General features: G+C 32.5%; 19 protein-coding genes, 1 long non-coding RNA gene, 1 other non-coding gene and 1 pseudogene across 29 annotated transcripts; 14 read left to right on the top strand and 8 right to left on the bottom strand.

The window, feature by feature from the left end:
* Positions 1-10,837, top strand: part of LOC132758821 (CD63 antigen-like) — a 14,117-nt pseudogene extending 3,280 nt beyond the window's left edge.
* A 5,764-nt stretch (positions 10,838-16,601) lies between these two features.
* Positions 16,602-22,884, top strand: LOC132758820 (large ribosomal subunit protein bL17m-like). Its single transcript, XM_060750526.1, has 4 exons — positions 16,602-16,880; positions 19,952-20,023; positions 21,293-21,431; positions 22,567-22,884. The coding sequence occupies exons 1-4, from the start codon at positions 16,701-16,703 to the stop codon at positions 22,842-22,844; spliced, it is 669 nt and encodes a 222-aa protein (XP_060606509.1). The 5' UTR covers positions 16,602-16,700; the 3' UTR covers positions 22,845-22,884.
* Positions 22,885-30,032: 7,148 nt separating this feature from the next.
* Positions 30,033-59,447, bottom strand: LOC132758819 (retinoic acid receptor RXR-alpha-B-like). The gene is made up of 7 exons (XM_060750525.1): positions 59,339-59,447; positions 48,207-48,723; positions 38,116-38,298; positions 36,946-37,044; positions 36,136-36,220; positions 35,474-35,661; positions 30,033-30,796 (listed from the first exon to the last, which is right to left on the bottom strand). Exons 2-7 carry the CDS (start codon positions 48,673-48,675, stop codon positions 30,561-30,563), a joined length of 1,260 nt encoding a protein of 419 aa, XP_060606508.1. The 5' UTR covers positions 48,676-48,723; positions 59,339-59,447; the 3' UTR covers positions 30,033-30,560.
* Positions 59,448-62,597: 3,150 nt separating this feature from the next.
* Positions 62,598-66,346, bottom strand: LOC132758818 (transient receptor potential cation channel subfamily V member 6-like). 2 transcript variants are annotated; one of them, XM_060750524.1, is made up of 2 exons: positions 66,000-66,346; positions 62,598-65,545 (listed from the first exon to the last, which is right to left on the bottom strand). In XM_060750524.1, the coding sequence occupies exon 2, from the start codon at positions 65,160-65,162 to the stop codon at positions 62,715-62,717; it is 2,448 nt and encodes an 815-aa protein (XP_060606507.1). In that variant the 5' UTR covers positions 65,163-65,545; positions 66,000-66,346; the 3' UTR covers positions 62,598-62,714. The 2 variants fall into 2 exon arrangements, with proteins under 2 accessions (XP_060606507.1, XP_060606506.1); XM_060750523.1 differs by lacking the exon at positions 66,000-66,346 and adding an exon at positions 65,745-65,935.
* A 320-nt stretch (positions 66,347-66,666) lies between these two features.
* LOC132758817 (glycerophosphocholine cholinephosphodiesterase ENPP6-like) lies at positions 66,667-72,965 on the top strand. The gene is made up of 7 exons (XM_060750521.1): positions 66,667-67,063; positions 68,079-68,230; positions 69,329-69,494; positions 69,763-70,055; positions 71,754-71,894; positions 72,306-72,417; positions 72,677-72,965. The coding sequence occupies exons 1-7, from the start codon at positions 66,823-66,825 to the stop codon at positions 72,838-72,840; spliced, it is 1,269 nt and encodes a 422-aa protein (XP_060606504.1). The 5' UTR covers positions 66,667-66,822; the 3' UTR covers positions 72,841-72,965.
* Positions 72,966-78,456: 5,491 nt separating this feature from the next.
* LOC132758816 (glycerophosphocholine cholinephosphodiesterase ENPP6-like) lies at positions 78,457-83,542 on the top strand. Its single transcript, XM_060750520.1, has 6 exons — positions 78,457-78,629; positions 79,295-79,460; positions 80,109-80,401; positions 80,759-80,899; positions 81,629-81,740; positions 82,991-83,542. The coding sequence occupies exons 1-6, from the start codon at positions 78,501-78,503 to the stop codon at positions 83,137-83,139; spliced, it is 990 nt and encodes a 329-aa protein (XP_060606503.1). The 5' UTR covers positions 78,457-78,500; the 3' UTR covers positions 83,140-83,542.
* A 1,732-nt stretch (positions 83,543-85,274) lies between these two features.
* On the top strand, positions 85,275-93,409 carry LOC132758813 (myeloid differentiation primary response protein MyD88-like). Of its 3 annotated transcripts, none has more exons than XM_060750519.1 (7): positions 85,275-85,872; positions 88,951-89,031; positions 89,552-89,605; positions 90,075-90,267; positions 90,794-90,885; positions 91,030-91,374; positions 91,719-93,409. In XM_060750519.1, exons 1-7 carry the CDS (start codon positions 85,500-85,502, stop codon positions 91,730-91,732), a joined length of 1,152 nt encoding a protein of 383 aa, XP_060606502.1. In that variant the 5' UTR covers positions 85,275-85,499; the 3' UTR covers positions 91,733-93,409. The 3 variants fall into 3 exon arrangements, with proteins under 3 accessions (XP_060606502.1, XP_060606501.1, XP_060606500.1); XM_060750518.1 differs by having other exon boundaries at positions 91,030-91,388; XM_060750517.1 differs by having other exon boundaries at positions 91,030-93,409.
* Positions 93,410-97,453: 4,044 nt separating this feature from the next.
* On the bottom strand, positions 97,454-97,526 carry Trnar-ucg (transfer RNA arginine (anticodon UCG)). The gene has a single exon. It is a non-coding gene; the product is annotated as a tRNA-Arg (tRNA).
* A 257-nt stretch (positions 97,527-97,783) lies between these two features.
* LOC132758812 (leucine-rich repeat-containing protein 58-like) lies at positions 97,784-100,552 on the top strand. The gene is made up of 3 exons (XM_060750516.1): positions 97,784-98,444; positions 98,897-99,300; positions 100,148-100,552. The coding sequence occupies exons 1-3, from the start codon at positions 97,969-97,971 to the stop codon at positions 100,327-100,329; spliced, it is 1,062 nt and encodes a 353-aa protein (XP_060606499.1). The 5' UTR covers positions 97,784-97,968; the 3' UTR covers positions 100,330-100,552.
* Positions 100,553-108,363: 7,811 nt separating this feature from the next.
* Positions 108,364-132,685, bottom strand: LOC132758811 (glycogen synthase kinase-3 beta-like). 2 transcript variants are annotated; one of them, XM_060750514.1, is made up of 9 exons: positions 132,285-132,685; positions 129,327-129,517; positions 128,071-128,154; positions 127,445-127,555; positions 121,484-121,614; positions 120,720-120,826; positions 119,633-119,826; positions 115,760-115,946; positions 108,364-115,253 (listed from the first exon to the last, which is right to left on the bottom strand). In XM_060750514.1, the coding sequence occupies exons 1-9, from the start codon at positions 132,367-132,369 to the stop codon at positions 115,081-115,083; spliced, it is 1,263 nt and encodes a 420-aa protein (XP_060606497.1). In that variant the 5' UTR covers positions 132,370-132,685; the 3' UTR covers positions 108,364-115,080. The 2 variants fall into 2 exon arrangements, with proteins under 2 accessions (XP_060606497.1, XP_060606498.1); XM_060750515.1 differs by lacking the exon at positions 127,445-127,555 and adding an exon at positions 126,838-126,948.
* Positions 132,686-132,856: 171 nt separating this feature from the next.
* LOC132758833 (uncharacterized) lies at positions 132,857-139,276 on the top strand. Its single transcript, XM_060750535.1, has 7 exons — positions 132,857-132,991; positions 134,547-134,693; positions 135,475-135,535; positions 136,442-136,514; positions 136,994-137,082; positions 137,990-138,140; positions 139,194-139,276. The coding sequence occupies exons 2-7, from the start codon at positions 134,557-134,559 to the stop codon at positions 139,274-139,276; spliced, it is 594 nt and encodes a 197-aa protein (XP_060606518.1). The 5' UTR covers positions 132,857-132,991; positions 134,547-134,556.
* A 740-nt stretch (positions 139,277-140,016) lies between these two features.
* LOC132758810 (uncharacterized) lies at positions 140,017-142,110 on the top strand. The gene is made up of 2 exons (XM_060750513.1): positions 140,017-140,134; positions 140,793-142,110. Exons 1-2 carry the CDS (start codon positions 140,068-140,070, stop codon positions 141,488-141,490), a joined length of 765 nt encoding a protein of 254 aa, XP_060606496.1. The 5' UTR covers positions 140,017-140,067; the 3' UTR covers positions 141,491-142,110.
* Positions 142,111-145,917: 3,807 nt separating this feature from the next.
* Positions 145,918-170,460, bottom strand: LOC132758831 (Golgi pH regulator A-like). Its single transcript, XM_060750534.1, has 12 exons — positions 170,279-170,460; positions 163,040-163,099; positions 161,847-161,950; positions 160,825-160,931; positions 156,900-157,010; positions 155,548-155,668; positions 154,517-154,597; positions 153,687-153,810; positions 150,571-150,660; positions 148,435-148,500; positions 147,855-147,913; positions 145,918-146,993 (listed from the first exon to the last, which is right to left on the bottom strand). Exons 1-12 carry the CDS (start codon positions 170,318-170,320, stop codon positions 146,849-146,851), a joined length of 1,110 nt encoding a protein of 369 aa, XP_060606517.1. The 5' UTR covers positions 170,321-170,460; the 3' UTR covers positions 145,918-146,848.
* A 252-nt stretch (positions 170,461-170,712) lies between these two features.
* On the top strand, positions 170,713-196,024 carry LOC132758808 (ubiquitin carboxyl-terminal hydrolase 25-like). 4 transcript variants are annotated; one of them, XM_060750509.1, is made up of 25 exons: positions 170,713-171,026; positions 171,565-171,735; positions 176,277-176,462; positions 176,814-176,895; positions 177,423-177,582; positions 177,932-178,097; positions 178,391-178,480; positions 179,876-180,037; positions 180,611-180,696; positions 181,169-181,263; positions 182,577-182,725; positions 183,855-183,982; positions 184,656-184,751; positions 185,161-185,313; positions 185,655-186,010; positions 186,237-186,307; positions 186,921-187,149; positions 187,525-187,704; positions 188,155-188,339; positions 189,363-189,547; positions 189,997-190,078; positions 191,175-191,254; positions 191,774-191,900; positions 194,319-194,505; positions 194,904-196,024. In XM_060750509.1, exons 2-25 carry the CDS (start codon positions 171,694-171,696, stop codon positions 195,086-195,088), a joined length of 3,462 nt encoding a protein of 1,153 aa, XP_060606492.1. In that variant the 5' UTR covers positions 170,713-171,026; positions 171,565-171,693; the 3' UTR covers positions 195,089-196,024. The 4 variants fall into 4 exon arrangements, with proteins under 4 accessions (XP_060606492.1, XP_060606490.1, XP_060606494.1 ...); XM_060750507.1 differs by having other exon boundaries at positions 187,519-187,704; positions 194,904-196,023; XM_060750511.1 differs by having other exon boundaries at positions 171,565-171,749; positions 187,519-187,704; positions 194,904-196,022.
* A 5,249-nt stretch (positions 196,025-201,273) lies between these two features.
* On the bottom strand, positions 201,274-204,097 carry LOC132758809 (uncharacterized). The gene has a single exon (XM_060750512.1). It carries the CDS (start codon positions 203,868-203,870, stop codon positions 201,561-201,563), a length of 2,310 nt encoding a protein of 769 aa, XP_060606495.1. The 5' UTR covers positions 203,871-204,097; the 3' UTR covers positions 201,274-201,560.
* A 2,537-nt stretch (positions 204,098-206,634) lies between these two features.
* On the top strand, positions 206,635-209,698 carry LOC132758830 (GATA zinc finger domain-containing protein 14-like). Its single transcript, XM_060750533.1, has 3 exons — positions 206,635-206,659; positions 207,299-207,646; positions 207,688-209,698. Exons 1-3 carry the CDS (start codon positions 206,635-206,637, stop codon positions 208,986-208,988), a joined length of 1,674 nt encoding a protein of 557 aa, XP_060606516.1. The 3' UTR covers positions 208,989-209,698.
* A 5,049-nt stretch (positions 209,699-214,747) lies between these two features.
* On the top strand, positions 214,748-218,340 carry LOC132758807 (mucin-2-like). The gene is made up of 6 exons (XM_060750506.1): positions 214,748-214,940; positions 215,272-215,740; positions 216,128-216,304; positions 216,712-216,834; positions 217,430-217,462; positions 218,173-218,340. The coding sequence occupies exons 1-6, from the start codon at positions 214,886-214,888 to the stop codon at positions 218,216-218,218; spliced, it is 903 nt and encodes a 300-aa protein (XP_060606489.1). The 5' UTR covers positions 214,748-214,885; the 3' UTR covers positions 218,219-218,340.
* A 1,750-nt stretch (positions 218,341-220,090) lies between these two features.
* On the top strand, positions 220,091-225,038 carry LOC132758805 (uncharacterized protein DKFZp434B061-like). 2 transcript variants are annotated; one of them, XM_060750505.1, is made up of 7 exons: positions 220,091-220,248; positions 220,462-221,413; positions 222,269-222,336; positions 222,391-222,478; positions 223,154-223,276; positions 224,530-224,565; positions 224,908-225,038. In XM_060750505.1, exons 1-7 carry the CDS (start codon positions 220,200-220,202, stop codon positions 224,945-224,947), a joined length of 1,356 nt encoding a protein of 451 aa, XP_060606488.1. In that variant the 5' UTR covers positions 220,091-220,199; the 3' UTR covers positions 224,948-225,038. The 2 variants fall into 2 exon arrangements, with proteins under 2 accessions (XP_060606488.1, XP_060606487.1); XM_060750504.1 differs by having other exon boundaries at positions 222,269-222,478.
* Positions 225,039-230,485: 5,447 nt separating this feature from the next.
* Positions 230,486-232,654, top strand: LOC132758804 (uncharacterized). Its single transcript, XR_009629629.1, has 4 exons — positions 230,486-230,524; positions 230,725-230,847; positions 231,372-231,410; positions 231,905-232,654. It is a non-coding gene; the product is annotated as an uncharacterized LOC132758804 (long non-coding RNA).
* Positions 232,655-232,705: 51 nt separating this feature from the next.
* On the bottom strand, positions 232,706-244,601 carry LOC132758803 (uncharacterized). The gene is made up of 6 exons (XM_060750503.1): positions 242,822-244,601; positions 241,881-242,140; positions 241,050-241,180; positions 235,126-235,214; positions 233,418-233,666; positions 232,706-232,844 (listed from the first exon to the last, which is right to left on the bottom strand). The coding sequence occupies exons 1-6, from the start codon at positions 244,437-244,439 to the stop codon at positions 232,825-232,827; spliced, it is 2,367 nt and encodes a 788-aa protein (XP_060606486.1). The 5' UTR covers positions 244,440-244,601; the 3' UTR covers positions 232,706-232,824.
* A 2,964-nt stretch (positions 244,602-247,565) lies between these two features.
* Positions 247,566-251,620, top strand: LOC132758829 (ATP synthase subunit g, mitochondrial-like). The gene is made up of 3 exons (XM_060750532.1): positions 247,566-247,614; positions 250,568-250,680; positions 251,212-251,620. Exons 1-3 carry the CDS (start codon positions 247,566-247,568, stop codon positions 251,383-251,385), a joined length of 336 nt encoding a protein of 111 aa, XP_060606515.1. The 3' UTR covers positions 251,386-251,620.
* A 3,492-nt stretch (positions 251,621-255,112) lies between these two features.
* Positions 255,113-263,511, bottom strand: LOC132758828 (RNA-binding protein 42-like). The gene is made up of 6 exons (XM_060750531.1): positions 263,353-263,511; positions 260,607-260,760; positions 259,401-259,719; positions 258,567-258,797; positions 257,101-257,295; positions 255,113-256,228 (listed from the first exon to the last, which is right to left on the bottom strand). The coding sequence occupies exons 1-6, from the start codon at positions 263,403-263,405 to the stop codon at positions 256,116-256,118; spliced, it is 1,065 nt and encodes a 354-aa protein (XP_060606514.1). The 5' UTR covers positions 263,406-263,511; the 3' UTR covers positions 255,113-256,115.
* Positions 263,512-288,358: the final 24,847 nt, after the last annotated feature.

The following is a 288,358-nucleotide window of genomic DNA, read 5'->3' as shown; positions in this document are numbered from 1 at the left end:
GGACTTGGTCTAGGCGGAAAATGTGGCATATTTTTCTTGGTGACAGTGAATATTTTGTTCCTGGTAAGTATTCTGTTTTGTATATTCCGTTCAACTCCGTTGTCATGGTTATGTGTTCGTAATGGTAATCTCTTTACGTCTCATCAGTGGACATAAAAATCTTATATCAATATCTACAGGTGGTGAGATAGTTGCTGCCATATATATAAACAGTATTATGAGTATGTAAATATGTAACTGAATACGTGACAACAATATTGTGTTAACAACTGTCGTGAGCTCAATATCTGAAATGGGTTTTTCATCTGATCAAAACCATTCATCGTTTTAGGAAAATTTTCAAAATATGAACTGAGTGGTTAGCAAACAGTGCAGACTCAGACCATGACCTGACGTGCCGTCAGGATCAGGTGTGCGGGCTGATCTTGGTCTGCACTGGTCACGTTGTCAATAATAGAACTAAGGGAATTTACTAATCACTGCCATATAATGACATTCAGATTAAAATATCATGCAAATGCTATAAATAATGCCATAGATAGTGCTATAGAGAAATAGTGATATAAAATTTATAATCATAATTGTTGAATTTTTTTTTACAATCACGAACATCTTTAAATTAAATCTTTGAATTACAGACCTTTTTCTAGCTATTTTTAGAAATTACATCTTGCCCAGTTTGAATTTTTGTGTCGCAAAATTGCTTAACTTGGAAAGATATTTGGTAACTTTTGAAACCCCTTTAATTATTTTAAATTGTGCAAAATAGTTTATACAAACCAATGCAAATATCATGCAAAGCACATTAAAATTTGATGAGATGTTTGGAAACATCTGTATGATACCATACTGGAATGAACTCCAGCAAATTTGTCAGTTTTGATTTCAATTCGATTGGTATTTATTTTTAAGTATTGGGAAAAATAAGCATATTTTCCATTGGGAATGGGTCTGGTAATCTGACCCGTGGTGACGCTTGGAAAAGGTATAAATTAGGCTCATAAGCCCATGAGGACGATATACAGTACATAAATACATATATACACAATGTGTATGATGTTTAAAGTATACAGGTCACTATTCTCTTTCTGGTCAGATAAGTTAGAACTGCATGTTTGTTACATGTAATGTATATTCAAAATAGTTTGAAGTCTATAACAGCTGCTTGTCGAATATTTTGAAAAAAAGCATGCACTGGTATTGTTGTTGTTGTTATTAATATTATTATTATTATTATTATTATTATTATTATTATTATTATTATTATTATTATTATTATTATTATTATTATTATTATTATTGTTGTTGTTGTTGTTGTGTTGGTGGTGGTTGTTGTTGCTGTTGCTGCTGCTGCTGTTGTTCTTGTTGTTGTCAGGAAATGATCAAAATTATGTTGATTAATCTGAAAAGGACTGCAATACACCTGTATTTACAAGTTTTAGTTTGTGTGTGAAAGTGCAATATGCTGTCTTTCATTTAATAAAGACAGATCTATTGAAACAATGAATATTGTATTCATACAACGGTCTGTCAGATACACATTGTTTATAATTGAATACATTTACATTAACGTACATTTATATAAATGTAAAACGTGTTAGCTGCATGGCGTAGTATATCTATCTATATATACTGTATAAGCATATTATAAAATAATCATGTACATCATTTATACAATAAGATACAATAAGAAAAGATCGAAGTCCGCGGGGTTTACTTACAGTATATGACATACATGTATTATACGTATACCTATGAATACATAAAAGCTATTATACATGTATATATATCTAGAAAGAAAAAGAGGAAACCTTGTTAATTTACAACACAAAACAATAGAATACATTTTGACACATTTCAGATTCTAGGATTTCTTCATATTAAAGGAACTCCACTGGAGCAAAAAGCCTAAAAAATGAAAATTTTACATAAATCAAGTGAACCACTTGAAATAAAAATAAGCAGCAAATAAAAATAAAGAAATATACTTAGAATTATATTAATTATTTAAAGATCTATTTTTTGTGCTATTCTTAGTCCAATTTGAGTGAAAAGCGTTGCAACAACACTTTTCGTTTTCTGTAATTTTGCACATTAAAATGACGATTCTGGAAAAAAAACGAGATCAGTGAATGATCACACAAGTTATTGTTCTAGACCTACATCAAATATTACTGAACTCTCGGAGAAATATTTCCAGTCATGTCATGTCAAAAAAAGCGGATCGAGTCCCTTTAACATTTAAATGCATATGGTGTATTTGTATGTATAAAGAATGATATGGTCATATATCCAATACATGTATATCAGTAGCAGTAGTCTTAATATAAACCGCGCCTATCCGGCCATGCTAACTGTCATATATAATATATTCACAACATTATATATAACTAGAACAAATCAAACAACAACTAATTTACTCACTCTATATATAATTTAATATTGTCATTTTTGAGAGAATTCTCTAATGACTGGCATCTCAACAAATATCGATCACTATACTGTAAAACCATAACGACAATACTCTAATGAGTAAATATAATAACCATCTGTTTAAACATTCAAACAATAATGGAAACCTGTTTCATTTAGAATATAATGGCATGAATAACTGAGAATAACCAATCGCGATGTAGCGATTAAAATGCAATGAATAAATCAGAATAACCGTTGTTGTAACAGATGTCGAGAGTTTGTACACAAACATTGTAAGATAATTCACTGCCAGGAAAACCTTAAGGATTTTTCTTATGCCAGCGGCAACCTATTCTGATATGATAAGTGTAAAAAGATAATTTTAAGTTATTCAATTAAAAAATATTAACGTTTGTTTATATCAGTTATATATTAAGTTACTTTGTTACAATGTGGGTGTTGCTATGAAAATAAAGACAAACATAAGGGCAACGAAACCAATAATTGCTAAGTTACAAATAATCTCCAACTTTAAAATGTTTTATAGACCTTTTTACAATACGATATTTCCATAGAAACGGAAGTAGTATTTCGCGCATGCGCATTCTGCTTACGGCAAAAAAAGGCAATAGTGATAGAATACTTATTATCACAGTTTGCAATCAGTGAGATTTTTTTTTAAATGTAAATAAACAGAATAAAGTACATCACTACAATAATTATCTCTATTGTTCTCAGACTAATGCACTTGTATAATGAGACAAACACAAGTCATTTTTGAAAGGACAAATGTTCTGATTCATTGTGAAATATGAAATCATGGTAAAAATTTCTGTGTAAGATTAGTCATGTCGTATGAGATATTATTTTTTTAAAGCTATCGCGACAGGAATTCGCAAATTTAATTAAAAGGATAAGGTGGGGTATGTTTGTTGTCAGGTGACAAATGACGAAATATATAGTTAATAGACACTCAAACTGTATCCTATTTTTAGCTACAAATCACAACCTTAAAACTTCCCGGTCCATTGAAGAGATAATATAATAACTGTAACAAGATCAATAAATTACAGGAAAAAGGCAAGGAACTTTACCTGGTTAATAATTGATAAAAGTATTGTTGTTCTCCTCAGTACAAGCAATATCACGCGATTAATATCATATTCATTGTATTTACTTTAGCTTACTAGAATGAGGATACTTCGTCGGTAATTTCCGCTAAAATCTAAATATTTTTCTAAAGGCCAACGCCTACAAAGTAATAAAATGATCTTGCTAGGGAGTTAATCAAGTGATATGACATAAAATTGTCATCAATTTTTTATAACCGAACATTTCAACATAAATTGAGTTAAAATATTGGTACAAAATGTAATATTTTTCTATACAAAGGACAAGCTTTTATTTCGGGCTTAGATTTATCGCAAGACCAATAAAATACATGACTGTTATTCATATTACTTATCTTAAACATACTGGTATATACATTTACATCAATAACTTATTTGATATCTTAGTTTAGGGAAATTTCTAGACTTAAATCGTATACATTTACATGCACACTGCAGAGCTACCATGCCTATTGATAAGCTCATTTACATATCTATTGAAACAATATTTGTATGGCAATGTTATGAGCTAGTAAACAATACATGTACTTACTAAAATTGTCGAGTATGAGCAAAATGCCGATCATGTTCAAATAATAATTCTTCAATAAATTATAATTTTGTCATTTTGCGTCATGAACGTAAATAACACGTGAGTTCAATAAATAAAACTTTCATATACGGAGAGTAGATTTCCATTGATATATGTGATCTGATATCGAATGTCATTGTAATAAATAATGGTGTATAATACTATACGACAGTTTTATTACTGTCCTTAAGATTTTATTAAACGAATTTTTTTCTTAGACTTATAGTGTTTTAAACGACCATAAAAGTATAAACAGACAAGAGAAATTATATAGAGCTCCTCATTTAACAGAATGATAATAGTTTTACTATTTTATCTTTATCGGAAAGAGAATAATTATAAAATAATTGCCACTCTAAACGTATTATAATGTACATCAATTTTAGCTGTTATATATAAATTAAAACTGTAATTTTCACAGACTATAAGTTATTTTAGCTAAAGTATTAACGTGTGTCCACATTTATTTAAGGCTGTAATGGCTAAGGCTTTAATGCATGCAAACCTTTAACTAAAGCTTTAAAGTGTGGTAACATTTACCATGCTAATCTTTAGCTAAGGCATTAAGGCGCGCTACCCTTTAATCAATGCTTTCAGGCACGCTAACCTTAAGCCATGGATTAAAGTCGTGCACTCATTTAGCTTATGCTTTAAAACATACTCACCTTTATGCACTCTAACCTTTACCTGAGACTTTAATAAAGCCATTCTTACATTTAGCTAAGGCTTTAATGCATGCTTTCCTTTAGCTAAGGCTTTAAGACTTGCCAGCCTTTTGCTAAGACTTTAATGTCTGCTAACATTTAGCTTAGCCTTTAAGCGTGCTGCTTTTTAACTAATGTTTTCAGACATGTTGGACTTAAGCTAACGCTTTAAGTCGTGCTAACATCTATGTTAACAGAACAGAACAGTTCTGTATCTCAAATATCACAATGAATGTGATTAAAACATTTTGATATTTTTATGTTACATATTTTATTGTGTTTCAGTTACTTGGACTCGGACTTTTGATTGTTGGTATTATTATGAAAACTGACAGTGATGTCTTAGATAAATCACAAGTAACAAAAACTTTGAACGAAGTCTCTTTCAACGACAACTTGAAACTTGGCAATGTTGCAAGCAGTTTGTCGATACTGATCATCTGTATTGGTGCGTTCATCCTCGTTATAGCTGCTCTCGGTGCCTGCGGCGCTTGCTGCAAAAATAGATGTCTACTTGTGGTGGTGAGTGAAAATGGACTTTGTTGTTATTTAACAAAGAAATAGTAAATTTACCACAGCTCAGTTTAATTCTTAAAAACTACCGGCTGGTTTTATTAAAAATTATGTACAATAAACCGCCTTTTAGCGTTTTCTTCTTGTTTGTTTGGGTCGTCAGACCAAACAAATAATGGTAGCGAAATTTCAGACCCTGGTATGCTTATTTGCAAAATCTGAAAGGAGTCCGTCACAAACTCCTAGAAGCGGTTACTTCCCTTTATAAGTACACTAACGCCGAAAAATTAAGGGGAGATCACTGCGTAAAGATTGTCAAATGATTAATTAATTTTCAAACCTCGGGGAAGAAAAAATAGTTCCAGATTGGTCGAAGATTTCTAATATTGTGAAATTATAATAAGCCTCATGATTATTTACATCAGTGTTAATTAAACAACAGGTTTACCGTGAGGAGTTAATCAACTGTAGTACCAACTAACTTGCTTTACACGCATGTTGCTAATCGAGTTAACTGCCAGAATAATATGAGCTGTCAAATGAGACAAAGGTAAAGAAAGGCTATTAAAAACTATAAAAAATTGTGTAAATATTCAAACACATTGTACAAAATCCATACAAAAAGAACTCTTCATTTTTTTTTTTTCAGTATGCAATTATTGTGATGCTGATTTTCGTCGTTCAAATAACGGCTGTCGCACTGTGGTTCACTATGAAAAACAAGGTAAATATGTAGTTTATTTTCATTTAGTTACATGCTTTTGTGAAATCAGTTCGTAGGTAATGAAGAACGAATGAAAAATTTGTGTAAAATCCATTTTAAGATACATTTCTAAATCTTCAGCCAAAGTACAAAATCCACCAAAAACATTCATCTCGACAATCATGTAGATCTGTCTAGAATGTATATCATTGAATCAGACAGAGATATACACTATTTGTATAAACAAAAAAACCTTTTTACAATATGATATTTCTAATTACTAATTTATTGTCATATTTTCATACACAAGGAAAAAGTTATTCAAATCTGTAATCGGAAATGATTTTATCTTTACAGGATAAAATTGACTTTATAATTGGTTTAAATATACTTGCATATTTTATACCTATTTTCATGGAATATGAAAGTTTAAAACGCATGTACAGTAACTACTGTAGACATATATGCTAAATACAGTGAGTATTATATATGTAATGGTATTATTGGGTATGTAATATGTACTCGTAATGGTATTATTGATCAGGTTGAGGACGAAGTTAAAGGAAAACTGGATGAAGCAATGAAGAAATATAAAGGTACCGCATCCACAGATGAAGTATCAATAGGCTGGGATCTCCTCTTCATAGGGGTAATATATATAACACCAATCATTTAAAGTGGATTGGTCTACAATGGACACATTTCCCATAAGTTTTTAACATGTAGAAACAAACAATATCTAAATGTATCATTTGGACATCCCTATACAATATTGCTTGAAAAAATAAGTTTGATGAGGTTGTCAGTGATTTAGTTATAACATTTATATGACAAATAATAACATTTTGTTTTAGAATAATTTATTGTCTGCTACTATAACATCTAATCCTATATTATAAGTTCACCTTGTCACATTATTGATATATTCATTAAAATTATTTTGAAAATAAATACAGTTTGATTGTTGTGGAGTTGATGCTGTAAACTCAAACAACCAAAACGAGTTCAGCAATACAGAGTGGTGGACACAGCAGATCTGATAGAATACCGTACAGCTGCTGTAAATCTGCAACTGAGGACAACTATAAAACCGGCACAGAGACGGCATGTACACAGTCTTTTACCGGTGTCCAAGAGAAGGTTCGTATGTATAAAAGTGTCATTATAGGTGTTCAGTTAGTCTTGCTCCCATATGTCTATTCCGGTGCGAGGTAAAACAAACAAGACACAACTACTTCAGTTAGTCGCGTATGCATTTGGGTCCATGTATTCAAACTTTTTCAGGTGTTATACTTTTCAATCATGCAGAGTGCAATCATGAAAACCTTTGCCAACAGCTAGTATGATATTTCATATTGATTAAAAAAACTGGTAAAGACCACAAAACTTTAGCAGACGACAATTTTCCCAGCAGCACCCGATCATATAGACGCTCATTTGGTATTTTACAAACGTGACCTGGACGTCCGTGGCCGAGTGATTCAGGTCGTTGATTTCAAAACCTTTTACTGTCACTGCTGTGGGTTGAAATCCCGCCAGGAATTCTTCCATGTGAGGAAGCTATCCAGCTAGCTTACGAAACGTCGATGGTTCTACTCAGGAGCCTGTTGGTGCCTGAAATAATGCACGAATGGAAACCTGAAGTCTTCCTCTACCAGTAAAGCTGGAATGTCGCCAATATGACCTATTCTGTCCCCTACCACCCCCACACAACCTCCGACAAACTGAATCAGTTTTACTCCAACTTGTAACATATAATTTGAATATAAAATTGAAGATCGTTGCACCTCTTTGCATATGAAATATATACAAAGTCAAGAACTATATAAAACAATCTGTTTGATCTTGAAGTAGTTCTTCAAAATGCATCATTATTTATGAAAATACACTAACACACGTTTCTTTCTGCAATGTTTAGGGATGTTATGAAGCATTCAAAGATTACTTAAAGAAGTATGAAACGGCGGCGATAGCTATTGGAATCATTTTGCTGATTGTTGAGGTAATATTATGATTTGTAGTTCTCAATATGTACAGGTATTACAAAATTAATATCTTTTTGCAAGGAAACACGGTCGTTACGCCAGTGGGGCTCTAAAGCTGTCTTACTGTGTGTAGGCATTACTTGACTTATAAATTCACGTACTAAGTACGTAGTGACTTAATGGTTATGGTTAAGGTGTCTGCCTCTCGGGTATCGTGGGTTCGAACCCTTCTGGACCATGTTACCACATTCGACACCAGTACTGCTGAGTTTAAGAAAATGGACTTAAGGGAGTGGTTTAAACAAGCTTCAAGCTTTCATTACAATCAGTCTAAAATACATATGTATATTAGTAAATAATAATAATAATCTTTGTAAAGAATTGATTTTCTTGCATATCAGACTGGCGTTTCCGTTAGTTTAAGCCATGCCGGAAATTTCATCTGGCATGGGGGGTTCCAGATGAGTCGCGTGCTGTACAATGGCACGATAAAGATGACGTCATTTTACCGTTATGAATGATTTTGTAATTCATACGCTGTTGAATGAAAGTAGTTACGGTTGTAATGATATAAATTTTCATTGAAAATAAAGATAAAGAATTTAAAATATAATGGAATATGGTAGAATATGCAAGAAAAAATATCTGACATATGTTTGCGGTTCGGATCGGAATATCCGTCCCTCGGTCACCCGCCCATGGGCGGTAACTCGGCAAGCCTCGTTACCGCCCAATGGGCGGGTCACCTCGGGACGGATATTCCATCCGAACCGCAAAATATGACAGATATTATTATACTTGAAAAGAAAAAAAACAATGTTTTGGTCTTTAGTCTGTTGTAGAAGTTTATTTGTGTATAGTTGGATTAGTCAATAATTGTTATTTTTCCATATGATTTTATTTATGTCAAGTAATAAAATGTTATGTATCTGTACATAATGTTTTATTTCTGTGTGTATTTCAGCTGATTGCGATCGTTTTTGCCTTCTTGTTGTGTAGAGCTATTGGCAAATCTGACGAAATAGTGTAGATAGTGGTAAGAAGCAAGAGTGGCGTGAAGCAGACGTGAAAAATAGCAGACGACAAAGACATGCTTTCAACGCATAATGTTGAGACTTTATCATTGCTAACATTGCTTGAAGACAATTTTCGTGTGTAATATATTTTATATAGAGTGACTGTATATATTACAATTTGATTGTTACTTTTTTATTGTATATCTATGTAACGTTGATCTGATGGTTTCGTTTTTTTATAAGCTGTTTCTTTCTAACTTACAAATACGGGTAATAAACAAAGAAAATATTTTTATTTAAAAGCTAAAAAGCTAAAAAAGTTAAAAGTTAAAAAGTGTTTTCGTATGCAGGAAACAAGACTGTTTAATGTAACATTATAATATTACAACTGAAATATTTTAACACATATTCTAGCACCAGATATACAATGTATGTAATTCGATATTTTCCATGGTTTAACTGTATTTATATTTGCTTATTTGTTGTAATGTATATGCTACGCAATTTATTATAATACATTTGTAAACACCGTTTTTTTATTTAACATGAATCTTGAATCTTGAATTTTATTGCATTTTTCTGAAAGTGTTATTTGTACACTTATTTTTAACAATTAGTTTTAATTTTATTATATCAGTGATTTGGTTACCTGTGATATGGCAAAGTTGTACAAGTTCTAAAACCACAAATACAATAACCAAATATAACAGTCTGATAGTTACAAATGAAATATTGAGAAATATTTGTGGAATAAAAAGCGTATTTTTCTTTTTCCGTATTTTCACTGTAAAAACTTATATTTCACTGAAATCAAACGTATTTTTCGTATTTTCACTGGTGTCTTCACTACTTTCTTCTAAATTCAGCCAATACACAAAATTTAAGGGGAAGTCTATAAAATTGTAATGTCAAAAAAGAGAAAATGTATATAATAAACACACAATTCAAGTTCTTTCTATAAATACAATTATCATATTTCACTGGTGGATACCATCACTCATGAAATATTTATTTTTATACAACTCGATGAAAATAAATCCTGTATTTATAGAAAAGACTTGAATATCCTTTATTTATTGCTCATAACAAAATATTGGAATGAATGAAGTGATTGACTAGACAGACATTTTATTACTTCCAGTTTCAATTCGTTTCAAATATGTCAATAGATCAAAAGACAAAAATCAAACTGTGCCTTTAGAGTTTTTACTGTATTGTGGTTTGTTTATAATTGTTTTAAAATCAGAATATATGATTGTGTACATATACATGTAATGCTTGTTTATATCATTTTGTTTTCAATATCTTATAGTATGTATAATATGATCTTGTCCACGCTTCACATAATTCCCACAGCAGTATGTGCATTATTACACAACATATACATGGTATAAAAATCAATGTTCTACGTCGATGAACCAAATGACGTCATTACTTCTGCATAATAGCATGTTAGAATGGAAATAGATATTATTTTTTCTTGCATTGTAGTATAATAATGCTCGGTTTATCGTACAAACGCTTTTTAATTAATCACCGATGCCTTCCGGTCTTTATGGTGACATTGCTGCTATTTGAACTCAAACCATGCATTATTCTTCTACACTCAAAATTGATATCTTATTTAAATGTGAACTTCATTTATTTATCGGCTGTTATTTATCGGCTGTACTTCTTTTTTAAAAATCATTTTCTAAAAATGCGTTTCGCCGGGCTTAGTTTTTCTTAAAAATAGTTTACTTTAATAGTTGTGTGTCTTTTATTAATAACGTGAATGAAAAAATAAATAAGTTCTTTGTATGTTTTTATATTTGTTTTTCATTTTACATGTTTTGCATCTGTTTGAATGAGCTGCCTTACGTAAAAATTCTGCTTTAACGACAAAACAGTGGAATTTTAGTATTTGCTATATAACACTATACAAATAATAGGCTTGCACCTGTTACCCAGTATTACTATTTGCAGGAAACCAATATCTTACTTTCAGCAAGATAAAAAAATCGTCATCGGATTGTTACTTTCCGAAGAGAAGAATATTTCACTTAAACTGCATTAGGTTATAGAATATCACGCGCTAGTATTTATTTCATCCATTTAAAACGCAAATTTGATATATTAATATCAAATGAAAATTCTTAACATAAAGTGATTAGACTTAGAGAGTTTTTGAGGTTGTTTTAATATACATTTTACTTACTGGAATTCTCTTCAATAAGTATAATGTATATTAAAAAAAAAACTCAACTCTCTAATTTGTTAAAATAAATGTCTTATGTTTCCAATCTTAACATTAGATATAAAATATTCAAAGGTAAGAAAATGATGGGTCATTTTATTTTAACAAATGTAAAAACTTATTTACATATAAGTCGGATAAATATTTATCTAATTATTTGACCTTCGGTAATTCAGTTTTATTAACAAAGCAATATTTCATTACATTGATGGAACTAAAATACAACATACACAACAATAATACCGTGCTGTACAGAAATAAAACATCTCTGATTGAATTTAAGGCCGAATTTTACAGCCTCCTAACATTACAATGATGTTAAGACAAAAGAACGCCTGCAATAATGAACGCCTGCAACAATGCACAGTGGTGGAAAATAAGATTTCAAGTGAAGTGATACATTTTCTATACATTGTATCACTCCTAAAGAGCATACACTGCGTCTTTTAAGTTAAAAGAATTATTGTCCAAACAAGATGAAAAAGGACAGACAGTCGGGTGAACAACATCAAAGCTAGAACCCTTAAATATTTTGTGTTCAGCGAAATCTTTTGAATGCGTTTACTCCTTATTCACAACGGAAATGTACCATCTCTTAACCTCTAAACCCTATTGCAACAGCTTTTCTCAGTTTTCAGTCACAAAAGCTTAGTTGTGCTAAATGAATTTGCAAACAATAAATTATCCAATTACAGCAGGGTGTCAACATTTCTCGCTTACACATGTCTGTTTGTCTACTGATATTAAAAAATATAACCAAGAAGGTGATATACTCATTGCGGGAGATTTAAATTCTAGAATAGGTCAGAGATCAGATATTGTAGAAAACATTAATCTTGAACGGTATATTGATATTCCGTTGGATGATATAACAACAAATGTTTTGCCTCAACGGTTATCAGCAGATTATCAATCAAACTCTTTCGGAAACAAACTTTTGTCACTATGTAAAGAAAATGGCGTCTTTATAGTTAATGGACGATTAGAACCCGGCTTATGTACATGCTATAATTTAAACAGAAACAGATTCGGTGCTAGCGTTGTTGATTATGTTGTTGCAAATTATAATGTTTTTTCCTGTATTAGTACTTTTAATGTTCTCGATTTGAATGAATTTTCCGAACACTGTCCAAAAGAGTTTAAATTACTTTGTAATATGGCCGATGAACATCAAGAATGTTGCACTTACGATAAAATAAGCTGGGACGAAAGTAAAAATTTTGAACTGTCTGAGAAATTATATAGTAATCAACTTTGTTTTGATAATATAACTGATGATTTGATATTAGAAAGGGAGGATTTGGATACTTGTATAAATAACTTATCTTCACTTATATATGATATATCGTTTAGTGTGCATGGAAAAATTGTAAATCCTGTGAATAATAATAATAACTATAAAGACAAAAAAAGAAACAAAAGGTCTTGTTGGTTTGACAATAATTGTAGAGAAGGTAAGAAACAATTTTATTTGAAGAAAAGAGAATAATAAAAGAAAATCCATCAAATGAAAACAGAATAAATTTTTTAAATGCTAGAAGTGATTATTGTAAAACAAAATGTAATGCCAAACGAAAATATAGCTATAAAGAGAAGACAACTCTATCTGTCTTAAGTAAAACAAACCCAAGAAAGTTTTGGAAATACGTTAACAAATATAAAAATAAATCTAATTCCAGTAGCAATGATATAAGCATGCAGGAATTCGTTGATTATTTTAAACAATCATCAAATACAGCTCATTATAGTTCATTTAACTCAAATGACTTTACAGATAATACAGATGTTCCAATAAACATTGAAGAGTTAGATTGTCCCTTTACTTTAGATGAAATATTAAGAACAATTACATCCTTGAAAAGGAACAAAAGTAGTGACTTGTATAATAATGTCGCCGATTTTTTCATTGACTCAAAAGACTTTATTTCACCATATTTGGTCAAAATATTCAATTACATATATGACAAAGGCATATATCCGGAATCATGGTGCAAAGGTGCAATTGTACCGATATTTAAAAAGGGGGACCGTAACAATCCAGCTAACTATCGTGGCATTACCTTAGTTAATATAATTGCAAAAATATTTTCTTTATGTCTTAGGAATAGAATAAATAAATGGTGTGAGAATGAAAATGTATTTAATCCCCTACAGTTTGGTTTTAGAGATAAACGAAGTACCACAGATTGTATTTTCATTTTACACACTATTATACAAAATGTTTTCTTACAGAAACACAAACTATATTGTGCTTTTATTGATTATGAAAAAGCATTCGATACTGTCAACCATGAAGCTCTATGGATTAAATTAATTGAATCAGGAATAAGTTGTAAAATGTTAAAAATGATACAAGTTATATATGCAAATGTTAAGTCATGTGTTAAAAATGCCAACGGCTTGTCATTCTCAGACTTTTTTGATGTAACGATTGGTGTTAAACAAGGAGAGCCCTTATCCCCACTTCTGTTTATATTGTTTTTAAATGACATTAAAGACTGTATTGATATTGATAACCTTACAAATAACGATTTAGAGCTGTTGTCCGTTTTTATGTTATTATTTGCTGATGACATTGTACTTTTTACTACAAATCCAGTTAGTCTTCAGTCGCAATTAAATGCTGTCCACCAATACTCAATTAAATGGGGTTTAAAGATAAATGTGAACAAAACCAAAATATGCATTTTTGAAAAACAAAGAACACATTGCAATTTTAGGTGGAATATAAATGGTGAATGTATTGAAATTGTTGACAGTTTTTGTTATCTAGGTATAAAATTTAACTATACTGGTAACATGACAAACATTGTTAAGACACTAAATGATCAAGCATTGAAAGCATACGGTCACTTATTATCAATTTTTAGCCGTGTTAATGTAGATGTAAAAACGAAACTAGAATTATTTGATGCACTTGTCACTCCAATTATTATGTACGGCTCTGAAGTTTGGGGAATTTACAAAATTGCAGAAGTTGATAAACTACATTACAAATTTTGCAAATATGTGTTAGGGGTCCGTCCTTCTACATCAAATGCAGCCGTTTTGGGAGAATTAGGCAGATTTCCATTAGCATTACAATGTAAACAAAGATCATTAAAATATTTCATTAATATACTGAATAAGCCGAATTCTTTGATGTACAGTGTTATGATAGATCAATTTACTTTGTATGAAAGAAATGATATAAATACTACACGTTCATATGTATGGTGTAAATCTATAAAAACTATGTTAGATAATCTTGGATATGGATTTTTGTATAATAATTTGAACGTAAACTTGTTCTCAATAGATAGCTTAACTCAAAGACTTAAAGATCAATATGTCCAGGAATGGAATGACTTAATATGTAACCAACCTAAATTGAATTATTATAAATTATTCAAAACAGAGTTCAAATTTGAAAAATACATTGTTGATATTGTTAAAGAAACACACAGAAAACAGTTGACTAAATTTAGATTAAGTGCTCATTGTCTAGAAATAGAAGTTGGTAGATTTAATAATATACCTAGGTCGGAACGTAAATGTAAGATGTGTAATCAAAATGTTTGTGAATCAGAATATCATTTTTTACTTTGTTGTCCAAAGTACAACGAACTACGCATAAAATACAATATTAGATCAACTTGGCCTAGTATAAATAAATTTGTCTCAGTTATGTCTAGCCAAAACACCAATGCATTGAGAAGATTGTCAAAATTTTTGTATGACAGTTTTAGACTAAGAGAAGAAAGTTTAAATATTTTAGCTGCTTCATAGTAAAATCTTTGTATTTCAAAAGAATATAGATATAATACCACTATTATCATAATCAAGAATTTTTGTTCAGTTCGCACATAACTCATTAACTTGTGATTTTGTATTGTATGAATTGCAAAATTGTAAAGATATTGTCTTGATCTTTATTTGTATGTATGTTTGTATATATATGGCCAAAGGTTTTTGTACTGATTTGCCAATAAACTTTGAAACTTTGTTAAAATTCTTAAAACATGTGTGATTTTTTCTTCTTCAGATGTTGGTTGAACGCAGCTTTATTTCTTATATTTTCTTGACACAACTACATGTACATGTATCTTGAATTTATTAATTATGTTTGCCCAGAACAATTTTAATGAAAAACGGGGTTGGCATATGGATAAGTAAAACATAAACGGAGAATACATGTAATTACGCTATTTACTATTTTCTTCACCGCAAACCTGCTTATTCTTCAGAGACTGGCATTATCATCAAGCCCTGGTCCCACATGTTCACGAATAAAAGATTGGGATCAGAATCAAATGAACCGGTTTTCATTTTGTTGTTACATGAAACTTATATTGATCATATTCGGCTGAAATAACATTGTTCAAATACACAAAGTAAAGAATTGTTGACTAGCAAAGAAACCGTTTTATTTCGGGCTAAACTTTAGATATACATAATTATACAAAGTACCTTTGCAATGATAACTGGATCGAAATCAGTTTTAAGACCAAGATATATATATATATATATATATATATATATATATATATATATATATATATATATATATATATATATATATATATATATATATATATATATATATATATATATATATATATATATATATATATATATATATATATATATATATATATATATATACATATTGTTCTCAATTATTTATAGAAAAATATCAAATAACAAAACTTAAAAGCAATGGAAAAAATAATTAACTACTTGGTTTGGTTTAAACTTATTTATTTTAGCTTGATTGTGAAACAAGTTCTTAAATCACTTTTGAGTCTGCTTCCTGGAACCAACCAGTACTGGTGTCATATTGTGACCCGATTAAGGCTCGAACCCATGATCCCTGGATTGAGAGGCAGACACCGTAACCTTTTCCCTCATATAAGCGTGTTTCGACGGCTTTTTGCCCCCCCCCCCCTTTGTTTTGAGGCCTCAAACAGTGAAAAAATGCCCTATTTAGGCCCCAAACACTGGTTTTCGTGTAGCTTAATAAAGGACTTTTATTAAAGTCATATCAACGATGTTTTCATACTTCGCTGATAGATAAAAAATGTATCGATCGAGGTATGCGTATCAGTTTGTACACAAGAAAATCGAAAGAGCAGCTAGATCTGTACATTATCAATAGGGTGCATCCAGTCCCCTTATGCGTCTTCCCAGGTTTTCCTATAAATGTAGTATTACTGTAAGTATAAAGTTTCTTCTTATAATGTAAGTATAGGGTAAATGAATAGAATAGTCTGACCCTTTTAGAAGCGTCTATGGACAAATCTTATAGTCTGCGTCACCAAGACGTTTAGGCGACAAAATTAAAACGTCTGGATGATACAGACGAAATAATATTCAAGCGTTTAATGACTTGCCTTGCATAAAAAAATCCAGAGTTGAAAATAAAGTTTTAATTAGAAAAGACAGAAAATGATTCGTTTCCCAATAAGAAATAAGCCGCGAAAAATAAAAGGTGCCATTATTGGCATGGGCAGTGGACCGCCTGAAAGAATACTGTACTTGAAAAGAGTTGTCACGAAGTTATTTAGAGATGAACGAATCGAAGGTCGTGGTGATCGTGTTGATGAAGCTCGAGGATATGCAGAACAGGTAGAAAATTTGCCCAATCATAGCCACAGGCGTTCAGCACGTTGATTTGTCATAACACCTACCTAGTCTGATAGGTAGTCAGACTATTCTCTCACTTACCAGTTCCTCCCCTGACGTTTCCTCCCTGACGGTTCTCTCCTACTAGTTTGGGGGAGAACCGTCTACATGTACATATTTGCAAATAAGCTGACAGTTCCTCCCCATTTTTAATATGAAAAAGACAAAGCCTCAAAGCGAGCTCGATGTACTTTTAACGTGAAATAGCAGTGTCTATTCTAGGACGCGCGATTCACGCTAGTATTTAATAGATCGCGCACAATTCAAAATCATGTGCGTGAAAATCGCGCATCTATAAAAAAAGTTAATAAAACTGTAAAACTTCCATCCCGCATTATATTTGGTTGTTTTGTTTACATTTACACCGAAAACCGAAGGGAGGTAACTGTAAGCTAATTATAATAATTTAGTACCGTATGGTACTGGTTACGTGAGTTGACGGAAATTAACGGAATGTTCCGTATCGACCGGAACTAGTGTGCTAGGTCTGACAGTTGGGCGCCATTTAAGTGTAGTAAATAATCAAGAAAAATGAGGCAATTCCTAGCTTGGCTACGATCTAGACGTGAAAGATAGTTCGATTATTTGTATTGCCAATCCCTTTATAATCAATCGCGGCAGTTCTGTAATAATTTGTTTTCGTTTAAAAATTCAGGGGGGACAACTTCTGCTGCCTTAAATAAATATTATCGTTTTAATTATTTCATCGGTTGAACGCCTCTGTGTAAACTTAATGCAGACAATTTAACATTGGCAGTTTATATTGGCACCCTTTGATTTTGAAAATCGCCCCCTTTTTTGAAATAGAGGGGGGAAAATCACCCCTATTTTTCAATTCCTAGAATAGACACTGAAATAGTATGAAATAATCGCTCGTTTTTATTTCAAATGCAGTGACGAATGCGTGTGACGTCACACGTACTGTGTTAAATATGGCTCCGCCCCTGTCGTTAAATGAATAACGAGTTTTGAAAACGTTGATAAAACTTTGTTTGTTTATTATATTTTACTCTATAATTTTTCAAGCGAAATAAAGATTATTAAAAGTGAAATAAATGTAAAACTTAAAATGTTTGCGACATTAAAATAGCGTATTTGATTTGATTGTTTTGCACATGCTGTTTGGCCCTACATTGTGACGTCACGTAAACAATATTTTAAACGTCTGTACAGCGTTAACGACTGAAAAAAAGATATTGGTGTTCGGATTCATTTTCTTAGTTAGACCATTTTCTTTCATTCTAGATAGTTTTCACAACAAAATTCGCCAAAAAAATGGTTTTATTTATCAGATTTTTCAAACAAAATGGCGTCTTCAATTTTCATTTTAAAACTGTCATTCGAAATTTTATACACAGCTCCTGTTATTCTGGTTCCCAGTCCAATTATGGTTCCCATAGACGTGTGCGGTTGACCAGTCTACACATCCGTTTTCAGTCAGAATTCCTCAGTTTTTATCGTTATCTTTAAATTCGAAAAGTTGCGATGTGTCCAATTCGGTACTTCGGACGAAAGTTTTCAAAACCATCACTTAGCAGGTACTCGCGTTACCATAAAGCTCGCTTTGCAAGCAGGCCCTTCGGGCCAGCTCGTCCAGCTCGCTATTAATACATTATTATTGAAGTATTTAGATGTTTAATAAACGAATAGTTTATTATCAAATTATTATTAATTAATAAAAAGTAGAGAATAAAAAGTATTTAGATGTTTAATACATGGGTATGTTTCTGATTAATTGATATAAATCTATATAAAAAATACTTTTAGCATAATAGTTAATTATTCTGATTTTTTTTATTAGATCTAATGAATACTTTTTAATGTGTTTAGTCATTGAAAATAATTATTGAATAATTTACTTGATTTAGATAATGATTTGATATTAATTATTTGGTGTTTTTTGTATTTTTTTTTAATAAATAAGAAAAAATTGTAAGAAAAAATGATTTATTATGAATTTTAATTGCTAAATTTCATACTTTTGCAAAATGAAATACACATATGTGTTAAGTTTGATGTCAGAGAAAATTGATGTGTTTATTCCCTGCGTAGGAATATTTAATCATTTTCTTAAAAAGAAATAATCGTTTTATGTTCGACCTTCTCCGGTCTTCAACAGTCACCAGTTTCCAAAGACCTTCTTCTATATTGATTGATTATTGTCAACTATATTCTTGATACAAGCGTTTATTTATCTTCCCCCCCCCCCCAAATAATGTTGAAAATAGTTAAATGAAATATCTTTATATCATTAAAATGTTCACCGCAGGAAACCATTTTACTTGTTAATTTATTACTTAAGAACCAAGGTGTAATCTAATGATTAAAATAGCTGTGAAAAGGTGTTGATGAATAAGTATTTTTTATTAGTTATTTGGTATTATATATTGTTTCATGTTAATGACTACATGTTCTTTAATCAATTTTGTATAAAAGTAAATGTGAAACATGATTGCATACCAGTTATTGCTTATTAATTTTCTATAACATACTTGTTACCACCTTATTCGTTATTTAACAAATGAAGAATATCACTAGACCTTTACAGGTATATTTCAATCACTGTCAAATAATCTGACAATGAAGGTGTTAATAGGATTAAAATACCTGAAAAAAGTGTTAAATTTACAAAAACTTTTCAGAATCAAGTAAACATAAAACATAAAATGCACTTAATATCAAATACATTCTTTGAATAATCCTCATTAAGAAATATTATTAGATTAAGTGAAAACTATTTGATTTATACTTGTACAAAGCAACACTTAATGACAAATCCAACATGTTAAATACATGTAACTAAAGAATGACCTTGATCTGTAAATTACCTCGACAGTCCTTGTCAAATACAAAAATATTTTGTCAGATATTTTGTACAAGAAAATGGTGTTTTCTTAGAGAACTCTTTACTACTATATTCTTCAAATTCAAGTTAAAATATAAATTTACTTGTATTACAAATTACTATTACTAGTATTACAAGTTTTGATTAACATCATTTTATTATTTTTCAGTTAATCAACCTGGCTATACAGAATGGTGATCGACATGAACCTACAATGCGTATGGCAGATTCTTGGCTCCTGGTAAAAATTTCATACTTCTAGATTTTGTTAACAGAACTTAAGTAAAACACTATCATAAATTACTGAGCTACAGTTGTATATATGGGCAAGTTATGATTAAATTTTATGGAGTGTCACATATTGTTCTCATTATTTATAGAAAAATATCAAATAACAAAACTAAAGCAATGGAAAAAATAATTAAGTACTTGGTTTGGTTTAAACATATTTATTTTAGCTTGATTGCGAAACAAGTTCTTGAATCACTTTTGAGTCTGCTTCCTGGAACCAACCACTACTGGTGTCATATGAAGAAACATGGTTGTGACCCGATTAAGGCTCGAACCCATGATCCCTGGATTGAGAGGCAGACACCGTAACCTTTTCCCTCATATAAGCGTGTTTCGACGGCTTTTTGCCCCCCCCCCCTTTGTTTTGAGGCCTCAAACAGTGAAAAAATGCCCTATTTAGGCCCCAAACACTGGTTTTCGTTTGAGAAATGTTGTTGGGGGGTTTGAAGAGGGGTGGAGTCCCCCTCATCGCCAAGAAAATTTTGGACATGTGACAGGCTAAAAATGGCCTCAGGTCGATGTTAGGGTAACTAGTAACCGACGCTGAAAAGCCTTTTACTCTATCTCAATTCATTGAGAAATTGCAGCACTTTGAAATCAGTTTTGATGGAAAAAAACAATGCAAAATAGTGATTTTTGGCAATTTTTAGACGTCCCCCCGTTGCCATGGTAATAGGAAATTTACGATTGAGCATGCTGTTAAAGAGGCTATATGGTGTAGTCAACATTTGTGCCAAGTTTTATCAGTATTGAAGCATTTTTCATAGTTTTATAGCAGTTTGAACTTGTTACAGGAGGCTTTGCAATGAAAACGGCCATTTTTCGCAATATGCACATGGGGTAAAAGGTTAACCACTAGGCCACCACTCCAAATACTTCATTCATTGTGCTAATTATCTCTCCTACATGGTAATCTAAGCAAGGTTAGCCTCAAGCAAAAATGTTAGGCTGGTTAAACCTATGACTCTTGTTCATGTTATGATATGTATATTTATTTGAACTAATTGTCAGAGCTGATTATTATGGGATTTTTTATTCTTTAAATAAAATATATCATGACCAATGATGAAGTTTGTAGACGGCAACAGCAACAACAACATGACTGTGGCGAAAGCTCAAAAAAAATTTTCCCGAAAAAGTCAAGCTAAAACCAATATTATGAGGATTAAGAATTTTTTATAGCATGAATAATTTATGTTTTGTTGCGTTCATATTTCAGGAGAAAGATCTTGTACATAAGTTGTTTAAAGTATTTGTTCCCCGTTACCAGCAGTACTCAACATCATTTACATCAGTGTACAGACTGCCAGCAACTTATCCTGGTAGTGGAGGATTTAATGCTGTCTTAGAATTGAAAGGTGAGCATAATCATTTAAAACTAACTGCGTTATAAATCAATTATGGGGTAGTGCATGTACAGTGGATTTACTTTCAAGCAGGCAGAATAGTTGAGCACTCCAGCCCTGTGACTGTGTTGGTTATTATTTCCCTACCGGTTTTACAGGCGTGCCCTACTTCTGTCCATCCTTCCATAAAAACTGTATCCTGAACTTGGAAATTTTCCAACTAATTAACTTATAATAAAGTAAAGTTGAAACATAAGTTCTACTTATTGAACATGACAAAATATGATCTTTTGATAAACTTAAAATTTTCATATTAGGCAAGGAAACTTAACATGTTTCAACGTACAGACAAATCCAGAAGATTTTCCTCAGAATCAATTGTTCATTTGAGCTGCATCATGACAAAACCAACATAATGGGTTGCGACCAGCATGGATCCAGACCAGCCTGCGCATCCGCGCAGTCTGATCAGGATCCATGCTGTTAGCTATCAGTTTCTCTACTTGTTATAGGGTCTGTAAGCAAACAGCATGGATCCTCATCAGACTGTGCGGATGCGTAGGCTGGTCTGGATCCATGCTGGTCGCAAACCCATTATGTTTGCGGTTCATTTATGTCTTCCACAATGATGTAATTAAAAGGTATTAGCCTTAGGTATGTTACCTTCATACTTTTTGTAGGGCTCCAACCTGTAGGGAAATTTTGTATTGCTTGCAATACTTTTGTAATTGCATGTTAACCTCATAGTAATGTAAAATTGAAAATAGTCATTGTAACCAGCAATTGTTCAAGGGAACATCAACCTTTTGAAGTAGATTTTAGATTTATTTTAGTATGGAATATATATACATGGACATTTTAAACAACATGTATGGTACAAACATTTTAAAACATACATGAGAATAAATAAGCCATGACATGTACACCAGCACCAAGGATAGCACAAAAAAGAGAGACTCTTATTTCCATTGTGGTCCCCTGTGTTGGTGGCATGACATAGAGAGCCTTTATCCAGTGCAAATAAGTACCTTCATTTAAATATTATTACAGTTAGATTTCAATTATTTTAGTATATACATGTACTATGGAGCTAAATATAGTTATATGTATATTTGTACTTGTACTAATCTTAAAGTTTATGTTCCAGGTAACCCTTACCCACCAATCATCCCTCGTCAGAGAGAAACACGACATCTGTTGAGTAATGTACTAATATCAGCCGCCAATAAAGATTATCATAATGAACAAAAGCAAGCAAACACCAGGGCTGATACTTTAACAAACTCTGTACAAGGAGATTCCATTAATCGTGTGGAGGAAAAAGAAGAGAACAGTAATTTGGAAGAAAATTTGTCTGCAGTCAAATCTAGTGAAAGTGTTGACAAATCAAAAGACAGTGCAAGTGTTAAAGGTCCAACTACTTAATTAAAAAATATTTTGATATCTAATAAATCTTTAAAAAATATTTGCTAAATTTATTCTTTATGTTCTTAGAGTACCCATAATTTACTCCTTTTTACTTTCTACTGAAGTGTATAGCTGTAGTAAATGGTTGTTTTCAAATGCCACGAAAAGAAAGTTACAAATAAAATAAACAGGTCTTAACCTTAAATCGTTTGTAGCATAGAAGAATTTACAAAACAAAAATATTAAGGTTAACTGGAACAGGCTTTTTAAATAATCACCTTTTCTGTCCTTCCAAAGAAATCTGGATCCTGCAGTAAGCCTAAAAGTACAGTAGCTACTAAACCATATAACTGGTGCTAGTGATGACATGCAGATAACTGCAGTGAGTTACAAATTTGACTGGTTTATTGATGTATTGCAAAACAGGACAATTTTATTGCAATGAACTTGCTGTACATTGACTGAAGGTTTACAGGTGATTTGGATTTGTTTCTCCTGTTATAATTTAATAAAAATATTTTAGGTTAAAAGTGACTGATTTGGAAAAGTCTGTGAAAATGATTGGTTTTCGTTCAAAATATCGCTTCAGACCAGTTTTCTCAAAATGCTTTAAACTGGTTCAGATTTTAGAACCATTCTTCCATGTCTCTACAGTTATATAATAACTTTAGAATGATGCCACATACTAGGATATCAAGTAGCTTTATCACATACAAGTTTTCATATGTGTTCCGAGGCGATAAGTTATTTTCTATCTGCCACGGAGCAGAACAACCATCGTTGCCACTGAGTGTATTATTTCAGGTACCTGAGCAGAACCTCTAACTGGAATAACCTTGTCATTTTACAGAATGAAATGAACTTATTTGATATCATTTGCTGTTTTTACATACTGTTAACATCATTATAAGACTGGGAAAATTAATCATCATTTAAATAAGTGTTCAGTAACAGGACAACAAACTATAGTCAATATACATGTGTACATGTTAATACAGAAATTTAACAAAGTTGATGGGCTACTTTAAGTAATATGGAAATAGGATTGCTTAGATTACTTGCCCATGTGATATAATTAAGGGCAGACTAAACTAATGTTAGTGAAGGAAAATTAGGGCAAGAAAACAATTCAATATTAAGGTTAAAGTAATAAAAACAGTCGTGTATTCTGTAAGCAATTTTATTTCAAAATCTTGCTTGTACGAGTATGATAAACATTGAAAAGAATTAACATGTTTTACTATATCTAACAAAGTATACTATGTCCTGTTTTTATGTACCAGGAAAAATAACACCATGAAAAAAATTCTACAAGTTATATTTCTACATCTTTAATCACTACATGTACATTCTGTGTGAGCTGGAGTTAAAAGCAATTTCATTTTATACTTAAAAACAAAAAATATTTAACATAATCCAAAAGAATTCCTTTCAGCCTTACAATGAAGGATTTATTTACTGCATGGGGAACTAATTGACCTTCTCACTGCATTTATAATATACAGGTACCATGTATTTTCATTATAATGCTGCATATATTTGTAACATTGAATTTCATTGGACAATTATGATGTATTTATTGTCTATAGACATGGCTGCAATAATTTTATTAATAATTTAAATTTAATCAAAGAGAGCAATATTTTGCAGCATTATAAGCTAGATATAAAAACTTTTGACAGGTTAAATGGCTGTGCATAAATGGTTGTTTATTATATAACCATTTGCCAGGCAAGTTAGGTAATATAACAAAGTTTAGTACCATTTATGCTCGACCAAGCAACCTGTTAAAAAAATTGAATGTTTCCTGGAATAAACTTAAATATGTTCACCAAGTTAAACAACATTGATATGTATACAGCATAAGAAATATATACAATCTGAATTATTTCTGTACCCATCATTACCCCATAAAACAAGCAAATATACAGAATTCACTTATTTTCAAAACACACTTCAAGCAGTGTAAGAAAAATATTTAGCTTTAACCAGCTGAATCATAAAGAGCTCAACAGAATTACCAGGCCAGCCTGCACATCTATGCATTCTGACCAAAGCTGGGTAATTTCATTAAACAATTTCAGCAAGTTATGGGTTTATACAGCATCAACATTATCAGTATATACATGTTATCTGAAATTTGACAAATTGGGGGTTTACCCCGTTTAATCACAAAGTACAAGGAAACTTTTAACTATTATAGCTTCATAATCCATTAAAGTTTACAATAGAGTGATCACCATGTTGCACTAATGTAAAAATTTGTTTGTACCAAAGGATGAAATTGGGGAAAAAACTTCCATCTGCCGAGTTCCAGAATATCTCTACTGAGAAAACATAATAATGAAAATATAATTCATCAACACTCAGTCTTATATAAACATCATTAATAAAATAGTAAGCCATGTTTTTTAAGTATTTTCATTTTTAGATACGATTCAAACCTAGTGAATGTACAGTAATGTAGTAATGAAACAGCACCATAAGTCTCATTGTCAACTTATACTAGTTTATTACCCTTCCAGATTTTTTCCGCCTTTTTGATTGGATATTGATCACCCGAAAGAAATTGATATAACCGAGCCAGACGGGTAATATACACACTAAATTTCCCCGTTTGGTACCCAACGTTGTAAACAACATGCGCGGAGATGATGCGCGTACGGTTCGATTTTACGCGGTGTAAATTCCGATTTAAAAGCACTTTTTTACTGTCAAATGATAAATATTTACCAAAGTAGAGTTATGATACATATAACCATCAGTATCGAAAACAAATATGACCTTGTGAAAGCTTGATATTAATTACAAAAAAGTGTGTTCAATAGACTACTCCTTTTCTCTTGTTTACTTTTGTAAGGTACGGGAAAAATACGTCATGTATTTATGTGACGTCATGTTGTGACGAAGAGGTATCCTAAAGGGAATCTTATTTCGACGTTTCATTTGAAACAGCAATGATTATTTAAAAAATCGTCTAAACTCGGCAGGGGAAGGGTAATAAAATTATTATTTTGGTTTTGGAGTGATATATGTGGATATATTACCTGCCAAGATAAAATATCACCCTCGCCTAACGGCTCGGGTGATATAAAATCTTAACAGGTAATATATCCACATATATCACTCCAAAACCAAAATAACATATAATATGTGGATAGTTTTGTATTGCAAAAATTTAATTATATCAGTGGAGAGTTTTGTGTTGCAAAAATTTAATTTACAATGTATGTTTAAATATGAACTTTTTCTATGAGTGAAAATATTTGTCATTGTTTATTTTTAAGTAATGCTATAATTTAAGCAAGCTGTATATTATAACATTCGTGTCCAAAAAGAATAAATGAGAAAATAATATCAATTAAGTAGAACATTGGTCATTAACCACATTTCAAATCCACTCAAAAGTGACCCATTTGTAAATTAAAATGGGAAATAAATCTTTTGAGCAAAAATTTTCTGCAAAGAAATTTTTTAAAAATTCTCAAAGTCTTGGAATAACCGGCACTCATACAATATATAATGTGAAAGTGACTAGTCTGTCAGGTTTGTCTCATGACTTTATGATGAGTCGAAAACATGAGGTTCTACATGATTAATCAATAAAAACAATCATAAAAATGAATTTATACAAATGACTTAATTAAGACATAGTTATCACCTTGACGGGTAAAAACTTCACATTGTATAAAATGTTTCTGTATACAAATATATGGAAATTAAAAAATGCCATAAAATCTGTTTATATACATGTATAATAAAGTATGCTAGTATATATAAGCTTTATTAATATGTTCACAGTTTACTTTCAGTTATTTAATAATTTATTTGGATGCCATATTAACTATTTTTACTCATAGTAAAGTTAGATTACTGGAATGTTAAACTGTAACAACTATCTGGTCTATACTTTCATATCTCAAAGCAGCACATCTCAATTATCATGCTCATTATCATAAAAAAAACTTTAAAAAAAATTATATATCACAAGAACAATCATTGATCAGATGATGATAGCCAATTAGCAAGTTGTATTGAGGTGTGATTGGAGTTTGTTCCCAGTATATGTTGAAGCAAGTTTTGTAGCATGTTGTAGCTGTTGTGTAGCAGGAGACACAAAAATCATTAACAGGCCAAAATGATTATTTTATTCAAGGGCCATAATCATTCAACCGGCAAAGACCTTTAAGTACTCGAGGTACCAATCAACACTGTAAAGTTTCACTCGAATTGCATTAATTTGTAGTATTACAGCAGTCTGGACAAAACTTTTAAAAATAAATGGCCATAACTCTGACAGAAATCATTGGACTAGATTGATGCCAATGATATGCACAACTAAATTTGGTACTGATCATTCCTGTTAAGTTTGAATGAAATTGCACCAGTAGTTTTTGAGGAGTAGTCTGGACAAGTTTTGTGACAGACAGACGATGAAGAAGTTATCCCTACATGTGGCTGCCACAGCAAAAGGTACAGGTAAGCTATTTCTTGCATATCAGACAGCATTTTTTACTATTTACCCCAGTGCTAGAAAACCCCTTCTAACACCCTCGTTTAACACAAGTCAGGTGTTTTAAATGACGTCCTTCCCATGCATCTGAATGAAAAGTGTGCTAAGAATGACTTCATTTTGCCATTTAATATACAAAAATAACAATCTGTTATTTAAAAACCCATATTGTAGTTTTAGGGATGTTGCTTAAATAAATTGTGGATAATGATGAATGATAGACATCATGTAACCACAAAACACTAAAAACATCCAATGACCTAACAAACAACAACATGTTAACATTTATAAACACAATATAATATTATCAGAACTAGACAAATTGAAGACAGAAACAAATTAACATCATTAACCATGATTTACATGAATATCTGCACTAACATGTTTCCATGGTAACATTGATAATTTACTGAGCAAAATAATTCACAAAATTAATCAATAATTCAACTATACAGTAGTCTACATAAATATATGATGACTATATATATACAAATTCTCAAATATGAAATACAATATTTACGTTAAAGGCCCATTATGCCACAGAAATGATTTTATTTTTATTTCTCAAAAGCTTTTTACTTTTTGGATACTTTCAATTTATATTTTTATAGTTTCCAAAAAGTTATTCATTAGCCAATTACCTAAACAATCATTTTATAGTGATTTAGTATTTTGTATGGAAGTCAAAAATTTGTCTTTGTTTACATTTTGCAACTTCAATGACAAATGATTTCACATAAGTGCTACTTTCTTCAGGTAACACTCGTCTTATATGCTCTAAAACTTAATTAATGTTAGCCCTTTACAAAGAAGTAAAAATGTGTGTTTCTGGGGCATAATGTGCCTTTTAATATCTTGAATAGTTCACTCTTTTTAGTGAAAATTAAATGTAACTCACTAATAAAAAGTGAGAAATTTGAAAAAAGAACTTCACAGTACCTGTACAAGTGAAATATCAATGATATCTTCATTTAACTATATTTTAACAAGCATTATGTATAACACCTAAGTACAGTTAAGGTGATTTTAGTGCTGAATTTTCCTGTAATGTTCAAGTACATGTTCAAGTGGCATTATCATACTCACCCACTGTATAAAGTGAGTGAACAGATGAAAATCAAAATAAGTTGGCATTTTGCCAAAATTTCTTTCCAATTTGCCAGTTTGAATTAAAGTCATATATTAGAAGACAGTTATATTACAAGTGGTTCTAGATTCTGAACCACTATCAATCAGATTTCAACTTATAAGCCATTGCCTTATACTCCATATAAATTATATGAGAACGGCAATGGAGAATGAGCAATAAATGTTTGTTGTGAAAATAATTATAAAACAAAAATAAAAACATCTGCTGTACCCGATACATGTACTACCTCTTATAAATATTTTCAACAATGACAATTATGATTTGAAAATTTTAAATAAATCTTGTATTGATGAAATGAAATAATGGCTGACAACAAAATCACGAGCAGACAACATCTGTATGCTATATAAATCTCTTTTGAGTCATCATGAAATCACAAAGAAGATTATAAATGAGTATAGGTACTATACTGAATTTATTTAACTAGTTGAATAAACTTATTACATGTGAGCCTGTAGCAAGCTTATTATTTCATTCAACAAGTTAAATAAATTTAGTAATGAAGTTGCACAAATACCATACTCTATTTTAACAAAAACTAAAAGTAAGTTCAGTTTACAGTGACAATGAATCTTTAATCATTAACAAACTTATATTGTAATGCTAACACATAATTTGACTTTATGCAGAAATATGCTATGTTATATAAACCACATGACATCACAGCTGTGTACAACATCATTTGAGCAGCGTCACGACAAAACCAACATAATGGGTTTGCGACCAGCATGGATCCAGACCAGCCTGCGCATCTGCTCATACGATTCATGCTAATATCAATAATTTCACACTCATCAGATACTCCAGTTACTTGCCAACTTGCTAACCTCTGATAATTAGTGTTGTGACTAGACAACAACAATATCTAGGAGACAATGTCAGCACCTAATCTGTCATATACGAGTCAATTACAATGTACATTTAATTCAAAACTAGTGAGCCTACAGTCTCTCACTGAATAATATTCAATATAGAATATCAGTATAGATTAAAACTATTCTTCAAAATTTAATATTCAATGTGGAATATCAGTATAGATTAAAACTATTCTTCAAAATTTAATATTCAATGTGGAATATCAGTATAGATTAAAACTATTCTTCAAAATTTAATATTCAATGTGGAATATCAGTATAGATTAAAACTATTCTTCAAAATTTAATATTCAATGTGGAATATCAGTATAGATTAAAACTATTCTTCAAAATTTAATATTCAATGTGGAATATCAGTATAGATTAAAACTATTCTTCAAAATTTAATATTCAATGTGGAATATCAGTATAGATTAAAACTATTCTTCAAAATTTAATATTCAATGTGGAATATCAGTATAGATTAAAACTATTCTTCAAAATTTAATATTCAATGTGGAATATCAGTATAGATTAAAACTATTCTTCAAAATTTAATATTCAATGTGGAATATCAGTATAGATTAAAACTATTCTTCAAAATTTAATATTCAATGTGGAATATCAGTATAGAATAAAACTATTCTTCAAAATTTAATATTCAATGTGGAATATCAGTATTGAATAAAACTATTCTTCAAAATTTAATATTCAATGTGGAATATCAGTATAGATTAAAACTATTCTTCAAAATTTAATATTCAATATAGAATATCAGTATTGAATAAAACTATTCTCAAAATGATCATGTCTTGGCACAACCCTGAATTCTTTATGTAATCAAGTATGTCATATATAGAAAACATTTAATGAGTGTAGATTCAATACTGTCTTTATTGAACAAGTTGAATAAAATTATATTATACCAACCTCTGGCCAGCAAAAAAATTTTTATTCAATAAATTCAGTAATGAAGCTACACAACTATAATATTTATTATCACATATAAAAAACTGTTTACACTAAAAAAAAAGATCACTTTGTAGCAATCTGCCATTAAATGCGTCCTTACGCTATGTTTTTAACGCAAACGATGTTACGTCAAAAAATATGCACAGTCGTGCAATACCGTTTTTACAAAGTCACAAAAGCGACACAGGTGTGTGATAAGAACACGTATTACATGACTGTATCACACTATAAAATCATCAAACCAGTCAACACATCATTTCCTGCACGAGATCATTCAACGGTAAAACACCTTCCAGTGTTAACGAGAGAAACCTCTCAGCAGCTTTTGCACTCAATGTTCGAAGAGTTGGCAGACGCAGCAGAAGTTTCCCGAATCTCCCCTTATCACTGCTGTATTTAACGCAGACGTAGCGTCTCAGTGTGTCGAGAAACTTTGTCTGGATACCAATCACTTTACTCTTATCACTTAGACCAATAGCATCTGTAAATAAATTCATGTAGAAACATCACAGAAACATCACTCTACTGTAAGTTGTAAATCAATATGATTATTAGCAGATATTTGTATTGCATCATGCAGCTGAAGAAAATATGCTATAACTATTGATTTATTTTTTGGGTTTTTTTTTGTTGTTGTTTTTTTTTTGGGGGGGGGGGGGAGGGGGGGGGGGGGGGCAGTACTGTCGCACTAACACAGTGAAGGTCATATGGTGACTTGTGACTTTCCAGCTTTACTGGTGGAGGAAGACCTTTGCGTTATTTCAGGCACAAACGGGCACCTGAGTATAACCACTGACGTTCCATAAGCTAGCTGATAGCTTCCTCACATGAAAGAAAAAGTCCCAGTCAGGATTAAAACCCATCACAGTGAGGAATAGATTTATTTAACATATAAAATCAGTGTTCGAAATGAGCAGTAGTCCGATAGCCCCTGACTACTAAATTTCTCCTCGGGCTACCAACTTTTTACAGTAACAAGCCCGACCAGACTACTGTATTTTCAGAGGCAATATAAACAACTGTTTTGAACAAATGAATCTTGCTAGTGAAATGTCTTTTGGGCTAGTGAATATTCCAATCTGGTAGTCCAACCGGCCTAGTGGATTCAAATCCGAATTTCTTACACTGTAAAATCTATCACAAATTTACCTATATCAAATAATTATTAGAAAAGTGTTAGCTGAACTTGGGTAATAAACAACAGACATTCAAGAATTGGGGCTCAAAATGCCTTAAAATTGAATAACATAAACTATAAACATTGAAATATATCTTTTTTTAAAAACAGCATAATTATGTTTTTATTGATATAAAGGTTAGTTCATGAGTAGGGAATGACAAATACTGTAAACAATTTATTTAGGTTTTAAGGTCTATGGAGCTAAACATCCCAAAATGTTCGTGTAATCAATCTGCCAAACAGTAAATTTTGACACAGTCCTGTGATAGCTTAAGTAAATTCTGTATCAAAATAATTAAATTGTTCAGCAACTATTTAAATCAGACTGCAGGCATGTATAGAATATACATATAAAAGAATGCATTTTTTTGGTTGTTTTTTTGGGGTGGGGGATTACGTGCATTAAGCTATATGTTATAAAGTAAATGCAAAATTATCTATCATTATCAATTTCCATAATTTTACAGTTAATTCCTTAAAGACTTGTAACATAGAACATCTCTGTTATTAAACAGACATGAATTTATAAGGGAGATTTCCTATGTTTATAAATTCTGCTAAAAGAGCTGTAAGATATTGGTGTAAAATACTTAAAATGGGTGAACACAGATTAGTTAAAAAATGCTATTTTATGCAGTTGTTTTTGGATAGTACGGGGCAAAATAACTGGTGTACTGGTATTCGTAATTTATTATGTAAAAATGGTTTTGGCTACATTTGGTATAATCAAACAGTCAATAATGAAGACTATTTCATAACTTCCTTTGTACAAAAATTAAAGGACAAATATCTATAAGAATGGCACGCAATTATAAATGATAGTTCTTAATTGTATGCGTATAGACATTTTAAATGCAATATCAAACATGAATATTACTTAACATTAGTGACAGTTAGAAAATTCAGAAATGCTCTCGCCAAACTTCGGTTGTCCTCCCATGATTTGATATTGAAAAAGGTAGATACCTAAAATATTTTAAGAGAACACACGAAGTAATTGGAAATGAATATCATTTTGTTTTAGTTTGTAAAAAATTGTCTTTGATTAGAGAACAAGAGGGCCATGATGGCCCTGAGGTCGCTCACCTGTATATAGGCCCCCAACCCCCCCCCCCCCCCAACGTTGCAGAGCCAATTTAACCCAAGAGCTTTTATTTGCACAAACTTGGTAGACACCCATAAGAAGATGTTTCATGCTAAACATTTAAGCTCTAGCTCATTGGGCTTTTTAAAAGAAGATTTTTTTAAAGTTTTTACTATACACATATAGTTAAAAACAATGACACCCCTGGGGCAGGGCCAGTTTTGACCCCAGGGCTTTTATTTGAACAAACTTTGTAGACACTTACTAGAAGATGTTTCATGCTTAATATCTAAACTCTAGCTATTTGGGTTTTTTCAAAGAAGATTTAAAGTTTTTGCTAAACACATATAAAGAAAATCAATGACCCCCGGGGCGGGCCAATTTTGACCCCTGGGCTTGTATTTGAACAAACTTGGTAGACACCTATTAGAACATGTTTGATGCTCAATATCTTAGCCATAGCTCTTTGAGTTCTTTAAAAGAAGATTTTTTAAGTTTTTACTATATGCATATAGGGAAAATCAATGACCCCCGGGGCGGGGCCAATTTTCACCCCAGGGCTTTTATTTGAACAAACTTGGTAGACACACACTAGAAGATGTTTCATGCCAAATATCTAAGCTCTAGCTCTTTGAGTTCTTTAAAAGAAGATTTTTAAGTTTTTACTATATGCATATAGGGAAAATCAATGACCCCGGGGCCGGGCCAATTTTCACCCTAGGGCTTTTATTTGAACAAACTTGGTAGACACCCATTAGAACATGTTTCATGCTAAATATCTTAGCTCTAGCTCTTTGGGTTCTTTAAAAGAAGATTTTTTTAAGTTTTTACTATATGCATATAGGGAAAATCAATGACCCCCCGGGGCGGGGCCAATTTTGACCCCAGGGCTTTTATTTTGAACAAACTTGGTAGACACTCACTAGAAGATGTTTCATGCCAAATATCTAAGCTCTAGCTCTTTGAGTTCTTTAAAAGAAGATTTTTTAAGTTTTTACTATATGCATATAGGGAAAATCAATGACCCCCGGGGCGGGGCCAATTTTCACCCCAGGGCTTTTATTTGAACAAACTTGGTAGACACCCATTAGAACATGTTTCATGCTAAATATCTTAGCTCTAGCTCTTTGGGTTCTTTAAAAGAAAATTTTTTTAAGTTTTTACTATATGCATATAGGGAAAATCAATGACCCCCCGGGGCGGGGCCAATTTTGACCCCAGGGCTTTTATTTGAACAAACTTGGTAGACACTCACTAGAAGATGTTTCATGCTAAATATCTAAGCTCTAGCTCTTATGGTTTTTTAAAAGAAGATATTTAAAGTTTTTTCTTTCGGTTGCCATGGCAACCAGAGTTTTGCATGGAATTAAATTCTTTGAACAATTTTTAAAGGTGACCACCAAAGGAACATTCCTGTAAAGTTTGGATGAAATTGGCTTAGTGGTTTATGAGGAGATGTCATTTAAAGTAAAAGTTTACGGACGGACGGACGGACGACGGACGGACGACGGACGGACGACGGACGGACGGACGCCGGACGAAAAGCAATCACAAAAGCTCACCCTGTCACTTTGTGACAGGTGAGCTAAAAATACATTGACAAAAAATTCTTTAATAATCCTAATAATCATAAATTTAATGTTCTAATGTGCTCTCGCTCTGATAATGTTATAACAAATTTAGCTATGTATGCATATTATGCATTCAAAGAGAGAAATGATATATTAAGTAATACAGATACTGACAGTTAGAAATCATTAGGATATACTTACTATATTGTTGAGATCACATTCTTGGAATCATTTTCTATGTTATAACACAGATACTTAAATTTGAAATTATTATTATAAAATATTTGAGAATATGCTTATAATATCATGAATGTTACTTTTAGGTATTGTTTAGTTTGTTGTTTTCAATTTTGAATACGTTTGTACAGTGATGAGATATATGGATTTACTTTTCATTTCGGGCAATGTTGTACAAAGCTTAAGACTGATCAAAACACTATTGCCTTTTATGTTAAGGCTATAGTATGTTTTCCTTATTTTGCAATGAATAGCCATAAGTGAAGATCATATGTTTTGTTTTTCGTTAAGATCGACACGCATTTTGGTAAATTATTCAACAATAGTTCTGTGTGTTTCAATATAAACATTATTAGGAATTACATTGATCTGTACTGACACCAGTCAAGAAATTATATGTAAATGTATATATTGTTGTAATGGGCCGGTGGCCAATATCAATAAATAAATTGTCATTGTCATTGTCATTATAAGTAAACATAATGAAATGTTCCAGAATAAAATATATTCTGCTATTTAAAATGGGATTTTTACTGTTTAGTAATGATTCTGTGCATGTGCAAAACACAACTGTATTTCTTTCTTACAGGTTTTGTGAAAGTATTCTCTTACAAAATGCAAACAGTATTTTTATAAATTACAGGCTGAGGATATATAGTTTTATACACTTAAAGCAGCAAGCCTCTAGATTCAAGCTAATTTTCATAAAAATTTTGAAATGTATCTAAAAGTATAATATTGTGAAGTGACCAAAAGGAAGCAATTTACACATTATCAATGGCCACGTAAATTACCGAAGAGGTCAAAATATACAAAAATAGCCCTAACTGAGTTAGTAACGCAGTAGAAATATAGTTATTAATACAGAAAAACCAGTCATTAATCACACGTAACATGTAAATTATTAATTGAATATTGAATCTTTTTACTTTACTTAAAATCTTAGAACATTTTTCTCAAGTTTGATTTTATTAAATATCTTCGCTCATCTAAATATCTTTGCTCATCTGGAGGCATGTGGCTTGAAATGTTTACATAGGCAAATTACTACTGCTGCAAGAATTTTGACACATAGAAAATAGTTACCAGGGTAAGTCAGCACAATGGCATTCATCAATGCAAATTCCACCTTGTCCAGATCTAGCTCCTTTAGTCTGGTAGCAAACTCTAGGGTAGCATGTACGAGCTCCTGTCCCCAACCCATTGTGGCACACACTGACCTTGGCACAATAATGTTATCTGCAAACCTAAGTGCATCGTCATATTCCATTGATCTACAAACAATAACAATACTTATATTTACAATAACTCCAGACTTTTATCTTCACAGACAGGTTCATTACAAACAGATCTGGACAAATAGTCTTCAACATAACTATCTTGAAAAGGGAAACATATGGCTCATGCACAACTATTGTTCTTTGGACTTTCAGGGCCTTTGTAGAAAGTCACACCAGTAGCTTTATTGGTGGAGAAAGAGCTATGGTGCCACTTCATGCATGATTTCAGGCAATAGCTTGGACCTGAGTAAAAGCACAGATATTTAATTAGCTAGCTAGATGACTTTTTTACCTGAAACTTTCATTCAAGTGCAATATCAACCTGCAATGGTGAGAACCAAGTAACTTTGTAAACAATCAGTAACCAAAGATAAACCCCCGATTGAACTCTGTAATGTTAGCTATTATTAGATAGACTGTAAACCAAAAAAAAAAAATAAAATAAGTGAGAATATATGAATTACATACCTGTATGACAGTCTAATTACATTAAGTTCCATGAAAGCTGACTTCAATAATGCCATCTGATCTTCCATTGTGAACAAACGGAAATCTGTTTAAATATAAATACTTGACACTCAAATCATTGTATATATAGCTGGTACTATTTCCTTATGATATTTTTTAATCATCTTTAAGTTTTCAAACTGGCAATTTAAACCATAATTACATCAAATGTAGTTCTAAATATTACCACTCACTATTTTTGTATTGTTAATTTCACATGGGCAAATGGAAGTTAATCTTCCTTTTAATTCAAGTGTATCATGTGACTAAAATCTTCTTACTTAAAAATATGCAAAACTAGAACTATCACTAAATATGATTAATACCTGCGCAAGACTTAACTTCGGAAATGACGAAGTTACAAGTAACAGAATACCTTGTAAAAGAATTGAAATAGAGCTATGGTTGTGGGCAATAAAAGATAGTTGTGGTTCTTGTATGTTGCATTTCCTTTCAACGTGGTTGACCATTGATGAAGTTTTTTTGAATTACTCTGTAATAAATCCAGAGAGTTATGCTTCTTGAGCACTGCACTTCCTCTTACTGCGCTTGACCATTGTATGAAGTTGTATTTAATTCAAGACAAAGCAGGAGCATAATGTTCCTCTAAATCTAATTTAACATCTTCTCTATATGTATAAATGTAACATAAAAAGTAACATTATATCATATGAAAGGGAATCTAATCACACTGTTCATCACTTTAAATAATTGCATACAACTATTCTGGTCATTAATCAAATTGTTTAGTATTACAGAAATTGTTCTTACTAGGAACTTTTTTAGCCCACTCAATGATATATTTCAGTTCAGAATATCCAAACTGCATCAACTCTTCTATAGAAATCTCGCTCGCTGACCTCCCTTGAACTGGAAAAACAACAACATGCAAAAAGTATAGCTATTCAATCTAATGTTGTTTTTTTGTGAGGCAATAATGTCAGTAATGTCAGTAAATCTCCTTATGTCTCATGTAGTATGAAGTATGATCAGATAAATAGTGTGCAATAGACATTTTGAGTTCAGATAAAAAAGTAATACAACAGAACTTTGATAAGATAAAATGGCTTTTTTTTTTTAATTAACACAATATTGTATTTGTTGCTTTATCTATCTTTACATTAGAAATCAATGTTGTTGTTTTTGTTTCTTTTGTTCCATTCTAAATTTTATTTTGGTATTTTTCAGGGAAATAATACACAGCAAATATGATTTCTCAAACCTATGTATTTTGGAATTTTTTGGTTTGGTTTTGGTAAAAAATATCTCTTTTTTTTTACTGGAAAGAGTTTTTATCGCACACAAAGAACTTTAGACTGAAACAGCTCCCTGAATACAATTTTCAATGTAAATTTGTAATCAGGAAATGCTTAAATATATAATTAGTAAAAAGTTTTTTTGCATGTCAATATTATGGAAAATTGAAGTTGAAACTTGTCTTGTTGTTTGAAATTATTCAAATCTTGAAATTAGTTATGTTTTATTATTTCGTGTATGTAGTATCTTTCATATGTAATGGTAGAAAAGATTATATGACATATTTTAGACATTTTTCCCTATATAAACCCTATTGTCTGTAACATGAAAGTTACATTAGTAAGTTACACATTATAACAAATGATGGATCTTAATAAGGGCCATCACTTAACAAATTTTTGGTGGATTTTGATTTCACTTGATGATCTTCTTTTTCATATTTATATAAACATTCTTGCTAAGTTTCAAGAAAATTGAACAAAGAGATCTCATCAGATGGGCAATGTCATTTCAACCCTCCCATGACTGCCAACCCTTTTATGTATTTATCAGTGGGGGTAATAAAATAAAAACAACCCAGTTCTATATATTCTAATTGTCTTAAAATGTTAGGTTTGACTTTCATATTCACTCAGTTATTCAATGAAATACCTTACTTTAATTAAATATTCAACAATATCTTACATTCATTATCAGGGATTTTGTCAGGTTGGGATGCCAGTAATACATTAATAAGCTCATTGTGGTCATCCTCCAATTTCTGTTTATTTTCAACAAGCTTAGAAAAGTTATCATCTTCCATGGAACTGTCAAAGCGGGGCTTCTTTGTACGATGTTTGCCACCAGGTGATCTATCTTCTCTCACCGCTGTAATTACAAAGCAAAGTTCACATAAAATATGTCTGACAAAAAATTAATTATGCCAGTATATAAAATACAAAATATACAAAATATAGCAATTTAAACAATTTTTCTTTACATTTATGGGAATAATAAGCAATAAGTCAGTCATGACTAAATTTAACTGAGCAAGTTGTGAGAGGAACTAGGTAAATTGTATTGAGAGAGGAACTGGGTAAATTGTAATGAGAGAGGAACTGGGTAAATTGTAATGAGAGAGGAACTGGGTAAATTGTAATGAGAGAAATTGAGCAAGGCATGAGATCATAGTAACTTAGCATATCATAATGAAACTGAGAAAAGTTGAAATAAGAGAAACTGTGAAAAGTTGTAATAGACAAACTGTGAAAAGTTGTATAAATAGAGAAACTGTGAAAAGTTGTAATAAGTGAAACTGAGAAAAGTTGTAATAAGTGAAACTGAGAAAAGTTGTTATAAGTAAAAGTAAGAAAAGTTGTAATAAGTAAAAGTGAGAAATTGAGGCTAATCATGATGGCAGCTGATGATGGAAACAAAAATTACTAAGCTAGACAAGAGAAGAACTGAGTAAAAAGGAACTGAGCAATACTCAATATTCTTGTACAGTGCTACGATACAAATTGATCAATAGTCGACAATTTTTTAGAGATATTATTAACTTTTACAAAATATTCCCAAGCTAATTAACACTTTGTTCTTTTTAGTAAACAAAGAAATACATGTACTAAACAAGTGTACCGCCTCGAAAAAAAGGTTTCATCTGCATTTCTTTTTGTTCAATTCATATCTTTCAATATAAGCAAAATAAAAATTATTAGTGCTAATTATTTAGACAGAGCTTAGTAAATAAATGCATAGGAGGCTACTGCTAACAAATTACAAACGCGCAAAGCAGCATTTAAACCTAATACTAAATCAAAGCACAGAAGGCGCTGAATTTGTTTGGGTCTCAGAATGTCAGAAAGGTGAAGGTTGTGAGATTATAAAACAATTTGTTTTTGTATAGTGCCACCAATGCTTTCCAGCGTTTTATTGTAGTAGATTGACTATAAGACTAAATTCAAAACTGATATTCAATCCAATGTTTATTTGACTTAAACAATTTGAAAAAAAAAATTGCCTTAACTGGGATTTGAACTCCAGACCTCTCGCTTCATAAGCGAGCGCGCAAACCCCACGGCCACGGTGAATTTACATGTTGGCTCTCCGAAGAAAAGCATATTATTCTAAATTAGGGTTTGTAACGACGCTAACAACACTTGTGTAAATAATCATGGCGATTACTATAAGCATGTATATGCTATAAAGAATAAAACAATATTAGAAATCTTCCACCATTCGGGAATTATTTTGCTTGAAAATTAATGCGCGTGTCATGTGACCATATTTACGCAGTGATCTCCCATGAATTTTTCGGCCTTAGTGTTACATATAAAGGGAAGTAACCGCTTCAAAAAAACCGGACTACTTTCGGCATTTGCAATTAACAGCACTAGAGTCTGAAATTTCGCTACCATTATTTGTTTGGTCTAACGACCCAAACAAATAAAAACAACTAATTAGAAAGGGTGATATTTCTTCTTTAGCTGTTTAACTGCTCATTTTCATAAATGGACATGTCCAGTTGCATATTTGGAATGTATATTTAGAATCAATCTTAAAGATATAAATATGAAAAATTTAAAAGTTAGTTAGACAAGGAATGTTGCAGGCTAGCCTGGCTCTATACTGTGAGTTCCTTTCTGTTCCAGAGTAACAAAACCAAAAATTACTTAACCTTAAGATTCCAGGATTAGGTACTAACTAATGTAACAAGAGGGCCATGATGGCCCTAGATCGCTCACCTGACCCATCAAACTCATCCAAACAATTACCTAGACAAGCATTCTGACCAAGTCTCATGATAGGTGAGTCAAAAATGTAACCACTACAGTGTTAACAAGGATTATCCATATTTGAGCAGTGTAACCTAGTTTTTTACCCAGGTGACCCATATTCAAACTTGACCTAGAAATCATCAAAACAAACTTTCAATTTCCAGGATACTTGGATCAAAACAGTAGCAACTAGAGTGTTAACAAGATTTTTCTATTTTTAGCTCCGGTGACCTAGTTTCACATGCCGTTTCAAACTCATCCCAGCAATAACCTAGACAAGCATCCTGACCAAGTTTGATGATAATTGAGTTGAAAATGTGACCACTAGAATGTTAACAAGGTTTTTCCATATTTGGGCAGTGTGACCTAGTTTTTCATCCAAGATGACCCATGTTCGACCTTGACTAAGAAATCTTCAAAACAAACTTTCAGACCAATTTACAGGATATTTGGATCACAACAGTAGCCACTAGAGTGTTAACAAGATTTTTCTATTTTTAGCTCCTGTGACCTAGTTTTTCATCCGAGATGACCCATGTTCGATTTACTCCTAGCAATGACCTAGACAAGTTTCCTGACCAAGTTTGATGACATTTGAGTCAAAATTGTGACCACTAGAGTGTTAACAAGGTTTTTCTATTTTTAGCTCCTGTGACCTAGTTTTTCATCCGAGATGACCCATGTTCGAACTCATCCGAGCAAGTACCTAGACAAGCATCCTGATCAAGTTTGATGACACTTGTGTCAAAAATGTGACCGCTAGAGTGTTAACAAGAATTTCCTATTTTTAGCTCCTGTGACCTAGTTTTTCATCTGAGATGACCAATGTTCGAACTCATCCAAGCTATTACCTAGACAAGCATCCTGACTAAGTTTGATGATGATTGAGGCAAAAATTTGACCGCTAGAGTGTTAACAAGGTTTTTCTATTTTTAGCTCCGGTGACCTACTTTTTCATCCGAAATGACCCATGTTCCAACTCATCCGAGCTATCACCTAGACAAGCATCCTGACCAAGTTCGATGATGATTGATACCTACTTTTTCATCCAGGATGACCCATGTTCCAGCTCATCCGAGCTATCACCTAGACAAGCATCCTGACCAAGTTTGATGATGATTGAGGCAAAAATGTGACCGCTAGAGTGTTAATAAGGTTTTTCTATTTTTAGCTCCAGTAACCTAGTTTTTCATCCAGGATGACCCATGTTCGAACTCATTCAAGCTATCACCTAGACAAGCATCTTGACCAAGTTTGATGATGATTGATGCAAAAATGTGACCGCTAGAGTGTTAACAAGGTTTTTCTATTTTTAGCTCCGGTGACCTACTTTTTTTCATCCGAGATGACCCATTTTCGAACTCATCTAAGCTTAAGCATCCTGACCAAGTTTGATGATGATTGACGCAAAAATGCGACCGCTAGAGTGTTAACAACTAAATGTGAACAGACGATGGACAATCATCGATCCTAAAAGCTCACCCTGAGCATGCTCAGGTGAGCTAAAAACCAGTTATTATAAAACAACACCATTTTTTATGACAATACATTAGACAACATTGTTTGTACACTTATCATTCATAAAAAGTCATTTCACAGCAGTATCTGTCTCTATTACCTTCAGCAGAAATCTCTCAACAAATCCATTATAAACATTTTCTCTCGAGTATTTTGTCTTAAAATAGTATAATATTCTATTATAGATGATTACCACTATTTTTGCATCTGAAATAGGTCATAAATGTAAAATAATGCTAAAGTAATGGTTCCCATTTATCACAAACTACACCAGCCACAAACATATGTACAATAGTCAATCTCATCATTTCCGAACATATATGAAGAAACATCTTGCTATTTTTACTAGTAGTGACACCAATATGTTACAGCATTTACTGTCAAAAGAAAGGCCAATAACTGAATAATGTTTTTATAAAACTAGAGCTGTAGGTAGGACAGTGTGCTTGACTATTCTCAGTGTTTGATAGTAAAACAAAAGCCTAGATAAAGTGGAATTTTCCAAAAAAAGACATAATTCTGTCAAAACCCATGTTAGAGCTGTGGGCATAAAAGTGACATTTTATTATGCTCACAAAATTTATAAGTGTGTGAAGTTTCAATCAAGCCCCTTCAGTAGTTAAGAAGATACCAAAACATACATGTAAAAAACCTTAACATGCAAAGTGTGACACACACCAAGTCAGTTGAGCTAAAAAAAAAATTCAACATCCACTGGTCTTTGTTGATCATAATGACTTGGAACTTAAAATTCCTCATACCCCAGTCTTGAACCCATCTAAACTTTTTCCTAGAGCTATCCACTACTTGGAATAGCCACTCAGGTCATATCCAATCAAGTCTAAGCCTACAAAACTTCTCAGAAAGGCAGGCATTGATAAATATTTAATATACTACCTTGATATTTTTATGTATATCAAACATTTTGCACACTATTTTTTTACCTTTTATCCCATGCACATCAGTATGTTGTATTATATATAAGTTCAATACTGTGTCTTCCTCAGATTCATCATCTTAATTGTTTTGGAGCATTATGTAAAAGTACAAAGTAACAATCCCATAATGATAAATTGTCACCTCATGATAGCCAATTGCATGTTGCAGCTACAGTGTAGCAGGAGACACGAAAATCAATAATAGGGCAAAACATGTTTTTTATTCAAGGGCCATAACTCAGCCCAAAATTATTTAACCAACCTGTGTACAGTAAACTTTAACAGTAAACTAATACAGTAAACAAAATTGAAATCACATCTTATATTTATTTGCTTGAACAGAAATAATCTACAAAAAAATGTTCATTTATAATCAAGTCTATTTCATTGTAGGTAATATAATGTGTTATTTACTTACATAAAATGATCTATAATTAAAGCTTAATTTGTGTTGTGATATAGTCAGTCTTCCATTAAGATATAATTATAGCAATATAAGACGGGCAAAATACAGAATGATACAAACACACACCTTTTATTGTATCATAAGTGAAAACTTATCACAAACATTGTATGCTTCAATACATAAAGTGAACATTAATTACATTAAAATTTCAGCCCTGCAGCACACAGATAAAATATTTGTTTCAGAGTGTACCCTTGTTGTTCAATACGAAAATATTGATACTGTAAAAGATAGTACTTAAACTACTTTATTCATTCAATTAAAGTCAATTTTGTCCATGTTGTGATTATCAACAGTAACCATGAAGGTCTCATCAAAATTGAAATTACCACACAACAGTGAGATCTAGATATTCTATAATAAGCAATGATAAATAATCATACATAATTAAATTTTTTTAATGTTGTTTTTTTTAATTCTTAAAATAAAAACAGTCAATAAAATTTCTTACATGCAGTTTTTGGTGTATATTATCCTTAATAAAGAGTTATTGAAGGTTTAACATATGAACCGCGGAGATCTGCAGTGCCTGTTAACATAGCAGTACAAAAATCAATACCAGTCTCAGTAATAAAATGTTTCTTTATTTGATATAATAATATGTACTTTTAATGCACTGTTGACATTATCTTGCCCTGATTAACAGTAATGACTGACAGGCTATTTTAAATATATATATAGTCCCCACCCAGTTGACACAGTCCAAAAGTAAAAATCATGCTTAATATCCTTTTTCTAGCATTGCAAGTTGAAAATATCCATGATTATTTCAACATCAAATCACAAACATTATGTTAAACAAGCAGTGGTAGGCAAATGAAGGTAAAAACTCACAATTGTTCTAGGCTTCCTTCCGGGCCTTAATGTGATACAATTAACTCAGGTGCATAATTATGCATAATTGTGATAATAATTGACCACAAGAAGTTTCAACACTACTATGACCACTACATTACAGTAAGTTTAAAAGCAAATATTTTATCAAATGAATATCTATAGGTTTTTTAATGGGAAAATTAATATGCATTTTTTTACTAACATAAGTCATTCACTATACATGTAGTAGAAACAAAACTAATCATAAGGTGTCAATTAATCTAAGACAATCTTGTCATACATAATTATCACCATATTTTAGCATGGAATGCAACACATTATACTAATGAAACATTTATACTGTGAAATTCTGCAGTATTGATAGTTTGCTTTTCAGGTTTTTAAGTCAATTTAAACACATTTTTTGGGTCAAATCACGGGGGCAAATAACCTTCAGTAACAGCTGTCCTGGGTATTAACATGTACCCCACCTCCACGCAACAACTATCAGCTATTTCAGTACAAATCATGAAATTGACAGTTAACAACTAACATTTTCAACAGAAATCATGAATGTATTTTCAAGTTTATACTGTGCAGCAACAGAAGAAAAGCAAAAACTTTTTCAAACTGTTACCTAGCACACTCAGCTTGGGCCTGGTATAAAGCAATGTGAGTTACAGATGAATTTAAGTAGAAAAAAGTTGTCCTTTAATTAATTCTCAGTCAGATTGTACAGGAAAATAAAAGAAAAGAAAACAAGAGAAGAAAGATCAACAAGGCAAGACAATGTTCACAGAATACTGCCCTAACACAATCCAGTCATACTAGCAAGGTACTTAGAAGCTTCTGAACCAAAAAAAAACAACAAGAAAGAGCACAAGAGGAGGGACATGCCAATAACTGTTACAAAACTGTTACAAACTGTTCAAACCATATGTCTGACATTGTTGTGGAAATATTGATTTTCATTACTTGTACAGATACTCTAGCACACATATAGTTAAGGAACTCATAATTCTCCTGGCATAGGCATAATAACAATGTATACATCGTATTTCAAAGTATACTAGTACTATATTAATGCTAAAAAATTTAGCAATCATACATAATAAGTCTTGTCTCACATGTAATAAAGTCTAGCTATGCTAGTGACAATGTCTAAACATTATCTGTACATTAGTATTCACTATGTTAAAAATTCAAACTTGAACTTTTTATGAACTTAAATGTAATCTTGATTTGAAAATATGCAAAACAACTAACTGAACATGTACCTGTTTGTTTGATTATAAGTCAAACTGACACAGTATAGGTAATATGGTGACTTTCCATCTTTATAAAGTTTATCAATTAGATGAAGATCAATTTTAATGCTGATATGAGCAAGTAAATTACATGTACACATGAAGCAATAATCAATAATATCAAAATGATGAAATCAAATAAAATACACGAGCACATATTTTATGGTCACCAGGTGGTAATTAAAGTAAACATGAACATGTGTCAGAATTAAATTAAGATATCTTCACAGTCGGGAACAGCTGAACAACAAGTTTGCATGTACTATAAACTTACAATAACTTAATGTTTGCACTGTCTATAGACATGCATTATCAGCATAAACTACAATTTTGTACTTACTCAGACTTGTACAAACTAAAATTTTGCCCTTCCAGAAAACTTGCAAAAACTACAATTTTGCACTAACAAGGACTTGCATAAACTACAATTTTGCCCTTTCTATATATTTGCATAAACTACAATATTGCCCTTACTATAGACTTGAATAAACTACAATTTTGCACTTCCTATAGACTTGCATAAATTACATGTACAATTTTGCCCTGCATAAACTACAATTTTGCACTTCCTATAGACTTGCATATACTACAACTTTACCCTCCCTTTAGACTTGCATAAACTACAAATTTGCCCTTCATAAACTACAATTTTGCCCTTACTATAGACTTGCATTAACTTAGATTTTGTACTTTCTATATACTTGCATAAACTACAATTTTGCCCTTACTATAGGCTTGCATAAACTACAATTTTGCCCTTACTATAGACTTGCATAAACTACAATTTTGCCCTTACTATAGGCTTGCATAAACTACAATTTTGCCCTTACTATAGACTTGAATAAACTACAATTTTGCCCTTCCTATAGACTTGCATAAACTACATGTACAATTTTGCCCTCCCTTTAGACTTGCATAAACTACAATTTTGCCCTCCCTTTAGACTTGCATAAACTACAATTTTGCCCTTACTATAGACTTGCATAAACTACAATTTTGCCCTCCCTTTAGACTTGCATAAACTACAATTTTGCCCTTACTATAGACTTGCATAAACTACAATTTTGCCCTTACTATAGACTTGCATAAACTACAATTTTGCCCTCCCTTTAGACTTGCATAAACTACAATTTTGCCCTTACTATAGACTTGCATAAACTACAATTTTGCCTTTTCTATTGACTTGCATAAACTAAAATTTTGCACTTTTCCATGACAATGGCAATTATGTTCACCATATCCTGAACTGCACCATGCACATGAACAAGCAACTCACAAAACAAAACAAAAAAATGAGTTTTTAGAACACATATGACTTTTTTTAAACAAACATGACCTTCCTTTATAAAAATAATATAAATGATCAAGCAGCTCGGTGTTTGCAGCATTATTAAGATAACTTACAAAATCACCCTCTAAAAATGGCAAAGAGAAACCCGGTGACTTACAAGTAGTTTGTAAATCCATGCTCAATTACACAGCACACTTAAATGATGTGATCTGAATGTTACAACTGTGTCCAAAATGTTTACTATTTTTCTATATATCCACAACTCAGATAAACTGTGAAAATCTACAAGATATTCTTGTAAATATAGTAAAACGTAATAATTTTTTTTTTTTTTTTTTTTTTTTACAAATGACAAATGTCAAATACCAATATCACGATTATCCTATAAGTTCTAAGTTTTTTTTCACTTAGGCTCTAATGAAAAATGCTATTAACTTTTCTATAATTATCACCTGAATAACACGGCCTTCGACAGATTGTTGTCAAATAATTGAAAAAAGAAACTCAATAACTGGAGTTTTGCTTTAATTTGTCACTATGACAGTGGAGAAAATTTAACAAAGCCTTAATTAGTCAGATATTATAAATCAATACAACTGTTACCTATTTTACCTTGAAAAAAAAAGACACAGAAATAACTGTATAAAAGTATTATATTTTGTACTTGCAGATTATAAGAATCTTACACTGGCTGCAAGTACAGACCAGAATATCCAGCTTGAGAGTAACTGTTTACACATGAACAAGGCTCTGCTGAGTTTCAACTAAACAGTTTACCCGAGCGCTAGATATTCCAGTCTGTGACAACAGCCAGTGTTTCATTCTTTTTCTATCAATTATTTTCAGAACAGAAATTACGAAAATGGATATTCTCATTACGTATTTTTTTCTTATAGTAGCGTATGAACTTACAACTTCATTCATAACAGAAAAATGACGTCCACCTAAAAATGTAATTCATTCATAAAAGGCGCGCGACAATGGGACAATGGCATCATTTAAAGCACGTGACTTGTCTTAAATGGGGGGGAGGGGGGGTGTAAGACAGGTATTTCTAGCACCCATGTAAACTGTAGATAATCCTGTCTGATATGCAAGAAGATTTTATCATTATATTATAGATTCAAAAAGCAGATGACACAACCAGATTGTGTAAATCTAGTTTGATAAATATAGTAAAAGTATGAAAAAGGTTTACAATGACTATGATTATGGTATTCAAAAGATACACAAACTATGCACTAAAATAACAGTGTTAATGACTGTTATACATGTAGCTGTATACACTGTAACTTTATAATATTCTTAACAGATATTTTTGAGCCATTTTGCAGAAGATAAAAAAAAACAAAAAACATCTATTAACCAATAATTTGCTGGAATATTAGCTTATTCATCATTGCCACCAGTTTAGAGCTGAACCAGCTTGACATATAAAGGCAGTCTAGTCTGACTAGGCTCTATTCTATTGGTTGTTTTTTTTTTATATTGAAATCCCGTAATTTTCAAATGGAACCGTTCCAATTTAAAATCAGGTCAAATCCATACAATTTCACAAATGTTAATTTCATGGTAGAAATTTTTTTTACCATTTTTCTCAATTCATAATCCTTAAACTTATCTTAAGTTAAGATGCAGAATTGCAGTGTGACTGTACTAGAGAGAAATAGGTACATTACAAACCTTCTCTTTTCATGCCATACTGCAGACACTTCTGAAAACGACAGAACTGGCAATTATTCCTGGTCATCTTATTGATCAAGCACACCCCATTTACTTTACAGACATAAAACAAGTTTTTCTGCACTGTTCTTTTAAAGAATCCTTTACAGCCCTCACATGATAACACTGAGTAGTGATATCCCGATCCCCGGTCTCCACAGATCATGCATGCCTGGAAATGACCTTGACCTTCATCTACCGCATCCCCACCAATACCGACAGTCGTTGAATCACCAGCAACAACTTCACTTGCGTTAGACTCTATGACAAACTTGACTCCTTTATATGATCCCTGTACAACATGTGGCATCGGTGGAGAACTTATGTCCGTCTGCACGACGGCTTCAGGATATCCGTCCGGTTCGGAATCATCGGAGTTTGTGTAATGTAAACTAGTATCACCGTCTGATTTCAAATCTACATTCTCCATACTGGATAAAGGATTGCTTCTATGTAACTAAGTAAGGAAAGTTTTCATCTGAAAGATAAATAAACATAATGATAGTAAATTTGCTAAAAACCTTGTCACGCTTATAAAGACCAGATGAAGTACATTGTATCTGGGTATTCATAATTACCAGTTTACAGCAACATGTTAAAGGCCACCTGACTTAATTTTTGTAATTTCCTTTGCATTACTGATAATATATACAATGTACAGTTCTTCTTTAAAGTCACATCATGCCTCAAAAACAATAAAAATTTCCTTCTTTAGAAAGAGCAAACAAGAGTTTTTTTAACAATTAAAATATGAATTTAGAGCATATTAGATGCTCATCCCCAGAAGAAAGAAGTGATGGATGTGAAATTATTTGTCATGAAAGTAGTAAAATGTAAACTAAGTTAAAGTAGTACTTTGACTTCCATACAAAATACTTAATGATTAAGTTAATCACTATAACTGTACTAATTGCCAAGAAGCAAAAGATGGTTAAGGTAGCTGGCAAATGAGTAACTTTTTGGAAACTATAACAGCACACCTAAAGTAAAAAGCTTTTGAGAATTATAAATAAAAGCATTTCTTGGGTATAATGGGCCTTTAAACAACAACCAGCTTCTTTTCAATCATACTGAAAACTCCAGATTGTCGACTTGACCTTCTAAACTGGCTATTATTAACAATAATACTTAATAATGTCAGTCATAAAACAAAGAATGCCATAGGGAGTCTGAATTGAAACAGGTTATTTGTGTAACACATGTTTACATAATTATATCAAGCTTTCTGCAAACTGGTGCATTATAAAACGATATGTCACAAAAAGACAAGTAAAATTGTAGGGCAACTTTAAATTTAAAAGCTGGCAAATTTGCATTGAATAACAACTTGTATTTTGAACTTTTTTAGAATGTCTACATAATATAATTATATAACTATAATTGTTGAGATTGTTCTGAAAATTTATACTTTTTGAAATAAATTATTATGAATAAGGTATAAAATATTTTTTCTCCCATCATATGGCATTTGGTGCCAAACAGACGCTTCTGTCAGCCCATCTGCTTGATTCTTTAACCAGTTTAAATAATTTTAATTGTTTGATTTTTCTTTCAATTCCATTCTTTTCTGTATTATTAATGGCCTCCGGCCCATACACAAACAGATTCCATGAATAAATAATATGTCAAGTACAAAAAATACATTACAATCATCATATTGCTTTGTAGGGATGTGCGGTATTACCGGTATACCGGTATACCGCGGTTTCGTTCAGACGCGGTACGTACCGGTACGACCCCTAGGAATACCGGTTTTTTAATATATATAATTTTACATAATATTTTTGTAAGATTCGGACGTTATTTACCCTGTAATCTGTGTTTCAACTTTCAACCTAAATTAAAGTGGAATTCCAAGTCAATTTTTAGAGCAGCAGTAAATGCACAGTATAATACTCTAACGAATAATTAGTCGCGGAAAGGTCAGATCGTTTCCCGGTTGTTTTTCATATTTATTATGTAGTGTAAATACATTTCATCCGCCGACATTTTTATAATTTCTATATATCATTCTTCATTTAAATGCATTAAAAGGGGACACCCATGTTAGTGCTCAGTCTAAGGCTAGTAAACATGTTGACGTATTGACGAGTGGCGACAATAACAAAACGTAAAGCATTTAGACATAGCCCAACTTGTAAACAGCTCATACCGTCATGGACGAATTCACCACGGTCAAAAATCCAAAGGGGAAATCGGATATTTGGAGGCATTTTGGGCTCCAAAAGTCTAAAATGTATTGTGTTTTATCAAAATGTTTAAACATTCTTATGGCAGTTGGTCTTAGTTTGCATAAGTTAAACATTAAAAAGTGTCTTCATAATACCGTGGTACATACCGCGGTACACAGGTGAAATACCGCGATATACCGCGGTACAAAAAAATTGGTGGTACCCATCCCTATTGCTTTGTGACTTTTGACAAGGAAAAGTAAAATAATATTAAACATATAATCACATTATTAAAAGCATTGTTCAATTGCATATAAAGTGACATTTTCACAGATGAATACATGTTTCTTTTTGTCAAGGCATGATAAATATATCGTCAGGTCATGTGTTTTGACGCTCATCTATTTTAACGCCATTTTTGTTTTGACCTAAGAATTGGTGAAAACGACCTCGTATGCCGTCATAATTTGCTGACTGCACTGCAACCATGTATTTACAACGTATAACTAAAACATTTGGAAAGACAGAGACATTTCACTAAAAATACTTCACCTTTATCAAATTTACTTTATGTTTTCATCTTTTTACTAATGCAAAATCAATCAATGTTTATGCAAGCCTTAATATTGCAAATACAGCCTTTGAAAAATCTTGACCTGCCCTTTTCTGTTTCAGTCCTCCATTTTAAAATGTCTAATGAGTGTCATGTGACCAAAACTTTGCAAAGTGCCCTTAATATTCACTGTTGCAAAAGGTGTACAGCTTATATTGTTTGAAAACTTTAATGGGTTTTTAATTGATACTGAGTAAAATTCACAATGGGTTGATTATTGTATATAAAGTTTAAAAATGAAAGAAAAAAAATCATTTCTTAAATCAACATATACATATCTTTACAACACCTTTCATTTTAGATATATTTTTCAGCTCTGTAAACCAAAAGCAGATGCTATTCATCAAGATTATTGGTAAATACATTCAAGCTTAAAGAGACAGGTGCACCTATTAAGACGACTGCCAGGGTGTATGGCATTCCCAAATAATGGACAGTTTTATATGAAATAAAACATAATTTTAAGTTTTCACAATGTTGTTACATTAAATGTTTGCTCATTTAAAAACTTCTTTTGCTGTACATATTGCATTACAGTGAAATATCCTTTAAAAATAACCACCCAATGAAAAGGCGTCATTTCATATGACTGTAAACAACAATGGATGCCTCCAGGGTCAGTTACTTAAGTACAAAACTTCAGTGATTTTGAACTTTTTACAAACATAAAAAAGGTTTGCAGTGATAAACAACATGCCATAGTAACTTTATATTGTATTTATTTAATGATCAAATTAAATATAAAAAAATGCACTAGTTAAACAGCTTAAGGGCGTCAAAACTAATGACTCTAGGATACAATGTCAAGTTTTGGACAGTATTTTTATCAGAACATGACATTAACTGGTAAAAAGACTGTGAAGTTGGAACATCATAATACTTGGCAGAAAAATACATTATGCAAATATCTGTGTAGCAATCACAAAGTCATTACAAAATGAAACTTATCTTCTACATTACCATCACAATACAAACATGTTTGATATTCTCTAGGGATACTAATATATCTACAATGCTTAAATTTCAATCATTATATGCCTAGAGTTTGAAACAAAGCTAAATATTTTCTAAATTTCAAAATATCAATGTTCAGTATATACTGATACATTGTTAAAATCAGTTTCATATTTTACATAATGACAAAATTCTTTGTTTCCAAAACTTCACAACATTTAGCACAACTGTTTAATATATTGATCTCTAAGTCACTGAACATAAGTTTTCTTCATCAGCATCTTACTGTTATTACAAAAGTGTAACAGCTGTTTAAATTTTAATCCTCAAATATTATACCTTACGGTAATAAAGGTGATCACAGGTTAGAATGTTGGATTTTGTGAAGTTGTGAAGTTCATGAAAAGATGTGATTTTTCAATATCTGCTTTACTTCAATGCATAAAAATATGGTTTACAAATCATAATCTTGCAACTACAGAATTAAGTAAAGGTTGAGCCTGAAACCTGGGCACTACATGTACCTATAGTGTGCAATTTGCCAGAACGCTTGCAGTTCAGTTGCAGTGGAATCTACTATCTTACTTGAGGGTAGTTGTCTTGACAGTGTTATTTTGTGTACTACATATTTATGTGATAATGTGTCAGATAAAGGTTTACCTAGTTGTTTCGTTGTTGTTTTTTTGTATTTGTTTCTCTGCAAAAATAACAAGTGGCATTGATATGCTATATCAGTATACATAGAATTTTATATATGTTTTATGAATAAGAATTGCATAAAAAAATGTTTGAAAATTTTTAATAATTTTGTTTGGATGTTTTTAAGGCTTTACTCCTTTTAACTCAACATGATTTCCTTTGTTAAAGTCACAGAAGTTGGTAAATCCTTAAAAGGATTTCCCATAAACTTATCCTATGGCTTGGTTACTTCTGCATTGTTTTCACATTACTGGATATACATAATGACAGGCGCCATTGTTATTTAATTGGGTTTAGTAATGTGCCTAATATTATAAGTGGAACAAGTATTTTGAGCTGTAAAATAAAGTAGTCTTATCTGTTTCACTCCCCCCTCCCCTCCCCATATGTGCACATCATAGAGAATGCCCAGGGCATCGACAGGAGGTTTGAAGAACTTGGAACGACAAAAAAACAACTACTGAATCTTGTATCCTATGGATATGCAGATATCGTGACCAAAGCCAATGGGAGACAAGTGTCGTTACAAAGACAGGAAAAAAGAAAGGGTGCTAGTGTAAATGAGCCCCTAGCAGAGTGTGACGGCCTGAAAGACAGGCCCTTATTTGGCACCTGCAGTTTTTTTTTTTTTCAAAAATACAAATATTTTGTTTACAAGGTTCTGTTCAATAAGTTCTAACATATTATTATTTGTGGAAAGAGACTTGTGCAAATATTGCTAGCATGAAATTAAAATAAGTAAATCTAGTGGACAGTTTCTTAATAGGTTTTTGTTTAATACTTCTTTTTCAATTCCCAAAGTCAAAATGTTTCTTTGCACATTATATCTTTTCTATATTATAAAAATTCCATTGTAATATCATAGGGTTTTCGTTGCTACCTTCACAAAGACAGCATTATGGATTTTTCCGTAGCATTACTCACAGTTGTTGAAATGATATCTCTGCTTGATGGATATGGAATTAGTACGTAGTCACAGGGGATGGGTTAAAGAAGATGTCGATCAATGGTCAGCAAATAAAAGAATATCTTATTAAATAAAAATATAGCACTTAAAAATCATTTTTCTTTCTGTTTGTAATCCTTTCATCTTAGTTTACCGTTTATTAAATTTCACTGAGGACAAAATGGAAGTAACTCTTGTCTTTCAGATAAAACAATCAAATTTCCGATGCTAAGCAGGTAAAAATATAGGCAAATTTAGGTTATATAATACATGTATGCATTTAAAAATGAAATGTTTGTTGTTCTTTTGTTTTTGTATTCAGTAACAAATTTTACAAACCGTTTTTTTCTCTACAAAATGTCCAAATAGAATGCCTACAGTATGCTGAGCATTGGTCTAGTGTTAAATCTAGCTTTGTCTCAAAGGGGGCAAAATGAACCCACATGCCATGAGATATTGGGCCATCTTAAAAATTTCGGGGAAAGACTAAGACATAGAAATTGAAAAAAAATTGCAAAACAGTAAGAAAAAGAATCCTTAAAGAATGTCCAAAACTGCAAAATTGAAAATGTTGTAGGCTTGGTTTGATTGAGCCTGTTCATGGACAGTACTGGATAGTTCAAACAACTGTCCATGCCCTCTAGCATCGGCTTAAGGAAAATTTAACAGTTTAAAATGGTAATGTTGTCAAGGTGAATTTTGAATTTAGATACATCAACACATGCATTTACATGGCGATTATCATGGAACCGTCAATGAGAAAGGTTAGTGCCATTCCCTGGAAAGCGGCATATATGCTCTCCAAGTAAAAGAATGCAAGTCCACTATACAAGAAAACAATGTTTTTTTTTTTACTCTGGCGGCCAGTACTCATTTAGTGTAAGAGAGATAAGAAAAGTTTTACATTTGTTTGATATTAATATGCTACAACATATCATGTAAAAAATTGTGAGGCAAAAACCCTGATTGGGCATAGACACCTTCTTATGGGAGTTGTTACCCTTGTCTATATATTAATATATAGTGTAATGGGAATGGACTTAGAAAAGAATTCATTTCTGACTTAGGATAAATGTTTTCTACCATCAAACACATATTTTGTGAACATTCAATGAGCTGTATCCCTTTGATCCACTCTATACGTTTTCAACTCTTCTACTCTTTGAAGACCCCGTAGATGCTAGACAAGGACTAAATGCATACAAATAATTGACTACATTGGTCTATTAAGTGAATTCACTAAACTCAGCATGCCTTTTAACACTTTAAAAATGTTTTATTTAACTGAGTGATGTTGATTTTACTAGATCACTTATGGCACCACATACCAAATAACATGTTAATCCATATTCAGTGTTCGCGTTTTCTAAGTAAACATATCAATTTACTCACTAAAATTGCCAGGGAGGAAAGAAAAAAGGTCTGTTAAGTCCCTGGGACTAAACACTTTTTCCCCCCGATTGGTTAATTCTCTTGCTCTGATTGAAAACAGATTTTCTATTCGCTTTAAATAAATTGTATTTTAAGAACTTGACTTTCACCCCATTTTGATTTGTTCCCTTCTCATAAGCAATGCAGATTTATATTCCAAATGTAGACTAGGAGCAAGTGTTCGGCCTCATTTTGGGCCAACCTATCAATGGTATCCGCGAACATTAACAGTCACTGTCATCAATATGATTTGACATAAGAGACTGTTCCGTTGTTAAGTAGGAATATGTTACCTTTGAAAAGGTAAAATACACATGGAACTATGTACAAAAAAAATAAAAGTATTTAAATAAACCCTTATCCATTGCTTATATAAATGCTAGATATGAAGTAAATATAAGTAATCAGCAGTCTCTTTTCCACATTCTTTCGAGACTGGAGACCGTTTAAGACTGTAGACTGTCGATTTGTAGGCTCTTCAACATGACGAATTGAACATGACTGTTAATGTTTTTTTAGTTAATTGACCTTCAGCCCTAACCTCTTAAATATTATTCAAGAGCACACAGCAGTCAAATTATAGATAAAGTACACATTTGATTGTATTATGATAGTTCTGGCTTCCATAACTTTATATGTCGCTTTTATTTTGACGTTGTGACAGTAAAGTTATGGGTCAACCCTATTTGCAAAGGCTACCAGAATTTGGCAGTTTGTGCGCTGTACATAAAAACCTTTTAAAACAAGCAATTATTATAGTATTGCAAGCAATCCATAAGTCCCCTACCGGTTAGAACCCCAGCAACATTCTGATGGCCCATTGGCCATTCAATTTTACCAGTGAATGAATGACATGAATGAACTTAAATCTATTGAGTTCTAAATTTTTCTATATCACAGTAATGTGTTAAGTTTCCCTGCCTTAGTAAGGAAATTATGTTTATGCAACCTTGTCATATTATTACAATGTGGGATTTTAAAGTAAATCCTATAAGGAATGAAGAAGGTGGAGTGAAAAATACCAATTTCCCGAAAAAAATCTAAGTTCAAGGGGGCCATAATTCTGGTAATAGTCTTGCTAGAGTTTTTAACCTTCTCAAAAATGTTGAGTGATAATAAGAAACATATATATGAAGTTTGAAGTAGAAACATTAGAAAATAAAGAAGTTATTTAAAAAAGACAACATTTTTTTTTCATAAAAATTCTAAGTTCAAGGGAGGTAATACTGATAATTTTTGTGCTAGAGTTGTAAACCTTGTCACATAAGATGTGGTTGATGACCAGAAACTTATATTTAAAGTTTGAAGTAAACACCTTAAGAAATAAAGAACTTATAGTGAAAAAGCTGAAAAATTTAAATCAGAAATCTTGAAATTCAGGCTATTTGTTGCCATAGCAACCAGAATTTTCAACATAGGAAGAAAAGAAAAAGATGTGCATAATCTCCAGACAGCCATCTACCCATATTATAAGTTTCATAAAAATATTTTCAGTACTTTTTAAGTTATCACTGGATCCAGTTTATGTGTTAAATTTGCCATATTTTCAGACTATTTGTTGCCATAGCGACCAGAATTTTCAACATAGGAAGAAAAAAAAAAGACGTGAATAATCTCCATACTGCCATCTATCCATATATCACGTTTCATAAAAATATTTTCAGTACTTTTTGCGTTATCGCGGGATCCAGTTTTGTGGACGACTGACAGACAGATGGACAGACGGACGGACAGACAGATGGACGGTGGGTAAACCTAAAGTTCCCTCCGGTTAAACCGGTAGGGGACTTATTACCATTATTAATCAAATTTGGGTCAAATAAAAATACCTTTTGATACACAAATCAATTTTGAATCAATTCATGTTTTGTTTTTAAATGAAACTTCAATGACATTGCGTACCCAACTATTTGTTAGGGAAATATGTAGAGAATGTTTACCAATATGGAGTCTGCTTTCAAATGAGATCTCGCGGGACTTCAAGTTTTGGGAATTCTAGCATCTATCTTTAGTAACGGACCATACACTATTTAAGTAAGTGTATGATTTTATATAAAGACAAACAAATAATTCATGAATCATCACTTAAAACAATATTAATCCAACATGTTTTTGGTACAATGTCTGTTATTGAATAAATACACTGTTATTTATAATTGCAAAGCCATGTTTTCAATTAAAAATAGCATTTGGGTCACGGGTCACCAAATGTCATGCAAAGGTATCCGAACCTAAATTCTCGCTGGTCACATGATAATTAGGGCAGCAATGGCGGCGAATTTTATGAAATGTGAAACCGCTGATAAACTTTGAGGCATTATTTCATCAATCTAACGTTCTGTGTTCAAATATATAGACTGAAGGGTCCAAAATATATCTAACTACCTGTATTAAAATAGCTTTTGTCCAGATCATGCAAATTTATTGAATTACAGCATGACATAAATATGTCACGGTTCTGGTTGACTTTCGATACGGGTTGGCTTCAGCGAACAGGACTAGCAGAACTATAATACCTGTTCGCTGAAGTATCTTTAGCTAGTATTATGAAGTTATGCAAACATTGACATTTTTGTAATTGAGGACTCGTCTCATCTGAATTTAGTCTCAATTAGAGCTGTCATTGATTCAGTGCAAAGTATATCAACGATATATCGATATCAAGTGACTAAAATCAATGATACACCGATATATCGATAATATCCTATACTCACTTGTCTGTCATTCACTTTCATACCGGTTTCAATGATTTCAGTCAAAAACATGTTCTGTACAGTGTCTTGTCCACTGCACGATTTTTTCCAGACAATATTTTTTGTCACCATTGCTATGAAATAATTCCACTATATAACAAAAGCATAACATTAGATATAAATTACTGCTTCTGTATATATTTTTGGTGAATTTTATAATTTCTAGACATTTAATTTATCAGTCAAAAGTATCGATTTTTTAAAATGTGTATCGATTATTGATCGACAAAAAATATCAACGATACATCGATATTGTCGATATCGATGACAGCTCTAGTCTCAATATTTCGACTGCAAGACCGACCGATTTTATAATCTGATTTTTCATAGATGTCTGTTGTCTATATAATAAAAGGAAGTGGCCCGTACGGCTAGCCAAAAGTTCTAGCCGTATGTGAGTCACGTACTACTAGCCAGGAAGCACTGTATTGTCTAGCCGTACGGCACTTTTCAAAATTATACGGAAGTCGAAAATGCATATTTTATTTTGTGTCTTTAATCAAGTCTCCGCATTTGTCCTTGATTTTCATGCTAATGATTTGTTGTCTTATTTGTATGAAAATTTGTATTTTAGATGAATTATTAATTTTTTTTGTTAATTAAGAACATATGAATCGAATAAATAATGATCGGAGTGGAATAAATAAATAAATAAAAAGAATATTGAAAAAAAAAAAACGGTGAAAAGGCAAAAAATATAATAATTTTCAAATACAATAGATAAATATCGAACATAAAAGCACAATCAATTAATTAGCCTTAATAGGGACTGACAATAGAATTTTAGAATGTGTTCCACGGAACATGCAAACTTTCCTTAATGATGGACAAACTTCTTAACCGTCTGTAATTGACGCAATAATCACAGCCCAACAACGATTATTTTCGGTGTTTCTTTTTTTTGTTTTTCAATTTAAAAATTAAACTTAATGAAACAAAAGAGGATTATTATCAAAATTGTGTAAACTATTTCAATTGATGTTATTTAACTGCGATTAATCTCTAAAAAGTAAACATACAAAGACAATTGCTGTTTCTTGGTTGAAATCCTCGCTTAAAGTCATAAAATAACATATGCATTTTCAACTTCCATATAATATTGAAAAGTGCCGTACGGCTAGCCAATACAGTGTGTCCTTGCTAGTCGTACGTGACTCACGTACGCTAGAACTTCCATAATAAAAAGCCCTACTGTAAAGCGTACAATTTGTTGGGCTAATTTGAATTGGATTAGCACTGAGTCCTAAGTACTGGGTAAAGTTAGGGAAAATCGCTAACACTGATATTACACATATTACAATGTCACAGTTTACTAAAGCATTATGTAAGCCTAAGTGACGTTTGTCACATTTTATCCGGCCTATGTTCCCAGTCGGTTAATACACATTTTTGACCGTGTGACATACTGACATATGTAAAAAGCGATCTAAGATTTTTTATATTGACTCATAGATTGAGACAGATTAACATCTTGTTAGATCGGTATTCATTTTCGCATTAAAATAAAATTGCAAACCGTCACTTACACAAGGTATGAACTTGTTGATTTGTTTTCCATTTTAACAAATTTATCACAAAATCGGTCAAACTGTTTCTGTGTACTTTTAACAATGGTATGGAACGACTATCGAATTTGGATGGACTATGGTTGGACACTACTAAATAATTTCCTTCTCTTTAAAGTAATGGTTGTTTCAACGATGTTTTATTTGCAGCAAATCTTAAACAATGCTGTGCATAATTTTAAGTTTCCAACCATGTAAAATGATATTTACTGATATAACAGATAATATAGTATGTGTTTTTGTATATTTCCCAGAATAAATCGATACGACAGATACCACACACTCCTAGCTAGTAGACAAAAAGAAAAGTTATCTAACTCAAACCAAAAAGGAATTATGAAACTTCTTACTAAATCATTGAATGTAGCGACTAAACACTATACATTATACACTCTGCTAACAGGTTGCAGAAAAATAAAACAAAATGGTATAAAGCTTTAGATGCAGAACTCTAGCTGCGCTGTCGGGTACGTGAAACTGTGCAGATTTTCCGTGATACGGTGCTTTCGTCCAATATGGAGGAAGGTAAACAACAAGAAGGTAGTGTCATTTTATTTCTATGTATTTAGACAAATCCTTTTATATTGTAAAAGAAAAAATTTTCATTTTTAAGAAAAAAAATTCATATAGAACAAAATTCACAAAAATTTAATATGATTTTTAAAGTTTTTATTTTATGTAAAGACATGAAATTTGAACCGAGAGAAGTTGTATTTTTTTAGTCAATCTTCGTACAACAGACACTTATATTGAAGTGAATACTCTTATTTATTACAGTAAATGTATAAAATCATCTGTGCAATTTAAACATTTATTCTGTCAATTTATTTTGTCGAAATTTGTCTACTTTCTGTTTCGTCTCGACAACGGTGCAGACACCTAGCAACAGTTACGGAAAGGCCTCGCCGTTGCTAAGAGAAGTTGGGTATTGGATGAAGAGAAAACATGCGGTGATTTTATTTTCTATGAGATTTACGTTTATAAGTGAATAACAAGTAAATCTGCACATTATACTTGAAAAGGTAGGCGGAAGGAGGAATCAACAAATTACGAAACTACATATTGAAAGGTTAAAATGAATAAATTGTTTTAAAACGCGGACAGATGTTTTGTTTTGTTTTTTGTTTCAGAAGAAAATTAATGCTAGCATTAAGCAATGCTTATTTTGTGCTTGATGCTGATCCTGCTTCTTAATTCTGCTGGGGATTTCGTGAACATCTCATGTATAGTTATGAACGGGTTTTATTTCTTCCTCTGAAATACTTCTTCCATACCCATTCGACTTTTATGCACATATATATGAATATTGTGCTGGTAAGCTGTTGTATTTTGTTTGTCCTTTCCCAGTTCCACCTTTTTTCTTCCCAGTTTTTCCCCCGTTTTTTATTTGTTGTCCTGCTGAGCGCCTATCCAACGGTTCTGTTTGACAAAATATTGTCTGGACTACGTTCCTGGCTTCATAACCTCAGACCCCCCTCAAAATTCCATTTTTATTTAGTTCCGCCAATAGTTTTCTCGTTTAGGGCATACGCATTTTTTTACTTAGGGACTATAAGCCGCTTTTCATGGTATGGTACTACAGTGTCACATTGAAGGTTCCATTATAACCGCCGTATGAACACATCTACGGATGTTTCTAAATTCAAAATTTCACCACTTTCTCATCTGCTTCAGTCGGTGCTAGGGAGCGTTCACGGTAGTTTGCATTTGACATTACCGTCCATGAACAGGCTGAATCAAACCGAGTCTGCAATATTTTCAATTTTGCAGTTTTTACTTTCTTTTGGAATTCGTATTTTCTCTATTTTGTTCGCTCTAAACCTCTCTTTTTCATATTTGATTTCATATTTTAATAACAATAAATTTGTACCTTCTTATTAGCCATGACAACAATAATGATTATTATTGGAAGCATTCACCAATATACCCTGATCTAAAGAATAAATAAACATTTTAAAATTTTGTCATTGAAGGAAGACAAATAGTTATATTATGTAAGGATGTAACGCTTTTAATTTTACTTGGTCTAGGATCTTTGATGATTAAACAGTTTTGCATAAATCCTTTTTACAGATAATGGTGTTTTCGTATCCATATGTAATAACAAATGGGCATTTATAAGACTTATATATACTTGCATCGACTAAATACAAATGAAAATAAAAGTACATGCATAGCTGCAATTTTTGGGGAACTTTAATGTTTCATATATATAAAATCAAAATTCGACAAAGCCTATTAATCGTTAGATATTTTTTTACGAAATTATGATGATTTGTAATAAGGTAAGATTTATTGAAAAATATAAAACTGAATCTCAAAACGGCAAAATTGAAAATGTTGCAGGCTCGGTATGAACACATCTGCGGATGTTTCTAAATTCAAAATTTTACTATTTCATGTTTAAATGTTGAATTCTGCTTAAGCCGGTGCTAGGGGGCGTGGACGGTAACTTGCACTTGCCAGTACCGTCCATGAACAGGCTCAATCAAACCGAGCCTGCAACATTTTCAATTTTGTCGTGTTGGGCTTTCTTTAGGGATTCTGTATTTATCTATTTTGATAGAGCCAAGTTTCGATGAACACTTTGAATAGCTTTGAATGTTCTGTGATTACCTTCATAATTATGAATGTGAATGCATATGCAGAAATGACTTACATGTATCTTTATTGAACTATACATGTACAGTGTATATATACTAATCCTATTTACTGCTATAGCCGGTGCGGCTGGGAGTGGTTGAGGGACAGGGTACAGGCAGCTCCATAAAACCGAATCTACAACATTTTATCATTGCCATTTTAAGCAGCTTTTACCAGCATTAACAATAATTTACAGAATTATAATGGGACCTATATAATGACACCGTCATTTTATATCATGTGTTCTTGAGAGAATATGTCAGCAATTAATGCAAAACAAGGGATTAATTAATGAATATTGCATGTCTTGTGCGGACGGTGGTAAATACACATTATTCAAGAGAAGCTACAGACCATCAAAAGGGGGATGAACAAGAAAGAAAAACACAAACATGAGCAATAATTTTGCGTTGAACATTTTAACAGCTCTTCAATATATTAGTCCTTACTATTTACAATCCGACATTACAGCTGCAGTTACTAGATTGTACTGGTACTGGAAAACATACAGAATCGTAAAAACTATAACAATACTAACGGTATATACATTGTACGTCTAATACTGTTGTTTCTGGCACTAGAAATTGTTTGGTAAAATTGAGCATTCAAATACAGTACACAAAAGAGATAGCAGAAACGCACTAGATACATTTGTAAAAGCTTCTTGATTAACTGTTGCTAATTTATTTAGCAATTAGATATCTTCCACCGATGGAAGGTGGTGATTATTTCGTGGACGGCCGTTTCTTGCTTCAATCACATCTACATTACTGGAAGCGTTGTGAGAGATTTCTGTATTATCGTCAGAACGCTCCTTTTTCTTCTTTTTCTTCCTGTGTCTTCGTCTAGAATGAACATCCTCATCTTCGTAGCCAGGTGTATCTTCTAAATTACTTCTACGGATTTCAACAGGTTGGTCGTTATTTGAAGACTCGTTTGAAATCTTTTCGCCACCAAACACATCGATCTTAGGAGGTTGAATGTTCTTGATAGTGTGAAATATAGTCTCTAGCATGGTCTCTGTGTTTGGTCGGTGACGCGATCTGCTCTTGGTCACCTCATGTAGTGATCTTACCTCCATAAAAGAACGAGTTCGCTGAACTACGTGCTTTGTGTCCCAATCATACCAGTCGCACACACGAGGCTGACCTACCATGTGTAAACAACATACTGGGAAAATACTCTCGAAGAAAAGAATAATTGATAGCTGTTGAACTCTGTATTGAATGTCACGGTTCTGAGACACAAAACTACACGTGTTTGACATCATTGCAATCAGCGAGTTTATCATCAATACGTATGTCAGAAGCACAAATGCAACATATATACAGACGGCAAACCAAGGAGATTGCGCATCAAACAAAACATCCAATGATGTAAATCCGAACATCATCTTGAACATAGCAATCATTAGTTTGCTGTATTCATGAACGTTTTCGTTTTCTCCAATATCAATAGTAAGTTTTGGAGAACCTCTGAATACAATGTATATTCCAGATGTAAAAGCAATAAGTTCCATACCAATAACGATTGAAAATCGAAACATATCACCAACTAATACTTTTTGTATCATAACTGTGAAGAAGCTAAATTGTCTAAAACCCCTAAGGAAGAAAACCAGGAACCACCATCCTAGAATCATTGAGCAGACGAGAAAATAGTCCCCATACTTTTCATCAACAACCCGCCATATAAAGTCTGCCACTATTGTGAAAGCAAACAAAACCAGAACGAGTCGGAGTGGGCCGTTATGATAACAGTTTGTTACATGTGATATCGTCCACGGCATGCGGCCCTTGATCATTCTAATCACTTCCTGTACAATATAAAAGAACGCAGACACAAGGCCAAGAATTGCGTAAAATGTGACGTAGGCATCGTCACCGATAGTGTAGACGGTCCTGTTAGTACTGGTCGTGTTGTCAGCAACTGACGAGCGCCGAACAGCGTAAACTGTGTATCCAATCATGAACAGCATGTGCAAAATACCCCAAATTGCGAGAAACCACTTGTAGAATTCCCATTTCCTGTTAATGACATACCGTAATGGTGACAACTCGATAAATTTAAATACTGTGGTAGAATTACTATCAAATATCATCTCAAGGGTGGGAACTTTATACGGGGTTGGTTGTACATAGTCATCTGCTTTCTGTTGCGTGTCGCTCCATTTCATGTCATCTACCCATGGAATGATATCTACCAGCTTAAACTCAGAAGTTGCATCAATATCTGTGACGTCATAGAGTTCAACATCAAAAAGTCCATCTTCAGAATTCACGTAGCAGTAAACACCTTTCATTTCCATTATAAATTTGAATATGGATTGTTGTCCAAGTTGGGCAGCCAGTTTCAGAGGGTTAAGCCCCTCCTTATTTGGCGTTAGCCAAATATAACTACTCTGAATTGCAGATGTTTTAGACATTTCCTTAATGCTTTCTATTTTATTCAGATTTTCTTCTGGTTTGTCTGCTTTTATACCAGAAATACGTTCTACCATTGTCATAATATCATTAATCTTTTCAGGATACAAATTCGCATAGCGAATCAAACTATGACACACATTATCTCCTTTTGAATTCTGAGAATCTATCTTAGCACCATATTCAATCAGTTTATCAAATAGTTTAATATTTAAAGTAAGGGCTGCAACTATGAGGGGAATTTCACCTAGCATAACCGTGTTTTCAAACCTAGTACCGATGGCACTTGCTGATAAGATATTTTCAAGCACACCTAGTTCTTTTCCTTTGCGCAACAAACCATCAGTAACTGCTATGTCTTCACCCGTTACGGCGATATGGAGTGCGGTCTGTCCTCTGTAAAGTTCGGAGTCACATCTGGCTTCAGTGATCAGTTCGGGACAGGCAGTCAGCAAAGCGGATATAGTGTCGCTATTAGCTCGCATCTTAACTGCCCTGTGTAGTATAGTTTCACACTCAGGGGACATATTCTGAAGTTCTTTCTCCTTCTTTTTGGATTTTATTTCAGATATAATGCCACTCACTTTTTCCGACTTCCCCTCGTGAATTACGTGCACAAGAGATTTTACAACTTCCGGCACATTATTTTCAGTGAAGTTATATGACTGTCCAAGACCCACTGTAGGTATCGGAACTGGTCTGTCTTGGTTGGTAGCCATACTGTTGCTTTGTACTAACTTCTACAATAATATCAAATATTATCTTTATTCAAACGTAACAATTCAACATTTGTGCGTCTTCCTATCCTAGATATACAATACTAATTAGAAATAATTAATTTGTTCACGACTTTATTCCTTTGCAGGAATAACCTTGATCAGTCATATAGGAATTAAAAGTATCACATACATCCTGTCGACTGCAACTGTCCCAGTTTTAAATTATAGTCCATATTTTCTATTGAAGTTGTTTAGCGGTCATTGGCACAAGATCGACGCAACTATATTTATGTTAAAACTCGCAATTTTAAAGTTCAGTTGTTTCAAAACAAGCAATTCCTTTCATATTCCAGTTTACAGCTTCACATGAGGTGTCTCGAATACTGAAAAGTAAAAGCGATATACATGTGATTTTATGTTTCATTGAGAATGACAATAAAATTGATTTACAATAAAAAAAGCAATCCGTTAGTTCTATACGATTGATTGGCTCTTTATTTAATATGACAGAAACACTACAAATTGTACCGGTATTATCTTAAGAATATTTACGATTACTTCGCTAAATAACGGTTTTCTCACCAATGCAAGCTGCACAGCACAATTAAAAGCCTTTACATTACATTTTCCCTCTTTCTACGGATTACAGATGTGAAATACATGTATAAATAAATTTCCCCTCTAAAAGCTGTAATATCAACTGACCGAACATTTAAATATTGATTTATCGTCGTAGCAAACAAATGCCTTGAATATATACAATGATATACATATATCAATCAAGTCATTTAAATGGAATAAATAATCAATCTTGTAAAATTAATGAGAAACTCTTACCTTGCATCGATTAGTGCCTATTCACTGTATTGCCGAAGATATTTCGCTTTTATCAATAATCGATACCGAACCCTTTCAATATGCGTACATACTTTATTATGTAAATTAAATAGTGATCCTTTTCAAAATTGTTTACAATGTCATAAAACACATAGTCAAGCGATGTGATAAACATATTAATATTATTTGTAGGTCAACCTGATCTATATACAATATAACCATGTTTAAACTGTGAGAATCCTCTAAAGTAATATAATCTCTGCCAAACAATAGTGGGCATTAAAAATTACAAATGTAGATCCTGGATTGTTTTTAATCTTATTAAATCCGTAGATTATTATTGGGGCACAAATAAGGTCATAGGTTCAAATAAAAAAAAAAATATAGTATAAATCAAATTTCAATACAGTATGCGATGCTTGCAATTTTGAACCTCAATTCTTTTTGTTTATTGACGAGGCTATATGAAACTGTCATAAACTTTAGAATAGGATTAAAATTAAATCGTGAAGTAAGATATAGATAAAGGGCAATCTGCTCTTTGCCATTTTTTATCTTCACTTCACATTTTAAGGGTACTTAGTGACCGAACATCTTAGTAACTTACTGCATCTATAGAAAGATATTAACAGCACATAATATCTACTCGTAACATAGCTTTAATCGCATGTACTAGCCTTCATCATATTTGCACAATTTTTTTCTTTGTTTCAAGTGTTTAAAATGTTATAGAATTATAAAGATAGATTTTACCAAGCTAAGCTCTCTGTAATTGCATGAATTTTGAGAGTTAATTATATCTTAATCCCATGTTATACTAATCATGGTACGCTTCCTACGTTTAAAATTGATTACATTTTTGATTAGCATTATATTATTAAATGAAATTGAATCAAGCAAGCTGGTCTTTTTGCTCGTGGATGGATTTCGATGGGATTATTTTAAATTACCAGGACTGAACCTGAACGGATTCACGAGACTGTTCGAGCATGGAACTAGAGCTGAATGGACTGTGCCAGCATTCCCTACAAACAGTTTCCCTAATTATAAAACGTTAGAGACTGGTATGTTGTATATTAATTCATTTACAAGATCTTCTTCTTTGTCAATAACATTCATTTTACATTCATATCTTAAAGGGATTTGACCGCGGTCTTTTTACAGGAAATAAATTTTTGAGATTAATGTTCCATTTTATGTGAGTATAGACCAAAAACTTCAAATTACTCGCTCACTCCGTTTTTTTCCAGAATAATCATCCTAAATGTGGAAAATGACCCAAAATTGAAAAGCTTTCGAATTATAGTTTTAATTTCAAAAAACAATATGACTATATGTACGCTGGACACAGAACATTTTCTAAAACGTTATATGTATATTAGTTTAATGGGGTTATTAAGAAATTGTATCAGTATGTACATATGTTATAGTGTTCACAATTCGGATAGGTTTATCATTTAGTAAATAACAATTTTGAAATTGTTATTGTTGCAAAATGATTAAGATAAAAAACCCAAAAGAACAAAAAAAAACGAAAATGTAAATGCTCGATATAATCACATACAAACTTCAAAGGTTTCAAATATTAAATGCGTTATTGAATCTCAGGTCCTGCAAGATATTTGCTTAAAATCACGAAACACAATTAAATACTATAGTAGCTTATTGTTATATCAGATACATGTACATATGTTTGAAAATATAGAGATGGACACATTATTAGCTCACCCTATGGTCTGTGTTTTCTATACAGCATATGCTGTGCATATGTTTTCTTTACTACTGACTAATTTAGTCGCATGGATTTGACCTAAAATATGTTTTTATATAATGTCCATATACTGTTTAAAAAAAAATAGAAAAAAGATGTCTGTTATATTGTTATAGACTATAACAATACAACAAAAAATTTTCTTTTTTCTGTTTTTAATAAATGGATATTATATGATTAAACATATTTTAGGTCAAATTAATCCAACTATCACCTTTGCTACTGACTGACAGAGATCCGTTGAACATGTAAACACCCATAAATTTGTATTTGAATGTTATTATCCATATGTTATCATTATTTTTCAGGTCTGCACGTAGAGAATCATGGTTTTGTTGGCAACTACATGTATGATGAACAGTCTGGACTCGAGTTCGAGCTTCTAATGAATAATGCGGACAGTCTACAGCCTCGCTGGTGGAACACAGCGGAACCTTTCTTTATTACCGCTGAAAAACAGGTAACTGTAATACATGTTTGTACATATATTAGAAAACTGTCGAAATGGAATGAGAAAATGATAGGATACTAATATCACACTGTTATAAGATAAAAGTGGTTTATATGTTTTCGTGCTCATGTACTATAAAAACAACGCTTATTCATAAATTGTTGTCTATGAATTAGTTGAAAAAGGTTTATAGTCAAGTGTGTGAGACTAAACGTATAATAATGTACAAATCACCAACTGACTGATACTCAAGTTTACAGTCGACCATAATAAAGTTGTCGCCAAAATTGGCAAAATTGAAAATGTTGCTTATATTATCTTGTTCACGAACGGCGGTGCTTATGCAAGCTAATGTCCACGCTCCCCAGCACCGGTGCATAAATTTAACCCAATTTTTAGATATCACCTTTTTTATCATTGGTCTGGCAGCGCTCTTTTTTTTCAAAATATTACCTAGTACTGATGATGAATGGATTCTTCCCATCTCTACTTTAACCCATTTTAAGCATGAAAACTATTATTTCTTAGTTTGCTTAAAGATGGCATCTGTGTGGAATGGTGCGCACTTGGTCTTTGCCGGGTATGCACTTCTTGGGAATGAAGTACCATCATGTGTGTTTTATTCTGAACATATTTAATGACATAAATGTTATGTTTTTTTGGAATATATTCTTCATAACCTCTGATCCCCTTACAGCATTCCATATTGTTTAGTTCCACCCATTGTTTTCTCGTTTGGAAGCATTTTTTCTCTTGGGGACTATACTTGTGTATTTGGGTTTGTTTACCCTCGCAACCGGAAAGAGACCATATGGGCGAGATGACTGTACGCCGCTTTTAATGGACATGGTACTAACGTGTCACATTGAAGGTTCCATGATCACCGCCGTTTATAAATTCAAAATTTCACCATTACATGATTTATTATTGAATACTGTTTAAGCCGGTGGTGGAGGGCGTGGACGGTAGATTGCATTTTCAAGTACCGTCCATGAACACACATGAAACCGAGCATGCAACATCTTTAGTTTTGCCGTTCTGGACGTACATTAAGAATTCCTTTTCTCCATTTTTTATGTACGATACAGAGACGTTTTATAATTACAGAATATTCGGACAGGCCTGTACTATGTGAGAGGTTGTCAGATAGCTGTTGATGGTATAACTCCCACATTTTGTCTACCATACCATGGCTACCCGAGCAAGGAAGATATAGACTGGGCAATACAGGATTCACTAGACAAGATGAAAAACGAACAGCTTGATATTGCTTGTATATTTTCTATGTCCGCATAATCCGATTTTTTGACAAATCGAATTTGTTTAACATCGAATCAAATATTATTGTAAGGTAGAAATAACAATAAATGTTCTTTGTAACCATCATTTTCACAGGAAGGAATAAGAAGAAATAATTAAGACTTATAACTCAGCATATATAAAAGATTACTCTCAGAACTTTTATAAAGATTTTTATTTAAACGTTTTTTTAATATACGCCAGTCTTGTTTTCAAAAGGATAAGTACTACATTTACTTCAGACATTTACCATCAAGAGGTTGATCACATGGGGCACGAGTATGGTCCGAATTCTGAGCAGGTAAAGCATACCGTGAATGAGGTAGATGGTCATATTAACGATATGTTGGATATTATTGAAATAAACAAACAGAAGGATGTAGATGTGATAGTTTTGTCAGACCATGGAATGGCGTCCATTGATCAACTGCACTTGATTAACATAACAGAAGTTCTAGATATGGATAATGTTAAACAAATAACAGAAGGTGGAACCCAAGCTTATATCTGGCCTGTACACGGGAAAGAAAAACATGTAAAGTATATATGTTTGTTTTTTGTTTTAGAATATGGGGTATTTTTCAGTAAAGTTTGAGAACATAGCTGAAAAATCTCACACATTATATGTTTAGATTTAGAAATAAATAATAAATTATGTATATTCAAGATCGCGCATGTAACTATTACCAGAGAAATGTATCTCCCACATATGTCCACATCTAAGTCATGCTTTTCAAATACATATAAGAGATAAATATACACATGTATAGATTTTTAAAGGTAATTAAAGGAATTTGTTATTAGGAATTGTATGTGTTGTAAGGTCTATTATATTTTGTGCAACCTGAGCGATGTTACACATCGTATTGAACTTTTTTAAAGGCCACCTGTAAAGACAGTGGTTAGTACTTGATGTCAATTCTTCTGCTGCAAAAAGTTTATTTTTGAACCAACCAGAAATACTTTCATAATAAATTTGATACAATGTATTTATAAAAATAGTTTTTTAAATGTTGACTTACGCGTATACATAAGTAACATCATAATTGGTGTCACCCAAACTGATACTTGGATAGAACACAATGAACGATGTTTTAAATGTGTTTCCATTCAAAGGAAAAAAGGAAAAAAAGAAAAGAGAAAAAAAAACACACGCTTTCTTTGTATATTTTCAGGTTTATGATCAGCTGAAATCCTTTCATCGAAATTTGCATGTGTATCTCAGGGAAGATTTACACAATCGATGGTTTTTCAAGAACCACAGTTTAATACCCCCAATATTTCTTACAGCAGACAAAGGCTGGTTTATCGCACATGTAATTAATTTCGTTACCAGAACAATTTTAAATGTAAAGTTCTTTAACTGAATTTTAAAAATGAGTATCGAAAATACACACAATGATATCTATATATATATGTATATATATGACCGGATGTGTATGCTGCAGGGTGTGAAGAAAATTTTATTTTATTTGAAATATAAGAGTTTTAAACATGCACTCGGAACTTTTGCAACAGGATATATGTTCGTAATAAGACGTCGTCATACATTCATCCCAATAAAACATGAATAATAAAAAGATTCTACTAAAATTATCTTTATTTTGTAAAAACATTATGTTAAAATTTAGATAATTAATACTTCTCATTCTCCGTTCCCATTTGTTACAATGTAAAATACATGTTGTATTGAATTCAGTACTTGAAATGAACAATATGATCTCCTTTTTTGTTTATTTAGCTAGTCATAATTGTATTCTTATATTGTGATATTAGTGATTTTTGACTGTTATTTTTCTGTTTATTTGTTGTTATAACCAGTTGCATATTATATGCCTTGGTTTAATAAAAACTGAAAACTGAGACTGGAATTGTATGTGTTGTTAGGTCTATTATATTTTGTGCAACCTGAGCGATGTTACACACCGTATTGAACCTTTTTAAAGACCAGCTGTAAAGACCGTGATTAGTACTTGATGTCAATTCTTCTGCTGCAAAAAGTTTATTTTTGAACCAACCAGAAATACTTTCATAATAAATTTGATACAATGTATTTATAAAAATAGTTTTTTAAATGTTGACTTACGAGTATACATAAGTAACATCATAATTGGTGTCACCCAAACTGATACTTGGATAGAACACAATGAACGATGTTTTAAATGTGTTTCCATTCAAAAGAAAAAAAGGGGAAAAAAAGAAAAAAAAACACGCTATCTTTGTATATTTTCAGGTTTATGATCAGCTGAAATCCTTTCATCAAAATTTGCATGTGTATCTCAGGGAAGATTTACACAATCGATGGTTTTTCAAGAACCACAGTTTAATACCCCCAATATTTCTTACAGCAGACAAAGGCTGGTTTATCGCACATGTAATTAATTTCGTTACCAGAACAATTTTAAATGTAAAGTTCTTTAACTGAATTTTAAAAATGAGTATCGAAAATACACACAATGATATCTATATATATATGTATATATATACCGGATGTGTATGCTGCAGGGTGTGAAGAAAATTTTATTTTATTTGAAATATAAGAGTTTTAAACATGCACTCGGAACTTTTGCAACAGGATATATGTAATCGTATACGAGAATAACAATATCAAATATTTATATATAAATGCATACCATTTTATACAAAATATATACAAAAACAGTGTAAATAAATAACAAGTACTCATGACTCATCCTTTAAATGATATGTTTATTGTTTGACTCAACTGATTCTGTACAGAATTATTCAGAAAATGTATTGTAAATATCATTTATTCTCATTACAGCCGAAATCATCAGACAGATATTTTGAGTTAAGTAGAAGCCCATGGCATGGTAACCATGGTTTTGACAACACCGATCACGATATGAGATCAATATTTGTTGCCTACGGTCCAGGTTTGATGATTATGTATTGTCATTTCTATGTTATGTTTTTGCAAATGAATCTCCCGTGAATGAAAAATGATCTAAGTTAAAGTATATACTAGTATTTATAACATAACAACACTTGGTGTTTGCAATCGAATTACATATACTTACCAGAGTTTACTGAGTATATACATTTAGATGTTCCATTTCTTACAGCAGTTTATTAATTAATCATTATAATAAATATTCATCACTGCATATCATTAAATTTATTTTATATTTACAGACTTCAAAAAGAATCATACTGTCAAAGCCTTTCCTAACATTAATGTATATCAAGTGCTGTGTTATGTTACTGGTATAAAAGCGAACCCGAACAATGGCACGTGGTCTGAGGTCAAAGACATGATTGCTTCAAGTGAACCAATTGAAAAACATTTAGAACTCTGAAAGCACATAAACTTTGTAATTTTGAAACATGTGCTTTAAGAGGGTTGACACTGAGTTATTTAATTTAAAGCATATTTCTACATTATATACGATTTATTTCAATTTGATTAAACTATTAATTTCAAGCATTTACCATTAGTCCCCCGATTGCTAAGTTATTTAATTTCGACTAATTATTAATTGTACAGATTACTCAGTTCTACTGGTTATTGAGTATAGGTTAAAGTTTATTAGATTAAATTGGTCAGGCGCGACACAGCCGGGCGACCAATTTAATCTAATAAATTTAAACCGGCTTAGTGTTTTAAATTATTCTTATAAACAGTCGACTTACTAGACTGATTAACAGTTTGCCGATTTACCGAAGTAAATGTGTTTCGATTCATTTGAAATACTGCAATTCTATTGGACAAAAAATAATTTCAAACACTAATTTTTGTTTAAAACATATATTTCTGTCACAAACAATACTCCTGACCTTATGAGTAAGACTTTAAGAACCAAGGTTCAATGAATCCGTGCTCTTCTTTGGACATGTAAAAGAATCATGGCCGCCTCTAGAAAGGCGCAACTGTTGTACTAACCCGAAAATAAATCTTCAAGGGCATCGTGCACTTGGGATGTGGCGAACATTATTTTTTCATTTGTTTGGTTTTACAGCGCACCAACAGAATATACTAGTAGGTGATATGACGCTGAAGCAGGAAAGATGATTTTGTCTTTGTTGTTACAAAGTTAAAGCAACACAAGGGTCAAAACCATCATACCTGCTGGAGCCAAAAGATGCATAGACCCCAGTAATTCGGACCCATTTAGTCGCTTTTACCGTCAGGCAGAGATAAACGGTGGCTGAAAATGGACATCAGCTTGCATCAGATAATGAATTCTTTTAGAACATCACGTGGTTTAAACGTCTAATGTTCATTGGTTGTATTTTTGAGGTGTGAAATAAATTCAGGTATAAATTTAACACACAGAGCGCTCGTCCATTTTTGCCAGCCCGCATAGCTCAATCGGTTAGAGCGCGAGACTTGTAATCTCGACATTGTGGGTTCGATTCCCGGGCTGGCCAACTAAAATTATTAATCAGTCTTTCGGATGAGACTTTAAATCGAGGTCCCGTGTATGGGTGCTTAAACACTTGGCACGATAAAGAACCAGGAGAAGCTTCTGGAATTGGGGCATCTTTCTGTATCTGTAATTGCACTATCCTCCAAAAAATAAAATGACTAATACTCTTCTGGAGGACTCGCCCATATGGGCAACCGGTGGCGAGTATAAATAAACGCAAATACACACAACTCGTCCATTTGGTTTCTTTCCGTTGGCGAGGGTAAACAAACCCAAACACACAACGTTTAAAAAAGCTTCTCAAAATCCCTCCAGAGGCGTGCACGCCGCGGAGAAGGCACACGGCAGGTCAAGGTCAAGTCACCTTAAGTACCAGAGATGATTGCTTGACCTGTCGTGACTAACTCTGGAGGGTTGGCGCTAACATAGGCCGTTTTTGTTATCGTTGGTCAGGAAGCTGATGCCTTGGCAGTATTGTCGACTCCTTCACCACCACTGAACGAAAAACGGGCTACCATGCAGAAGATTCAGCATGAAAAAGACGTCCCCGATGTGACTACCATAGTGGACCGGCAAGGATGCTATATTCTCGGACATATGGTTAATTCCGGCGCCGAAACTCAAAACTCAAAAACTGAAAAACAACAACGTTTAGATAACAAGAAATGATTAAAATAAAGCATTCAGTTGTGAGCTTCCTAGCTGCCGATCAAAACCACGGTCGCTAAAAGCTGCTTTAAAACATGTCATAATAAAATTTCACCAGGATTAGAATTAAATAGTAATGTTATATTGATTTATATTTTAAATCTCGATCGATAATGACATATCTATACAGTACAGATAGCATCTCATTCACTATGAATGAACCTTTTTTTCTTTTTTCTTTCATGTAAGGTTACGTAAAGCGTGTCATCTTTCCGCATGCACACGTTCTCAATGAATTCTATCGTTTTATCGTTCACCGGTCTGTTAATTAGTTTACCCATGGTTAATATACTACTCAACTTTTGCTAAGCACAAAACGTTTCTGAAAAATATATAAAAGATCCAGTTATTTATTTTGCTTTGTTTTATTCAGCAATGTTTTCAGACACTATACGCGTACGCTTTCCTTTTTTTGTTTACATCGGAGGACTCCGTGATGGACAATTCTTATAATTTTCGTCTTCTGCCTTGCTTTGGCCTTTGAAGGTGATACTCCTGTTGCTTTGTCTTCCATAAAGACATCGGGTCCTTTTGTTATAATTATGGTCATTTGTTTACTTTTTATATGTATCTACATTAGCAATTTTGTATTTACTTTTTTCACGTTTTGTAACCATAATAAATGTTAGAATTTCGCTCGGCTGGAATTCATTTTATTAACACTGTCGCGTTTAAAATGAACATGATGATTGGGCTAAGAGTGATTTTTTGGTGCACCATTAACCGTTTTAAAATCTCCAGCAGTGCGTATGCTGCTGACCGTTGCTGCGGAGCCCCTCTGTGTTCCTCAGATGTATGCCTTGTTTATTGTTTTATACAATTGTGGTGACACTTCTTGTTTTTCTCGTCTTTTGGAAAACAATTTGCATTTCCAAAAAACTTGGCTATAGGGGATCTTCCTCTACTTTAAAAATAACTTATAAAAAATTAGTAACACAATGTAAAATTTGCACTGTAATAAATTAATTAAACATGAAATTGACATTTAAAAAATCATCAATTCATTACCGAAAATATTCACTCTAAAACATTTGGTGCCTACTAAAAGTTGAGTAGTATACATTGGGTTTTGTTTTCATTTTGTTTGCGGTGCCTTACAGTTCTTCTTAATAAAGTGAAGTATATATGTACATGTATATAATAGCAAAGGAACTATTGTAAGTCACGTTATACCGTTATCTCTGCTTTCAACTTACTAACCATACATTAGTCCGATAAATAGGTTACCGTACAAATGTATATATATGTAAAGAAACAGGTAAAATAAGAACACAAAGCCAACAGTAAAGTTCGTGTAAGTGGAACTATGGATTGCACAAATTACTTTTCTATATTATTTGCATTCTTAGTGCCGTGTTGTGAATCTAGCAAACTTTTATTTTTTCTTGTTGACGGTTTCCGCTGGGATTATTTTCAACTTCCGGGTTTGCAGCTAGAAGGATTTTCTCGCTTTTTTGAGCAAGGAACTAGAGCAGAATGGATGGTTCCTGACTTTCCTACAAATAGTATTCCAAACTATAAAACACTCGAAACAGGCAAGTAGTTCTTACAATCCTTATTTGTTGCCTCTGCCAAAATTATGGAGGGGTATTCAATGTACAAGTAGCTTTGGTGCTATCTGGAAGCTATCGCGTTTTAGGAAATAGTTGAGCCGCGTCACGACAAAACCAACATAGTGCGTTTGCGACCAGCATGGATCCAAACCAGCCTGCGCATCCGCGCAGACTGATCAGGATCCATGCTGTTCGCTTACAAACCCTATAACAAGTAGCCAACAGCATGGATCCTGATCAGACTGCGCGGCTCAGTTGTTTTTTTTAATGCTGTACATGTTAATCACCGTTAGGAAACCCGACTCTTGAGTTGGTATTTCTAATCATTATTATACCAGCTATTTTTAGAGTTATGACCCCTGAACTTAAACTACGGAAAAATGTCAACCCGGATCTACAAATTTAAAACGGTTGAAATCTTTTGAAGGAAGCGATAACTTCGTGTTATTTAATATTTTTGAGTTATTGTCCCTTAAAGCTACATGCCTCCAGATAAGTCAAACTATTTCATTAAAAACTTTAGAAAAATGTACTAAGATGTAAGGAAATGTAAAAAAGTTTCAAGATTCAAGAAATATTTTACATATAATGTGCAATTAATGACTGATTTTTCAGTATATACAACTATAAATATTTCTACTGTACGTGTTACTAATGCAGTAAAGGCTATTTTTGCATATTTTGACCACTTTTTAGCTCGACTTTTCTATGAAAAGGGGAGCTATCCTACTCGCCCCGGCGTCGGCGTCGGCGTCGGCGTTGGCGTCACACCTTGGTTAAGTTTTTCGTACCACCCCACTTTATTTCAGAAGTATTACAAGTATGGCTTTGAAACTTACCATACTTGTTCACCATCATAACCTCCATCTACAGACAAGAGTACATAACTCTGTCAAGGTTTTTGACAGAATAATGGCCCTTTTTTGACTTAGAAAGTGTATTGAGCTTGGTTAAGTTTTTTGTACCACCTCACTTTATTTCAAAACCATTGGAGGTATTGCTTTGAAACTGACCATACTTGTTTACCATCACGACCTTCATCAACAGACAAGAGGACATAACTCTGTCAGGTTTTTGACAGAATTATGCCCCTTTTTGACTTAGAAAATACATTGAATATGGGTAAAATCCACTTATTGCCTTAACCCTTTGAGATATTGCTTTGAACTTTTAATGCTATTTCACATCATTACCCCCATCTGTACGCAAGAGAAGGTAACTCTGTCAAGGATTTGTTTTAAAAATTAAGGCCTTTTATCGACTTAGAATCTTGGTTAAGTTTTTAGTACCAGTCCACTTTTTGACTGAACTGTTTGAGATATTAATTTGAAAGTTGGAATACTTGTTTACAATCATGATTCCCAAACATGTCCAGGAGAAGGTAATTCTGTCAAAGATTTTATTTGAATTATGGCCCTTAACTGTCAATGTTTTGTTTTATAGGCAAGCAGTGTTCAAGGGTATCACACAATTCAGTAAAATAATTCTTCACTAAATATCTTAATGCTCATGGCCATTGTTCACTTTAAAAATACAGAGATTCTTGTATTGCCTTTTACTGCAAAAACTTTTTTTATTGGCAAGCAATAAAAAAGTCGAGCGCGCTGTCTTACGGACAGCTCTTGTTAGTAAAGTACGTGGTTTGTATGTGCCATTGATTATATGTAAACTGGTTCCTTTTGGTTACCTTTTAGCGTGCTGCTTTAACAGTTATATACCTCGTAGCTTTACAATTCTCTGAAATCGGGGATTTTCCTTATAGCCTGTATTATGTAAAGACAATGCAATACAAAAATTTTGAAGCAATGAATTAATCGTTTTAGTCATAATTATCCAATTTTTACATCGCGTGTATACATGTCTTTCACAAGAGCTTAATATATTTCTAAAATAAATTCAAATTAGCTGTCAAAATATAAATCTGTACAAAAATACTACATAGAAATACAAAATACAAAATAACCGTTTGTTCTTTTTATTGAGTCGTGGGACTTAAAATTAATCTACATATAAGATATACATTAGTCATTTCCATACAACGTTTCACACCAATCAGATACCACAGATCTGAGTTTGAGCTAAGAGAATATTTTAATTATAACTTTGGACCCTGCAGTCCTTTTTACAAAACGTCATAAGATTAGGAAAGGGCTGCTGACTCGTAAATAATGCTGATATTCCTTCTGTATTTCAATATGCACAGATATATAATGTCATAAATAATTACTGTTTTACCTCTTGATATAATTATTTTGGCTGATATAAATTATATATATGTGTGTATAATAAACATTATAAACTACAGGTTTGCACGTGGAGAATCATGGAATGGTAGGTAACTATATGTATGACGAAACGTCAGGTAATCACTTTAAACTCTCACTTGATAATGAAGCAAGTTTTGATCCAGCATGGTGGAGCAAATCAGAATCATTCTTCACAACAGCTGAAAAACAGGTGATTATTTTACTACATAATTATAACTCAAAGAATCACGTGCAACAAGTACCGCGTTATAATCTGCAAAATGCATGATGTATGGTTCTGCCAAACTTATATTAAGCAGGGGTCATTGAAACTATTGATATAACATTTGTTATACTGTTGTGCAAAAATATTATTTCAAACTTCAAGTTTCTTCGCAACATGTCCAGTTTTGCGACTCCGTAAAAACGGTATTGCACGGTCGTGCATAATTATGTATTTTGACGTGACATCATTTGCGTTATACAAACATAAAGATTTTGACGTGACGTCATTTGCGTAATACAAACATAGCGAAACCTTGGATGCGCTAAATGTAAGCGTGACTTTATTGGCACGTCAATGCAACAGTTGTTCTTTCTATTATAAACAGTTTTGACTTGGATATGTGATCAAAAGAATATTGAATTTGTATAGCTTTAATTTCTTGGACTCGCCGTATAAAATAATATTATGCTCGCCAGAGGCTCGGATTATATAATTCTGTTCAAATCGTTTAACCTACTTTCATTCAATATCCTCTATTTCTGCATGACCTTTCAAACAAAATTCTATTTGAAAGACCCTGATAATGAGTGTCAGACATAAACCATTTAAAACAACATGATTATTATTGAGTATTTGATTTTGTTATGTAGGGTATACGAACGGGTCTTTATTTCGTGAGAGGATGTAATATAAAAATAAACGGGACTGTTCCAACATTCTGTCTGCCGTATACACATATTCCAACTAGAGAAGAAACAGACTGGGCAATCGCTGATGCTCTTGATAAGATGAGGAACAATAACTTGGATATAGCGTGTATGTATCATACATATTTCTATTATCATTATATTTGTAGAGCGTTTAATATTAAAGCATTTTACGTAGAAAATAAAATCACTATTTCACTGCGGAACATGGATTCATTTTTACTTTAACATATTTATAATGTCTTATTTTTAGTTTCCGTTTTCTTCCAAGGTTTGCATTTTCAATCACCCCTGAGCCACTCTCCTTCCTCCTTCTTTCATCTGTCACACTGTCTTTGTTGTTTTAATCAGTTTTAAATTAAGCAGATTTTTTCAGTGTACCAGTATTATTATAATGGTTTGTAGTCACTGACTGATAAGTTTGAGCCTGTTTGTGGCTCTTTGTGTATTGTGTTGATGTACTTATCTTTATGGTTGTGCTATAGGAGATTTGTTCTTTGAATCTTCCTCTCTTGTACACATGTATACTACTGCATGGTGAAAGAAAATGATGTTTTCCTTCATATATAATATTTTCTGTCAAGCATTGTCCCACTGCACTGTGTACTTGTTAACTATGCAAATATCACTGTATGATATAGTCAGTGTCATGCTGCAGGTTGTCTTTGTAGAAAACCTCTTCTTCTTTGTGTCTCTTGTGTTTTTTTGGTTTACTATCATTATGTTGATAATCTAAATATACCAGAACTTTATGTAGATATTTATCATGAAACTGTGGATTCAATGGGACATTTACATGGTCCAAGTTCAAAGGAAGTTCATGATGCGGTAGAAGAAGTGGACGGTCATGTTGGTAAACTATTGGATATAATAGAAACTAATAAGCAGGTAGATGTAGATGCAATAGTTGTGTCTGATCACGGGATGTCATCTATAGATAGACTTCACAAGATTAATATAACAGAAGCTCTAGATATGGCGTCAATTAAAGAAATTACCGAAGGTGGAACACAAGTCTATATATGGCCACAAGAGGGCAAAGGAAAATATGTAAGATATTTGTTACTGATATATTGTTACTGATGTACACTGTACTGATATATATCATGTATCTATAACAGTAATTTGTGCTTATCTGTCATTAGAAATTTCATTTATCTAAAATGCGTATTGCTCATTATAAGTTTGAAAAAGTCTGAAATCTTTATTACATGTATTATCATTTTAAAAAGCGTATATTTCCTTGTTATTGCAATTTATCTAATTTCCATACTTATATTTACATATGACCAGTTGTCTTTAATAACAAGTCCTGTCATATTATCAAACATGCAATTTGTAATACATGTGCAGGCAAATACATCTTGTTTATCATATTCAGAGATTTGTTTGTATTAATGTTTACAGGTGTATGACAAGTTAAAACTATATCATCGTCACATGCACGTGTACTACAGGGAGGAAATAATAAACAGGTGGTTTTTCAAGAAGCACAGTCTCATTCCACCTATATATCTAACTGTAGATAAAGGATGGTTTATTGTTCATGTTAGTTTCTCTACTGCATGGTATATTTCTAGTTATAATATATATTATATTAGGTTATATTGCCCAGTATATGATGGGTTGCAAGCTTACATAACATGCACCGTAATATGTGTGTTATATCGCAAGTAATCGTTTATATCACCCTTTTGAAAATTACTGCTAGGTTTATATACAGCAGCCATGTATGTATGTATGTATGTATGTATGCATGCATGCATGTATGTATGTATGTATGTATGTATGTATGTGTGTGCGTGCGTGCGTGCGTGCGTGCGTGCGTGCGTATGTATGTATGTATGTGGAAAAAAGGGGGAAACAAACACAGAAAAAACATAATATAAGTAGACTTGCAATGTAATATTGATTTTGTATCAAATACATTTTTATTTATCATTTTTATACAAATACTTGCTAGTTTATTTATAATACATTTTGAGTTTATATGAAATGCTTTTTGAAAAATGAAATGCCAAGAAAATATGATATTTCAATAGGCCCCTTCCTTTACTTTCTTCATAAAATGGCCGTACAAGAAGAATAATTTTGGTGATAATTGTTTTCTCAACTTCAGACATTTAACAACATATATACATCACATCGTTCCAAGTCTCAGAATATTCCTGTTTATACTTCCCGTATATTCCCTAACATATAATTTACCAGCAGACCTTACAGATTTAATGTTATGTGTTATTATTTATTTGAATTACATATTTCTATTTCATAAAGCCGAGATCTCCAACAGGTTATTTTGACAGTATAAACAATATAATGTTAGGTAACCATGGTTTCGATAATGACGATCATGATATGAGATCAATATTTCTTGCTTATGGACCAGGTACGTTCCTCATATCATTTTTTTCTATATTTTACAGAATGTTATCATAAGTATATACAACATTCATACAATTATGGTGGCACAGAAAGGGCACTGGTCAGAGAAATTCGATCTATCACCTGCTCGAGTGTTTTAATCTTTATTCCCATTATATATACCCTAAATTTCCTCATTTTCAACTGGAGAAATAAGAAAATCGGTTTCCTTATTCATTGTATTCAATTTACATGTAGTTTGTATCATATGCACTTTGTTGCGGGATAACAACCATTTGAGAGATTTGAGGACTCAAATTTGATTGAATATAACGATTTTTAATGTAGATGTCTCGTTTCTAAAACCCTTATTTTTCTGATGTGTTTTTTAGTAACATCGAAAAAATGACGTTTTTAGAGTTAAAAAATCGTTACATTCAATCAAATTTGAGTTCTATAAACCTCTCAAAATGGTTTTTATCCCGTGATTTGTAATGCTCGACCAGCCTGCGTTATATGGGACTACTTGCGTGTATAAAAAGGGAAACCGAAAAGGAACAAGTATATTTATATTCAGACTTGCAAAGCATGTCATAACATCGATGTAAATTAATGAAACTAACATTATAAAAGCATATTATTTATAATTTAGTGTTTCCATAAATTCTGAATAATGTTTTAGTTTCAAAATTGATAACGAGACCGTTGTTGTAAAGTGGGTATACATATATTCGCGCCCTTATTGACGTCAAGTGTATTCAAACGCGTGTCATTACAACATGATAAGTCTATGAAAGGGGAAAATTCATTCTATTTCGTTCAAATTCTTGTTGCGGGCTCGTGAGCAATCAACTCGAGTGATATAAAACCATCATTTAATATTCGCTGTTTATCACATTATTGTACAGACAATTAATTTAGGTGAGTGTATTTACTTCCACGTGTGTACGTTGTGCACGTGTCAAACATTATTGGGACACGCGTTAACTGCAAGGGTTAGGGCTGGGATAACCGGATTCGCACGTGAAAGGTAATCCGTGCGCACGTGGTAAATAAAAATGTCCCCTCTGCGCCACATAACGTTAAGTGTTGAAATAAATGTCCTTGCGTAAGCATAGAAGATATAACTGCGGTTAACCAGGAACAGTTTCTTATTTATCTTTGCCTAACGCTTTAAGTGCTGCGTAAATAGTTAGGGTATTTTTTATTGTTAGCGGTAGACCAAACACTTCATTTCAAGATAAATAATTAAATATACATATTTTTTATTTTCAGACTTTAGAAAGAAATATACAGCAAGACCTTTCAACAATGTCAATGTATATCAAATCATATGTCACGTGACAGGTATAAAAGCGAACCCAAACAATGGCACGTGGTCAGATGTGAAGGACATATTTGTGAATCGACATTCAGAACTTTAATATTTACTAAAGCATATCAGCCGCGTCACGACAAAACCAACATAATGGGTTTGCGACCAGCATAGATCCAGACCAGCCTGCGCATCCGCGCAGTCTGATCAGGATCCATGCTGTTCGCTTACAAACACTATTAAAAGTAGAGAAACTGATAGCGAACAGCATGGATCCTGATCAGACTGCGCGGATGCAAATACGCAATACGTTGGTTTTGTCGTGGCGCGGCTCATATAATATGGAACATAGTTTTCCACTTATCCTCAAAGTTGAACTTCGAAGAACTGTGGCAGGAAACGTGCTGTCGGATAGAAAACATGGAACCGTTTCAGCTGCCACGTGGTTACAAAATCATCTCAATGCCTTCCCATACTAATTAACACCTTTTGTATAAAATTGGAACATACCATGAATTATTTGAACCCATTGCTTGTTGTTTTGTTATCATTTTTTTTCGACTTGTACCAAGAAAAACATGTAAAGTTAGAAATTGAGCACTTTTACTGGGAGGAATGTGTTGACAGAGCGGGTGGAAACTACATCATCTCTTTCATTATGATGCCCCAATCAGTCTTCCGTACATCCCAGTGTAACAGCAGTAAGCGTGAAAACATTTTGAAATATCGCAAAAAATAAGATGCAAAAAATAAGATGTAACCGTCATTAAAGAAAAAAAAAATGGCTACAGAAGGTTAAAACATGTTGTAAATAATCCTTTAATATTAAATTTAAACATACTGGTTGATGTGAAAATATTGCAGTTCAAGCCTATTGACTATAACAATATACATAATGTACAGAGAAGCAAAAGATGACTTTAATTTTTTTTGTTTTTTTTTGAAACCGTATCAGGACACCGAGAAATAAAAAAGCCTTTTTGGGTCTTATAGATTTAAGACTGAATTACTTCCTTATTTCGTTACATTTTGTTCATTTGAATCAATCGTTTATTGTGTTAAAGTTATACCTATTAGTTGACAGTGTTATAATGCTTCCGTTAGTTTCGTATCATGAATAATAAAGGGTGTCCCCACTCAAAGCACATTCAACCCTTAGAAATGACTACAGATTTTCTTAAGAGAAGACAATCGTGCGTCTTAAAATATTTCAAATATCGATTTAGACCATGGCAAACGCTTATCATCTGAAAAATGGAAGAAATCTACAGTGTGAAATAATTTGTCATAAAAGTACTTTAGTTTGTTATACAAAACCATACTAAATCACTATAATTTTAATAATGGTTTAAGGGCAAAAAAGCAAGCCATTGTTCACATATGGATCCCATTTTTGATAAAATATTGTAATAAAATAATAATTACTTTTATATTTTGCTGATCACATGCAAAGTGAAGTTCAAAACGTGAACAAATTTCTATGCGTTAAGTTGAAATCGTGAATACGTGAAGTTAAAATCGTGAATTCATGAAGTTAAATGTCCCCGCCGATCTTTCGTAGGTGTATGCCGAAATGTTCCCTAGTTCTTTGTATAAAAAGTTACAACAACTTATCTTAAATAACAGACGACTGTGAAGAATCTAAATTTTTCTTATCATTAATAAATCAATTAGTTAATCAATCAATGAATCGGAAAGTAAATATTTAGTAAAAGATAACATAAATTGCGTCAAGATTAGAAAATAGAAACGTGAAAAAATAACTGGTCAACATACAATGGCGACCATAGCAGATTTAGTCAACTTCGGGATATTGTATGTAACGTTATTTTCATTGCATAATCAAAAGGTAACATTTACAGACTGTTTCAAGCCTAAAATGATTGATATATTTCTCATTTCAATTTCTTATTGAAAAGAAAACAACAATAAAAAAACAAAAAAGAAACAAAAACAAAAAAAGATAAATAAAAATAATATAAAGTAGCATGTCGCGCAGATTAAATAAATCATTCCACCAACATGGTAGCCTAAACAATCTATCTGTACATTGTAAAGCGGGCTGTGCGCAACATTAAAAGCAGGGCACATGGTGCAATCTTAAAACTCCCCATAAAGATATGGTATCCTTGGTAAACAGTTATATTTAACATATAGGTGTATTTTATCTTCCTTTTTGTTGAGCTGTATCGACCGGTTAACAACTTGGTATACAAGCCCAGATACCCGGTTTCGCTACAACTCGTTAAACTTTTAAGATTTATAAATGTTATGCGCGACATATCGATTAAAATAAACTATAAGACCTAATTCGGAATAAAACTTCTAAACTTCCTGGACAGCAAACTAGTTTGTTATTTGAAGGCGGAAGTTATGTAGCATTGAGTTAATCTTTAATCATTTGAAATAGTTATAGTGGTCAGAAACAGTTGTATTTTATGAACATTTGATCAAGCTATATAGAAAAACATGGCTACAAGAATGGATGATGATGATACAATTCAACCAGATCTTGTCCTGCCAGAAATATATACTTTTACGCCTTTAAGGGCTCTAAGAGTAGCTTCACGACGGAAGTTGTCGGGGTTTCTGGATTTGGAAGGAGCTCTTGTTGTAGTTAACCATGAGGGTGGAGACTCCGACGTTGTTAATGACTATAGTGGTTTGGCAGAACTTGCTGGATTTGATTACAACAGTATCATGAACATGAAAAGACAGAAAAGTCCAACTTTTGAATTACTTGAGAAGTGGACAGGCCAGAATGGAACCGTGGGAAATCTATGGACGTATCTATTTTTGATGGAAAGATTTGATGTTCTTGTTGACTGCCGGCGACCAATAAGTAAGTATAGTTTCATATTACATATACTGTATGAAATGAAAATGTTCACTATGTTGAACGTTTAGTTTAACGTTACGGTAACCATACTTAACGTAAAAGTTAACGTAACGGAACCCATGTCCAAATTCTGGTAGATCACTGTGTGCTTTGCTCGTATGTTTAATTGACTTGCATCCATATACACAAAGTATAAAGGGAAAAAAACATACTTGTCAGGTCATAAATGAATCTTGAAACGATGGGTGACTGTCACCAGGCTGTAAAGCTATAATATCTATAACCTTCAAAGTGGATTGAAACATTTCCACAAGTATATCAAATATTGATAACACAATATAAAGATGTGGCTTTTCTATATTCTTATAAAATATTACTGAAAATAGCCACGTCACGACAAAACCAACATAATGGGTTTGCGACCAGCATGGATCCAGACCAGCCTTCGCACCCGCGCAGTCTGATCAGGATCCATGCTGTTCGCTATCAGTTTCTCTACTTGTTATAGGGTTGGTAAGCGAACAGCACGGATCCTGATCAGACTGCGTGGATGCGCAGGCTGGTCTGGATCCATGCTGGTCGCAAACCCACTATGTTGGTTTTGACTTGACACGGCTCATATGTTAACAGAATTCTAAAGAGATTAAGTATGAGCATAATGTATGAAAAATAATGATACTATTTTGTTCTAGCACACTTTGTTATATGTTACAAACAACACTCGTGCATCGTGGTTTGTTTTAATGTCCTATACTAAATACTATCAACGTATTTATTGATGACATAACAGATCTTCTATCATAAACCAGTTCCCTTTGACTTGCTGGAACCGTAAATATTTAACCTTTGTCATCATTAAGAGGCACACCAGCCCGCAAGCCCATGTAGTCTGACCAAGCTTACCTAATCCATTCTTTCTTCTCCAGTATCACAGTTGATTTTTCACTACCCATATTGTTTTGGGTGGTTTGGGATATTAGAGGGGGTGGGGAGGGGGTGCAGTGACCAATCACCGTGCCGGACTTATGTACTTGATATCTTTAAAAATTGATGATAATGAACAATTAAATAATTGATACATGTACCATTAAAAAATTCCGCTGGTTAAGTGATTACTAGGACAATTAGCATGTTGGTGTAATTTCCTGTTTGAAGAGACTATTATTTTACGTTTATAATGTTTATTGTTTAGTTACATGTATATACAACAATAATATTATTCATTGAAAACTAGATTTAAGATTTACATATTGTAACCTGAAAGTTAAAATTAGTAATATCTAAAGTTACATTTATACTGCATTTATTTCATTATGTATGCATTTGTGTAAAATATGTTTTTATTTCCTTTTTTATTTTCACGTAATAGAGCAAAACAAAGATAAATAGTTTTTCAATGACATGTTTGAAATGTGTTTACCATACGCGTTCTCTTTATAATTATGACATAAAATAGATTATATGCTTGATGAACCCTAACCCGTGACAGTTTTGTCGGATCGGTATAATCCATTTTACAAATTTTCTACAATCAAGCTATTGGCGTTCCTGTTACTTTAATAAGAAGATTTGCCTCTAGTATGGCCCTGATGCTCCGTAAGTCCCAAGATATAAAGATACAAAATTTATAAACATTATATTATAAACATAGTGTTTGGACTTATTGTGTTCTTATTAGAACAAGTTTTGCAATACAAAAAAGCAAAAACCAGGAATAGCGCTGCCTTAATGGATGTTTTTTAATGTCACCCCCCCCCCCTTTTTTTTTTAAAGATATCGGTTTAAACATGTTATTCTGAACTGATATCTTTCTCTCTCCGAAGTTATTACTAAATATCTGCAGAACAAAAACAAAATTTGGAAAGATTTCAATTGAAATTACACACTGGAAAAAAACGGGTATTCCCCTGACGAATTCAACTTAAATTTGCCGTATTTTACTCGGTTTTAAAAAGGGTTTAATAATATTGATTATTATAATTACCTTATATCAATGTACAGCGATAATAGTAATTGCAAACTTGAAAAGTATAAATTCAGTTCAGGCATTACATGTGGAACAATGTTGATTGTTACTAAAGAAATTTAAATATTTACTGTACGTGGAAGGTAATTTGAAAGTATAGAAAATTAAGTTTCGCATAGCTACATAATGTCGATGTTGTTATGAATGGAGTAGCTACTTAAAAAACAATACTTATTCTTAAATTCTTTTAACAACTAGGTTAAGATTTTAAAAGTGTTTAAATTAAATGTAAGTACAGTATATAACCATGACTAGCGTGTATACATGTTTTATCATGCAAACATGTATATATAAATAGAAGAAGGTTTTAAAATCATTGATTCCATCACTTTTAGTGTTGAAAATTGAGTACCGCTCAAGCCGGTGATAGGGGGCCGGTGATAGGGGGCATTAGGGATTTTGCACTTATTAAATTCTTTGTCCCTCGTGTACATACTTAGTCAAACAGAGTCTGCAATTTTCATGTAATTTTGTTGTGATTAATGCTTCCGAGGGATCACGTTTTCTCCATATTTTAGACCCATCAAAATAACATCATGTCAAAGCTACTAAATATTCATACAAGCAATATAATGTTCAAAGAAGCAACATAATGTACAAACAGGCAATATCATTGAATGTAAGAACAAGCAACTCAATGTAAAAACTCGCTACAAAATGTATATAAAAAAAGAACAAGCAACATGTCCGCATGATGTATCAATAGGTAACATTATGTTATAAAGAAGAACAGAGCAGAACAGATTTTATTATACAATATGACTTGATTATAACAGTTCCTTATCATGACACATATATGAATCATATACCTGTATATATACAGCGTGAGTGAAATTACAAACATACATATAATATTTGGCATAATATCAGTCATATACATTATTCATGTAGCATATAATGTATTAAATGGTAGCGAAAATTACATAAAGGGAGTAAAATACACAAACAAACAAGCGATGTCAGATATTAACATGGGACATGGTTTGGAACAAAAAATCTGAAAGATTTGATTAATTTCAAACAGAAAAAAAACAATTAAGTGATTTATATTTTAGTAAAAGACTGTGAGAAATATGAAGAAAATCTGCAGCTAGCAGAAGATGCCGAAAGATACAGAATAGAACAAGATCCTACAGGTATGAATAAATTATATATCACAATAAAAAATGTCATTTATTGTATACAGATCAAATTGCCGATCGATGGACCATATCAATAAAGGAATGTAAATTTTCTCCTTAATTTTCTTTTGATAATTTAAGTACTTACCTATTGTCTTGTTACACGGAGCAAAGGTTCGGCCATAATATAGATGGAATAATTGCTGATCCTTCCTAATTGTTTGTACATGAACATTTGAGCCGCGTCACGACAAAACCAACATACTGCGTTTGCGACCATCATGGATCCAGGCAGCCTGCGCATTTGCGCAGTCTGATCAGGATCTATGCTGTTCGCTTACCAACTCTATTACCAGTAGAGAAACTGATAGCGAACTGCATGGATCCTGATCAGACTGCGCGGATGCGCAGTCTGGTCTGGACCATGCTGGTCGCAAACCCATTATGTTGGTTTTGTCATGACGCGGCTAATTTGTATCTTTCTTATTTTATGGCTTTGGTGTAAGTGATGACTAAAGTTTGTTTCACGTTACAGTTACAACATCCGAGATGAGGGTTGACGAGACGAAATTTGCAACAAGAGGAGATGGTAAGTCTATTAATATTTTCTTTATCGTTTTGGCGGTTTTGTTGTTGTTGTTGTTGATGATGATCATGATGATGATCATGATGATGATGTTGTTGATGATGATGTTGTTGTTGATGATGATGATGATGACGATAATGATGATGATGATGCTGATTTTGTTGTTGTTGTTGTTGTTGTTGATGATGATGATGATGATGGTGATGTTTTGTTGTCGTCAAAATGATGACGACAACCACGCCCATGACAATGATGATGATGACGATGAAGATGATGATGATGATGATGATGATGATGATGATGAATAAAGTGTATAACTAATAACTTTTTGATACATATCTTACTGTTGGCGAAATACCTTTTGTACACATATATGCATGTATATCTTAGAAGTTTTCCACTTTATGTGTATTATATCTTTGATTTTTTTTATCCAATTTACTCCATTTAACAACAAATATTACTTTTATAGTTATGACCGGGAAGAAAACATTTTATGACGCCTTCATCTGTTGGTCATCTGAGGACGAGAAAGACCGCCAATTTCTGTATGAAATGATAAATGAGCTGGAAGTTAAACGAGGGCTAAAATTGTTTGTACCTGGAAGAGACGACCTGCCTGGTTCAGCTGAACACACAATCACAGCTTATCTCATAGAAGCCAGGTAAGTTCATCTTCTTTTAAATGTTCAATGAACGTACAAGTGGGGTTTTCTTCTTCAAGAGGTACAAATTTGTATATATCATGTTTAGTTTTTTAACAAATACCAGTTAAGTAAATACTTAAATAGTAAATACGAGTAATATATACAAAATAAATGCGAATCGTCGCCAAATGAGAAACAGATTTACTATCTGATTAAAGCACTAATTAGGTTCATACATGTAATGCTTTAGTAATGACACTTCAGTTACTTTTACTCAACTTCGTTTTTTTTCCGGGGGAGGGGGGAGGGGTTGGGCTTCACCTTAGGAGAGGTTATTGGATTTATTTCGTCTTTCATTTATTTCATATTTCGTAATCACTCTGATTTATTGCGATTATAGATTTTAGAAAAAACTTTGTTTAAACATAATTGTCCTGAACATACTTTTCATTGCTTTATTTTTTTCAATACTACGAAAATGTTTTTTTATAATGATCTTCATACGCATACTTTAGATATATTTTTTTATATTCTGTGTTTTCAGATGCCGTAGAGTGGTGATACTGATGTCCAGAACGTTTTTGCAGAGTTCTGCGTGTGACTTTCAGGTGAAATTCGCTCATGCTCTAGCACCAGGTAAGATTGCTATTCTACCAAAATCTATGAACAAATTTGCCTTACAATGCGAAGATAATCATAGAATTCAATTGACCCATTCTTCTTTTAATGAGCTTGGAGTACATATAAGTCTTAAAGATAATGTTTTTATTTTTATTTCAGGTGCAAGAAGCAAAAAACTTATACCAGTTATCCGTGAAAAAAATACACCAATACCCAGAATCCTTCGCTTTCTGGCATTATGTGACTTCGGCAAGTCCGACATGGTTGAATGGGTTTGGGACAGACTTTCTACAGCCATAATTGCGCCAATAGGACCAAACACATATTTTGAACCGGAAGATGAGCACAATCCATTTGAACAGAGTGATGAAAGTTTAAAAGCTATAAGATTTCCAACACCCAGGCGTCTAGATGAGCATGATGAGAGATCGGTTAATTCCGGAGCCGAACGCATACCGACAAATGTAAGCAATAGGTCCCAATTGAGAGCGCCAACAGAACACGGTATGTCTTCAGAGGTACGGGGCCAACCAACATCCAATTATCAATCTCTTTCTTCATCTCCCACAACTTTTACTGATCACACCAAGAAGGGGGCAACTAATAAATCAAAGACCGCTACATCACAAAAGCCAAGCAAAAAAGATAAGAAACGCGAGTCAGGCAGCATGTTCAATAAATTTAAAGAAAAATTTGTGTGATCTCATTTGTACATTAAAATCAGTATTGAAAAAAACCTTTTAAAGAAGTAATTTTGTTTATTTATTTTTCCATTTCTCATCGATGCTATGTAGTCAAGCTCAATCAATCTGATTTATGATTTAAACACTTTTTGTGAATCATTGCAGAGCATTTTGTATGAGCGTTCTAGATGACGATACAAATGACGTCAGATACACACCAAGAACAAAACAAACAACATTATTTTATGTGTTCGTTGTTCTAGCCAGACTCATTAACTACAAAAAATGAAAATGTTTACATTATATATGTTGTTCCTGTTACAAATTTAAACCTAAAAATAGCTAGAGCTTTAGAGCAGGGGATTAATACTAGGAGGGTTTTTACCTCGTTTTAAACGTATAAGTAGTTATTAAAGCTAGTTCTATATTTGTATTTTGTAAATTATATTTTATCATATGTTCAAGTTGATTTTCTGTATGCATTGCCATTTAAAGAGAGAATTGTTTAAAGACACATCATGCCTCGGAAAAGAATATTTTTTTTCATTCTGCAAATAGGATAAATATGTGTTGTAATAATGTATTTAAATCATGTGAGATGTTTATCATCTGATGAAACAATTAAGTATGTTGACTTGCATACAAAATATTTTTAATCACTATAGCTGTACTCATTGCGTAAACGCAAAAGAAGCGAACTATGTCTCAGCTATACGGCTAATAAATAACCGTTTTGAAACTTTAACAGGACACTATCAAAAAATAAAAATGATTGCATTTCTGAGGCTTTATGGACCTGTAAGAGAGTGGTAGTGATGTAGCTATGACAATACTACCATGTCAATGTGCTACTTAGTTAATTATGCTTAGATTATTTCTTAACAGTTTTGGTGAATAAGGAAGAGTTTAATTACACGGTGGTGACTGTATGAGTCATGTCATGATTTTACACGTGAGCACGTGACACAGTATCGGTAAGGACGCTGGCAGAACATCGTTGAATTTAAGACCGTTCACAGCTTGTCATTATGAAGGAAAATGAATTAACTAAACACTATTTTAAGAAATAAAAATTACGTGTATTAGAACAGTTTTTTTTTGTCTCACTTAATCAGGATGAGGTCTTACTCTCTTCAATTTGGGAAATTGCTAATATCGGAAGAGAAAGCTAGAGTATGTTCTGATTTTTTGGGAAAACAAGCATGAATTTAAAATAATTTCCATTTAAAAGGGGCGTTTTATAGGCCACTGTTATATAAGGTAAAAACAACTGTTTAAAGTGTAAAGCTATTAAGCATAACTTGAATAAGACAACAACTATCAGATCGTGATCAAGTGTTTTTAAGTGATTCACCTAGTATTGTACAGTTCCTTATTGTGTCAGTATGATAACATAGTAAGTTATTTTATAAGTGAGCCGCGTCACGACAAAACCAACATAATGGGTTTGCGACCAGCAAGATCCAGATCAGCCTGCGCAGTCTGATCAGGATCCATGCTGTTCGCTTACAAACCCTATAACAAGTAGAGAAACTGATAGTGAACAGCATGGATCCTGATCAGACTGCGCGGAGGCGCAGGCTGGTCTGGATCCATGTTGGTCGCAAACCCATTATGTTGGTTTTGTCATAACATGGCTCAAGTGTCTTTGATGAGGATTGAATCAAAAAAATTAATATCAACCAGAAAACTGTAAGTGTCAAGTGATTCAGTCCATGTTGGCGACTTTTTCACAAGACCAACAATTGCTAAAATCACTCATGTTAACATTGCCTTTCAGAATCAAATTTATAAACATGTAGAGTGTATATTGCCTTTTTTGTTGTTTTATTTTAAATAAAGTTTACGAAAAACAGGATTTCTTTTGGGTGTTTTATATTGGTAACCGGTATAGATGTTGAGGTCTGAAGTACATTGCTAAGGTGTTGACTGATAGATGATGAGGTCTGAAGCAACATTGCTGAGGTGTTGACTGATAGATGTTGAGGTCTGAAGTACATTGCTAAGGTGTTGACTGATTAATGTTGAGGTCTGAAGTACATTGCTGCATGAGGTGTTGACTAATAAATGTTGAGGTCTGAAGCAACAGTGCTAAGGTGTTGACTGATTAATGTTGAGGTCTGAAGCAACATTGCTGCATGAGGTGTTGACTAATAAATGTTGAGGTCTGAAGCAACATTGCTGATGTGTTAACTGATAGATGATGAGGTCTGAAGCAACATTGCTGAGGTGTTGACTGATAGATGATGAGGTCTGAAGCAACATTGCTGAGGTGTTGACTGATAGATGATGAGGTCTGAAGCAACATTGCTGATATGTTGACTGATAGATGATGAGGTCTGAAGCAACATTGCTGAGGTGTTGACTAATAAATGTTGAGGTCTGAAGCAACAATGCTGAGGTGTTGACTAATAAATGTTGAGGTCTGAAGCAATATTGCTGATGTGTTAACTGATAGATGATGAGGTCTGAAGCAACATTGCTTCATGAGGTGTTAACTGGTAGATGATGAGGTCTGAAGCAACATTGCTGCATGAGGTGTTAACTGATAGATGATGAGGTCTGAAGCAACATTGCTGAGGTGTTGACTGATAGATGATGAGGTCTGAAGCAACATTGCTGATGTGTTGACTGATAGATGATGAGGTCTGAAGCAACAGTGCTGAGGTGTTGACTGATAGATGATGAGGTCTGAAGCAACATTGCTGAGGTGTTGACTGATAGATGATGAGGTCTGAAGCAACATTGCTGAGGTGTTGACTGATAGATGATGAGGTCTGAAGCAACATTGCTTCATGAGGTGTTAACTGATAGATGATGAGGTCTGAAGCAATATTGCTGAGGTGTTGACTGATAGATGATGAGGTCTGAAGCAACATTGCTGATGTGTTGACTGATAGATAATGAGGTCTGAAGCAACATTGCTGAGGTGTTGACTGATAGATGATGAGGTCTGAAACAACATTGCTGAGGTGTTGACTGATAGATGATGAGGTCTGCAGCAACATTGCTGAGTTGTTGACTAATAGATGATGAGGTCTGAAGCAACATTGCTGAGGTGTTGACTGATAGATGATGAGGTCTGAAGCAAAATTGCTGAGGTGTTGACTGATAAATGTTTGAGGTTTGAAGCAACATTGATGAGGTGTTGACTGATAGATGTTGAGGTTTGAAGCAACATTAATGAGGTGTTGACTGATAGATGATGAGGTTTGAAGCAAAATTGCTGAGGTGTTGACTGATAAATGTTGAGGTCTGAAGCAACATTGCTGCATGAGGTGTTGACTGATAAATGTTGAGGTCTGAAGCAACATTGCTGAGGTGTTGACTGATAGATGATGAGGTCTGAAGCAACATTGCTGAGGTGTTGACTGATAGATGATGAGTTCTGAAGCAATATTGCTGAGGTGTTGACTGATAGATGATGAGGTCTGAAGCAACATTGCTGAGGTGTTGACTGATAGATGATGAAGGCTGAAGCAATATTGCTGAGGTGTTGACTGATAGATGATGAGGTCTGAAGCAACATTGCTGAGGTGTTGACTGATAGATGATGAGGTCTGAAGCAACAGTGCTGATGTGTTGACTGATAGATGATGAGGTCTGAAGCAACATTTCTGAGGTGTTGACTGATAAATGTTGAGGTCTGAAGCAATATTGCTGCATGAGGTGTTGACTGATAGATGTTGAGGTCTGAAGCAACAGTGCTGAGGTGTTGACTGATAGATGATGATGTCTGAAGCAACATTGCTGCATGAGGTGTTGACTGATAGATGTTAAGGGCTGAAGCAACAGTGCTGAGGTGTTGACTGATAGATGATGAGGTCTGAAGCAACATTGCTGAGGTGTTTACTGACAGATGATGAGGTCTGAAGCAACAGTGCTGAGATGTTGACTGATAGATGATGGGGTCTGAAGCAACAGTGCTGAGGTGTTGACTGACAGATGATGAGGTCTGAAGCAACAGTACTGATTTATTGACTGATGGATGATGAGGTCTGAAGCAACATTGCTGCATGAGGTGTTGACTGATAGATGTTGAGGTCTGAAGCAACAGTGCTGTGGTGTTGACTGATAGATGATGAGGTCTGAAGCAACATTGCTGAGGTTTTGACTGATAGATGATGAGGTCTGAAGTAACATTGCTGCATGAGGTGTTAACTGATAAATTTTAAGGTCTGAGGCAACATTGCTGATGTGTTGACTGATAGATGATGAGGTCTGAAGCAACAGTGCTGAGGTGTTGACTGATAGATGATGAGGTCTGAAGCAACAGTGCTGAGGTGTTGACTGATAGATGATGAGGTCTGAAGCAACAGTGCTGAGGTGTTGACTGATAGATGATGAGGTCTGAAGCAACATTGCTGAGGTGTTGAGGTCTGAGGCAATTATTCGAATGTGTTGACCGGTAGGTGTTGAGTTTGAAGCAACTTTGATAAGGTGCTGCCAGATGTATATGTTGATGTCTGAATTAACATTGTTGAGGTGTTGACTGGTAGATGTTAAGGTTTGATTCAACATGGCAAATGTTGAAGCATGAAACAACTTTGCTAAGGTGTTGAACGATATATGTTGAAGCTTGAAGCAACTTTGCTAAGGTGTTGGACGATTTTAATGTTGAAGCATGAAGCAACTTTGCTAAGGTGTTGAACGACATATGTTGAAGCATGAAGCAACTTTGCTAAGGTGTTGAGCGATATATGTTGAAGAATGAAGCAACTTGGCTAAGGTGTTGAACGATATATGTTGAAGCATGAAGCAACTTTGCTAAGGTGTTGAACGATATATGTTGAGATCTGAAGCAATATTGCTAATGTGTTGACTGATAAATGTTTAGGTCTGAAGCAATATGGAACGGTATAGATGTTGAGGTCCGAAACAACATTGTCTAGGTGTTGATCGGTGAGGTCTGAAGCAACATTGCTAAGGTGTAAACCGGTATAGATTTTGAGGTTTGAAGCAACATTGCTAAGCTGTTGAATGGTAAGTTTTGAGGTCCGAAAGGAACATCGCAAAGGTATTGACTGAGAAATGCTTATGTCTGTCAAAGCAATATTGGTAAGGTGTTAACAGGTAGATATTGAGTTTTGACAGCCAGTTCAAAGGTGTGGAGCTGTTGGTGTTAAGGCTGTAGCACTATTGCTTAGGTGTTGACCGGTAGACGTTGAGTTACGGGCAATATGGTTTAGGGTGTTGACCGATAGAAGTTGAGTTTGAAGTACTTTATTTCTTAGGTATTGATAAGCAGGTGGTAGTTGTCAAGTTTGAAGCACAATTCCTTATGGTGTTTACCAATATGTGTTAAATTAAATATCTCTGATTCTAAGCACCATTGCTTCCGATGGATGTTGAGCTTAGCTATTGCTACACAGCAAACACAAGACGCCACACTGACGTCAGATTAAGTCAGGTTCTTACGTCGGATGACGGTTGGAAAAATGGTTGGACTTTCAGGTAGACGCCAGAATCTTACAATTATCAAACCATTTTCCGACCTCAATCTGATGTATTGAGATCTTAAGAAAAGTAAAAAGATTCAATATCTAATTAATTATTCGCATGTTATGTGCGATAAATGACTGCTTATGCAGTATCAAGATTTCACTATAATTCTACTGCGTTTTTAACGCAGTAAGATGTGTTTATGTATATTTTTACCTTTTTTGGTAATTAACGTGGATTATTAAGTCCCGTAAATTACTTTCTTTGTTCACTTCAAAATATTTTACATTTTTAAAATTGTCATGAAAATTAGCATGAATCCGGAGCTATGCTGCTTGGTCTTTAAGTTTCTGAGTAAAATTTTTAGTCACCATGTCCGCATAACTCCAGATAATCATTTCTGGATCCGTTGCTTATTAATGGAATACATATTCTTGGAAAAAAGGATTAAAAATATACGACCACGACGAGACTCGAACTCGCAATCTTCTGATTCGAAGTCAGACGCCTTATCCATTAGGCCACGCGGCCGTCGATATTAATCGAAGAACAGCTATAGTATTTATACCAATTTTTCGCTTATCCCAATTGGATAATAATAATTTGTAAATGTTTAATTGATATTGACTTTAGTAATTTCTGTTTCCAAAAGTAACAGAAACATTTACATAAATAACGTTTTCCAAAAGCATTTCACGTCTCATACGTAAACACATCTTTCCGGAATTTTCCGTCAAACTCCGACGAAGTACCGAGTGATCATATGACCTAATTTTCAACCGAAGTGTCCCAGTTTTATTTGGTATGCTTCGGATATGTTCGTTATATAAATCAAGAAATCATGGGGCTTACTGGTGATCATGATTGCCCTGAATATTGTACTGATTTATACCATTGCATAAGGCAAATGAGTATTTGATACTGTACAATAAGTGAAAGGATCGGTGAGAGCTTCTAGTTCTAGAGCTCTAGAATGGCTCAAAATTATGTGGACTGGCCATCATCCTCAGATAGTGAATTTAATGATGACAATTCGGAGGATTTGTCACACAGTGAACTCGAAGTGTTGCCAAAATATCTTTCAGAGGATCCGACGTCTTGGAAATCTATTCAATTAAGTCACAATTGTTTCGTGGCGTTTCCTGGCGAATTGGGAACATTTCTTAATCTAATAAACCTTGATATTAGCAACAATGGTTTGACATCAATTGGGATGGAAATTCTGCATCTACAAAGCCTGACTACATTTACTGCAAGAAATAACCTACTGGATGAAAACTCTTTGCCTAAAGATTTTGGACTTGTCACTTCTTTAGAGACATTGAATTTCAGTGGCAACAGATTCACGGACTTCCCCATGCAATTGACAGAGTTGAAGAATTTAAAAACATTACACATAGGTGCAAATAACCTGAAGTCTATACCTGGTGCTATAAAAGGCTTGTCAAAGTAAGTATCATTATTGTTTTCATTCATTATATGCACATTATATATTATATGTGCCTATTTGCGTATTCTTTTTTTTTTGTCTCACAGGGCATGACCTTTTGATAACTAGGAGCCTCACCTTTATGATTTTGTAAGTTTGTTCTTGGAACATGCTGCATACTAAGTTGTCTATTACTACATGTAGTTATAAATTTGCATAAATTATGACAATATACCAAGCTCACATGTACTCCCAATTTACTCTTTATTGTATTACCTAATTACAATGTATTTGACCCTTTAACAGACTGTTTTTCCAACTGTCAAACCTTTTTAAAAGACATTTCCTATTCAAAAGATATCTCCATGTCTCTTTGACAAGTCTTAGATTAGTTAGAGTATCGTGAGTATGTATAATGTAAAATCATGATACAGATAGTCTAACCAATTTTTCTCCTGTGGAACAATTTCAGGTTGGAAGTGCTGTATTTGGGAGGAAATTCATTACAAGAAGTTCCAGCAGAGCTCGGCACTTTACATCGAATGACCTCTCTTGTTCTCTGTGATAACCAGCTGCACAGTCTACCACCAACATTCTCACATCTCAGGAAACTACGCTCACTCAGTCTACACAACAATCGGTTATCTACATTACCTCAAGAAATAGTTGCCCTCAACTTGAAGGAACTTAGTCTTAGAAACAATCCACTTGTTAATAGATTTGTACAAGATCTAAGCTTTGATCCCCCATCTTTAATGGAACTAGCTGGTCGAGTCATCAAAATTGACCGGGTCAAGTATTCAACTGCTGATTTGCCAGTTCACCTTGTGAAGTACCTGTCTTCTGCTGAAAGATGTGTCAATCCAAAATGCAAAGGTATAATAATTGAGCTGTGTCACGACAAAACCAACATAGTGGGTTTGCGATCAGCATGGATCCAGACCAGCCTGCGCATTCGCGCAGTCTGATCAGGATCCATGCTGTTCGCTATCTGTTTCTCTACTTGTAATAGAGTTAGTTAGCGAACAGCATGGATCCTGATCAGACTGCACTGATGCGCAGGCTGGTCTGGATCCTTGCTGGTCACAAACCCACTATGTTGGTTTTGTCTTGTCATGGCTCATATCAATTTATATGATATACATCGAACATGTGTATAAACTATGTAGAAAGTATTTAAGGTCTATTTTCATTTTGTAGTTATTCCAAGTATAAACTTTAATAAAGGCTAGCAGTCCTCTGTTACAATAAGCTATATATAAACCATACTCAAGACCATATGGAAATTAAGGACACCACACTATTAATATAAGATCAATTTTAATCTTATATCAAGCTTCTTCAAATTTTGTTCTGCTCTTATCACAATAGATATTATAACATCTCTCAGTATATAACGGTTATGATACATATTATTTGAATATGTTCAAACATAATGACCAAAATGGAATATGGTCATAAAATGCATATAAATTATAATGCCTTCGTAATAATGTATACTTATGTGACCATCCTGTGACCACTTTGATCTAGTCCCTTTGATGGTCTTTATAGAGCGTTTTTTTACTGTATTATAAAGAAAATATACAGAAATAAAGGCTAATTTCTTTTGGAAGGTTTTTGAAGTTAAATAACTTAGCATCATTACATTTTAATCAGTGAAAGGTAATTTACATTCTGAATAACAGTGTATAAAATTTAAAGATTGTGATTTGTTTTACAGGTGTGTACTTCAGCTCTAAAGTAGAGAATGTGAAGTTTGTAGATTTTTGTGGCAAGTATCGTCTTCCCCTGTTACAGTATTTATGCTCACCACAATGTTCGTACACGTCTGTGTGTAGTGACAGTGAAACTGATGATGAGGATTCTGCAAGAAGCAAGATGAAAAAAGTTTTACTGGGTTGATTTTCAAAATATTCTTAAATTTTTGTGTTGGGAAAGCTGAGATACTGAGGGCTTGGTGCCAAAAAAATTGTAACTTTTACAACTTCAAAAATAAACTAAGCCTTCTGTATTTTCCACATTCAATGTTTTACTAGTTGTAAAATTTTATGATGGAATTTGTTGCTATTGAAACCAAAATGTTTGCAGTGGATGTTATTTTGCTGTGATCCTGCAACCTTTTAAATTTTATTTTATTTTTAATTTCCCATTTGACATATATTATCATTCATCTGATACTACAATGTATGGTGTATAGTTAATTAGTTATAGAGCCAAGCTTAGCAACCCTTACTTGCTGCAACGGAAAGTGATGAGCCTCTACCACCAACTTCAGTTTTCATCTTATTGATAAAGGATAGACTCTAGTTCCTAAAATAGAAATGAGCTTATTCCATCTAAGAAATTCAGCAGGTTAAAAAGTACACCCTTAACCGGCTTATTCTTTGAATATCAGAAAAGGAAAATTTAAGTTGATCAGCTAATAGTAAAGAGCCTGGTGAAACTGCGTCCGTGGCCGAGTGGTTAAGGTCATTGACTTCAAAATCCTTGACAGGGCCCTCACAGCTGTGGGTTTGAATCCTGTCAGGGACTATGGATTCTTTCATGTGAGGAAGCCATCCAGCTAGCTTACACAACGGCACATGAGGTATTTCTTCACCAGTAACGCTCGAAAGTTGTCATATGACCTTTACTGTATTTGTGCAACATAAAAAAACCCAACCAAAGAAAAAGAAACTGCACAGATGTGCCGCATAGCCATACTCTATATGGCCATACTATGGGTGGCAAAGGCTTATCAATTCCAAATCTAGCAGGTCGAGGGTATAGAGCAGCTTTGGTTTAATGTACTGGTACATCACTGATTTTACACTGTCTCTAATATTTTAACATACAGAATTACAGATTTTGAACATGTTCAATGTTTTTGACAACCTATGTAATAAGACAGATTAAATATTTTTGTGCGTTTTTTGAAGAATTTACTTTACAAATTGGAATAATCAAATTTTTAAAGATTTCAAACTGTGATGAATTGGTAAACATTGACTTATTTAGAATGATATCATCTGATCTGAAGCCGTTACAGTTTTTTTTTATAATTATTTATAATAGAATATTTTAATTTGTCATGTGAGAGGGAGTTTTACACAGAGACACCTTTCATGTAGGTTATAGGTAATATACAGAGTTTTAAGAAATTAATTTTCGAGTGAACTAAGTGAAGCCAGAAAATTAGTTTCTTAAAACTCTGTATATAACCTATAACCGACTTACAGTTAGCTCCGCCCATTCAAATTGAGTGGCATTATGTTAATTGGCGGAGTCCATTAAATCAGCTCATTTAACGTATAAATTTTAAATTTAATACATAAAAAGTTGAGTTACAGCACTGTATGGTAAATACTTTGGCAAAATTTAAACAAAATAGAGCCATTTCATTGGCAGACAAACTGTAAATACTTATTAACGGTATGTAATCATTAATTATAAAATTAAACATTTTTCATTTCCGTTATATAACAGATATGCGTTAATTAAAATAAACAACTTTTACTGTTTTGTGTAATACCATTACTACATACCGGTATTTAATAAGTTGTTATAAGTGGTGTTTCTATTTAAAAAAAAACAGCGATACATTGTTCTTAATCATTGTAATCATCTATTGTAGTAAGAATTTACAAAAGGTATCAATTTATACAGTAGGGCAAATTTTATTTTTTCTATTACTACATATAAAGGAAAAGATATTATACTAAGTTGGTGCTAATCAAATTTTTGTATTATATTGCTTTTTTAATTATAATTTAGACTAATATAGAGGCCTAGTTATTTTATTCTGATGGCATTACTTTAAAGTAAAGGAAAACAACAACAACAACATCTAAGGCATTCCATATCATAGAGGGCATTTATATACATGTATACATGAACATATGATATATCACTGTACTGTGTTATTATCATTTTTTTTTTGTAAATGACCTATAAAGAGTAAATAATGTTGGCTTATTTGCTGAGAAATGTTTACATGGATCTCTCATAGATCATCATCAATCATTCATAAAGGATATGGACATTGGTAAATTATAAGTGATATGGGAACTGGTTACTCATAAGTGATTTTTACTCATATGTGATATGGACATTGGTTACTCATAAGTGCTATGTGCAGCAATAAGTTTCTAAAATTTACATATTATAGAAATTGTTTACTCGTTTATGGTATGATAATGAATTTGTTATAGAATTTGATGATTCATTAGTAAAGCCGTGTTACCCATAGATTATTAATTTGTGATATGTTGATATAGACAGGTTTTCTCATAGATTTTGGTAATGTGGCCATGAGTTACCCACTCATGGATACAGACATAATTTACCAATAGTTTATAATGTATGAACATAATTATTTTACTCATAGGTGAAATGGACATAGCTTTCTCATACAATGTAGGTGTTATGGTATTGTTTACATAAGTTTTCCCTTAGGTTTTCTCATAGAAATGACGGTTTTATCATGGAACAAGGATAATAATTAAATGTTATTTTACTCGTTTCCTGATGTGATTCATACACGGGTACTTTCTATTAACATACTTATATAATCACATTTTGTTTGTAATATTGCTGGTAAATGGGGGCTGTGTGCAATAACAAGTTTCAATATTTTGGTGGAAGTTACAGACATGAAAATATTTCTTTTTATAATAAAAGATTTTATGATGATAATTGTACGTACATAATATGTATACATTTATTACAATGAATAGTAAGAAAATTAATTTTTTTCTTACAGAAATCAAGAATTAATATGAGAGTATTTAGGGGTAGTTTTTGAAATTTTATTGTTTAGGTTTAGAGGGGTTCTAGGATTTACTGGCATGATCGGTCTTGCATTTATTTTGAAATTTATCTACTGATAATTCATATAAGGTTATACAGTAATTAATGATCTCTTTACTTATTATTTATGATGCCATTCTTTGCTCTTGTCAGGTCCCCAGCTTGATAGAAATTCGATGTACTGTCAAATATACCTCTGACACTTGCATGCTGATAAACATTTCTGCTAAAAATGTTGCATGTATAATTTTTGAATTCTGCTCAATTCTTTTGAAATCAACAAAAAAACACACAAAAAACACAAAGTAAATCAAAGGGTAACTGCTAAACCTTCCTGGTACCTGACAATACTATAGAGCATATGGTGTTTGATGTGGTACTAAGCTATTGCAAATTTTGCCATTTAGACTATTGTGATCACTACTTACAAGCTGTTGATTGTGTTGTGTTGAACTTAATATTCCTCTTTTCCCGTATTATATTAGAATTTCCTTTTTAAACCCTAGTAAAGAAATTTAGTATTATTTCTAGTTATTCTAACACAGTAATTAGAAATCATGTAAATCACAGTATTAGACGGTGATTAATTTTGTTATAAATGTATTTGGTATTTCAAGACACAATATCAAACATGATTTACATATATTGAACATTACATTGTAAGATTCTTTTTTTTGTATACATGTATATATAATAAGGTTTTACGTCATATGTATAATAAAAAGATATATAAACAATTACAGTTTTATGTTGTATTTCTAAAGGTCAGTGTACTGGACATGTTCATTATACTTGTACTTGTTGAATTATTGTGAAACATTTGATACAAAAAGTCCAAAAAAAAACCCTGATATTTTATCTAAGAATCGTCCGTTCAGCACAATTGTTAGAGCATTGGACTGTGAATCAGATGTGCTGGTCGTTTTGGTCTGATCATGAAATCATTTCCATGGTCATTCATGCTTAACTCAGCTCTGGCATGCACTTGTACTGAAAGTGAAGGCAACTGCTACTGGTAAATTTCTTGACAGCTGGCGCCAGAGAATAACGTGGTGGCTGAACTGTGCTCTGCTGAAAATCAAAATGGCTAACTGCAGTGATCTGGAGGGTAAACTACAAGTACCATTAATTATCAATAATAAAACCATAAACTCCATTTATCTATAACAGACCTCGTACACATAATTATTAAAACTGTGCATGGAGTCTATGATAGGTAATTGACCTGGTGTTTTGCATAATTGTCAATAATCATATACAGTATGTATAATAAAAGTTAATACATTTTATTGCTAAAGTAGGTCATTGTTATAAAAAAAATGTTATTTCAAGTGGAAATTTTAACATTGGCAAAACATGCCAGTTTTTTTTTCAAAATGTTAGGTTATTTGTGACATGTATACCCAAAATAACTTGTTTATAGTTCCTGCCCCTTCATACCTCCAATAACTGATCACCACTATGGTTAAATCAAACAGGAATAAATCAATGAATAGTTTGACTAAAAACAACAACAAAAGTTTAATACCGTTTGTTTGTATCTGACAGTCATGTGACCAGGAAAAAAAACTGTCATCTTTCACACTTAAAACACTAACTTTACAATATGTATACAATAAGTAGTATCTGATGAATTAAAATATAACTGGTGTGCCACTGGAATAATGAGGAAGTGTGCTATTTATAGTTCTGATGAGTATTTAAGTGCTGAAAGGCCCATTATGCACTAGAAATCCTTATATTTTTATTTCTCAAAATCTTTCATCCCGTTATAATTTTTAAATAGTTACTTAATTGCCAATTACCTAATACTATCTTTTGCTTCTGTCACCTTTTAGTAATTTACTAAATATTAAGTTAAAACAATTTTGTATGAAAGTCAAATACAACTTGTTTCAATTTTGCTAAAACTATTATTTCAACATTATAAAACTCATTTTTTCTTTCTAAAGAGAGAAAAAAAATACTTGTTTCTGAGGCATGCTGTGCCTTTAATAAGTTCAATGATATCAGTTATTACACTCCTTGGTTACTAGGCAGATAATGTCATTAGTTACACATCCAATAGATATCTATGTAAATTGACCTGTGGTGTGAAAAAACATAATAGTGATTAAGATAACAAATAAGTTGGTTTAGTTTCTGAATATACATGTATAACATAAATAATATTGTTAAATTGGTAAACAATTACTCATTAAGGGTAATATACATGTACTTCTGCGTAAATGATTACAAGAATATGTTCATCACTTTGATAATACACCAGGTATCTCATCTTACTGCCTTTAATTAACACATAACCTTGTCTAGATAGCCAGATACTTGTTTTACTATGGATCACCTTGATTCTTTCAACAGAATCTCATCTTACCTACTCTCAGCACCTTGACAACATATCCTATAACTTGTCTTACTTGCCCTCAACCTAACTTTACCTTGACAATGTTTGGTGAATCTTCTTTTTCATTCTTTGTTAAACCATCACTTTGTCAACATACCCAGTACCTTTAATTTATACAATAACCTTGAACTTGTCTCTTTGACAACACACCAAGTAACTTCTTTTACCTGTTAACACAAAAAATCCTCTCTATTGAAATTATTTTACTCTATAATTTTATACTATTATTATATGTAGTACAAGTATATGTCACGGTTCAGAACTGTTCACTATTTAGAGGAAAAGATGTGTAAGCAGCCGGATAGCTCTGTCAGTAGAGCCATGGTACGGTATTCCGAGGGTCCCTGGTTCAAGTCGCGGTCAGGCTGCACATTTTTCTCACCCTGTGACATATATATGACAGTTCAGTCACAAGCCACATAATGATAGCCTGCAATTATAACTTTGTGACCTTTATTCTGGAGTATAACCAATTATTTTGTTTGTTGAGTTTTAACTTGTGTCACAGTGACTTTTTTTAAAGGTTTTAAAGTGTTTTTTTTTTGAAGAACCTGTATACCTTTTACTCATCATTTATGACACACATGTGCTTGTAGCTTCCTCACACCTTTAACTGCTGAATTTATAGGTAATGGATATCAGACATGCTTCCAATATAAAATTTTGAAAGAATATCAAGTGGTGGTGTGGCACATCAGACAAGTAATCTAAGGATTGCTGGCAGTGTAGGTTCAAACATTGTCAGGAGGGAGCAAGTCGTGAGCAAAAATTTTTATGCTCATTGCTTAATACTGGTTGGTTTCAAGAACAAAATCTAGAGTATTTCAATAAGCTTAAGCTTACAAATTAGTAATTTATTTCAGTTCAATTTGTTGGAAGCTTTAAAAGCTCCAAGCTAATTGGGAAACACTCTAGAATTTGTTCTTGGAACCAACTTATAAGTATAGATTAAACTACAGGATATTATTATCAAAATTTAATGATCAAGCATCATTTTAGTTTCTTAACAAATCATACATGCCCCATGGTATGTTCACGGGATTTCTACTTATCTGTACTATTAAAATCTGACGTAATTTTTAAATCAGGGGTGACAGACACATGACAATTAGAAAATATCCTAGCCTAGGTCATCACAGAGAAATTGAGCCTTCCCGGAGGATCAAACCAGCTTCCCATGACTTACTAGCCCATGTACTCCCTAATGAACTGAGCCGGCAAACAAGATAGAATTTCAACCAACATAATCGTAAGACAAGTGAACTGATATAAATTAGCGTGCTTTTACGCTATGTTTATATATAAATCAAATCGATGTAACGTCAGTGTTATCGTTTTTAATTCAATACCTTAATTACCCATCTGTGCTGTGGTTAATGTGATAAAGCCTTGTGTATCAACTACAGCAAAACTGTTATCAGAAATTAACGAGAAAACATAAAAAATCTGCAAGAACTTTTTATTATCTATGACTTGTGTGAGAATGGGAACATACAGGACAAATATAACAATGTCATAAAAATTTACCATGTAATACATTGTAATATGTTTACATATAGATGTATGAGACACAGAAAAAAAAACATTATCACATTTGTTTACAAGCTATCAGAGAGAACATAGTGTGTACAGTCGTCTATCATATTAACATAGTGTATACATGTTCATCATATATATAGAAATTATACTTCCATTACATTTTGTATTCTATAAAATTGACAAATAATTATACAGTTAATCATAGCACATGCAGTTTAGTTTCAAAATTTTGTCACTAGTAATCTCTGCAAATCTACTTCAAGTTGTTTTATTTATAATATATATGTTACACAAATGCAATATAAAGGTTAACTAAACATCTGTTTGAAATATTCATTTATTCTAGGATAGCCTTCACCTGCCCTCCAACAAATTATCAAATTATTTGTTGTCAATAAAAATATACAGAGCTAAAAAAACAATATATTCTCCAAATTTCGACATGTTCGAATGTTTTACCTGGCTGTCAGATATGGTCATAGTCATGCACATTCCAATTTCATTTCAATGTTGAAATTTGAAGTCAAGGTTAAGTAGACTAGACTATTACAAATGTGACCTAGAGAGGAAAAACTTCCTTTGAAGTAAGCAGAGTATTTAACATGTAAGAATAATTTGTGATTATTAAAAAATAAAATCAAAATGACCGTTATCAATTCAATACTTACAAAAAACTTGTTTTCAAATGACCTAGTATTCAGGAAAAATAATGTGCTTAAACAATGGTATTATTCAAATAAATCTGACCATTAAAATTGTGTGTTTTTTATTACATGCTTTTCGGTTGTTTATAGAAATATATCAGTGATATAAAACTGGTAATTTCACTGATTGAAACAGTGAAATTACCACTTTGGTAATTTCACTATATGAATTTAAGCCCCTTATGTTGTTTCAGTGAAATACCAGCGTGCACAGTACTGGGTACCAACTTAATGACGTGACGTCATAAATGACGCCACGTTGTATTATTATTTGGCGCGCTTTTCATTCAGTATTAGGTTTAATGTCTTTTTAAAACGTTTCTTTGTATGTAATAAAAAGAAAATTTGTTTAGTTTAGTGTAAGATTGAAATATATTTCACCTTGTGAACACCAAAAGTTCATATTTCACTCGTGGCTGCGCCACTCGTGAAATATACCTTTTGGTGCTCACTCGGTGAAATATATTCCGATCTTACACTGAACTAAACAAATATCCTCTATATAATAATTATCCTATAAATGATATTTAAAGAGTTATTTTATCACATGTTAGACTGGTTAATGTATATCTAGGATATACTATTTTACCAGAATCTACAGACTGTCTATATTTTATATAAAAAAAAACATAATTAAATTTTATTGCCATTGAACTTTCACACTTTTTTTTTATTAAATTCAAAAACTTTTAAGAATACAGGGGAAAAACAAATGTGTGAATTTATTTTTTAAAAAATGTTCCTTTGGTAACGGACAGACGAACATCCTGTGAAATTATTGTGTCAGGAATATTATTACTGAAAATAGAAAGAAATGAAGAGAGAAACTTGTAGAACAAAGATGTGGAAAATTAAATGATGAGATGTGAAAAGGAAACTAAAAAGAAAACCTGGCAGTTATTCTTGCTTAGCATGAAGTAAAAACAGAATATATCATTCAACAAGTTTTATATAAAACATGCATTAAAATACATGACCAACATTCATCATCCAACAAAACAACAATTTCTCATACAGTTAACCTTATCTCATTCATAAAACAATTGTTGGGTTTCTGCAAGGTATATATCCATACCTGTAATTGTAAACAATGGGTAAATAAGCATCCATTGTCACATTTACATTTCTCAAGATTTTATATCTCTATGAAAATCACAGTAAAGATATTAAAGGTCAGTCCCTAACAACAATTGTTAAAGAATGATACATGTACATATATAACACCGCCAATAATTCACATTTACACACTTGAGTTCTGACTGTGCACATTTCCTATTTATATCAAATTTATGATTTTGACTCGCATGTACTTGAGATATAGCACTTGTGAAAACACTTTAACATCTTGTCTGAATAAATTTTGGTTGTCAACCCAAGGTCAAGTATCTACCTTGTAAGATACAAAACTACATTATAACTCCCTGTTACCATTGATTATATTATATTAAGTAAGTATACATTTACATCCCTTTGTCTCTTAAAATTTTTACTTTATCCAAGAAGCTTAATAAATAAAATACGACACTTGAACAAATAAATTGGCAAATTACTAAGTTATAAAGCACAGATAAACTTCAACTCAGTGTAAATGTGAATATTTTTCTATATTAAGTCCAGCAGTCACATTTTGAACAATATTCAAAGCCTTGTATCAAACTATTATCTATTTGTATGGTAGTATTACTCATATATAAAATAGAATGCAGAAACTTCGGGGAAAAAAGCTTTATTCACTTGGGACTATTTTTTAAATTAGTCATATCTGACAAGAACAAGAGCTGTCCGTAAGACAGCGCGCTCGACTTTTTTAGTGCTTGCCTATAATACAAAACATTGACAGTTAAGGGCCATAATTCAAATAAAATCTTTGACAGAATTACCTTCTCCTGGACATGTTTGGGAATCATGATTGTAAACAAGTATTCCAACTTTCAAATTAATATCTCAAACAGTTCAGTCAAAAAGTGGACTGGTACTAAAAACTTTACCAAGATTCTAAGTCGATAAAAGGCCTTAATTTTTAAAACAAATCCTTGACAGAGTTACCTTCTCTTGCGTACAGATGGGGGTAATGATGTGAAATAGCATTAAAAGTTTCAAAGCAATATCTCAAAGGGTTAAGGCAATAAGTGGATTTTACCCATATTCAATGTATTTTCTAAGTCAAAAAGGGGCATAATTCTGTCAAAAACCTTGACAGAGTTATGTCCTCTTGTCTGTTGATGAAGGTCGTGATGGTAAACAAGTATGGTCAGTTTCAAAGCAATACCTCCAATGGTTTTGAAATAAAGTGAGGTGGTACAAAAAAACTTAACCAAGCTCAATACACTTTCTAAGTCAAAAAAGGGCCATAATTCTGTCAAAAACCTTGACAGAGTTATGTACTCTTGTCTGTAGATGGAGGTTATGATGGTGAACAAGTATGGTAAGTTTCAAAGCCATACTTGTAATACTTCTGAAATAAAGTGGGGTGGTACGAAAAACTTAACCAAGGTGTGACGCCAACGCTAACGCCGACGCCGACGCCGGGGCGAGTAGGATAGCTCCCCTTTTCATAGAAAAGTCGAGCTAAAAATTACAAATGTTTCTATAGGACACAGATGTTAATCCATCCTAATTCCACAGACAGACAGCAGGTCAGAAAGATAAGGGAAAATTGTGCCCCACTTACTCCCAGTGGGGTTCTAAAAACCTCTTTCATATTATTACCAGTAAATACTTGACACCAAAAATGGAAATTTACAAAGCTTTGAACATTATTCAAAAAGAAGCATTTATCATAGTATGACAACTGTACACTAGCATGTAATGAGTACACATCCCATCATATACAATATAATGGTTACGAGATTTTATTGAGCCTGAAACAGTTCATAAATACAATAATCTAGCATACAAACTGTAACACAATTTCTCTATGTCCCAGATTCACAGTCTGCAGATTATACTCAACAAATAATACAGTTAAAACTAAAATAGTGCAACTCTTAATTATAAACGGGAAAAACAATTTGACTATTTAACAACAGAAATGTTGCTCTTGCCTTATTTCAAATACATGTAAAAATACTAATAAAACTAAAGATGCAACTTTTACAGTCAGCAAAATATCAAATCATATATACTGAAATACATATATCATTACAGCAAATATTCTTTACACCATTTCTTCACTGTCATATTAATTGCTTGTACTCTCAGATAGTTGTAACTGAACTGTGAAATACTGCAATTTCAGAAAGAAGAAATTTTGTGAACATGAAGAATGTCAGTTCATGTAAAAACTATAAAATTATTGGAATTTTTGTACTGACGTATCTAAAAATAAACACATTTTTCCTTTTTATAGAGACTTCTGTTTACACAAATTACTTTAATTATATTAACAAATCAGAATGGGAGAGAATTATATACACTTTGTTTTCTGTGTGGTAATTCTACATTTTAATCCAAAACTCAAATTGTACTCAATTTTGATATGATGAAACATATTAAATAATGAAGTGAGAGAGCAGAAAGGTGATGATTGCGATATTATAACAAGACATGGTTCATTTCACATTTCTTTCTGTATAATGAAACTTGCTCCAACATGACTACTCCCACCTGGTTTTACAAAACCACATGATCATGTATCAGACATTGGATAATACAAACCTGATATGTTCATCTATATTATATATCTAGTCAACATCTCACTGGCTTGTCTGAAAAGTTCTACAACTCTCGAGAAACCTAACAGACTTACCAGAATATGTTCGGTGCTTAACAAATAAAAGAAAAACAAGCTTGTTAGAAAAGTTCTAAAACTCTCGAGAAACCTACCAGATTTACAAGAATATGTTTGATGCTTGATAAAGAAAAGAAAAAAAGAAACAAAAAAACCTTTACATTCTGCTGGTTGGAGTTTTTTGGCTATGGGTATTTTTTTCATTTTTGCTATCAAAGAAAAAAAAAATCATTAAAGTGTTATTTCACTGTGATAAATATGTACATAAAATATACTGCTTGTTGTTTAAAAAGAAATACCAGCCACTTCAAGTCAGTCAGCTGAATAAATACTAAACTATGATACCAAACTACAGACATGAACTTTCTATGTTTTAAAAACAGACTAAAAATATCAAATTCACAAAATAGCATGAGTGAACACTTGCAATTTTATGTATATAAAATGTTTTTGAAATCTGGAATATTGAAAGTAGTTAGTGTAAACAGTGAAGACAAACCAAATCAAGTAAAAAATAACAAAACAACAGTAAGATGAAAGTTAAGCCAGGGTATACACAAAGATAGTCTCTATGAAAACATTTTCATTTTTATCCAATTGATGTGCTTTTCGAGAAGGCAGGACAAATGTTAAAACTAATAACAATACAAAATGACACTCAGGACATTTCTTGTTTTGCTACAACTGTACATATAGAGAACTAATTTTAAAATCCAGAAAAATCATAATTCAATTAAATATTATATAATAATACCATCATAAGGTACCCTTCACAGATACAAATACACTTGTTACTACAAGAATATATCTCTATTCTTATAAATTTAAATTGTTTATGAGGTGAACAAGTAGACATTTTATCTAAGAAAATGTTTTGTTTCAAAAATGCCACCAATTATCCATTTCAAATACGTATTATTTCAAACATGCCTGTAACTCATAGATTTACACTATATACACATTATATAAGTCATAATTCACAGTTAAACCATAAGCCGAGGCTTATGAAGCATATTGCTGGCAGAACATTCATAACACATGTCTTATTTCAGGAACTATAAAACAAGTCATAACCACAGACCAATGTGAGTGATGTGACACTAAGCTGGTTCACTATGTATCTGCCACCCTCTTATACTAACTGTATGTACTGTGCAATGGTTTAAACCCATTACAACAAGTGTACCAGTCACATAATTTAAATCTGTTTATGCCAGTCACATGACTTTGAACCAAGTTAGCCAGTCACAGGACTTTAAACACAGTGAGCAAGTCACATGACTTAAAACCCAGTGAGCCAATCACATGACTGTCAGTCACATGACTTAAAACCCAGTAAGCCAGTCATATGACTTTAAACCAAGTCACATGATTTTTAAGTCAGTAAGCCAGTCACATAACTTACAACTCAAACAATACAGTTGGTATGCTACAGTAAATCTTGATTCATCACATTTTTAAGTTTTAAATCCCATACAACAAGCTCCAAGAACAATTGAGCCGCGTCACGACAAAACCAACATAATGGGTCCGCATCCGCGCAGTCTGATCAGGATCCATGCTGTTCGCAAACCCACTATGTTGGTTTTGTCGTGACACGGCTCAATTATATTACTTCAAATATTAGCAATGTGACCATAATAAAATGGTAACTTTTCGGTAGAACCTTTAAAACTAACAAAGTTTAACTAAACACCTAATTAAAATTTTGAAATTTTAAAAATGAGAAAACGTACATGTAAAATACCCCAAAACAAGGCAGTTTATGCCGACGATACACCAAAATACTACAAAAATCTGCTATCACTGTATAAAAACTGAACAATACTATCTAAATACTTCTTCAGTAAAAATCATACATGAATATTCGATGTACAACTTGACAATAATTTTCATGTCTCTGGATTCGACACAGATATTAATTAACCTTTTGTTCTTGGTGCAGACCATATGAGCCGTGTCATGACAAAACCAACATAATGCGTTTGCCACCAGCATGGATCCAGACCAGCCTGCGCATCCGTGCAGTCTGATCAGGATCCATGCTGTTCGCTTACAGACCCTATAACAAGTAAAGAAACTGCTAGCGAACAGCATGGATCCTGATCAGACTGCGCGGATGTGCAGGCTGGTCTGGATCCATGCTGGTCGCTAACGCATTATGTTGGTTTTGTCATGACACAGACCATATATCATCAGGAGATCTAGTCGAATACATGAAAAATTCCTTTAAATCTTTTTTTAAAAATAACTGATAACTGCTATTATATGTCTAACACATTCATTTAAATATAGAAATAAACAATATTAGACATCTGCAAAGTTGATGAAAACTATCAAAATACTTCATTCATCAGTCATTTTTAGAGATGCTGTTGTTTTTTCTTTCTTTCTTCATAAAAACAACAAATGTCATAATCTTTACTTTCTATAAATAAAACTAGACTAGTAAAAACACAAATTATGCATATATATAAGATTTAAATAAAACAAAATATTCAAATTCCTTTTACAAGTATTTCTTAACCTAATACATGTTTCTTAAATTTGTTACACTATAAGAAATAAAATATCCCTGTATGCTGGAAAGAAATATCAAATATTATACGACTTTTAACATAAAAATCTTTATTAGATGAAGGTCCTGCAGATTGTTAACATAAGGTGATATATAATGGTTAGCAAATGACACACATGTTAAATATCATAGATCTAACGTTCTAATTAAAAAAACAAACAAACAACAACTTTTATTCTTTCGTTTGTGCGACAGTTGTCAGATATCCTCGCAATCCTCAACTACACGTGTCGTATACTCCTCCCTGCTGCACCAGCACAACAATTATCCTCTATACAAGTCCATATATACAGTGTATAATCCTTGGTTCAGCTATAAGTATGTTCACAGATTTATTATAGTTCATAGAACAACATGTTCAGAATCATTTATATATATAAAAACAGTTTATTACACAAGAGCACATCAGCACTTGTCTTACTTGTGTTAATTTAAAGTGACTATGTAATTTTTTTCTTCTGTCTGCTCAAATCCTGAAGTCTCTAATTAAAGAGTTCTTCAACAGGAACTAACACTGTCCTGTTCTTATTTTTTGGTTCAACTGTTATGTTAATTCTGCATATAATCAATTAGTAGACACCACATAAAGAGTTCATATTTCCCCCACTGTTTAAAATACCTCCAGCTATATTTTACCATAAAAGTCTGTATCAGGCATCATAGTAAGAATGTCTCTGACAATAAAACACAAGCACAAAAACATAAAGTCCAGCACATACCATCAATACACTGATGTTCATTCCTAAAATAAATTCCTTCATTTCAGAATTTCTCATAGTAGTATCTCACACTATGTTGCTAAACCCTTCATAAGGGGGAATTTAAAACAATATTGTACAAGTACCATAAAAGTTGATGAAATAAATACATTAAGAGAGCAGCTCCAAATGAAATCACTATAGAGTACAGCTCATGCATTTCCTCCAGCAGCACCCTGAGATGTTGATGTATCACCTGCAGGATTACCACCGCTCTTTGAATCCATGTCTTGTCCCGAACTTCCACCAGGTTGAGCATCAGAACCAGATGTTCGTGCATGAGGAGGTATCAGTGTTGCATTCAAATGAGGGGCAATTGACAGCTCTAAAGTAATGAAGAGTTATATCACAATCAAAATACCATGGAAGTTATTACATAGAAATCAATAAGAAATATCTTCAGTTGAAAAACACATATAAACATATGAATGTTATTGTAAAAACATTGTGTTATTTTGTGTTACCTTAACCTCTAGTTTGAATCAGTATTTTAAGGTAGCTTTCATTTTATGCTAAATGTATTAAGAATATCTGAAAACTACATCAAAAATTAATGTGAAGACTTTGCTACTATACTGAAAGTATTCATTAGCTTTTTATTTTAACAATTATATGTTAAGCCCCTTACTAGCTGAAATTTCTGAGGAAGTTTTCTAAACATTACCAATATTATTAATTTCCAATATTATTAATTTGACCATTAAAATATGGTTTCTTCTTTCCAGTATAGAAAACAATTAACACTGCAGATAAAAGTAATGTAATTTTTCTTGATGCACTGTAAGGAAAAGACAGACTAGAATTGTTATAAGATAATATTTATACAATTACCATGTGGAGAAAAGTTAAACAAGACAGGCAGTTCTCTGCCGTTAGGTAATCGAGTGCTCGGCTCCCTCAATTCATCAAAGAAAGCGTGAGCACAGGCTTCTAGAGGGGAGATACGTGCTGATGGGATATATTCTAGTAGACGACTAACTACTTGTATAGCTTCCGGTGGTGTACGTGGTCGGAACACCTACAAACATAAACATCTCAATAAAATATCAATCCTTTATATATGTGAAATTTAACTTTTAGCTTTTTCATTTGAATAGAAATCACTTCAAATGAAGATTTCATACATTGAAGATTCACCAATACTGTAAAGGTCATACAGCTAATTTTAAGCTTAACTGGTGGAGGAAGATCTCGGGCATGAGCAGGTTCCTGCTTAGAACCACCAATATTCCATAAGCTTAAAGTTACATTAAATAAATATGTAAAAATAATTTTGCCGTCGGCCTAAAAATCAAACATTCTACAGTTTCATTAACCTGTTTAATAGTTTTGTTGTAAATCTCATCAAATATTGTTAATAAATTAGGATTTTAAACGGGAAACCCCACGGTAACAATAAAGTTCGTATACAAATTTTAACATGCAAATGAAGACTATAATGAGCTCGTGTATGCGCTACGTCACAGTTTTATAGTTGCTATCCGGAATACAGCAAATGTGATATTTTCTTGTGCAAACACACTTTAACCATTTAAGCTTCACGGTGCACTAAACCTTGGGTTCAGTAAAAGTAATCATCTCGTAAAAAGATTAAATTTGTATGAAAACATCCGTTACAATGCGGAAATATACCGTTAAATTAGGACTGCTACTTATAGTCATGTTTGTTGATTTAATACTGATGTACAGATGATCCGAAGGCAGAGTTTCTCATGCAAACTGAAATTGTACTTCCAATTTCGCCACAATGAGGTTACCTATTTTTATGCCAATAAAACTCATTTTGGTTGTTTGGACACTAAAATAAGACCTGGGGTCGATATAAAACCCAATTTATTAATAAAATGTCGCTATGTAGTTTTTTATGAAATTTATTAAATGTAACTTTAATGGATATCTTCCTCCCATGAACGAAACTTAAGTCCCTGATAGATTTGAATCAACAGCATTAGGGGCAAGTGACTAAGTCAGCAACCTTAACCAATTAGCCACAAAGTCCCCTATGGACCACTGCCACTGTGGCAACCCCTATACCATACAATAGCTGACCCTTAACCTTAAGATTCTGGTGAGTTAAAAATATTCTTACATCACTCGCTCAATTATACTCCTAAACAACTATGAACTGAGAAAGTGAATATTATAAACATCTATTTTTGGAAAAGACTATGACCAGACCTGGGGTAATCATTAACTGTAATCATTGATTTTGTAATTGATTACATGATTACACTGTAATCATCATGTAATTGATTACCTTGCCCAAAACTGATTACATTAATTGTAGGGCTGGGAACGAATAAGGAATTTGATGTTCGAATATTCGTTTTCCATATTCGAATATATTCGAATATTCGTTTTTACAACATTTGTTCCAATATTTCTCTTTGACGTATACGTATCCGAAATTGATTGCGTCGAATACTATACTACTTTAATACGCTTTTAATAATCCACGATTAAAAATACCTTTATTACTACGTCAGCTTTTTTTAAAAAAATTATATATTGTTATTCGACATATACGTTTACAATTTGAAATAAATTCATAATTTGATTGCCTTTTGTTCAGTTAATCCTATTTGTCTTATTAACGGGAGGTAACTCGCGTGATGATTGACAGTAACATGAATCATCGTAACCTCTTAGCCCCAATAACAAATAATTATATTGAAACTTAACTTGTATTATTTTTTATATTAATTTATAATTTTAGATAAGATTTAAAATATTCTTAAAATAAATATAGCTATAACGCAGTAAATATCACACGGAGTGTAATATCTACGGAATAAATATATTCTGACGGAATATAGACACTTCCCATGCTTTCATAACCGCCGATTAATGCGTGCCTATTTATTCTTCTCCACAAAATTTAAGACATTGATTAATAGGAAAGATTATAGCACAGAAAACAATAAATAAGATAATTAAAATCGGGAAAAAATCTAAACTGTTAAACAGGTAAATTGCAAAGTGTGAAACGGAGCCCTTTTGATCAACTAGACCCCACAGTTTTCACAGTTAATTGGCGATAATCGTTGACACGTGTCATACAAACGTGTGAACACCTGGTCAAATACAGGTCAAAGGTTTTATTTACGATATTAATTGAATTTGAAAGTAATATCAAATTATATTTTTCAAATATTCGTATTCGTTTTTAAATGTTCGAATATTCGGTAGTGTTTCGAATATTCGAATATAATTCCCGGCCCTAATTAATTGTAATTAATCAATTACAGCTTAAATTCAGTCAGTAATTATGATTACATTTTGATTGACATTGATTACTTTCAGATTTTAAAAGGAAACTATTTAAGTTCAAAGGATGCCTTTATTTTACATTATACAGTTTAACTTTTGTTTTTTAGTTATACAGTAAAAATCCTCAATTAGACTGATAAAAGTGAACATTCTTATCATTGCTTACATACTTTAAGACCATGGTCTACTTTAGTCATTTTGTATGAATAAACAATATGTTTATTTATATGTATCTACAAATACATTATAAAAGAAACTATCAAAGAATGCTTTGATATTTAATCTGATAAAAGGAAAACATATTTCTGGAGAAATTTAACGTTAATTTTACAGTATCACTTATTATATGATGTACATAAATCAAATGAAAATTTAAATGTTCAAAAAATAAATGTGCTGAAAGCAACAATGTACCACTCTAAAATTGACCTTCTCACCTAATTTCATACAATAACCCAATAACAGTTTTTCACACCTTGTGAAATCAAGTGTCATGCTAAAGAGCATTCAAGCAGATCATAACAACAAATTTAAGATCTAGATAGTTGTTGACTTCAATATCAGTGATCTCAATAGTCACATTAAAATTAAAACAAAAAATTGGACTGACTAATAATGGTGGTCTTAAAAGTGAATAAGCAGGGGGTTAAATCTGGATCATGAAACCATTGACTTAAAGAATCTTTTTAAATATGGTCTTAATAGCAGGGTGGTCTTAATTCTGGGGTGGTTTAATGTACATTCAATGTAATCAATTATCAATCAATTACTCTCTTAAAAGTAATTGTAATTCAATTGATTACAGAGGCAAATGTGAGTAATCAATCATAATCAATTACAATAAAATCTGAAAGTAATTGTAATTTAATCAATTACTGATCAATGTAATCATCCCCAGGTCTGACTATGACCAAAAAGTTTAACTAATTCAGACATGGAGACTAATGACAGCAGCTACAGCTTCAAGTTCTTCTTTAAATAGTGGGACTAAAATAATGCTACTTTAAATCAATATGCTGAGGAGGGATTTTATATAAAGATGGTTAAAAGACAGCATATATATCATGAAAGGTTTGCGAATATATTAAAGGTAAATAATATTCAATCATTAACCTTTTTATTGGTTAGAGTAACCATGTTAGTAAACCACAAGTGTACAACATTATACTGGGAAGTTCAATGTTCTCGAAATAATTTGGCCTATTATACCTTATAATCATGATTTTTTTCATACAGACAATCTATTTTTACTGACTATTTAGTCTTTCTAGTTATTTATAGGAACATAATTCCAAATTGGGCTTCGAAGGTGAAAATAACAGTTCACACAATGTCTATAAAAAGTTAATCTAATTGGGTGAAAATTTGATCAGACATGTGTCAAATGGAAAATAAGCCGTACAAAAAGTGATAATAATATAATATACCACCTACCTTTGTCCATGGATGTGCTTTGATTTGTGGGAACTTAAATTCTGAATAATTTGGGTTCATCTCTCTGATTTGTTCTCTAGTTGGTGTACCGAGTACTTTAATGATTTCTACAAGCTGATCAACACCACTATCACCCGGGAATATTGGCTGTCCTAACAATAACTCAGCTAGAACACACCCTGCTGACCATACATCTATAATCATAAATTATAATACTGCATGTTTGTTACATCGCTTTTCATTGGATAAGCATGACGTTTATATAGTTTTAAATACACGGCTGTTGTCGAATCATGAAGAATTCTTACTTTTTTCTCTAAAAAATGATGTTTGCTGTATTATAAATTTGTTATAAAGATTGTTGACAGGTTATATGGCCGTATATAAACGGCTGTTTGCAATATAACCCTCGCCTAGCGGCTCGGGTTATATTTACAAACAGCAGTTTATATACGGCCATATAACCTGTCAACAATCTTTATACCTAATAATATATGGGTAACTAAGGTTTTTTAACAGATGATATCATAAATAGGTAACAAAGGTTTCTAACAGAGGAAAAATGTTCAGATTTGGAATTTTACAAAACAGTATCTACATGATGGGACTGGAAATATTTTTGGAGATAAGTGTTCCATTAAGAATTTGTATGCAAACTTTCAGATCATTCGCCCACTTCGTTTTTCCAGAGTAATTATTCTAATTGTGAAATAAGCATGAAAATATAGTTTTAAAATAATTACTTAGTATATTTGTTAATTTTCTTTTGTTTATCTTCCTCTTTTAAGTGCCCAAGTTTGTCTGTGTAAAAAATTCAAATTTTATGTTTTTAGGCTTTTGCACCTAAGTGGTAAATAGATGACAACCTTTTAGCCTATTTAAAAAATTTTGGATTAAATTATAGATTTTTGACAAATACTTATATCATATGTTGGTACTTCAAAATCAACTGATCCCTATATTGGGTCATCTATATACTGAGATAAGTAGATCATTTATTAACAGATAGATATATTCTTCTACATCCATGAAATAAGAGGAAAAACTGGACACAAACTTCAAGGATCGTGACATTATATTGACATACCTATTTGACAGGTGTAATCTGTAGCACCAAATATAAGTTCTGGAGCTCTGTAGTACCGGGAACATATGTATGATACATTTGGTTCACCTCGCACCAATATTTTGGCACTAAAAAAATTGTACAACAAAAGTACATTAATATTAGCATAGATATCAATGGTTCTTTTTTAGCCATAAAAATAGAATAGAAAATTTTACAAATTAGAACACACTTGCTGTTAAGGTTTACCTGCTCGAACAGAATTTCAGTTCTGTACAAGCTAGCAATAACTTAACAGGGTTCATGGACTCAGCACTAGGCTGTGTTCAATACTACCATAGTTTTAACTTCGCAGCATTAATCTGATCATTTGAAAACAGCGGAGCAGCATCTATGACACTATGTTAGTGTCAAACAAATTATCACAGGGTAAATTCCGCCATACCAAGAACTATTACTTAATTCTGTACATCTCTATATTCCTAATGCTCTGTCTGCAAAGTTAATTTACTATACAAGAATCATTCAATTGTTCTAAAGACTGGAGAAATTTATATTTCTGGGTGTCGGCATCATAAAAGATCATACTATCTACAATATTGTTGATCAAGTAAGTAATCAATTAATAAACTTATTCTTCTTTTGATCATCACATTTTCCTACAGTGTAAAGTTTTTCACAAAATGTAATATTTTATATAATGTGAAGTAACTCACAAAGTAAAAGTACAAGCTTTTTATAAAATTGTTATATATAGACAGAATATAATGACAGTCTCATCATACCTTCCGAAATCACAGAGTTTAAGAACACCTGTATCTGGGTCAAGTAGAAGATTTTGTGGTTTAATATCTCGATGACACACCCCCTGTGAATGAATGTAGGCAAGGCTCCGGAACAACTGGTACATGTAAAGCTGTAAATATAACAATACATTATAGAGTTACATATGTTACTTGGAAATATCACCTTTAATCCATCACTCTCATTAATGAATAGAGCTTTGTGAAGTTACTGTTGCAAGCTGCTTTAAGCTGTATGGTAAAACTGAAAATACATAAAATTAAGTGCTACAGGCAATAAAGAAATTATACAAAACAAGTTACACAAATGAAAATCACAACCTTGACATTTGGGATATGCTTTAATAGATAATTATATGTTTTGTGTATTCTTATTTTCTCTACTGTTTACATTAGGTAACCTCTAATTTTTATTAATGAAATAAGCCAAACAAAATTCTTGATAAAACAAACAACACAAGGTTGATAATATTATAAACTATACAGGAACATATACATAACTATAAAGGAAACAAAACATACAATTAAACGTTTAAAAGCCAGCCATTAAAGTCAACATTAAGGCAAATCATGAAATGTCAGATCATGTCAATTCATTAGAGGAAATCATTAATGAGTCAAACCATCTATGAACTAAGTTTACTGAATAAATATATGTAACATTTAGAAGAAATTCCTTGTTGCCTTGCCCTTCTAAATCTTTTAAAAAGAAACAGTTCTTCATTTATAAAGTCAAATTTATAATACTGGAAACTTACAATTTTTAATAACCTCTAAACCATCCCAAAACATACAGAACTTAGTAACATAAAGCAATATCTACAGTCTAGTTTACAATCTACAGAAAGCCTTCTATCATCCCACTAAACAAATATGCCACTGTTCTAACAATAAAATGAGCCGCGTCATGACAAAACCAACATAGTGCGTTTGCGACCAGCATAGATCCAGACCAGCCTGCGCATTTGCGCAGTCTGATCAGGATCCATGCTGTTCGCTTACAAACCCTATATAACAGTAGAGAAACTGATAGCGAACAGCATGGATCCTGATCAGACTGCGCGGATGCGCAGGCTGGTCTGGATCCATGCTGGTCGCAAACGCACTATGTTGGTTCTGTCATGACGTGGCTCAAATGTTCTACACATGTTACTTTTTGTATCACTTTGTACACTTTCTTTAAAATAAAATCAACTATATTTCTTTAAAACAAAATATCAAACTTTTAACTTCAATATTGGACACTCAAGTCTGCAATGTTCTCTTTTTGATATCTTATTCCCCCAAAAAAAGATTTGGTAGGTAGGAATTTTCCTGTTTTATATATATACATATATATATTTTATCTGAAACAGAACCCAACTTTTTGTCTTGTTATATGCAAAATAAACTTATGAGCTTTTAAAGAAATCAAAGAAAATAAGCCTAAAATATATAAACACATCTTACATGAAACATTTCTTTTAAAATATATTATTCATGCCTATTATTCCATGACATGTTGCTGTAGAACACAACAAATCTTGGCTACAGTTATAATTAAAATTAAACATAATACAATAAAAAAAAATCATACATACAACACTAATGTCTATAAAACATACATGTATATATTACACATAGAGAGCAGCTATGTAGCTTTGCAAGCATAATATGTTTAAGAAAATATTGAAAGCGAGGCTCTCCCTTTATCACATCTTGTTTTTGTGATGTATTTCTAATATAATTTACTTCTACATGTACAGTAAACTCCGCTTATAACGAACTCATTGGGACATTCAAAATATGTTCCTTATATCCAGAGTTCCTTGTAAGCATATAGCGAATTAGTTCCTTGTATCAGGAGTTTTTATAGCGAACAGATTTACATATAACGAACTGATTGTTAAACATCGTCCGCCATTTTAAAGAGCATTTGATTAAGAATAATTAATCATTTATTTCTTTTTAAGACACAATACCCGAGAGCGTACATTTTGGAATTTGAAAATCCTTTGCTATTTGAATTTTAGTTTTACTCCCTTTCTCAATTTTTCATAAAACCTCATATTTTGTTTCTTAATTCACTGTACTGTACTGTGCTTCTCGTTTTCTTTCAATGAATGAGAATAAACAAGATTTTCCAATTTTCTTCCTTTTATATTGAATATCTTCTATTATATTTTAAGGGTGACTTTAACTAAAAATATATAGATTTCTTTTCATTTCAATAAAGCATACTTTGTAGTTTTCTATGGATTATGTTTGCAAGCATGCGTGATTATGTTGAAAACCGATAATTATTTTACTCGAGCAAACTATTAAAGAAAAGAAATTATAGGATAAAAGGAATTACCGTTTTATCTTTGTGACAAGAACTCAAGCTAGAATATCCTAAATAGAAAAATATTACATACTTCTTTACAAATTCATTTTCATAGATATATTGAATTACATACAACAATAAACGGTACATTCCGCGAGTTTTATTCCGTGCCAATGAAAACGAAAGTTGAAAATGCGGGATATATTTACGAATAGACGATATTTAGAGTTCGTTATAAAAGTGTAATTTTATGCACTTTTAACTAAATTGGGACTAAGAAATGAGTTCCTTATAAGCGATAATTCCTTATAACCGTGTTCGCTATAACCGTATATTTTTATATTAAATAAAGAAGGGCAAAATTCGGGCCAAAATAAATTGTTCCTTATAACCGGAAGTTCGCTATAACCGTGTTCGCTATAAGTGAAGTTTACTGTAGCAAGTAATAGTGACTTTTACTAACTCTGAAATTGGGACTGCCCATTTTTTGGTTACAATTTAAAATGAATAAATTCTAAAATAAACAAGAGGGCCATGATGGCCCTGAGGTCGCTCACCTGTATTTAGCCCCCCCCCCCACCCCCGGGCCAATTTTACCCAAGGGCTTTTATTTGTTTATTTGAACAGACTTGGTAGACACCCATAAGAAGATGTTTCATGCTAAACATCTAAGTTCTAGCTCATTGGGTTTTTTAAAAGAAGATTTTTAAAGTTTTTACTATACACATATAGTTAAAAACAATGACACCCCTGGGGCAGGGCCAGTTTTGACCCCCGGGCTTTTATTTGAACAAACTTTGTAGATATTTACTTAAAGATGTTTCATGCTTAATATCTAAACTCTAGCTATTTGGGTTTTTTCAAAGAAGATTTTTAAGTTTTTGCTATACACATATAAGGAAAATCAATGACCCCCGGGGCGGGGCCAGTTTTGACCCCAGGGCTTTTATTTGAACATACTTGGTAGACACCCATTAGAACATGTTTCATGCTAAATATCTAAGCTCTAGCTCTTACGGTTCTTTAAAAGAAGATTTTTTAAGTTTTTACTATATGCATATAGGGAAAATCAATGACCCCCCGGGGCGGGGCCAATTTTGACCCCAGGGCTTTTATTTGAACAAACTTGGTAGACACTCACTAGAAGATGTTTCATGCCAAATATCTTAGCTCTAGCTCTTTGGGTTCTTTAAAAGAAGATTTTTTAAGTTTTTACTATATGCATATAGGGAAAATCAATGACCCCCTGGGGCAGGGGCAATTTTGACCCCAGGGCTTTTATTTGAACAAACTTGGTAGACACTCATTAGAAGATGTTTCATGCCAAATATCTAAGCTCTAGCACTTAGGGTTTTTTAAAAGAAGATATTTAAAGATTTTTCTTTCGGTTGCCATGGCAACCAGAGTTCTGCATGGAATTAAATTCTTTGAACAATTTTTAAAGGTGACCACCAAAGGAACATTCCTGTGAAGTTTGGATAAATTGGCTCAGTGGTTTATGAGGAGATGTCATTTAAAGCAAAAGTTTACGGACGGACGCCGGACGGACGGACGCCGGACGAAAAGCGATCACAAAAGCTCACCCTGTCACTTTGTGACAGGTGAGCTAATAAATAAATGGATTGATCTGTCATTTTCACTGTTGCACGAAGATTTAACAATTTTTTCTTCCAATACCAGTAACAGATTTTGTCACTTTTTCACATTACACAAAAATTCTAAATAGTTTAACATTATAACACCCTGCCCCCGTCACGACAACTAAACATTAGTATCATTGAAAAGAAATTAATGCTTCCAGGACCGAAATAAACATATTACTGAATCTAATCTACAACTTGTACAGAAGTTAGGATTTCTTGTTATAAAATGTCACTATACAAGACTTGTTCTCAAAAGGATTTTTTTATAGTGGACAGTCTCTGTAAAAAGACGTTGTCACTTGTTCAAGTAAGAATTTGTTATAATCAAAAGTCTCTGTAAAAAGACTTGCACTTGTTAGGATTTATTATAAAGTACAGTACATGTACCTGGTATACAACTTTTTAATGAAGATTTGTTATAATACAGTCATAGTAAAGATTAGTTACCAGTAGCTATACAAGACTTGTTCTAGTAAGGATTTGTTAAAATGGACACTCACTGTTAAAATACTAGTTCCAAGAAAGAACGGATATATATACGAATATATAATAAATCAAGCTTTAAAGTCATGCCTAATAACAAGACAATCCAATATTTATTATATGAATCAAACAAAATTGTATCAACAATTTAGTTTCAGAAATCTTATACAGAAAACACATTTTATCCCTCTCTATATGTATATCAGAATTTTATGATCTAAAAAACGTTTCATGACAGTTAATTTGCCTATACATGTAATTTACTAAATATAAATATTCATTCTTTAAAAAAAAGTTCTGACAAAGTAATATAATAGATACTTCAAAGCATCTTAAAATATATAATTATGTTTTGACAACACTCTATAAATAAAAAATAATTAACTCCTGTGTAGTTTCACAAGATTTCATTTAAATTCCTGGTTTTGATGAAATGACATCAAATTATATAAATGATTTATCTACAATGTAACAAAGTAAGATCAAAATTGAAACAATACCTAATAAAAATTTATTTCACAACAAATCTGTTAGAAGATTAAAGTAGAGAGATAATGTTTGCACGATTCAGAGAAATGTTAATATTGTAAAATAAATTCTGTATGAGTCAATAGAAAGAAAAAGCAGCTGTTTGCTGAAATATTAGTCACAATAGAAAGTTAAATAGACAATAATATGTCACTGATGACTAGAGAATCATCAAAGGGGAGAAAAAAGATAAGTGTTCATACACAAGGATCACCGGCAACTTAACTTCATATAGATAACCTCTCACTGAAAGTTGCTGTGCCCCGAAGTCTATACAAGAGTGAAAGTGACAAGTTTGGGAGTATCTCAGCATTAAGTCACGGTGCTTTAACCAAAGCCTAGGGTGCCTCAGACTGAAGGCTTGAAGCTATACATACCTTAATAAAAAGCATTGGGATTGTTTGCTTATTTTTACTGTAATGTCGAGCTACCCTATACAAATTCTCTGGAACATATTCCAAAACTAGATTCAGGAAAACCTCATCTTTCTGAAAATGTTACAAACATATAAACTTGAAAAGAACAGTTATGTTAATGTAAGGGAACTCCAGTGTTGTGTTGACAGAAATGAGTTCAGTTTGGCAAGACAAGCAACTTAACTTGATATCCAATGATAAGAGAAATCTCAATTTCCTGAGCAAGACATCCTAAGTGTTATGCCTTCTCAAGTTCAGTTGAGTTCTAAACATTTTACAAAAAATTTTTAAAACCTTTATTCATTGCTTGCCATACAAACTGTTCATTTCTGTCCAGATTTCAATACAATGCTGAGACTTCAATTATCAATGTGCATATGTTTTGTGTTATCTAAAACAAAACAACAATATACAAGATTTTGCATTTTTTGTGGGAATTGGAAGCGAGAAATCAGATGATTTTTTTTTCAAAAGAAAACAAAAATCTAAGTATCAGTCTCAGTATTGTAATGAATATTGTTAAGTATTACTGGAGTGCCCTTTAAACACATGAAATCATGTACAGTACCTTGATGAAGATAATGGGTATTGTCTGTTTGGATTTACTATAATGTCGAGCAACTCGGTACACTGTCTCTGGTACATACTCTAGAACTAAGTTCAGGAACACCTCATCTTTCTGATGACAAATAAACAACAGAGGCAAACACATCATAATAAACAATATATAAACTCTCTGAAAAAACAATTGGCAGTTTTCCAACCAATGTAAATATTATTTAATTTCCAAATTTTAAACTTTATGGAGTTCTTATTACAACAGCGTACAATTTTTACAAAGATTTGAAGTACATACTTTCACATAAGTATATAAATAAATTTTGACCATGAAACTTTCAATAAAATTTATATTTCATTAACAAATAGCTAATATATAATAGTTTTTGTGAACCATATTGAACACTGGTCATAAACCAAATGTATTATCTATTAATTCAGTTGTTATTATAATAATTGAATATAACAGAAGCAGAATCTTCTTTTGTTTCATTATTTCACAACAGACAGCAAAGTGTCTAATATATTTATATAATGATCTGTGGAAGCTTTTAATATCTCAGAAAATCAGACAAAGCATGATGTATGTCGAAGATCACCAACTTTATGTATATACAGGTACATGATGTATATTACCTTTTCTCCAGCTGAATAGAAGAAATACTTGAGTTTGACTATATTATGATGTTCCAACTTGCGCATTATCTGTAACTCTCGGTTCTGTAATCATATTAGAAAAAAATTCTTTAATTACAGTGTGGACATATAATTGTAATCATATTAGAGAAAAAATTTCTTTATTAACAGAGTGGACATACTTACAAAGTCAAACAAAAAGATACAATTCAAATTGGGAATTCAACAGTTACAGTTATGAGTGTATCAATAAACATTTAACATGAAAACAAAATAATTTCTTACAAAATATAACAATATAATATAATATGATTGCATGGAATCATCTTTTTGTTGTAATTTTTGTTTCATCTCACTGACAATAAATGTATTATGTAAGACTAGATGGTCATAACTATTCTATTTTGATTGTTACATAAATCAAGTATTATTTTCACTCATAAAAATGTTTGTATTCTATCAAAATTCAGCTGATGTCTACTTCTAAATTCCTTTGCAGTGATTTTTCTACTTATATAACAGACTCCGAAAAAAGGCCTCTTCCCAATTGAAATTTTCTTTAAAATCATGCAGTTTTCCCAAAAATCTGAACTTAAACCAGCTTTTTTACTTCCCAAATCAGCAATTTTAGCGATAATTTTTCCCAAAATCAAGAGGCTCAGGCCTCTTCCCAATTAAGTGAGAAAAATCACTGCTTTGTAATTGATCATAAAACAGGCTTCTGTGGTCTTCACATCATGAAAGCTTCTCTCACTTTTACATACAGTACGGGAGGTCAAAGTTTAAAATGGTATTATTTCAATAAGCAGAAGGGAGCTTAAAAGTGACCCAGTGCAACAGACTTTGTCCACACATAAAACTATAATGATCTATCTGATATAAATTTAAAGGACATACAAAAATTTTGAAAATGATTCAATACTCTGGAGGTTTATTATTATACAACAAGTCTTAACACCTGGACAAGGCCATTTTTGAGTAAGGAAATTATTTACTTTTTAAATTTTGTCGAAAAAACAGGCAATGCTACATTGTAACATTACATGATGCAATGCCAGAAGTGTTAAATCATTTCTATGAAATTTGATATCTACCATGTGGTGAAGGAGTTGTTGTTAATTGTGGATGAAGAAGAACAGCACATGACAAACATCAAGCCCTCTTTTAAGCTCACCTCAGAGCACATTGTGTTCAAGCAAGCTTTAAAGTGAACACAATGTAGTACAATCCATGGCATTTAAGTATGAATAACTAACCTTAAAACGTTTGTCTTGCAGAACCTTTTTGATTGCAACAAGTTCTTGTGATTCAACTAATTTTGCTTGGTAAACAACTCCAAAGGAACCATTTCCAATCACTTTAGCATCTGTATATGACACTTCTTGTGGTCTGTCATTACCCTGTCCTGCCGTAGCAAGAACAGTTGTCACCCTACTTCCGTCTTTATCTGAAAAGTATTTTATAAATTAAAATTAAAGATAAATTTATTATCTTGTAATTCACACCTGTAAGCAAATGTATGGCAGCTTTTGTATGTCTAGCAAAAAACAAATATAATTGCAATTTACAAAGAGAAAAAAATTACCACTTTTAGATTTAAAGGGAATATGTTGATGAAAATATTAATACCAGAAAGCCAATATGTAAAAACTTGGTTGCTGATGCTCAGATAATTCTTTCATACATTTTGTCAGTCTATACTGCTTTTACTCTGTTGTTTTACTTTGAATTTGCAACAAGAATTAAGGAGCCTGTTTTGCAAAATGTGTGAAAATGCAGTCGACAGTAGTCTATGGCATGAATCTATAGCTGTACAGATGGTCCTTTTTTTTATACATGCACATGAAAAAGCTTGGGTTCCAGTTAACCTTGGTTATTTGTAAAAATATTAAGAATTTAAGTATACTCATTTCAGTGGTCTTCTACTTTATCAAGTGGACACTTGTAACTTATCCTACTGGAGATACTACGTTATATTCTTACTTCTTAGAGATGAGTAAAATTGTTAACATTAAATGAAACTGTCTGAAAGATCACTGTGATTCTTACACTACCATTTATTAGAGCTGTCATTGATTCAGTCAAAGGCATATCATCGATATATCGATATCGGATTGCAAACATCGACGATACACCGATATATCGATATATTTACCTCTATTTCACACTCATATTTGTCTGCATTGTTTTAGTAAAAAAAAGTTAACACCTTCTTTACATGAACTGATGATGTGTTTTGTTCATAAATGTCCTCTGATCATATTTTGCATATATTTGTAGTGCTATGAAATATGTAAATTATCAAATAAATATAAAACTGAGTATTAACTGTGGTTATTCATTTACTGGCCTCCATCCATATCTATACACCATCACACTAAGCAGAACACTTCAATGACTAAAGTTACAATATGGAATCACTAGTTCACTTGACTATATACAGAGTTCAAACTTAAATGTATATTAACTAGAATGACTAGTTTACATGACTAGAGTAGAAAAACATAAATATTACATAAAAAAATCAAATTTGTGCATGAGTTTTGTATGTAGATGTTAAATAATAGTGACTGAAGTATTGACACTTGAACACAGTGGGCACAAAACACAGTTGATAATAAGGATGCAAAGGAATTTTATTTTGAAATTATACATTTCTGGAAATAACTGTAATTTAATAGGAATTTATCAAATTGAAATACAATTTTATTGACTTTTTATGACATTTTTGTAATTTTACTGTTCATACAGAACAAGGATTTGTCAAACCATTGTTATGCTTATTTTATTTACATACATATTTATTTATTTATTTTGTAAATGTTAGGAATTTTACAAATTATTTTATTGTTTAGTAATAGCCTACTGATTATATTGTTTTTACAATCGGTGCTGGCACTTGACTGGTGTTTAACCTTGCCCCAATCATTGTTTACGATGAAGATGTGATCTCAAATTAAATGAATTGCCACTAAATGGCAGTCATACATTGAATCTAACTTGGGATTAATTTTGAGTTAACAACCCCCTTTTCATCAACAAACCCAAAATGTTCCTAAATGGGAATTGGCTTTGAAATTTTAGCCTTCTTTTTGTCCCAACAATTTTAATGTTTCAGCCATTTTAAAGTGTTGCTAAGATATGGGCATAGTCTAAAATATAGACAATTCTGAATGATGAATCTCAAATCAAGACAGTTTAAGTATAATGATAATTGATTAAGATCTATTGGATTTTTATTTTCAAATTATTCTTTTAAAATTGGATTGTTTTGTATATATAATTTTCAACACAGAGAAATATGTTTTTTTCTGAGGTGAAAATACAGCTACCATACAGTAGCTGTCCATTTAGTAGTCACGGTATAGTTTTAGACATGTCCTTTTGACAGGGCACCTGTTTCCGTTTAAGTTTTGAGTTAATTTTCGTCTTTTCCACAGGTACTTTAAACAAACTATTTTTAATGTACTGTATGGGCTTTATATTTTAGTAATTTCTAGGCTTTTAGTAATTAGTAAAAGTATCGATTTTCTAAAATTTGAATCGATAATCGATCGACAAAAAAATATCAATGATACATCGATATCGCTTCTATCGATGACAGCTCTACCATTTATTGCTGTTTTACATGTTTTAACAATAAATTTTGTCAATTAGATTACCAAAATTTCAACTTAAAAGATCCTAGACTGGCTAGAGTAGACCTGTAAATTAACTAATTATACATTATTAAAGATGACACAGTATTTGTACAGCTACGATAATCAGGCTATAACAGACAAAGTTCAAGATATTGTACAGCAATCAATTTACACAAAATTGAGGACTTTTGTTTTACTGCAAGGATGAACCGCTTCATCACGTATAAAATATTTGACATTAATTTTGATATCTGTATGCATGATGTTCAGAATTTATAATAATGGCAAAACAGCTGATGATTGTTAGTTTTAATAAATTGTTTGCAAGCATCATTAGAAAATAAATTATGATAATGAGCTTTAGCTTAGATTCACTCTTAGGATTTAGCTTACAATTATGTCATTAATTAATATAAAGGTGCATCTTGGAACTATTTACTTACTTCTGCTGTTTCATACATATTTGATAACTGCATTTAAAGATAATGTAGTCAGCAGCATCACCAAACATGGTATCCAAGATGAATGACCCAGATTTACAGACATTTGACAGACGCATTGAACTATACTTACTAATCGTCTTCATTCCTCCAAATGGTGCAGATCCACCAGCTTTTCCACCTTCAGCAAATGATGTTGTCCGGGGCCTCCCACTCATGGCTGGAAGAAAGCTAGGAGGGGGCGAATCTGCTCATGAAGTATGGTTTCTTTCGTCATTTACATCAAGTATGGCGGCCAAAAATTGAGAAGTGTTATTCGACAAAATTTGGATTGGAAATCGTATTTCCTGATGAAAATAATCCTCCGTTTACATGTAGGGACAAGGCAAACTTATTCCTGTCGTAAAATATTAAAGACTTTTTATTGTATATATATTAAAGGAAGAGCAATTTGTCCTTTGACACCGTCAAATTATCCGAAAATCGTTTCCAATGGCTGTTCTTTGCTACTATTTCCGCTCGGAAGTTTCCGTTGTTCCCGTCACAGCCGGTCAAACACGTATGCCAATGAAAAACTTTTGTCACTTATCGGTAATTTCCGTTAGTTTCCGGCAAGACAGTTTATAGTGACGTCACTAATTATACATGTGTAAGTACCTTTGTGCATTAAAATAAAGCGGTTTTTAACACATTAATTTGTTAAAGTACTCCCTGTTATAAATGATTGTAGAAAAAATCTTTCATTGCCAGGTTAAATGCAATTAAGTGTACGAAGTGTCATCTGAATAGAAAGTTGCTCTTTGATGGTGAAACGTACTCGAACTAAAACGTACCAAACTGGTACCATTCTGAGCATTTAATTTACATAAAAAATATGTTTAAAAGATTATGTTTAAATGCTTTTGTAAAATTGTTTGATTTGAATATTCTTGTCAGATGACTAATTTGCTAAAGTTTGTTTATTTAGCATAAATGTATTAATGAGAATATAGTCACCTCGGCTCTCCTCCAAAAAATTATATTACACCTCCCCAAGATAGGACAGTTGCCCTTGTCCTATATCATAATACGTTTCTGTAGATACTACCTACAAACATAAGACGTTTCAGTAAGTACTACCTACACTAGTTGGAGTGTGCGTAGTACTAATGGAAAGTCTTATGTTATAGGACTAGCTGTTTCCCCAGCCCCAGGTTTGGTGGCTTGAAGAGTTTGACCCATTTTATAGACTAGCTGTTTTTTTTTTTCATACTGGCAAAACATTTGAAAAAGACATGACCTGTCTAAAATTATCTTAACACTATGCTTATCTCCAGTTACTTGTCCTGTTATAATATGTCTGAGGTTAGACAACTGTGTATTAACTAGCAAACTGAAAATTGACTTATACATGTATTTCCTGTCAATTATGTATTTTATCATGTAAATAATTTCCCAACTATGTTCAATTTTTAAGTTATGCGGAACATTGATATAGAAGTAAATAAACAATTGAAAACAATTTAAGCTTACCTGTAAAGAGGTATGACACAAAGTTCCAATTATTTAAAACATATTTTTTTTTTTTGTTCAATCACGAAAACATAGAACTATGTGCTTGGTGAAAACAAGGCCACAAAATGCTGTCATCATTAATTACCAGGCTTTTACAAGTAGAGGCTGCATATTATGTTTTAGTTCTTTGTACATGTATTTTAAATAATTCGATAAAAAAAAATAATTAACATTTAGATCTACTTTACTTTGAAGCATAGTGGTAAGAATCTTTGATTCTTTAAAATCTGTCTAGCAACTGTGCCGCTCTTGAAAGATTTAATACCTATAATTTGAGCCGCGTCATGACAAAACCAACATAGTGGGTTTGCGACCAGCATGGATCCAGACCAGCCTGCGCATCCGTGCAGTCTGATCAGGATCCATGCTGTTCACTTACAAACCCTATTTCAAGTAGAGAAACTGAAAGCGAACAGCATGGATCCTGATCAGACTGCGCGGATGCACAGGCTGGTCTGGATCCATGCTGGTTGCAAACGCACTATGTTGGTTTTGTCATGACGCGGCTCATTTCATTTATGCTGACTAACAAACTCTAAGCTATACATTAGTTTGGTAAATGGGCTAACTAGTAATACGTATACATTATAGTAGTTATTTGATTGATTAAAAAAAACAATTTCAAACACTGAATTGGTTGATATTTGTTAGTAACAGTAACCAATTTATTTTTTAAATGACCGTGCTTTTCTTGACCAATTTAATTTTGCTTACCTATGAACACTAACCTATGAGTAAAGAGAAGGAATTAAATTAAAAAGTTGTGTTATAAATTTGTTTCAGATTATTTTGTTCAGACTTTACTCAAGATATAATTTATAGTGATTTTTGTATTATTCAGATTTGCAGCCATGGCAGAAGAAATCAAGGTTAAAACTAATGCTGCAGCAGATAAGAAAAAAAAGCAAAAAGGAAGATTTAATACTATTAAAGGAATTGAATTTTGGTCACTGGTGCAGAAGAAGAAGCTTTTGTCTCTACTATATGAGTAAGTTGTGGACAGTAAATCTGCAATATAGCAATATAGCAACAAGTTATTTTTTTAAAAGAGCATATTAATGACATAGAGTTTTGTTGGGATTTGAAGTCTCCGTCAAAATTCATAATGAAACATTAATTTTCTAACAAGTTCAAAGGATGTGGGCAATGTGCCGGTGTCCGAGGCTTTGCTTTCCTGTCAACATATGTTAGGGTTTGTCTGCAGTTTTCATTGTTTCACTGTTGTTGTCCCAAATCTCACTTTAGATTATTGCATGTAAGGAATGTTTGTGACTTATGGAAGACCATGATTGGTTCTACTTAGGTGCCCGCCCACTGATCAACTACACTTAGATGGGCATAATTTCACATTAAATGAATGCACAAAAGGGCACCTGAAGTCTTCAGAAACCAGGAAAACTGGAAAATAACTATATGACGGTGGATCTGTACAAAGTTTACAATAGCTGTATGACTTAAAACTTCACTAATAAGTAATTTTAATAACAAGTTGTTTGTTTATCTGTTCTAACCATTTAACAAAACTAGAATACTTCTAACATATTAATTACAAGATCAGGATATTAAGAATTGATTTAGTGAGTATTTCCTTAAAGTATTACAAATTTATAATGCAAGGGAAGTAATTTGTAAATATTGTGTAGAATTGTCTCCCTTTAATAATGTTTTTATTGTATAAAATTGATGAGTTTGATAAACCAATGGTTTGATTTTCCCACTGGACTTACATGTATTTATATAATACATAAGTACATGGTTTTGTGTTTCAGGTATCCACTAGATGCATACAGGAATATAGCTAATAGAATAAGTGGCAAAAATGAAGAGCAGGTAAATCAATTGGTTTTTTACTCAATAATTTATATAAAGCACACTCTTTGTTTTTTTTGTTTTTGTTTTCTTTTGGTGACTTTGAAATTATATGATTTATGTCACAGATTATTTCTATTTAGCAATGATATTTGTTATATATTTTCATAAATATGAATAATCTCCCCTCACAGTGATATATATTCCAATAGATGATCACACAAAAATATGTTTTCTGTTTATCTTATGTCATATATACATTCTTTGGCATTCTTTGGTCATTACTAACAAATGAGCCGCGTCACAACAAAACCAACATAATGGGTTTGAGACAAGCATGGTTCCTGACCAGCCTGCGCACCCGCGTAGTCTGATCAGGATCCATGCTGTTCGCTATCAGTTTCTCTACTTGTCATAGGGTTTGTAAGCGAACAGCATGGATCCTGATCAGACTGCGCGGATGTGCAGGCTGGTCTGGATCCATGCTGGTCGCAAAGCCATTATGTTGGTTTTGTCATGACGTGGCTCAAATATGTTACAAAATGAGGCTAATTCATATGACATCATCAAACTATTTAATGTTGTGCATCCTACTGTACTATATTCATGAGTGTATATCTCTCTCTGTCTCAAACAGTGTGATTTGACTTATATCTCACTATTATAGTTAATGAAGCATGACATTAATATGAATTCCAACTAAAACTTAAATTGTACTTGAGAGTTTTCAATAATAATATGAATTTCAAAATAATAAGAATTTTAATGTTCATAAAAAACAACAACAAAAAACAATTATTGTAAAATTATTTAAAGTTTGTACATGTTGATGATATCTTAACACCATTTATGACATGTGTATATTATTATATCAGGTCTTATTACTAGGAAGGTATATTAAGTTGTATTTATGTTTATATTTGACAGGTGAAGGAGTACATAGACAAGATAAAGCGGCAGATAAAAAACAATCAGAAATGGAAAAATATGAAAAAATCTGGTAAAACAAAACTGTCTATGGCCATATTGTTTTATACATCAAGTCAAACTGACTGACAATGCTCAATTAATATATTCTAGTCATTTAAGATTTGTTCATTTAATGACATTTTGTCATAGATTATTTTGATGAATTATTGGTTTTCATATACAACAAATTTACTGCCCTCATTTTAGGACAAACAGAGATTGGAGAACCTGGCATTGGTCATTAATGTATTTGTCTACATGAAACATTTTATATTGAATATTATTTATACAGTATAGGTTGAAACAAAATGATTTATGTTTGAAACGATTTTTTATATATTTGAGACAAAGTACAAAATTACTAAGTTGAGTAGCTAACAATTTAGAGGCTGGCAAGACTGTATGGAGGTTTAACCTGACTTGGTCTTCTGCCTTTGGCAAAGAGTTTTCATTTTGTTCTGGCACTGAAATTTTGGTGAAATTATTATTTTATATGTGCTTTGTTTATAGACAGGAAAGCACCACTGGATGAATGGTTAGATGTAGCCTCTGACTTGGTAGAGTTAGAAATTGTAGACGCTTCAACTAATCTATCAAAGGTATTTTTAATGTTGATCTTAATTTGTGGCCAAGGGGTTGAAAACTCATAACAATAATACACCAAGTGAACACAAGCACTTGTAAAAAACTGTAACAATGTTGTCATATTTAATGTTATCAAAACAGCTTCCTGTAAAGTGAAAGTTGTCTTTTTGGCACGGATCACTCAAGCGTCATTTGTAGAAAATTGTTTTTTTTTCTTCAAATTTAAAAATCAAAATACAACAATTTTATTCAGAGAAAATAAACATGCTTCTTGAGTCTAGCAGACTTAATATACACATATGAGCCGTGTCATGACAAAACCAACATAATGGGTTTGCGAACAACATGGATCCAGACCAGCCTGAGCATCCGCGCAGTCTGATCAGGATCCATGTTGGTAGCTTACCAACTCAATTACAAGTAGAGAAACTGATAGCGAACAGCATGGATCCTGATCAGACTGCGCGGATGTGTAGGCTGGTCTAGATCCATGCTGGTCGCAAACCCATTATGTTGGTTTTGTCATGACGCAGCTCAAATTAGGGAAGCAACTTTAAAATAAGTTACTGTAGGTCTACAGCACAGAAATCGGAATTTCAAGTGCAGAAATATCAAAGTAATTGATAAAAGTGATAAATTAAAAAACATCAGAGACTTGCCGGAAAATGAAAATTAGCCCTGAAATGATTAATGCCCTGAAATTAAAGCCCTGGGTGCCATTATTCATTAAGCCGGCTGATTATCACCTTTCTGACCCTACTCTGCTGTGTGTTAACCTCTTATTATAATGTTTTAATAAAAAAGCTTGAAATTTCAGACTGACATGTCTCTATTCTGGTGACAAGGGCCTTTCAGTTATTGCTGATAATTGATAGAGAAGTACCATATTTATAATTGTATCTTGGTTATATTATATTACAGGTGTTGTCTATAATTTCTAACTTTGAAGACTTTGAGATGCCACCATCTAAAGATGATGACAGTAGTCCTAATTACAAGTCTATATACAAGTACTTATCTCAGGTCCTACTGGTTAACAGAAGTGAAGACATGGAAATACTTGGACCTATAGGTTTGTTTGTTACATAACACATAACTCGCCTATTAGAAGGATAGTAGGGCTATTCTCTCACTCTAGCCTCAGTATGCAACTTCAAAATGATCAATACATATGGGGAACAAACTATTCAATCACCCCCCCCCCCCCCCCCGTCCCCCCCCCCCCCCCCCCCCCCCCCCTCATATTTCCCCCCTCCCCCCCCCCCCCCCCGCCCCCCCCCTCGCCCTCCCTGCCAGTACAACTGCACAACTTCTAAATTGGGCTACATTAGGGGACGCATGTGATCAATGATAGCTTCGGAATAATTTTGTGATGTAGCATTTTGTTGACCTAGTTATTTTTCACGCTTTGTTATAGCACTGAAAATTGAAGCCTTATACATGTATGTTTAATATATTGTTATTGCTGTTTTCTCTAATTTAATTGTTACGGATGTTTTCTCTAATATAATTGTTACGTATGTTTTCTCTAATATAATTGTTAATCATCTTTCTCTAATATAATTGTTACCGATGTTTCCTCTAATATCATTGTTACCGATGTTTTCTCTAATATAATTGTTACCGATGTTTCCTCTAATATCAGTGTTACCGATGTTTTCTCTAATATCATTGTTACCGATGTTTTCTCTAATATCATTGATACCGATGTTTTCTCTAATATCATTGTTACCGATGGTTTCTCTAATATCATTGTTACCGATGTTTTCTCTAATATCATTGTTAACGATGTTTTCTCTAATATAATTGTTACCGATGTTTCCTCTAATATCATTGTTACCGATGTTTTCTCTAATATCATTGTTACCGATGTTTTCTCTAATATCATTGTTACCGATGGTTTCTCTAATATCATTGTTACCGATGTTTTCTCTAATATCATTGTTACCAATGGTTTCTCTAATATCATTGTTAACGATGTTTTCTCTAATATCATTGTTAACAATGGTTTCTCTAATATCATTGTTAACGATGTTTTCTCTAATATAATTGTTACCGATGTTTTCTTTAATATTGTTATTGATGTTTTCTCTAATATAATTGTTACCGCTGTTTTTTTCCTCAGAGAGTGCAATCGTTATAGACATGTTACATGGTTTGGGTGGAAATGTTGGTGGGAAATTTGGGCCCCGGCAGTTCAACCCCTAACATCAAAGAATGGGGAAATAAACCCAAACTTTTTGGAAAACTCGTGACCACGTGGGTTTTCCTATAGGGAGAACTTTTAAAAAAGAGCCTCCCGAGAATGGTATAAATGTTTTTATGAGCCGCGTCACAACAAAACCAACATATTGGGTTTGCGACCAGCATGGATCCAGACCAGCCTGCGCATCCGCGCAGTCTGATCAGGATCCATGCTGTTCGCTTATCAACTCTATTACAAGTAGAGAGACTGAAAGCGAACAGCATGGATCCTGATCAAACTGCGTGGATGCGCAGGCTGGTCTGGATCCATGCTGGTCGCAAACCCACTATATTGGTTTTGTCGTGATGCAGCACAAATGTTGTTCAAAATAGAATTAAACACCAATAACTTGTGTTAGTAACATAGTAGTCCGAGTAGAACAGTATTGGTTAGTTCCTGGAAGTAGACTCAATTGTGATAATTCTGTTGGAACCAGAAACAATTAACATTTGCCAGCCATAGAGAGCCAGCCCATTCTGCACGTTTGTCTGGTCTAACCAAGCTCCATACTGTTGGTTGACAAACTTTGAATATTCATCTTGATTTCCCCAAAATTCTTATAGACACTTTCAAAAACGAAATCTGGTCTATTGTAGAAATTCACCATTGTAAGGGGAATAATAAGCTCTATGCCATAATCACAACTGAGTTTATATAAATACATGAATGTTTAAACTCACCTTATTAACCTAACTAACCTAAACTTACTATTTATATTTTGTCAGATTTTACGGAGTTTATAGAGGAAGCAAGGATGTTGAGACATCAGGACCACAGGTCAGAAATGAGATATGTTGCCAGAAAAAATAGGAAAGACAAAGGTGAAATTTTATACCTAAACTGTTAAATATTTGAGCACATCAGAACTGTGAACCAAGCAGCTTAGTTTTAACACTGTAGTTATTTATGTCTTTGGAATTAACTTTTATAATTTTCAGCTTGCCTGTTTATGTTTAGTAGAAAAAGTAGAGCTATTTGATGGCTGCATCATCGTTACTGTCGTTGTGCATAAACTTTAATGTAGCCTATTTTTCATAAATTGTAAAAGTTAGCAAAATGAAACTTGGAAAACTTGCCTAGCTTGACAAGGTGCAGATGTTAGACAAGGGGCATAATTCTGGAAAAAACCTATATTTTTGGAGTTATGTCCCTTTTTAACATGGAATTTTTGTCAAAAGTGATTAATTTTAAAAGATGAGCATTTGTGTCGCATATGGTGCTCTTGTTAATTAATATGTCTGTTATTGAGGGGTACAGTCTAAAGTGGTTGGCAAAGGCAAAAGAATTTATTCCAGATGTTCTCGTTATTCTTTTATTGATGAATATCTTGCCTACAGCCTATATCATTGCCAGCAAGAAGTGTGTTTGTATTATCTGGTTAATTCCTATTTCATTAAAGTTTGAAAGTGAAAAAAAATTATTTGTGTTTTTTGAAAGTTCAGTGTTATTTATTTAACTTTTTTCACCTTATTTACATAGGTGAAAAGTCAAAGGATATGCAAAGTTCAGGTGTTCAAACAGCAAGTGGAGAGAGTTCAAGAAAAACATCAACAGCAGAAGGAGGGAAGAGTCCAGCAGTGAAATCAGCTGCAACAACATCAGCAGGGGTAGATGAGGCATCAACATCATACGATGATACTTTACAAATAACAGAAAAAAACCCTGAGTCAGAGAGTGAGGCTGGGATTGAACCTGGAACTTCAGAGAGTTCTAAACCAACTATAAAGAGGCACAAGCCCGGTCGGAAAGGTGCACTGGATCCCCCAGTGGTTCCATACACAGAAATTGTGCTGGTCATGCCTCCTAAAGGTGTAGAAATAATAAACTATAATCCTAGAACAAAGAAAAATGCAAAGGAAAGATTGGACGGAAAATATCAATCTCTGAATCCCGATGAGGAATTAGTGACAAATGATTTAAGTAGAGAAATAACTTATGATGTGCATAGAACAAAATTAGATCAATTTATTGAAAAGCATAAATTAAATGAACAGACCTCTAGCAAGGAAAATGTTTCCGAAAATATTGATGATAGATATGACGGTGTCATGAAGAAAGCAGAGGAAACGGAAAATGATATTCCCGTAAAGAAACCTAAATTATACTCTATAAATCCATACTGTGTGCCAGTAACATTCTTAGACCTGAAGGCATCAAATTCATTAAAAAAGTATTAGCATGCTTTGATTCTTTCGAACTAATTCTGTTATAATAAAGGATCAACAATATACCTTGTCTACTCACAGGTATCTACAGAAACATGAGAGAAGGGAAATATAAAAGATAACCAAATTTTAAAATTGTATATGATGGATCTTAAACAAAAGAACTTGTTCAAACTGTCATTTACATCTTTAAAAAAAAACTTGTTTATGTTTTCAGTGCGGTTCATTTGTTCATATTTTTCATTGAATTTTTATTACTGCTTATTGTGTAGTTTCCGTTAGTTTCACAATTGTTATACTTTACAACTTGTTTCATACATGAATATTGAAGAAAACAGTGGTTTTATAGTGACTGATTAACAGGCAGATCAATGAGAAGATTTTTTCAAAAAAACTGAATAACTGGTTAAAAGTTCTGTGAAAATTCAGAGGTATGAAATGCAGTTAACATTACATGATTATTGACACTGTATATTGTATATACATGTATACTGAAGCAGATATGTAAGTTCATCAACTCTGCTGATTGGTTAATTATAGTACTGGTAGCTACGGTAACTTCAAATCATGTGCTTTTCACCAATTTGAATCCTGCCAGGGACCATGTATTCTTTCATTGAATATTGTTTGTTTCTTGTATTGCTTATTAAAAAAAAAAACACTCAAAATAAGATATGTGTTCTCTGACTAGTTTAAACCCATTGATTTTAACACTTAATCAGCATGCCTCCAGATTCATGCTTATTTTTTCATGAAAATTTTTAAAATGTATTTAAAAGTAAAATATTGTCAAGTCTAATTTATTATCTTGATTAAATATCAAAAACAAAATTATATTGTATATCGGGCAAAATATGATGATGCTACATCAAACATTACTTGTACACATAAAATTTAAAAAGGTCATATATCATTGATTGGTGCATGTCACATAAATACATCACATCACCATAAATATTAAATAACGTCTGGGTCAGTTTAGGGTACTCAACATTTTCCATACAGGTGACTGCTGTTTGGATTGGATCAAAGTAGTGAAGCTATATTTCATCTTTTGTCCTATCTAAGAAATCATCAACATCGAATTTGTAGCGCTGAAGGAAGGCTCGTACATTTATAAACATCTTTCCATTAATATCTGGTATACAAGAATGATTATATAGCTAGTGACGGACAAGTTGACAGTATATATTATACAAATATGGACTTTTTAGCTGTTGAATATGATGTGATATGTACTGAAAAAATTAATATTGACTGAGGCGATACATATTCAATAGCTAAAAAGTACATATATGTTTTATTATATAATTTATAAATAGCTTTTATATGGCTTATCACATCTGCCATTGCATAGGACGGAAATCATTATTTGCTTGTCATAGCTTGTCTACTGTTTCCATAATTTGGCCCTTTCCATTGGCATGCTAATCCCTGTTGTTCTTAAAAATGAAAAACGGTAACTTATATAGACTAATTTGACTCTTATGTACACCCAACTCAACGTTTTTTCAGAATAATAACAACAAACTTGGCGTGACGTCACATCAAAGTCTCGCTTCTTTTAGGGATTTCCAGAAAATCTATATTAAGAAGAAAAACCGGTGAATATACTCTGAAAATCTATTTTAAGGAAAAAAAACAGTGAATATACTCTGATATTGACCTGTTATTTTTTACAAAAAGTTGCTTGTTAGCCAATCAGGGAAAGACATTTCAAAGCTATTTATAGATTATATAATAATATTAATTATATCCTGGTCAAACTATGCTGATATTTCAATCTTGCCACGCTGTCCAATCAGATACTGTATTGCGCTTCTTGCCTTTCTTAGCTCTATATGATCGGTGATCAAAATTGAATGTAGAAATTGATTTAGAACTAGAGAAAATGTGATTCCATTTTGATTTACACTAAATATTCAAGAAATCAATTTTAGATTTACATTGAATATTTCAGCATATAATGCAATGATATTCCAAATTACATTAAACATAGGCGGCGTAAAGCCAATAATTCAATTCAATCACAATTTTTATAAAGTACATCGTATTTCAGTCAATATTGTAATTGCATACTGATTTATGTCAAACATTTCAGCCAGTAATGTCACCACATTCCAATTTCGATCAACTCTTTTTATACAACAATGTAATCATATTTTGATTAAAGTCGTATATTTCAGCCAATAACGTGATCACAATTCTAATTTACATCAAAGAACTTGGCCAATAATGTAATGTATCAGGAGTTATTTATAACATACAACATTTTATGGAAATATGGCAGTTTTATTCTCACAGCATAATGTATAAATAAATAACGATTAAACAATGAAACACCTTAACATGAGCACTTGATGCCTGGTCAATATCAAAATAACATTACTATACACATACATATACAGTATTTCTTATAGAACCCCCGTAGACACCAGGAAATTGAAATTGATGTTTTCAAAAAACAAAACAAAAAAACATGTAGATACTTCATAAATCCACGAAGAAACTTCATAAATCCATGTAGATACTTCATAAACCCATGAAAAAACTTCATGAAATCATGCAGATACATTCATTTCATTTCAAAAATGTGTTTTACAAAACAAACATACATGTATATCATATACATGTATATCCATTTAATTAAAAAACAATGATTACCATCTAAGTTATTGTTCAACAAGGCATCTAACAAATGAATTAAATTTTTTTTTTAAATATCCTACCTTTATGTCAATTAGCAACTTAAAAGACGAAAATCAGAGCAAAAACCTAAAATGTGAAACCCCTGGAGTTACACATAAAATTCTGCAAAGTTGAACAGGTAAGTTACCTTGGGAAGAGAAAGCATCTGTACAGCTATGCAGAGGAGAACAATATATATATTCTTTATCCTATAAAATTGCATTATTCTTGTATATCAGTTGTGGTTTTTTTACACAGAAAGCCCTCTTACCACCTTAACCATTTCTCCTTGTGTCAGATATCCCACTGTATGGTAGCCGGTGTAAGCTTCTTGTATTTAATATCACATAGCCATATTCTAAGTCTACACAGAACAAACAGTTCAATAGTTTACTATTAAATCAGTTTGTTCAAAAAGATAACCAGGGGTATCATATATGTAAACTTACTGAAATATCATGATTTATTTTAGAACTAAGAATAGTGGACATTTATTGCAAGTAAGACAGTAACAATAACCACATTGAAAGTTATATAATGACTAAATTTTGTTTAAAACCTAGTCTTGCTCTGAATTTGAAGCAGTCTAAAAAATTGAACTAAAAGGCATTTCAGTACCAAGACATGAAAGTGAAAATATACAAGAGAGACAAACATTCACAGAATAGCACTCACAGGGGGTAATAGACTGGAACTGCACAAAACTTGAGTACCCTGAACAGTATGGTCTGACCAGGCTGGCCGGACAATATTCTTGCGATGAAGGCATAGTACTTTTATTACAATTAGTATTGATTCAAAAAGTTAAGAAAACATTTTACATATTAAACAGTGATGAGATCTTCTAATGAACATGTGCAACTATCAAATCACAAATTTCTTAAGACTGTTGAAATATTTGGACATTAATATTGATCACATTTATATTTGTTTTGCTTCTAATGTAGCATTCATAATGAGAAAATGTCATGTTAAACTAATATATACATGTTCATACTGTTTACAATACTAGTAAGTTGTCCCATTTTAATACTGTATATAAATACCAACTCTAATTATTCTACAGTGTTTTCCCAAATAACATAATAAAATCTCAATGGTGAATATTGCAATAATAGCAACAATTTTACTAGTCTAGAGCTATATACATGTATATGCAGTGCTCACCCAGTCATTAGCTAGAATATTCATAATTTGGACAAATAAATAAATAATCTCCAAAATTTCATACCCATGTTTTTTTCTAATTTGCCGGAATTTTGTATGAAGTAAGAAAATCACTCTGATTTGGCTAAAAGAATTTTTTAACCTAGGTTAAACCTGTATATGTGCATAAGATAATGAAACTTAAAGTGTGGTTTGAACCCAATGAAGTTAACTGTAATGCAGTCAATATAATGTAGTAAATCTAAAATCAATTCTACAACTTGTGTCATAATTATATTTGTTCCCTAAACCTATGTTACTAAACAAATATGGAATTTACATGTACTTGGAGCACTGTTCAAGATAGGGACTGAATGGTAAAGTTTTCAACATTTCTCAGCATAGTTCCTGCAGTAACCACATCCACATGGACACCATCTTTGGATACCCATGGCCAAACCATAACATTTACATGGGTATCCGATGATGCATGGACACACCTGTACAAATATGCATATGTTGCCCCATCTTTAAACAGGGCAGATTAACCTTAATGCTATTGCCAGAAAATGATCAACTTAAACTTGGGTTTAAAAGAAGATTTTTTAAGTTTTTACTATATGCATATAGGGAAAATCAATGACACCCTGGGGCGGGGCCAATTTTGACCCCAGGGCTTTAATTTGAACAAACTTGGTAGACACCCATTAGAGGATGTTTCATGCTAAATATCTTAGCTCTAGCTCTTTGGGTTCTTTAAAAGAAGAATTTTTAAGTTTTTACTATATGCATATAGGGAAAATCAATGACCCCCTGGGGCGGGGCCAATTTTGACCCCAGGGCTTTTATTTGAACAAACTTGGTAGACACCCATTAGAGGATGTTTCATGCTAAATATCTTAGCTCTAGCTCTTTGGGTTCTTTAAAAGAAGAATTTTTAAGTTTTTACTATATGCATATAGGGAAAATCAATGACCCCCTGGGGCGGGGCCAATTTTGACCCCAGGGCTTTTATTTGAACAAACTTGGTAGACACTCACTAGAAGATGTTTCATGCTAAATATCTAAGCTCTAGCTCTTTGGATATTTAAAAAGAAGATATTTAAAGTTTTTTCTTTTGGTTGCCATGGCAACCAGAGTTCTGCATGGAATTGAATTCTTTGAACAATTTTCAAAGGTGACCACCAAAGGAACATTCCTGTGAAGTTTGGATGAAATTGGCTTAGTGGTTTATGAAGAGATGTCATTTAAAGTAAAAGTTTACGGACGGACAACGGACGGACGGACGCCGGACGAAAAGCGATCACAAAAGCTCACCCTGTCACTTTGTGACAGGTGAGCTAAAAATTAAGCACCCCAGTACAGTTCACATAGGAACCGTCCAATCTAGCACTAACTTGCTTAGATGTCTGAAGACAAAGCAGTACAAAGCTTACAGCTAGGGGCACTGTTATGTTTATAGGTATGTTAAGCTTAGAGCAATGTAACTGTCTAGAGAAGTGTCAAAGTCTTGTCATAACAAGTCACCATGTATGACTAGCTGATACTCTCAGTGTCAGCCTGTTTATGTGCGATGTACAGAAATCCTATACTTGATAAAGCACTCACGAGAAATATCACATCAAACCATCGATGATAAAAATTGAACTGTAATTCTCCCAACACTTCTGTTATAATTGTTCTGAAATAAACAATAAAAAACTCTTTTGTTATACATATTCTGGAATTAATTCTGAAATGAACATTTCAAATATTTTCATGATAAATACAATGTAGAATGGGAAGACTAGTGGTTAAAGTCTAGTGGTTAAAGTTATGTTTTCTCTACTGTCCAGGGATAGCCGCATGTCTCCATTAATGACATTATCACTGGTCAGTCCAAGATAGCACTCTTGTAAGTGGTTCAGATTAGCAAATTCAAGCATCCCTCATCATCTAGCTATAATAAATCTGTTAAAACAGGCTTTCATTAATGATAATACTAGTAGACTAAGTATAAATTCCAAGGGTAAGAAATTTCATTCAGATGTGATAATCTGACAGAATGTTGATAAATGACATATTCTATAGACTTTCATTAAAACATGATACTACACAATATACAGCTGGTATGTTTTTATGCCCCTCTTAGGTGGGTATGTACCGCCTCCGTGGTCGAGGGGTTAGAGTCAATGACTTCTAATCCAGTTACCTCTCTGGCATGGGTTCGATCCCCGGGAGATGCTTTGGTAGTTTAGCGCGGAGGAAGGTAGTCTAGTACCGGTGTAACTCTCCAGGAACGATGGTTAGGAAACTACCCGCCTATATGACTGAATTACTGTTGGAAAAGGCGTAAAATGAAACAAACAAACAAAAGGTGGGTATATAGATTTGCCCTTGTTCATCCGTCCTTCATGCTGTCACACAGTCCATCCATAGACTGACAAAAACAACAGAATGTAGGGTATACAGTATACAGTAAGATTTTCTATCAGTATTATCAGCTGATAAAATAAGAAAGTTATAAAGAAGGAAAGTACAGTGTTGCCATTTATCATCTTACCTATATTCTAGTGGCATATTCATCCTCATTAACAGAACAGAAGAGACAAAATACATCCCCTGAAAATAATCACATTTAATACAATATCAGATGGCATGAAAAATATTTTTCTAATTAAAGCGTAAAAAAGCTGTATATTATGAAATATTTCTATAAAATTTTTCAACCCTAAGTTAATATTATATTGTTTCCATAATCTTACGATTGATTTTTAAAAAAAGTTAATAGAATAGAATGTCTCTGTTATTTAACATTCATGAATTTTGTATGTTAACAGAATAACAAGTTCTGGAACAAAGCATTATGCTGCTATTTAAAGGTTTTAAGGGTTTTAACTGTTTAGCAATGATTTTGTGCATGCGAAATTCGCTTATAAGGCAATACATGTATATGTCCATTTTTTTTCATAGTTTACAACCATTTTGGAAGCATTCAATCTTTCATTTCAGCACTGAAAATGGCTGACCTGTATTTTTTTTAACCTCTACAAGTATTTTCTAAATAAAGTTTTAATTGATTGTCCTAATACATAAAGAAATTGTAATACAAATGATAGAATTAAACTATGTAGTTAACTCACCATAATCTGAGCTAAACAGAGTACAATAATGTTGGAAGATTTGCTACTTGCTATTGCATAGAAAAACTGAAATAAAATATATGATAGAATTTATATTCATTTGAAAATAGTTTGAATTATATGAAACCAGCTTTATTCATACCATACATATTTGTTTCTACATGTTATTATATTTTTGCCACTAAATGGCAGAACGTGCTTCTTGTGTTTAAAGTGTTTCTCATTATGACGTCACTTCCGGTATTTTTATTATGCTTTGCAATGAAGGCATGTAGCTGAAACATCCATAATAAATAATTACTGACTGAATGTTCGTGTTTGTGTGGCTTGTTTGTTAATAAAACATGTTATTGGTAAAATAATAGATATTTCTAGAGAGTGTTATATTTATGTCAAACTTAAGTGTAGATCTAAAACAATAAATTACAGGTAAATCAATGACAATTGGCTATTAAAAAGCCGTACAAGATGTGAATAACCTAATATTTTAATTGTATCACAAAACCATACATCATTTGATTGGAGACTGATATAAGATGACATTATGCAGAGATTATTTGAGCCGCGTCATCTGCGCAGGCTGATCAGGATCCATGCTGTTCGCTATCAGTTTCTCTACTTGTAATAGAGTTGGTTAGCGAACAGCATAGGACACGGATGCCCCCACACGCCACTGTTCTGTCAATCTTATGACTCTAGGTCAAATATTTTTTGGACTACATGTGCCACAAGTTGAAAACTAAAAATCAACAAAGGGCCATAATTCTGTTAAATTTGGTCGGCAAGCAAAAATTCCATTCCTTTACTACCATCTACACATTAAAGGTTGTTAATCCCCCTGGAAGTTTAAAGCAAAATCTGCCATCCGGTTTAAGAGGCAAGTTGCGTTCACAAAATTTCTACATAGTATATAATGAAAAAATCAACAAAGGGCCATAATTCTGTTAAATTAGGTTGCAGCAAAAATTCCTTCCTTTACTGCCATCTACACATTAAGGTTGTTCATCCCTGGAAGTTTAAGCAAAATCTGCCATCCGGTTTAGGAGGAGTTGCATTCACAACATTTCTACATAGTATATAGTGAAAAAATCAACAAAGGTGGCGCGATAGCTCAGTTGGTAAGACCACTGACAGTCACTCCTGAGGTTCCGGGTTCGATCCTGGGTAACACCCTTGGGATTTTTCAGAAACACTTTCAGTGTTTCCCACCTAACTAGAGGTTTACTGGTAAGAAACCCAGGTAATCCTCGCATGTACCAGTGCTATACACTGGGCATGTAAAAGAACCAAGGAATCTATTCAATAAGAGCTAGGGACTGGTTCCCGGATTTCCTTGTATCGCATAGCTATCTCTACAGTCTGCTGAGGATGGACCCTACTGGAAATAAGTGCTTGCACTTTCGTAGGATATCCTTGACCGCCCGGTCTAAAGAAAATCAATCAATCAATCAATCAAGGGCCATAATTCTGTAAAATTTGGTCGCAGCAAAAATTCCTTCCTTAACTACCATCTACACCTTAAGGTTGTTCATCCCTGTAAGTTTATGCAAAATCTGCGATCCGGTTTAATAGGAGTTGCGTTCACAAAATTTCTACATAGTATATAGTGAAAAAATCAACAAAGGGCCATAATTCTGTTAAATTTGGTCGCAGCAAAAATTCCTTCCTTTAATACCATCTACACATTAAGGTTGTTCATCCCTGTAAGTTTAAGCAAAATCTGCCATCCGGTTTAAGAGGAGTTGCGTTCACAAGATTTCGGGACGTACGGATGGACGGACGGACAAGTGCAACGCTATATGCTCCCACATTGTGGGGGCATAATAAAACTCAAGAATATTTGGTGATGGATAAATGGCACTAATGTGACTATACAGTCTTGAACCAAGCTGACAATGAAAAATTTGTACCATGACATTGTTGTCCCTCGACAGAGAGACTCAAACTACTGGTTAAAAAGTAATCAGTTCTAAACAATGATAAAAAATTCACCAGTCAAATTCTTTTTATCAAATGTTTAGTTTTAACTAATGTTTTAAGTAATCCAGTGTTGAGATTCATACTCACATAATTTACCTTGCAGGCTAACATTACTGTAATAATAATTAATATCATTATAACTTTATAGTAACTTACTCTGGTTAATGTAATTAGCAGACCTCTTATAGATGTCACTATAATAATTCCTATCAGGATAAATGATATTTGTTGAGACCAAAACTTTACCTGAAATAAAATGAATTACATTTAAATAATTTTCACATAACATTTATGTCTTAAAGACTGAGGAACCCAATATAACAAACTGAAAAGAAACCCATAAAAAAAATTGGGAAAACACATAACATTTACAATATGTAAAAAATCATGAGGCATGTTTATCAAACTTAATGACCTTTACTTTTGTACAACAGAGACCATTTCACTTATTAAGATAATAATGGCAACAACTAAGAAAGGAAGCTTCTGTACATATATTCCATTATTCCTTTGTTCATATAATAGACATTTTTTTTTTTTGTTAAGCATCAAGCCATGTCAAAGAAGTAAATAATTGATTAAATTATAATCTTAAAAGCAATACAATAATTATATTTAATTAATATCCTTAAATCAAATGGCTATACCCAGGTAGTTGACAGCTATTCTATAGCCTCGGTTACAGGAATTCTACTTTTCCCCTACTTTTATTATTTTACTGTTGACTGAAACAAAAGGAAATTTTTTTTGATACCAGTTTTTTGAAAGTTCACAACAGAGATTTTTAAAAAAATCATAACAAGACTTTTTTAGACTACAATGATCCTCTACTTAGAAATTTTGCAAACAATGCTTTGACATTCAAGCCAAAGAAGTACCCCTTATCTCCTTTACCTAATGGTATGGGTATTTTTTTTTTTTTTTAAATGTTTAAAAGCTAATTAAGCTAAGACTTTTTTTTTTTTTAATCTTTTTTTCCCTCAAGAAGCAATTTGTTGTGAAATAAACAATTAAAAATATACTTTCGGTTTCCTCTCAAAAGATTGAGCTTAGATGTCACAAGGTAAATTTATTATAGCTATGTTATAACCTTACTTTAACTTTATTAAGATTTTTTTTTTTTTTTTTTTTTTTTTTTTTTTTTTTTTTTTTTTTTTTTTTTTTTTTTTTTTTTTTTTTTTTTTTTTTTTTTTTTTTTTTTTTTTTTTTTTTTTTTTTTTTTTTTTTTTTTTTTTTTTTTTTTTTTTTTTTTTTTTTTTTTTTTTTTTTTTTTTTTTTTTTTTTTTTTTTTTTTTTTTTTTTTTTTTTTTTTTTTTTTTTTTTTTTTTTTTTTTTTTTTTTTTTTTTTTTTTTTTTTTTTTTTTTTTTTTTTTTTTTTTTTTTTTTTTTTTTTTTTTTTTTTTTTTTTTTTTTTTTTTTTTTTTTTTTTTTTTTTTTTTTTTTTTTTTTTTTTTTTTTTTTTTTTTTTTTTTTTTTTTTTTTTTTTTTTTTTTTTTTTTTTTTTTTTTTTATTTTTTTTTTTTTTTTTTTTTTTTTTTTTTTTTTTATTTTTTTTGTTTTTTTTTTTTTTTTTTTTTTTTTTTTTTTTTTTTTTTTTTTTTTTTTTTTTTTTTTTTTTTTTTTTTTTTTTTTTTTTTTTTTTTTTTTTTTTTTTTTTTTTTTTTTTTTTTTTTTTTTTTTTTTTTTTTTTTTTTTTTTTTTTTTTTTTTTTTTTTTTTTTTTTTTTTTTTTTTTTTTTTTTTTTTTTTTTTTTTTTTTTTTTTTTTTTTTTTTTTTTTTTTTTTTTTTTTTTTTTTTTTTTTTTTTTTTTTTTTTTTTTTTTTTTTTTTTTTTTTTTTTTTTTTTTTTTTTTTTTTTTTTTTTTTTTTTTTTTTTTTTTTTTTTTTTTTTTTTTTTTTTTTGATTTTTTTTTTTTTTTTTTTTTTTTTTTTTTATTTTTTTTTTTTTTTTTTTTTTTTTTTTTTTTTTTTTTTTTTTTTTTTTTTTTTTTTTTTTTTTTTTTTTTTTTTTTTTTTTTTTTTTTTTTTTTTTTTTTTTTTTTTTTTTTTTTTTTTTTTTTTTTTTTTTTTTTTTTTTTTTTTTTTTTTTTTTTTTTTTTTTTTTTTTTTTTTTTTTTTTTTTTTTTTTTTTTTTTTTTTTTTTTTTTTTTTTTTTTTTTTTTTTTTTTTTTTTTTTTTTTTTTTTTTTTTTTTTTTTTTTTTTTTTTTTTTTTTTTTTTTTTTTTTTTTTTTTTTTTTTTTTTTTTTTTTTTTTTTTTTTTTTTTTTTTTTATTTTTTTTTTTTTTTTTTTTTATTTTTTTTTTTTTTTTTTTTTTTTTTTTTTTTTCTTTCCTGCAATACGAGAAGCATTGTTTTAACAAATATTGATTAAGTTTCATGTTAAAATTTTCCACTTTAAGTAAATGACAAATTTTTTTTATATAACAACAATATAAAAAAATTTTTTTTTAAAACTTGCCCCCCCTTTTTTTTTGGGGGGGTTTTTTTTTAAAAAAAAAAAAAAAAAAAAAAAAAAAAAATTTTTACATTTCCCTTAAAATTCATTTTAAAAATTTTTTTTTTTTAAATTATACAGGTCATTCATTTTAAAATTTTTTTAAAAAAAAAAAAAAAAATTTTTTAAACCGGGGTTTTTTTTTTTTAAAAAAATTTGGGTTTTTTTAATTTTCCTTTTTTAAAAATTTTTTTGGAAAGAAATTAAAACCAAAAAAAGGGTTTTTTTTAAAAAAAAGATACTTTTAATTTTTAAAATTTTTTTTTAAAAAATTTTTTAATTTATTTTTGGGGGGGGAAAAAAAAAAATTCCCCCCGGGGGAAAAAAAAAAGGGTTTTTTTTTGGGGGGGTTTCCCCAAAAAGGGAAAAACCCTTAGGTTATTTAGGGGAAAAAAAAAAAAAAAATTTTTTAAAACCTGATTTTAAATATTGCAAAGGTCATATTTTTTCAAATGACATTTTTCACTTTCTAATTGATAGCAATTAAAGTAGCATTTAACAAATATAACTGACCAACTATATTTGTATAGTAAGTATGGCATTCAAAAAGTTTGAAACTAACCATGTTTAATTTAGCAGTATAATCTAATCAAATCTAACAAACAACAAAATATTTAAATTTAAAAAAAATACTCCTCCAAGAAATCTTTGACACACAACACTACAAAGGCAAGTAAAATTTCATGGGCAAGAAGGCTGACCACCCTCTATACTGATAACATGAACAAATTAACTACTCATATTTCACAGAAATATTGAAATATTTGGCTTATTATACACTGAGATGTGTAAGGATACTTTCAGAGGAACCACCAGCTGTTACTGTTTTCAGCATTCCCCACAATCCTCCACCTATATTCTGACTGGCTGATCTAAGATTCTCCCTCTTTGCTAATGCTATCCTATAATTAGAAACATTAGAAACTCAGTTCAACAAGGTTTTGCTTAACTTTCATCTAAAACAAGTCAAAACTGCACTGTAAACTAATTACAGTATATTAATTTAAGCTACATTTTTGATAAGTAAACACTAAATGTTAATATAACAATAATGACATGAATGTGTGACAAAGATAAAATATACCGATATTTGTGAAGTATTACTTAACATACTTTATAATTGTTGTAATCATTTCACCTTTGATCAATCAGAAATAAATAATTACTTATATCTGTTATCCCTCAGTATAATACCAAATTTCATCAAAAATATTATGTGCCCATAATTTGTCCCTGTCCTAGAGTCACCATAACTGTATATGTCTTAAAGTCTCCACAAATGTTCAGTAAGAAATAATACAGTTTTTAAACTTCAATTAAAATTTAATGTATCTGTAATTTCTTCAACATTGATCATTAGAAAATATAGTGTATCAAACTAGGGCTTTGAAAATGCTTAGGGTAATGGATTATGGCCACCCCTGGATAATAAGTATTTCATGATTTAATTATATCATCTATTGTTATTCTACTTCTGCATATTTATGCAAACCATATAAAAGGGAGAAAATGACATTTATGCATAATAAATGTATTCAACAAAACTGTCTATAGAAAACCTCAACGACTTTTGTTATCAACAATATAGAATTATATAATGTATAATACCTTCTCTTTTTGTTCATGATCATATCCATGGTCTGCATCAGACGTTTCTCTATACCCTGTATCTCAGCATCTGTTACATGCCTGTAATTGTTTAATATGAATATTTGAGATGCGTCACGACATAACCAACATAATGGGTTTGAGACCAGCATGGATCCAGACCAGCCTGTGCATCCATGCAGTCTGATCAGGATCCATGCTGTTCTCTTACAGACCCTATAACAAGTAAAGAAACTGATAGCGAACAGCATGGATCCTGATCAGACTGCGTGGATGCGCAGGCTGGTCTGGATCTATGCTGGTCGCAAACCCATTATGTTGGTTTTGTTGTGACGCGGCTCAATTTTCTTCTTCATTAATAACTAATATAAGATATACTTTTGCGTATCAGTCTTTAAGATACAAGTTATTTTAAGGTATTGGATGTCACTTATATCAGAATTGATTTAATTACAGTGTATTTTTTTTTTAAACTTAAAGCAATATGCCTCCAGATTCAGGCTAATTTTCATGAAAAATTTTGAAAATGTATTTATAAGTAAAATTAATGAGTGAAATTTAAAAGTAAAATATTGTCAAAGGAACAAATAAATTACGCTACATATTACAAACAACACTTTCAATAAAATAAAGGTCAAAATATGCATAATTAGCCCTTACTGTCTTAGTCACGCAGTAGATATATGGTGATAAATAATACAAAATCATTTATTCATTCTATAACTTGAATTGTGAATATTTTCACTTTTCTTAAAATCTTAGGACCTTTTTCTCAAAATTGATTTTCTTGAAATTTTTAGGCTCATCTGCAGGCATAAAGCTTTAAATAATCCCTTAATTAAGTGAAATATCACTGTTATACACCAATAGTATCAGATACAAAGTTACATGTAAATAAAACCCCATACAAGTGTTATGCCAGCACATCTATGGGTAGGATAGCTTTACTTGACCAGTAAATATATATAACAATAATAATAACTGCAAAAGCAAGGAATGAAGACTGGGTCAAATGTGTGAATCCTAGTTACCTGATAAAGCAGAACATGGATGTGTAAGGATAGTTGACTGCACCAAAACCTGACAGTATAGCCATCAATGTTACACCTATAATACCAACACGGCCTATACACTGCTCTATTGAAAGTATGCCTGTAATATAGAAAATAAATGACTACATAAATGTTACACCTATAATACCAACACGGCCTATACACTGCTCAATTGAAAGTATACCTGTAATATAGGACAATAAATATTATCATCAATGTTACACCTATAATACCAACACGGCCTATACATTGCTCTATTGAAAGTATACCTGTAATATAAGACAATAAATAATATCATCAATGTTACACCTATAATACCAACACGGCCTATACACTGCTCTATTGAAAGTATACCTGTAATATAGGAAAATAAATGACTACATAAATGTTACACCTATAATACCAACACGGCCTATACAATGCTCTATTGAAAGTATACCTGTAATATAGAAAATAAAAGACTACATAAATGTTACACCTATAATACCAACACGGCCTATACACTGCTCTATTGAAAGTATACCTGTAATATAGAAAATAAAAGACTACATAAATGTTACACCTTTAATACCAACACGGCCTATACACTGCTCTATTGAAAGTATACCTGTAATATAAGACAATAAATAATATCATCAATGTTACACCTATAATACCAACACGGCCTATACACTGCTCTATTGAAAGTATACCTGTAATATAAGACAATAAATATAACAGCATCAATGTTACACCTATAATACCGACACAGCCTATACATTGCCCTATTGAAAGTATGCCTGTAATATAAGACAATAAATATAACAGCATCAATGTTACACCTATAATACCGACACAGCCTATACATTGCTCTATTGAAAGTATACCTGTAATATAAGACAATAAATATAACAGCATCAATGTTACACCTATAATACCGACACAGCCTATACATTGCTCTATTGAAAGTATACCTGTAATATAAGACAATAAATATAACAGCATCAATGTTACACCTATAATACTGACACAGCCTATACATTGCTCTATTGAAAGTATGCCTGCAATACAGGAAAATAAATATCTACATCAATGTTATACCTATAATACCAACACAGCATATACATTGCTCTATTGAAAGTATGCCTGCAATATAGGAAAATAAATATCTATGTTACACCTATAATATCAAACACGGCCTATACATTGCTCTATTGAAGGTATGCCTGTAATATAGGACAATTAATTCAATTTATATCTATTATGACACTAATAGACTGAATGTATAAACCTTCAATAGCTTTACTTTTAAAGTAATTATTTTTTACAAAAAATAACAATTTTATACTTACCATGTTTAGGACTTAGGATTGGGAAAGGATCTCCAATTTTCCAGAAGAAATATAGGAAAACACACCAAGAGACGAAAGTTAGTGTGACCCGTACATGGCCCTTTGGTGGTACTGAAATGAACAATACGTTCCTGAATTATACATCAGAGTTTACTATTTAATCAAACAACTTTCTAAAATCTATGTACAAATTGACGTATCCAATAGGTTAATTCACCTCATTTTCTATCCAACACGAAAAGAAGAAAATGGGGTATCAGATCTTATAATATGAATAAGATCTGACAAAACCAAACACTTTTTCATTAAATAATAATGCTGGACATTGTAGAAAAATGGTTTCTTTTATAAATATGTCCCCATCAATAAAATTATGGGCTCATAAAATAAGGTATTCGCGAAGGAAATTTTTCATATTTTCTTCTATGGTATTTTCCAACAACCAATGAAATTGAAGTATTCTCAAATTAACAGAAATTAACAGAAATACAACAATATGATTGGTTACAATTATCGTGTACAGTAAAAGGTTTATTTTCTCTAATTTCGTAAATTTAAAGTACTTTTCGTCTCGTTTAACATCATTATATGTGGTGGTTGGTCCATCTATCCGATTCTGATAAAGGTTTGAGTGATTTATTAGTGCGTGGTCCGCGAGCTCACATTTTCTCCAGCAAAAAGATGAATGTATTAAGATATAATCAATGCCGTAAAATGAAACTTTACAAGATAAATACAAGGTAGTCTAACTAGACAAAACTTTTTGATGTATTAGGTTAAGACGCGAACACAATAACATTACGCGAGAGGTAGTTGCCTAAGTTATATACTACAGTATAGGATACTGTATGTAAGTTTGGACAAATATTTTATATTTTAAATTTTTGAGTCAGTGCACAGCCATTGTATAAAGTGTACAAAACCTATTTTAAGTGTTTATTTTTAAAAGTGGCCCTAATAAGTGGCCGTGAAACGGTGCTATTGAGAAGTTTATTTATTTATTTATTTTGTAATTTTATTGCTATGTAATTTTAATTGAATAATTTCTTAAATAGGCTGTGCACTAGACTATTTTTACCATACAGTCTCATGGTTATTATCAAAATTGGGAGGTGCTGGCTACAGATTACCCATAATGTCAAAAAAGACTCCATATTGTATATATCCCTTTGCCCCCCGCCCCGTGTTATTTATTATCTATCTTTTTTATTCCTGTATATATAAACTAGTATCCTTAATACTAGTAAACGTGAACCCGTGCCCCCATATGGAGCAATACGTTTATCACGGGTTCACTCAAGCATGAGATTTTCTTAAATATGTTACATAAAGACTATCTCATCACATTATGGGTAACCAAGTTATTATTATTAGCCATATTTGGGACTTAGATTTTTTCTTATTCTTCTATGAATTGTTTAAGTAATAGAAGATTAATTATTATGTGTGATATCTAGATGCATAATAATTTATAGACCATGAGACAGTGATAAATAGATAAGGCCGTTTCCACCACATTTTAACTATCATATTTGTTTTAATTTTGAAATAAAGTTGGTAAAAACACGTATACATTGGATGCAACGGGCACCTGCTAAATCTCTATCCCGTTCGCGCGACAAACTTGTCGATATAGGTCAATCCGAAAATTAAGAAAATTTGCAAATTATCACAAAACCGGATTGACCTCCTTATTTTGTAAACAGAGAATTTTCGGCCAATGAGAACAAAGGAGGCAATCCTCTCTAAACCAATCAAAATTAACTTTATAAAGCGGGTGTTCGGTAGAACTTACAAAAACTACAAAATTTAAAACAAACTCTGCTAATTACAAACATGTAATTAATTATATGCATACCAATGTATACGGTTTATAACATTTAAATAGAAACCAACAGTCAGCCCACAATGAATTGGTCAGAAAACGTTCCTGACATGCCTTCTTCGCAAATCTGCGAACTCTACAATATAGGTAATATTTTAAATTTTTTTAGTTACACTAAATATTAGATAGACCTGTTATAAAAGACGGTAACTTCTATAAACGTCTTGGCCAATTTTAAAATAAGTGCTTTTTAATAATTTAATTTTAGAAGTCTTAATCTTAGTATGGGATTGCCCCATCTTCCTCCCATGGCAGAGGTTGTACGTAGTGACTACCCTGTCATGGGGGATATGGTATGCACATAAACACATGTACGGATATGACAATAAGTAATTAAACATCAGCTCCCCCTTTTTTAAAAGGTTATAAATGAAGTATATGCTCGCCCATATGGTCTCTTTCCGGTGGCGAGGGTAAACAAATCCAAACACACACACAAAAAATCTACAGCCCAATGAACTATAATAACTTTTTAAATATGAAATTGGATCATTTGAGTATGATTAAATGTGAACTTAAATAATTCATTTAGATGATGTTTAAACATATACTTTTAACAACATACATTTAAAGACACCAACATACATTTATCACAATCAATTCTATCACGCATTATTTAAATTATAAGTAACAATACATGTAGACGAAAGATATTCTTATTAAAAACTAATCACCCTTACAAACCCAGGATTTTTTTTACCTAAAATCATTTTGTATGAGATTATTATTATTTTTTTTTTTTTGCTTTTTTAAATTGTTTTTTTCTTAAAACCTTTCTTTGAGTTTTTCACCTAAAATAATTTATTTTGTACAAGATTTTTTGTTTTGATTGCTTTTTTTGTTGCTTTTAACCTTTCTTTTAGTTAGTTTACACATGGTACCACTCTGTGTACAGGAAAGAACACATTCCATAATTTATGTCAAAACTCAATAAAAATTCCAGAATACATTTTTTAACATCAATTTGTTTGTGAATATAAAAAATGGAAGCAAGAATTTCCCAGATGTTACACAATCAATGAGAACTTATGTACCTATTACACCATGTGTCAATGATCATACAAACATGTTATATAGAAATGTTACATGCCATTTATAAACATATCTATTGAAGCAGTCAGTATATCAAACTATTACATATATGCACCACCCACTGCAATTTTGTAACATTATTTGTTTGTGAACCTTTTCCATGTAAAATATCTTATTTGGACTTGTCCATCTTTCAATCTGAGTAGATCATTCATCATTTTTAAGAAAAAAAATTGAAATGTTTACAGACTCAGTGAATGGTAAACAGTACAGACCATGATGAGATGGTATAAATGTACAAACTTATATATGTCTGCACTGGTTGAATGGGTAAAATCAGTAGGCTAAGGGTTAACAGGTACAACAACAACATCATAATAATTAAACCTTATGTAGTTACTGTATAAAATATCTGATAATCATATCATTTAACATTTGCTATTTTAAGCATTACATTCCTAATCAAACTGTAACTTGTAAGGCCAATGTGGCATCTTAATATTGATCAAATCCCTTAAACTTTGAATGGACTGTTCCAAATTTAAAGTTAGACAAATTAATTACACAAATTCAGAAGTAAATTCAGAGATAAAGAAAACTGCTTAAATTACAGTAACAAAACTGATCCAAAATAACCAACAAAGGACTTGGGTTCTTTTAAGTTTTTGTCTATTCTTTATGTTTGGTTTAAAATTACTCAGGCACTGTATGTTAATGTCATATGACAACTTTCCTGCTGTAAATAAATAAGCATGACCTCAGATTCTCCAATTTATTTCAGGTATGAGCATTTACTGGAGTAGAAATATATATCCTTGTAAATTCAGCTAAAGAAGACCCTTCTGTTAGATTTGTGAAGGTAACAAAAACATATTCTCTGATAAGTTTGATGCCATTTTACTTGGTAGGATTGTAATTTCTGAGACTGTTAGGCATGAAAATGTTACAGGCCTCTTACAATGTAACATTACAGGCCTATTATAATATTACATTATTAAACTGACTTACCTAGTCTGAGGTTACTAAGCACAAAGAAGGCAATATATGCTGGCAGGATAACTATTAGTAAGAACAGGATGACAAACAACTGTAACTTCCAGTGAAAATAACGAGAACTGAAAATAGAAACATCATATTATTTCACTAATGAAAAAACTTTTTTATTCTATAATGTTGTATTAACAATGCAGTACCAGTTTTAACTGCATATAATTATATTTTATTCATTTACAAGTGAACAGTTACATGACTTGTGAGTATAATGAGAGTTGACAAGAGCCTTTACCACTTCTGACATTTTCCCCCCAAGTATCATTTAACCTTTCGGCATAAAACATTTTTGTTGTCAACCGAAAAGAAAGCAATTGTATTAGGATTACTAAAAGTCTGTAGCCACAGATCAATATCTACAACATATTAAATATTAACCGAGAGCACTAAGATAAAACTAACCGGCCCTTTATTGCTCACTGTAAAAAATAATTATAATGTATCAAATTGGACTAGTTTCAGCTAATATCACTTGTTGCTAAATAATATATATATGCATGATTATCTGGTATATCCATGTGTATACATCTGTTTGCAGTTTGAGAACTCTACTACTTTTTTGTTGGGTTTTATGCCAAAACAATAAAGTAGAGGTCATATGGGGACTTTCCAGCTTTACTTTCTGGTGCCACTCTGTGCATTCTTTCAGGCATGAACGGGCACCTGAGTAGAACTGTCAACACTCCAAAAGCTAGCTAGATAGCTTTCTCACATGAAAGAATCCAAAATCCCTATAGGGATTTGTACCCACAGATGTGAGGGGTAAATGGTTTGAAGTCAATGACCTTAATCGCTAAGCCATGGATGCCCCTCAAATGGATCTATACTCGCATTACTTTATTTATATCTATTTGATATGTTTTATAAATTATCATGTTCTCCTTATTTTGTTGATTTCCATATGTCACAAGGAGAAAAATATATCAAATAAACAACTAATTTTATTGGTCGTCAAACATTTTCTATAAAAACAAGCATACCTTGAGTCCATTATCCCGATGATTTCAAATATGATGAGAACAAACATTGTACAAGAGAGGGAGAATGTTGTAGAAAATACCAGTAACACACCAGCATGATGTACCTGTAAATATCACAATATAACATATAAATAATTATACATTCATATTAACTTTAGGAAACAATTGCATTTATATTCATTAATATCTTAGGTAACTATTCATTTATATTGATTTTTTTAAAAAGGAATCCACAGTCTTTTTAACAGAAAGGAACAGGAAATATATTTCAGACTTATGTTCTATTTGATTCTGATATGAATCAATAACTTGTGTGCTAAATTTCAGATCATTCCCCAATGATGTTTTCCAAGATTTCTCATTTTTATTGTACAAAATGACCAAAAATTGAAGACTGTAATAGAGCTTTTCACACAAAATGAACTATAAATGATAATAAAAAGGGATTTTGAATTTAACTCTTGAGTAATTTATATTTCTTTATTATCTTTTGCAGATTTTCTATTTCAAAGGGACTCTAATGAGGTTTTTGACATGACAGGACTGAAAATAATTTTTTCCAAATTAATGTTCCATTTGATGTAAGTCCAGGCCAATAACACTTGTGTCCTAAAGTTTAGGTCATTTGCTCACTCCGTTTTTTCCAGAATAATTATTCTACTTGTGAACAAAAGCACCGCATGTTAGTGTTAATAAAAATCTCAGATAATTAAACATGTGTTGTTGGCATAATTATATCTGGAGAACAAAATGTCAGCAAGTAGGCCAAACAGATCAAACACATAACTACTGTGCTATATCTCATAATAATTGTACATGTATTATAATCTTACCTAGTAATTCTTTTATAATATCTTACCTTGTCATTCTTTTGTAATGTCTTACCTTGTAATTCTTTTATAATACCTTATAAATCTTGTATAATTTCTTATCTCTTAATTCTTGTTTACATTGCCTCATAATTCTTTTGAAATATCTTACCTCGTAATAACCGTACTGTAAATTTTCTTACCTCATAATTATTATAAATATATAACCTCATAAGTCATGCAAAAATATCTAAGCCCATAATTGTTGTACAATTTCTTATCTCATAATTCTTGTATATAACCGCATAATTCTTGTATAATATCTTACCTCATATTATTATACAATAGCTTATAATAGGACATAATTCTTTTAAAATTTCTTACCTCATAATTCTTGTATAATATCTTTAGAAAGAACAGCCAGCCACCTCCAAAAAACAGTGCCTGAATTCAGAAAATCATTTAGTCAGTTACATATTTTCAGAAATATTTGAGCATTATCATCATTCATGAAACTTTTTTTTCTGCAATTAATTTAGTTGAACTTAAGGGAGATAAGACACACAAATAATGTTAAGGCCAACTTTCCAGCTTTAATCTTATACCTGTTGAGGTTCTTGAAAGGATCTGTCCAGCAACTATTCATAAAACATTTCATCATCTATTTTTGTTGTATCAAGAAGAAAATATAAAGTTTAAATAGTCAGCCAAGAGTGTACAGTCTGGTCAGATGGCATGGATGTGCAGGCTGGCCTAGCTTTTAACTGGTGGTAAGACTAATCACTTTTGGTTCCAGCAGGGTAAGAGTTAATGATGGAGAAATGACACTGTCTGACACAGTTTTTTGAAGACTGATAAAACAGCAAAAAGCAATGTTAAGTGTATCTAAATCTAAAAAACATTAGCACAAAACCAGTTAAGTTTGTATAAAGCCTGTTAAAGTACAAGTCTCAGTTTCAAAGTTTACATTTTCATATTTGCTTAGAGAAAATACAACATTATGCGCTCATTGATTGGATGACCAAGTTAAATAACCAATCTTATTTCTTGTAAAAAAGCTGTTGACTAGTCAGAGTGGGACTAAAACTGGATTTTTTTCCACTTTCATTCTTGGTTGTGAATCTATTGAAATTCTTTTATCAATGTTAGAATCAACAACGCTGGCAAAACCGGTTTTGGATGCATAAGAACGAATCTGTCCACCTCTAGTGCACAGGGCATTTCAATTTTTAGGGAAAATATACCTATATTCGGCTTCAACAACTAGCAAAACATAGAGGGGAAAATCACTGCATTTAGAATTTGTCAAATAAATATTTAATAGCAAACTTTAGGGCTCTAGCTACTCCAAAATGTTTTGGGAGAAGTGACTTCCCCCTCAGCTCCTGTCAGGGAGAAGTTTGAAGACAGGGAGAAGTGAAAAAATGCTATGCACATTGATTTGATCTTATCTATTTACTCTGTAATATTAATATTTAGATTATATATAAAAGATGTACATAATAGGAATACAAATGCAGATTTTATTTTATTTAATACCAATGCAGTTTTTTTTATTTAATACAAATGCAGATTTTTTTATTTAGTTTTGTTTTTAATTCAACAAGACTTATATTGCATTAATAATAAGATATAAGCTACAGGGGATAAGGCCTAAAGTAAATGGACCAGCAATCAAGTGTTGATCATCTGATAGTCTGTCTTTTTCAATGAAATAAAACCATAAATATTGATTTCCCAAAAAAATTCCAAGTTATTTTCCGTTTATTAAATCCATTCTTTTAATGTAATAATTTCTTTTTATAAAATTGCTTTTAATGTCGTGAGTAAAGTACCCAAAACAATAAAAAAAATACTGATTGTTCAAACAGATTATCTCTACATTCTTTCATCGCATTTAAACAGGTGTTTACATGATTCAGTTATAATGAATTTACTGACCGTCAATCTGTTTTTTGCAACTGCTATTCAAAGAAAATCAAAGACGCCACCAACTTTTAAGTTGATGCAAACATAACTGTATTGAGCCATTTACTTATGCTCCTGTTGTGTATTAATCTATATGCATGTAAATTTACACGGACCGTGTGACGTTGCGTGTACTTACTGCCAAATATGGTTGGACCAATTGAACTGAATTCAGAGTGTAATTTTTTAAAAAGTGACAATAAAGTCATGTGTAATTATGCGTAATTAATTGAGATGTTTACATCAGCGAGTAAGTTGGCAATATGTCCAATGGAGCTGCATATCATGTCACAAAAATGTTGTCAATTATCGGCAGTGGCGTTTTACTTACGCCCGGAGGCAACAATTAAATCATTGTCAAGCGCTGTTTGATACGTAAAGAACTGTCTTTGCAGTAAGTAAAAAAGCACGGCAAAGTCGATTTCGCTTTGATGTTCAAATGCGGCGGTCATTTACTTTAGGAGACTTAATCGCCCAAGAGAACTGAAACACAGGGGTAAAAAATCACTGCATTTAGAAATTGTCAAATAAATATTCAATAAAGTAGTTTTTGCTATTAAAAATATATTAGCAAACATTAAATCAATAAAATAGCAAACATTAAATAAATCTAACACAAAAAATGAATGGTGTTTACTTGCAGCCATTTTTGGGTTTATAATAATTCATACATGCCATAACGTCCCGGATGTCCGGGACAGTCGCGGAAATAAGGTGTCTGTCCCGGTAAAAAAAAATTCTATAATAATCTACTTTGAAACAAGAAATTTTACATTTTTATATAATTTTATTGTCAATTTTTTATAAACAAGATATGTTTGTAAAACATGTATGCCCCCTATCTGCAGCCAATTTGTCATGTGATCAGGTTATTATGCATGACTTCTGACCCAGTGAACAAGCAATTAATAAGGGTTATCTAGTATCTACTGGTCATGACTAGTCACAAGGTAATAATTATTGTGACCCCATAGGTTGTGTGCAGCAATTAAAATTATTAAAAATCTTACCAAATAATATATACATAAATTTTATGAATCACATAGGCCTCATTAATGACAGCCAAGTTGTTATATTACATAAGACCTTCAAATGTGTATACCAAAAGCACATAAAAATATCAACAAAGGCAACTTGAGTTGTTGAGTTATTGGTCAGAAACGGTCATTAAGTACAAGATAACTATGACATTGACCCCTTGACCCCAAAATCAATAGGGGTCATCTTCTGGTCATGACCAATCATCAGACCAAGTTTGAGGTTCCTAGGCCTAAGGGTTCTTTAGTTATTGATCGGAAACCGTTTTTACCTACAAGGTCAATGTGAACTTGACCTTTGACCCCAAAATCAATAGGGGTCATCTGCTGGTCATGACCAATCATCATACCAAGTTTGAAATTCCTAGGCTTAAGCGTTCTTTAGTTTTTGATCAGAAACCGTTTTTACCTACAAGGTCAATATGACCTTGACCTTTGACCCCTTGACCCCAAAATCAATAGGGGTCATCTGATGGTCATGACCAATTATCATACCAAGTTTGAAGTCTCTAGGCCTAAGGGTTCTTTAGTTATTGATCGGAAACCGTTTTTACCTACAAGATCAATGTGACCTTGACCTTTGACCCCTTGACCCCTAAATCAATAGGGGTCATCTGCTGGTCATGACCAATCATCATACCAAGTTTGAAGTTCCTAGGCCTAAGCGTTCTTTAGTTATTGATCGGAAACCGTTTTTACCTACAAGGTCAATGTGACCTTGACCTTTGACCCCTTGACCCCAAAATCAATAGGGGTCATCTGCTGGTCATGACTAATCATGATACCAAGTTTGAAGTACCTAGGCCTAAGCGTTCTTTATTTATTGATCGGAAACCGTTTTCACCTACAAGGTCAATGTGACCTTGACCTTTGACCCCTTGACCCCAAAATCAATAGGGGTCATCTGATGGTCATGACCAATCATCATACCAAGTTTGAAGTACCTAGGCCTAAGCGTTCTTTAGTTATTGATCGGAAACGGTTTTTACCTAAAAGGTCAATGTGACCTTGACCTTTGACCCCTTGACCCCAAAATCAATAGGGGTCATCTGCTGGTCATGACCAATCACCATACCAAGTTTGAAGTTCCTAGGCCTAAGCGTTCTTTAGTTATTGATCGGAAACCGTTTTAACATACAAGGTCAATGTGACCTTGACCTTTGACCCCTTGACCCCAAAATCAATAGGGGTCATCTACTGGTCATTACCAATCACCATACCAAGTTTGAAGTTCCTAGGCCTAAGGGTTCTTTAGTTATCACTCGGAAACCATTTGGTCTACGGACCGACAGACCGACGGACCGACAAGTGCAAAGCAATATACCCCCTCTTCTTCGAAGTGGAGGCATAATTAGTCTAGAACGCTTATAACAATTATCCCCTAACAGCATTCCAATGATGACACTAATCCTTTGATTGGTATATCTACGTGCCCCCTTCCAACAAACAATTATCGGCATGTTTACCCCATGTGGCTTTATTGTATTCTGTAACTGATTGAATTAACGATGCCTAAATACTTAAGCTTAGCTTTTTACAGTTTATTTTATTTTATTTTGTTTTGTTTTGTTTTTTACCTTTTTATTTCTACTTTTAATTTAATTTGGTTTTAATTAATATATTAACCTAGACCATGAACTTGTCTAGGCCAGCTCAGATCAGCAACTGTTACACAAACATTTCAAATTTTATTATGATGCTTGTACATGTTTTAGTTACACCAATATTTTCATGATTGAGTATATATCAGATGCTGCTACTGATATATGCTTAAGCATCATGCTGGACTTTAGGTCAACCATATTAAAATAAGATTGAATCATTATTATTTTAATTTATTTTAAAAATTTTAAATTAAAAAAAAAAATTTCTATTGCTGATTTTAGGGTTGTGTACATAAAATGGAATTCTTGTATGAAGTAATTTTCTGTGATGTTTGATTGTAGTGTTATATTTGCTTTTAATCAATTAATACTATCTTACCCATATTTATAGTCACTCATCACTCATAAATGTACATTGATCTTCTTAATACTTTTATATATTTTCTTTTATACAGATTGTTTGTTTGTATTGTTAAAGGATAGTCAGTTATGTCGGAAAATAGCTTATATAGCTAATGTTTATATGTTTTATGTAACAGACTATAAATAAAGATTATCTTATCTTATATCTTAAAAAAGATAGAAAAACCAGGGTTCTCACTAGGACTTTAAAACATGGACTCCCAAGCCTGAAAAAGTTGGAGTCCAAAAGCGCGTTGCAATTAATATGTTTACAGATTAGTCATTTAATGCTCACAATAGCATTGCTGATATTTTGAATCTTCAAGAGACTTTCAAAGTTTATAGTTATTCAAAACAAACTCTGAACTACATAGTATAATTATTGTTTTGTTGTTAATATTTATTATGAAACAATAAAATTATAATGCATCAACACTTAATTGGAAATCGTTTTTTTTTTTCCCACTTTTATACCAAATCAAATTTTATTCTGGTTAAATAAGTCTACTCTAAAGACCAAAGGTTTATATTTGTAAAAAAAACGTAAACGTATTAATAGGCAGCGTTTAGTGGAATGAATAGGAAAATTGTGTACAGCTTCACACAGTGTGTAAGAGATACTTCCGATCGACAATTATTTTAGCAAATATCTTCAAAAGGGGGCAAACTGAAGATCGATATTTTTAAAGATTAAATGTTGATTAAATAAGATAGGAACAATTCATTCACATGTTTGGCTTGGAAACTGAGAATTATTGTGCCCTTTGCAAAATTTTAGGGTTTCTGGCGAACGTAAAATCGCCGATGTTCGTAATCAATTTTGGGATAGAATCTAAATATCAAAGAAAAGCGCATGTGTATTTTGGTTTGTTGTCCTGGCATTTCGGCACAATATCTAAAATTCTTAATACTCTTATAGAGCATGTTTGCAAGAATGAAACTAAAGCAAAATTTTGTCTAGAAATTCGACAATAATTTAAAATTACAGTCATTTGTAATTTGAGAAAACAGTCTTTAAACTTGCGGCATAAACAGTCAATAGTTACTCGTTTTGTCAGTAAAATTTGTTATTTTCCAATCAACTGTTGATCAAAGATAAAAAATTATTACCTCTTGTTATATCTGGTAATTACATGTACAGGGCGTGTATACATTAGTCTGATCTCGATTGCGTAATAATGATCGAAAGCGTTATCGCTGATTGGCTAATCGCTTCACTGGTGGATGTGCATAGGACCGGCCCTACCTATAGACTGACACGTGCTGACGTATTTGTGTATTTGACAATTTGTGGTTGTAAACAATCGGTAATATTTATGCCTCCTCAGGCAAAATTAAATGTACGCAGAATCCTTGCTTTGAAATATTTGCGTCCAGCTGTAATAAACATGCGTACCGGGACGCCGAAATAAGCATCCCTGAAAAACTGTTAATAATTATTGACATTCTGTCTTTTGTTTATGGTGTCATTAAATTTGCGAGTTGTAAATACCGGTAATATAGGTTGTATGCCACTATGTAAATTTAAAAAAATACGTTTGCTGATCAATGCCCCACCTCCAAATGAAAAGTGTCCCGCAAATGAGTCTAAAAATAATGGCATGTATGGTTTATTTTATTGCCAATATACGGTCATACTCCCAATTAAAAACTGATAAGTGTTTCCCAATCCACAAGAAAAAAATCCTTATTAAAAGTTACAAAATATTGAAAAAAAATTCTAAAATCTTTGAAAATAAGGGCTTCTTCACTGTTATGGTGCTTTAATACGCGGAAAGCCCGAGCGGGGCCAAAGGCCCCGCGAGGGCTGTAGCGCTCTTAGATAATATGTATGACGCGTATCAATTCAAATAAAATCAAATTAAAAGTAAATGAAAATTTCAAAAAAACATATATCCTATACCTAATGAGCTGTGTAAAAATCCTTAGTTAACTGGGCGCCGCCATTTTGAAATCCTTTTGAGCTAAATATAGATATCAGAGTGCTTTTAATGAGCATCGAAATAATTCAGACTATTACTAGCAGACACATGATAAATAACACTTCCGGTGAAAGAATGATGTACAAAATATAGTAACGATTATAAATATAAAAAGTTACTTTAACGAATCCTTTTTGATAAATAAGCACATTAAAAAATAACATTCAAACAACAACTGTGATTAGAGATTAACAAAAATGGCGGCCGGAATTTTCCAAAAGCCGACGCATGCGCAGTGGCCCCACTTTACGTTCGGAGATTTTCGGGCGGCCCGATGATAGGTTTAACACCACCAATTTATCCGTTTTGTTTACGGTACAAAATACCTGCAAGAAAAATCTGGTTTACATGTACACTCCACATGTTATGCTAAAATCATTATTCATAAGAGCTTTCCGCGCCATAGGTAGCACCTAATTTCATATTATTTGAAGATGCAATCCTAGACAGTGATTCTATACATTCATTTAATTACTGCGCGGTTTAAACCATGCATTTTTTCCAAATTTTTTAACAAAACATCGCTGGATTACCCAATTCCATGGGTATGGGTTATATCCAAAATACAGGCCTATATGAGTTATATCCATACCCCACCCACTACATTTTTCAATACAAGTGTCAGCATACCTGCAAAAAAAACATTATGCACGAGTCTACGAGAAATGACATCCTTGTAAAGTTATTCAAACGATTTAAACAATTATTTTCAATTTAAAATAATTTCATTTATATAAGTCTTTTAGTTGCATAAATAGATAAATTTAACACAATATCTGCCAGGATGGAACCGGAAGTTATGGATCAACCATATTTAATAGAGTGATATAAAACCATTTTTCATTGGATAAAAAAAATGGGTTTTTAATCTCTATCAAATCATTATTCCTTAAAACGGATTTCAATAGGATACACATTGAATTTTTTATACCAATAATTAGTAATGTGTGATAAATTTCCCAAACAGTTTGATTTTTACCGCAAATAAAACGAAATTCTAATAATTGAATATACCCTCTAATAATTTTGTCCAATCACATGTGTCGTAACAAAATGTATTGGGAAACCCCATGGAGGTTGTAAACATGGATGCTTGAACTTCCAAAAAGCTACAAAAAGTTTCTTATGTTTTACTTTTTGTTCTGAAAGAACATCGCTTATTTTCCTGAAAACTTTATTTACGTCATACCTCTTGATTTTGTTGCGAAAACTGTCGTGTAATTTGTTTACGTCAAGTTGTAAATAAGTGGAAGTAAAATCTAGATTTAGTCAGAGCAGTTACAAAAAGAAAGCATCCGGCATCACAATCAGATGGGATTAAATTCGTCGTTAAACAAAGATGACCGTTGAGCAGCCAGCTCTGCAAAGATTTGGTCAAGTATGTTTTGCAGTTGTCTCAGTAAAGTTTTTTTTTTTTTTTTTTAATTAATTATCTAATATGAAAAAGGCAAAGCCTCAAAGCGAGCTCGATTTACTTTTACCGTGTCGTGAAATAGTATAAAATAATCGTTTATTTTTATTTTACATTTTAAATGTTTTACATTTTACCGTTTTAAAATTGTCATTCGGTATTTTATACACTGCTTCCGTTTATTCTGGTTCCCCCTTTTTATTATGATTCCTTTATAAGTGCGCAGGACACCAGTCTACGCTTCCGTTTTCAACCAGAGTACATCGGATTTTATCTTTATCTTGTAATTCGAAAAGTTGCGATGTGTCCAATTCGGTACTTCGGACGTAACTTTTCAAAACCATCACTATGTATGAGGTACTCGCGGGTCATTGCTTCGAGCTCGCTATAATTTCTAGCAAATTCTAAACAGGCAAAGCAGATAAACAAACTGAGTTTTAAAGTTTATAATGCATGTGAATGTAGCAATTGCGTAAATGACAATGAATATAATCTCTTTATATAGTAACCAATATATCCAGACAGAATACCTGGTGCCTCATAAGACTGTAAGATACTTGATGTAAAAGATACTCAAAAACTTCATCCTGAGCTTGGAAAATTATAACAGGACAAACAACTACTTTCTAGATGAATGGTCTTTGGTGTCCATTTGACAGTTGATCATTTGATTATGGTAGTGTTTAAAACGTAATATTGCTGTTTTTATAAATAACTAAATTTTCATAAAATTGTGTTAACTTAAGGCCAATTAGGTACTGACTATAGTACTCTGTACTGTTAAAATCTTACTATATGCAAGTTGGCTTATATTTTTCTAATTTATACCATAAAAAAAGGACAAAAAATATTTCTCAGAATGTTCATTGACAGTACTCAAGATAATTTTTCATACAATTAGTATTCAACTTCTGGATTTTTTCAGCAATAAGTTTTTTTTACTAGCAATTTCAGATTCAATTTTTTTTTTAAATTTTCAATTAGGTTTTTTTTGTTGTAGGGTCATAAAAATCAATTTTACAAAAGTTCATTGGGTACTGCATGTATATTATAAAGTATCATATTAGCACAGAGGCTCAGTTTTACATGACTAGAGTAACATTGTCCACTACATTTTGTGCTGTTGTTTTTTCACCAGAAACCATGGCGTTTGCTTTTATCTCCCTAACTACCAAGCACAATTTCCTCATTCATTTTTTTTGTTATTTTTACAAAATTTAGCTTATAAGAAAATATGCTGTCAGTTTGTTTTTTGGCATGTCCTCACTTTATTTCAGACACCATTAACACATTTTTTACAAAGGGGAGGTCACTCTAGCACATTTAAAACTGTGCATACAGTTTCCCTGAGCAGTGTCAAGTTGCCTGCTGCACAGTAAATGGGCCAATTTTTCAAAAATACATGTAATGCAGGCTTTTTCAAAAAATATATTGCATTTTCTATTATTTTTTTGTGCATTTACAAAAGACTTACAATAAAGCAAATGTGCCCAAAATTTTTTTGGGATAGCATTACCCAAAATAAAAATACAGACATTTTTATACCCTAAAATTGTCCAATTTTACATGTAATGTGTTAGCATCTGTTTTTTTGGTGTTTTTAGAATTAACACCACTATTATCTGTTTTAATTTATCACTTAAATCTTTTTATATGCACATAGAAAATTTAATAACCTTTCCAGTGATATATAATACTTGGTATACATCATCCAGGTTTTTATCGTTAAGATGATTTTAGTAAAATCAGACTTATGTAATGCATCAGTTTTTTCAAAATTCAGTTGTTAAGTAAACAAGTATACCTTTAAGCAATTACAAATAAAATAGTACTTTATTGTCTCAATCTAATGAAATATGAATTAAAAACATATGTTAAGTGTTTTCAATTCAAATTTTCAAACATTTTTACCATAGTAGGCATTATAGTGGGAAAAAAAATTTTGTGATGAAAAAACTGTAACATCCGTCCCCCTCTCATATAATATCCAATTATAAAACAATACTCATAAAAAACAATGTTTCTGGTGCTTAATGATAGCCTTACTATGAAAATGTTACAAAAATTGCCAATTTCTATGTTTATAAGAAGAAAAATACAATAATGTAAAAGTTGTCTGTAACATCCGTCCCCGTAACATCCGTCCCCCTATATAAGGTGCTTATTAAATCTCACATAAACTGTAACTGAAAAGGGAATTTTACACTAAAACACCAAAGTTACATTGAAAAATGAAGAAATGACAGAAATAAAGCACTGAAATGATGTATTTATGAAAAAAAAATTATTTGTGAACACTAAATTCCTTAATTTTGAAAAAAAATCAGTATTTTTTGCTCTGAAAACAAAATTATTTACTTTGAAATAAAATTTGTATGTTATTTTTTAACATCAAGTGGACCAATGAGTTTAATAAGATAATATTTAAGCTTATATGAATTTATAACAAATATAATCTTTTGTTATTCTGTGTTTACAAACTAAGGGTACAGAAGGGGACGGATGTTACAGAATTGAACTAAAAATTCTTTTTACAGTAATACAAAACTTATCTTGTTCTTATGATGCATGACAGAGAAGTAGTAAGCTTTGCAACTGTATAGGAATGTTTCACACAACAAATAAAATACTATTAAAAAAAACTAGAAGAAAGAAACACAAAATCCATAACAGGATATATAGAAAAAGGTGCAAACAATAGAGATGTTGAAAGTATCTTTGTGATTAAAATTGGTCAATTGTTAAAACATAAAGTCTTTAGCCTTAAATAGTTAACAAACCATGTATCCCAGCCCCTCATAAAACAGTGGGATATGGATCCTAACTCTATACACACAGAAGGGGCTGGCACTTTATTGGAAGTTAACGAGCTGTATATTGGGAGCCTTGTATATTGGGAAGCGTGATATATTACAAAACAGTAGGGGTGCCAATTAAGGGTGATATTTATTATGCTTAAAAACAGTGGGAGGGACTACCATATCTTATTCAAGAATGTCTGTCATTAAGTATTAAAGTTGAAGATCAATTAAGTCAAAGGATTTATTGAACTTCAAAAATTTATAGGCTAAATATGTAGTCAATGAAAAATAAATAAAGAAATATAATTCAACACCCTGATTAAAATTTTTAGATTTTTTTCCCCAAAAAAAACTCAAGCACATTTTCATACAATTTGACCCATTTAATTATTGTTAATAAAGTGAAAGAAACTTGTAAGTAAAGGATATGGTAAGGATTCCTGTAATGAAAAAGGTTGGGATAATTGTGAAAATTATTCTGTAAATAAACCCTTCGCAAATTATTTTGCACCTATTAATTTTATTGAATGACAAATTAGTTCATTAAGTTAAGCAGCTCATGTACACTGAAATATATACACAGAGAATTATTAAAAGTTAGAAATAATGAGATTATGATACTGAATCATAATGAAATCTTTGGATAATGCTGCTAACATTCCATATTAATTTACTTAAAATTTCATCAAATCGATAGAACTTAATTGCAACAATTTAAAATCTTATAATTTTTAATGAAAATTTTTAATTGTGTATAATTTATGTATTTAGTAATGAGAAATTCAAGCTTGCATATGTTTTAATCTGAAAACTTCTTATTTACTTCACACTGTATCATATCTTTTACAAATATAAATCTTATTATTTAACTAAAGTAATTTGTAAATAATTTCATGTATAGAAAGATACTGTTGGTATGACATTCTCTCTTTAACGTTAATGCATTATCTGGAAACAAAGATTCTTTATTTAATTAGCAATGTTTTTATTTTATTCCAAACATTTCAATGTTCATTCAAATGTAAGATAAATGGAAGAAAACTAAGTCAATGCAACTTTTCATTGTGAAACGCAAATAGTAAGAAACTACATAATTGTCGGGTATATTTCTACATTTTTCTCATAATTTGTTCAATTATTTTACATTTATTGTACTGTACAAAGATTATACTCTTATAAATTTCATTACTTTAAAATAAAACCAAAAAAAGTATGAACTATGAGCTTTAAACATCTATTGTAACATCCGTCCCCCCAAAAATGTAACATCCGTCCCCCTGATACAATTCATTTTTGGGTTATCTGACAAGAAATATACATAAGAAAGTCCTATAATTTCTACTGTTTTATAAGAAATGTGTTTGCATATTTGATTTAAGTATGATTTGGTGTACCTATCCTTGTTTTTTTCACTCTGTTTCTAACATGTTTGAAAATTTCATTTTGTGTGAAAAATACTGAAAATTTGAAAGCAAATATTTTTATATCTAAGATGAATTTTCTGGATTTTTTTTGTAACATTTATTAGAACACATAATATTTTAATAAAATAAAGAGAAATAATACAATTTTTATTATAAACTGTAAGATATTCAGACTTTAAGTATATCTTTGTAACATCCGTCCCCTACCCACACAGTCTGCAAGAGATGTAATATTTTGAAAAAGGTATCCAAAAAGTTATCCTTTCTTTCCAAAAATATTGTTATAGACACCCTAAGGTACTTAAAAAGAGCAAATATTGTCTTGTATGTTTAACTTTATTTTTTGACTTAGATGCTAACACAATTGGCCCATTTACTGTGCAGCAGGCAAAGTGCATTATCACTCTGACAAAACACACATGTACACAGCAATAAATAGTACAGTCGGAAAATTGCTTCTTTTCGTTTTAAGTGATTTTGTTATTGATTATGAAACAATTGGAAATCAATTCATTTTTTGGACAAAAGCATTTGGAATTAAATTTTTTTTGGTGAAAATCATTTTGTTTTTAACGATAAAATGATCCTTGTCTGGAGCTGTGAGTTCATCATGATAAAATACCACAGTGTGTAACAGAGTGTTTAAAATTGAAAAGATTATAAAGTGCTTAATCTTCAGGTGCTTGTCCTGTGATGTTATGTCAACTGACTTCCAAACACTTTATATTAACCTTTTTTTTTTGCTTCTTATGTAAATAAAGCTTTAATAGACTAGGTATTTTATGATATTTTAGTATAAGATCGAGAATCTTTCAGGATCATGTACAATTTAGTGCTTATTTTAAAAGCATGAAAAAATGCACAAAAAACCGAGTATAAACAATTTATATTGGCATGTTGTTGTTGATTTTTTTTATCCTATTTTAAAGTATGAGAAATAGTATTATTGTAAGAATTAATATCTAATGATCATGTATTCAATATTGTTTCAGACAAAATCTGTAGAAGATCACACTTATGCTACAGTAAAAGAGATAACCGGTATCACAGATAGAAAAAGGATTTGTCAAGCCATAGAGGCTTGCCGTAACAATGATGGTAAATATGAGGACACAGAAGTTGTCAACATGCTTATATCAGACACTGCTGTAAAAGCCGAGAACACCAATGAGAAAAAGGTAACAAAAATGTCCATGTCTTTGAAAATAATTCTCTAATCTTCTGATTCTCCTCTATGAAGGAAAAAAAACTTTGATTAAATTATCTCAACATTTGTTTAAATCTGTTTGTCAATATTAAATTTCAGTTGTCAATGATAATAAAACATAATGTATTGTTGTAAGAGCTATTTCTTTTTTGAATGGATATGATTTGCATGAGTGTTATTACATGCCCACAGATTTGTCTGAGAGATACTTAAAAACAATTTTTAAATTATTATTTATTTATTATGTAAACTTGTAATACCTGAGTAAGTTATTGTTTTTAGAGATTATTATTACCAGTGCATTTACCATTGCTAATTTTAGATGGCTATAACTTACCCTAAAGAAAAGGACTCTGTAGATGCAGTAGCAGGGCCTCAACAAAATCTGAACAAAAACTCAAAAGGTAGCAGTTTCCTTTTAGATAAAACTTAATTATAACATGTTTGCATGTACAATAAGATTGTTATAGTAATGAAACATTCACAGCAAGCCAGATAAAATATAATTTCATGCCAGGGAAAACATTATTTAAAGTACAAAGGGTTTATTTTTTAAGAGCTTAAGATATGTCTGCTCAAGTATTATAATGTGTACATTTTGACACACGCTGTTGTTTAAATGTTGTATGGACCAGGTGAGTATCTGGATTATTCAACCCTGTACATATACTGGTAACTCCTGTCATTTCATGAAGAAAGTTCCCTTGTGGCTGAAGACTTGCCTTAAAGGGTTGAGGCATTAGAAATGTTGTGAAAATATTTATATATATTAACATAATTGTTATTAAGCCTGTCAGTGAATAAAACCTGAACCAAAAGTCTATATTTCACTGAAATTCAAACAATATGATACAATTTATATTTCATTTGTATATCTAAGTTACTCATGGAATATCATTATGATGAATAAATTGTAACATTGTTTATATAGGAGTGATAGATCTGACAAATGTAAGTGATACGAACGAGACCGAGGATATACAGAAAGCTATAGCAGCCAGTCTCGCTGACAGCACAGGTCCGTATCAACAAGAAACTACCCCAGGTATTCTAGGTGGTCAGGTATCAAGAGAGGAGCAAGATATCAGCAGGTTGTTATTACATTTTACACTTTCTTAGAATTACTATTTATATTGTTCGGCAATATTGATCCATACAGACATTTAAGATCTCATCAAGTCTACATCATCTGTGATAAATTTTGATAATATTATTTATATACTTGAATTTAATTAAGATTGGATAATGGCAAACTGTGCCATTTTAGCCATTTGCTAAGACTTTATAAATTTGGATATTGAAATTATAATTTGGCAACAGAATTCCTTGCCTAGGTTATGCAGTTATGATAAAATTTCATATGAAATAAGAAAATATTACAAATTTGACTAAAAGAAACTGTGCTGTGGTGTTAAAACTCATTTTTAATTAAATTTTCAGAGTATTAGAGCAGAGCCTGATAGAGAGTAAGGCAGGTACTAAACGTAAACGAGGAGATTTGTGGTTTGTTGATCCGCTAAATCCACACGAGAGAAAACGAAATGATGACTGGCCTATCGGGCTGAAAAATGTCGGAAATACATGCTGGTTTAGTGCTGTGATACAGGTGCTCATATTTTAATATTAAAATGTTCAAAATACATGTTACTTTGTTACTATAGCTGAATCTGTATAGTTTTTTGTTATATTTCTTTTTCATTTTCTACATGAAAAAAATTGATTTGAATAATATAAAAAATACATTCAGGCAATATGTTATTACAGTTTACAAAGAAATGAACACCAATATTAATATTAGATATTCCTGTCAGAGACATTTCTCACAGTTAAGTTAAAATATTGTCTTGTATTTTAGTATTTGACTATAAAGTGTAAGTATTGTATTATAACTATTGACAGTCACTGTTCCTTTTGCGGAGATTTCGTCATCTAGTCCTTACTTATCAACCTAATAAAGAGGCTTCACAAACTGGAACAGGCAATATAGAGGTAATTATCTATCATCAGCACAAACTATATACTGTCAGTTATACAAGTTACTGATGGAAGAATATAGCTCGAATGAGTTAAATATTACACCCGGGGTGCGAGTCAAGGGTTATAATTATGTCATCAAGGCTATATTCTCCCATATATATCCCATCAGCAAATTGCATAACAACTTTATAGTAATGCTAATTCTTATTGACAGCAAGTTTGTCAATGAAAAATATAAAGTAGTGCTACTATGCTATAAAGCATAAAATACTATATGAATCTTACACCGGCTGCCGGTACAGACCGGAATATCTAGCTCGAGGGTGACTGTTTACGGCGGTAACGTGGCTCTGCCAAGTTACCGCTTAACAGTTACCTGAGAGCTAGATATTCCCGTCTGCACCGACAGCCAATGTTTGATTCTTTTTATTGCATATTACATATCAGTTATTTTCAGAACAGAAATTACGAAGACTGATATTTTCATTACGCACTTTTTTCTTATAGTAGCGTATGAACTTACAACTTCATGTGACGTCATCTTAAGAATGCAATTCATTCATACAAGGCGCGCAGCAATGACGTCATTTAAAACACACGACTTGTCTTACATCGGGGGTGTAAGACAGGGTTTTCTAGCACCGCTGACACGGTTGATAATCCTGTCTGATATGCAAGAAATGATTAACTTACCACTTGATAAAAGTCTGCACGCAAAATTTCATATCATTTTATTACTTTGTTATACCATTTTATTCATATTGTGCAAATATAAAAGCTTTTAAGTCATTTGGCTAGGAATTGCACTTAAAATTGGTTTTCTGTTAAATTCTAAGTATATCTCTTCCCTATAGTTTGCATTGTTTCCAAACATCTGTGTAAGAATTTCAAATCAAATGGTTTTAGGGTCTTTGGACTCCAGTGGAGCTTCTTAAAAACACTTTAATATGATCTTTAAAAGCAGCAAGCCTCAATTTTAATGCTAATTTTCATGAGAATTTTTAAAATGTAAAATATTGTTAGGTGAATTAAGAATATAATTTACATATTGTAAACGTCACTTACAGGCTACAAAAATTACCAAAAATAGATCAGAATATGGAAAAATAGCCCTTACTTTGTTAGTCATGCAGTAGAAATATGGTGATATATACTGCACAATCAGTCTTTAATTGCATACAATATGAAAATTATTTCTTGAATTTGTTATATTTATACTTTTCTTAAAATCTTTTTACATTTTTCTCAATTTTGATTTTTGTACATTTTTCTCAATTTTGATTTTCTTGAAATATTTTTGGGTGGTCTTGAGGCATGCAGCTTTAATGTCTGAATTGCTTTGTATAATAATGTGCTCTAGATTTTATACATCAACTTTGATTATGGTTGGTTTATATAAATATTCAGGTAAGAAGAAACCTGCGATTTATGCAAGAGTTACGTCACTTGTTTGCATTAATGGTGGGTTCTAAGAGGAAATATGTTGATCCATCTAAAGCTGTAGATATATTGAAGGAAGCTTTCTCGTCTACTGTAGTCAGCAATACCAGTGTAACAGACAGCCAACAGGTAGGTGTAGTGATTTTAAATTGTTTTATTTTACATTTCATAACAGAAAATTCTACCTGGCTAGACGATCTAACCAGGGTCCTCTGTATTTCAAATCCAATGTTCAATGTATTGAGTAAAGCTGGGGGAACTTAAAAGCATGATACAGTTATATCAATGAAGTTCACAAAATATAAATTATAAAGATTTTTATTTGCGACTTGTATGAAAAAATGTTTGTAACTGAAAAACCCAGGGAGTTGGGCATGTGCTTAGGACTGAAAGGAATGAACTTCTGTATACAATTCTGATAATACTCTGATTGAGACATGGCAATTCCTACATTTTTTGTCTACTATTCATGTAGGAAAACCTGTCTTACAATGTTAGATTTAATTTAATTGAGAGCTTTGAGCAAAAGAATTATCTTTCTTTATTTTATATTGAGTAACAGTTTCAAAAGTTCCTAGTTTCTACATTGTTAGTTGTGTTTTTATTACCTATCCTGTTGCCTGTAGTTTGATGGTAATAATTTTATGTGTTTTTGTGTTATGTTAAATCTTATCTTAAAGTTAATCTTATCTTATATTTCAGGATGTCAGTGAATTTCAACATAAATTATTAGACTGGTTAGAAGATGCATTCAAGTCTGCTTCCAGGCCATCTTCTCCTACTGAAAAGTATGTTAATATATTACACTAAACTACTTGGATATTCATTGATATTTATTCAGTTATTGACAGATTCCAGGTTTGTGCTAAGTAGGGCCTACCTTAATGATTATGTTACTTAATTGACTGTGTATCTGAATTTTATATTGTGTATTATTACATGACAATAGTATTTAACTTTTTTTGTATACATATAATACTGAAAAGGGGAGATCTTATTATGTGAATTGAAGAATGATGTCAGTCATCTTTGTTTGATAGATTCATCATTGATTAAGTAATTGTCATTTGAAATTTGTTTCACATTAATTCTTGTGTATGCAAACTATGTACATGTATGTACTGATGCAGGCTTAAGAATTTTCATTTATACATGTACTTGAATACTGTTTTCCTACATTTATATGAACCCTACTAACGGGCATATATGAAAGAGTGCACAAATAAACTTTTCGTACAAATTTCCGTGTATTGTTTACAGGACAGATAATACCTCGAGTGGTGAGAAAACATCGTGCAGTAACCCAATGGTAGATTTGTTTTATGGTCAATATAGAGCTGATGGTGTCAATGAAGGTAAATATTTTACCACTGATTTTTAGCTCGACTTTTCTATGAAAAGGGGAGCTATCCTACTCGCCCCGGCGTCGGCGTCGGCGTCACACCTTGGTTAAGTTTTTCGTACCACCCCACTTTATTTCAGAAGTATTACAAGTATGGCTTTGAAACTTACCATACTTGTTCACCATCATAACCTCCATCTACAGACAAGAGTACATAACTCTGTCAAGGTTTTTGACAGAATTATGGCCCTTTTTTGACTTAGAAAGTGTATTGAGCTTGGTTAAGTTTTTTGTACCACCTCACTTTAATTCAAAACCATTGGAGGTATTGCTTTGAAACTGACCATACTTGTTTACCATCACGACCTTCATCAACAGACAAGAGGACATAACTCTGTCAAGGTTTTTGACAGAATTATGCCCCTTTTTGACTTAGAAAATACATTGAATATGGGTAAAATCCACTTATTGCCTTAACCCTTTGAGATATTGCTTTGAAACTTTTAATGCTATTTCACATCATTACCCCCATCTGTACGCAAGAGAAGGTAACTCTGTCAAGGATTTGTTTTAAAAATTAAGGCCTTTTATCGACTTAGAATCTTGGTTAAGTTTAAGTTGCTGCAGTGTTCAAGGGTATCACACAATTCAGTAAAATAATTCTTCACTAAATATCTTAATGCTCATGGCCATTGTTCACTTTAAAAATACAGAGATTCTTGTATTGCCTTTTACTGCAAAAACTTTTTTTATTGGCAAGCAATAAAAAAGTCGAGCGCGCTGTCTTACGGACAGCTCTTGTTTTCTCTGTCCTTTAAAATTGGGTCCTGAACCTTTAAATTGTGAAAACTAGCAAAACACATTTCCTCATGTGATGCCAGGATTGGTAAATTCCAGGAAGTTGGTGGTGTTGGTAGTTTTCACTTTGGGTCACGCCAGTAAGCCACATTGAATTTACCAGAGCACAATTCAGGCATGGCATTTTTCCTTGGCAAGCTGGCTGTCAAGTAGTTTACCAGTACTAGTTGCCTTCACTTTTGCAAGAAACTGATAACTTCTGTACATGCCAGAGTGGAGGTACAGTGAGAATGATCATAGCAAGGATTTCATGATCAATCCCAACAAAAGTGACCTGTATCATCTGGGAATCGAACCTGGATCGCTTGATTCACAGTACAGCTAACTGGACGACGTTGTTACAGGAAGCTGGTTCCATGGTTATTTATAGAAGTTGTAAGAAGAATCGAGCTGTAATAAATATGTGTAAACATGTAACAGTCAACTCAATATGGATTATAACGTTGTTGGGTTTTTTTTGTCAAATAGGTAAAGGTTTCAGCAATGAAGAAACATTTGGTCAGTTCCCACTACAGGTGAATGGTTTCCGAGATATCCATGAAAGTTTGGAGGCAGCAACTGCTCATAGAGAAATAGAAACTGTAAATAGTGAAACTACACAAAAATCGGGACAAGAGGTAAAAATATCATTTCTACTTCTTTGATTATTGTCATAGGTATAGACATTAGAAAGTTTTTGCAAAGAAAAAGTTCTTAATACACTTGTTACTATATATAGTAACAAAATTGCCTATGATTTCAACTGATTATGAGTGTCACGTGACCTATTATGAGTTTGCGGCCCGGGGCCGAGAACTAGTTATCAGCCCGCAGAACATGTGCACGTGCACAAACTGAAACAATGACGTCATATTTTACGTCATCAAACAGTTAACTGTAAAAGTGAAAGTAGGTTGTCAGCACGAATCGCTTTATTTCTATTATGAGAGCTTAAGCGTATTTAGTACAAACACATTTTTGTTACTATTGAAATTTGAAGAAATAATACGACAAATTCATTCCGAAAAAAATGAAAATAAAACTTGCTTCTAGATTCTACTGCTTTGAACACACAAACAGTAAACGTCTCTGTACAGAACAGTAGAAGAGTAGACAAGAATTTCAACGAAAGAACTTCAAAGTATTTGTGTTTTTTTAAAACAAATGCTACTATTAGATCTACCAAGTGTATTAAAGACATTAATACACGGCAGAGTATGGCCGGAAGGTGATAATCGGCCCTGAAATGAATAATGCCCTCGGGCTGAAGCCCTCGGGGCCATTATTCATTTTGCGGGCCGATTATTACCTTCCGGCCCTACTCTGCCGTGTATTAATCTCTTATTATTTACACAAAACAGGCTTTATCTTTCAGATTTCAAATGTAAAAAGATTTTGAGAACACACTTTACTTGAGTGTTTACTATTTGGAATTAAAGATTCCTGTATCTATTACTTGAAGTATACTGTTTCTGATTTTGATTTAGCGTGTAAGCTTGAACATTCATACCTTTAATAATGACAAGAATGATAATAAATATTGTCAGAGTAAAAAATGTCATATACTCACTTTGCAATAATTATAGAACTCTAGGATTACAACAAAATATTTGTGATATACATTTTACACCACCATCATATGACAAAATCTAGAAATGTTAGATACTAGTTTTTCAATATTCTTGAGTTAATCTGAAGCAAATTATGCTGTTTTAATACATTTTGATTGATAATTGTAACATGTCATACAATATAATTATGTTACAGTTATGGTTTACAAGATTACCTCCTGTGTTGACATTTGAACTATCACGGTTCCAGTTTAATCAACAAATAGGTAGACCAGAGAAAATACACAACAAAATAGAATTCCCTCAAGTTATTTATATGGATAGGTAATTCATTTGTTTTTCAAGACATGGTTATTTTTGACAACATTTTCTTCATTAAACCTTTTTTCGCACATCAATTGTGGAATAAACCTACTTTACTTTGAATTTTGGCATGTATGATGTTGAATTTAAACAATTTCAGTATCAGAATGTTAGAATGATACAGTTGCAAGTATTGAGTGTTGTCAGGATATTGTGCATGCTTGAAGGCAAGAAGGATTGACAATTACTGTGCAAGTTTGCCTGATAACCAAGACAATATCTCTTTGAGAGAAAAGCTTATTGTCATCTGAAGCTGCCACCATATCCAGTCAACTTGTTTCAGAAACAATTTGTAGGAACAAAATCTACAGATTGTCACCTTAGTGCAGTAACTGGTTAACTCCTTATATAATTTAATAGGAGTTAATTCATTACAGCACTAATGTTACAAGATAGAGTGTTTACTACTCTGTTACTGAAATTACTGTCACCTTATATGTTTATTATACATATTGAAATGTAAGCATTATTTAATATTTATTGATGTGAGATGTATAATTGAACTTCTTTATGTATTGTTGTTGGTTGGATGTAAGCTACGTATACAATGTACATATGTATCGACATTGTATATATGTAGGCAATTCGTATATTGGGAGATAAGATATTAAACAGATGGTTATTATATTTTCAGATATTTAGATTGTAATAGAAATGAAACTCGGCATCGTAGAGAGCAAGCTAAAAAGTTGAAAGAAGAACTAGTGTTATTACAAGCTAAACTTGACAAGTATGATTTTATCTCTATTTCTGTAAAACTCTACATAATTGTTGACAATACATAAAAGGCAAACATTTTCAGGATTAAAATCCCTTGGAGGCAAAGATATGGACACAAGGTCAATGGATAGAATAATTTAGCAGAAAGTTACATATTTATGACAGATCTATATCCATATGGCCAATGTTGTCTTCTTAATTTTAACTTAAATAATAAGCTAGGAATTCCGATTTACTGACTGTTTTAGTCTCATAGTCTTTGATTGATTAATTTTATCTGGTGTAAATATTGTTTATAAAATTAAGTTTGAAAAAAAAAATTCTTTACCACACACAAGAGGATAAATGTAAGGTAGTATCAAAGTTGTTGGAGAAAATAAAGAAATTGAAATAATGATCTTACGTGTTCATGTTTTCAGATTTGTAAATTATGGGTCTGGGGTAAAAAGATTTCCGTTACAAGATGTACTTCTATATGCCCTAGAGTTTGCTAAATCTCGTCCAGACACTGTCCGTAAATCTGCCATTTTGTCTCAAGATGTTGATATGGAGTGTCCGTCACCTAATGTCAGGTAATACCTTCACAAATATGTATATATAGATATTTATATTATTCATTAATTTAATATTATATCAATTATGTATGTAAAATTATATCAATTGTGCATTACATCTGTTGACATTGTTTGAAAATTCTAAAAGATGATTTATAAAAAAGATAGCCCTGTTAGCCACAAGACAGGATGAGATTCCTACTATGATCAATGTTAAAGTACAGTTTATTTTTCTGTTAAATGAAAAGAATTATTTCTGAAGGAGTTATTTGTTGTTTGAGTATTTGTCTTTAGTCTTGACCAGAGATCCTCAATCTGTCTAAATTTTTAGTTACTCTTTCGTGTTATTCATGTTTCAGTATGAGTGTAGATTCTCCGATAAAATCTCCAGCTGATGTTGTCATGGCACCAGTCACCTCACCCTCACCCCTCCAGTCTCCCGAACCCTCCATGAAGTCGCCCTCCACCGCCTCCACTTCTCCTACCCTCCCTCAACCTATCCCAGATGTACCTATGACACCAGTTTCACAGGGAACCTCAGCTTCAAGTACACCTCCTGATATTGCCATGGGAAGTGACAGTGGGTCATCTCCAAATACAAAGTCTGAACACGGGCTTCGGTCTCCGCAGCCGAGACATGTAACTGAGACAGAACTTGTTGTACTTCAGAATTGTCTTCACAGATGGAGAACTGAAGTCGAGAGTGATGTTAGAGGTATAAAACCACTCAATAGACATATAGTTATGTGAAAACCTTTTCAATATTACGATTGTTATTATCATGATCAGTCTTTTGTCATGTGTTTGACCATTCTAGTCCTAGGGAACTGAAAGACTTTAATTAATTTCAGTTCTAATTGTTAATTTTAAAATTCTGTATGCAAATTTTGTAACATAGTAAATTTCAAATTACATATTTATTGTTTTTATTTTTATTACAGAATTACAAGAAAACATTAGTAGACTAGAAGATTCTATCAATAAGATGTACAGTGATGAGGCTATGACAAAGGTTTGGAATTATTATCTGTTATATAATGTTTCCAAACAATAGGTAAACTAAAGAAATAATATTTATCACATAAACTACAGCACAGTAGTGTTATAAAGCCATTTAATAAAAACAATTACACTAGTGTAATAATGCTTTGATGTGAAGTCATTTACTCGCCAGAGGCTCGCATAATATTTAAACAACTTGCTCAATAAATTTAGTATTAAACCTACATTTTTATCCTCTATAATGCAAATAGGTAAACTTAATACCTTAGTCTAAATAAAACCTGATTTGTTGTATAAACATGTACCTATTATGAATAATTACTTATTCAAATTATAAAGTGCACATTTTTAGCTCTACTATTTGAAGGATAGTGAGAGCTGTTGTACTTGTGTCAGCATTGCTTTCTCACTTTAAGTTTTTGCGTGCAAGTTGGTATCTCCAAAACTACTGAAGGGAATTGGTTGAAACTTCACACACTTATTCTCTATGATATTCTTACATGATGGGTATTGTCTCATAACTCAGAGTTACCTTCTACTGAGTTTTGAACCTTTTCTTACTGTCAAGCTCTGAGAAAAGTCGAGCGTGCTGTTTTATTGACAGGTCTTGTTTTTTATTACAGAATGCATATCACCTCCATGCTGTATTAGTACATGAAGGTCAAGCTGCGTCAGGTCACTACTGGGCGTATATCTATGACTCAGCTAGCGATCAGTGGCTGAAGTTTAATGACATCACAGTGAGTGAGGCATCATGGGAAGAGTTAGAGAAGGAGAGTGTCGGAGGATATCACAATGCCAGCGCGTACTGCCTCATGTATATTGATAAATCCAAGATTGCCGATGAGGAAGGTACTTCAATATACTACTTGTGTTAAAACTTTTCACAATGATGCTTCCTTTTTTTTTCCATATAGAGCAAAAAAGACAGATATTTTTACTATTTTTCTCCATGTAATAAGCAAATAAGAGTGACTTACAAGCATATCTGAATTATCTTTGTCATAAATATAATGTATCTGCCTTTCTAACATATTGTAGACTTATTGTCTCTTTACTATATATTTGTTCTATTTTTAGATAACCTGAAGCTAACCTGAAGCTAGGTTATTCTTTAACATAGGATTATTTGATATTTATGTTTTAACATTAAAGCAATAAAAGTTGAAATGATTTCTAAGAAGAATAAACAGAATGAGATGGTACAATCATGATTCTCAGTTTCAGGAAAGCCGGGCTCCAGTATGGCATCTGACCTTGAGAATTTACCTGATGACCTTAAGGAGCTGGTTGCTGGTGACAACAAGGTGTTTGCTGAGGAGATAGAGAAATGGGATAGAGACGTGGCTAGGAAAGCATCGGGTGCTGGAGATGCTGATGTTACTATTGTATCTGAACAAAAACCTGGTAAATCACAATGTCATTGCATTTTTCAGAATGGTAAAGCCATGAAATCTTACCAGTAATTTTATATGTTTCATTTTTAGCTTGTCTGTTTCAAAGAAAGTTGAGCTATAATGATCACTTCAGTGTTATTGTTGTTGTGGTAGTTATTATCATGCAAAAAATGTAATGTAGCCCATTTCTCAAACAATTGTTAAGGCACAGCTGTAAGACATGGGACAGTATCCTGAAAGCAACGCTTTAGAAGTTATGCCCCTTATAAGTTATAATATTGATAAAAGTTGGTTATTGATAATGTTTGCCCTTTACAGACAAGTGTCACAGAGTGGTTGCCCTTTACAGAATGAGATGAGCTGCTCTTGTTTTATGTATATTATAGATATGAAGACTATTATGTTATTTTTAATTACAATTTGTGATAGATATAAAGACTTGTATTATATTATATTACAGCATTGTTATCACCAGCTAGTTCTAGCAGTACTGTATCTACACAGACAGTTGTACAACAAACATTACGACCAAGCTATGCAAGTGTTCACGCCTACATCTCCGCACATGAGAGTTTGGCTGCATTACGGAAGGTTCTAGAGTCAAACATCTATGACACTAGTGGTCCTAGGGAAGCCATGCAAAGTGTAAGTTACACCTACTTATTCATAGAGCCAAACTTTCCATTATTTTAAGTGCAGTTGAACTTGTCATTAGTCATAATTTTAACATATATGAGATAATGAAAAAGTTTAGCATGTAACTTGATGATATTTTTTCGACACCATGCTTAATATTAATTGAAGCACTTTTTTTTACCCATTCTATATACTGTATAAAGGATATTTTCGATTGTCAAAAAGTTCACAAATTTTGCACATATTGTTCATGAATCCTATATACTTTTAAAAAATAAATCTGCTTACATAGCTCCAGTATGTTTCAATCGGTTGAATGGCTTTTACTGGTGATTTAAAGATACACGGGAAAACTCCTTTTGTGGCTGAGGGGCTGCCTTAAAGGGTTGAGGCATCAGAATTGCAGCCACTGTTCTCTATCTGCATAATCATTAAAGGCTACTAAATGGGTTTGAATTACTGGAGTCTATGCATTTCCTAGCTGAAGCAGGTGCAGTTGTTTTAAGTTTGTAACATTGGAGGTTAGCCAAAATCATCTTTCCTGTTTTGGCACCAATGACCTAAATTGTGTTGGTGCGCAGTGAAAACAAATGAAACATGTGAAACCTGAAATGTTTACTCACTGTTTCTCAATAACTGATAAGCAAGTATATTTATCAGTTTGTTGATTGTTGTTTTGAAAATCATACTAGATGTCTATTACGCAGCATAGCAAGCTAAGTTTACAGAGAATTATTACAATGTTTGGTATTTGTTTGGCATGGGTGGTGGCAATAATTTTAAGGAAACAATTTTAAGATTGAAACTTGTCAAATTGTCTCCAGTTCTGTCATTTTACTGAGAGACATAGGGACTGGAGTGGTAAAATTTTGTGATTTTTATGAACAAGTGGAAATCAAAAACCTTCCCTCATCACAAACTTTACCTCGTATATAGTAAATGAACATTATTTAGACTGAACAAAATTGTAAAAATTTCATCTTTGTCACCTTCACCTTACAATGAAGACATCTTTACCATTGTATTTGATAGGGTATTGAACTAGAGCACAAAAGAATAAAGAATGTGGTAGAAAACATAAGTCGAGAGTTCCCTACACGTGACCCACGACTTCAACATATTGTTACGTACATGATGCACTGTGAATGCTCCAATGAACTGATTCTTATAATGTTGCTGGAACAATTTGCAGAACTTATTCGAGAAGATAATGAAAAGTAAGTCTTTATATCAAATTTTTCTTCTGTTGAAATTTTCGTTCATAACACAGCATATGAGTGTTTTGTGTTAAATAATGTAAGATAAAGAAAATTTAATCATCAGCGCAGAATAATCAGTAACAGAAATAAGCCTTTAGATTTCAAACTTCTGGTTTTTTGTACAGTTTCTGCATCTTAAAGTGAAAAGAAGAAAAATGATTATTTAAAGTAAGTTTATTAAGCAAAAAAAATGAAGGTTCCAAATTCTGATGCGCTCATCCTTTGATAAACCATGAATATTTTTAACATTTTGGAAAATTGAAGCCATTTTTTCAGGTAAGTTAACTTTGAAATTTGTTGTAATTAGTTGATTTAATGAGCCAAACCATATTATCACAAATCAACTGGTGTTGACTTTACATGTAGATGGTAAAATGAACTATATACTTTATTTGATTATTTTGTAGGATTAAAAAGATGAAGGCTTCAGCTAATGAGTGGAGGAAAAAACTTTTGTCCGATTCTGAGAAAATAGAAAAACATTACCAGGTGAGGATATTTGAGATTTCATTATTGTACAGAAACTTAATTTCTTATTTTAAGGTTACTTGGAACAACATGTGAAAAATATTGATATATATAGGAGCATTGAAAAGCACAGATTTGAAGTAATGCATTTATGTTAAATATTATTGAACAGTTATAGTGCAAGTTCTGAAAGTTGTAGACTAATTTGACCAGAACAGAGTTGCAAATGCTTACTTCTATGGGCTGTATAAGCAAATTCTCAAAAATTCTGTAATTACTTAGGTGGACTGACTGCCAAGATACAACCAAAAATGTATTATAAAAGGTGCAAACAAACAATCTGCTTGACCATTAGTGCAAAGCCTGCTAAATTTTGATATTGATAAGAAATTGTTATAAATGAAAGCAGGATAAGGTCATGTTGGTAAAGATTAACCAAGAATCATAAAGACACAAATAATGAAGTTTAAAAACCACACAAGGGTGGTGAATTTACAAAAATTTGTAGACTCAATTTAATAGACAAAAGTAAATGCAACATCTTTTATACCCAAACCCTTAGCACTATGACTTAGGCAATATACTAAATTATATTATATTTTAATTTAAAAAAATTATATTTTAATTTAAAAAAAAAAAACAAGAGAATGTTTGATGATTTATTATATAAAGAGTTAAAGACAAGTTTGCATACTTGTTATTCTCTTACACCATTTCAGTAATAACATTCTTATCTTGAATGTACCGTATACACTTATAAATGAAATATTGATGAAATATTGATGAAAAAAAATGCATATTTTCATTTTCGTTATATTCTCTATAACAATGTATTTTACAGTACTGTAAAACATATTTTCTATATTTTCATGGATGTCTTTCACTTCTGAAACCAAAATACACAAATTTTAAGGGAAAGTCTTTCATAGTTATGTCAACAAAGAGAAAAATATATATAATAAACAGAAAATTCTACCACCACTCATGAAATATTTATTTTCATACCACCCAATGAAAATAAATCCTGTATTTATAGAAAAAATTTAAGTATCCTCTATATATCAGCATTTAAAAGATCATATTATAATAATAGTAATAATTGTGTTTTTATTTGTAGTTTTGGCATGAAACTTACCAGATATACAGAAAAACTGCAGCTTTGTTTATAAGAGGAGTGATGACATATTTTGATGAAAAGTACGTAAACACAAAATTCTAAATATGAATAAATAATATGAATAATAAAAAAGTTTAACAATAGAAAATGTTATTTTATATGATGACTTTCTATATATAATGGTGGGGAGCACCTCAGGTGATCCTCCCAGCATTATTTTTTTCAAGCACAAGTGGGCCCCCAAGTTGAACCATTGACTGTCTGTAAGCTAGCTGGATAACTTTACTATATGATAGATTCCAAAGAGTTGACATTGTGATTGAAACACACAGTGGTGAAGTGGAAACTTCATTTTGTCATGAGAAAAAATTTAGTGCTGGGTACAACATTATTCAAACCGGACTAGATTCTGTTTCATAAATTGTTATCATGGGTGTATCATCAACAAAACAACCTGTGTAGGTAATGGATTATGGAAATATCATGTTATTGTTAAAGATTGGTTAAGAAATATGTCATATTATTGTTTAAGAAATATGTCATATTATTGTTTAAACCGATTTTCATGAGTGTAATCATATTTGTTTATGTTATTTCAGATATGTCGCAGCATTAGCATACTTGATCCATGCTCATAGATTATCCGAAGAATTGAAGAAAAGACACAAAAATGCCTGCCTTCCTGAACCCAAAATTAGTGCTTTCTTTTTACGACAAACTTTATTGGTAATGTTTACCTTATTTTAAAGATATTTTATATATGGATAATGGTTTAATTTAGTTAACCTGTCCTCTGCCAAATTTATGTAACACATTTGCTTGTCATTAAATTTAAATTGAAACATTGTTATATTCAGGAATATCAACTAATTTTTAAATTGAATCCTGTCAATTTGTTAATATGTATTTGCCTAACCTGCCTCTATACAGGTTAAATAGACAGTGTGTAACAAATAATTCACAAGTTCTGGTGCAAATACCCATTTAAAGTTATCTTAACTTTGTGTTAGTCTAGATTATATCGTGGATGAATCAGAAATTGGACATATCTAGCATTAAGACCACATTTTCTGTGCCATTCTTGCATTATAAAGGTCAGAAATGTATTGAGATGTTGCCATTTCTGACCAGTAATGAATGCTACATTAATGTATGTGTTCAACGGTAACTGTAGGTTAGATTTCTACCGTAACTGCAAGACCTTACAACAATATAGTCAATATGTTTAGTAGTATCCAGTACATAACACATGTGTATCAAGTACATAACACATGTGTATCAAGTACATAACACATGTGTATCAAGTACATAACACATGTGTATCAAGTACATAACACATGTGTATCAAGTTTATAACACTTGTGTATCCAGTATATAACACTGGTGTATCCAGTTTATAACACTGGTGTATCCAGTTTATAACACTTGTGTATCCAGTATATAACACTGGTGTATCCAGTTTATAACACTGGTGTATCCAGTATATAACACTTGTGTATCCAGTATATAACACTGGTGTATCCAGTTTATAACACTTGTGTATCCAGTATATAACACTTGTGTATCCAGTATATAACACTGGTGTATCCAGTTTATAACACTGATGTATCCAGTTTATAACACTTGTGTATCCAGTATATAACACTGGTGTATCCAGTTTATAACACTGGTGTATCCAGTTTATAACACTTGTGTATCCAGTATATAACACTGGTGTATCCAGTATATAACACTTGTGTATCCAGTATATAACACTTGTGTATCCAGTATATAACACTGGTGTATCCAGTTTATAACACTTGTGTATCCAGTATACTGTATTCCTAGAAAAGATTTCGCGCATTTTAAGTTAGCGGTTTTCGCGGTAGGCATGATTCCGCGAATCTTTATAGCCGCGAATATGTCACTTATAACAAATCCGCGAACATTTCTAGCTTCAACCAAATATATCATAAAAAGTGCAGAATATTTATTATAATCTACTTACAGAAAACAACATATACACACAGGTGTTACAGAAATTTGTAAAAAAATATTTATGTATGTTATTGATACTAGTTTGCACGCTGAAAAAGAAAAAAATCAATTATTAGTAATTAACATGCTTATTGACGTTATTTGCTAGTCACGGCGTTGACAAACGCATTTACAGTTTGCGAACATTGAATGACTTGGATTTTATTTGCTTGGAGTAGGTGTAATCCTTTGTTAAAAGTACAATAGCGATCAAGTGCTACATTGATAAACAGTTGTTATAATGAAAGCTATGTACAGTCCGATAATGTGTAAAAATGTGTAAAAAAATACGTATCGACATTTTGAAGATAAAGTCAGTTATGATTCAAATGAGAATCAAAGCTAACGGGTCTGACTAAATCTTACTTAATAACATAATGAAAAAGGTATGGAAATATGAACTTGTTCACGGAACAACCGACCTTGTTCTACTAGTTAATAGATGAAAATGTATCGAGTAACGTTGCGCTTTAGGCGCGACTTGTCAAGAAAAAAAAATAAGTAAAAGCACCCAACAGGCAAGGTCATGCATAACAAACGTAGCCTCCAAAAACTGTAATTTAGGCCGTAGCGACTTAACATTCGCGGAATTCGCGGTTACTACATTTCCGCGAAAGTTTGTCTCCGCGAAAATGCCGACGTTGTGAAAAACGCGAAATATTGTATCCGCGAACATTTCTAGGAATACAGTATAACACTTGTGTATCCAGTATATAACACTGGTGTATCCAGTATATAACACTGGTGTATCCAGTTTATAACACTGGTGTATCCAGTTTATAACACTTGTGTATCCAGTATATAACACTTGTGTATCCAGTATATAACACTGGTGTATCCAGTATATAACACTGGTGTATCCAGTTTATAACACTTGTGTATCCAGTACTTAACACTTGTGTATCCAGTATATAACACTTGTGTATCTGGTATGTGACACTTGTGTAAGATTTAATATAGCAAGTGTTTTAGTCAATCATGTACAAAGTGATTGTTTATTTATGAATGTTTCTCAGACATATATTTTTGTGTCATATGGATAGTGAAACAAAAGTTGTTGTTTTTTTTTATCAAATGAACCTTTCATTGTAATTTTCTAGTAATAATATCATATATTGTATATTCCAGCAAATAAATGACTGTATAACACAGCAATTTGAAGATGCCAGTGATGTAACAGCCCTGCTAGACTCTATGAAGTCACATGTGTTACCATGCCTACAAACTGTCATTAACTCTGGTAGTCAGGAGGATATTACAGCTGTTGAGGAAATCAGAGAAAAATGGTGCTCGTTTCTTGGACAAGAAATGGAAGGTCTGTAGTTTGTTATTACCTGATATGATATCTTTTTTTGTATTCCTCAGGTACTAAAGCCAAAATAAAAGAAAGTTCTGTTTAGTTTAGGGCGTTCCTGCCTACCTTCTTGAAATTGCAAGTTCTAGACTTTGTTGCCTTTCTGCATATGAAAGAAAGGCAGTCATGAGCGGGAAATTATACATAGAAAAATCACACCAAAAATTAGCATGTTGCAGCTGGGACTCAAGCCACGGGTCTCTAAATTGCCAATCCAGTATGCCAATCACTACTTATCAAGTGCACAGATAAATAATCATTTTGATAATTTAAAATAAAAATGTTAAGTAAGGAAAATTTGTAAAATAAAAAATGTTGTTTTGAAGAAATAATTGTATTTTTTATTTCTTTGTTTACAGCACAGAAGATAGAACAGCTACAGGACTTTTTATCAAAACTTTTTGAGCCACCTCTAGATTTACATATTCCCAAAATTCCCAGCTTGAAACATGAAAGCTTCCAAAATTTAGCTATAGATTTTGCTAAGGTGATGGAAAACGCACGAGATTATGGATATATTGAAAGAGCATTGAAAAATTCATGATGTTGATACATGAAGAAAAACGAACTGGAGAGATATCAAAATCTGAGTGTTAAATGTGTTGTTTGCTGTATGTTAGATCCCAGTGACACACTGATGTAATAACAGCAAAGTGAAATCCAGGTAAAAAATACAAAACTGGTTTTATCAAGAAATAAAACAATTACCATGGTAACATCTTTGTGGAACCATTCACAACAGGAGTAAGTAGAAAATACTAAAACATGGTAATGATACACATGCACACACAAACTTTAACTAACAAGGAATATCATTTATTTGCCATATTTAATATGATACTGAAGTGAAGTGAACAGTGTTCATACTAGAGTTTTTTGTCTTCATGTGTGTTCCATAAAGTGCTGGATGTGTGTTCCATACACTACTGGAGGACATGTGTGTTCCATAAAGTGCTGGATGACTGCATTTTAATTTTATGATTCAAGTATAATTAGTATTCTTAAAATATTATAACTAACATGTGATAAACGTTAATGTATAATCGATTAAACTGTTTCCAATTTGGTGATATAAGTGATTGAACAAAACTTAATACACATGTATCTTGTGATATGAAAGTACGTTGACCTCTTTTATATATATATAAAATGCGGGTTTACCCTCAGTGTCTTGTATAACTGTGATTATATATAAAAGTAAAAAACAAAGGACAGTCAATCTGTGACATTAAAACTCTTGACAGTAAAGCATTGGAAACAGAGGACTGTTCATACTAATGGAATATAACAATTTAGTAACCCAAGAAAGATTGTACTGACTCAATACAGCCCAAGAAAGATTGTATTGGCTTCACACTGACTAGTTTGTACTGGCTCAACACTGTCAAGAGAATAATACAAAATAATGTCCATATTGGTCTTCAATTTTTAAATAGATTTATGATTACAGATTTTGGGGGGGGGGGGGGTTGTAAATTTTCTTTCAGCAGCATTTTTCTTTCTTGTTTACTGGATTTGATCATCATGCTTGAAACTTACAATACACAACATTTTGTTCACTGCTATTAAATACACACAGTTATTATATAGCACAAATGTGTACAGTGTTATTTCAAAGTTGTTATGATAAAGTATATATCTATATCAGCAAGAACATCATGTCAAGTCAGATAGTGAAATATACTGTTGTGTTACAAACCTCTACTGTTCTATACAACAACTGTTTTCTTTTATCTGTACCTGTATATCAAGGGTTCCAAAACTGATAATTTTTCATTTCATTGTCTTCCTTGTTAGTCAATTGTTAATTATTATTTCCCCACATCTGATTAATCCATAAATAAAGGGGAGATAACTATTGAACATTTGTTGTGACAGGAGTTAATGGTAGTTTCCCTTGAATCTGACATTTTCCTGTAAGATGTTCACATTCTCAGTTAATACGTTTTAAATCTATAATGATAATCAATCTATTTCACTTCACTTAAGATGTGGATTATTTAGTCAAACAGTTATGCAGTATTAATTATTTTGTCCTATTTAAACCAGACTTTCTGCTCATAGGTCAGACTGATATCTGCACAGGTTGTCGTTACGTAGAAGATAGTATGTAGAAGATAGTAGGGTAATAGGGTAATATGCAGGAAAATCATAGTCATAAAGATATTATAATGTTATTGTCAGACTATCTTGGGTCAGAGGTTATAAAGAAATTTATTCAGGTATTTGATTGGTCAGAAACTGCTATAAAATGTTCACTGACCAATAGAAATTTGAAATCATGAGATTTGAGAGAGAACTCAGAAAGAAGAGTTTTATAACCTCCAGGCCAGATCTGGAATTTGTATTTGACTTAGTGGATTTTTACTTATTCGAGATCAGCTCTATTAGTAAAATACAAATACTAGGTAGAGATACTCTTGAACTTTATTTACCTCCTTGACTTTGAGCTACACATTCATCTATAACATAATGGCATTAGGTTAGCAATTCGGATCACATTTGTATAGAATTGAGATTTTTTTGTTCCGTAAGGACGTATATAATAAACATTGTTACAAATTGGTGCTGGACCTAGTATTATAATTCTCATTGATAAATAATTGCACAAATTTCTGTATACCAGCTGGAGTATTAAAGTCTTTGTTTGCAAACATAATGGTAATTTTTTTATGAAAATAAAAAATACAATTTCCCGGGATCAGAATCTGTTGACACCATAATTTGTTTTGTATTAAGAGACCATTTGTATTAAAGCAGTGGTAATTTTCATGAAAGGGTTTATGTATTAAAAAGTAAAATATTGTCAAGTAAACAAAGGAAGTTATTTACCCTTTGCAAACAGCATTTAAAATCTACCAAAATCACCAAAACACAGGTCAGAATATACAAAGATAGCTTTTACTGCTTTAGTCAAGCAGCAGAAATTTGGTAAAAATATTTTAAAAATCAGTCAGTTAAACTCGCAATTCATGTAAATTATTATTACTTTAATCTTTTTACTTTTCTAAAATCTAAGTACATTTTCCTCAAGTAAGAATTTCTTGAAGTATGTTAGCTGATCTGGAGCTATGCAGCTTTAAGCGACCATTTTAGCAGTCTTTTAATACAAGTTTGATTGTCCATAAGTTTACTGATGTGTATCTTGTTTTAGGTGTTCTTTTGACCAAAAAAAAAACATGTTGGGGAAATAATAATGGTTATAATATCTCGTTTTGTAAATTTTATTTGATAAGATTTATTATTGCAGTTTGTTTTTAATGAAATATATACACATAAATAATCAACAGTATTATATGATGTTGTTTTCAGTTGGAAGAATTTAGTTTTTTATGTCGACATTATTGAAGATGAAGTCAGTTTTATTACATTTTTGAGTTGGTTTTACTTTAAGCATTATATACTTTAGGAAAAAGGCGTCAGATAATGTTTAATAAAGTTAAAGTGTCTTAGTTTGAATATTTGCTGGTTTGTTGCTTTAACAAAACTTAAACGTTCATTTAGTTTTTTATCCAAATTTATCAATTTTATTATGATAAACATTGTATCTCGTAAAACTAAAATATATTTTCTACATATCGATTAATTTTGCAAGTATATAAGTTTTAAAATAACCTTTCTTTTGCGATATTGTATAAGACAGTTTCCGTGCTTTGAATTAAAAACTGCCCTTTATTGATTAAATAGGTTTCATTATGAACGTACTTATAAATTGAGCAGTACAGTAGCTAGTCAGTCTCCCAAGAATGTGGGCTGGTCTAGTTGTAAGTATATATAGAGAATATTGAATGCATGTAGGTTGAATAATAAATTTATTCAACAAGTTCAATTTATTCTGTAATGAACCTACACAAATATGATATTTTATTTATAACATACCCAAAATAAAGATTGTTTAACTTGCATTCATTGACACACCTATAGAATACACTAACATTTAGGGCGTCTTTATATTATTTTCTATAACGCAAAAATATGACGTTGCGTCAAAATATATGCACAGCTGTGCAATAGCATTTTTACAGAGTCACAAAATTGGCACGGGTATGTGACCAAATGGTGAAAAAATACTTATGGTTGCTGCTAACACACTCATGGTTAAAATGTTGTTTCCAAATTCCTAACATTAGCATTGTTGACAGTTATTAATATCCTTTTAAAACTCATGTACTGTAGGTTACAATGTTCTTTCTGTATTGTTTTTACAAGGAATTAATTCTTACCCATAAATTCTTGACATTTTACGTACATTGCTTAGCTTACAGAACATTGGTGGTTCTACTTGGTTGTGCCTGAAATAATGCATGGAAGGGCACATGAGGTCTTCCTCCACCAGTAAAGCTGTAATGTTGCCATATGACCTTTGTCGTGTGACATTAAACCCAAGCAGACAAACATACATTGCTTGTATGTATTAAATTAATATAGCACTGCTGCATTGTTACATTCCCCACTTCCTGTCACTAAACTTTCCTCTATTCTTTTTAAGGGAGTCATCTCAGCTTTTCTCCCTATTTTAATGCACACCTCCATTACAATGCTAGTAATTGATTTCCATTTGGTTTTAAAGTATAATTTTTTTTATTGTTTTAACATTTTCTGATCATCAAATTGAGCACTGTCCATCAAGAAAGGAAATATTTTTGACATTGTTGATGTGTATGGTTGGCCCTTATATGAGATTTTTCAAATTCTAATTTTGGAATTATGTTGATGATATTGATATATTTAAAATGTTTGTGGCTTGTCTGTCCATCTTATATTTTACACTGAGTATAAAATTCATGGTTTGAAATTCTATATAAATATAAGAAATATAGTAAAAATAAAGATAAAAGTCTCCTTTTTATTATACATGGAGGTGATATTTTACTATATTATTTTATTTATTTATTGGTAAGATGTTATTCTATTACAGGATTGTTTGATGTTAAATTCATAACATAACCATGTACATATAGATATAAATTTATTAAATCACCACACACATGTTGTATTATATACATTTAACAAGTTTTTTCTAAACACAGTATCTCACTAGAAAAACTCATCTTACCAATGCTATGATTACACACCTGTATCACTGCCAAATATGTTGAAAACAGTAATGTACAAAATTTGTAATAAGAATAAACAGTTGCTATGTAAACTGTTTTACATTTAAATTATGATTAAATTAATTTAAATTAATACTCAACACTTTATACTAGACACAATTGATCAGAATTTAGAAAATAATTGTGTAAGATTTTCGCAATATATCAAAAAGTCTTCAATATGTCAAGCAGCACACCTCCAGATAGGTGTTTAGTTTTTTTTGGAACCCTTAAATTTTCTTAAGAGTCAATATATCAATAAGCATACAACTTAATGATTTAACTATGCCTTAGACACCTTCTATCCACATAACTTACATGGTGCTGTCAAAATAATGCAGATATCTTGCTTACTTTGTTACAGAGAAGAACATTTTGGGGATGAAAAAAGTAAATTATGTCATACTTGGCATAATTATAGATATAGTTTCAGCTAAATTGTTAGTGTTTGTTTAAATATGAATATATGATTCTCTAGTTTGATTTTTGAAAAATTATTTTTCTCATTTTCTCATCTAGAGGTGTGTCGCTTTAATATTTAGCCGTGTCACGACAAAACCAACATAATGGGTTTGCGACCAGCATGGATCCAGATCAGCCTGCGCATCCGCGCAGTCTGATCAGGATCCATGCTGTTCGCTATCAGTTTCTCTACTTGTAATAGAGTTGGAAAGCAAACAACATGGATACTGATCAGACTGCTTGGATGCACAGGCTGATCTGAATTCATGCTGGTCGCAAACCCATTATGTTGGTTTTGTCGTGACACGGCTCATTTATGATGAAGTCCTGAATAACTCACACACAACACTTAATAAGTTAAAATGTTAGTTTACATACACACTTGTTTTGTTAACAAATTTTTACAACACATGAAGTTATTAACCCTTAATCTACTGGAACCAAAAATGACTGTCCTCTACCACCAGTATAGAGCCAGGCCAGCCTGTGCGTCCGTACAGTCTGACCAAATTCTGCGCTGCTGGTAGCTCAAATGTTGATACTGAAATCCTTTCAAGTTTAAATGGACTGTTCCAAATTCAAAGCAGGCGAGGCTTATTACACAAAGTCAACAGGTCAAGGTTGAATATCCAATCTTTTGATCAGATGCATTGTTTGAAAATAAGTGTTTCTTTCTATGTATGAAAGCTTTTAGATTCTCTACTTTTTGATAGAAAAAAAACTAGAAGGTTTTTATTGTATTCCATAAAAAATGTGTATTTAAATGTTGAATGGCAGGAAGCACTATTTTTAACATTTTAAAATAAATTTGTTGCTGAATAAAGTTGTAAAAAATATAACTATTTTATCTTTTCTTAATCCGAGTCTACGGATTTCCTACACAATATTCTACACATCAAAACTCAGTTAAATAGCTGAATAACATTAACATTATTCACAAACTTTAAGAAGATTGTGAAAGTGAATTAACATTTTCTTTTACATATTTAAAAAAAATTTAGCGCCAATACCTTATAAGATTTTTATTGAATATGAGAAGATTATTACAAAACGGAATGCTTGTCATAGGAAAAGCATTTAATGTAACTACATGTGTATGTGTATGAATAAGATAAAATTTAATGGAAACCTTTAAGCGCATAACACAGTATAATTGAAAATGTTACAGGCTCCGTTAGTTTGAGTTTTTGTCATGGATTGTTAAACAAAATTTGACATTAAAAGATCTTGATTATATCCCCATAATTATATGTTCATTCAAGGACGTTTATGTTTCACTTAAAACATGTGTTAAGTAAAGTATGAAACACACAAAAAGTGAAAAAGCTGTTACAAGTCAATAATAGATGCATGAACGGTAGAGATATATGGAACATTGTGATTTTGTACATAATAAAACTTACGATTAGTATTTGTGGTTAGAAATATTCCGTTTCATTCATAGTTCTCTATTACAAATTATTTCAACCTAAACATGAGAACTTTGTTATTTTTAAGACTTGTCACAATAAAAATATCATTCTTCTGTGAGAAGCAGACGACTTTTGGCGCCACCAGTCCGTCTTTCTCTGTAAGTAGGTCACGCTTCACGCGCCCGTCAGCCGACATTTGGTGGATTTTGTTACAGCTGGACATGCAGACGTAAATGTTACCACCGTGGTCGACAGCAATACTGTCTGCCCGATACACAAGTTTCGGTGGAGCTGCAAATGTTACAGTTCCAACAGTGGAATTTGATGTTATCGTTGAGTTTAAATTTATTGTAGATTCTGGGTTGTCGCTGGAGGCTTTATCAGACGCTTTTGAGTTTGAGCCATTCGTTTGCGGTAGAACTTTGCCGACCGGTTTCTTTTGAGCTCTCGCCACTGCTTTACTCTCAATTGTGGCAGACCTTCTGCTCGCTGTTTTCCCGATAGTTTCATTCAAGTCGTCATCTCGTGTCAGTTTATTTAGGTCAATTGACAGCTCACTTTTCAATGCCGATGGCATAGATGGACGTTCAATTTCTCTACCACCACGACGTTCAACTACTGTCCGACCGAAGTCGTCTACACGTCTGAATGTATGACGACCACTAAGTCGCTCGGCGGGGTTGTCTCTTGAATGACTTGTAGACTTCCTTTCACTACCCCTTACATCTTTAGTATTCTGACTTTTATAGACTGACCGTGTATTTTCAGTTATAGTATCAGAAGCGTCTTCTTTTCTAGGTGCTCTAGAAGAACTCCGTGTTCTATTTGTACGTCCGGATTTAGACGTTCCGCTAGACGTTTTCTTTGCGCTTTTTGGCTTTGGAAACGCACATTCAAAGAAAACTGACGACTTTTTGTCACCATGAAGATCAATTGCATTTACGGTGACACCGTACTCGGTTTCATCCGCGATATAGATTACAGGCATACCCTCCCAAGTTCCCAAGGTCATAGCCCCGGGGTGGTGAAACAGGTCGTTTCCTGAGCGATCATGGGCTATTATGCCGACCTTACGCTGTTGTGCTTTTGTAAGACGATATTTAGATAAAGCTTGGTGTTCTAGAAATGAACAAACGAAAGTATTATCTATATAGCTCACTCCTAGAGGCACGCTATCTACAGTACGGTGAACAAAATGAAATATTTTGTCCCTTATTGTAAACAGACGTATGTGAAAAACATTAGCTCTTTCAGTGGTTACAGCTACAGTGTTTTCATCCACCCGACACATGTGACTTGGGTCCGCGCGGATGTTTAAATCTGTGATAAGTTCCACTCGAGTTTTATGCGAAATGTCAAACAACTTCAGTTTTTTGTTTGCATGATCAGCCACCACGATTTTATTGTTTGTGAGGAATGTTACTGCCCGAAAGTCAGAAGTTGCTGAGTCATTTGGCGCGTTCCCGTTAAAGAAACCTAACTTGACGATATTTTTCTCTGTAAAACCATCTGCCGTCGTAACAGTCTGGGCTACCACTGCTGGACTTAACGGTACCAAACGCCCGTCACGCAACGCATCAAATTTAACTCGTCGGTCATTTTCATCGCCATGGATGTTCCTATGTGCACGGTGTTTGCGTTGTACTTCCGGTTTAGTGACGTGTTCTACTTTTTCAGTCGGTTCCTCTTTTACGACAAAGGTAATGACGTCATGATCCCTCGTTTCTTCGCGTATTTTGTGATGTCCGGCACACACTTCACACTGATGTTCCAAGCAGCTGTTACAGTAGGAAGTTGTTGGCCGTGTTTGATTGTTTACAAGACAAACTTCACAAAACGCTTTGTGTACACCATTATCTGTTGTGTTCTTTACAGTGGCATTTCGTAACATACGCAATATTACAGAATTAACCGGGAACTGATGTGCCCATTTTTGGCGAATTGCACGTATATCTCGTGGTTTGGTGTTTTTATGACACACTGGACACTGGAAATAGTCTTTAATTTTTGATGATTCTGTATATAAGATGATAGAGTTTAGACATTCCACACATAAGGAATGACCACACGATATTACTCTCGGTGATTTAAACACTTCCAGACACACGGGACATTTCAGTACATCAATATCGATGCTGTATTTTATCACAGTAAGCTGGGGCGCTGGAGGTAAACCATTTCTAGAACCGGGTTTTGACGTCGGAGTTTTCGATCCTGAATGAATTGGCGTCTTCGCTACAGGATGTGTCGGTGTTTTTGACGTCGGATGGGAGACGTGAGTCTTTGTGGTCACTGAGTGTTGAGTCTTAGACGTCGGTGGTGTTTGAGGTGCCATTTTCGACTGTGCTAAACCCATGTACTAGTAATGGTTACGAAATTATTTGCACATATTTAACTCCATGTAGATAAAGAATACATAAAGAATACTCCAGTGAATATTACGTCTGCTTTAATATTCATCTTATCTATCAAAATGCATTACTGTCCGTGTCATAAGAACAAATTCCAATTCACAAAGACATGTTCTCGTCATTTTAAAATGCGTTACAGGTATGTCTACCCAACTTTAAATACAACTATATTAAAAAAATTGTTTATGATATTCCCTAGATGATCTTTTGTTTAAAGTAAACACATACATAAAACAATGCAAACATTGTTAACTGGCTTAAAATACCCGTGGAGTATCGAACTTCAGTTGGTACGGTCTCGGAACAATAGACTAGGTACGGACCAGCGGCTTAGTGGCTTGGTTTCTAATTAGTGTTTATACTTTGAAAACAGTATTTGTTTTCAGAATCGCGTTTTTGGAACGTGTATACCTAATTGGAGAAATTTGATATTAATTGATAAATAAGTTGGTGGACACTGTGTGTAGTTTGATCTATTAAACTGGTAAATGGATAATAGCCGCGATTGTTGGTTTTTTCGCCTGATGGTTTAATATATTTTATAATTTGGATCTACCTAAAGAAAGACATATACTAGCAAATAATGTATTTGATATAGGAGGTATTTCCCTAAATAAATTATTGCGTGATACCGGCTGCTTGTTTTTCTGTCAGACAATGATGATATTTTTATTTGTGTGTTTAAAGAAGACATGCCTTAGTTAATCGGTAAAGAATGTTTGAAACAAAACCTTATTAAACTCCAAGGTTAGGTTTTAAGATGCGTAAAGAGTTTAAAGTAACATAAACAAATTAAATTCATATAGTTATTTGTTCTACAAAACGTTCTGATACTTAAAGTTAACGAAATAATAAAATATTATTAACTTGGACAAATAGTTGATTAAGTGAGGTGTAACAATAAATTTTTACCCCGTTAAAAATTGACCTATGGGTCATTTTTTTCAATGGATTTTGATCAAATTAAAACGTTAAAAATTGACCCCTTTCGTTAGTTAATGTCCCACCGACGCGATCAACAATAAACAGAAAATTTATTTATATATCTGTATTCCTTCCAGACTTAAGTTATGAAATATTTATTCAGGTTCAGGGGCTTATATCCCTCGGCAAAACTGATAACGGGCAGCTATATTGTACTTGATTAAGTAATGAACTATAGTATTACATGTAAATTGCATGCAGAATACCGGTGAAGAATCTATAACTAAAATCAATCTAAAATAAAACCCATGCTAAACAACATTTAAACATTCCAGATTTTTTCACAATACAAAACATTTATACAATGTGATTAAAATTTGTTTCTATGAAATACATGTACTAGTAGTTCTACTGAACGTTATAGCGCAATATGGTTCGCTTAAAAAAGTATCGCACCACTATACGTTCGATCCCCAGTTGGAGGCAGACACCTTAACCACTAAGCCACCTCCTTCAATAATACTTATTTTCAGAAATATGTCACAACTGAGTTTGGATATTATTATCAAATTATATAAGAATTTTTACAGACGATAGATCTTTGTACTGCATTGTTGATAGCTCGCCAATATCTAAAAATATGTCTTATTAAATAAAACTTATTTAAAATTCTTTTTTGAACTTTTAAACATCTTAAAGAGTAGATGTACATTTTAATTAAATAGTCTAATAATTGATTTGGTGAATTACTGGCTATAAATCGATATTACTTACATTTACCATATCATATGATATATTTGTTGTAAATAATAATACTGTGCCGTATTATTTGTTTGTTTATTTTTTCTAAATTCGTCATATTTCGATCACGTCATTTTTTTAGGGGCCTGACAAAGTTTTTGCGTAAAAAATATAAACTCACATACTTTAGTTATGAAAAGTTCATAAAATAAGTGAAAAACAATGGCAAGTATGTATAAGATTTTAGATTGTATTTGTTATTAATAGGTGTATGGTGAAAGCAATATTTTACGGTCGGTTAACACGTCATCATCAAGTCATCTACCAATCCCCATCCTTCTCCTCAACAAATACCTTTTCTCACTGTTGGTAACTGTGAACTGATCTGACTACGGTGTTCCGTGCGGACATTCGCTGGAACGATGATGAAAATACGATGGTGAAATCTCGATATGCTATAACGATTATATCATCTTGTCATCGTATTTTCATCACCGCACCATCTCGTGTTCACCATCGTCTCATCGTATCATGTCGTTTTCACTATTGTTTCATCGTCCAATCGCGTTTTCACAATTGTAGAAGTGTGCATCACACAGATAATAGTTATACAGTGCATGTGGCCTTACATTCATAGTGGTTATTGTATATTAAAATCCACCAGTATATCAAAACAAAATGGAGTTAAAGCAACTTAATCATCACTAGCTTTCCCCTTTCTCTTTTTACCGTATGTTAAAGTGGTCATAGGAACGTAGTCAGTCAATTATCGAATATTTGTTCACTACAGTGACACGAAAATCACCAACGGATGACCTCGGTCCAAAATTTTGCGCGTGGCTCGTCATAAATGTCAATTTTTCATACACAAATTTCTAATTAGTCTGATTAATGACCTGTGGGAGTCAATGAGAAGACACGATATAAAAATCATAAAAATAGCGCGCCCTTTTTGTATATATAAGACGTGATATCTTCACCATTAGTATCATTACATTACAACTAAAGGCACAAGAAAGGAACAAAAGCCTTCCATACAAAACAATGCAGATATTTCGAGTATTAATTGGTAAGTGATATTATTTATGTACACAATTTTGAAAACCAAATTTAAGTTAAAAAACAACAACTTACCTCATATAATTATAATAATAATAATAATAATAATAATAATAATAATAATAATAATAATAAATAATAATAATAATAATAATAATAATAATAATAATAAATAATAATGTTATGATAAGATAATGATAAAGATATTGAAAATATTAAGACGAATAAACACACAACTTGATCGAACCGTTCAAATAAAAAAATGGCTTTATACTCGTTTTGAATATTGTGATAAAAAAAAAACCTCTTCTTTATACTGGTATATTCTATCGTAAGAAATAAAACATGATTTTGTGTATCTAGGGATCTTTAATGTAAATCAATTTTATCTACTGTTGTAGCTCTTTAATAGTTTACCGGAGAATATCTATATTTAAAGAATATTGTTACGTTAAAAATAAAAAGGTTTTTTTCCAAGATGTGAGCGAATGAAAGCAAAAAAATAAAAAAAAAAAAAATCCTCACGACTAGCTTTAGATAATAAATAAACGTTTGTCAACGTCGCGATGATCATTATTTTTAAAACATTGTACCGCCTTACTGACATTTACCTGTAAATTAATGTATGTAAATATTTTTTGTATTTCAGGTATATTATGTATTTCGTGTAGTTATGCAGCTACAATACCTCCACGTGTTGAAGGAATACCGATTAGCATAAATAAACAGAATCTTATCGACCTGGAAACTTTCGTTGGTCGCAGACGACCGCAAAATACCAACATTAAACCAGATCCTGTCTCAAACGGTGGAGGTATACCAGTCGGCGAGTTCAGTACTGTCACAGAAACGCCATCTGTTGCTAGAGGAGATATAAGATTCCCAATACCAGAGTTTCCTACCCCGAAAACGACGCAGGAAACCACTACACCGATTAAACTGAATGGCGATATAACGTTTGAGATTCCGACTTTCCCGTGGCATACAACCACTGATGGTACAGCCACAACAACTAACAGTGTCACTACAGAAATCGATGATACTACAACAACAACAACTACAGTAGCTCCAACAACAACAACAGATATTCCTTTAACAACAACGACGCAAAGTCCAACTACAACAACAACAACAACAACGCAGATTCCAACTACTACTACTACAACACAATTTCCAACAACAACAACGCAGATGCCAACAACAACAACGCAATTACCAACAACAACAACAACAACACAATTACCTACCACAACAACAACAACGCAACTACCAACAACAACAACAACAACACAATTTCCCACAACGACAACAACAACTCAACTACCGACACAACAACAACAACAACACAATTACCTACTACGACAACAACAACGCAGATTCCCACAACAACAAAGTATGTGCCTACGACAACTACAGAAATACCAACAACGACAACAACAACAAATATTCCGACAACGCAGGTGCCCATGACGACGACACAAATTTCCACAACAACTACAGATATTCCATCAACAACAGAAATTCCAACACCTGCCGCGACAACATCTGATGTAGCTGTAACAACAGATCCTGTAACTAAAACGACAACAACCACTGAGATGCCGACAACCACGGATACCTCGTCAACGACAAGGCAAACAACGGAAACCATAACAACAGAATCATTAACAACAAACAATCCAACTACACAAAATCCTACTACCAACGCACCGACAACGCAGCAGCCGTTAACATCATCAACTACATCACAGGCGTCAACTACTTCATCCCCAATGACGTCATCATCCGTTCCAGCAACTACGCCACCTGGATTCTTTCCCTTCTTTCCAGACGACGATTTTGAATTTGACGACTTTTGGAATTTTCTGGAAAACGATGATGACTCTGACAGTGATGACAGTGATGACTTCGATGATGATTGGAATTTCTGGATGACTGGCGACGACGCCGAATCTTTAAATTGGTGGAACAGTCAACTTGGTTTTGGTGACAATTCTAAACCAAAACGCAATTCCAAGAATACAAGGTTGAATAAATTAAAAGAAGTGCCACTTGGACAGGATCAAATAGGAATGCTTAAAGACAACAATATTTTCGATGTCATTGATAAAGACTTGGACAAAATGTACTTTAACACCAAATCCTGGCTAAATGCCGTTAATGACGGCCAGTCGATGGACAAGAACACAGTTAATAAGTTGAGAAAGTTTGACACTTTAATTAATGCACTTTTCTCAGATCTATTAACGCCATTTGTAGAGCCAAGTTCAAACTCAAAGAAAGGGTCAAGGAAATCCCGACGGTTAGCCAGAAAGAATAAGAAACTGCAAGCTTCGTGAACAAATATTAGTTCTAGACACTAGGACAATTTCAAGATTGTGTCGTGGTATTTATTGATAAATTATTATTGTTCATGAATGTACATTCACGTTATAGTCATGGAGAGATTTCGTTGCTTTATTTTTGTATGTTTTTTTCTCAAGTAAACGCTGGACGTTTAAATATTTATTTACCTCATAATATCATTATTTTTTTTCTTTATTAACTTGGTCGTCCATCAATATCATTATTGTCATTTCGTAACATCACAAATAGACGTGTTAACATCATTTATACATTTCCTTCCATTTTTTTTGTTGATTTCCCAAATCACTTTATAAAACATGACTAGGGTGTATTAATGCTTCCCTCTAAAGGTACAAGCACGATTTATGTTTTTTTGTACTTTTGTTGGACTTTCGTTGGCTTTTTTTCGTTGCGTTATAAGTTCATAACCATGATAATGGTATGAATTAATCAGAGGCTTTTTTTCACGCAGACACAAATCATTTATGTTTTATGTTTTTGTAAGGTAAATTGTTAATTAAAATATATTTATTTCATTTAATATACCACAAAGATTCTCAATGACCTTTGTAAAAAAAAATTTAACATTTTATGGTTTAAGATTTTGCGTTGTTTCGTATTTTGTGATATTTATGAAAATGTCAGTGACATATTTTATTACAAAGAAATAAATAAACTTGAAAAGTTAAATTTTGTTGTTGTTTGACTTTAAACGAAAAGTTGTCATACGTATCAACGCTCTCGTGCTTTCCTGATCAAGAGGTCACGTGCTCTATAGCATTACGAGCGTTCATTAGTGAAACACATAAAAAAGAGATCAATTGTATCCAGTGCGCGGTCATTCTCTTGAAATGGTCACTGGTAATGTGCGGTTGACAGGGGTAATATGTCATTTTTAGCGGATTATTTTCTCTACGAAAACACATTAAAATTCCACAGTACGCCATTTACAATGTAACTTATACATTTTGTAATCATTTAAAGACAATTGAAGTCATAAATTTTAACATTTTGTACTTTATTCGGGTTATGGTTATAGATATATATCAATCTAAACTGTTCTTAACTGATAGATTTACAATTTATGTATTCAGATCAGAAGTAATTATCTTTATGTTTTATTTAGAATTGAATTGTTCAATTTTAAAGAGATAAACATTGCATAGGTTCTAAGTAATCTAATTTTTTTTTGCTTTACAAATTCATGGAAAACTTTCTTTTTTATGGATTTGTTTTAGATACAATCTATCTTCTTGTTTTTGTCTTTTTCTTTTTGTCATATAAACTCGATATTCAAATTGTGTAATTATCTAAGAGCGTAATGAAGTAATGTCCCCATTCATAAAATCGCGGGAAAACAAAAATAACATACTTTAATAACGACCTCTATTATACAGTTTGTTGCATTGTGACCTACTTACAGGACATCTAATACGTACGTAGGAACGTTTAACGAAGTTTTATACGTTTTTGTGCGTTTTTGCATTTACGTACGTTGATATATTGTTTAGATAACATGTCTTATATATAACTTTCACCATGTATACATATATGTTAGTCCAACTTTTCTTTCTTATATATTTATATTAGACTTTATGTAATGAGTATTTCGAAATGAAGAAAAAATCAAAATGTTTGAAATCAGTTGTCAAAATAAAGGAATTATTTGTGTGTGTTTTTAAAAAAGATAATAAACAAGTTGTAGACTAATTTTCATGCATAAATAACGCTTACATTAAATTACGAGCTTTCTATCTATATATACATGTATTTAGAAATAAAATCGTTGTTACGTAATTTTACAAGTAATGTTTAAATATACTATGTCAAGACGACTTATTCCTCTTTACGTTAGATTTTAAAATAAAGACAACCCTTGTCAAATATTACGTTGGCGTTATATATTAACGTCGCGTTAAATAACGTCAGCTCATGTTATTCTAAATTACACATTTTTTGTAGCCTTGAAAAAGCTGGTTATTTATTTTGCCCTAACTGGTTTTAACCGAATTTGAATTTTTATGAATTTAAATTAATTTCCATGTGCATATCAGGTTCATTACCATACTTCCTTGTAACATATGTCACTTCAGGCAAACCACACGCGACGATGTGCCTCAAGCTTTCAACATTTAACATCAAAACAAAGTTTTAAATGCAAAAGTTCACAAACAGAATATGAAATTAAAAAAAGAAAAAAGAATAAAAACTAAAATGATTTTAAAAACTAAAATGATTTCGAAACGTCATAATTAACGTTGTTGTTGCTGCAGCGACACCTGCTAAAATAATTATATGTGTCGAGCTGCATCTTTTAGTTCGGTACCATTTACAGTAAATTAAACTGAAGCGTTCGATTCTTACAGTTCTCTTCCGTTCAAATTTTAACTCCCTAAAAACTGTCCTCCTCGTATTTAACACTTATTAATAGTTCCTTTCAGTTTGTGCAAATATTCTTTAATAATTGTTTTTCAGTGCGTTAATTTCGCCCATTTTTATTAAAAATTGTTGAATAACTGTTTTGGCGAGTTAATCTTTTTGACTGTTTCGTTCAGTTTATTAACCTTTTTCCCATGTTTTCGCGGTTCATGTTTAAGAGCTTCGTTCAATAAATTACATCAGAAGAATAAAAAAAAATTGTTTCAGGCGCTTTCGTTTTTTACCTATATTTTGCCGTATGATTTTCCAAAATTAGGGAAAACCTTGAGTGAATGTTAGACAAACTTGTTACCTCATTTTTGTGACCCCACTATGGGGAGGCATTTAGATTTACCCATGTCCGTCCGTCTGTCCGTCCATCCGAGCTTAGGGGCTATGTAAATGTAAAGAGAACAAAAGAGAGCAATAGGTTCATTCCGTGATCAAAGGGTTTATGGGCTAGTAGCCCTTAAGAAAACAAAGAAAATAACAAAGAAAATAGCCCCTAAACCCAAAATGTTGGAACGTCCATCCGTCCGTTCCCTTTTTGTGTCGCACGTAGCTCAAAAAGTAATTGACCTAGAGTCATGAATACTAAAGGATTGTTGATCAGCATGTGTAGTTGTGCACCTGGGTAATTTCGTGTGTATATATTTAGTTTTTTTAGAGTTATTGCCCTTGAATTAGTAAAAAATTCCAATTTTCAACTTGTGTCGCACGTAACTAAAAAAGTATTTGTCCTAGAAGCATGCAACCTTACAAGAATGTTGCTCAGCATGTGTAGTTATGCACCAGGATATTTTCGTGTGGACATATTTAGCATTTTTAGAGTTATTGCGCTTGACTTAGTGAATATTTGCAATTTTCAACTTGTGTCGCACGTAACTAGAAAAGTATTTGACCTAGAGTCATGAAACCTTACAAGAATGTTGCTCAGCATGTGTAGTTGTGCACATGGGTATTTTCGTGTGGATATCTTTAGTATTTTTAAAGTTATTGCCCTTGAATTAGTAAAAAATTCCAATTTTCAACTTGTGTCGCACGTAACTAAAAAGGTATTTGACCTAGAGTCATGAAACCTTACAAGAATGTTGCTCAGCATGTGTAGTTGCGCACCTGGGTATTTTCGTGTGGGTATTTTTAATATTGTATTAGAGTTATTGCCCTTGACTTAGTAAAAATTTACAATATTTAACTTGTGTTGCACGTAACTCAAAAAGTTTATGACCTGTAGGCCTGAAAGTTTACAAGAATGTTGGTCAGCATGTGTACTTATGCACCTTGGGGTTTTCTTGTGGATTTATTCAGTATTTGTGGTATTTGCCCTTTATTTAATAAAATATTTCTAGTTTTCAACTTGGGCACATGTAGCCAAAAAATAAATTTGACCTAGAGACATAAGATTGACAAATTGGTGGAGTGTGTGGGCACCTGTGTCCTTTGGACACATTTCTAGTTTCAACTTAATTCAATTACAAATTATATTTAATAATTTAATTTAACTTAATCAACATTCATGATGGAAAAATGAGTCTGGAGAAACGAAATGTTATATACTTGTTTTTTATGACGAGATATCGTAAATTTAAGTGTATGAAAACGAGGACAAAACAAGGTAGATTTCAAAATAATCGTAATTAGAAATTATGATAATAAATACATTTGTATTTGTACTATTGTTTTCTTTAAAAAATAAAATAAAAAATCGTTGACAAATTGCTACTATCCTGCCCTGGGCTTTTTCACCTCTAACGTGGAATGGGATGATATACAGTTGACTTCATAATATTTACATTTCCATCTCATCTGCATAATTAATAATAATATATACATATTTACAGTCAATCCTTTAAACAACATATATACAGAAAATACAGTCATGGCGTTTACCAGTATACAGTAATTTAAACTTAAAGTCTATAAGACCTGGCCATAAAGTCTAGAAATCCTTGTTTCCGGAAAGACCAAAATTTCATCATTGCAAGATTAAAGACCCATGCAGTAAGCACCCAAAATGATATCACTTCTATTTCTCAAAACCACTTTAAGATTGTATCTTTTTATAGTTTCATTGGGTATAAAACTGAAGTAACTTTTGCTTCTTTTGTGTTCGGGCATTTAGTGCAGTTCTAGTGGTTTAGTTTTTTTTTGTATGGAAGTCAAAATACCGTTTTGTTTACATTGTGCTGCCTTTATGCCATATTTCACTTTTAGCGCTCCTTATCGAGGTGATAAGTAATATAACACGCCTTAAATGCATTATAAAACAGTATTAAACACATGCTTGCCATTTATAAAGAAAAAATGTATTTATTTCTAAGGCTTCATGTGCCTTTAAATAGTGCATTGAGGACAAACATACACCTGTACAATGTATGTTTATTGTTATACAGGTGATATCATGAGCAAGACGCTATATGGTATGACAATATAAAAGTACAATGTCAAAATAAAAGTAAGAAAAGAAAATCAGACACAGAAAAAACATTAAAAAAACTTTTGAGTATATAAAAAACAAGTGCTAGTACCTTAGGTTGATCTGAGAAAAAAGCTCGGGAGAAGCAAAATAAATTAAAAAAATATAAAAGAACGAAAAACCTTAACTGTTTTAATGATGGCATACCTTGTCAGAAACCATAGCACGAGGGTGTGGTACATTTATGACCAAGAATAATTTTTTATCAAAAGACAACTCATTTAATTGGACCATTTTATTGACTTTAATATTTCATAGAGTTTAGCAATTATTTGTAGTCCCGAATTGTTTAAAGAAAAGAAAAAAAGAAAAATCACAGATTTCAAGCAAACGGCACCACCTGCTTATTAAATATTTGAGTATTTGTAGCGTGTGTTTTCTAATGGAAAAACACAACAACAATAACAAAACAAAACAAACAAAAAACAACAACAGTAATTACTAATACAAATGTATTCGTAAAAGAAAATTCACTGAAGTTATAATTATTGAATGTTATATTTAACTTAATTAAAATTTATATGGTGTCAGTGTATTAAAATTGAAAATAAAGTCCTCTACAAATATCTCATAGATTGATTAACGATTGTTATGTTTTCATAAATCCATCTTTTGACACACGTCATAATCTGTCTTCTATACATAGAATTTTGTAATAACAAATATTGTTGTTTACTTGTACAAACATTGTGATTAATTGACATGTCCCAGTTTAACGACCAACAAGTCATACTTGCTGGACTATCATTCTGTAAACAACAATGTTTTCAACAGTGACTCATAAATAAAGAAATACCTCATCTCATGCAGATTTCAACATTCGCGCGCGTAATGCATGCCAACAATGTTCATATTTATTAATATGATAATTAGATTGAGGTCAAAGGTTGCGTAGGTAATGACCTTCCGGGCTTACCTAAAAGGTACAAATAGGGTTGTTTGAACGATAAAACAGTACTATCACTGCGAACACACAGAAAGACAGAGGTACAGAAAATGACAATCTTCAAGACAATGTCAAATACCGGCTTCTTGATAATTGGACTCTTAGGTAAAATATTTATATGTTATAAAAATAAGTTTGAATTGTTTTTTTTTTATTAAATACAAGGATTATCATAACATTCTACATAAAAGACTAGGATGTTGAACAAAGTAGATCAAAACTTTTCATGATAGATAACGTATATTTCAACATTTCGACGTTACAACATTTTTATTTTGTACATATATTTATATAGATGTTTTAAACATATATGCTGTTTTATTGTTGCATTACGCTAAAGTATTTAGAATAATATTACATGTAATATAACTATATTTTTCTAAACATTGGAAAGTACAACGTGCATTGTCTGGAGTTTTTTTCTTCTTTCTTTCAGTGTTTACTAGATCTACATTTGCACAAGTTACAACTCAGGAAAACGCACAAACTACACAGGCCACAATTACACAATCCACACAGACTTCTTCCGAAACCCAATCTACAGCAGCCAATGCTGGTGCACAATCAACACAAGCAAATACTGGTACACAATCAACACAAACAAATACTGGTACACAATCAACGGCAGCAAATGCTGGTGCACAATCAACGGCAGCAAGTACTGGTGCACAATCAACAGCAAGTTCGTCCAGCACCCAGACAGCGGCGACGTCTTCTAGTACCCAGGCTGCAACAACACCAAGCGCCACACAGACTACCGGAACCAGTACAGAAACCACAGCGGCATCTGCTGACACGCAGACGACAGCGGCTGCAGAACGCGCAAGCGTACCATGTCCCGATGGACAATATAACGATATTACAGATACAGTCACCTTCATACTTGATGAAAGAGAATGCCAAATGTAAGCAACATTTTTTTTGCTTTTTCTTCTTAACTCGCAAACATATTCCGAAAGCGATCTTTTCTAATTAAGTGAAAGCTTTAGCGATCACAGAATAATTGTCAATATCTATATGATGTAATACATTTCAAGTATTTAGGTCAAATATATACGCACGTTTGTTCATAATTTGATGGTTTGTTATAGAATAACACCAATCGTAATTCATTTTAACTTATGTTTTGATCTTCTGTACGGATGTGGGAAATTGGATGTGTTTGATTGACAGTAGATTGTATTAAGTATATGATATTATTCAAATGTATGCTGAAAAGACACTCCATTTTATTTGTGTCTTTTGATGACTTATTTGATATATATATTTATAGCACACCTTATCTACTTCAGAACTGTTTATCTTTCAAAACCACCTAAAGGAAAGAAAATACAGAAAGCGAAAAAGGCAAAGAAAGAAAAGGAGCCGAAAAAAGCAAAGAAAGGAAAGGAGCCGAAAAAGGCAAAGAAAGAAAAAAATCCTAAAGGCAAAAGTGCGGAACAAGTAGAACCAATAGAGCAAGGAGAGAGGTAAATCGTAATATTTTACTATCAATCATTTACTGTCTTTTTTGGTTATATATGTTTATTCATTCGCAATTCATCATGAATTTACAAAGTCTTCTTTGCAATAGATATACCATTGGAATGGTATTATCAGGTTTTATCTGAAGGTTTCAAATTTACATTCTTTGCAGTTATTATGTTTGTTATCTAATAGATCTAATACTCGATCATAATTTCTTATATCTTTTATTATTTTCATTTCATTTAAGAAACATAGTATACTTTGTATAGCATTTATGCTATTTTAAACCAAATATAATGCTACATGACAAGGAGTTAATCTATTGTTGAAAACTAGTCTTATTGTTATGTCTTCCAAATATTAGAAATGTGGAAATAATGAATATAAAACTTTAACTAATTTATCTCAGGTTAATAGAAAAATCCGTATCTATCGGTCCAATCCCAGGACGTGATGTTGACATGTGTGCCGATGTACAAGTCAGCAAATATAGCAAAGATGTTTACTCTATCCAAGCCGGAAATTGTGTCATGTAAGTATTTATTTTATCTAAAACAGGAAAACCATTGAAAAAAATATTTTGAGGACCATAAAAAAATTGTTGTCTCACAGTTAATTTATAACCTTGTTGTTAAATGATAAATCATTTGGCATTAAACTGGAACACGAAGCAGCCGTATTTTTAGTTAGCTAAGTGTTTTGGTTGTATGATTTTATGAAGAATTTGACATGTTTATAATTATACTAGCATTAGCTTCAGCAATTGTGAATATATCATTTTAATAGTTATGTTAATGTTAAACTGTTTTGCACGGCTCAGGTGTATGAAAATATTTTTGTTCAAAGGAAAGTTAATTTAAGATATATAATCAAAGCATTTAGTTAATGAACCGCCCGTCTGTAAGTTTAGTTAAGCTCTTCTATAAAAAAATCGGTGTTTTTTTTTTAATTATGTTTGTAGCCAATACAAATGCAACGATTCTAGCAAGTTACAATACCGCAGCATGTTTTGAATTTATTTCTTAGCTTACATTATAATGTGTAAGCCACTGCAAACATTGTTTCTTGTGTTTAACAAATATACAGCATTATGTCACCATATAAATGTACATTTTTATTTCATACAGGTACGTGAAGAAACCAAAGAAGGGCAAAAATGGGTAAATAATTTTATATATGTTATTCATGATACATTGAATACGTCATGTTACAATTTACACTTTATAACAGTTACGTAGGCTGTTTTGCATGACGACATTGAGGGGAAAACAACATATTGCATTCCTTATAAAACAATGAAAACGTTAGAATCGTTTGTTTAATTATACACAGTAAGATGCTCATATTTTTATTCGTAAAACATTTATAAGGGGCAGATATCCTGAAAAAGTATAACTCTTTTTCCATAAAGCAAAACAATAACATGGTTTTATTATATTATACGAAAGACCTTTTATTTTAACAGCACAAAGTAACATGCGATAATAAAGTATGTTTGCAAAATATTTGAGTAGTGAAATAGATCGAAAACAACACAATGCTCATAAAAAGTATATCAGAAAACAAATGAGCCGCGTCACGACAAAACCAACATAATGGGTTTGCGAACAGCATGGCTCCAGACCAGCCTGCGCATCCGCGCAGTCTGATCAGGATCCATGCTGTTCGCTATCAGTTTCTCTACTTGTAATAGAGTTGGTAAGCGAACAGCATGGATCCTGATCAGACTGCGCGGATACGCAGGCTGGTCTGGATCCATGCTGGTCGCAAACCCATTATGTTGGTTTTGTCATGACGCGGCTCAAATGTATCTGATCCATTAGTATGATACTCATGATAAAACGTTTAAAATGTCTTTTTCTTTTTTCAGATCATCTGTTCCAATGATCAGGACCGAGACAAATCCACCTGTTTAAGGGAAATCGCCTGTTTACCAATATGATAATTAACTGTATATAAATCCAAATTTATACAAAAAAATGTACATAAAATTGTTGTCTCGTCTTTACAAAAATAAATGTTTTACTTTATAATCTAATCTCGCCTTGTTGTTCTTTAAGTTCATGGGCACATGGTTTAAGTGTAAACCAACTGGCAAAATGAAATGTAATAAAAAAATGTCAAAAGAAATATATAAAATGTATGGCAACGGCAGCAATCAAATATGTAATGACAGCATATTGTTACAGATATATACACCATTCATGTTACTTTTGCATAATTATCAGTCTTATAAGAAATCATGTGACATAACAATTGTTGTCCATTCGAAGTAAAAGTGAGATGAACCATACGCTTGTCGTCAAAGAAAAATTTGTTTATAACACGTTCCATATCTTGATAACATTTTTCACAATGTTTATCTATATCAAAATCACACGTACTGTTTAATTGAAAAGAAAATAGCATTTATAGTCAATAAGTAATATTATATAAATAAGACATGTGTTTTTGGGTATCGGTAAAATATCATCCCGAGATAAATACTGTTACCTGAGATCTTAGTAATAATTTTACAAGGGATGATATTTTACCGTTTATCACAAACCCATGCGTTATTTATTTTCTTACCCCAAACAAAAACTGTATTGATCTGAAATTTTCAACTAAATGTAACTGCAACAAAATTGAACCAAGAGTAGCAATAACTCAACTGTCCTCACATTGCAAGTTGTAAGTGAACCTGATAAGTTATTTTCCTTTAATTCTTAAAGGAAATTTTGATATCTACCAGTCATAAACATACAATAAGCTGTGTTTCATATGAAAATAAAAACACAAACCCATTTATGCGGTTATGATCTGTGAAATATGATTCTACTGTATCACATGGTTTTTGACAATGTGCATTAACGAAATTACGATGGTATCCCGCATCATTCTGTCTACGACACCTGTCATGTTTCACTGATAAAATTCGTTAAATAATCCTTTGTTGCATGCTTTTACCGTCTGCTTGTTCCATTTTGACACACAATTAATCCAATGCAGTAACTTCCAAAGAAAACGGATGTTAACTATTTTTTACTATTCAACTAAAGATTATGCACTCAATGCGCAAACAACTAAAAGTTAGGATTACATATTAGATCATTACATAAAATCACATTACATTTTTTTCGATCACTATCAGCAATTAAGAAAAAACACAAGAAATAAAAAAAAAAAAAAAATGAAATCACAAAGCAACACTTTGTAACCAAAAAGTGTACAAAAATCCCAGAAAATTCTATTATGCTCGTGTGTCATGGGGTTAAAAATGCTGCAGTACATTTCGTAAGGGACCTCGCCAACCATTTTCTTCATGATTCGACATTATAGATTAATGGTCCACTATACCTTGTATTCATATTTTCATATTTTGATAGCGTTTTTAGAACTGGTCAAAACTGGATTCTATTGTCAACCAGATTTTGTGCACATGAGAGCACATGTCAAAATAGTTATGCTAAACAGTGTTTATGATTTATATATAGAATAACGTTATTTGTCTACGTCTGCATCAAAACATTTTATCAATTTTTGGCTGTACGGTGGAAATTATGTTTCATTTACAAACCTGAGAAAAAGAGTTCATGTACATATATGGTGTAACATGCTTAGCTCACGCAAGGTATAACAACAACAACAACAGCAGCAGCAGCAGCAACAACAACAATAAAAACTAGTGATTTGAAAAGAGAACCACCAATGTGACACTTATAAACAAGTTTATAGCATTTTATTATTCATATTTCTTAAATTTCTATAAAAACAGTGACATTTATGTAAATTTATATTTTAAAAATATGTAAATCAGATCCCGGAATTACGCGCTCTCAGTAGTACAAAAACAAACGAATAAAACATTATGTTGTATTTACTGCGTGGAAGCACTCAAGAAAGTTGGAAAATAAAATGACGAAAACAGCAAGTTATATGTGTCTTATGGTGTTTGGACTTTTTGGTAAACGTTTGATTTATACAGTTTGAATATATTATCTGATATTAAAAGAATACTAGAAAAATGCACGTTTACTGTTTTCGAAATTTAAATTCTTTAAATAATCTTAAGATAGAACTGATTATTCTGCAAACATTTTTGTTGTTTTAACTCTAAGCTTATATTCATTTTTAGAGCTGAGACAGTTGGGGCTGATATTTTTTTATTGTTTTTCAGTTGTCACACATTTAACAACAGGACAAAAAGAAGCTACTCAAAAAATAGCGCCTGGCTCGGCTGCTGGAACGTCAGCGTCACCTACCAAGTCATCTCCTACAACCCCTGTAAAAGTCACATCTACAGGGACACCTGTCAAAGTCACATCTACTGGGGCACCTGTGAAAGTTACATCTACCGGAGCACCTGTAAAAGTCACATCTACCGGGGCACCTGTGAAAGTTACATCTACCGGAGCACCTGTCAAAGTCACATCTACCGGGGCACCTGTAAAAGTCACATCTACCGGGGCACCTGTGAAAGTTACATCTACCAGAGCACCTGTAAAAGCCACATCTACCGGGGCACCTGTGAAAGTCACATCTACTGGGGCACCTGTAAAAGCCACCTCTACTGGGGCACCTGTAAAAGCCACTTCTACCGGGGCACCTGTCAAAGTCACATCTACCGGGGCACCTGTCAAAGTCACATCTACCGGGGCACCTGTCAAAGTCACATCTACCGGGGCACCTGTCAAAGTCACATCTACTGGAGCTCCTGTTAAAGTCACATCCACAGGGTCACCGGCCAAAGCAACTTCTACAGCGTCACCGGTTAAAGCGACAACTACCAAAGCACCTGTTAAAGCAACTTCTACCGGGGCACCTGTCAAAGTCACATCTACTGGAGCTCCTGTTAAAGTCACATCCACAGGGTCACCGGTCAAAGCAACTTCTACAGCGTCACCGGTTAAAGCGACAACTACCAAAGCTCCTGTTAAAGCAACTTCTACAAAAGCACCTGTTAAAGCAACAACTACCAAAGCACCTGTTAAAGCAACAACAAGCGGGGCAACGACCAAAGCGACATCTACCGTTACAACAGCAACACCCATATCGCCCTGTCCTGTCGGTAAATACAATCAGTTAAGTGAAACAGTGACCTTCACACTGGACGAAAAAGAATGTCTTATGTAAGTAACTACTAAAATTCAAAATTCTTGAAAAACTATTTACTATGATGTAAGTTGACAGGTATTTTACTTTAAGGCAAGCAATGACTCTCTCACTCTGTTTCTCAAATGTACTAGTATCACCATTATAAACATTTTATTTAATATATTATTTTAAATTCGAGTATTCATCATATTGATACAGGTTGATAGGTTGGACTTTGTTTGATTTTAAGTATGTAAATGTCTTAAGTAAATCAAAATATGATAACTTTTTAAAAAGTAGATATAAAGATTAACTTGTTTTGTACATATTGGAGCGCAAGCTGCAATATTGCATGCCTTGATACCTGTATATACATGTTTTGTCTTATAATACTTTACGTTTGTAACGTCGCTTTTCATTGGATAATCATGACGTTTTTATAGGTTTATACGGCTGCTGTCAATTTATGAAGATATCTTTTTTTTCTCTAAAAAAGATTGCTGTATTATAAATTCGTTACAAAAATTTATGAGAGGTCATATGACTGTAAATCAAAGGTTATATAACAACTCGGGTTATATTTCCAAACAACCGTTTATATACGGGCATATAACCTGTCAAAATCTTTATAAGCATGGACAGTTCTTGTAACAATATTTGGACAAAATCAACCGGTATAACCTCTTTTTGCTATATTTACGTAATGGACTCGGTCAGTTTCCATTTTTGGAACTACTTGTTTGCGTATGTTCAGGATGGCCTGACGCTATATATTGGTGACAAAACTTAGTCACTTCCGGTGCCAGCAGGTTTCGGGTAAAAGTTTTTGTATCAGCAAACATTGTATTGAAATGTCACTAACCAAATGGTGTGAACTTTCATTGTTTTAGAACCGTGTACCTCGCTAAATCATCTAAGGATAAGGGAGCTATAAAGGGAACTTCAAAGGATAAACAAGGCAAAAAAGAAAAAAAATCAAAGGAAGGAAAATCAGAGACAAAGGATAAACAAGGCAAAAAAGAAAAAAAATCAAAGGAAGGAAAATCAGAGACAAAGAAGAAAAGTAAAAGTGGGGAAAAGGCTGAAGTGGAAAGAGAAAGGTAAATACATGTACATAATTATCTTTTTTTTAAGTTTCTAGAACTACACGTCGAGGATAAGTCTTATTACAGAAAATTACTGATTTTAGGCAAATATATAGTGAATGGCATTGTCCGTTTTGTTGGAATCCAGACTCATGAGCCAAATGGAAAAAAAAGATCAAATTCCCTCCATGTACCATAGAATCTTTGGGAAACCCTAGAATTTATTAGAAAATTTATTTATATGTTATTATACATTTTACTGTACAGTATGGAAATATATTTGGGCGAGTACACAGTTTGAAAAGTCACGTTGGACGAGCCGAGTCCAAATATATTCCGTATTGTACAGTAAAAAGTATAATAACCTTTTTATTTTATATCTTTCGTTTAATTTGAAATTACATCATCATTATCCCCAATAAAACCACCACCGATGTCATCATCCATACCACCACCATTATCAGCAACAAAACCACTACCACCATCACCAACACGTTCAGTATAACAACCAAAACCACAACTCATCTGTTAGAGCATCGTTTAGTGCACATGTACCCAGCCGTCAAATATGAAAATAATTATTTTTTGATCCAATGCGGGAATATATTGGACGGTCACGAGGTACAAATGCAGATTATGAATTGGTTAGATTTATTAGATATATAATAATAGCTTTTATTGTTTATCAAGATATATAGAAAGACGTGTATCAGTTGGTCCTACACCAGGTCGAGAGGTTGATATGTGTGGGGAAGTTGTTGCTAAGAGATCAGGAAGGGGGACATATACTATACGGACAGGTGACTGTATCATGTAAGTTATTATAATATCTTTCTTAACGCTGTATCATACCCATGTTTGATAATTGTCATTTAATGCTTTCCTCTTAAAAATTCCTGTTCAATTTAGTTTAGTTTAAACTTCTATATAAAAAAATACTTATTCAATAAGTTTTACATAAAATAACATTTACAAACATTTCACAACAGTGTAATTCAGACTGGATTGGAAAACAAGTAAAACAATACTTATATCAATTCCTCTCCAGTAAAAGTAATTTTAAAAAATAAAGATACAAAAATGATGCAATTAGTTGTAGGCTCTTTGAATGTACAACAAAGAATAAGAGAATAATTGATTGTGTTTGAATTCGTGATACATATATGTACATGATTGTCTCCACAGCTGAGACTCAATCGAGAAATAAAAACCTGTTATAACAATGGTTTACGTTTCCAATTTGTTTATTTGTTTACGTATTCATAGTGCAACAGCCACATATGAAATGCATATTTAAAATATAAAAAAATATATATGACAAGGAGAGATGTAGGACGAACGGAAATACACGTCGGATTTACAGTAGTGTTTTAATTAATATTATAGTTGACATTTCACATGAGGTCGGCTTATTTAATAAGTATAACATAAGGTTTTAATTTGTTGGATATACCTAGTATATCATTAGTTACATAAGACAGATTTTTCTTGCATATCAGACTGGCGTTTCCGTTAGGTTTACCCATGCCGGAAATTTCATCTGGCATGGGGGGTGCCAGATGAGTCGCGTGCTGTACAATGGCACGCTTAGGATGACGTCATTTTACCGTTATGAATGAAGTTGTGTAATTCATACGCTGTTGTAAGAAAAAAGTTACGGTTGTAATGATATAAATTTCCATTGAAATTAAAGATAAAGAATTTAAAATATAATGGAATATGGTAGAATATGCAAGAAAAAATATCTGACATATGTTTGCAGTTCGGATCGGAATATCCGTCCCTCGGTCACCCGCCCATGGGCGGTCACCTCGGGACCGATATTCCGATCCAAATATATGGCAGATATTATTAAGCATAATTTCATCTAACGCACTTATTTTCATATGTGCATGTATATTGCTAGGTAGTTGCTATGCAATTACCGTTTGAAAATTAGTAACAAATCTGTTTTTACATAATTATTATATTTTTACTGATATAATTATAATCTTTTTGTGACTAATTAACAGTATAACCGGAAATCACATGTAAGATTTATCTACGATATTATTTATCTCTGACAGGACCATACAACGACGGAACAAAAAGAGCAAGGGGAGGTAAGTGGTATTGTAGAACCAAACTGAGTATAGACAGAGTTACTGATTAACCGTATAGTATTGCTTTTTTAGCTTTACTGAATAGAGTAACCAATGATTTTTTAAAAGTAGCTTTATGAATTTTGCAAAGCGACAACACTTACAGAGAAATTAAATTATCTAGATATCTATTTTAATTTTCGGTAATATCTGCCCAACACAATGTTGATCAATGGTGTTACAATTACTTTGGACTAAAATTTACCATAAAACAAATAAATACATATATCTAAGTTAAGAAACATTGTTAGGTTTTGTTTTTTTAAGATGATTTTGTCATAAATCATTGTTTGTTGTTTTCAGACAGCCTATAATAAAGTCAGAGAAGGTTCAACGGCGTTAAGTTGAGAGAAGTGAGCTTTCTTGTTGTATATAATTCCATATTTTTTCATGTTGTATTTTGAATTAATGTTATTAAAATAAAACAAATTTTACCTTGTTGTTATTAAGATTTTACATTATTTATTTATGCTCGATAGTAAACTAAAATTTCTCAACGATCCTGCTTTCATCTAAACATGGTTATGATCCATATAGGACTCGAGCCAATGTTCCAATTAAACTTTCAGCATAAGGCAACCTTGCTTCAATTGTGAGCTGTGTTGCAGAAGTAGCTTATCTCCTGAAATAGTGTTGTGAAGTTTTTTTAATGCGACAATATTTATGATGTAAATGCAAAAATGTGTCACGATTTCTTAGTAGAAGGGCTATACATTTGAAAAAAATGTACAATTAGAATATAAAAATATTTGCCTGGTCAATGGTTTATATTTACTATTCAAATATTGAAAGATATTACAAAACATTATCAAAAACCATTAATTGTGTCCCAATTTTACCGGAAACAAATACCACATGATCACAAAAGATCGTAATCATAAAATATAAGATTATTAAATAAAATACAATCACGAGTATTGACCATGTCTTGCAACGCAGTATCAACGTTAACACAAAAAAGAGAATGAATCCTGATTTCCATTGCTGCCCTTGTTACTGGCGGTATAAACAGCGGAACGCATGCATTTTTATATAATTTACCTTATTCTTGAAACAAAAACGCAACAAGAAACAAGAGAATACATTCGAAGGGAGAAAACCAGTATAATTGTTATGGTTACCTTTCATAGTAAAGCGGACTAGACTTAGAGATACAACAATGGTCTGCTGGTCTACAGTTGTTCATGAACAGGTTCAGCCTGACGGACAGTGTGTCACATTCATCTATACATTTAATGAACAGATTAAACCTAATATAGATTTTATTACATTTACCTAAACATCAGATTGTATCACATTTATAAGTATACAGTTCAAAAACAGGTTAAACCGAATATAGATTGTCCACAACATATTGTATCACATTTATCTATAAAGTTCATGACATAGAATGCAATATTCTGTTTTCATTGTTTTAACTAACATTACTGTCATAATTAATGCAGGATGATATGTTCATGTTCGTATTTACGGTCTATTTTATTCATTAGCTAATATGTTCAGGAAAACACAGTGTTCATTTGATTGATTTTGGAACCTATTAATTCAAAGAAAATTCCGCAAAATTACAATGAAATCTCTTCATAATTTATTATTATATTATATAAACATGATAAACATTGTAACAATACACGTACATGTATGTGCATGAATAATGAGGGTAAACTTACCTTTACTATTATCATTGCTTTACGTTGTTCTACTTACGTCGTGCAAGATAATCTTGTTTGTGATTTTAAGACACGTAATCTGTGATGAAAATAAAGTCTTAAAATCAACGATTAAGTCATTTTTGACAAATTAATACAGTTAAGTAGCATATATTGGACACGACTTCATGCAGAGCATTGTAATTTTACACTATAAATACGTGATGAATGATAGTAAGTGACAATACTTTTGAATGTTGTAATGTTTTAAAACATGTCATATGTAATTTTGAAAATGTCGCGTAACTGAGAGATTAATTAGGGTTTTTTGGCACATTTCTAAATTAAAGGTCACAAACATAAATTTTAACTTACTTTCCTCTTATTCATTTGTTTATGAATTTAAAAATGGTATAATTTCTAAAATGGCATCTTAAAGATGGTGTAAGGACATCATCTATTTATAGATGTACAGCATGCCGTTAAGTAACAATATCTAACGTTTGTCATTCAAAACGTTATTCAAAACATGCCAACCTTGACTTTGTAAATACATAAAATGTAAAAAAAAAATGCAGGAACGGACCAAAAGTGCCGAGTCCATATTACAACATTACTTAATTGTATTATAAAAATGATCACAAATTGTGTTAATTGTAAAGATAATTGAACAAACTGCAAAACTCCTTTGAAGTCGTGTCATAAATAAAATGCCATCTTACAAAGGCATTTTACTTTTCTTGACAGATGCAAGTATATTTTATTTATCTATTTCATCTGATGTATCTCTGCATGATTTCAACGTGACACTGGCTCCGCCTCTTTTTAGAAAATATTTAAAACATATCAATATATTTTAAAAAAAAAAGGGAAAATTACTTTGAACAAAACCATTGTTTCTTGTGTTTTTTACTTTTTAGAAAAAACACGATGGCCCGGGTGGATTTTTTAAACAAGGTTTTAAACTTGTTCAATTGTTGCTGGGTAAAACTATTTTTAAAAAATACTTTTATTTATTTAAATAAATAAAAGCAAAACCCTATACTGAAAATATTTTTAAAGGTTTGAAAAACCCCACACAATAAAAACCCCAGAATAAGTTTATGTGTATATATTTTTGAAAAGGGGAAAATTTTTATGGAAAATTTTTAAAAATTTACCATAGTTTTTAAACGGTCAAAATAAATGTGGAAAAAATATTGTTTGCATGATACTTGTTTAGATTTGAAAATGACATAACTGTAAATATAGCCAAGAAAAATTAAAAAGGTAGACCACGAGACATTGGACGAACAGATTGATTTAGTATCACATTTAGGTATATAATTTTGAATATATTTATAGAAAAGTTCAGTAAATTGGAAATCTACTATTTGACTTTTAAATAATAGCAAAATGTTTAAAAATTATTCAAAAATACTTGTTTAAGGAATTCTTAATCATGTTTAGAATGACTTTGTAATATTTGTCATATTCGCTTAATTGGACAATTATCACCATGTATCGATGTAATTTTCAGTGAACAGTGTTGTGTTTGCTAGAGTAATTAACAAGGTATCAAGTACAGGTGTACAAGATTCTGGCACTCCTGATGTCTCTAGTTCTGTTACTGGAGAAATAAATTATGCAGAAGATGGAATTACGGCAAATAATGTCAGTCAATCTGGGAAACAAATCAACTACGTTGCTGAGTCTTCGAATAAACCTGCCACAGGCACCGGTTATACTAAAGGTAGTTCTGAATCCATTTCTTCTAAAAAATTAACTGATCCCAAATCAAAAATGAGTCCAGCGGTGACTTCTGAAGTAAAAGCAGCAAGTGCTGTAGTTAAATCGGAAGTAAATACAACAGAAACTGAAGCTGAAAGTGGTGTTATGTCAACTGCCTCTGAAGCTGGTATTGGAGATAAACATACTTCTTACGAAACAGAGACAGGCAATCAATCCAATAACACAAGCCCGGGATCATATGATGTACCGACTTTACCTGTACAGTCAGGACAACCTAATACTTTATTAGGCGGACAAGCCACAAACTATGATATACAACCAAATATAGTAACAATTAAATCTAAATCTAATTCAAATACACTTGTCTCCAAAACCGGATCTAGCCAAATACAATTTGGTAAAAATAATGGATCAAGTGCGCAACAATCTGCTTCTAAAGTCGAGCAAACTTATAACGACACAGAATCAAGTATAAACTCGAAAGAGGCGGTAACTAGCGAACAGTTAACTGCTCCCAAATCGGAATCCAACCAATCAAGTGTGGAGTCTACCAAAACGTCCAATAGTTCAGTCACTACAGCTTCTGAGCAATTATCTGGCTCCGAAATGGAATCATATGATCGGTCTAAAAGGATCGAGTTAAAAAATCAGTCAAAAAGGTCAGTTTAATGGGGTAGGGAAAACCAAAATACTAGTTCCCCTAGCTCAGAAATGGGAAAATTATTTATCATCTAAGGTTTTTAGGCCTGGGGTTCCCAAAAAATCAACCAAACTAGCCAAGCCCGCTACATCTAGTAAACAATTAACTGTCCCTGAAATAAGATCATATGATCAGTCTAAAGGCTATAGTAATTGGTCTATGAATGAATCATCTAGTACCGTTGCTGAATCAAAGGAAACATCTACTGGTGTAGATACAGTATCTCAGAATATACCAATTGACGTCTATGATGGATCAGCGGGTAAACCATCAAACTCTGATACCAAAGCAAGTTCAAAACCACAAAGCTTAGAGGCTAGTTATGGTAATAAACCAGCTAATTCCGGCTTAGAAACTGGTCAGCAAGTAAATGTCAAAACAGTTAGGGGATTATCAGCTAGTTCGAATGCTAGCGCAAAGGGGACATCAAGTAAAGGCTCAAATGAAAATGCTAGTCAAGGTAAAACTAATCCTATAGTCAAAACACAAAGTTCAAGCATTGCTTCTGGCGGCAGTAGCCCATATAACAAAAGTACTTCAGGAGTTGAAACTGGAAGTGATCAGCCCGATGTAGATATTCCAAGCAGCATTGGTTCTCAGTATGAAATGGGTGAAGGAATGGCAGGACCAGATGGTGGTGAACAACCTGAAGTTCCTGAAGGAATACAGCATGGACCATGTGCACGTTTTCCGTTCCGTATTGAAGGCAATAAAGTTATCTTTGATGTTGAGATGAACTGTCAGTTGTAAGTAACGTCTTCAAAAATCATAATTTTGAAAAAAAATGTAATTATACCATTATCTTTTATTATAATTTTACAAAACAATAAAACTGAAATGTACCTTTTTTACATAATTTTCTTGTAACATTTGGTTGATCCGTCCGGATCACCTATTCCAATTAAATATGAATAAAGTGTACTGTTCAAGTCGCTGTAACTTGGTGGAGGACATTAATGTCAGCAATTGCTCGTTTCATTGTCTTTTATGAACAAATTCGCAAACACAACAACAACAATTCTGCAGGTTTCATCTTAACGTTGATTTAACGGGGCAGGTTTCTTTTAAACATCATATTTGTAGATAGAATCAAATATGATACGTATGGACTTCTTGATATCAGTTAAATTCTTAAAAAACATTTCTAGGATAATGACAACCAAGAATTGTAAATGTTCAAAGGCTATATGATCATCATGATAAATTAAAGATCCTTTACGTTTTAATTGAGGTTGTATACCAAGTGAAATTATATATATGTATAAATTTATGCTTATAAAACAGTTTTCAGACATCGAAGAATATGTAAAATATGTACTACAAATATTTGTACATATTATATTTAATCATTAAAATATATGCATTCATTTCTTATTGAAACAATTGAATTAGACTTTATAAAAAATAAAGCTTTTATTACCTCTCTTTATTTACATGAACTGTTAAATTCGGTAATATCATTATAAATAATGCTTTTTGGAACTTACAAAATTGATAAATCTTAACTTGAGCATCATATTTATGATATAAAACCATAAAAAAATTGTATTACAGGATCTTTAAAGACAGTTAAAGCACCCGCTAGCACCGTCTTTAATAGAAAACATTATTGATTGTTATTACATGTTGCACAATGTGAGCAAAGTTGTAATTTATATGCACCATATTAATGTGAATTACAAAATATGACCTATACCATTATCTTTGTTATTTATTGTTATAAAGTAAGGGATATTCAAATTCATGTTTATAAAAGTTGGTAGGGTCTGTTAATTTAAGAATTTGCCAAAAGCAGTTGAAAAAGGGGTACGGGGCCAAACAGTCAGGGAAAAGGAGCATCGTAAGAAGATATATGTTTGTTTTCCTTTTCTCTCATCGTGATATATTATTGTGTTTTTTCTTACATATAATTCTGTTCAGATTTACATATTTTGCATAGAGCTATTTACGATATTGTACATGTACATTCAGTCGGAAATATAATTTCCGACTAGACTTAAATGATATCGCTAAAAGAGAATTTCCGAAAATCATTTACAGCAACTTGTTTGAAATACAAACATCGAGTGGTACAACAGCTGTTGATGGCACGTGTCCAAACCTGCAAGCGTTTATAGTGAGAAATGGCATTGTTTATATCAAGACGTCACCAAACTGTCATTTGTAAGTTGAGATACTTCATCTTTTCTTTCTTTTTGTTGCAAATCTAGTCAGACTATCTCCTAAGTCATAATACAATTAAATATTTTTGTAATGTTTTGTTACAGTTAGAATACATCGGTGAAATGAGAAATTCTCTGCTACTTATTAAAGACAAGAAAAACGTTAGCTGTCATGTATAAGTATACAATCTCAACGAACCATCGTTTTGTCAATATAACTGGTATACCCGTCACATTCAGAGTTTCATCTATATTTTGTATTTCCCCAACAGGTCGGGTATATCGTTAGAGGAATGTAAATAGATGATTTGTTAATGTCGGGGATAGGAATTACATTATCTTCTTTATATTTTAGAAACTATTTAGATATTTCTATACAATTTATCAGTTTATGTAAGGTATTTCTGATTTTACATTTGTATATATGAATGCATGAAAACAGCGCTAATTAAGGTTCAATATAAACCTTCATGTATATGAACCTTGATTATAAAACACATGCCTTTGATTAACGCTTTATTTCAGAATTATACACCCTGACAGACTGACCACAGGGAGGAACTAGTAAGTCGTTTACAACGTGATATATGCATCTTTCGTTAATGCAACAATCTTATTTTATTTCACATTTATAGCGTTTTAAGTTTTTTAGTTTAAACATATTTCATTGCATTAAATACATGTTTAAAAACATATTATACAAATAATGAGTATATATCAAAATGCAAATGGGTTAGGCAACAAGTTCTTGCAATATGAGATTGGTTTTGAGAGACACCAGCCATTTTTCACTATTTTTTATGACAATCACGGTCATTTTATGTTGTGGTTTTAGAAAATGTTTTGTAAAGAAACCTTTTTAAATACAACAATGGTTTACATATGTATATTAATTTTCTACAATTACTGGTACAATATATTGCTTCTCAACCGGTTGCAATATATATTAACGCTCATTGTTATGTTAAAAGACATAATAAAATGGGAAATAGAAGTCGTGTAATACAGTAAATATCACTCAAACTAATACCCGTTTTTTTTTTACTTTCGTGTTCCAGAAACTTTCCAACAACGGCTGCAGTTGATGTTGGAGGGTTAAAGTGTTCAACAGAGGAAAAAGTCGATAAAACATTTATGTACATAGAAGAAACAGCAAATAATGGAAACACATTATAATTGTTTGTCAATATATACTTTTCATCAACCATTTCCTAACAACCTACATTATCAATTAAGGCTACCATTTCGACTAGACATTAGTAAGAACGCTGAATAAGTTACAAGAACTGTCTCAGTAAGTCATGGACAACAGTGTTTATAAATACAAAATACTCGACGGGCTCCAAAAAAAAAAAAAAAAAAAAATCCTCCATATAGCATTAATGAGTATATGACACATTGGGTTAAATGTAATAAATCTTAGAACACCCGATTGACTCCGAAGTTTGATATTTCACTAGTTAAACTTGTTTTGTTTAATTGGAAGATATTCACCGCGAGATGATGTTTAACTTGGGAATGTTTCATCTCCGCCTCATAAGTTATCAAAGACAACCAAGACTACACTCTCCAAGTAAAATACACAAAGACAGGGCAAGGTGTGTGGTAATGAAGACAAAAAAAAGAAACAAAACAAAGAAGGAGAAACCGGGAGCACCGCCTTAGAATGGGCATGTAAAATATTGATCTATACATTATTTTCCTTGCCACTCCGTGTCTATATGTTAGTTGCAGCGTCCTTTATAATATTTATTCAGATGATTCCCCATCCGTGTCTGTGTCAATTACAGCACCTTTTATAACAATTATTCAGATGATCTGTTTTTATTACATAACCCTAAATACTATTGTCGTATTTCTCTGATTCATCAGTTACATTAGATATATTATTCATCACAGATTTTACATGTACACATGAGTTCTCAAATTTGTTCCAGAGAACATTTGGCATCATTATTATCTCAGTTTGTCAGCTCCATCATGACCTTCTAGCACAAGCTGCAATAAAATTAAAGAAATATGAATCTAACAGTGCAATTACAGCAAACAAATAGCATCGTTGTATTTTAAAGCCTTTCACAAAGTTGTCAACAAAATGTAAGCACGTGTATAAAGTACCATAGATATATCTTATAAATGTAAAATATATTTCAGAAACTTCCTCAAACAATTAAAACAGGATTCTGTATATAGCAATATTTGATTAGGATTTTTCTAAGCTTTGTTGATTTCTTTTATCATAGAAGGTAAATATCATTAAAATCATTTCCATACTAGTTTATGTTGAAATACAATTTAGATTTAGCTGATAACGCTTACATATAACGAAAATTATGAATAATGGAAACAAAATCACAGAGCATTGTGAAAGGCAAGGACATGCAGTTTCATGTGGTTGAGACGTTAGTAACACAGTTTTTTCTTCCAAAATGGTTCCAGAATACAAGTTTCTGCAAAAGTATTGCATAGAAAATACAAACAAGAAGTTAAAATCTATGTATGCAACATAATTTCCATCTATTACACAGACGTTTCACAAATTGATTAACATACAATGAAAAAAAAACTTACGCAAGAGTACGAAGTTGAAAATAAATCTCGGATCCTCAAAAGTTATGCTAAGTTTGGACTCTAGTTCATTTGCTGCATCGGCCCACGGAAACTGATTTGGTGGGTCATGTGTTGTATCTAATGTGACATAATAAGAATCTCTACACGCGTATGGTGACGTCTTCATATCCGTGCAGGACATAAAGAATACATAGTCTTCAGGGCGCTCTGAGAAAAACATTATACGCTCCGTTTTCCCATCATCCATTTCTGTGTAATACAAAAAAGTATCATAATTAATGTTTTAATTTTCAATTCATGTAACCCATCACATTTTATATAGAAATACAGAATGTAATAATAGATATAAATCAAATAAAGTACTTTTTCCGCTATACTGTATATCTTAAATGAACACGTATATCTTTCAATCTGGACAACATTTCTGGTTAAATTTCAAAATGTTTACTAACTGAATAGCGAACAGTACAGACCATGCTCAGACCCAATTAATGTGCCAGATGATATTGGTCTGCAGTCTGCACCGGTCGCATGGGTAGCAGCAGGTTTAAAGAACTATAACACACGAATATACTATTGATTGATTGATCGATATTGATTTTCTTTAGACCGGGCGGTCAAGGATAACCTACGAAAGTGCAAGCACTTATTTCCAGTAGGATCCTTACCTCACCAGACTCTAGAGACAGCTATGAGATACAATGGAGTCCGGGAACCAATCCCTAGCTCTTATTGAAAAGACCCCCTGGTTCTTTTACATGCCCAGTGTATAGCACTGATACATGCGAGGATTACCTGGGTTTCTTACCAGTAAACCTCTAGGTAGGTGGGAAACACTGAAAGTGTCTCTGAAAAATCCCAAGGGTGTTACCCAGGATCGAACCCGGAACCTCAGGAGTGACAGTCAGTGGTCTAACCAACTGAGCTATCGCGCCACCTTGAAACTATCGCTCTATGAATTTTCCATTTGTAAAGAGGACGTACTAAACATTTAAATGTGTTTAATATATTAAATAACAGTAACATTATAATAAATCTATGGTGGCATATTTCTGCCACCAGATAGCCTGATACCTAACTAGTTAATTAAGAGGTTAACTAGTTAGGTAACTAGTTAACCTGATACCTAACTAGTTAATTAAGAGGTTAACTAGTTACGTAACTAGTTAACCTGATACCTAACTAGTTAATTAAGAGGTTAAGTAGTTACGCAACTAGTTAACCTGATAACTAACTAGATAGTTATCAGGTTATCTGGTGGCAGAAATATGCCACCATATAAATCTATTAAATATTTCAATATTTTATTCGGATCATAAACAATGTGTTTGCCTACCAAACATTCAGGTAAAGTACAGTCTGACCAAATTCTTTTTTGTGTATATACATGTAGTCTAGTTAAATTTCGCATTTTATATTGAACAACCTATATAGATATATGATTACATATAAGAATGGATTGTTCCAATTAAAAAAAAGCAAATCCACCGGACAAACTCATTGTATCAGGAAATTGATTGAAAAATTCAAGCGTCTATGTGTTGTTTGAACAATCATTTCTACATTTTGCAGCATCTTATATATTCTTTCAGAAATAAAATTTATAAGATAAAAACATTTATGTATTCATTAATAGCTTGACATGTTCATTTTTCAAATTCAAAAACGAAGACTGGATATATATCCGTGTAATAAATGCTTGGTTTACCTTTTTCAAACATTGCAATATCTGTGTTTCCAACAAGATTTCCCATTTTAAATTTCTTGATTTCTTGGCATTTTCTTGAGTATATAAATCTATGAAAATAAAGAAGTAAAAGAAATGATTTATCCAAATGTGCTGTTTCAAGTTTTCGTTTCCTTTTATTTTCTCTAGTATTTATTTTTAGTTGGGTTTTAAGTCGCACCAACACATTATAGGTCATATGGCGACTTCTCAGCTTTACTGGCGGATGAAGATCTCAGGTGCTCTCCCTTGCATTATTTCGGGCATGAACGGGCACCTGAGATGAACAACCAAGGTTATGTAAGCTAGCTAGATAACTTCCTCACATGAAAGAATGCAAAATCCCTGTCGGGATTCAAACCAACTGCGATGAGGGGCAATTGTTTTTTTTAAATCAACGACCGTAACCACCCAAATCGCGCCAATGGAACTGTCTTATAAAATCAGTCAACATACATTGGCATTGTCACAGAAAAGGATTTAGACAAAGCGCATGAATTATATTTACTTGCTTATAAAATTCTGCATTAAAAGGGACTCCGTTGTGTTTTTACACGACGGACTGGAAATATTTTTAATCGAGATTAATGTTCCATTTGATGTAGGTCTAGACCAATAACATGTGCGCAAAATATCTTAAGATTACGATTTTCAATTCATTTTTAGTCTATTTTATTGTTTTGTTTATCTTTCTGATTTAAGCCTCGGTCTCACTTACTCCCGGCAGAGCCCAGGACCATCCCGGTAAGTTACCGGGATGATCCGGGACGATCCGGGATGAAATTATTGTTGCGGTCACACTTACACCGGCAGCACTACGGTAGTTCCCTACTAACCACCCAGGATGCGCTCCGGATCATCCAGGCAGAGCCCAGGTGAAGCTACGGTTCATGCCGGTGCTTCTCCAGTTGTTCCCGGATGACGCCGGAAGAGCCCCGGTTGACCCAGACAGAGCCCAGGTCGATCCAGGCAGAGCCCCGGCAGAGCCCCGGCAGAGCCCCGGCAGAGCCCAGGACGATCCAGGCAGAGCCCCGGTAGAACCCCGGTGGATTGAAAACGCCCGAAAATGATAACATTGATACATAATTTTTATTTAATATAATATCTATTGTTCCAGAATAGTAATTCATGATGATTTTCTGAAAAATCCTTATGCCATACTGGATAGAAGGGAAATGGGAAGACTTTTAATACAAACAAGTACAATCATCGCAAATTGTCGTTATTCTTTTGAAATGATCCGGGCTTTGCCGGGGCTCTACCGGGATCAACCGTAGCTCTACCTTTATCCTCCGGGGCTCTGCCTGTAGTTACCGGGGCTCTGACGGCATATACCGGGGCTCTACCGTAGCACTATTGTAGCTCTACCGGCTATATCATACCCTGGATCATCCCCGGTTTGTGCCGGCAGAGCTACGGTGCTTTCCCGGTATAACCCCGGTCGTTCCCAGCAGAGCAAAGGATGAAGCCGGCAAAGCTATACCTTCCCGGATCATCCCGGAACACCCCGGTGATATTAAATATTTTATTCCATCCTGGGTCGAATGCCGGATGTTCCCGGATCATCCCGGATCATCCAGGACGTTGCCGGCAGAGTTACGGATGTACCCCGGTTGTTCCCGGTCGTACCCCGGTCGTTCCCGGATCACCCCGGACGTCTACCGGGGCTCTGCCGGGGCTCTGCCGGGGCTCTGCCGGGATGTAAGTGAGACTGTAGCTTTAAGAGCCCCATCTGATCTATGTTAGTATTCTAATTTCGTTATAGGCTTTTGCCTGGATTTCATACAATTATTGTTTAAATTTTGAAAAAGAATGCTTCCAAAATGGTCGTATGAATAATATATTTATATTTTATTTCAAAGAATGACGAACTCTTTGCTTAACTGTCGGTCCCTGTGGCGCCGTTATATGTCGCAACGCCGCTAAATGTCGCACTTGCCGCTAAATGTCGCACCATTGACGCTAAATGTCGCAACCGCCGCTAAATATCGCAAAATCATTTGACGTTAAATGTCGCAATGTTAACGTTAAATGTCGCACGAATTTCCCTTACCGTTAAATGTCGCAACACTACCGTTAAATGTCGCAAGATGTAATTTTATGTTGAACTCAAGTTTTATTGTTGGATCATATTAATTAAATCTGCCTACTCAATTTGAAAGCGAGTGAATTTATTATATATGGAACTGCGCTACAATTTAGGCGGCGATAAGACTCATCTTGTAAATAAATGTATATTGATTTGCGTTCGATTTTTAGCTGATCTTATACAAGTACATGTACATTGTACATATTGATACAATTGTCTACTATTTGAATGAAACTGCAAAATTGACATTGTTCTGTAAATAGTTTAGTACAATTGTGTCTGTAAAATGGCAGAGGAGACAGGCTGCCTGAGGTGGCAGTCTGATGGCCTAGTTGACTGAGGAGGCAAATTGACTCGCTGTCGGAAGAGGAAGCCTAAATTGCTGACGACCTGGACCTTAAGAGTTTGCCTAACGCCCTGTTAACCTAACGTTGGTAGCCTAGTATCCTGAGGAAGTCGCCTAACATCCTAACAGCCTATCGATGCCAGCTTTGCAACCTGAAGTTGGCAATCTAACAGCTTAGAGTCGGCAGCCTAGTAGCTTAAAGTTAGAAACTTATATTATAAATATGGAAACAATTTAAAATACAGTAAAATCACTATGAAAGGTCGTGCAAAAGCACATACACATGCATGATTATGGAGAAAAAAAACGCCTTTACCTTGAGGGCACTTAACTTTGTAGTCTTATAGCCTAAAGCTTACTTATTTAGAAAAAGTTCATGATTGCCATCCATTTTCCCAAGTTATATTCCTTTTTTTTCACTTTGAAAATAGGACCTTGTATGGTTAACCTATTCCGGTAAGTTGGATTTATCTTAAAAAATTATTTAATGATATCTTCCATATCTGGTAGGTGAAAACCATTAATGGCCGTGTATTTTTTATGGAGTAAAGGGTCTCTAGTGTCAAGGTCACTGGTGTGAATTTTTTATAACATTTTTGCTCATTAAGCTTTTATTGTTAAGATTATGTATTTCATGTTTAATACAAACATGCCAAGGGGGGTCCTCTTGCTTTGGGTTTAATTGGGGGTCCTGTGGGTAAAGGCCAAAGTCACCAATGCCAAAATAGATTTTTACATGTTTACAGGTGTTTTAACATTATTCTTTTGAAAGATGTCTTTTATATTTGGTAGGAACATGGAATTGAGGTCTTCTCCTTTGGATGGAGTTATGGTTCAGTTGGGTCAAGGTCACCAGTTCTAAAATAGATTTCTACACTTTTACAGCCTTTATTTATTGACAAATGTTTTTCATATTTTGAAGGTAGATAACTTGCAAGATGTTTTCTTTACACATCTGTTCCATTTGTTTTTGTTTTGAAAAATAAAGTTCTTAAAATTATCTTAAAATAAATACACTATTGTGCGTATGTTTGTATTTATGGTCATTTGAACTTCACTATGACGTAGTCGACATGTGCATTTTAGAACGAACATAAAAGTGGTTACAGATATCTAACCAATATCGTCGTTACATATGTACGAGTATAATTCATGTCTTGTGTTTTTCGAAAAATGTCAGATTTAATTTCAATGAAATATTTATCATGAAGCGTTACAGATTAAGATTTTCATTACAGCAAAGCAATGATATAAAAAGCCTAAATTCTCTGGCCAAAACGGCTAGCTGTCTTCAGCCAAACAGCAAGGCCAATATGAGCTTAATCAATTATTTGTATTCTTATTATATGGTATTTACTGAGAATCTTTCATAGGATAAAGCGATTTGGCGAGTAAAATATCACTTGCAACAATGTCAAAGCGTAAATAGTGTTTGACAAATCGTAAAATGTACTAAATCTTGTGTACTTATTTAAACTTTGACATCTGCTTAATATTGTAACGTTTTTAAGGCACACAAACCCTGTTGGTGAAAAGCTAGCTCACCACCGAGAGTGGTTTATGCCCTTTATATATGGGATACTATCCTATATGGGAATCAATCACCTTTAGTTTTCGCATATCGCTCATTATATGACGTTCTACCAACGTCGTTACAATATGTGTGAATTTGCGTTTATTTATACTCCCCACCGGTTGACCATATGGGCGAGTCCTCCAGAAGAGTACACGTCATTTTATATTTTGGAGGATAGCGCAATTACAGATATAGAAAGATATGCCCCGATTCCAGAAGCTTCCCCTTCTTTAACGTGCCAAGTTGTTTTAGCACCCATACACGGTACATAAAGTATCATCCGAAAGACTGATCAGTAATTTGAGTTGGCCAGCCCGGGAATAGAACCAACAAGGTCGAGGTTACAAGTCTCGCGCTCTATGCGGGCTGGCTGCTTACAAAAATTCCGGTGCATATAATCGTAAAATTCGCTCATATCTAGCACCCGACTGCGGATCGAATACTACATGACCAAGGAGTACTACATGATATGAGCCGTGTCACGACAAAACCAACATAATGGGTTTGCGATCAGCATGAATCCAGACCAGCCTGCGCATCTGCGCAGTCTGACCAGGACCCATGCTGTTCGCTATCAGTTTGACAATGCGGATGCGCAGGCTAGTCTGTATCCATGCTGGTCGCAAACCCATTATGTTGGTTTTGTCGTGACAGCGCTCATATTTTTTTTTGATTTTCGTATTGACCGTGTTTTTTCACGTAATTGCCGTTACTGTTGAAATAAAAAAATTGCCTTGATATACAATCAATATTTCACGTTTGAAGTGAATATTTGTGATGTTTCTTTTTTGAAAATATAAAAAGGGAGATATTTTAGAAAAAGTACCTTTTAGGGTCATCTGTCCTTTAGAAATGCATTAGTACTTTCATATATTTCAAGTTTAAAGTGAATATGTTTTAAATAAGCCGTAACCAAAAGGTTAATCAGGGCGAAAACATCTTAGAAAAATAAGGGGAATAACTTTGCAAAAATATAACTAGGATTATCTGCCCTTTTGATATTGCATCATATGATCATAGTGAACAACTAAACCACGTTTAAAGTAAATTCTGTTGCTTCTGAGAAAATAAATGAAATTACTTAAACCAAATTCTGAGAGTGACAATACCATAATACCTTAAAGTTTAATCTGTTGTCAATCAGGGTTACAAATGAAAATGTTGAACGAGAGAAAAATACTTATCTATTGAGAATTAAGTATCAATTATCCTTTCTAGCCTAAAGATTACATTATATAGTAGCTTAAAACCTCGATATTTATGTTCGCTAAAAAAAGCAAGTAAGACAAAGATAATTTTTGTGTAATGGCAATTACAAAGAGAATGTTAAAAAGTAATATAATTCTACTTTAAACATGATTTTAACACGAATTTACATCTTGCGACATTTAACGGTAGTGTTGCGACATTTAACGGTAAGGGAAATTCGTGCGACATTAAACGTTAACATTGCGACATTTAACGGCAAATGATTTTGCGACATTTAGCGGCGGTTGCGACATTTAGCGTCAATGGTGCGACATTTAGCGGCAAGTGCGACATTAAGCGGCGTTGCGACATATAACGGCGCCACAGTCCCTTATTGAAATCCCTTCTTCAAATAACAGCATATTATGTTCTGTTTACGTATGTATAATAAGAGATAATTCTTTATGATAACTCTGTTGCGAGTCAGCCGTTAGGAACAACATTATATAAAGTTTATGAAAACAAATTTCATTGTAGCTTTATACTCGTAAGAAAGATTGATGGTATATCATAATCATGATGATTTAAGTTGCTCTTCATTTCAATATGATATCCCTTACATGCTTTAAATCACCAAATTTAAAATGTAGAACATGAAAAACTATATAAAAAGAATTCACGATCTGAGTAATGGAGTAATGTCTTACCGAAACAGAAAAGAAACATAAAGTTCTCCGTCCTCTATTGTATATATTGCCTCCAGCTGACGCACGTGTTGGAACAACTTCTTCTCCGACTCCTCCAGAATGTACAGCTTCTTTAACGGTTTACCAAGCACCTGTTTTAATGATTAATAAAAAAAGATGATTCAGACATTTGTTATGAATAAGAATACTGGCATGAGCGATACTCACTTTTCAACACTTTTCAAGTGCTGGAATCAATGACCAGCAAAATATAACAACACTAACTTTCATCTATGAATGAGTCAATAACTAACACTGAAAGCAAAAATCATTTCATGAGAAAATATATTATTATGAAGTAATACAATCTATCATTTTGTGAAAGGTATTGTATGGAATTTATTTCCATGCAAAAAGCAATTAGAGCTTAAAAAGAATATAAGTTATTTTTTTCCACGGACGAATCATCTACTTTCCTGCATGACGCTATTATATCTGAGAGCAGTCACTTCTAGAAGGTAAGGAGTTTACAAAAGTTGTTTAAATTTTACAAACAGTGAATATAATCATTCGTGCCATGAAGTTTTTACAACCATGAACAGAGTCGAAAGAGAGACCACGAGGGGAGCGGTTGCCTCGTGGTTAAGGTGTCTGCCGCTCAACCCAGGGATCATGAGTTCGAGCCCTACTCGGGCTACATCCACGTTTCTTCATATGCCACCAGTACGAAAGTGATTAATATAAGTTGCAAGAAATTGTTTTGCAATCGAGCTAGAATAATTTTGTTTAAACTAAACTAAAGAGAGATCATGGTCCTGTTTCTAAATAAAGAGGTGCCTATTATTCAATTACCTTGTTCTTTAAAGTTGTTAGACTCATTGGCCTAGGGAACCTCTGATATTTTATATCAGAAGTAAAAATATCAAGCGGTGTTACGTCCTCTGGTCTTCGCACTGTAGGCGCTGCAGCTGTGGGCCGGTTCTTGTTCACAATTTTAGGTGTTGTAGGAGTTGTCATCTTTGTAGATCTACTCCACGTTGTTGCCATTACTGTTGGTGATTCTGTTGTTATCACTGTCGTTTCAGGTATTGAAATATGTCTGACAGCGTTGCCTGAAAACATAACGAAAATTATTTGTGAATTAAAGAAAGCACATGTGTTTTGTATGTATGTATGTGCGTGCGTGCGTGCGTGCGTGCGTGCATGCATGCATGCGTGCGTGTTTGTATGTACGTACGTATGTATGTATATATGTATGTATGTATGGTTTGTGAAAAATATTTGCATCTTATTTTCTCCAAATGTATGTATGTATGTATGTATGTATGTATGTATGTATGTATGTATGTATGTATGTATGTATGTATGTATGTATGTATGTATGTATGTATGTATGTATGTATGTATGTATGTATGTATGTATGTATGTATGTATGTATGTATGTATGTATGTATGTATGTATGTATGTATGTATGTATGTATGTATGTATGTATGTATGTATGTATGTATGTATGTATGTATGTATGTATGTATGTATGTATGTATGTATGTATGTATGTATGTATGTATGTATGTATGTATGTATGTATGTATGTATGTATGTATGTATGTATGTATGTATGTATGTATGTATGTATGTATGTATGTATGTATGTATGTATGTATGTATGTATGTATGTATGTATGTATGTATACAAAATCAATAACATACTTTTACAGTATAAGAAAATAAACAAAATACTGTTATTAATACAGCCAGAAAAAGTCAACTAGTGATACATATACTGGTACCTGTAGTGTCAACATTGTGCAGATTGTCAGCATTAGCTTCTGCTGGTTCCACTATGTTTTTCAAAGGCATTTTATTGTCATGTGCGTTATCCAAAACTGCCATTGTGGGGGTTATCTTCGAATCATAATTTTCACTTATCGCTTCATTCCTTGTCATAGCTTTATGTCCTGTATCCTCCTCCCTTAACGTGTTTTCGTGCAGCACTTCGTTAGTTTTCATTTGATCAGCATGGACTTCATTGTTATTTATTTTGTCAGAAGAAATTTCATTATTTTCTCTATCACTAGACGAGTCTTTATCGTGTACTTTTATATCAGATGAAACTTTATTGATATTAACTGCATTAGCTGAAATTTCACCGTCTTCAATAATGTTAGCTGAATCTACATTGGTTCCTGTAACAAGTAAATTAGCTGAGACATCGCTGTGTTCTTTATCAACAGATAAGCTATCGGTATGCTTGATTTCCTTTTCTAAAACATCATCAACACCAGTTAGGTCATCACTGTGTTCATCAACATTAGCTGGGACTTCGTTACTTTCTACTTCATTAGCTGGGACATCACTGTGTTCTATAACATTAGATGGAAATACGCTGTGTTCTACTCCATTAGCTTGGACATCGATGTGTTCTACTCCATTAACTGGGACACCACTGTGTTCTATATGGTTCGATGGGACATCGCTTTGTCCTATTACATCAGCTTGGACATCACTGTGCTCTATTATGTTAGTTGTGGCATCATTATTCAGTATCACATTAGGGGATACCTCATTGTTTTCTAATTTATTTGATGAATCAGCAGTGTTAAGTATATCATTAGGAGAAACTCTTTCACTTCCATTGGAATCTAACGTTTCATCGTTGACATGCACAGTTTTACTCTTTATGACACCATCTCCACTGCTTGCAATGACTCTTTGAGTGTGGCCGTTCGGATTTTTCTCCTCGATAAAAACAGTAACTGTTGGTCTTAGACGATTTTTTGAATCGTCTTTAGCTACAACTACAGCATCGTTTTCCGAAACAGACTGAACACTTGAACCTAGAGTCTTTGCTCCTGGTTTGATATTATTATCTTTGTGCAAATCATGATGCTCATTATTTCGAAGAGAGTTTGTGCTTGTATTAGATTCAAATTCAATACTTTTTGTATTATCCCCATTTCTTTCTTTTACAGCAATAGCATTTGTTATTGTTTTGCTTGCGTTTGGATGATGCTGGTTCACATGTTGAATAATGTTACTGGAGACAAAAGAATCCGTTCCACCCTTGGTTAGATCGCTTTGTTTCTTAGTTAACAAAGTTGTCTCGCGATCTTGCTGTTCGGAGTGTTCATGCAGTATGTTTGGTATTGATTTAAATTCTCCAAGCTGTGGTTTCGACGACATCTTTGTTTTGTTGTTTCTGTCATTTTGTGATATTGCGACGACTGAATTACTGTTCCTTTTTAATACAGAATTATCATTTCCGGATTGCATAATACTTTGTTGATTTAAAGATTGTGATATTCTCGTGGCAGCATCCGATATTTTCCCCTTAAGATGTCTAGCTTCACTGAAGGAAATTGTCAAGATTAAAATTACACAAAATAGGCAATTTCTATTAAATTTCATTTTTATTTCTTCCTTATAATCCAATGTTAAATACTCTGGTATACAAAAGTGTCTAACAATAACAATCGTAAAGTTATTAATCAAAATCGATAATTGAGCTTCAATAAAACACACCTTTCAAGTCAATTTCCTCGTTTTTGTAGCATGTGTAAAATGCCCAAAGGCCTGTTTATATTTCCCCTACTATACAAAATGACAAATTAAATTTTGTTGACTGTTACATGGATATACCGCAAATGCGTGTTCAATAAGGTAGTAAAAATTTATATAAAAAATAGAAAAAAAAGTTCCTTACTTTTACTGGGATAAGTAGAAATTTAATCCATATTAGAAAAATAATTATTTTCTAACTAAAAGAAGAGAAAAACAACCCAGATCTAATTCAAAATATATTTATGTGTCTGATATTTTACTCTACATGTAAATTTTTCATCATATATAATGTTTAGAGTTGTAGAGTTGATTATGTTGAATCTAAAGACGAAAGGTGTGGTTGTTTCCCACTTAATAAATTATCTTTTAATTAATGAATAGGTATTCTTCTGCATTTAAGATAATAGATAAAAAATAGAGAAAGACAGAATCCCTAAAGAATACCCGGCACGGCAATTTTGAAAATGTTGCAGGGTCAGTTTGATTAAGCCTGTTCATGGACGGTACTGAGAAGCGCAAGTCACCGTCCATACCTCCTAGCACCGGCTTAAGCAAAATTCAACATTTAAACACGAAAATAATGAAATTTTGGATTTAGAAACATCCGCAGATGTGTTCATACGGTGGTTATCTTGGAAACTTCACTGTGACACAGTAGTTCAATTCCATGTAAAGCGGCGTATGGTCCCCAAATAAAAGAATGCGTGTGTCTTAAACAGAAAACAATCGGCGGAACTAAATAAAATGGAATTTTGAAAGGGGATCTGGGGTTCTGAAACCTGTATATCACAGACAAGACGTCAAAAGACAAATTTATAAAGCAGACAACATATCTTAAGGGTGATTATACAGTATTTAAGTAGGAATAGTGGAACCACCCAAGTTGAAAAGGGCCAAATAGAAGAAATGTGGAATCTGAAATTAAAAGTGTCTAAAGCAAAAGTTATGATTTTTGAAAATGGTAGACATACATCTTATGTTGTTTTTTTTTTGTATAACACTAGAATTGAAATTGTAGAATCTTTTAAATATTTAGGTGTGAATCTTTTTAGAAATGGAGACTAGAACAGCACTGAAAGATATAGTGCGCAACATGCGTCTTATTCGTTACATAGTTTATTTATTGTATGTAACCAGTTGAAATTTCCAGATTCCCAAATGATAAGCTTATTTGATAGCTTGTTTTACCAACATTAAATTATGCTGCAGATATGTGGGGACATCATGTCGGTCCAAACATAGAATGGGCATATACTATTAAGACTATTTTAATTTAGGGCAGACTGCTTGTTTTTTTATGTGGGAAAATCAGTTTACTGTGCATTTAGATTTAGTATTATTAAACAACGAATTTTAGTCATATTCTATCAAAGTTGGTATTCTCCAATTGATAACTCGTTTAGATTATATACATATTCTTTATTTAAACATTCATTTGAATTTGAAAATTATTTAGATTTTATCGTTGAACCAAAATTTAGGGTAGAAATGTCTTAATTTCGTTCATTTTCTCATGATCTGGCTATTTAACGTTGATAGTCCTGCAATAAGTACACATAAATCTGTTTAATTTGTTCTTCTCCATCGTGACAACCCCTGCATTACTTTGAGACAGATCCGAAAAGAAGACAGAAGTATAATTTCCCTGTTTTTACTCACTTCACTTCCCTTCACTATATGAACTACTCACAGAAAAGCATGGTGAAGAAACATGAAAATACATTTTAGTTTAACAATATTTTGTCACGATTATATTAATTGTTCATTTTGCCGGGCCCTATTCGTCTTTTAGACGCGGGAAAAGTATACTTAATGTCCGCGCATGCGTCGATTGTCGTGTATGTCTGTCTCTCGAGCAATTTTGTGAACTGTTTTTGTATGTCCAATCGTATGAAAGAGATTTGAGAGAAAGTTTTACATTGGTTTTTAAAATTATTGTTCATTTAAGATTTAAAAGAGAAAAAACCAAGACAGAAATATCAATATTTAATATTTAATTTATCACTCACAAGAATTAATCGATTTTAACAGGTCTATTAAAATACGCTACATTTCCTTTCTTCCAATTCCCGCAGACTTTCCTTCTCTATGTCACTTTATCTTTATTCTCTTACGAGTATAGATATATTGAATGTATTTATTTTGCAAATTCTATTTATTCTTATGTTTATCTAATAGAATTTGTTTGGAAATATCTTATTACTAAGTTATTTTCTTTCTTCATTGAGCCGCAGTGGTAAGATTATTTACATTTCATTACTTTAATTAAAAATTGATTATTATTTGCATCGCTCAATTGCATGTTGTATATTTATGTATTTTTAATAAGCTTGTATTATAATAATACATTTATATATTCAGGCTTTTTCTTCGTATTATCTTCATTACATTTTTGCGAACCTACGCCATGAATTGAAGTTAATTATTCTACCCTGTGACAATTTTATTGTATATTTTGTACATGATAAATTTACACATCTAACATCATATTATGTTAAGCATAAATATAATCTACAGACAAAAGGGTTGGACAAAAATTTAGGGTCCTTCCCTTACATTAGTGATGGATGCATGAAGCGTTTTACTGATTTTAGGTCGTGAAGTTTCTTGTGGGATGAATTGTCCTCAAAATTTGAGGGATGGAGTGCCTGAGCGCGAGTTCAAATAATAAAGTGCCTTGAGGGATGAGTGAAGTGTCTTGTTCCCGATGATATTACTTGTCTAATCCGATTTTTTCCTATTTAATTCGTTATCATGGGCACCGATATCATGTTCCAAAATTAAACCAATTTAATATACGAACTTCTTTAAGTATGCATAAACAGAACATAGGCCGAGTCGTTACCATGCGAAGTGTCGGTGGGACGAATCGTTATAAATTTCATTCGGAACACCTCGCCGATAACGTAGAAGGCCGGAAAGGTGCTGCCGAACAAATTTGTGGATCAAGCACAGCAACAAAATAGCTAAAACATGGCCTTTGTGGGGCGTATGGCTGTGCGAATGTCAAATGGCGTGTCAAGTATGTGTTACTTAATGTTTTGTACAATAAAACAATACATTATTTATGAATGTCGCATTCTCGTGCGGTATTGGCAACCAAGGTCAATGTACTACAAGTGGGTGGGGTAAGAATTCCGATAAAGTTATTTTAGGAGACCGATTTGTCGCCTTGACCTAATGTGAACCACTTTAGTAAGGGAGTTTTAGGGACTTGCCATTGAAAATAGCTTTCTACAAGTTAAAGTGTGTCTTTTGCTTGTATTTTCTGGCCAAGTCGTTTTTAGGAATCCGGGTTAACTCGGCTCCGAGTCATCTCGGCCCGGTACGTACTCGGCCCATAATTATATTATTACTACTGGTAATGATTACTTTTATGAATTTATTGTATTTTGATCCTTACATTTGTTGTTTCACATTTTCATGTTAATACTTTTGTCTTATATCTGGGACATTTGTGCCAGCTAAAAATGCTAGCTCAATCAGGTTTAAGACATAGAATCACAAACTCTTGGGGTCAGATCCTGCCCCCCAATGTGATACATCCCTGTAAACACTCTATCAAAATATTTTATTATTTACATCTACTACAACGATAAAACTGGTTTTAAAACAATTTTTACATATATGAAAAAAATACCGTATACCATCAAGTCTCAATAAAGTAAAGATTTATTATGATAATTGATATTAATCAAAATAAAAATACTTTGGTTATCTTTAATTCTAAAACTTTGTGCCTGTCATTGTTAAAACAAGTTATATGTCTAAATTGATAGAAACTTTACTTTCAGAATTAGAAAGTTCTATGTCCAATTCATCTTATCACCATTCCAAACTCAGACAGGGACATTTGTAATATGAGTAGGCATGCAAGGTTCAGTGTCCAAAACACTTTCTAAGAATTATTTCCCATTTCCCCATTTTCTAGAAACAAAATATTTGAAGTTCATAAAAATTATATTGTTATGTAAAATTCTAAATACAAATGTTTCCAACAACTTCATTATGCTCTAGATTATTGGCCAGTACCTTTATTCTATTTTTTTAGATTAAATATTCAGTTTCTGGCATTTATATTTTGACATTGAATTCTTTGACACTGAACATTATACTTTTAAGTTTTCTCTGAAAACTGAATGAAATGTATGCTGACAGGTGTTGGCGCAATGAATTAGATCAAGAAAAAGTTATTGTGCCCCCACTTTAGTGGCGGGCATTTAGATTTACCCTTGTCCGTCCTTCCGTCCGTCCGTTCTCTTTTGTGTAGCATGTAACTCAAAAAGTATTTGACCAAGAGTCATGAAACTTTACAGGAATGTTGATCAGCATGTGAAATTGTGCACCTGGGTATTTTCCTCTGGATATTTTTAGTATTTTTAGAGTTATTGTCCTTGACTTAGTAAAATTTTGCAATTTTCAACTTGTGTCGCATGTAACTCAAAAAGGATTTGACCTAGAGTCATGAAACTTTACAGGAATGTTGATCAGCATGTGTAGTTGTGCACCTGGGTATTTTCGTCTGGATATTTTTAGTATTTTTAGAGTTATTGCCCTTGACTTAGTAAAATTTTGCAATTTTCAACTTGTGTCGCATGTAACTCAAAAGGATTTGACATAGAGTCATGAAACTTTACAGGAATATTGATGAGCATGTGTAGTTGTGCACCTGGGTATTTTCGTCTGGATATTTTTAGTATTTTTAGAGTTATTGCCCTTGACTTAGAAATTTTTTGCAATTTTCAACTTGTGTCACATGTAACTCAAAAAGGATTTGACATAGAGTCATTTAACCTTACGGGAAGGTTGCTCAGCATATTTAGTTTTGCACCTGGGGTTTTGCTTGTGGATTTATCCAGTATTTGTAGAGTTATTTCCCTTGACTTAGTAAAAACTGTTTCATTATGTTGTTATTTGTTCCTCGAGTGCTTGAGTTAGAATCAACCAACTTTACAGGAATAATGATCAACATCACTAAATTACAGGAATAATGATTCACATCACTGTGAAGCTATGAACCTGGGACTTTGCATGTGGATTTTTTCCAGTTTTTTTTCAGTTATTGCCCTTGACTTACAGTAGTATAAATTTACAATTTTCAACTTGTTCATGCATAGCTCAAAAAGTATTTATTTTGTAGGCCTGAAAGTTAACAAGAATGTTGGTCAGCATGTGTACTTATGCACCTTGGGGTTTGCTTGTGAATTTATTCAGTATTTGTAAAGTTCTTGCCCTTTACTTAGGAAAAGATTTTTAGTTTTCAAAAAATATTCGACCTAGAGTCATAAGATTGACAGAACAGTGGTGCGGTGGGGGCACCCGTGTCCTATGGACACATTTCTAGTTTAACCTATTTTGTGTAACACTTTGCATGTGTAACATACTTTTTAAGGACTTCAAAAATTATGTGTTATAAAAACATGATAAAGAGGAAATAATTTTCACAAAAGTGACAGTAGGCAAATATTTTTCTTTCTGTTTATTTCACATATTATTCTCATAAACAAACAAAGATTAAAAGAAATATCTTAATTTCTTTTCTATAAATATGATATTTTATGATTGACATATGCCCGATCGGGCATTTTGACCAGCCTGTAAAAAGTTAAGTCACAAATATTTTCAGACATTTAAAAATATATTTAGCTCCATGTTCATATGGATATTTTAAAGTTTTATTGATCAATGAAAGTATGTGAATTTGTAGAAAAAGGATTAATTTACAATCTGACAGTCTGACTGAAGTTCAGAATCAGATGTACTTAAGTTATTTCTTGCATGCAGATTCACACATACAAAAAGATACTTACAGCGTGTTTAGTGTTTTAGAGAAAATATTTCAATTGAATAATATTGTTTTTATCTAAACTCCATATGTTACCCTTAATAGAAAAACTCTAAACCTGTTATTACTCTGAATATTACACAAATGTACATTATATTTGCAAATAAAAAACCTATAATTTTTTTAACAGGGACTTCAAACTATATGGGAAAGAAGTGGCCAATTGTAAAGAAATATGCTGTTGTAGAACTGGCACCCCCAACACCTGCTGAAGTTGAAAGGCATTTGGGGAGTTTGCAAGTTTGATTGGAAAGGCAAAAAAAGGAGGTGGAAAGACCTCACAGTATTGTATGTTGATTTATTATTGCATAAATATTTATCTTATTATCATTTTAATTTAAGGTGAAATTTAGTTGCTCAGACTACAAAATGGGACACATCTAGAATAATTCATATCCAGATGAGATTATGATATATAACTTAAATGTTTCTAAGGTGACTTTAAAGAGTTCATGCATGTTAAATTACTATATTTAAAGTAGTTTAAATACTGTTATACATGTACTTAGAGGGGCGTCCGTGGCTGAGCAGTTAAGGTTGTTTACTTCAAACCACTTGCCCCTCAACACTGTGGGTTCAAATCCCAACAGGGACTTTGGATTCTTTCATGTGAGGAAGCCATCCAGCTAGCTTACGGAACGTCGGTGGTTCTACACAGGTGCCCGTTCGTGTCTGAAATAATGCACGGAAGGGCACCTGAGGTCTTCCTCCACCAGTAAAGCTGGAACGTCGTGATATGACCTATACTGTGTCGATGTGACGTAAAAACCCAAAACAAACAAACATGTATATATGTTTTTTTATTTTCAGCAAGCAACACTAAACACAGTTGTAATGTTTGAGGTGATATTATGGTTTTTCGTTGGAGAGTGTATAGGCAAGAGATCATATGTTGGTTACCCAGTGAAGGTTCCTAATGCAGTACATAAAGAAATCTCTTACACATAACATTATATATAGTTCCAGTGATCATTATTTAAACTAAACATTTCAGGAATTTTGACAGCAAGAAATACTTTTAAAGGATAAAAAGGGAAAAGTGAAAAGGTTAAATTGATTAGTATTGTTTTTTATGGTAAAAAAGAATTCAGATGTTGAAATTTATTGACTTGCTTGTTTCATAGACAAATTTAGTGATGATTTGAATTCTTTTGTGTAAGTAAATAAATTTAAAAACAACTAGTATTATGTGTTTGATATATTTTGTTTATGAGGTATTTGTATGTTTAAACTTTGTTGTAGAATTTAAGTCCTGTCAGGCAATGTTGCTTTTGGAACAGAATGATTTGAGGACACACAGACCATTTTTAAATTCTATTTTATAGTAAAAGTGTATTTCACAAGACCAGCAGCAAACTCCCTGCAATATTTCTTCTTCTGATCCAACACTACAAGCAAATGGACTGTCCAACATTTCCAGTGTTAACAGTTTAATGCAAATGGACAAAATCTAATTAATACATAGTCACTGTCTGACCTGGTTTACACAAAAGAACACAATGGTTTTAGTTTGTGTAACTTTGTAAGCAGTGGACCAAACAATGAATAGGAAAGGGGGGGGCTAATGTTTTCAGTGCTGTAAACAAGAAACTGTTGAATAAGACTCACTTTAATAGCCGTCCGGTTAGCTCGAAAGGTAGAGCTTAATACTCTGAATCAGGCGACCCTGATTATGTCTCCCAAAATTTTAGGAGACGTGTTGCCTTCTGTCCATCTGTCTGTATTCAGCTTGTCCAGCCTTCACAGGTCAAACTACTGGTGGGATTTCAACCAAACTTTACAGGAGTGATCAGTACTGTCTCTAGTTGTGCACATTACAGGCACATTCCCCTTCGCTGCACAAAATGGCCGCCAGAGCTAAAAATAGAAATTTTTTGTTGTGCTTTCACAAGTCAAGCTGCCGGTGGGATTTCAATGAAACTTCACACGACTCCTGATAAGTGACCATACATAGATTTGGGAGACATATGTTTTTGTGACAAAAACCCTTGTAGTTGACAATGTTTTGCACATGTAAATTTTATAAGTGTCACTTGTAACCACAGCAATAAATGTGAATCCAGTAAGTCCAAGATAATTTCATTCAACATGTAATTGGTATATAAAGAAAGCATGTAGCTCAAAGAATGTCTCTAGTATCTAACCAGTACCAATGTCGTACAATAAAACCAACCATTCTTAAGTTGAGAGGCAGAAACTTTTACTACTAGGCCACTGCCTGGTAATTTATGCTGAAAAAACAAGTAAGCAGATGGGGATCTGCAGTTTAGCTTTAGATCAGAAAATACAGAAACTTCAAAGGTGTTTGTTGGAAATGGCAGCCAATATACCTTACATAAATATCAAAATGCACAGATGTATATACTGGGCTTGTGGTATACTGGTGACAATTTAAGGTTTAAATCTACTTTCCCTCACATAGTTGTAGTTGGGGTGTTTTTGAAATAAAATGTTATAAAAAGATAGAATTTCACCACAAACTCACATTTGTATGGAACTAGATGATTACTACATGTCGTGTCCGACAAAAAAACATCTTAAGTTTTTGCAATGTTTATTATGCTGAAATTTTAAACTGTTTCAATGATTTATTATGTAAATAGTGACTTAAATTAAAAACACACCCGTTAACCATTTGCATGTTGATTCGTTGGTTGCGTGCTTGCTAAGTTTTTGTATTTTCTGATCGCAAGATCAGTAAATACATAGCTAACATCCACGGTCTAACACAAAATTTCCTCACAGACCTAACAACGCAAAGAGGTTCTCACTCAAAACTGCTTAAAAACCAGCAATTTAAAAGAAAGAATAATTTTTAATGTAGGCATTAAACGAATTACAGTGCATTTAAAGTTTACATTAGTCAATAGAAATATGAGGTTTTACAAATCACAAATTTTCGGATGAATATCTTTTTTACCCAATGAAAATGTTCGACTATTTCCGTAAAGCTTAATGAAAACGCTATTTTTAGCTATGTCGATTACCCGAATACTCCAGAGCATAGTACACAAATAAATCAGACTGTCGAGTAATGGAATATATACATGTCTGACTGTTTTGGCGAGAAGATTTTCGCTAAATTATTTTCATCAGTGTTTAACAACAGGTTTATCGTGAACAAAATACCTCGAAATTTAATAAGGATTACAAATTACGAAATGAAAATTCTCAAAATTTTAGAATTACAATATATTTGTTTTTATTCACGCTACATACGTATTACTTCACTGTGGTGCAGAGGTAGCGCGCTCGTTTAGGTGTGAGAGGCTAAGGTTAAAATCCTTGTTGAGGCAACTTTTTTTTGAAGTGTTTTTTAAGGAAATAGCCACGATATGCAAGGATAAAGTGTGGCTGTAATAAAAAATGAAAAATGATTTTTGATGCAACTCTAGGCATGCAAAATTCCATATGTATCAATCACAAACTGTTAAACGCAGTCACTGCGTAAGATGAATAATAGTATATAAAAATAAACTTATACAGGAAAGATCAGAAAATACCACAGAGCATGCAGCCCTTTGATTTTTATCCTGCAAAGGATAGCTGCACAATATATCATAGAAAATTATGTCTACAAGAAGAGGCAAAAGGAAAAAAAAGAGGACATATCTCTGAAATCAGGTTTTCAAATTGACATATTGTAAGTTCTACCTGCATCAAACTGTCCTGTTCGCTTCATGTTAACAGGCTTGATGATAGGGGTGTTTATATCTGTGTCCAGTGAATCATGACAACCCTAAAGGCCTCAACAGACGGTAGGATTTAGTTGTACAGCATTAATTAGAGATAAGATGTACAATTTTCAAAGCTATACAACACTTGCATTCAGACGGTATTAAAAATTTTCTACACTGTAAGAATCATCTGAGGTTTCCCATAAAAAGGATCCCTTGACATTGATCCTTTACATACTTTACTCACTAAATACTTTTTTCGCCATGAGTAATGATTGAAACACCTCCATTAAAAAAAAAAATATATATATATTTATTTATTTAATGTGAAGCCTGAACGAGACTCAAACCTGGGACCCTCGGAATACCCTACTGCGGCTCTACTGACTAAGCTATCTGGCCGCCTACAAACTACCTCCCCTCCCATAATTAGAGAACAATTCAATTCAATACCATGACATAATCATTTTCGGAATAATTTGGGATTCGAACATAACACAACTTTGGGTCTCCTGAAGAGTTTTTCAACATCATTTTTACCCCATCTTACTACTATGTTTACCTTTTAGCCCTAATTGTTCTGGAATTTCATTCATTACACCCATTATCAGGAGATAATTTGGTTATCTGTTACTTGTCATTGTGGGAGGTCTGAAAAAATCAGTACGACAAGATTTTCAAAATAGAACATGTCCCATCCCTTACATCTAGACATAAGGTGTCTGAAATCAAGAAATAGTAGCCTTCACACATTAAGATTTGTCTGTACATCTTAGTTTTAATTGGTGGTGTACTTCAAAATCCTACCGTCTGTTGAGGCCTTTAGGTCACAGATATCTTGTGGAAACTGCAAATTTTACTATTATGCATATTTAATAACTTTTAACATATATGTTGATGTTTTTAGACCTGTTTTGTGTGGGAGAGTAGCTTTAATTGTTGCCAATATAAATGTACTAAGAGACTCAAAGACGGTAAAAACACTAACAAAAGAACAATTCATTAACAAATATATTTAATGTATGCATCATTTTGGACACCTACATTTACATACAGCATTTCATAATGATTCCAGTTTTTCTTTAATTACCTATGTTTAGTACATTTGTCACGTTAGATAGTGTTTAATAATCCACTGACATCATTACACTAGAAAATACCAATAATTGCTGTTCACATACATGTACAGGCTCAATTGGGTCTGTAATCCTTAAAAAAGATCGGATAAAATTTGTGTTTTACATTCTTATTCTTCAATCACTGCATTCAGTCTATGCATTCTTTTTAAGAACACTACCACTTATATTGCCATGTCCCAATGTTTGCATGATTCACAAACTATCTTGTCTAAATGTCTGATATTAATTGTAGATTTCTAGAATACTTAAATTCTTAATTTCCCTATATGGTGCCCCTCGTTCCATTTCGTTTCGTTCCGTTTCGCAAAGTACCAATAGCCTTAATGGTAACATTTCAATTTATCATTCAAAACAGAATCAATTTGAACCAAGTCTTTATTTACCTAAGTGTTTATGTTTGTGCTTCTGTTTATTTTCTCAGGCTTCACAATAAAAATTGTCCTAAAGTATGAGACATATAAAAGTTATTTCAGAACAAGTATACTGACTGTATAGGAGAAATGTGTTTTTGTTGGCTAGCTAGTCATATTCTAACTATCCTTCTCAACTTATTGTATACTACCTTCTTAGTATGATCATAGTTAACAAATCTATTGTTGTTAAACAAAACTGCACATTTATAATTAAGGTGCAAAAGTATATGAAAGAGATTTTTTGTTTTCCATGATTGCTTCCAATTATTTATGAGTGGAAACAGATTTATTGCAAAAGTTAATCAACACCAGGACTAAAGCACTATATGTCAGGATAACACTTTCTGAAAGACGATATCTGACTGGACAATTCATTTCAAATGTTTGGTCGTCAATCAGTGTTGTGGTATATAAAACTATTCACATGTACATCCCTCTCACAAGTCTCATCATTTTAATCCTAGTCTCTTTTTCTCCTTGTCTTTCCTCTTCACTATATCAATATTTCTCTCCTTCCAATTACTTTTTCTCAGTTTTATTGGTCTGTTCCCAACATATTTACCTGAAGATAAAAAAACAAATTTATTAAAGGAAAGATAACATTTGAATCCTCAGCTGGTTTCCTAAATAAATAAAGGATATTCAAGTTTCTTCTATAAATACAGGATTTATTTTCATCGAGTGGTAGCCACAAGTGAAATATGATCATTTTTATACCACAAGATGAAATTAAATCCCATATTACCGGGTAATAGAAAATTTGAATTTACTGTTTTATTATATACTTGTTCTCTTTTTTAACCTTATGAATAGGAAGAATTCCCTTTTAATTTTGTGTACTGGCTGAATTAAGAAGAAAGAAATCTGGCAAGACACCAATGAAAATATGGTAAATATGTTTCACTGCAGTGAAAAATAAATTTTTACAGTGAAAATACATAAAATACAAATAAGCATTTTATTTCATTAATATTTCCCAATATTTCATTTATAAGTTTATAATAAGTACATGTATTTGTAAAAAGTAAAATGAAAATGTAAAAGTAATTGGAAAAAGATCTACTATAATATATATTTTACTATAATATTATTGGCACTCATAATTCTTCTATAATCGTACTGATAAGGATTCTAACACATTTTTAAATGAGATGCAAAATGGTACCCCAATATGACAGTAAAATTTCTTATTTCTTGGGGTTTATTTTAAAATCGCCACTGCATCATGAGGTATATAATGACATGCATTCAAAATATTGTCGCATATTATTTGCATGTATATACAACTTTATATATCTAGCTTGAATTCTATAATAACTCAGTTATAACTCAAATTTTGATTTTCTGTTACCAAAATTTGTTTTTAAATATCATAAAGGTCAGTGTATGTGACTAATGTTTATCCTTCCCTTAATATCATTTATCATATCTTACCATTCATTTCTCTCATTGCACGAACATAATCTGTTGGATCTTTAAAGCTCACAAAACCATATCCTTTAGTTTTATTAGACCTTTTATCTCGAACTACCTTTGCCTTTACAAATGAGGTAAATTTACTGAAAGCCCTGGCTAGAACTTCGTCTGTTACCTCATTACCAAGATCACCACAGAATAATCGAAAATCATCTGTAAATGAAAATTAAAGAGTATAATATAGCACAACTTTTTTTTCTATGAAACATTATTTTTTCTCTAAACTTTTCTGTGATGCAGACTATATGATACTTTTAATGCTACCAACACATTTCATAGAATAATTAATAGTAATTAAATATTAGACAACAACTTGACAGATAAATGATAGAGCTAACATAGTTTAATATACATGTATTTAAGTACATGTAATTAATAGATGATTAATTTTTAAACAGTAAATTATATCAAAGTCTAAATATAATTTCGTACAGTGTAAACACAGAAACATTTTCCTTATAAAGTTCATTAATAGAACAACTATTTATCTCGTGAAAATATATAAGTTCTGAATTTATTCAACAGTAGTGGGTGACGTCAGAAAAGAAAACCTGGCCCTGCTTTGAGTATGAAATACCCTAAATATGACAAGCTAAGATGCTAGAAGATTTCATAGAATTCAGTATAATGTCTAGTTAGACTGCAACCGGACACTACTTTGGTCAATTTTACGTCATTAAATATATAAATTGTACTGCTCTCCAAAGAAGGAAGGGTATGATGTTTCGTTTTCTTTTGGGTACAGATTTTGTTGTGGTTTGGTCTGTTTCTGAAGTTTTTAATTGTAAAATGACAATTCATTTGATATTTCTAAGTAGATTTAGTTCTTATAACTAGACATGGATGGCGATTTGTCAGTCAGTCTTCATATGGACAGTGTGACAGCAAGATGACAGGGTAACATAATTCTCCCTCTAAATGGCATAATTATTGTAAATTTCCAAATGCTTGAAAGTATGGTGATCTCTAACTGTTTAAACACAGAAAACAGTTTAAGCTGTCAATTCTGTTACACTGGGTTATGATTAAACAAGTATGTATCATACACATTCTGATTCGGGCGTTACCATACTAAATGGTAGTAAATTTTGTTTGAATAAAAAAACAAATGGATTGGATGTACTTATCAGGTCAGAGTTAGGGTCAGGTAAACATATCACAATTTTTTGGGGCCTAATCGGGTAAAATATTTGGTGCATTATCAATTTCTAAATAAGTATAGATTGATTCCATTCTCTAGAGCATTTATCATTTTGAGGTGATAAAAGAGGTCCCACTCCAAGTCGCCCTGCAATAGGAGGGCCCCTGGGTGAGAAATTGCCTTAACATGCAAACTCGCCTATATTTATACAGTTGGTATAATAAACTGGCATACAAGAGAGGAAAGCTCTGAAAATAATATAAGCACATGTATAACAATATACCTGGGTCCCATTCACCAAGAGATGGATCCTCCCATGTTGTTCCTGCAGCCATACGTATAAATTTCTTCTTTTTTTCTTTCTTCTCCTTTTTATTTGACATAATTTGACTATCAATATCCATATCTGCTACATGTAGATCATCATCTGGTTCAGGTTGAGGTTTTATAGGTGGTGGCATCGTCACTGTGTATACAGATTTACTTTCCTCAGATGTTGACTTCTCTGATGTACCTATACAACGTTTATACAAGGTTAACTTTGTTTAACTTATAAATAATTGAGTGGCAGCATCGCCAAGTGGTTAACACATCAGATTAGTAATCTAAGGATTGCTGCCCGCGGGTTTTAAAACCCCAAAGGGGCCTTTTTTCCATGAGAAAGAAATTTTTAAATTGGGTTGTATGGTTGTTCGAACGATTTGAGTGCTTAAAAAGTTTGGTTCCCAACAAAAACAAAACTATTAAATGTGTAAAAATAACTTTTTCCTTTTTGTCTGGTGTTTTTTTTTTAAAAATGCAAAAATTAAAAGTATAAATTTTTCTTTGTGAAATCGTGCGTTTTGTTTAAAATAAATTTGAATTATATTAACTCTTTTTTAAAAAATTCATAATGTATTTCAAATGAAAAATTTAAAAAACCCATTTGATAAACCAGCTTTTTGAAACCTTCTTCATCCATTCTTTTTTTCTTTTTTTTTTTTCTTTTTTCCCTTTCTTCATTTTAAAAGGGGGAAAAGGAAAAATAAAATTTAGGTTTTTCATTCCTTGTCTTTGTTTTTTTATGTTCTCCTCCTTTTGAGATTTAAGTGTCGTACATTCCAGGACCAAGGGTGACCAAAGTTGGGCGAGGTCCTGGCATACAAATCCTGGTCTTTCATTCCATAGGAGGAGGACCTCTCATAGGTCCTGGCCCAGGTCCCAGCCCATATGCCCTGGACCCATTGGGCGGCCCGTGATGATATCCGGGACCAGGTCCCATTGGACCCGGTCCATAGGGCCTCCAATGGAGGTCGTGCATGTGGTGGTGGGGGTCTCATTCTTGGTGGTCCTGCCATAGGAGGTCTGTTGGGTGGGGGAGGAGGGGCTCTGTGCCGTACTGTGGCGGCATGAAGGATGGTGTGGAAGTCATTGCAGGTGGAGGGTGGTGGTGGGGGCTGTAAGATCGGGAAATTAGATCTAAAGCTGGCTTCTTTGCTGGTGGTTCATGACGGCCAACTGTAAATAGATGATTAGTACATGAAATAGTTATATTACAGAAATTTGTTAAGAGAAAAGAAGAAAAAAAAGAGGAATTTTTGTTTCATTTAAGTAATATCCTTTGCCACCAAAATAAGTTTTTCCCCAAAAGAAATTTTTTCTATTATTAGTTTTGCCTTTTAAAAACTAAAAATAAAATGAAATTAATAACCTGTAGTACTTAACTTGTAATGTAATTTTCATTTTCCCCAAAAAAAACTTTCTGTTTCAGCTGATAACAGTGCAAAAAGTCTGCTATTTTGCGTATTTTTCTTTATTATTTTTAACCCACCTATACTGTATTTGCCCCCCCTTCAGCATAAACCCCGTCATCTTTTCATCGTCGTACTCTCCCTGATGTTGTGTTTTTTTGTTCATAGTTTTCTGTACTTGTCTTGAGCCCCCAGTTGCTCGGTCCCCGGTCAGAAAAATTGTCAATTTTAAATCCCTGTGTGCGTAAAATATGGTTTTAGCTATAGAAATATCTATCCTGATTTACTAAAATTTAAAACCCCCTTTAAATATCTATAGGTAAATGGTGGAATTTATGCACAAAACAAGCACATATGTGGATAAATGGTAACACTGTGGGTCAAACTTTTCACCATGACAACTAGAACAAACTTGAATCAAACTTTAATCTATGATAATATTGAGTATTACCAGTAGCTGAGAAAATTTACATTAAACCTTTGTGTAAAAGATAATAGTGCTTCCATGCATAATATACAACAGAATGAATTTTAATGAGTAACACAAAATTCAGGAAGAAATAGTTGAGCTGTAAGTCAAATCTATTACTTACTTCTTGTTGTTTTCTCTGCCTCTCTTCTATTGACATTCCAGATTGAGCTCGAAGCATTTTCAACTGTGCCGACACCTGGTGGTATGTATTAGAGCCAATTACAACACGTGGGAGGTCACTCGCAGATGGTTCAGATAATATCTCTTGCTCAAATCTGAAAGAAGTATAAAAAAAACCCCATTAAATTGATATAATTATGATACAAAACATGACAGTTTTTCATACTAAATCATGACTTCTTGTTGGTACCGAATAACTAAATTTTTTCAAAAGTACAGTCATCTAAGCCTGTAACAATTTTGAATGTCTGAATCATATCCCCTCTTAATATACCATGAGTTAGACTTGGCAGTTTAAACGGTCAATGTATGAACTAGATATTTCAATGATGGAACTAGTTTTGTTGCTCTTTGTTGAAGTTTTTTTTGACTTGATATATCTTTGATTAAGTATTGATTCCACACAACATTTCTAAATTCAACATGCAGACGAATCAATGCTGTATACAATTTAATAAAGGTATACTCATCTAAATACTCAAATGACCTGATAATGAGACCTAGGATACAGTTTGACTTGTTAATCTTTGTAGAAATATGCTTGCTAAATTCAGGATTTTTAAAAAAAATAACTCCTAGATCACATTCCTCTTGAGTATCTGATAGAGGTTTGTTGTTCATTATATTTGTGCCAAGTTTGATCAGTATGAAAACATTTTTTTATAGTTTCATAGCAATTTGAACTTGTAACAGGAGGCTTTTCAATGAAAACAGCCATTTTTCACAAAATGCTCAAAAATGCAAGATAATATAGGGGGTAAAATCTGGGTTACGGGAACTTTTATAGCGATCTCGACGAGCTGGCACGAAGGGCCTGCTCGCAAAGCGAGCTTTATGGTAACGCGAGTACCTGCTAGGTGATGGTTTTGAAAACTTTCGTCCAAAGTATCGAATTGACACATCGCAACTATCGAATTACAAGATAACGATAAAAGCCAGGGCCTTTTTTCACAGGTTGGGGAAGCAGCCCAGCCCTTAATTTTGGGGAAAAATTACATGGTATATTTGCAAAAGGGGAAGAAAAAACTTGATGTAAATTCAATTTTTGGGGAAAACTGCATGATTTTAAAGAAATTTTCTTTGGGGAAGCAGCCCTATACCGGCCCCTGTTATAGAAGGTAAAAAGGCCCTGAAAGCTGATGTACTCTGATTGAAAACGCAGTGATTTTTCTCACTTAATTGGGAAGAGGCCTGAGCCTCTTGATTTTGGGAAAAATTATCGCTAAAATTGCTGATTTGGGAAGTAAAAAAGCTGGTTTAAGTTCAGATTTTTGGGAAAACTGCATGATTTTAAAGAAAATTTCAATTGGGAAGAGGCCTTTTTTCGGAGTCTGTTATATAAGTAGAAAAATCACTGAAACGGAAGCGTAGACTGGTGTCCTGCGCACTTATATGGGAACCATAATAGAAAGGAGGAACCAGAATAAATGGAAGCAGTGTATAAAATACCGATTGACAAATAAAAATGAACGATTATTTTAAACTATTTCATGGTAAAAGAAAATCGAGCTCCCTTTGAGGCTTTGCCTTTTTCATATTAAAAAGATGTGTACTGTATGGTTATGTTTGGATAAGTCAAAATACTGGAGAATTTATTATATTTTTTAATAAACCTATACTGGCATGCGAGCAGTTCCCGTACAGAAGCAGTACCCGTATTTTTCATTTAAACGCTTGATTTTTACTTGCATTCTTCAAAAATTCATTTCAAATCAAGCAGATACATAAACGAGACAAAATCTAATTGTCAGTTCGGCAGTACGTATATAAAGTCTCATTTTAAATCACTTTCACCTGTGCGTCGTCAAAACGTGACCTTGTTTTCTCTGGGGGATTCCGTCCTTGCGCGCATGCGCAAAAATACTTACACGTGAGGCTTGTTAAAGGGTTTTCCACTAATACCACCTGTTTACAAATAAGTAGGCAATGAGATGAAAAATTGTTTAATTATCAGAATGTTGACCAATATTACTATAAATAATAATTTTATGGCTTTGATGCGTAAAATATCATGCATACAAGCATGTTACTGCATATGAATGCGTTGGGGTAACGGTACCGGGTAATAGATACCCGCGTTTAGTCTACGCTCTATTTCCTGAATTACATCTATTTATCTCTTAGAGAATGGTCTGTTCAACAATTGTAAATGAAAAATAGGTCCGATATAATAAAATCTTATAATTATCATGGGTTAGATTTTATGTATGGGAACTACTTCTCTTCATACAAAATAATGGATAATTTCGGTACCCCATATGAGGCCTCATAAGTAAGGGTTATTCTATGTTTAGAACATGATGGAATTTCCATGATTTGTGTGACGAGCCGAATATTGATGTGTAACATTCAATTATTGGTGAGTGAGCGTAATAAAAAATAATGATTAAGTAACAATGATTTTTGTACGGGAACTGCTCGCATGCCAGTAGCGTGCAGTTTGGTACAAAATCCATACATGTACGTCCATGAGATGTAGTGTCTGACTACTACTTTCACCTGTAGTTATAACCATTTTTACAATTTAGTGTTGTTCTAGTTCAAATCTAAGTCCAGTAGGCTTACAAAAAACCTATTTAAAAGGGGCGATTAAATAGTGGTGAGCTTGAGGACGAGATGACCATGGGACGAGCTAACCTGACATCAAATTTTATTAGTTTGTTTCAAGTTATAACAAATATTAATACCTGTCCATCTCCGCCTCCATTTCTATCAATCGTTGCTGACTTATGTGTGACATTTTGTTTGTTGTCTTACGTTTACGTTTTCATAAAATTGAGAAAAATATTAAAGTTTTATCAGTGTTGACAAACGCTTTCTTAATAAACTAGCACTCAATAACCGAAAAGGTCCTTTCTGCGGAAAAGGCAAATGTACATGCTGAAAATAGTCTGTCAAAATGAAAAGGGCCTATACAGTACAGTATAAATTTATGGCAGTTTAATGAATACACTACTGTTACTTATACTATACAAAAGTGAAACGTTCGACTTTTTTTTATCATTTTGGACCTTGTTTGTTGAATTAACTAGAAAACCCCCCCAAAAAAACAAAAAAAAACCATGTCAATTATCTATGCTACATTTTTGATATTTCACAGCCCTAAGATCAAGTTGTACATGTACATGTACTTAATATCACAGACATAGAAAACATTTATCTACATTTCTGTAAATATCTAGAATTGACCCAAGTTAAAAAATTTAAAGAGAGTTTTAAAGGAATAAAATTCTCTCAACTCAGGGATCATAGGTTCGAGCCCCACGTACGACTATGTTTGAAGTATTTTCGTTTACTACAAGCTTTTAAAAATTAATTACCGATTATTTGGAAGGATTACTTTTTTGTCTCAGATAGGTAAATTTTAGACAGTTTTTATTTAGTTATTTTCATTAATTTTTCTGATTTGGTTTTTCCATTATTATTTTTTTTTCTTTTTCTAGTAGGACTTATATTTCGGTTTTAATTAGTTATACAGTATATCTTCATCTACATCTACATGTTACTCCCGAACAATCAATTCTGACTATGACTGGGTGGCGCTTGTCAGGAAAAATGTGTTAAAAGTATTAGGTGCATACTAAAAGATAAAGATCACAGATAAAAAAAAGTGCAGGATGAAAGAAAGAGTGCAAGATTAAAAACATACTGGGGTGGGGACTAGAAGGTGACTGTCGCCAACCTATCCTTGAAGGCATCTAGGCTGGAACTGAATTTGACCTGATATGGAAGGCTATTCCAATACCTGAGAGTTCTAGGGAAGTAGGAATTTAGATGCTATTGGGTACGGGACTGGGGGATCTGGGGAGGGAAGGCCACCCAAGTTCATTTAGCATTTGGGTTACACTACTGTCGAAATTATTACAGACATATCTAGCCGCAGCTCGTTGGACACTTTCAATCTTATGACTTAAATGTTTCTGCCAGGGGTACCATATGGTGGAACAGTATTCTAATTGTGGTCGGACATAAGTAACATAGGCTGATGTTTTGAGTTGCCTGTTTTGGGTTTTGACGTTTCTCTGGATGAATCTTAGAGAATTTTTGGCCTTGGAGGTTAATATGCTGTGTCCAGTTAAGGTCTTTAGAGAAAGTTACTCCAAGGTACTTTGCATATTCTGCTGATTTGAGAGTTTTATTATGAAGGGTGTATGGAAAGATGGTGGGGTTCTTTTTACGGGTGATCCTCAGCACCTCACACTTGTCTGGGTTGAACTCCATAGCCCAGTCCCGTTCCCAAACTTCAAGTTTATGTAGGTTGTCCTGTAGTCTGTCAGCGTCAGTCTGTCCTATATAAATAGACTAGCTATAGTGTCATCCGCAAATAACCTGGTTTGGCTTTTGACAGTTTCTGGCAAATCATTGATATATGCCAGGAACAGACAGGGTCCTAGGACTGAACCCTGAGGGACACCGGATAAGACTGGTAGCTGGTCGGAGATTTGACCTTCCACCGCAACCCTTTGGCTACGGTGGCGAAGAAATGACCTGACCCAGATGGATACCTGTTCGTTAACACCCATTCTGTTAAGCTTATGGATTAATTTGTGATGGTCGACTTTGTCGAAGGCCTTTGAAAAATCCATCACAATCACGTCCGTCTGTTGTCCACTGTCTATGTTGTCAAATACTTCTTGGGAGAAACTCAGCAGTTGAGTTTCGCAGCTACGTTTTGACCGAAATCCATGTTGATAGGGACTGAGGATACTGTACTTGTCAAAATAGGTCACCAAGTTGGAGACTATAATATGTTCCATTAATTAAGAGGAGATACAAGTAAGGGATATTGGTCTGTAATTGCTGGCTTTTGGACCATTTGGCAAAAGTTACCACTGAAGAACGCCGAAAACGACAAAGTTGAAAATGTTGCAGGCTCCTTTTGATTGAACAGTAGTGGTATTTGAAAGCTACCTCCACGCCCCTCCCAAGCAGAACCTTACGCATAATTCAACATTTAAACATGAAAAAGATGGCAATTCGACTTTACACGCATCCGCAGATGTGTTCATACGCTGTTATCATAGAACTATTAATGTAACACATTAGTGCTATTCCATGGCAATCGCATGTGGTTCCAAAATAAAGGTATATTTACCCTTAACGGGAAAAAAGAACAATGCGCGGAACTAAATAAAATGGAATTTAGAAAGGGGATCAGAGGTTATAAAGCCTGCATATCACAGATAAGACGTCAAATAACAAATTTTAAAAGCAGGCACTACAACCTAAGGGTAATTATACAGTATTTAAGTAGAAATACTGGAACCATCCAAGTCGAAAAAAAGTCAAATAGAAAGAACTATAATATCACAAACATGTTCTCACAACGTACAATAATGTCGTGCTTAAGGGTATTCGAGGATCGAACATTGAGTCTTCTATAGAAAATGATGTTTGTCTCCAATATGTAGGGTCCTTCCTTAGCAACTTAGGCCTTTACTGAGATCACCATCCCCTTTCCGAAGCCTCAACATCAATTCCGAAATATCAAAATCATTTTCCAAACACCAAACATGTTCAGCCAGTAAAGTACATTAAAATGCGTGAATTAAAAAACAACAACGAACAACTGTCCTTTACATAAATTGCAGGTCAATGGATGATAAAGTCTCAGAAATGAAGCAGATGGTTGACCAGGTAAAGCCTGATTTTATTTGCTTTTAAATACTGGCTAAATCCCGACATCCATACTGCTGAAATTTTCCCAGATAGATAAGCTTACACGGTCTATTGGGATGCAGATGAATTCCAAGTTTAACAAATTTCTCAGCAATCAAGCTTACAGACATACAGTTCTCGTACTGTAAAAATACAGACTGCAACTTTGATTGCATGTACTCCATAGACTGTGACTCTCAATAAAGGCTCCATGAACAGACTAAATCAAACCGAGGCTGCAAACATTTTAATATTGCTGCCTTGGGCGTTCGTTAAGGAATTAATTATCTCCATTGCACATACCGACTCAAACTACAAAACATAAACAGAATCTAACCTGGATCGCCAACCATATATAGAGAGGAACATATTGTTTGCCAATAGTATGCAGAAAATGTAGATCCTAAAAACATCCGAATATAATATCGCCCAGTTAAATTCAATTAAGATTTCCGGCCTTTAAAGATAAACAGGTCATTATTGTGTTTGTGGCATTTTTTGCTGAGTGCTTCCATTATTCCTAATTGAATAATGTATATTTTTTCCTAGTATTATGACAATGACAATTTTTTTTTGCTTCTTGGCCTCCAGCCCATACCAAAATATAACACGCAGTACATTTACAGAACATAGTAAGAGCATAACAATTAATTTTAAACATTTATATACAACAAATTAATGTCAATATCGTTATATAAAGATATATTGTTACAACAGTTATCATGTTATAGATTTTACAGATATTGCTTTTTTTTCATTCGCATAATACAAAATACAGCAACACATTATATACCGAACATCACTTATTCCGCGTCATCACTTATTTCACGATACTGGCATATTTTCATGTGACCAGTGCTAAAATTGGCCAGAATCGACATATTTTATTCACCTAAACAACTAAGTTTTGTGCAAAATATTTTAAATCTCTAGATTTTAACGTAGAACAGAACAACATTTTACAAACTTCTGCATAAAGCAACAATAGTCCTTTAAGTTTGTGCATACGTCTGAAACAATCATCATTTTCCTAAATGTACTTGTTTGTTGAAAAAATGAAAATTGAATTACAAAGTTAATATAGTTTTGATATTTAAAATCAAGCAAAATAATATATAGAAATTTTGACTGAAACAGGAAAAAAACTGAAATAAAACACCATTACCGCGATTTAAATGATGACATACAGTTTTTAAAATGGCCGACATATGGTCTACGTCTGGCCCATTTAAACTGATTTTGACTGAATATATTGTGTTGTGTCATACAGCAGAAGATACCCATATGTTACAGCTTATAACAATTTTTTACCATAAGTTTCATGTGTTGTTTTCCTTCTTGTTTCAAAAAAGCGTTAAGTACCGTGAACTAAGAGGAGCACAGTATATAAGATTTTCATTAACTAAAAAAATTAAAAATGTTACAAAACAACTTTTCACCAAAATTAGGTAAAACACTACATGTTAACATGGAAAAAACTAGATTTTGGGTAATTCCAAAGTTTTTCATCATTTTTTGTTAACCCTTTACCTCATATATACGCGAAACAACACACTTTCGACACCCCCCCCCCCTCTTTTAGGCCTCAAATAGTGAAAAAATGTCCTATTTGGGCCCCAAACACATGTTTTCGGTTGAGAAATGTTGCTTAAAAAAGTGAGCACTTTTTCGGCGCCACCCCCATTCAAAAGATACATCAGGGGGTTGCCAGAAGGGGGATGTGCCCCTTCTGTTTGGGGGGTTTGAAGGGGGGCGGTAGTCCCTCTCATCGCCAAGAAAATTTTTGACTTGTGAGAGGCTAAAAATGACCCCAGGCCGATCATAAGGTAACGTGTAACCAACACTGAAAAGCCTTTCACTCTATCTCAATCCCTTGAGAAGTTGTAGCACTGATTTTTGGCAATGTTGAGACGTCCCCTCGTTGCCATGGTAACAGGGAATTTAAGACTGAGCATGTCGTTACAAGGGCAATGGTGCAGTCAACATTTGTGCCAAGTTCGATTAGTATTGAAGCATTTTTCATAGTTTCATAGCAGTTTGAACTTGTAACAGGAGGCTTTTCAATGAAAACGGCCATTTTTTTTACAATATGCTCATGAGGGAAATGGTTAATTTGCTGACATAATTATGTTAAATTTATTCAAATTTGGTTGTATGTAATATTTCGTTGGAAGGTGATTATTGCGTAAATCATCATTACAGTCACATATAATAAGAAATGATATTGATCTTTAACATTATTTTAATCACACTTTGCAAAATCGTTCACTTCTTGGGGTATGTGTATATTTTCCCGTTTCTACTTCATAATGTAGACTGCCAATTCTAAAGTTTGTGTATATGTATCGAATTTTTTTTCATATCCAAAACATTTAAAACATAATATTCAAACAATGCTCAAAAGAAAAACCATTTTTAAACAATTTGTTCTTTTCTTAATTAGAATTATCGTCAACTTTCATATCCCACACGATGGTCCTTGTTAAGGGGTCGTGTGAGGGTTGCGTGCATTTAACGCCGCCTTTCCTTGTCGATCTTGTTTATCATTTTTTTATATCTTTCACTCTTTTTACAAACACATTAGAAAAACATTACCATTTTGTACAACTTGGTTAAGCCACACGTAGCCAAATCCGTATCTTTCTAAACAGTTTTTCACTGATGAAATCGAATTGAAATAACCATTTGAGACAACATTTAGCATCATTATTGTTATTTTTTACAATTCTTTTGTAAGGCATCTTTAAGATTTTCAACCAATACCTTGATTATATATATCATGTCAATGACCCACCATTCTTGAAAACATCAATTTTCGTTTTTGCTTCGTTCACCTTTACCTTTTAATCGTTACAAAATTTTGATAAAAAGTTTACTAGTAATTGTTTTTGTAGACATCATAAGCAAACATTAACATGTATAAATGAAGTTTGTGCCTTGTACATTACTTTCAGACATTAATCGTTCAAGTTCATCAATAAAAAAAAAACAGAACAAAATCGGACTTGCAAAACAGCCCTGTTTTAAGCCCACAGTACTGTTCTTATAATCAGATCTTGGGCCATTACAACGAATACACGTCTTAACACCTTCATACATACTCTAAAGTTATCTAAATAAATTTCCATTGATACCTTTCTGTTTTAATATAGCAGATAAAAGTTGTCTATTGATAGTGTCAAAGCACATTTGGAATTTGACAAACGCAACATGCAATATTCGTCTTTTGTTTTTTTAACATACATGATCAATGATTGATCCGCATATAAATGTGTTATCTAATGTTGGGCATTCAGCCTTATAAACTGACTGGCTTAAACATTTGTGCAAAGAAATTGAGTATGTTTGCAAGGATACAACAATATATTTTGCTTATCACATTCTTAAAGATATGATGCTCAATTTCAGATCTGGTTCTTTAACAGTTGTATCTATTGGAATGGGTTCAACATTATTATCATCAGCAGTACACGGATTCATTCCAAAGACCCTCAAAATATTGTATCCGTTGTATAGTATATTATTAGTAACGTACCTTTTACGATTTGTTAAGCGTTTTAATTCGACCAACAGGATTTTGAATTATTTATGTTCTTTCACAATTTACTGAGCTCGTTTCTTAAAAACTGTTTACTTTTTGAATCACACAACATTGTAAAATGTCTTTTGCTTAAGGTTTTCTTCAGATCTATGTTGACGATATATAGCTTCGTAAATGTTTATATTTCTGCCTTTTCAATATTAAGCAATTTTTAGCAAACTAACTCTGGGTATTCGTTTAGAATTTCTTTTCAATGGTCGTTTAAATTCTGCTCCTATTTCGTAAAATATGCTAATTTGAAACACATTCATTTATGTCGATATTCATATTATAAATTTTAAACATAATATCAAATAAGGTTTTGTTTGTAAAATATTTCCTAACCTTTTCTTAAAACAAACCCTTACTTTTGTTGTTTAATACATTCACTGACTCCACACATCGAGAAGAATCTTCTTTCCTTTCAAACGTTTCAACATGCACGAATATTAAAGTATGACGATTCCGTTCTTTCTTCTACGCTGAAAATCTTAATCATATAGACTATATCTTTATCAACCAAAACAATAATCAATAACACTACCACCTTGTGTTGATGGAAAAGTAAAATGCCCGATATTTTTGTCATTTCCGATTCTACCATTCATTATATATTCGGTATAAATCTTGCATAAACCAGGTAAATGTCGGCATTGTGTGACGAGAAGACCAGGGCAAAATCAAATATGTCGTTATATTGCTGTAATGACGGTATACAATGATCTGTGGAAACCAAATCATTTAACTCACCGATCGTACATTTAGATCGCCCATTAATACAAATTAAAAATTTTTAAAAAACATTTTTTTCAATTGTATTCAATATATACTCTAGTCAGAAAATCATCTACCAAAGAGATGCCTTTTGATATTTTATCAGAATGAAACGACGATTCAAGTGTGGCGGTATATAGGTATATACACATTATAAATACGTTTTTACTTGAATTTGTAAATTACTTTTCAATATTTAATATAATATTAATAGCGCATGTTCCATCAATTTGCTTTATATGATTAACTATTTATTTCATTTCTGCAGTACACGGGCAAGATCCCCATTGCTCTTTCATGTTTTTATTTTTTTTTACCTCTGGTAGGAAATATTCAGTATGAGATTCCATGAGTTTTTTTTGTCTCTTTATTGCTTCTTCCCAATAATAATGTCATAACCTTTTATATAATCAATAAGGTCTATGTCATCACATGTTCTTAGAACGCCTTCAATAATCCAAAATCCAATATTTAAATGTTTCAATTTTGGGCCTTCACAGGATATAGCTACTTAATTTGTGTTTTGTTATTATAACTTTGTTTGCCACTATGATATTTATGTGGGATGTATTATCGTATTCCGCATAGTGCACCTTTTTTTGCATTCACAAAATGCTTTGATTTTCCTTGCTTGTCATTAGAAGATCTGATATGAAGATTACCCTTGATATAATATCCGACTTTACCACGAGCCTATAAAATGTTTAATTCTGACCTTTGCATTGTAGTGAGTTCTTCCGAAATGCGAAATCTCTTGGCACGTCATGCATCTCTGTCTTTAAAAAGTCTATGTTTGGCATTTTCCGAAGAGAATTTGACAATTACAATTCGTTGACCGTTCGGATCTGGAGTGCCAACTCTATAGGCATCTTGTATCGACTCATCGCACCATGATTCGCTAGGACATGCAACACAGCATATTACTTGTAATATCTTCTTTTTTAGCATACCTTCACTTTCGTCTGCATCTTCATTTAGGCCCAAATTCTTTACTGTGCACATTGTACGTTGTCAACTAAATTTTCAATATGTTGGACTTCCAAAAACTTCTGGTCACATGTTTCGTTTAAAAGCATCAATATCCAGTTGCATCATTTCCTTTTTACAATGAATTAAGATTTGTATAGTTGCACTCAATTGCATCCATGCTAATATTAAGCCGTTGTAGGTCAGCTTTAATTATGGAAATATCAGAACGTACTCCATGTGGATTCTATCTCAGTTTTCTTCACTGCTTGAAAGTATAAACTTTAAAAATTCTACCTTTTTGGATAGAGGGCCTGGGTTAATCTCAATATATCACCCGATAATACTAACATCTCTTTGGATAGAATGATGACGTCATATCCTGTACATAAATATCGATGCTATTTTTATTTAAACTTACTTCACATTCATTATTATATTGTCCTTATTACTAATGTTGACATTTATCTTGGCAAGAAGTATTCCAGTTCCAAAGTCTGCTATTATATAATCAGTCACATTAATAATAATCTGAGATGGATATCAGACCCTGATGTGTGAGGATAATACACATGTGTATTTTTCCGTGTCTTAAAAGCATTTCAAGGAACGAATAAACCAATCCTTACACACCTCCTCTTTTGTTTGTGACAGGTCTTTATTTTTCGGAAAAACCTGTTTACACAAAAGAAAATCCGTTATGAGGTCTAGCTTTTGCACGTGCAGAGGTCTGTTCTTGCAAGACAGACCCGGTCATGTAAAACACTTGAAAAAATAGGACTGCCGATATGCGGACAAAGAAAACATTAAATGGAATCAGAGATTAAAAATGAAAGAAAAACTGCGAAAGATTTTATAATATTATTGTCATGAAAATCTGGAGACATTTTTTAAACACGATAATGTTTATTGAATGCACTTAGCAATTATTCCAACATCCATACATGTATTGAATTTTTAAATAAAAATAATGGACAGCAAATCAAAGTTAAGACACAATTAAGATTTATTTAATCAAGTCAATTTTTAAAAGTAATAATAAATTAATAATCTAAGCGGTTCTTCTGGCATTAATTAAGATCACAGTATGACTAAATGGACGTTCAAATTCATTTTTATGACAATATAACAGTTATCATATTATTGCGATTTTAATTCACAAAATTCATAACATCTTAAGGTATTACCATCCTAATGGGCACTACAAGGAACTAAAAAATTGACATCATAGGTCAGATATATACCTTAAAGTACACCTGTATGCAAAATTTAAACAAAGTTTACCGTACAAAATTAAGTTATGGCCACTTTTCTGAACTCAAGCTCGGATGTTATGAGGGCCTTTTTTAGAAATGAGGAACCTTTAAATAATCTGAAATAACATTCTAATGAAAAATGTTTTCCCATTAATTTTTGGTAAGAAACAAATAGTACCATTCAGCTAACAATCCACATCGAGAATCTTCTTTCCTTTCAAACGTTTCAACATGCACGAATATTAAAGTATGACGATTCCGTTCTTTCTTCTACGCTGAAATCTTAATCATATAGACTATATCTTTAGCAACCAAAACAATAATCAATAACACTACCACCTTGTGTTGATGGAAAAGTAAAATGCCCGATATTTTTGTCATTTCCGATTCTACCATTCATTATATATTCGGTATAAAATCTTGCATAAACCAGGTAAATGTCGGCATTGTGTGACGAGAAGACCAAGGCAAAATCAAATATGTCGTTATATTGCTGTAATGACGGTATACAATGATCTGTGGAAACCAAATCATTTAACTCACCGATCGTACATTTAGATCGCCCATTAATACAAATTAAAAATTTTTAAAAAAACATTTTTTTCAATTGTATTCAATATATACTCTAGTCAGAAATCATCTACAAAGAGATGCCTTTTGATATTTTTATCAGAATGAAACGACGATTCAAGTGTGGCGGTATATAGGCTATATACACATTATAAATACGTTTTTACTTGAATTTGTAAATTACTTTTCAATATATTTAATATAATATTAATAGCGCATGTTCCATCAATTTGCTTTATATGATTAACTATTTTATTTCATTTCTGCAGTACACGGCAAGATCCCCATTGCTCTTTCATGTTTTTATTTTTTTTTTACCTCTGGTAGGAAATATTCAGTATGAGATTCCATGAGTTTTTTTTGTCTCTTTATTGCTTCTTCCCAATAATAATGTCATAACCTTTTATATAATCAAGAAGGTCTATGTCATCACATGTTCTTAGAACGCCTTCAATAATCCAAAATCCAATATTTAATTGTTCAATTTTGGGCCTTCACAGGATATAGCTACTTAATTTGTGTTTTGTTATTATAACTTTGTTTGCCACTATGATATTTATGTGGGATGTATTATCGTATTTCGCATAGTGCACTTTTTTTTCTTTTTCTTTTTTGCATTCACAAAATGCTTTGATTTTCCTTGCTTGTCATTAGAAGATCTGATATGAAGATTCCCCTTGATATAATATCCGGCTTTACCACGAACCTATAAAATGTTTAATTCTGACCTTTGCACTGTAGTGAGTTCTTCCGAAATGCGAAATCTCTTGGCACGTCATGCATCTCTGTCTTTAAAAAAATCTATGTTTGGCATTATCCGAAGAGAATTTGACAATTATAATTCGTTGACCGTTCGGATCTGGAGTGCCAATTAACTCTATAGGCATATTGTATCGACTCATCGCACCATGATTCGCTAGGACATGCAACACAGCATATTACTTGTAATATCTTCTTTTTCAGCATACCTTCACTTTCGTCTGCATCTTCATTTAGGCCAAAAATCCTTAAATGTGCACGTTGTACGTGACGTTCAATTTTGTCAACTAAATTTTCAATATGTTGGACTTCCAAAAACTTCTGGTCACATGTTTCGTTTAAAAGCATCAATATCCAGTTGCATCATTTCCTTTTTACAATGAATTAAGATTTGTATAGTTGCAATCAATTGCATCCATGCTAATATTAAGCCGTTGTAGGTCAGCTTTAATTATGGAAATATCAGAACGTACTCCATGTGGATTCTATCTTGAGCAGTTTTCTTCACTGCTTGAAAGTATAAGCTTTAAAATTTCTACCTTTTCCGATAGAGGGCCTGGGTTAATCTCAATATCACCCGATAATACTAACATCTCTTTGGATAGAATGATGACGTCATATCCTGTACATAATTAACGATGCTATTTTTATTTAAACTTACTTCACATTCATTATTATATTGTCCTTATTACTAATGTTGACATTTATCTTGGCAAGAAGTATTCCAGTTCCAAAGTCTGCTATTATATAATCAGTCACATTAATAATAATCTGAGATGGATATCAGACCCTGATGTGTGAGGATAATACACATGTGTATTTTTCCGTGTCTTAAAAGCATTTCAAGGAACGAATAAACCAATCCTTACACACCTCCTCTTTTGTTTGTAATTAAGATCACAGTATGACTAAATGGACGTTCAAATTCATTTTTATGAAAATATAACAGTTATCATATTATTGCGATTTTAATTAACAAAACCCATAACATCTTAAACGTTCTAGAAAAGTCACAGAACATGACAATAGTACCAAAAAAATTATATCGAAAAAAATGTCCGTTTAAAACGCCGTTGAGATCCAAATGACATTTGATATACGCTTTGCATTGGAAACCGCAGTCACTACCAACAGGTAACAGCAAAGTCCTTGGTATAATTCCCACCCGCGGGATCAATCAGATTGTTAAATCCCATTTAAACGCAACTCTCTTTGAGTTAGGCTTTATCCTCCCTTTCTATTTAACCGGCGAAAATTCATACCTGATTTCCCATGAAAACTTCCGGAGGTGGCATAGTTACAAACTATGCTACACAACAACGTTTAAGTAATTTTGTACTGATACAAATGTTATTCAAAACTTGCCAACAGTGACAGCACGTACTTAAAGTGGATTGGTCTTCAATGGGTACGTTTCTAATAAATATTTCAAATATCGATTGAAACAGTAGAAATTTGGATCTTCTTAAAAATATTTCTTGAAAAAGAAATTTATAAAGTTTTAAGTGATTTAGTATAAAATGTTAAAAATTTTAATTTTACAAAATAAGAGTTGCATAACAACTCTAAACTATTTAAAAACTGAAAATAAAATGTTAGAGAAAGAAACCAATAATTGTAAAGTCATAAAATTAAAAATTAAATAAAGAACAGATAATTGAAACAATATCAATTTTTTTTCTTTTCTTGTTTTTTTTCTGTCTGTTTTTTATCATATTACACAACTTAAACTCAATACAAAATTACATTTATTTTATTGATATTGAACACGTCTGCGGATGTTTCTAAATTCAAAATTTTACTGTATCATGTTTAAATGTTGAATTCTGCTTAAGCCGGTGCTAGGGGGCGTGGACGGTTGTATTGTACTTTACAGTACCGTCCATGAACAGGCTCAATCAAACCGAGCCTGCAACATTTTCAATTTTGTCTTTTTGGGCTTTCTTTAGGGATTCTTATTTTCTCTATTATTTCGATATTGATAAAAAACAACACAAGGAACGAAATAAGTAACGCTCCTACCACTTACAAAAGATAATAATTATCATGAAAAGTGACACAGTTTGTTGCATTTGTGTATTAAAAATGCTATACATTTACTTATTCATGCATTTATATACAGGTCGGTTTGAAGACCTAGATTGATCTCAGTGATCAGCAGTATATCATTGCACTAAGAGACCACATTTGAACTTCATCATATTTCTGAACAATACAATAGTCAGTACGTATAATCCTCAGAGGGATATTGAAATCATATGTGATTTTTTTGCTAAAGAATATATACGGCGTTATTTGAGTGGGCCGACACATGTACAGGTCAATGGTACTTTTTATGTTCACCTGCACCTTTTATTCTTGCATATCAGACTGGCGTTTCCGTGACTTTTATCCATGCCGGAAATTTCATCTGCCATGAGGGGTGCCAGATGAGTCGCGTGCTGTGCAAAAGGCACGCTTAGGATGACGTCATTTTAACCGTTATGAATGAAGTAAGTTATTCATACGCTGTTGTAAGAAAGTAGTTATAATGATATAAATTTCCATTGAAATAAAGATAAAGAATCTAAAATATGATGGAATATTGGTAGAATATGCAGAGAAGAAATATCTGACATATGTTTGCGTTTCGGATCGGAATATCCGTCCCTAGGTCACCGGGGGTCACCTCGAGACGGATATTCCGATCCGAGTCGCATAATATGACAGATATTATTAATATCGTCTAAGGTTATGTACCCCAAACAATGCTGTTTCGATACATCTGTCTATTTAATGTTGCATTTCATTTGATTACGAGAGCTCTATTCGATGCATGCATTTTGCCTTTTAGCAGACACCATTCAATAGTTTGCTATTTGCGAATTAAGCTCCAATTTGGAATTCTATTCTAAAGCTTTTTTCAAATTTTAAATTTCTGTTTTTCATATATGACAGACCGTCCCTCCTCCAAATGTTATTCACGACATGTTTAAAATAACAAAGATAGACTCTAATGATATACTTTGTCCTTTTTAATTTTTTGCTTTTCAATAAATGCATTTAACATGTATTTTATAAGATTAAAAGAAAGAGAATCAAATGGGTATTGCGAAAAACACATCTTGAGAGAGTATTTAACGTGATCAGTTTGTTCCTTTTTATTTTAGGTTGAACACTTAACATTCATATTCTAACCGCAGTTTATTCACAAACATAGCCACCGCATCCATTTTGACAGCAAATCTGCCCGACTGGACATTGTGGAGCATCAGGATTGCAATTTGTAATGCATATGCCGAACTCATCCTTACTTTCTTGTACTTTCTTGCATTTCCGTTCTGAAAGGTAAACACATGATATTAAAATATTCATTCCAATTGAAAACAAGAAAAGCATTACTGCAAAGCATCAAAGGACATCCAAGCAAGAAATGTAGCAAGTGAAGATGAACTAGTAGACATCGGATGACCAGATATTCTTATAAACTTTTCAAAAGTTAATTGGTTTTTACCAGAATTGTATAATATTTAGGACTGGCCGGACGAAAGACATAATATGTTTGCATTTAATTCCCTGCCAAATTCTCCAATTCGTTATTTATTACCATAACGTGACACGAATGACCGTTTCGTTAAACTAAAACTACTTCTTTAATTAGATTTTCGGACTTTCACAATGTTAAAATCATCATTCTATTTATATGTACAGCAATACATAACTGTGTACTAATAAAAAAAACCAAGATTAATTGACGGATAAGATAATTTCATTTGAATATGTTTGCTTTGCGAAATTTTCCAGTTCGCTATTCATTGTACATATCGCGACATTTCATTTTTGATAATCAAATACCCGTATACCATGGCCAAACGGAATGATCGGCTTTTATGACCAACGAAAATGCCCGAGAAGTTGCAATGGCCCTTTCACAAAATCTGGTTTCATTCCATAAGGAGCGTTGCGCTTTTACACATTTTCAGTATAATGATGCAAATCTTTTTGAACCGTTTGAATATTGATAGATTAAATCTCATGATAATTTTTTTTCTGGCTAAATCTCAATAATAAATAAGTATATCTAATGAATATCACCGTTTAAGCTACTTTTCTGTTCAACGTATTTGGGATACCTTCTTGCAAAGATCATGATCATTTTCAAGTTTAAGACTCACTCAGCTGCTTCTTATGAGAGCGGTATATCTTACATTAGTAGCAACTGTTTTACTCGTGCAAAATCTTGATAACAATCTATATATGGTCATGATTGCCATGTTTCCATGTATATGTAATGTATTGTGGTTATATACGGTAATGTTTCCATGTATATGTGACGCAATTTGGTCATAGGTTCATGTGTTGCATCAGTTTTCTGTTGGAAATATGAAAACCCATATATAAATTTTATACATGTTTCAATGTACAGCGAACATGACATTGCAATATATACTTGTTTTACTCGTGCTTTTACATTGTGCGAGGTAACATTCTATATGCACTCCTATTTAAACAATTTTCGAAAAAGGTGTGTCACAAATCATTGGTCTTCTATAAAGCATTTTATTTAATCTATCTTTTGTTGTTGTGAAATTTTCTTTTCGGTTTCAATTTCTGTAAACAAAATATATATCTTGAAAGCGTCTAGTGATGTACAAGTTAACCTAAGAGTAGTGCAAATTATCAATCTCTAACTTACGGCAAATTTACAAATAATATCAATGTTAAAAAGATGTAATACTAACCTCCTTTACACTGTTTGCAACACTGGCCAGGTGGTATATGATAGCCCTTCCTGCATGAGCTTGAATCAAACTCAGGACATTCTTGGGGGCAATCACCAGGTGGGGGTGCTGTCACTGGGATCACTATGTAAGCGACAAATAACAATACAAACGATGTCTTCACTAACAACATTTTATCAGATGTCTGAAAGATATATTTAAACAACCAAGCAATAATTTTATGTGCAGTAAAAGTTATCAAACTGTATCTATGCTTGCCATTTGAATGAATGTAGAGCTAGTCTTTTTTAAATAATGATCTAATTATGGTTAAAGAAATCACATTTATGAATTTATTTGACACAGTAACTAAGGTTAAAGTCGCTGGTTTCTTATACTTGTCTTTCACTACTTTGGGTTCAAATCTTGCCGGTGAGTCAAGATAAAAAATCAATAAATTAATAAATAAATAAAATAAATGGCGTGACATATCTTAAAATTGGCTGGCGGAAAATGAACAACCTGTGACATTATGCTTTATGAACATAATAATTATAGGTTTTGACAGACAGCTGTAAGGAAAACGTAATTACAGTGAGAAACATTCACTTAATCAAAAAATGAAAAAAAAAGAAGATATATTTCATCATACAATACTTTCGCAATTTAAACTTGTGTATTTATTACTTTAAACAATTATGACTGCAATATATATCACCTATTCTCACAAGATAGGCCCAAGTTTGAAATTTGAGTGTCTCTTGACAAAAGTTAAAACATATACACTTACACAGTTGAGTTTTGTTATTTTTTCAACATAACATGGTTCCTTCTTTTAAATCATATTCACAATAGATGTCAGAAACTGGTATTTAGAAAAAGAAATGAACAAATAATATTTCAATTTAAAAGAAAAATATGTTGTCTCTGTAAAGGGTTACGATGATTTAACACACAAGTGCTGCCATCAATTTTTTGTTAAAAACTGAACATATTTTTTTTAATTTTTGTTTCACGACATGTTGAAGTTTGAAAATTAAAAGAATTTCTGAGTGAAACTCTTTGCATTATTCGTTATAAAACAAAACTTTCTTGTCTCCAAATGAAATCCAAAATGTAATCTACGTTACTTAGTTTGCAACACAAAAAATACATAGGCATAAAACACATTAAAGGGTGTTTAAACAGATGAAAATACTAACAAAAATATATATAAACGATATACGCGATACAATGATTTAACTCATTTCAATAAAAAAAACAATACACCAGAACACAAACTTTATATTTGTAAAGTAAATTTAAGAATGTACATCTACGTTGACCGGGCTATTACTCAAATATTGTGACATAGGATGCTCTTTTATAGACTATTATCAATTAGATTAGACTTGTTAAACATTCAATGTTTCTTTATTTTGTAGAAGTTGATTGTTTGTAAAAAAATTTCATGGCTCCATGACAATAAAAATGTAATCTACGAGATGTAATCAACGTTACCACGGTTTTTTCAATTTTTAAAATCTGCAAATAATTTGATTTTAATGTCCGAGATATGTCAGACTGTTTCAAGGTTCCGTTATATATATACTTCTAGATCAATATACACATAGTTTGTTTCCCTTTATTTCAAATTTGCCACATATTCCGCCATTTGCATTTGCAATTTCCGCGTAGAAACACTATATTACTGAGTTCCAGTTATCTTTAGGAAAGTAAAACAAGGTAAGTGAATAAAAATGTTTTTTTTTATTATAGTTTTAGATTATAATTGAATTATACATCTTTAATTTCAATGAAATTAATCTTGTACACATATAATTCAAACATTTATTGCATATATTAGTTACGTCATGGCCCACTAAGTTTTTAACAAATCCTTTTTTTGGTGTCCATTTTTTACTTACCAAAAGATTTTGTTCATAAAGTTTTTTGTCATATCTGATCTACACAGATACATGTATGTTATCTGTGTTTATACCAGATCATCTAAGATTTTATAAAAGGTGTAACAAATGTGATACCAATGTTGGTAACGTAGGTTACAAAAATATCAACTTGTGATATCTGCAACACCATAAGTAGTTCTTTCCAAATATTTGACATGTTCCTATATTGTAGATCATTATATGATAGTTTAATGTAATAACTCTGTTTGTTCCTGGAGAAAAAACTGTAATTTAGGCATAAATAAATGGTTTTCTAAAAATGGTAACGTTGATTACAAAATTAGTAACGTAGATTACTTTTTTCTTTGTTTCAGCAAGAATGGGTATATTCATATGCTGAAATACAGCGAGCCTTTTGTGGGAGGAAAAAAATCAACATAAGGAGTAAAATAACTTGAAAAAGAACGAAAAAGAACAAAATCATACTGAGCTACAACAGTTAAAAGATAAAAAAAGGGGGGGGGGCTTTTAGCGACCAGAACATAGAATGTCAGAAAAATGTCCAGAAATTTGACACAGAATGAAAGAGCTTGAGACTCAAATATAAGTTAATACATTAATTGGTCTGGTTGTGTTCAAGATGAAGACAGACTGATTGTCGATGATGTAAATAGTGTACGTTTAAGCACCCGGAAACACGAAAATAGTAGTTAGGCACATTGTACCTTGGACTGATTGAAGAGGTCGTCATAGCTGATGACGATTTTCTTGTTTCATACTAGCAAAACCGAAAATGTAAAGAGGTCAAAGCACCAACTTTCAATTGGCCAAACAATGCCGACAATATTTGTGTCAAGTTAGAAGACGGTTTTTCTGGCATAGATGAGTCATCCAAAGTTAGTTGTTATGTGCGCTCTTTCAGGTTAAAAGAGGAAGAGATAAGATAAATTTAAAGCGCGACATTCAGCTTTCATTTTTGTTCTAAAATGTTGTTTTTTTTTCAAATTAAGTATTTCAGTAATTTAATCTTAGAAAAGTGCAACATATCACTGTAAGAACTACTTTAAAACAGTGTCTAAAGATCTATTTAATTTTTTAGAACGCCGGTGATTTTTGTTTCTAAAAATAGAAAATGGGAAAACGAATCACACGCTTTACTTATATTAAAATAGTTAGCGGACATATAGATTAAAGGAATCCAGGAGTTTAATTATTGATTCTGTAATTTATGATGGCAAATATAATTTTCCACCAAATTTTTTTTATTTGACTTTTATATAAACACAAGGCGCCTTTAAATAAAAGATTCAACTGCTTTGTTTCAAACAAAGCCGTTGTTTTTTTGTTTTTGTTTTTCTTTTTTAACTTTCAATAAACATCATGCCTAAAATTAAAGATTTTCTGATGCGTTTGATCGGACTTTTCTATTTCAATTTAAGAAATAATTGATTTTCTTTTGCAATAGATCGGACATCAACATTTTATTGTTTGACGTGTTCATCAAACATATATAAAAATCCTTGAATATAAGGTAATCTACGTTACCATAACTGGTCAATTCTTTTACTTTGTTCATTTGTTATTTTTGGGTCTGAAAGTAACAGCTTTAAACCAAAGTCATAGACTTTGTTATAGTTTTTATAATTTTTATATATATGATAAAAAAGATAATGTCTTAATGGCATTCACGAGGTATTTTTACGGACTTCAGCTATTAGTTTCTTAAAGAAATGATAAATGAATGTGTTTGAGCATAAACCTTTCATAAATTTATCTCAGTTGATGAACTTATTACTGATAATTACATCTAAGATTATTCAAAAGAAAAAAAATGAAACATAGCTGTCATTTTATCTTTAATCTTTGAGATTTTTTGCTGTTGCCCAGTTAAAGGTGCACACTTTGTAATTTACGTTACCATTTCCTAGTCGTGTTTATATCGGTGTATGCTGCATACAAAATATTTTTTTTCAAAGTCAAATACTGTTGTATGCTAATATTTGGTGCTTATAATTCATAATAAAATCAACTAAATAAGTACAACAATGAGTTTGTTTATGTAGCTATTATTACTGATGATCATATTTTCCAGAAATATTCAACCCAACATAAATGAAAAAGTTAAAGCTTGGTGTACGGTTTTATGAAAACCTGTGCATAAAATATGTAATGTTACTTTGGCAAATTATTTATCGAAGTGACTATCTGTATCAAGTGCATTTATAGAATATATCAAAATATCTTTAATATGACCATTGGTTTAATTTTAGTTAAGGTAACGTAAATTACATTTTGCAAAAGTACTCAATTTGTTTCAGTGGCTGTTCTTCAGGTAATAATCGAGTTTGAGTGCTGTAACTTTCCCAATTTGTCTGACATATATCTCTTTTACCATCTATGTAATAAAAATTTGATAAAAAACAAGTTCATTTTTTAACATTTTGTCAATTTAAGTTGGGCCTATCTTGTGAGAATAGGTGATATATCTGATGCGTATGTTTTATTCTTAGTTCGTTTTTTAAGATAAAAAACATGTAATTCTTAATGATAAAACACAAAACGGGTTTTGATTAAAACGATGTTGTTGTTTCATTTATTAGGATGACTTTCAAATAAAATCATTTAATGCACCGACATAATTTTTCATTATTCTTAAGGAACAGGTATATATCTCCATTTAACTCATAAGTATACATTTCTTTAACAACAAGAAAAAAAATCAAATATTGGTATTATATACATGCATTAAAAGTGTTAAAACGCAATATGTGCGACGGGCACAAATCAAGATCTGATCATGGTATGCATTGTCAGCTATTTGACATTTTCCATACAAATAATGAATGGTATTGTCATGATTGAAAGATGGACAAGTCTATTAACAAGAATGGTCAGGAATCTGATTTTATTTAGAATGATTCTTTGACAATCTGACGAAGAAAATATCTAACAAAGCTCTAATCTGTAATAAAATCTTCTGACGGAAGCATTAATTTATTTAAAAAATATACATACCTTAATGTACTCGTATATAGCCTTAGGTTTGATATCTCACTCCTGCAAAGAGTAAGAAATAAAATGATCACAGTTTACAAGTCAGCCACAAAAACGCAAATGCAAAATATAGTGACGTGTGCAAATTGTATTAAAGCGCCATCTACTTTATAATCATGTAGGCGATATTTCCTATTAAACCATGAACTTATAATTAGTTTTTTTTGCGCAGTATATATTAATCAATAAACGCCTACGGATAATGTAACATATGTACATGCAAAATGCACAATGGCACATAACACATCACAGCACAACACAACAAAACACATGGTTACACAAGATAACACAGTACAACATACCACATTGCAACAAAATACAAAGTAAAACAAGGTAACAAATCAAAGGGCAACACAACGTAGCACAACACAACAAAATACAAGGAAAACAAACGAGCACAACACAGCCAAAAACAGAGCAACACAACGTAATACAACACAACGCAGCACAACGTAGTACAGCACAACACAATACATCGCATCACAACACGTCTCAAGAAAACACAGAGCAGCACAACACAATATAGTACAACACTACACATTGAAGTTCAGCTTTACATAACACAGCGCAACACAACACATCGCAACAAAGCAAAGGGCAGCACACACGACATTGCATAACACGGTATAACAGGTGGGTATTAGGGTGGTAGTACAACTTGTTTTATGATGCATTGTATACAACTGAAACAGGCAAAGTCATGTGAGGTTTATTTTTCATGATAATGCACGGAATAAGGAAATAAGAAGTTTACATATTATGTTAAATGTTCCGGCTGTAAACCAACAAGATATGTTTGTAAAACATGTAAACCCCCCTATCGGCAGCTAATTAGTCATGTCGTCAGATTATTGTGACTGACTTTAGAGTTAGTTACCAAAAATTCAATAGGGGTTATCTACTGGTCATGTATAGTCACTCGGTAGAGGTTGTTTGCAGCAATTTTATGACAAAGTTATCAAAAATCTTACCAAATTTTTTTTTAATTTTTTTTATATGAATTATGTAGGCCTCATAAATGACAGCCAATTTGTTACTAAGTATGTTACATTAGACCTGGAAATGTGTATACCAAAAAGCATTTTGTTTAATAAAAGATATCAACCAAGGTTGAGTTGTAGAGTTATCGGTCGGAAAGCGTTTTTCCCGTACAAGGCCAGTGCGACTTTGACCTTTGACTCTTAAATCAATAGGAGTTATCTACTGGCCAAGACCAATGCACATGTGAAGATTGAAGGTAAAGGGCCCCTAAGTTGTTGAGAAATTTATCAAAAGTCAATTGAGGTCACCTTCTGACCAAAGCAATGCATTTGTGAAGTTTGAAGGTCAAGGGTCAATGGGTTGTCAAGTTATTGATAGAAAACTGTTTTGACATACATGGTCGATATTTAACCTTTAACCCCTTGACCCAAAAATAAATAGATGCCATCTACTGGCCAAGACTAATGCACATATGCAGTCTGAGGGCCAAGGGCCCATGGGTTGTCAAGTTATTGAACAGAAACCGTTTTTACCTTCAATGTCAATTTGACCTTGACCTTTGACACGTTGACCTCAAAATCTACTGGCCAAGACCAATGCACCTTTGCAGTCTGAGGGCCAACAGCTCATGGGTTGTCAGGTTATTGATCGGAGACCGTTTTTACCAACAAGGTCAATATGACATTGACCTTCGACCACTTGACCACAAAATCAATAGAGATCATTTACTGGCAAAGACCATAACAATAATGCAATTCGAAGGCCAACAGCCCATGGGTTGTCAAGTTATTGATCGGAAACCGGTTTTACCTGAAAGGTAAATGTGACCTTGACCTTTGACCCCAACATCAATAGGGGTCATCTATTTGCCAAGTCAAATGCACCTACGAAGTTTGAGGATTATGATATACAAAGTTTGAAGTTCGCAGGCCTGACCATTCTTTTAAAATTGATTATGATTGTTAGACATATTTCAAAAAATAATTTTACGGAAAAAGACCTTATTTTCCTTTGGATTTCAAATACATTGTTTATACATTCGTTATACATTATCAAAGATAACATCCCTTGTTTTTGTTTAAATCTGAAATACTTTCAATACGCATTAAGTACAAGGTTATCATGAATAATAGCCCAGATGTTCAGATTGCAAATATGACGTCATAAACAAAAATCCGTTTCCGATCAACGTATTTCAATTTTCTTTCATTTGGCATGTTAGCAATGATAGAAATGGATCTAGATATCATTGTTTTGCGTTGTTTGTTTGTTTTGTTTGGTTTTACGGCGCTACTACACATTTAAGGTCATATGGCGCCGAAACAGGAGAGATGATTTTAGCTAACCTAAGGTGTTACAAACTTAAAACAAATTAATGGGTGGCTGCAATTCTGATGCCTCAACCTGTAAAGGCAACCTATTACGTACAGTAGTAATTCAAATGATATTTAATTATATTGACGTACATCTGAAATTGACCCGTGCATTTTAGCTCACCTGTCACAAAGTGGTCACCTTTAAAAATTGTTCAAAGAATTTAATTCCATGCAGAACTCTGGTTGCCATGGCAACCGATAGAAAAAACTTAAAATATCTTCTTTTAAAAAATCCAAAGAGGTAGAGCTTAGATATTTGGCATGAAACATCTTCTAGTGAGTGTCTATCAAGTTTGTTCAAATAAAAGCCCTGGGGTCAAAATTGGCCCCGCCCCAGGGGGTCATTGATTTTCCCCTTTATGCATATAGTAAAAACTTAAAAAATCTTCTTTTAAAGAACCCAAAGAGCTAGAGCTAAGATATTTAGCATGAAACATCTTCTAATGGGTGTCTACCAAGTTTGTTCAAATAAAAGCCCTGAGGTCAAAATTGGCCCCGCCCCAGGGGGTCATTGATTTTCCCCTTTATGCATATAGTAAAAACTTATAAAATCTTCTTTTAAAGAACCCAAAGAGCTAGAGCTAAGATACTTAGCATGAAAGATGTTCTAATGAGTGTCTATCAAGTTTGTTCAAATAAAAGCCCTGGGGTCAAAATTGGCCCCGCCCCAGGGGGTCATTGATTTTCCCTATATGCATATAGTAAAAACTTAAAAAAACTTCTTTTAGAGAACCCAAAGAGCTAGAGCTAAGATACTTAACATGAAAGATGTTCTAATGGGTGTCTACCAAATTTGTTCAAATAAGAGCCCTGGGGTTAAAATTGGCCCTGTCCCGGGGGTCATTGATTTTCCTTATATGTGTATTGCAAAAGCTTTTTTAAAAAAATCTTCTTTGAAAAAAACCCAAATAGCTAGAGTTTAGATATTAAGCATGAATCATCTTCCAGTTAGTGTCTTCAAAGTTTGTTCAAATAAAAGCCCTAGGGTCAAAATTGGCCCTGCCCCGGGGAGACATTAATTCTCCTTATATGTGTATAGCAAAAACTTAAAAATCTTCTTTGAATAAAAACAAATAGCTAGAGTTTAGATATTAAGCATGAAACACCTTCTAGTAAGTGTCTTCAAAGTTTGTTTAAATAAAAGCCCTGGGGTCAAAACTGGCCCCGCCCTAGGGATGTCATTGCTTTTAACTATATGTGTATAGTAAAAACTTAAAAATCTTTTTTTTTAAAACTCAACGAGCTAGACCTTAGATGTTTAGCATGAAACATCTTCTAATGGGTGTCTACCAATTTTGTTCAAATAAAAGCCCTGAGGTTTAAACTGGCCTCGCTCTGTGGGCCTATATACAGGTGAGCGACTTCAGGGCCATCATGGCCCTCTTGTTATACATTCTAATGTACGGAAAAGTTAAAAGACACATTATTCTTCAGAAACGACAGTTTTCTTTTTCTCATCTATTACCTAAATAAACAGATATGAAGGACTTTGCGATTATGAAGCCATGTTTGGCTCTATACTGGTATGTTATACCATCAACGACAAATAAACACAATTTTCATATATTTTAAATGGTTAACTTTTCGACTAATTTCGTTTAATTAAAACGCATATAGGGCCGTAGGGTCCTAATGGCTTAACAATTTGTCACATCGGTACAATTTTTTTTCCGGACAATATTAACTAGTATATGGTCACGTTTGTTCGTTCGATATGAGACATTTCAATATTGCACTCTAAGATCTAATCGGAACTTATCGGATTGTAAAATTTTGTTTAAACACGCACATAAAGGTATAGACCAGAAGCTCCATTTATTCTTTAGAATAAGCAATTATACAGGGAGTCGAACGTATAGCGGTGCGATACTTTTTTAAGCGATGCGGAATAATGGCGGAGGTAAGTAGCAAATACTGTGGGTAAGAACCAATTTGCCTCAGATATTTGTTGCATGTTGTAATTTTTGTTCCAATAATATAGTGCACGCTGAGCGGAAGATATATTTGTATATGATGGTCAAAATAAAAGAATCTATTTCCTTGTAAGAAGAAAGTTATAGAGGTATTTGCTACTTCAAATGCCACCGGCAATCTGACATACAAAAATAATACCATAACAGACGTTCAGGA

Source organism: Ruditapes philippinarum, unplaced genomic scaffold, assembly GCF_026571515.1.
Source record: "Ruditapes philippinarum isolate M1 unplaced genomic scaffold, ASM2657151v2 ctg300_1_1_1_1, whole genome shotgun sequence".
NCBI classification, from domain to species: Eukaryota; Metazoa; Mollusca; class Bivalvia; order Venerida; family Veneridae; genus Ruditapes; species Ruditapes philippinarum.
Note: the sequence above shows the minus strand (reverse complement) of the source record. Positions and strands in the feature narration are given on the sequence as shown.

Bases quoted from the DNA above. Each gene is read 5' to 3' on its own strand.
- LOC132758803 (XM_060750503.1), bottom strand. From the start codon at position 244,439: ATGAAATTTAATAGAAATTGCCTATTTTGTGTAATTTTAATCTTGACA. The intron at 241,181-241,880 runs GTAATTGAATAA...TCATTAAAACAG, and splicing joins TAACAACTTTAAAGAACAAG to GTGCTTGGTAAACCGTTAAA. The intron at 232,845-233,417 runs GTAAGTTTTTTT...ATTTTATTGCAG, and splicing joins TTTCAACTTCGTACTCTTGC to CTTGTGCTAGAAGGTCATGA.
- LOC132758812 (XM_060750516.1), top strand. From the start codon at position 97,969: ATGGCTCAAAATTATGTGGACTGGCCATCATCCTCAGATAGTGAATTT. The intron at 98,445-98,896 runs GTAAGTATCATT...GAACAATTTCAG, and splicing joins GCTATAAAAGGCTTGTCAAA to GTTGGAAGTGCTGTATTTGG. The intron at 99,301-100,147 runs GTATAATAATTG...TTTGTTTTACAG, and splicing joins TGTCAATCCAAAATGCAAAG to GTGTGTACTTCAGCTCTAAA.
- LOC132758828 (XM_060750531.1), bottom strand. From the start codon at position 263,405: ATGTCACACATAAGTCAGCAACGATTGATAGAAATGGAGGCGGAGATG. The intron at 259,720-260,606 runs GTAAGTAATAGA...CCGATCTTACAG, and splicing joins GGCAGAGAAAACAACAAGAA to CCCCCACCACCACCCTCCAC. The intron at 258,798-259,400 runs GTCACCCTTGGT...AACGTTGTATAG, and splicing joins CAGGACCTCGCCCAACTTTG to GTACATCAGAGAAGTCAACA.
- LOC132758808 (XM_060750507.1), top strand. From the start codon at position 171,694: ATGGTCTTTGGTGTCCATTTGACAGTTGATCATTTGATTATG. The intron at 180,038-180,610 runs GTAGGTGTAGTG...CTTATATTTCAG, and splicing joins GTGTAACAGACAGCCAACAG to GATGTCAGTGAATTTCAACA. The intron at 186,011-186,236 runs GTATAAAACCAC...TTTTTATTACAG, and splicing joins AGTCGAGAGTGATGTTAGAG to AATTACAAGAAAACATTAGT.
- LOC132758819 (XM_060750525.1), bottom strand. From the start codon at position 48,675: ATGGAGAATGTAGATTTGAAATCAGACGGTGATACTAGTTTACATTAC. The intron at 38,299-48,206 runs GTTTGTAATGTA...TTGTAATTACAG, and splicing joins GTATGGCATGAAAAGAGAAG to CGGTGAGAGAAGATAGATCA. The intron at 36,221-36,945 runs GTAAGAACAATT...ATATTTAAACAG, and splicing joins GTGGGCTAAAAAAGTTCCTA to ATTTCCGTTTGTTCACAATG.
- LOC132758810 (XM_060750513.1), top strand. From the start codon at position 140,068: ATGTTGAGACATCAGGACCACAGGTCAGAAATGAGATATGTTGCCAGA. The intron at 140,135-140,792 runs GTGAAATTTTAT...TTATTTACATAG, and splicing joins AAAAAATAGGAAAGACAAAG to GTGAAAAGTCAAAGGATATG.
- LOC132758813 (XM_060750517.1), top strand. From the start codon at position 85,500: ATGGCTACAAGAATGGATGATGATGATACAATTCAACCAGATCTTGTC. The intron at 89,606-90,074 runs GTAAGTCTATTA...TTACTTTTATAG, and splicing joins ATTTGCAACAAGAGGAGATG to TTATGACCGGGAAGAAAACA. The intron at 90,268-90,793 runs GTAAGTTCATCT...CTGTGTTTTCAG, and splicing joins GCTTATCTCATAGAAGCCAG to ATGCCGTAGAGTGGTGATAC.
- LOC132758816 (XM_060750520.1), top strand. From the start codon at position 78,501: ATGGTAGGTAACTATATGTATGACGAAACGTCAGGTAATCACTTTAAA. The intron at 80,402-80,758 runs GTAAGATATTTG...TAATGTTTACAG, and splicing joins AAGAGGGCAAAGGAAAATAT to GTGTATGACAAGTTAAAACT. The intron at 80,900-81,628 runs GTTAGTTTCTCT...TATTTCATAAAG, and splicing joins AAGGATGGTTTATTGTTCAT to CCGAGATCTCCAACAGGTTA.
- LOC132758830 (XM_060750533.1), top strand. From the start codon at position 206,635: ATGCAGATATTTCGAGTATTAATTG. The intron at 206,660-207,298 runs GTAAGTGATATT...TTTGTATTTCAG, and splicing joins GATATTTCGAGTATTAATTG to GTATATTATGTATTTCGTGT. The intron at 207,647-207,687 runs GTACAGCCACAA...ACAGAAATCGAT, and splicing joins GTGGCATACAACCACTGATG to GATACTACAACAACAACAAC.
- LOC132758833 (XM_060750535.1), top strand. From the start codon at position 134,557: ATGGCAGAAGAAATCAAGGTTAAAACTAATGCTGCAGCAGATAAGAAA. The intron at 134,694-135,474 runs GTAAGTTGTGGA...TTTGTGTTTCAG, and splicing joins CTTTTGTCTCTACTATATGA to GTATCCACTAGATGCATACA. The intron at 137,083-137,989 runs GTATTTTTAATG...ATTATATTACAG, and splicing joins CTTCAACTAATCTATCAAAG to GTGTTGTCTATAATTTCTAA.
- LOC132758817 (XM_060750521.1), top strand. From the start codon at position 66,823: ATGGTACGCTTCCTACGTTTAAAATTGATTACATTTTTGATTAGCATT. The intron at 67,064-68,078 runs GTATGTTGTATA...ATTATTTTTCAG, and splicing joins TTATAAAACGTTAGAGACTG to GTCTGCACGTAGAGAATCAT. The intron at 68,231-69,328 runs GTAACTGTAATA...TTATAATTACAG, and splicing joins TTATTACCGCTGAAAAACAG to AATATTCGGACAGGCCTGTA.
- LOC132758811 (XM_060750514.1), bottom strand. From the start codon at position 132,369: ATGAGTGGGAGGCCCCGGACAACATCATTTGCTGAAGGTGGAAAAGCT. The intron at 128,155-129,326 runs GTTAGTTATTCA...ATATGATTACAG, and splicing joins TGCAAGACAAACGTTTTAAG to AACCGAGAGTTACAGATAAT. The intron at 115,947-119,632 runs GTAGGTGGTATA...TTATGTTTGTAG, and splicing joins AAGCACATCCATGGACAAAG to GTGTTCCGACCACGTACACC.
- LOC132758805 (XM_060750504.1), top strand. From the start codon at position 220,200: ATGACGAAAACAGCAAGTTATATGTGTCTTATGGTGTTTGGACTTTTT. The intron at 221,414-222,268 runs GTAAGTAACTAC...TCATTGTTTTAG, and splicing joins GACGAAAAAGAATGTCTTAT to AACCGTGTACCTCGCTAAAT. The intron at 223,277-224,529 runs GTAAGTTATTAT...TATCTCTGACAG, and splicing joins CGGACAGGTGACTGTATCAT to GACCATACAACGACGGAACA.
- LOC132758829 (XM_060750532.1), top strand. From the start codon at position 247,566: ATGGCCTTTGTGGGGCGTATGGCTGTGCGAATGTCAAATGGCGTGTCA. The intron at 247,615-250,567 runs GTATGTGTTACT...TTTTTTTAACAG, and splicing joins AATGTCAAATGGCGTGTCAA to GGACTTCAAACTATATGGGA. The intron at 250,681-251,211 runs TGATTGGAAAGG...TAAAAACCCAAA, and splicing joins ATTTGGGGAGTTTGCAAGTT to ACAAACAAACATGTATATAT.
- LOC132758807 (XM_060750506.1), top strand. From the start codon at position 214,886: ATGACAATCTTCAAGACAATGTCAAATACCGGCTTCTTGATAATTGGA. The intron at 215,741-216,127 runs GTAAGCAACATT...TATCTACTTCAG, and splicing joins GATGAAAGAGAATGCCAAAT to AACTGTTTATCTTTCAAAAC. The intron at 217,463-218,172 runs GTAAATAATTTT...TTCTTTTTTCAG, and splicing joins CCAAAGAAGGGCAAAAATGG to ATCATCTGTTCCAATGATCA.
- LOC132758809 (XM_060750512.1), bottom strand. From the start codon at position 203,870: ATGGGTTTAGCACAGTCGAAAATGGCACCTCAAACACCACCGACGTCT.
- LOC132758820 (XM_060750526.1), top strand. From the start codon at position 16,701: ATGATTCGTTTCCCAATAAGAAATAAGCCGCGAAAAATAAAAGGTGCC. The intron at 16,881-19,951 runs GTAGAAAATTTG...ATTATTTTTCAG, and splicing joins CTCGAGGATATGCAGAACAG to TTAATCAACCTGGCTATACA. The intron at 21,432-22,566 runs GTGAGCATAATC...TTTATGTTCCAG, and splicing joins TGCTGTCTTAGAATTGAAAG to GTAACCCTTACCCACCAATC.
- LOC132758818 (XM_060750524.1), bottom strand. From the start codon at position 65,162: ATGGCTACCAACCAAGACAGACCAGTTCCGATACCTACAGTGGGTCTT.
- LOC132758831 (XM_060750534.1), bottom strand. From the start codon at position 170,320: ATGTCATTTCTCGTAGACTCGTGCATAATGTTTTTTTTGCAG. The intron at 157,011-160,824 runs GTAAGTCAGTTT...TGTTCATTTCAG, and splicing joins GCTTAGTAACCTCAGACTAG to TACCACCAAAGGGCCATGTA. The intron at 154,598-155,547 runs GTAACTAGGATT...AAACAATTACAG, and splicing joins TCCATGTTCTGCTTTATCAG to GCATGTAACAGATGCTGAGA.